This window comes from Pyxicephalus adspersus, chromosome 5 (assembly GCF_032062135.1).
Source record: "Pyxicephalus adspersus chromosome 5, UCB_Pads_2.0, whole genome shotgun sequence".
NCBI lineage: Eukaryota > Metazoa > Chordata > Amphibia > Anura > Pyxicephalidae > Pyxicephalus > Pyxicephalus adspersus.
In genome coordinates, this window is record NC_092862.1 from 42,642,760 (window position 1) to 42,871,961 (window position 229,202).

A 229,202-nucleotide genomic window follows, 5' to 3' on the forward strand; every position below is an offset into this window, starting at 1 on the left:
CCAATATGAATATAGAGCATCTGACTTTTTGGGTAAAAAGTTAAGACATAAAACCTAGACTATGAGGCCATGTGGCAACAGACCAAAAGCCTGAACCTATCAAGTAATTGTTACCAGCATCATTTACACAAGTACTCGACGGAATGTCAATTATGAAATTTCCAGTATGCTGCAAGAGAATTCATAATTCAGCACTCCTTTTATATTTAAATATACTGACCTCAAGTGCAAATGCCTTTAACAAAATAAAACCATGTTTCTTATATATAAATAGCTCACATTGCCACCTCATATGTCCTTTGGTTACATGAAGCTGGAGAAGTTCCTGGTTTTGGATCAGTGATCACAGTAATAACTGTACAAACTCTCTGATATACCAAGCATAGGAAGATAGATCCTTCAAACAGTTTATTTTGTCCTGGTAACTGTTTAATAGAACCAGGATGAAGTAGGATCCAAACAACCACAGGTCAGTGAGCATTCTATTTTGACATGCAAAATTTCAATATGAAAGAATGAACAAATAGATAAATATAGATATAGAAAGCAGTCTGTTAAACCCTTGGAATCTGGTATGTTGACCTCCACTTTTCTAGACACTAAAGTTAAAACAAGCAATAAAACACTTTGTATTGTGTTCTGTTAAATGAGCAGATGAAGTCTTGTGAAGCAGGAAGGAGGTTATACTAAGTTAATAAGTTCCTGAGTGTGAAGTGCATGTGTGTAATTAACAGAAGTGGTGATGCACATCAATAGTCACAACCACAAGAGCACCCTTGGCTGCACTACACTCCTTTCTCCCAAACGAATTGTTTCCTTTTCTTTTTAGTATTCTTGCTACAGTACCACTCCCAAGCAAATAAAACAAATCAATAACTGATCAGAAAAGTCATGCTACAATACTAACAGTAATCAAGCTTTAGTGGAAACTGAGGCTGAGATAAAGTCTATAAAACTGAATGTTCTGTTAGAATTTCCAGCAGCAGAACAACCCACATAGAACATAGAACAACCCACATAGTAAATATATCTGCGTGTGTGTTAATGGCATGCATGTGCGATAAAATTTTGGTAGGAAGGTCCAGGAGCCAGTCACAGACCCTAAAATGCAAGAAGGTCCACATACAATAGACATGCTCAGATCTATGTTTAGTGGAAAAAAACACAAACACACAAATATACTATAGTTGCAAAGCAGGGACCCCAAGCAAACACAGGCAGAACACTGAAAAAATAATAGAATATATATTGGGAACTAAAACTTGAATCACTATCATAAAGCCACAGTGCTAACCACTAGCCCACAATACAAGCTTAAAAATTATGAAACAAGTGGCGTCTTTCAGAGATCAATGTTTGCCCTAGAAAACACCTGCCTAATATTGTGTAGGCCCCCTTTGTGCCACTAAACAGCTCTGGTTGGTTGCGAAATGGGCTCCACAAGATTTTGGAGATGCTACGACCCAGTCATCTAGGTATACAATTTGGCTCTCGTTAAAGTCACTTGTATCCTTATGTTTGCCCATTTTTCTTGCTTCTGAAACATCACTGTCAAAAACTAACTTTTCACTAGCTGTTTAGCATATTTCATCTCTGCTCATAGATAAAAAAAGTTTTTTTCAGAATACCAAAATGGGGCGCATAGGGCCTGTTTATTAGATTAGACATGGATGAACCTAGGTAATCCAGAAATTCTGTACTGGATTTATTAGCTTTTAGTTGGTAAATTTTTTCAATCTTGGACCAGATCCATTCAAGGTTTTCTAAATCACCCAGGTTCTCCCATGATAGTCTCCAGTTATAGAGAGTTTTTGTAAATTAGGGCCATACAGTTCAAAACAGGACTTCAAAGTGGCAAAGAATTGTATGAATGTCAAAGCAGTATCAAAATAATTTATCAAGCAGGTAAAAACAATATACCTGGTTTGCTCTACTTTGGAATTGTTTATTGATCATTTCTGTGGTCAATTACATATATGTATATGAATGATTTTATTCACACATAAATCAACTAATCAATCTAAGGTTGTATGTATATTTTTAGACCTCATACATGCCCCCCCCCCGAAGTAGCATTCAGTAAGGCTTTTCGGAACTGCAAATTGCAATAAAAGTATTTGACAGCATATGTAGGATTAAATGAAATATGTAAAGCTTGAATATCTATAGGACCTTAAATTAAGGGTTGCATTTAGGATGTTGTAATTATAGATTCCCCCTATTCAATAATATTATTAGTATATTAAGCATTTTTGGAACAAAATAAATTCATATTGAATCAAGATAGCCACTCATTTGGAGAAAGTGAAAGGGAATACGCATTGCAAGCTTACTCATTCCCATTAAAAAGAATTATTCTGGGAAAGATAATTCATGGGGTAGGTTTATTCAAAATATTTTTCTCCCAAATACAGATGACCTTTTAATATTAGAAACCAAAAAATCCTGACAGTATTCTCTGAATATGACTGGAAACCCCCAACCTCGGGAAGAGATTTACAGCTAATGACCCACGCTTCTTGGTAAAGAAAGAGGAACAGTTACATATTCCTTGTGATTTGCCTGCAGAAGTGACACTTTAGAAACAGGTCTCACAAACATAATGGAAATAGATCTTTTCTGATTTATTTACTATGTTATTTAGATGTCTTACTAGTTTAAGCATTGAACAAACACTGGAAATCTAATTAGAATGTTAATTAACTGGTATTTTTTTAGTCTAGGCAATTATAATTACAAGTTTACAATAGCAAGGATGAAATGGGTGAAGCATTAGACACTAAATAAAAACATTGAGGCTTGTTAACAATCAACCATTAAAATACTATCTAGCAAATGCTGCATTATTAAACTGACATGGGTGTTTAAGCTTTGTGATCACATCAAAAGCTTTTAAAGTTACTGTTCTGATAACAACATTTACCATTTAAAATAGCTGGATATGTATATCCTTGAAATTAAAGCTATCATTCATTTCAATTAAACACATTCTGCATTAATTTGAAGGTCTTTTTCAAACATATATTCTGACACCCCTTTGACTTTCAGTTATGAACAGAATCCTTGCTTTATTGTTTGTGATTGCTTTGCTTTGTTATTGTTTGTGACATACTCAATGGTCACTTAATCTGTGGATTTTCATTTAGGGTCTATATACACTTTTATGATCCCTTGTGATGTGTTAATGCAGTGCATTACCAGGAGTTAAATTTCACATTAACATGCATTACACTATGGCAGCCCATAAAAAATGCAACGGGTCTAAAATTGCATTCAACTATCTTTCTTTAGCAACAGTGCATACCTCAATAAATGGTATGTGTGTGTTATTGTATGCTGTGATGCGTTGCACACAATCACAATAAATGGCACTCCAATGCACCTCATATTGAGCTGCTTATAAAGTCACTGAATACGAATGCAGCAAGGTGAAGCTGAGTGAAGTCAAAATCCCAGATATATGTTCCAGGTCAATGGCTTAGAAAGGCCATTATTTTTAAAAGGAAAACCCAGCAATGCCAGCCTGTGGATTTATCTCAGTTCATGTTTCCTTTAGGATAGCATTTCCAATGTATATTAGAGGGATTGGGTGCTTCCATATGTAGTAAGGTAAGTAATCTGTCTATATAATGAAACTTATTAAAAGCAAATAAAACATTTATTTTAAGCTACCAATGTGAGTTCTAATTTAAAGGGAGACTATGGTCGTTTAATGATTGGTAGCTACTGTACACATGCAATAGATATTAGGTGAATGTAAACAATACCATCTCTTTGTGTTTATTTGTAACAAAACCTTGTACGCGTATAGTTTGTCATTTATATACTGAGGCTAGATACAAGGGACTATACAGGAGTACTAGAATGACACCACCCGCAGAGCTTTATAAAAAATATTTTGAATTTAAATTATTAAAAATGAACTACTTTGTTATTTACTTCTTAGTATAATACATCAAGAAAAAAAAAATATATTGAGGATGCGTAACATTCTTGTTGGCTAAAACAAAACTGAGGTATCTAGGAAATATTACTGGAAAAAAACAGTAGGAGGTAATTGTAATGTGGTCATTAAATATATCACTAGGCTTTACTTTTCAAGTTAAAGCTTTTAAAAAAAAAACCTTGTGTAGCACTGCTTGCAGCATTCCTGGACAAGTTAGACAGGGCGGTGGGCAGCTGGGTGCAGTGAGGGCAGTGATAGGGGCTCAAATGCTTCCCCTAGTGGCCATGGCACGCTATTTATCTTTTAATGAGACCTTTAATTTGTCAAACAATGTGTCAATCAAAATGTAGAAAATGTATTTTCTACCTGAAATGTGTTTTTGAACTTCATCATTTCTGTAGCATAACCCTTCCCTCCTTACATTTGTAGTCTTCTCCTGTTCTGGAAACACTTTCTGCTGGCCCACCATCTGCATTCCTTAACATTCTATATAATCCTTTATAAAGATGCTGGGGGAAGAGAAAAGATAATGTTATATAGCAGGGCTGTCCAACTGTTGACCCATGGGCAGCATACAGCCATTGGGTCTCCTTTTGTAGGATTACAGTGCCAGTGGGTGCCATGTGCTAAAGCAATATGTGTACTCCAGCACTTGGCACTAAAACGACATTGGCATTGCCTGTCAAGCATAGCGATCTCCTACCTGATAGGAATAGTGTTGTTCCAGAGGAGGGAGAACACAAAGTTCAGTTTAGAGCGATATGTGCCAGATTAAAAGGCTGTGGGAGGAAGATGCTGACACCAATTAAGGCAGAATATTAATGCTAACATTGGCACCAGTGGAATAGTGTTATTATTGCTGACACCTACAACAATAAGGAAGGAGTAGGTATTGTTGACACTGACACCAAAGAAGGGGGGGGGGCTTTTTATTGGAACCCCTGCTCTAAACTGACCCTATCAAAAACTATTGCTTAGTTTTACCTTAATAGACTGTTGTGAGAGTGGGATACACTGGCAGTACACAGGTGAACAAAATGGACCTCCTGATGGAGCTTCCTGGAAGGAATTTATCATTGCTATATGCATTTATTTTCTTGGTATTATTCTGATAATTATGGTCATTGCCTGCTGCTTTTTATTTGAAAATTGTAAAGACAAAATAAAGTTTGATTCAAACATGAAAGCTGGATATATGAAGTGCTGACATAACATATACAATTTAAGCACCCAACAGCAGTCTGAGGGCATTTAGATGTCTACAAAAAGCTAGTCATAAATATGGTATGTTCCCAGTGTGAAGTGAGATGTCAGTCAGAATCTTTTATGCTTTGCCTGAGGGTTTTATAAAACATGACTTTGGGGGAGAGGATTTGGGGTGTAGGATACTCAAATAAACACAAACTAGTTACATGGACAAACGCTCTAATGTCCTAAAATTAAATTGGGAAATCTTCTATCTAAAGAGGCTGCAAGCCAGCATGAGGAAGGCAAGTCTTTAATATTTAAACATCACTTCTTTTCCTTTTTGAAGTAGGGAGTTCTTCTACAATATCTTAGTGTGATGTCTCTAAAATTCAGCAGAAGATCCATCTTTATAAGTACTTCTTATTGCCAGTCATATTCTTGCTTATGTCACACAACTAGGAATCTCTAAAAAGGCAGACTTGACCAGGCTGTAGGTTCACAAGATTTATAGATTGTGTGGCTAGAGCATGTAGTCTAAAAAGTTGTCTGTGTTCCCCAGAGCACCCTGAAGGGTTGATGAGTTTTGCAGCAGACAACTCCCTGTTTATGGTCCTCAGACACACCACAGCAGCAAGCCAAAAGTGAGGTACCCAGATGATAGAAAATCTCAAAGTCGTGCAAAAGCCAAAGGATGGCAAGCACTAAGATGTGGTCAGGAACAAGAATCATGTAAAGACTCAATTACCAGATCACAGGAGGTTCTTGGGGTCACAGGAGACACTCATGGAGGTCACAGGATACACTTAGAGTCATAGGAAACACTTGGGGTAACAGAGGGCACAAGAAACACTCAGGGCATAGCAGATCATTACATCACAGGTGACACAATAGCAGGGAGGCTTGCCACCTTAATGTAGCAATATATTGTATAGACACCAAACACCATGCTGCTGCAGCTTCATCTGTGCAGACCAGTCAGTAAAACCACCATATGATTGGCTGCGGTGGCAGAACTTTGAGCAAAACCAGGAAGCGAGGTTGGTCATGAGTGAAAAGGCCTGGTGCTGAGTGCAAGAGCTCATTTCTTCATGAGAAAATATTGTAGAATATCTGACACAGAGGCCCCGTACCTGAACAGTTCAAGAATAGGACAGGTCACAGGACAGACAGGCAGGCTCTAGGGCCCAAGACACAAGGCTATAGCTAGGCCAGGCCCAACCTAACTGATTTGCTCTTACTTTAGCAAGTATGACCAGACTAGAATCCACTCCACAAGGTCACCCCCAGATATTTATCCCCACTCGTCAGCCCACAACACCCCTAGTGATTGGTGGAGGCAGACAGACATCTCTCATTTAGAATTGGCTCTGTCTCCTCCCGATCTGTTAGGCCTCCCCCCAGCAGAAATTGTTCTCTGAACTAGGGACCTAAAAAACACAAACAATTGCAGTTCTGGCTGGCTAATTACAGCACATTTGTCAGAGAAATACCTATATGCAGATTAGTAACTGCCTGGCAGGGTCCCTACAAAAATTATTTAATGTACATAAAATCTTATGTACATGTGTATTACTGACCCTAGGACTAGTCTCAAGGCCATCCTGAATCTTTCTACCCAGTATGGCTCGGTCTCTGGTCACTCTAGTAAGTTGGATAAATCTAAAGCCCTGTACCTGGCCAATTGTGTTAGACCTGCATGGGTCTCTTTATAACCTGTGGTTTGGCGCAAGGAAAAACTGCATCACCTAGGAGTCCAAATCACTGAAAAGCCGACCAAATTGTACAATGCCAATGTCAAGAAGCTGTGATGTGTTGTTAGGACTACACAAATGGTCTTCATTTACTCTCTCCTATCTGGGCAGAGTGAGCCTGATTAAGATGTTTTTGTTCCCTAAACTTTTGTACACCATTCAGATGCTACCAAAACGGCTTTGCCAACCAGATCTCATAGAATTATATAGATTATTTTGTTCTTTTGTTTGAGGAAGCAAGAGAGCTCAGGTGAGAATGCATATTATGCATCAATCAGTTAAGAATGGAGGCCTGAATTCCCGGATGTAGAATTATATAACTGGGCTGCTCTTACGAGATACCCTAGGGATTGGTTGCATGACACAAGTGACTATGCTGACACGTTCTTGGAGCAGCAAATGTTCCCAAAGTGTTCCCTTAAATACATGTTGCATCTACACAGGGAGCTACTCCCAGCCGAGGTGCTAACAAACCCATCTTTATACTCAAGCTGGAAAGCGTGGCACAAAATAAGGGTTTTTTTTCAATTAAACAGCCACTCTACCCTCTACCTTCCAATAGCGCACAACCCAAATCGGCTATTGGTAATCCAGGGCAGATCAGTTGAGGAGAGACGGGTGATACGACAACTGACGGTTAAATCCTTCACCAACAATCTGACTGACAAGAAACCTATTTCCCATGCAGCTGCAGTGCCTCTTTACCCTTTTTTGGAAAAGGAGGTTTTTGCATATCATCAAATCCACTGCTTTGTGTCCACAATATCACTGAGATTTTCAGATAAAGATTGGACCAATGCCCTGGACTAATTGTTTTTTAGGCCTAATCCAAAAAAGAGAGCTATAACGAAAGTTTATCTGACTTACAAACCAGCACTTAATTATGAGGAGAGGACTACAGGTTTAAGCAGATGGCATGTGTGTCTTCCAGCTAGGTCCCCAACAGAAATTTTGGTTGATTACCATAGAGCTTGGATGGCGATTTTCTCCTTCATATACAGGGAAATGGTGTTCAAATTCTTTCACAATGCATATGTTTCTCCGCACCGTTCCTTCCTTATGGGTTTAAGAGAGACACCCAACTGCCTGAAATGTGGCACAGCCGATGGAGACTCATTTCATATGTTTTGGGGCTGCCCCTTCATAAAAAGATTTTGGAGATTCCTCCCGCTTACTTTTACCTGGACTTTGTTTGGAGTTTTGTCTGAACAGGTCCCGGTAGACAGGGGATGTAGTAGACTTCTCATGATTATTATAATGGTGGCCAAAAAGGCAACCCTACATAAATGGATGTGGAGAACCCCCCTACATTGAATTTATTTTTAGCAAAGCTTAGACACGTTTTCCAAATGGATTGGGTAGAAAGCCACAATCACAAAGATTTAAAGACACAACATTTTTTTGAGCTATGGGAGTCATATATAAATATGCTACCACAGGCAACTAAGCAGTGTATAATATCCATGTTTGAACAGACTTCTTGGTAACCAGGTTATGGGATAATGATCCACCTGTAGTCTTGTAATAAGTCTCACACAAAGCCATGTTAGTTTCCTAATATATCTTTTATTGTAAGATTTTTGTTTATCCAACCATAATTGCACGATAATTGTTAGGTAATGTTGAGTTAATGTTTGTATCTCAATGTAGTATATCTGTTAATTTGTTATATGATGATTCACCTGTGTTAACATTTTCTTCTATGTTGTAATTAACTGTTTATAAATTCCTCTGTTGTTTGTTTGAAAAAAAAATAAAAATCCTATGTAATATTGTGTGAATTATTGTGAAATGATTGCTCTTGTCATTTGAATTAGTCTGAATGTTGAGCAGAAATTTACATGCTAAACTGCCAGAATTCAATTCTTTCTTCTGAAACACAGAAACATCAATACAAAGGATTGTAATGGCAGTAGACTGAAAAGCCTCCATCAGGGTGGAGCTTCATTTCTAGCACTTAATTAAGCAAAAAATAATATATCTCTTTATTGAATTTATATTTTTGCTATGTCATTGAAAGCCCTATAATGCTATAGACTAAAAATATAATTAATATTAAGCTTATCGCATTCACCTATATATTAAACAAAGCCATTTTAATCCCTTTAAAGTCGAATTTAAAGCTGAATGATTGGGACTCAACCTAACAGAAATAATTTACTGCTGGATTCAAGACAAAAGATTGCTGTTTCAGATACCGACAGCATCTCCTTCATCTGCAGGCTTGCTAATTACTTCTCAGTAATGACATACACTGAAAGGGCGTTTCAGATGTCTCTTAATGCTGTTTGCTGCAAATTAACAGGTCCTCAGGATAGAATGGTGCCTCTAAAATGCAGCACTGTCAGTTCAGGCGAACTGTCTTCACAAGGCCATGTGAAAATCAGGACAGGGGCTAAGAGCCACAACCTCTCAATTCGTGCACAGCCGCTGCCAATTTCTCTTCCCCAGCAGGTGGCTGGGTGCAAAATAGCAAATTCAAAAAGTGTTTCTTTATTTCTTTTCAGCTGAATGCTTGGCTCTGGTTAACATTTTACTTCTCATCCTCTGATCCTCGTAGGGAACACATGAGAAAAATAAACTACATAGCAAGTGGCACCCAGAGGTTACTACTGACATACCAATTATATTCTTTACAATCCGAGAAGCTTGCCTATGTCAGTTTGTACATTATTAAGGTTAATTATCTGGGAATATCATTACCTTTATTACTCACGGAAGACAGCTAATGACAAAGGAAATTGTCCGCTGCTTTTTATGTTTCCTTTCTTATGATTTGTGTTAAAGGGTAGTCCATTTATAAATACATATTTCTTTTTTGCTGCCACCGCTGTTTGAATTAGTTATGTTTTTACAAGCGATATTGTTAATAATGAAGAAACTAATAAACTAATTTGTTCCTTACAGCCTACCCTGAACTTGCACAAACGTTTACAAAGGAGGTGAAAGCTGCCTCGTTTTAATGTTCACCAGCAGCAGATCAGTTAGGTCAAACACTGCGTGCCTAAGCCCACAAATAAATGAAAATAACTGTATTAAATTGTAATAACAAAAATAGAAATAAAATTCTGCAATTTGGTTTTTAACATTCCTTAAGTAAAATGGATCTTCTGTTCAAAAGGGACTTGTCATTAGGACAAATAGAAAGGGTACATTTTTAAAATAAATGCAGACAGCAAGATAAACTTGACAGAGGTTCTAATACATTTCTACTCTATCCAAAACTAAAAAAAGAATATATATATATATATATATATATATATATATATATACATAAATATATATTTTTATATATATATATACACATATTATATGTTATTTACTCCCCATAATGATATTACTATACAATCACTGGCATAGGAACAGGGATCCAAGGGATGAAAGTACAATTAGGCCTGCTGGACGTCCTCCTTCCATTGCCTGCCACCGTGCTGGTCTATGACAACACTTGTGTCAGTAGCCATCTCTGGTGCTTGCAGAGAATTTTGTGAGAAGATTTCGATATACCTCCTCTGTGAGGAAGTTAATGCCTCACGTCTAAGTCTCGGAAATGCTGCCACTCAGTAGAGTCAGTATGATTGGGAGTAGTGCTTGGTCATTGTTCTGTGGGTACATGGACTGACCACCATTATATAGAAGGCACAAACACTGACCACCAATGTAAGGCAGCACAGGCTCTGATATTCAATCTAGGAGAGATGCAGACAATGGCCACCATTGTATGGGGCCATTAACATCAACTACCAATATAAGGAGGGCTCAGACACTAACCACCAGTGTAGGGAGGAGTGGGGGGGGGGGGGGCACTAACTACCATTTTAAGGGGCCACAAGCACTGATCACTATTGTAAGGGGGAAACATGCATTAACCATTAATTTAAGCGGGCACAGACACTAACTACCTATATAGGAGGGCACAAACAACCCCCAACCCACACATTGACCACCAATGTATTTAGACTCAGACACTGACTACCAATAGAAGAAGGCACAAACACTGACTAAAAATCTAGGGAGGCACAGATACTGACTACCAATGAAAGCTGGACTAAACAGTGATCATCATTGTAAGAGGGGCATATTATTATTATTATTATTAAACAGGATTTATATAGCGCCAACATATTACGCAGCGCTGTACATTAAATAGGATACACTGGACACCAATCATAGGAGCAAAGACACTGACACAGACCACTAATATAAGGTGTTACAGACACTGACCATTGAGGGGGGGCTGTGGCAGGAGGGTGCCTGTCCTAAATGGGGTTCTTTGTGAAAAATTTGCAATGGGACCCATCGATCTGTCACATAACAACTATCAATGTTAGCTCACAATCTAAAGAAGAAAGAGAGATGCAACAAAAAATACGTTTATTAGTAGCATCACACCTTATTAACCTTATTCTGACAGGTTTGTTGATCTGTTAATTACTAACACTGCTACTGCTTGTAATACTTACAAACAAAAAAAAGTATTTAAATAATATGATTTGTAATATATTTATTACTGTATTCCATTTAGAAAACAAAATTCCAGTGTAGGATGCATACAGAAACTGAAAACACTTCCAGTTTGCTTATAGTTTAAAAAGGTTGGATATGGACAGTAACCAGCACTCAATTCTGGCACAGAGAAAACGTTGAGTTGAGCTGCGGTATCACCATTAGGTTAGGTGGGGTTAACGTATTTAGTGGGGAGTAATGGAGAAGAGAGTTACAGTGGTCCAGTCATGAAGTTAGAAGACACATAAGTACTTTTAAGAAATCATTCATAAGAAAGGTATGGATACAAAATATGTGACCGGGTGCCTATCTCTCTAAAAGTGTGCCAGATAGTAGTAAAAGTAAAATAGTATTCTAATTATTGCCCTATCCAAAAGAACTAACTAAATAAATTGTATGCTCATACCAGCTGAATGTTAATGTTTAATAATAACTGTTATATTTTTAAATTAGGAGGATAATAATCTATGTTCTTACTGCACAGCCTACCCTGGACCATTCCAGTGTTTAAGACATTAAGACATGCAAATGCTCCTGTTTCCTTTTGAAAAGATTAGGGCCCAGCTATTCTAAATGATGACTTCCTTGAGTGCATATTCTCAAAAAGGAATGGAGATATTTTTAAAATGGGACCAACACAAAGCAATTTCACATTGGGATTTCAGGCTGGCATGTACACTGTCCATCTTAGGCTATTTAACTAAAAAATAAAGTATTTGTTTTTATATACATGTTTGATGTCAAAATGCATTTTGAATTATACTGTTAATGTTTTTAGGCTTAAACCCTAATTTAACCCTAGAATAAAAGTATGCCAATAGCTTTTGTGTACATTACAATGGTGTTCAAGCAGGGTTCTACCACTCATCCACCATGCGTCTCAGCAGGAGCTCTATATTGGTATTGACCTACAGTACCCCTGTTTAGTAAAATTCATAGCAAATACAAGCCATGGCCATACAGTGTTGTAGAGTTTAATTGGGTTATAACATTTGGAGTTTAGCCCATACGGAGAAGCGTGGAATTTGATTTTCTTTTTACTTTTTTTGGCAAGTAAGATGTACATCTCAGTTCAAAACAATAACATATTTTATTCATATAAATGTTAATTATAATGGCAAGTTAACCTTAACCATAGTTAATAATAATGCTTACCTCAATAACTGGATGCTTAATCATGCTGATTAGGATACTGGTCAGGGAAGTATGGTTAACCACAGAAATGTTAAATGTTAATATGTGTCCTGAAGCTGTAGGTTAAATAGGGGAACACACAAATTCTTGCGACACAAGTAATTCTGAAACAGAACTCACATGATTTATACATTATATATATATATTTATATCTATATATATATATACATACATATACGTGTATATATATAGTGGTTTCAGAGACCCCATTACTTTTTCAATTTTCTTATGTTGCAGCCTGATGCTACAGTCAATTAAATACTTTTTTATAATTTTAAACGATATATACAATTAGATATTTCACAATTTAGTAGATAAGCTACAAATATCTTCTTGTGTTATACGTTAGTCGTTGGTGTACTATTAAGAGTCCCTTAAGTAACTAAATCTGTTTTCCTTAAAATCTGGAAGCATGACAGACATTCTGGGCCTGATTAATTAAAGCTCTTCATGACTGTAGAAAATAGACTTTCATGGAAGAACCTAGACAAACCTGGAATGGACTTCTTAAAAATCATTTGCTTTTAGTTGGCAAATGCATTCAATACTGGACCAGGTCCATTCCAGGTTCTCCCATGATGGTCTACGCATGGCTCTCAGTCTTGAAGAGCTATATTAAACCAGGCCCCTGTGGCTTTAGGGGTCTTTTTTGGTCCTTTGTATATTTAACATTAAATTGCAAAATTGTGTAAGCATAATTTAATCTAAAACTAGTGCTTGCACTCTAATTGCCGAATAAAGCCTGAAGTGAAAATAAATAAAGAGGATCAAGCATGCAAATTCATAAACATATGATATGACATCATGTGACTTGTGTAATGACTGATCATCTCTTGTCATGGGAAAACCAATGACATGCAAGTAAATAACACTGAATAGGCAAATATTAAAATAAACAAAGTCAACATAAGGCCAGATAAGGCACCATTGTTAATTTCAGCAAAATGATGCTGAAATAAAGATGATGAACTAACATGTGAAACATGAGACAGTATAATTCACTTTGATAAAAGCATATACAAAAAATATGGGGCCATTTACACCCAGGATAAACTCTTTAGCATGGGAAACTATAGGCTTTTGAATCCACCCAATAATGCCTTGTAATTTAAACACATTCATATACCTTACACCAGCCCATACATTTTGTTTTGGAGACCACAACATAAGTTGGTAGAAAAATACAAATGTAGAAGTTTATGATACACCATTATTAGAAAAAATACTACGTGAACTATCAGATCTAGTGACACATCCTAGTTTTATCCATCCCCATATCAAGCAACTTAACACTAATTTAATAAAAATGTGTCAGCATTTGACATTTTTTACAACAATTTACTATATTAAAAATATTCTTAAAAAATGCATTTTTTTCATTTAAACAATTTTATTGTGATGTGCATATATAATTTATATTGATCATGAGTAGTATGAGAGCAGAATGCAAAGACTGGTAAAAGGAGGATGATGAATCATAAAATGCATAATCATGTCATCAATAAAGATCAACATCAAACAATAGATTCAAAAAGAAGCACAAAAGCTTCCAGAGAAACAGAAAACAATGTCTATTTTTATATGATTTGCCCCCTTTTGAAGAAATATGCTAAATTGTACAGAGGATAATTACATATAATAAATAACACACTAACTATTTTGTAAAACCCTATAAAGAATCACCCATAGTAATGATGTTGCATTCTTCCTGCATATATACCCTTTCTGTAGCTCACAGCCAGCAAACTTTATAACATTCTACATTCCACCATGCACATTAGGCATGTTTTTGATAAATCTATGAAAAATGATTCCTACAATGAGCAAAGCCAGGTGAATATGTGTTAATATGCATATCCAAGGTTTAAAAAGCTTTGATCCATTAAAATCAATGAAGCAGGCAGTCTGTATTTAAATCAGTCATAAAATAATGTTTTGAGTTTTTACTGTTAGAAAGTGCACATTTGTATACAATTAAATATATCCAATTATATAAAATATTGGTTTGTAAAATACCATTGCGTGTTGTGTCTCTGGATTGCGGGTTCTGGCATCATGACATCACCCTAGGGGAAAGTTTCTTCCCCTTTGAGTGATACCCGGCTCCCCGCACATGCGTGGTCCGGAGTCTGTGCACTTACTGGTCTGCGATGTGCAAAAGGTTGGGGACCACTGATCTATTGTGTGCTACATTCCAGATATTGTGCAATAATAAAGATTCAAGGTCCGCTCATGTGAGGCCAGTGAGTCATACTCCCAAAGTGGAAGTAAGAGAAGGACAGAACTCCGGACCAATTATATTCAGAGAAGATTTCTATACTCTGTAAATTTCCAAGTGATTTACTTAGATTAGTTTAGATTACTTTAGATTAGAAAGTTTAGTATACCAAAGTATAGCACCTGCTATAAAATACATACTGGATCCTTAAATCTTCTAATTGCAATTGGCAATCTTTACCATTGGGTTCAAAACTCTGAATATGAAAGTTAACACATGTGCTCCATATGGATAACCTGATCTTATTACCCAGATATTGTTACCCAATCAAAACTGAACTTTTATAACAGCATCAAGATAAAAATGCAAAAAAAAATCCAATCTTGTTGCATAAATCCATTTATATGTTCCATGTTAGCATTGCCTATTGTATTAATGTGTGTGCATGTAAACCTTAAAAATTAATAATTGAAAATGAATGCGGCTACTACATCTGAGGACTGGTTATCTACAATATACTGTATTACATTTCTTTTCTTTGGTTTCCATACACTTTAAGCAGGTGAGCCTGTTGATATTAATAACCCACTTTAAAATGGCCCCAAAAATACTATAACACAAAAATCAAGTATTTAAGGTGCAAATGGGCAGGTAAGGGTCATTTTAGAAATATTCAGTGCTCTGCTGTAGGGTAAATTGCAATCCCAGCCTCTCCTATTCAAGTGAATGGGCCTAATTTTGGAAAGCTCTCCGAGGCTGGAGAGGATACACTTTCATCAGTGAACCTGGATGGTCCAACAAACCTGGAATGGATCTGGTCCAGGATTGAACACATTGGCTAACAAATAGCAAATGATTCAAGGTTTGCTGGATCACCCAGGTTCACTGAAGTGAAGTTCCACTAAAACAGACCTCTAAAAGGCTCCATACTCTGCTGAGGTTACAACAATGTCAGTATCATCTGATATTATTATACAATAATCTCAATTTACACAGCCAACACACCAAGTAAAGGATACTTATTTTCACAAAAATATTCTCAGCAAAGTCCAATGAGATTTAAAAATACCGATCACATGACTAAAATAAAGGTTCTCGCCCTAGTTTTTAAGCTTTGTGAAATAAACATATTAAAAAGCAAACTAATAATATATACAGTGCAGCAACTCATAGCCACCAATCTGATTTCAGATTAGGCTAAGTACACATGTGCAAAAATTGGAGTTAGAAAACGAACGACTAACGACGGATCTACAATTATTTCAAATATAATCCACCAATAATATACACACACTAAATACGATCGTTTGAACTGCAGAACCATCCTCAATCAATACACGACAGTACACACAATAGATAGCGAACTATCGTCACCCAAGCGGATCTGCCAGGACGCTTGTTCGTTTCCAGTGACATTTCTTGTTCATCTGCGTCGTTCTGTACTTTTAGTGTTAACGAATATGGAACGATCGGTTGTTAATTGTTTCCAACGACATTTATTGCACGTAGCCTTACTGTGGTCAGATGTTTTAAAAGATGAGCGTGCATTGGCTACAAAGAATTGCTATTGTGTCTTTGGAAGAAGCTTATCATTTTCTAGGTTTTTGTTAGCCTGGGGTGAGCATATGCAGAGTGCAAACCACCTGACTATAATCTGGGCCCATGGGAAAACATATGACCCATTAGAAAAGTTCATACACCTAACAATGCCTGCAGCTCCTTTGCTTTCTTTTTCACTAACATGTGACTGATGCTGCCTGATGCACCTCACAGTGGAGTTTCATGTAAGGGGATTGTGACAGGAGGAGAGAGGAGGAGCCTTCAGGCACCCAGGGTTAGCCAAAAAGAGGCATCCCCGCATCCTGTTAGACATGCACGTCTTTTTTCTCTGTGGGCAAGTGTGGTACAGACTGCTGAGCTTTTCTAATTACCTATCAGTTACATGAAATCAGAAAAGCACCAAATAATGACAATTGTCACAATCACTTCAAAAATTTACAACCACTGCAAATAATTTAGAGCCATTTGCAGAAAAAAGGGTAAATTTTGAGAAGTGGTAAAAAATAGGCACCCAGAAGTGGTAACTGCTTGCCTTTTTCAGGCATTTGCAAACACTTGTGCAGGTGTGTGGCAGGCAAGAGGCTGCAAAACCTAGCAAAGAAGTGTATTTTTTTGTAATTGAAACTGCTTTAAAAAAAAAAAAAAAAACTTAAAGTAGACCTAAATTTAAACACGAGATTAAAGTAAAAAATATTTTGCACCTTTTGCCATGACGATCAAGACAGAATGGGAACGCGAAGCCTCCTGCGATACCTATGTCATGCATCCCAGGAGGCTCTTGGCTGCACAGAAGGAGCCCTTTCTATAATGAAAAATAAAATGCCCATTTTATGCATGTACAGTGAGATCGCCAATCTTTTTTTCCCATCTACGTCACCCGATCTCACGCCTGCGCAGTGCAAGATTGGGTTACGTAGGAAAAAGTACCAGGAAGGGCGCTTCCTCTGAAAACAGAAACCGCGACGACATGGGACCCAAACGAAGAATCCTCAATGGATCGACGGACCTGCAAGATTAAAGGTAAGTGTGTTTTTTTTATTTTTGGTTTAGTTCCGCTTTAAAGCAAAACCAAAAAAACACTCACTTTCCACAGATCCCTCGATCCCTCCGAAGCTTTCCCGGAGCTTATATCCCAGTGCAGAGAAAACGTCGATCATGCTTTCTTCTTCTTTTAGCTCCTGCCTACGTTACCTGATCTCGCACAGTGCAGGTGTGAGATCGGGTGATGCAGCCTGCTGTAAATTGGAAAAAAATAGTGCCAATCTCACTGCGTGTGGCATTTTTTTTCCCCATTGAAGAAAAATCTCTGTGCATGCCTGGTATCGAGCATCCAGAAGCCAACTGGGATGCATGAAGTAAGTGTCCCAAGAGGCTCTGTGCTCCCATTTTGTCCTTGTTGCCTCTGTAATTTTTACCTTACATAATAGGTTATCTACCCTTTTATGTAAAGTAAAAATTTTAGTGATAAGTCTGTTTGCTTGCAAAAGCAGTGACAAGGGATTTCATTTCAAATTTATAGGGGTGCCTGGGTGACAAACTGCCCTCAGATGCTGCATGTGATGATACCGAAAAACAATTGCAGCAAAATTGCTGCAAGCAACTGCTTTAGAAAAATTTAAATGATTAGATCCATTTGTTCCAATCCTAAATTTTTCTTTTAAACCAATACTTTTTGTGTGAACTTACTCTATGACTTTGGCATAACACAAAACATTGCAATAAATAGTGATGGACATTTGTTTACTTTATTTCCTTAGTACTAGAAGTAAGCGCAGGCTGACTTCATTACTTAGACACCGCCATAAAGTGTTATTGATCATACGCGTCAAGTGTTTTTGTATGTTCAGCTTGACAGAAAATATCATTTAAGTTTAAGGTCCAAAGCATTAAAAGAAATCCTGCGTCTGTGAGTGCTGGACACAATGTATGGTAGTCATTGCAATGTATTTCAATTCAATAGCAAACTTTTTTTTTTTTTTTATAAACAGCAATATGTATAACACTTTAGGATTTACAAAGCAATTGGTCTAATTAAATAAAACAAATAAACACAAGTGAACTCATCAAGGAACCCCTAGCAACGTCTGGAGGAACCCAGGTTAGGAAACACTGGCCTAGGGTGTACTAAGGACTGCTCACCCGGGACCATCCTTAGCCACCTGGGAGTCCCAATGGCTACCAGGTTACTGTCTTCATTGATGGCATCAGTGTATACTTCAAGTGAACTTGTTCATACAGTATATGAGGTGGGCATTTAAAATCCGTAACAGTAGTTTGTGACATTCAGACATTCAACCACTGGAGTCTTGACTTATAATATGTACATATATATATATATGTCTTTTTTGTCCCTGTAACAGTGGTATCCTGGCATGGTAAAGACAATCTTTTCAGCAGAACCATTGGTTTCAATAAGTGCATCTAACTTCCACCTGCTCTTTCCAAAATTAAATAAAAAACACCTATTATAGCTAAGCGTCACTTATGTATATACTTATTGTATATAAAAGTAACTGGTAACAGAACAGGCAATATATTTTGTTTATTGTTATGGCACCTCTTAGCCTCTGCAAGAATTGAACTGGAAGGACTTGCTGCCCCCATCATACCCAGTAGTTTCTTCCACTGGCTTATATATAACTACTAGTGTAGCAGCTGACGGAAGGAACCACTGAGGGTAATGGGGGAAAGCAATAAAATGGTGAATATTTGCAGCAAAGAGATAGATGGAGAGACCACCAGAAAATAAATATATTCCCCTGGCTTGTACAGGATTGCGTTCTTATACAAAGTGACCATGTGCTGACAGCATAAACTATAACTCTAAAAGTGCAAGCACTGAACTGCAAAGGTAAATGTTTATTTTTTTGCCAAGAGTGATTTAAACAGAACTTTATATACTTTATTCCTCATTTCACTGGCTTCTTTTCCATTGAAGTGTTTCAGGCTGCGGGTGGCCCCTTCTTACAATGCAGAGCTTCTGGGATTGCAATGTGGGGGACAATATCACTATTGTTTCTTTGGCATATATCCTGAGTACACTCTTTCTTGGAGGTGAGATATGGAATTCCACTTTTCATACAACTGTCCAGAATTATCTACATTGGATCTCCATTCTGAGGTGTTTGAAGTGGATGAAAGGATATCACAGAGAGCCCTTTGTGACCTTCCTATCTCTGAGGGTCAAAACTAAATGCTGATCTGTTGTTCAGAAATTGGCACAGATTGTGTTTTGTTAGCACTTAAGAAGTGAATCCAGATCTTCGGATGAAATTATTTTAGATTTGTTTTAATTCAAGGAATATGGAACTATGAATTTGATACTTTATTTGCTTTTTTTAATTAGTAACTTTTAGTATTAAAACTTCCATTTTTATCTCTGTATATATTACTATTGTATATAAGGTAGCAGAACACAATGTCTGTTTTGTACTTTCAAAGATCTCAGTGAGTATTTGGAATAATTTATATAAACATAAGAGATTTATAAATAGCTAGGGGGTTCCAGTGAGAAATATAAACAAGTGAAGGAATACATGAGAATGGTGACTCACACTGGGGATACATGATAAACAATCATTTTTATAACAGGCTACAGACTTTAAAAACGTGAGACAACATATGTGTCAAAAAGTTTGACATTTTGATTTCATGATATAAATTGGTGTTCCCCTTCAGAAATGACACGGACAGAATCCGCCATCCTTCATGTTCTTGTAATAACCAAGGACAGTGTTTCCCTACCCCCTTCATTCACAGCATTGTGTTTATTCCAACATACCAGATGCATTGTAGCACTCATAGACTGTACACAAGGGGAGGCTGAAACTACACAGCTGGGACTTGTAACAAATGACAGGTACTGCCTGTTAATCAAATTTTCAGATTTTTCCACTAATGAAACTCCATCAAATGTTTCCTTAGTCATCTATTAATTGAAGTCCATAGATCATATGAAAGCGGACTTTTATAAATCTTGATAAATGAATTACTGACATGTTATAATATACAGCAATTATAATTTTTCAAAGAAGCTTGATCATTTATCATTAAAAAGCAGTGCTTGGTCTCTAGTCCTTGGTATCCGGATCACTGAAGTTGCCTAAACTGAGTTGATGTCATCAATCTTCTGTAAGCAGTAGGAACAATTCCTAAAGCTGCGTACACACTTCCAATTTTTATCGTTCAAAATGAACGACGAACGAACGACGAACGAACGACGAACGATCGATTGGGCAAAAATCGTTCGTAAAAAAAGTAACCAACGACGCCGACGAACGAGGAAAGTCGTTGGAAATGAACGACCGGACCGGCGGATCGGATTGGACGACGATCGTTGACCATCGTTCGTGTGTACGATCGTTCATTGATCGTCCATGGTCTGAGCATGCGTGATGAACGAACGTTCCTGTGGTGCACGTAACTTCCTGTATCGTTCAAACGATCGCATCTATTGTGTGTACAATATCTACGAACGATCGTGTCGTTATCTGTATGTACAGGATCGGTGCTATACGATCGTTCGCAGATATCGTGCAGGATCGTTCGTTGTTCGTTTACCAACGATAATAATTGGAAGTGTGTACGTAGCTTTAGTCTCTTGTTTTATGATTAGACTGCAAAAACTGTAACTTTGTAGTAAGTCACCAGGTGAAAGGTTACAGCGGGGAGCTGATCTAGGACTAACACAAGGGATCCCAGCCAAGCTCTGTACACACTCCAGGATTTACATGTCTAGATCATTCCTCAGTAAGCATCCCAATCATGAAAGAAGATGCTGGCCCTGGATGTTGCCTGAACAAAGCATTATCCTACCAAAGAGAATGGGAGATAACAGAATTTCAGTACTACTAACAGCAGCATGTTGCATCAAGGACAAGTCTTAAGCAGATGCAATAAGAAGTGGTAGAGCGCCTCCTTCGAAGGTGTTGACCTTTTAGTTTTGCCATCAACCCAAAGCAAAAGGTTACAATTTAAACTGCATTATTGAACCCACTGTATGTAATTATATGAACTTTTCTCCAGCAAAATAGGGAATTTTATTACATTTTATACTAAGTTGCTATCAAAAGTGGAACACAGGGTTCCATTCCACGTTAAACGTTTAGTTAGTGGCCCTTTCAAAACATTCATCCACAATTTGCCTCATCAATCCAAGTGGGGAGCCTACTATTTATTAAGAGGAGAGGCGTCATAGCAGTACTAGTGTTGGTATAACTTCTTTGGAGTAAATGCCATTGGCTGTCTTGCTTGTTTGGCATGGACAGTGTAGGCAACTCCTCCTGCTCCAACTTGTAACTTACCCTTGGAAGCCAATAAAGTTTGATGAAAAAAATAATGTGACTATAATATGCTGTGATATTGAATCCCCCTCGCAAATGTTCCTGAAGAAGCAGAGGAAGTTTCTGCAAAACGTGATGGGAGGTAACAAAATATACATATAGATCATATGTTCATGGCATGATTATAGTTTTAGGAAATGAAATAAATTTTGGTTTTATTGATATTGAATGATTACAAATGATTGTGCCTGTAAGCCAGGAGATGGGGTGAGTTTTTGTTGCCCTGTGCTCAGAGAAAGTGCGTTGAATGATGTTGGGTGACACTTAATCGCAGAGCCTTAGGATTGTGGGGGAAAAAAGTGGGTATTGTAGAAATAGCTATTTTATTATTAATATTTTAACTTGTGCAAGACAAATTATTGTTGTGTGTTTTTGTTAAATTTGAGTTAAGCTAGAGATAGAAAAATCATTTGGGGCTTATTTCTCCAGGTAATGAGAAATTGTCATCTGCAGTATGTAATAACCCATAGCAACCAATATTTTGTAGTAATAATACTGCAGGGAAATCTTTGGTATGGGTTAATGCATCTTGTACATTATAGCTCTTATCACAGCTCTATTATATTAGACAAATCATGGGGAAAGAAAGGAAAATTATAGAGTATTTTTGGTGAGTACAAATTCTGAAATATTATTCTAAAATGTACCTGAAACTAATATTTGTTATGACTTATCATTTTACATGATTGATGTTCCATATGTTCATAGGGTTTTTATTTAATACAGATTTGTAAATTCTCCATCTCATGGCTGCTACACAATGTATGTCACACACAATCACTGTAGTGCAGCAGTGGATTACACATGGAAGATTATTAGGAGCATTTACTGACGGGTTTAGGGCTTGGAGTGATGGGCAATTGAGACACATCTGATATAATTTCACTGATAGATGCAAACAGCTGACCTCCATCTGACCTGTATTTGACATAGTTACAGCTGCTCTAAATTCCAATTGACTTGTATGTGGCTGGAAGTAGTTCTGATGTATTAGTCTACACAGATCCTTAAAGCCTTGAACCCCAGCACATGGTTTCAGAGCTGTGTGCAGCTTGTTTGCTGTCAGTGTGTGGCCCCTTGTATCTTGGGCTGGATCCACCAGCTGTTGCACAACTGCAACCTGCAGGGTGGGGAAAAGCATTCTGTGCAGCAAAATTTCATTTGCTCTGATCACCAATTGAAGCGGAGGGGGGTTAAAAAACAGTGTTATTGACCACTCGTGGGAGAAAAAGCACTACTGCTGAGCACCAGTCCAGGAGAGGAGGGGTTAAATAGTACTACTACTAAACCATGACTGGTTACTATTGTGGCCCCTGACACTTATTTGTATGGTCACTGACAAATGCTTGGTGTTGTTGAGTTCACTGTGTCCCCCCCCCCCCCCCCCCCCGGGAACTCTCCCTATTTGTCCTGTGGACAACTGCCAAAACGGGTCAGAAAGGGATGGGGAATTTCAAAATTAATCATTTGTCACTGGAAAAAGAAGTGATTCATCTTGTGAATCTTGTGCAATGAACAGACATGTGGCTCAATCAACATGGCTGCATATATGTAAAAAATTTTCAGAACGCATGACACGAGACTGCTAGAGATCACAACTCTTACAGCCGTTTTCTAAATTATTGCTTCCATGTTTCAGCACCACCATCAATATTTTTAAAGATCAGGTTAACAAAGAAAACAAACAAATGAGACAGTCTGCTTAAAAAAATATAAGATATAGCATAACAAATAAAGCAAACATTTACTTAATAGAAGCCAATATACTGAAAATGTTTTTCTTCAATGGAGTAAGCACCAAAACACAGAACAGTGCCTGCAGGGTTGCAGAGGGCTACACAGTGGGCCTGAGACCCCTAGACACTAATGAGCTCTAGAGACCCCATGATCTGCTCAATATGTGTCAAAGGGTCACAAGCAGGGCATCGGGACTCTGGGGACCCTAAGAACTGCACAATATATGCCAAAGGGGCATAGGTTGGGCACCACTGTTTTAGGGAGCTAGAGGACTGCACAGTTAGTGCCAAAGGAGCACATAGCTTTAGACACTGTAAGGGTAGCACAATAACTGCCAAAGGGGCAGAGGTTGGGTACCAACGCTTAAAGGACCCCAAAGGCTGCACAATAAGTGCCAAAGGTAGTCAGGTTGGGCACCAGGGCTATTGGGACCCAAAGGGCTGAATAATAGGTGCGAAAGGTACTCAGGTTAGGCACCAGGGCTATAGGGACCCCAAGGGCTGCACAATAAGTGCCAAGGGTACTCAGGTTGGGCCCCAGGGCTATAGGGACCCCAAGGGCTGCAAAATAAGTGCCAAAGGTACTCAGGTTGGGCCCAGGGCTATAGAGACCCCAAGGGCTGCATATTAAATGCCAAAGGTACTCAGGTTGGGCACCAGGGCTATAGGGACCTGAAGGGCTGTATAATAAGTGCCAAAGGTTCTCAGGTTGGGCACCAGAGCCATAGGGACCCCAAGGACTGTATAATAAATGCCAAAGGTACTCAGGTTGGACACCAGGGCTATAGGGACCCCAAGGGCTGCATATTAAATGTCAAAGGTTCGCGGGTTGGGCACCAGGGCTATAGGGACCCCAAGGGCTGCATAATAAATGCCAATGGTTCTCAGGTTGGGCACCAAGGCTATAGGGACCCCAGGGGCTGCATACTACGTGCCAAGGGTTCTCAGGGCTTTACAGATTACAAGGGCAGCACAATAAGTACCATAGGGGCACAGGTCGGGCACCAGGGCATTGGCTAGTCTGTGTGTTCTGTGAGAATTGTCTCTGGTGATCAGCACCTGGCTGGCATAGAGAGAGCACATCTAGAGGGATGCCAGGGATGTGCTGCTCCCTATCATCACATAGGGATTCATCCAGCCAGCGCCTTGTATTGTTATCAGTGTGTGAGGAGGAGGAGGAGGAGGAGGAGAGGGAAGCGCTCAGTGTGATGTTAGTGGGAGAGCAGTGTGTATAGCACAGAGCAGCCGGGCACACCGGGACCAAGAGCACCACCATCATCACCACTACCACCACCATCATCCTCAGCATCCTCTCCTCCTCTGGATTATCTTCTGCTGGCCACAATACAAGGTGGCAGACAAAGGGGAGAGGAGCCTTGATGTAGAAGGGACTATCGCATCCAGCCCAGGGACTTCTCTTGGAGGGGGGTGGGAGGTAACTGCAGGAGGAATCCCCCCTATGTGCTGTGCACGGCTTGTAGGGATTTGTCTCCTCCGGTCCCCCCTCTCCTCTTATTGCTGCTTCTTTGCTGTGCCGCTGTGACGGAGAAGAAGAGATCTGTGGGACTTATTCGCCATTGTAGCCCCATCATTCGCCTGAGACCACCATGTGCCGGAGAGCTCGCTTCGTGCTGCTTATCCTCTGCATCCAAGCGGCCCTGCTGCTGCACCAGGTATGGGCAGCTCTGTACCACCCTGCTGGATGCCAGCTCTGATCACTAGTTAGGAGTCTGTCTTCAATTCTTTATTGTGTGCTGATCATCATTGTGCAGTCGTTTTATCCTCATCAGGTTATAGTGATCACTAATTGTGGGGGGTTTTGTGATGCAGGATATTCATCTGTACCAGGGGGCATTGTATATGTGCTGCATTGAGCTGCTTGGGTACTTTGGTGTAACCCTTGAGTTGCTGGTGGGTCCTGTAGGCCTCTGGGGGTCAGTAACTTGTAATGAGCACAATGTGCCCCCAAGGTATTGGCTTACACCTCCCACACACCTGCTATGAGCCTTCACTGTCACTGCTTTGGTTATCCTTTTATTTCCGCTAGGGCCAGTATTATATCTTGCAGACATTTGGATAAAACCAGACATTCACTTACTGTTTACATGTCTGGAGTTTGTGCCCCACTTGTGCCCCTGTCTGTGGGGTGGCTGCACCCAGTGGTATATAAATGTGGCACTTCCATAAGTTTGGGTGCATGCACCCCTGATTAGGACAGAACCTAGAGCCAGCCAGGCACAGGTGGAATTAGGTGAATATGATATCTGTATATTGTATATTATTCTGCCATACACATTTTCTTTAATCCACTCAACATTTACATGATTTCCTGCATATCAGTTGTCATGTAAATTGCAGCTTGCCGGCTCATATTTTGCATGCTTGTGGGCCACATAATACTTTTAAGTCTGCGGCTCATTTTGTTGTAGTGCCACCTCATAAACCCGAGGGGTAACCAAACACCAGAAGTGCCTTTGTGTCACCATAGCAATTGAAGGGATTACAACACAATCTGGTTTAGCTTCCCCCAGGGATAGATATGCCTGCAGTGCATTATAAGCATCCTTGATCATCCTCACCTTTGGAGTGATACATTTCAAAATGGAAAAGAAAGGCCAACCTTACTAAAACAACAAAAATATATTATTAACAGTATTTATTTCTCAGATTTTAGGAGACAATGAAAAAAAAAAAATAATAGAGGTTAAATGACGACTGTTGTAAACTGCAGCATAGATGGTAAAGCTCACCATTGCTTAATATTATTTGTAGGGAGTAGGAGATACTCAAACCCTATGTAGCTTTTCACCTTTTTATAGCTTTAGTAAAATTCCAAGTGCCATTCTCACTTTTAATAAAGCTCTGTAGAAATTCTGCATGCATTATTGGTTGAGACCGCGGCCGTTCCCATGATTAGGATGGCCTTTTGCATTTCTATGGGGCGGAGGTCCAAAGGCTAACTGACTACCTCTTTGTGTGTGTGGCAGGCATGTTTAGCAGTGAAGAAATTCTTTGTGTGATTTTACATGGTGACAATAAGGAGGTGGGAGTGGTGTCTTGAGATACTTATCCTTCAGTTGGCATATTATTTATTACCAGTTCTCTTTTTTTTTTGCTTTTCTGCACCCTATTATAATGCATTGTTTTTTCTTTTTTCTACTAATATGTTTTTTTTTAACAGATTAAAACAGATTTTTCTGGTATTTTTCTCCATGCATCTGTCTTCCTTTTTATCTTACCTTCTGTTTCTGTCACTCTTTCCCCAACCTCATTTTCCTTTTCTTTTCAATGCTCATTTCAGTTCAGTTCTTGCATCTCTGCTGAGTACTGTCCATGGTGTTTAAACTGGAGCCAGCCAAGCCGTGGGGATTACTTACAGTCTGCCTCCAGGTTTTACAGTCTGTAAGCCATAATGTGCTGACTGGCTTCCTGCTTTTATGGTCTCTTGCTTTCTCTCTCTCCCTCTGTCTCCACATTGTATTTGTGCAAAATGAGAATGATAGAAAAAGTCACAAAAGTCATCTGTAGTTCTCTAAGGAGAAGCCCATAATTCACCCACTAGCCCTTGCTTCTCATTTGAGGTATACTCTAGCCCCAGACATTCCCTGTATGAGAAGTGATTTAAACAAGCCACTGTAACCACATATTCCTCAACAAGAAGTCACTAAGCTAACCCGCTAACCCCAGCTATTTCCCCAATGAGAAGGAATAAACTTCTTTACTCCTGACTGCAGTTCCCAACATGATAAATGTGTGTAGTGCGGTGTACTGCACAATGTTTTACATGCATTCCCTTTTATTTTTTTCTCTTGCTTGGATAATGTTCCCAACATCACCATTTGAGTTGTCACTGTAACACTATCCTTTTTTAGTTGCTACAAATATAAAAGTTTATCTAAAAAAGTATTACATTTGCCTCCTGGGGAAAGGGGTCGTTTTTTTTTTTTTTTTTAAATTTGAAAGTCAGTGGAGTTATTAGGCCCTATATTTTGGATAGAACTTATTACCTCGTCTACCGTTGGAAAATGTTGATTTCTTGCTTATGCTGCCCTGGTCTATAGATGTAAAGGAATTTAAATGGGAGTTGTTTCTCGTTCCGTCAAATAAGATTCTTTCACTTTCAGACCTATTCAAAAACCAGCTGCGGAATCTGATTGGATGATATAGCACTCCCGTCGCCTACCCTCCTCTTTTATAGAATACCCCTTAATTTCGGCTTGTTTACATGCATGAGACTGGCTCGTTTAATAAGTAATGCTTTCACCCCATGATTTATCCGTAAGATATAGTTTAACTGTTAGCGAGGCGCATAACAAACTAATACATAAGGATACATGAGTTTGAATATGATAAGAAATGCAATCAGTCTGGTTTGAATAAAGAAATACGCTGTTGAGTATGTGACATTTTATTTCTGTGGATTTAATGTGAGAAGGTGACAGCTTGTTGGGAGATTTTCGATAAGCTCTTGTGCAGGGTAAGTTTAACATTTGAATCCAGGGAAACAGGAAATGGGCTTGTGTTTCATCAGTATCGGGGGCATCTGTAGCATTACAGCTGTGGAATTTAATTTCCCCTTTGTGTTTTCCTATTCACATTGGCATGTGTCATTTAACATTTTGTTTTGCATTTCAGGTGTATAATTGATTTATTTGCTGTGGCAGTGATGCTTTTTGTAAATATTATGTGTTCCTGCTGAGAGATGAAACACAAGGCAAAATACAACTGGAATGTAGCTTCCATTATTTATTTTGTAGAAGATACTTTCATGTATACTTGATATCAAGGTTTATTGACAGGAGCGGAGAAAACGCCATTCTTATCAGTCTGATTCTAGTTTTACTTTTCTGGTGTAGGTTGTCACAAGCAATCATCCTGTTTTTTTTATTTTGCCGTATTTATGAAAGCATTGGTGGGAAGAACTGTTTCAGACAATCTGGATTGTAGATGGATTACTGTTTCATTGTGCCATACTGGACGAAGCTGAGTTGGAAGTTATAATAAATTGGACCCCCTTTATTCACATGTACTTGTGTTGCAAGAAAAAAGGATACAAAGGATAAATAAACTTTGAAATATGTTCAAAAACTAAACAAAACAGAAGGCCCATTCTCAGCAGTAAAAGAATGAAAAGTGTTAAGCCCTTTGTGTGTGTGAGTGTGTGTGTGTGTATGTGTGTGTCTGTGCGTGTGTGCGTGTGTCTGTGTGTGTGTGTGTGCGTGCATGTGTGTGTGTGTCTGTGTGTGTGTGTGCGTGCATGTGTGTGTGTGTCTCTGTGTGTGTCTGTGTGTGTGTATGTGTTTCACCAAATACAAGGGAATAATGTTGCAGACTATAGAAGAAAAATATCCCTGATGCATGTGCTGTACAGGTGTCCAATGATGGTGTGTAGTGATCCACCGTGCTGAATAACTAAAAGGTCGACCACTATTGTTCTGCCATTATAGTCCCAACAGCAGCTCCACCCATTTGTCCCTTACCCCCTAAAGAACAGAACAATTGTTTTGAATGACAATTATTAAGCAAGCCCTGATAGCAGCTAGAATGGCCATTATTCTTGTTGGCTAGACCTGATCTCAGCCTAAGACAAGCACTACAGTGTTAAGAAAGCTAGGAGCTCCGGGTTGCGCTGAATGTGGAGCAAAGCCATTTCTTTTTGTTGGAAGTACTTTTCTATATTTGGTATTTTGCTGCAGAGACTAGGAGATTTTTATTTAAAGGTACATTATAGACCAAATCAGACCATTTCATAGATAGGCATTTATGATATTTTGGAAAGGGATTTTAAATCATGCCTGGTATTATTTTTGCTGTATTTCAACAATTACACCACTAGGATTATATAAATATGGTACATGCCTTCTAATTGACTTCCCTAATGACAGTAATTCATCACTATCTGAAGAAAAATCAATGCAGTTTTATTTGCCCAGATTTGAGAAGCATTTGCATCCAACCGTGAAGTTGAGATTTTGGAGGTGATTTACTAAAATAGTAATCTTTACTAGACCAGTAAAATTGTATTCACATCAAATATGAAATCATTTAAATGAGACACTAATATAGATGATTCCCTTGTGTCTGATTGGGTTTTGAATACAGTTTTGTTTATTCAAAGTAAATAAAAAATGATGGTCTATTGATCATATATAAAAGGTGTTATTAAATTACGACAATGTTCCTTGTTTGATTTTTTCCTCCTCTGTATGATGGGCATTGAGCATTTACTTTAGTTATTATACTGAAGGAACAGGAAGTGAGAAGATATTTCCCTTCCATTGGTTTGTTAGATATTCCTTACTCTTATTCTTCAGTGCAGTAACCACTGATATGAATAAAAATCTATTTCATACAGGTATCACTTTTTTTAGAGTGAATGCTGATTTTTTAGTCAGGATTATTGAAAGTAAAACCTGCATGCAAAAATGGAAGTTCCATGCCAATGCCAGCTGATGCCACTGTGCCTCATTGCTACCTCCTGGCATAGCTGGGAACTTCAACATCTGGAGATTACTAACTGCAGACTAACTGCAAAGATAGTGAGCTGGTCAAGTATGTGAATGTACACATTATTGAAACAAACAAACATATATATATCAGTGCTCAACCCAGAAATTTTTTTAAGCCGGGTGGGAAGAAATTGTAGGCGGGTGGCAGCCCCTGTACTGTAACCAAACTCTTTAGTAACCACCCAAAAACAACCGGGTGGGTGCTGAAAAGTGCCGGGTGGTAAGCCCAGCTAAAAGGGCCTGGGGAGAACCCTGTATATATATATATATATATATATATATAAATATTTGGACAAAAAAAAGTCAAAAAACTTGTCTTTGTTTCTAAAACCTTAAGAGAACTGCCCCCTACATACTCTACTAAATTGTGTGGATTTTTGCTGCTTATTTTTTTTTTGGAAGGATCTGCATTAACTTTCTGTGCTGTCTCATACACATCAAATAGGGAGTGGGAGATTTTCCCTCACTTTTTCTTTGTTGTGACATAGCATAGAAAATTTACCAAATGTGGACACAGACAGCATTGATATCCTGGCCGATGGTCTAACTATTTCCAACTTTATCCTAAACAAAAAGTTTCTATTTGAGCTTTAAGTAATTATATATTTGTAGATTTTAGTAATGTTGATTATTTCCTATTGCATTGACAATTGCAATATGGCAGTGGGATGTGGTAAAGTCATGTTTATTGACCAAAATGTTATATCTAAAATGTGCTCCGTTTTCTTGTTTTTGGAAGAATATATCAGTAGATATGTTTAGTTTGAGTGGAAAGTGCCAATTAGTATAGGGTTGGATCGCCATGAGATAAGATCGCAACTGGACAAATTATGACCAGCCCTACAAGAACATACATTTAGAGCAAGGTTCATGTATTAGTATACAATCAAGCCTGCCTGCAAAATCAAGTCTGGACCAAGGAATTTTAGAGCCTACTTCCATTGGTTTTTCATTTAATTTCCAAGAGATTCAGCACACACACTCTACAGGCATTTTTCAGCATGATTTATAATCTTTTTTAAAAGTTCTTTTCAGGGGGGTGTTTCCTTTCTGCATCATTGTGAAATATTTTGTCAGTTTATGCAACAATAAAATGAATTCCTTCAACTACATTCCATATTTCAAAAATTGTAGAAGGAAAGCATTAGCCGATGCTTTTTTTAAGATAGGAAAGAAAAACCAATTAGTGTAAAATGCAAGCTTTCTTTTGTCATACTAAATACTTAGGAGAAAGTATGTTTAAATGTAAGTGAAAGGGCATTGTAAGGTTGCCTGCTTTCTGGATTAAAGTCTTGGTCTGGCGATTTCCATGGTGATGGTAGCAGGGGAGGAGAACTGCAGTTCTTCAGCTTCTGTACTATGGAGAACAATGCATTCCACAAGCTCATCTGTATTAGTTCTTTTGTGCCATTTACCATAATCTTCACCGCTTTGTGTTTGCTTAACAAGAGGTTAGGCCCAGTCTTCCTACACAAAATGGTACAAGGTTTTGTTGTGTAATATGCTCAGGTTTCCTATGTATACTACAATATTCACATTGATGTTCATTTATTGGTTTTCTGTAAATTGTTTTCTTACTAACATTTACATGTATGAATATATTCACTTTGAAATAAGCATGTCAGATGGTATTTGGGGAATTGTTTGCACTGACTACTGCTGTATGTGCCCCATAATCTGCTTAAATAGGTTACTTATTCTATAGTTGTATCATGGGATAAGTGAACATATTTTAACTGTTTAAAGGAAATCAGTATATAAATCAGCTTTTCACATTTTTTTTCAATTGTGGGTGTCAGGGAAGAAAAATGATTGACAGCCAGAAAAATGTCACCCATACATGAGAATGCCACCCTTACAGACAGCTATAAAGTTCCTTGGCTTCATGTAGCTCATGCACCATTTTATGAAAGGTCAATCAGCCAAAGCTTAAGGAACTCCTGGGAACTTCTGGAGGAACTCTAAAGTTCCACAGAACCTTGGTTGGGAATTGCTGATATGAACAGTAGTGCTATCCCCATGTAAGGCACTCTTGCTTTTTTTTCCTACAGGGCACTCGACTCATTTAGCTAAGCAAGGATTTTTGAGATTACAACTCTCATCATTACCCTCTTACTTGATATCACAGGCTAATAGAAATGTGTAAACACCTCCAAAGCTTACCTGAAGCAAGTCTAATGCCAATCAGAGGGAGCTAAACTGCAGGTCAAATGCACCAGTTAATAAATTCTGGATGATCTTAGAAGCATTTCTTGCTAACAGCAAACTGATACATAGACATTGACACAGGCTCCTAATATACTAAGATCATTCATAACAATCTTTTACATTTTACATTAAGAAAATTAGATGGGATGAGATAAATTTCCAAGGTATTTATATGCTATTTTGCTGATGCCAAGCAACTCACCTTTCCTGTTTACTGTCTAACCTGCAATTTATGGAGATTATATTAGTGGGTAGCAAAAACTCTTCAAACGTTTTGTGAAAAAGATTCATTGTTCTTTATTAGCCATTACTAATCAGCAATTTCTCCATGTATATGTAGAACCGTGTTAGATCTCATATTTCCTAATTACACCTATCTGCAAGCTACACTGAAAAAGAGTAATGCTAGCCACATGTGATTATATGAGCTGATGATACTGCTTTGCTGAAAAGTGAGCTCATGGTAATGTTCGTCTTTTGAAATTGAGGTGATGGTATTGTTTTGCTGGAAAGTTAGGAAATCATGTTGTATTGTAGGAAATTGTATGATCATACTGTAGTTCTAGAAAGGAAATCTCCTGCCACTGCTGTTTGTAAAAGGTAAACGTATAGCATTGCTTTGCACCAAGTTTTAGCTGATGCGAATGTTTTGCTAAAGCAGTAAGATGAGAACGGGGCTCAGCTAGAGAATTGAGCTGGTGGTACTGCATTGTCATCAAAGAACTGTGCTGGTAATGGTACTGTATTGGAGAGTTGGACTTATGGTGCTGCTGTTTTAGAAAGGGGAACTGATGATACTACTTTACAGATGGGGAGCAAGTTGAAACTACTATATTAGATTGTGGTTAATGGTAATGCTTCATCTGCAAAGGAGTTTTGTACAGCTTTCCTGCTGGGGAGTACGTTGACGGTATTGCTGTATTGAAGATTTTGGATGTTGCAGGTTCATCAATTATAGGATGCAAAAACACTTAGTTGATTGAGAATTGAGTTGATGTTACTGTTGTGTTGGAGCTGTAGTGGTGAAGTTGTAGGGATCATCCAACTGGTTTACTTGGCTTACTTTCCCATTCTGAGTTCTGAAGTCAAGCCCCATAAAGTTGTTGACAGTTTCAATTCAACTATACCGGAAGCTTAATCCATGAATGCTCACTTTCAAACAGTGGGCAATGCAAGTGATAGGAAAAGTGTTAACCACTTGAATTGTATTGTATTTGGGTGTGGTTGTGTGCATAGGTTAAACCCTGCTTAGCAGAATCAGTTACGTATGTGCTGCTACTGAATGAATGTTTCAGTAGCATGTCACTTGTATTAAAATAATCCTTTAAAGATGGGTAAATCTTCAATAAAATGGTTACATTGTGTGAAAGAGCTGCTTCTAACATTCACAATGTGTGTGCTACAGTTGAGCTATCTGCCTATTTAAAGCTTTGCTGTACAGCCTGTTGCCTTGTTTTAACTGCCGTGTTAAGCAAAAGATGATGCCAGAATGACAGTTGGAAATTTTATATTATGAGAACTCGAGATACAAAGTCCAGCTGTGTCTTGGAAAATATTTCTGTCTACTGTACCAACTGAACTCTATGTACAGTATCTTCTGATAATCTCCTAAAAACTGTTACATATTACTAGATGAATGTTGCTGGAAAATGTTTTTCAGAAAAATAATGAAAACAATCTTTAGAGATCCTTTCATGGGCCTGGACACAGTATTGACTGAAAGCTACCCTGTCGCCATCACAGAATGCCAAAGAAGTGTAAATGCATGCCCACTCCACCAAACATCAACAAAACTTCTAGGAGAATGAACCTACTATGTACCCTATAGAACTTAGTGGTTCCTTTCTTCTACTTGTCACTTCTGTCTTGTAGTAATGTTGAGTTCAGCAGAAGGAATGAAGAAGTGGCCACTACAGAGACCACAGGAAATGAAAATTCAGGTGTGGGTTAGTTTCTCAGTAGGCTTTTACAAGGGGAGACCAGTTAAGGCATTCTAGAGGCACTCTGGTTACAGGGTTACTTTAAAATATTTCAGATTTCAATATACTCAGCTTATTTGTTTAAATAAATTATTCATATTAAAGCATAACATTCTTTAGTGCAGCCTGTTTTTAATTGAGGAAACCCTTGAAATGCCTTTCAGGTCTTAGAGAACCTCTGACAATAATACAATATATAAACAGCTCACAGTACACTACCATGGTGGTCAGTGGGACGAAATGCCTTTTTACATTGCTGGCCAGGGGTAAGAATGTCACCCTTACCGATAGAGATAGATAGATAGATAGATAGATAGATAGATAGATAGATAGATAGATATATCATTGGTGTCATTGGTAACTGACCGGGGGGGGGGCACAAATTGCTATTTGTCAAAGTAACCACTAGCAACCACTAGCAGAAATCCAAAGTCCATGTAGGCAGTCTCCATTGTGGGAATCTCATACGAGGGGGTGCTGAGAAGTTCCTGGCTTTGCTCCCTTCTGGATGAAATAGTAAAATGAGTGTGGGGGCATAGGACAGCCTAAAATCTTAGTATGTAACGGTGCAAATATTAGGTCTTTGCGATTCTTAAAACAGTTTTTTTTTTAGTGAGAAGCTGTGATGGCAGAGGCACAAGCAAGTTTCTTGTCGTTGGAGTTACGGGCCGTCATTAAGTTTTTGTTTCTCCAGGGAAAGTCAGCAATGGACATTCACACTGAGATGTCACAAACACTGGGGGAGATGTGTCCTTCCTTTCCCTGGAGAAACAAAAACTTCATGACGGCCCGTAACTCCAACGACGTGAAACTTGTTTGTGTCTCTGCCATCACAGCTTCTTACTAAAGAAAGCTGTGATGGCAGAGAAAGACATTAGGCTGTCATGTGCCCCCCCAAAAACATTTTTCAATTTCATCTGAAAGCGGGCAAAGCCAGGAACTTCTCAGCACCCCCTCGTAAAAGGCACTTGGACTGCAAAGCTGCTCCCCCCTTATTGCACATATATCATTGTAGTATATGCACATAGTTACACCCAGGTAAGAGAAGAGAAACAGAATCCTAACTGAGACTAGATTGTCTAGTGTATAATTAAAGTAAAAATGTAAAAGATAAAGAGGCATACCAGGTACAAAATAGGCAGTCACAGACCTAATGGATTTTGCAAGTGTTTCTTTTTTCCTTAGAGACCTTTTTTGAGTAATAGACCACAGGGTAGTGATGATAGATATGATGCAGAAAGTGATTTAACTAGTCCTATTTCCTAGGAAACCAATATTATTGCTCTGTAGTATATACTAATGGTGTCCACTGGGTTTGACAACCACATATATTTAGATAATTGCATTAAAAATTGTAGGCTAAAGGTCCAGACATTACAGGGAGTTATTGCCAGACACATATCACAATCGATATTGATCATATTGACCCAGGTTCTGTAAAAAGTTTCCATGAACATTCTGTGAATTATATTGTAGATTTACATTTCTGGAAAAGTATGCTGACAAAACAGTTTATTTTATCAGGGGTTGATGTCTACACCTAGGTCATGTGCACTAAAAAAAATAGCACATGAGGAATTTTTAGTGTTCAAAAATGATCTTCACCCTGTCTCTAAGGAGGGTCAACAGTGGAAATGGCAGAATACTGCTGACCGGAGATTTCTCATTGCACTAGTGTGAACAAAGCTTTACCAAATGATATTACCACCAATAAATATTAAATGCTTTGTCTACCTGGCCCTTGGGATTTATCTACGTTGTTATAAACAGTTTATAAATTCATCACCTGTATAAGTAAAAAGCAATTGTCATTTTTAATGTCCAGCCACAAATTTAATAATGCAACAATACTGTGCACCTACTGTGAAACATAAGATGACACAGTAGGTGCTGTTTATTGCATTTTGGTGGATGAATGTTTTGCGGTAACCTTCCCATATGGATTCATCTTTGTATTGTGTTAACCGTGTCACAGCACTTTAGAAGAAGAGCAGATAGGACTATCGATTTGTGAGATGGTTTTTACAGTGGCCTTCGTAAATCAAAAAAGTGATTCTGACTGTACTGATATTGACAAAACTGGAGCTGGTATCCATTCTTCTATGCAGTGTAATTGCCATGCCTTGTGTAACTGGACTAGAACTAACATGGAGCAACGTTCATATTATCAATCAAACTCTACTGATTACTTGTACATAACATATTCTGCAGTGCCTTATAAAGATGGTTGCACCTGTCATATCACTTTGGTTACATTTGTGTTCTGAAAATAAAAATGATTTGCAAATAAATTGATTCAGGCTAGAATTGACATTTAAAATGTATATACTGTATATATATCATTGCCTATTTCTCTTGCTTTCATCGGTTGTGATAAAAATGATGTGCTGAAAATGTGGGGGCATGCAAGGTTATTTTATTTCCTAATCATGTAAAGTAAGATTTTATAAATATGTACACTAATGGAAAATGGAAATGGAAACTGACTTATAAAGAAAATATTGTTGTGCTGCATTTTTCTGCAATTTTCAGAAAGACTGGATGTGGATTACTTTCAGCCTCTATAGAAAATAGAAGTAATTATGTCTTTATAGCTTTTTATGTAACTCGAGTGGTTTCAACAGACAGATCAGATTAGTGTGGTCAGTCTGTAAAGCCCGATTGTTTATATATATATATATATATATATATATATATATATATATATAGAATCACCATAGCTCTGTGGTAACATATGGAAATAAATATATATATATATATATATATATATATATATATATATATATATGTGGAAATATATAAGACTTACTAACAAATCCTGTTAAATTATATTTAAAAGCATATTCGAATTGCTTGGGATTTTTTTTAACATGTCTGACTGGAGCCAGTTTACCATACTTACCTAATGAATTAGGATACAGGGTTTTCCAATTTTTTTGCATACATTTGACTAAAAATAAATGTTAGATGCATATTTTATTTTGTTATGTCTGGGTTTACTCATTGTGACATTCCACATATTTAAGCCATTACTGTGATTTTTTTAATATATTTTGCATCTAAGGGACCTTGGCTAATATCCGTTATGAAACATTTTTGAAGAAGATGCCTTTTTTTCAAGTGATTTAGCAGTCAGTGGTATAAAGAGGCTGCATTGAAAAGGAACCATTGGAGAGCTCTCTACAGTATATTATAGAAATCCTTTATCTTTTTAAAGTTATACATCAGTTTAGTACAGACCAGATTCAATAGGTTTTTACATCTAATAAAAATGGTATGTGGTTCTGGCAAAGCAGAGCAGGCAAGCAAAAAATTATTGCTGCTTTTTCAAGGTTAGTCAAAAATATATCTTGCAGGCTGAATAATCCCAATAATTGATCCTATGGTTAACAGTTCGTGGGACCTTCGCTGTTCAGTTATTGGAGATGATGCTAAAACCAATCACAGTTTCCAAATATTCCAAGGAGCATGGCCAACATCATTATCGGGATGTGTGTTTTTGAAATGACGATAGGTTGCAGCTAAGGGCCTATATTGGTTATCACCTACGTTCCTGTGTCATTCCAGGCAACAAAGGAAACAAATCACTGAGCTACCAATGCAATTCAGTAACTTCTGGGTGATATCAATGCCCAGTGAATGTAACATCTTTTGGTCCTGGTGATTGGCAACTCAGGTCAGAGCACTTAAAAGAGAAGCCATTTCTTCCCCCATAACAAAAAGTCTGTTTTGTCAGACTTTTCTAGCAGGGGCCTTTGCCTGGCTGCTCAGAAGCCTAAAAATACCAGCTTTGGATTCCACTGTGAACAAGGCCTAAAAGTAGATCCGTCACCAGAAGGCCAACATGTCTCAAGTCAATTTTGGACCCCTGGTGTTTCACTGAAATCCATCAAAACAACCATGGCAGCTGCTTAAATCATTTTGAAATAAAAAGAAGCCGTGCACATGGACAATACACAGAACAATACAAAACCTCCAACATACCCTCCAGATAGTCAGCTTAAAACAACATGTAAAAAATATCTGATAGGAAGGTGATTGCATATTCTGTAGCAACCACTCATAATCTTAGTGTATGTTTAAAATCCGGGTAATGTAAATCACACAGACACATTTCTTTCTCATACATTTATTTGGAAGACTCTGTAAGTTTTGCTGCTGGCACAGTGGAACGGCAAGGCTGTGCAGATATTTTGGTTCTAATGGAATACTCTTTATAAACATATTGAACAACCTTTAAAAGATAAGGCACATTTGCTGCTCTAATTCAAAGCCCTTTTGATATATTTTTAATCTGTTTTCTTTTTACTTACAGAGATAAAGAAAGAACAGCATGATAGATATTCAGCATTTATTGTGTGTAATTTTATTAAATCCTGGTGTGCTTTTAGCTTTTTATGTGAATAGTACTACATATGCATTGAGTCCTTCTATTGCAGTTCAGTGCTTGGAAGTCAATAAGTAAGCCTGAAAAGCATTCACAGAAGAATGACATTAAAAACATCCAGATTGGTCACTCATTCTGTGTCAAAGCTGAAGCTAGGGGCAGATTTCGTCTCATCCTGGTGTGTGGTACCATACTTTAAAATATGGTTGCAGCGGAAACATGTGTACAAGATATAAATGTAGTTGGATCAATGGTTCAATATAAAGTGTCATTTGTTCTTCACTAGTAACACGTCCATGGGCAAAAATATCAGAGTGAACTGTATGTGCTAAGTGTTAGCAAATTTGATATACAGTTATCACAAAAAAATGTGAGGCAATGTTTTATGTTGTAAAATGTAGATTTTCTGCAGGTACAGAAAAATGTCTGTTGATCTTTATAGTAGCTAGTGATATACAATGTACCATGCTAGCCTGACAAAGGATTATACCGCACCTAAAATAGTGTATAGTCTGTATCAAGCCACAACTTGTTTCTTAATTATGAATAAATCAGGGAAGAGTTGATTTCCTCATCGCTTTTGCTTTTGCAAATTTTCTTACACTTCTTGTCTTTCTGACAATATTTTACAAGACAGTAAATCATTTCAGTAATGATAGCCTGGACAGCATTGCAAGCCTGATGGGAAAACTAACTCTTCCCCACTTTATCCACAACTTTCCAACAGAGCACACACAAAATTTAAAAAATGTTTTAATTTTGTGGAGCGGGCAAAGCTACGACTCATATCAGATTTCTATTTCTGTTTATGTCACTGTTGTAGATTTTCTATCATTTTCTGTTTGGTAAAACTATACTGGTCAATAGGACAGGAAATGAGAGTACATATCTTTAATAAATCTCCTAGATAGCACTCAGTTTCTGTAAGGAGTTTTAATTCTTTCCCACTCTATCCAAAACTGATAAAAAGTTTTTGGTTTTATATTTACTTCCTCAGCCTATAAAGATTATTACTTTAATTCCAAACTTCCTGTTGATTCTGATAAATATTTTCTGCCCTTGTAACTTCCTTGGGGTGACATCCTAAATACATTTAGGCTGTTCACCTAATAAGGTAAAAAATATCATCTTGCAAGGGATAATTCACTTAGTGAATGTAGTGATAGCTCGCTTTGCAAAGAATACCCATTTTTATTATCAGTAAACAGTATTTATATAGTGCCAACATATTATTCAGCTCTGTAAAATAAATAGGGGTTGCAAATGAAAGACAGATACATAGCACATGAAGAGGAAAGGACCCTGCCCAAAGCTCACAATTTAATTTACCTGCAAGGTAAGAAGTGGTCTGAAAGTCTAAAATGGCTCTAAAAAGCGTGTCACCCAAGGACATTAAACTTTGTTACTGTAATGATCCCCATGTTAAAATAAAGGGGAAAAGCTTTAAAAAAGTCACACCGATGCAGCCACCACATCTAAGAACTGGTAAGCTGCAATAACAATATCACATTTTTGTTTTGGTTTCAAAAAAACTTAACATTGATTTGGAGGTGCTAGTGTGGAACTTTAAGTGCCTAAAAATACATTTGGGGAAATTGTAGTACATTAAAGTAACAGGTGCATTTTTTGTCTTGTTTGGTTCTACAAAATAAATGGTTCAGTGACAGAAAATTATATGTAAGTTAGTAGAGGTATTGGAAAGTAGAAAATTGGGTAGATCAGGGAGTGTGTAATTACCCAATGTACTATAACAGTTTTACAAGCGTAAAATAAGCTTTCTGTTTTCATTTATCTCCTTTTGTACAGTTGCAGCTGGTCAGTTCCTGAGTAGCCTATTCAGGATATCTTCTATCCAAACCAAATTATTTTCTGTGTTTCAGTTCTTTGTGGAAGCCAGCCAAGCACAGGGTTTTATGACAGTAGAACTTATATCGATACAGCCATTTGTAGCCAGTCAGATCAGCATAAAGTTCCAATCATCAAAGAGTAATTCATGACTTGAGGGAACTTATGACCTTGCAGAAGATGGTTGCTTGCTAGTGATCTTGCAGTTGCTTTTCCACTGTCATTAGTTATAAGAATAGTGCAGGTGAAATGAAATAAAAGACATGTGCTGTTCTTCTCACCTGTTCAGCCAGACCATATGGATTACTTATTTAACAGATGTTTTATTATAATGTTGAGTATTGAGGAAATTAGGATTTCTAGTGTTCCCTCCCAGAAAATGTTCCATCTGGACTGTAGTGGTGTGGGTTGGGTAATGGCAGAATGTGTAGCACAGAAAGGACAGTGAATGCTGTGGTCCAATAAATTTGTCCAACCAGAGTATCAGCAAATAAAAGTAAATATGCAACCTCCGTTTTTCTCAATCATGAATCTCCTCTCAAGCTGACTCCATCCACATTTCTTCCTTTGCACTCCAGTGTTGTTTTTATGCCCTCTAAAAAAATTTTTTTTTGCCTTTACCACTGCACAGGAGCTGAGCAGCTGCATTAAGCTCCTTAACTGAACCAGTTACTACACACTTTACAGGAATAGCCCTTCTAAGATGTCACATTCTGGCACCTGGTGTGCCAGAAAGTGGCATCCTCCAGTGTGCCTACACCTCCCCTATATGCCTTATTCCTATCCCCCACTCCTGTTTTCTATCCTATAGCTGCAAGTTGCTACCTCCCAATTGCCACATGCAAGTGTTCATATTTGAACCTCCTCTACTTTTGCTTGCTTTCCTTCCCCTTGCTATGCCATTGGTGACTTGTATGGCAATGTAGGGTTATCAGGAAAAATCACTAAAGGCAGTGGGGTATAGTGACCTTTTGCCTTGGTTGCAACATGTCCCTTATATACTTCTTTGCTGTGATCACTTGTAATGGCAGTTTGAACTTTCAGCGGCAGTTTGATCAGTCACTTACAAGATGTTAAAAAGGCATTTAGGCTGGTGGTGGTCTCTTGAAGCCAAGTCTTGGAAAACACAGTATCTTGGTCCACTTAAGTCTGCTTTGTCAATAATTTATAGTTGTGTTGTCTGAACACTTGTGGTGTCTCAATTAAAAACACCATTAATACCCATTTTTGATCCCACTTATCCTTGCACATGGTAAGAGTTTATTGTAAGCAGGGTCAGGATGTTGAAATGCATGGAAGTGATGTGTATAAAATATGTCATGTCAAAGAGAAGGTAGGTATGAAGTGTAATAACTGATCATATAGGTGGGAGGGTGCTCAGTTTATTGGAGCAAATGGTGCCATTTGCTGAGCATCCTCCAGTGAATTATGGTATGAGATTAGTTATTTACAATAAATGGTGGTATGTGCTTAGTTTATTGGTATTAATGGTGGTTTTCAAATATATTGTGCATTGTAAAATATATATATATATATATATATATATATATATATATATATATATATATAAACCGTTTAAATAATGTTTCAGTTGTGATCAACGGTCTGATCTTTTTTTAATAGAAATTGTTGTCTTTTTAAATGTTTTAACTTTATGGTAAATGTTTGTGTGTCAGTAATGTTTGGACTGACACATTGAAAATGTAATTGTTATTGCAAATAAAACTAAAGTATCACAGCCAGTACTTTACTTTGTTGTTGTCACTGTATAAAAGGAGGATATTTTAGTCTCCAGTACAGTATGTTGTCTTAGCTACTATGCTGTTTGCATAGTTTACTAAAACGTAAAGGATTTACGAAGGGGGGCTGAAAAGTTCCTGGCATTGCCCAGAAAGAGGAGAGCCAGAGTTATGAAATAACACATTTATTCAACATATTCCCGCCTGAGACTGATGCACTTGGTACAGCGTAGTTGCAACTTTTCTAGACTGTTCAAATAAAAGACCTTTGGTTGGGCCGCAAACCAGCATCTTTGACATCAGAAATGTCCTGAAAACTTTGCCCCTTAGGGTGTTTCTTCAAATTCGGGAACAGATAAGAGCCCGAAGGGGCCAGGTCAGGTGAGTAGGGGGTGGGTGGACCAATTGGAAACCCAGGGTGTTCAATTTGGCAGCCACATTGTTGGACGTGTACGCAGGTGCATTGTCCTGCAAAAAAACGATACCTTTGGTCAACTTTCCACAGTGTTTTGTCTTAATTGCCTCCTTCAGCAGGAGGTTAGCATAGTACTGTCCGGTGATACTAGAGCCTTGAGGTAGGTAGTCCATCAACAGAATACCGTCTTTGTCCCAAAAAACCGATGCCATTCCTTTGACTGTTCCTTGGGCTAAAATGGCTTTGGATGCTTCAACTTGTTCCTTCTTCTGATCACTGTTCAAACATTTCGGCACCGCGTTTGTCTAGGATAGTGGTGATAACAAACCAACACTCTCCTTTGAGATGTCAAGTATCTGGGCTATCTTTTTTGCGGATTGCGCCGGTCCTCAATAATCGGCTCATGGACAGCATTGCAGGTCGCCAGGTCAGTTGAGGTTGGGGGGTGCCCACGGCGGGGCTCATCTTCAACGGTGAAATGCCCAGTCTTGAAATGAGATATCCAGGTTTTGACAGTGCTGTAGGAAGAACACTTCTCCCCCAGTGTTAGTGACATCTCAGTGTGATTGTCCTTTGCTGACTTTCCCCGAGGACAAAAAACTTCATGACATCCCGTAACTCCAACGACATGAAACTTGCTTGTGCCTCTGCCATCACAGCTTCTCACTAAAAGATAAAACAGTTTTAAGAATCGCAAAGACCTGATATTTGCACAGTTACATACTAAGATATTAAGCTGTCATATGCCCCCACACTCATTTTTCTATTTTATCGGTAAGGGGGCAAAGCCAGGAACTTCTCAGCACCCTTCGTATAAAAAATAATATTTTTTGTCTGCTGGGAGGAAGGGAATTGCCTAGTTTCTAGATGTAGTAGGAAAGTAGCAGAAAGACTTAACTTTTTAATCAAATATTCACTTAGGGGGTCTATAAGCAATGACCAGGTGCCTGTCAGAAAGAATTCAGATATGTTTTGCTTTCCATTTGGAATCCATGAACCGACATTGCTTAATGTCCCCGTGGCTTTAATTTTATCCTTAACAGTAAATAAATAGACTAGATTGACTGTTCAAGTACTCATTGAACTCGACTTGACAGGAGACAAAAATAAATATTGAGAAATATTTCAAGGAGTTGTCATCACTTGCTAGCATCTAAATTTTACTTAAATAGTTCTATAATTTCAGTATTTTTTGTGTGTAATCAGTCACTGTAATGACCTTCTACCCCCTCCAGTATTGATCTGGGCTGATATAATAGCGGTATTCGTTTTCTTGTTGCTAGGAGCCATTGGAAGCTGTCATATTCTTACTGGATGTCAGCAGAGTGAATTTAGATTGCAAGTCTTGTCTTTTATGTTACATGCATGACTAGCTAATTGTTTCCGAAATACTGTATCTTCAGTAAAGATGATTAAAACACCAAAAGGCAAACTGAATTTGTGGAAATGAACGAACAGGCCCAGGACCAAAGTGCCAAGATTATAGAGGATTAGTGGATTGGCCCGTATTCATTATTTTAGCTCATTTTTAAAAAGCAGACCTATCCTTAAAATCTAAAGTTTGGCTGTCTAGCAGGAATTCATTAGTACAGTTTATTATGACAGGGCAATCAGTAAAATAAATGTACCCTTGGCATATAATTGCAGATAAGAAGCAGCAGAACAGTTCCATACATGTTACTCCTCTTTAGCCTCACAGGTCCACTTCTTGTTTAGCCCCATCTACCCCTTCCTATAAAAACTGATGACTTGAAGAAAACAAAAAAAAAAACAAAGAAACAAAAAGTAAGAAATGTTACCCCGTCATCTAGTGAGGGTGACATTGCTGGGCCTTTTTAAAGGATGCTTGGAAAGTTGACATACCGTCTTAGTACGGTGCTTAAACGACCTCTTTCAACATTTATGATCCTCAGCTTCCAACAATATTGGGAGTAGGGTCAGTGATGTTATCCTCAGGCACAGGAAGGGTAAAAGCTTTTAATGTTTTATTTTCTTTGTTTAAGCCAGCCATTCCAGCAGATTACCTACTGTAAAGGCCATATCCATTTATAACTGAATTGGTTTACACAGTTGGAATATTAGGCTTGCCCGAGTTTATTCCTACTATAAACTGGCCATGGATATCAATCAGCAATACACCGTTACTTAAACATTTATCAGTAAAAAAAAATGTTTTGATCGAATGACAAATATACATTCACAACATCAGTCCCCTTACCACCTATCCACACTATCATAGGATTATATTAAGGTTAAGAAGTTCCTTTTAACTAAACTAATGGAAGAGAGCTAACTACACATTTTAAATACACAATTAAAGGAACTGAAATCTAATTGATGGGGTGGACAAGGGAAAGAAGAGCTTGGGCAAGAAGGGACAAAATGATGCAAGGGATCGTGATGGGCTCGGTCCCACTTTCTGCACACTTACAATGTGCGCTGAAATGAGAGTGACAGTAGAGTGCAAGATGTACTACAGCTACACATAGTATTTTTTATTACTTATTAGAATAAGTCATGCAGTCCCAAAGTAACTAATATACACTATCTGCTGAAAAAAAAACCAGACTTAATACAATAATCCACAGAATGTATGGAGGCTGTCATTGCAGCCCTTTCCATCTGAAAATGCCAATTGCCTAGTTTCCATGCTGATCCTTTAGTTTTAATACTTTGAGGAAAACATAAACATAAACAAGAACATCTTTCTTTTTTCTGACGTTCCTGATCTGTATTCTGAAGTCATTGACCCCAGAGACAGCCTGACACTGACATTTTCAGATTGAGGTCAATAACGGCAGCCCCTGTGTTTCACTTATGGAAAGATCACTTAAAGATAATGGTAGGATCAATTATTTTTTACTTCCAGAATAAATAGGTACTGCTTGTTTTGTTGATTTGTCTTTAGCAGTCCTGGCTATTGTCAATTTCCTTTTGACTGATGGGGTAAACATCAAATCTATCTTTCCTTTATTTGTGTTTATTAAATTTTCTATGCTGTTTCGAAACCTTCAAATGCAGACTGTTCTATAGCACTTGTTTACCATCATTTCCTTTCAGTTGGTAAAACTCTCAGACAGGAAATGGGAAATTCTTACAGGAATCTTTTCCATCTATTCATTTTTTTTGTCTGTCCACTAAGTCTTTACAAGGGATTGTTTGAGGACAGAGCACTGTCTTTTGTTTTCAGAAACCTTGAAGTAAAGCCAATGAAAAATATGTAGCAAGAGTTTTATTAATAGTCAATGGTTTTGTGGCCATTGTCTGAATTCACAGTGACTGTTTTTGGCTGGTTGCGAATTATTATTGTTAAAGAAGCAAAAAATTGGCTTTACAATAAAAAATGTTTTTCTATACCACTACATGTGGCTTGTGTGGTTATACACTGAAAAACAAAGCCCTCTGTGATAGTTCTTAGGTCAAGAGCTTCTAATGGAAAGAAGCATCACACACAAAAGTAACACCTTCCTTTCTTGTTCTAGTAGGGGATAATTCAACCACATTGCATGATGAGCTTCTAAATAGCCAGAAAATCTCTATGTGTGATAATGAGGCTTTCTGAGGCATGTTATTGGCCCCTGGGGTATCCCCAGATTCTCCTCACCTTAGTGTCCATTTGCCCAATAATTTAAGGAACATTTGAGCTGTTTATGGAATCCTAATTTTTTGTCTTGCTTTTCTTTTGCAACTTTTATTGCCTATTTGGTTTCCTAGTTATACTACTTTTTTACTTTTCCCTGCTTTTCAGAAGCACAATAGATATATTACCAACATTTTTAATACTTGGGTAAATAGCTATTTCTAGTGACCCATATCAAAGACTAAATCTTTGCTTTATGTTTTGTTACTCTCAGAACATCATATAGACAGATGGAAGCTACTCATCTACAGTTACTATCAGGATGCTTTTTGGGGGCCTTCTATTACAAACATACCGTTTGATTCAGTGAACCAACAGCTCACTGTATTGTATATGTTTTGATGGCACTGATAAAAGAACATATAAAAAAGATTTTATGTTAAGGCAGACTAGACCTATTTAGTTATTGGAAAAGATTTGCTTGCAAGCTTGGAATTTGGGTTCTCTGGTCTCCCTTATTATTGTACATGTAAATTCTTTTTAGATTAATCCAATATTATCTCTGCTGAAGTAAGCTTTTTCTTAGATTTAGAAATATTGTCATCTTTTGTCTTATTGTTAGTGTTTGCTTTGTGTAGTGGGGCCTTAAATTCCTCCCAGGTGGAATTTAATCGCCATGATCCCAATCCTTTGATGCGTTCCCAGTAGGGAAGCCAACCACTAGAGCTTCTCAAATCCACTTTGGCAGCGAGGAGGCAAGCCTGCATTAATCTCAGCTTGTTCCCTCTAACTAATTCTTTGGCTTTTTTGAGCTCTAACCTGTTAGATGTAAGCACAGACACAATAGTGGTTTTTGGGCACGTTCAATAAAGAAACTTGTTTTTGTCCTTGTTCTTAAGTCTAGACTGTCAAGTAATGTAACACCAACACATTTTTTTTCTCTTTGAATGGAAGAGAAAGGTTGCAAGAAGATTAATAATATTTCTGTGTTTTTCTCACTGTACATTCGGTGAGATCCACAGCTAATATCCAGACAGCAAGAAAGTGCCTTGAAACCTTATTATAGAACTCTGGACTCAGAACAAAGATGCTAAAGTGATTTGTGTTGTGCTTAAAAAGAATACTATCCTCGAGGCATCTGATAGTGCTGTATTATATTGCACAGTGCAGTGAAACACAATACACACTCTTTTAGAATCTTTCATAGAGAACCGTGCTCTGATAATGGCCTCTAGTGACCTTAAGGCATCATTTTAAAGAATAGGTCTGCTATTTGTTAGAATAGCTGAAAATCTAATGCATACAAGAAAATACTTTATATGGTGTATGGATGTAGTATAATGACAGATGATTACATTATTGTACGTTTACTGGGGACGAACATATTAGGTCATCATTCAAGGACATGCCATTATTGGTCATTTTATAATTTAAAAATGATTGAGCCCAATTACTGTTCTTAGATACAACAGTGAGGGGAAATCTCCACAAAGAGCACACTTAAGCCCTTAAAGATTTTGTACCACTTCCTTTTTGTCCTAAACTGAAATCAAATTTTAGTAGGAGTTGAGCTTTAATGGCTTAATTTACTAATGTTTTTGTTATATCCATTCTTTTTTTTACCGTAATGCTTGTTTTTATTTAGCCATGTGATTGTAATTTTATAACATTTTCACAATGTTTAAGGAACTTAAAAAAAAAAAAAAAAAAAAGTTTTTTTCCTTTACGTGATTGGATGGGTAATGTCAGGAAACTTTAACCTCATTGACTAAGTAAAAATTTCCTTGCAAAATTTAAATTTGGTCTGCTAAGTGAACAGCCTATATTAGTAAATTGACTCCAGTGGCACTTGACTTAGTTAAAGTTGTTATGACCTGTATTGTTTTTTCCCACTTTCACTGAATACTGTGATACTTCCCCTCACCTCTGTAAGCTTTTCGAGGCAGGGTCCGCTCCTCCTTCTGTGTCACTGTCTGAATCTGACTGTCATTTGAAACCCCTATTTAATGTACAGCCCTGCGTAAACTGTTGGCGCTATATAAGTCCTGTTTATTATTTATAATAATAATTTTATTGTTAGTTTACTGTTTACTGTGAGATTAAGTTCTGTTGACTTCGATGATCCAATTACAAGCAGGCAAAAATCCTATTATTTTTTACATTTTCCCGCATGTGGTTGAACAATCATTGTGAAGTGAGTCTTCTCCACATTACTAACCTAAGTGAAATATCTCTTTGCTAAGTGAACAACTTTTATTCTGTTAGTAAATCAACCCCATTGAAACAAACAAAGCTATAGAGGATCTCATAGGAAGTTTTCTTTAGTTTTTTTGTTCCACATCCAAGTCTTTGTTTTAAAAAAGAACTGACAGCTTTGGGTGATTACAGTCCTTGTCAAAACACGGCTGACCGTCTGAGCTTCCTGTCTGGCGCACTGGAAAGTCTCAGCTGCATTACCTGCATTCCTCCCATGACAAAGACCAGGCACGCCATTTGGTTGGGGAAGCAAAATCAATGCTGTCACTTCTGTGCCTCATTTTCCTGACAAATAACACAGAATTCTTTAAATGTTCAACATTTTGCTCTTCAATAAGCAAGGCCATAGTGATTATTTTTTTTTGTACATAAAAATCATATCTACTAAATTGCCAGCTTTTTGTTATATGGGTGTCATATACTGAATTACATTTTTATTGACAATGCCTTTAGCTGTGTTTCTATGGATTTTAAGCTCTTTGCGCGACACACACAGCCCTCTTTGTTCTTTATTGTTTATCCAATGACAAAATAACCATTAAATGCTTTTCCTTTTCTTTGCTGTTTTCACAACCCCTATTCCAAGGCCAATCTTCTTTCATTCGTGTTCTTGTGTATGTGTACTTTAGAAAGGTATGAGTGACAACAGCAGAGATTTGTGATTATTAGCAATACAAAGGCACCTAAATTACAATTTTCCCCATAGTGCCAAAGAACTTGGCAACAGATTCCATGAGATTAGTTAAACGTTTCTTAAGTAAAACATACCTAAACCCAAGTACAAATAATGCAATGTACTGCAGCTTACCGGTCCTTAGATGTGGTGGTTGCATTGGTTATTGGTTATTTTTTCTTCTTATATTTACCGAGTGATTCTGCCACTAACACATTCTAGTCCTGGGATGACAATACTCATCTTTCTCTATCAGGAGAAAACAAGATAGGACTGCACAGTCCTGCTCTTCTCCTTCTCTCTCTGTAACATAAAGAAGTTAGGTTCTGTATGCCCCATAGCTAACTGAAGGCCTTTAAAGATGCTCAATAGATGTCAGAGAATTGTTGCTGGAATCGATCTTTCAAGAATGTTTCCATTGCCAGATAAATGAATGAGTACTTTATATACAGCACTATCCTGTTCTATGAAGAGGGGAGAGAAGAAGACGTGTGAGTGGAACCCTGCTATATTGTCCTCCATAAGAGTGAACACGGTTCTTCCCGATCGGTCCTTCATCAATCCACCATGGGTGGGGGGCTGCTGTACACATGCCAGATTTTCAAACAAGACGAGCATACCTGTTTGTCTCAGTCGACAATTATCTGACAATTATCTGGCTTAACAGAGCTAGCTGTATTATTGAAGACACACACAGAAATCAATCTGTATTTTTTTCAGAACAACAGGTAGTTTTTCAATTCATCAAACTGGTACAGCAAAATAATTTAAGTGATATACTTAACAGAACTAAAGAACCAAATACATAATAATGGTTTGGCTATGCGCTAGTAACAAAGGGGTGATGGTTTTATTTATTTATTTTTGTGGATAACTTGAGATTTATTAAATTATTCCGCTCCAACATACTTGAAAAGAAAGTTTGGACACAAAGAAAAGAAAAATCATCTCAGCAGGGACACAGGAAGCAAAAAAATAGCTATATTTGGCTTCTCCCTATAAATCTAAAACAAAAAGTGCTGCTTAGAAATGATAAAATAACAAAAAATCTTACCCTAGCAGCCCATTTAAAATGACATTCTATATTTGGCTTCTGGAAACATTGCCACTTTGGTTCAGAAGTTTTATTTTATTTTAGATAACGTTCACTGTATGTGTTAAACATATAATATGCCAGAAAATGAATAGCTGCTTATTTACAGTAAGCCTTTATGTAAACGCTAAACCAGAACCAAAATCAAAAACCTAATTTTTATTCTGATCCTAATCCCTAAAATAACCTACACTTTACCCAAAACTACAGATGAAATGTATACTGTAATGATATTATTATAGCAATATATACTATCATGCTACTTCTAGCAATGTATATGTATATAACATTACATTTACATGACCCACTTTTTATGAACGTTTGAATTTGATTTATTTTGTGTTTGTTGCTAAAACCGTTAACTTTAAATGCTTTAGTCTAAGTACACTCATGCAATAATTGTCGTTGGAAATTATCTTTTACGTTCCTTTCCAACCACAAACGACTACACCGTTCTGCTGTATGGGGAGAGAAGGGGGGAGAATGACTGAGCGGCACCCCGCTGTGCTCTCCTCCCTTCAATTGCATTATACTCGTTCGTCGTCCGTGGATCCATTTTCAACAAGCACTGTACACACGCCAAATTCTCGTCCGATATCAGCCCTGAGCAGATTATCAAAAACCATTGCACATGTGTACGTAGCCTTAGATTTATGTATTATTTACTCCCAGAATTTTAACACCGTACCTCTAGGCAGGAAGTTTAAACTTCCATGTTTTTGCATGCTAAAACCTTTACTTAAAGCTTAAACATTTGACTCTTTTGAGAGTGTCAAATGCCTGCGCCCCCTGCTGTCATTGTTTCCGCCAATGGACCCCATCTTTACAACACAACTCTGATGGGAGGAACCACAGTTTGTTGCAGGGGACGCAAGCTTTGGACATTTGGAAATAATAGAAAAAATAAAAGTCCTTTGCCAAGTAAAACCTCCCACGCATGTTATTTTATTGTAAGTTTAGCTATTTGATTTAGTTCTTTTCTAATAATTGTAAGTTGTTTTTTTTTATCTGATTTTTAGTTTGGCCATAGGTCACTATTTTTAGTGATTGTCAAATTTGCTTGTATTCTCCAGTCCATTACCTTTTATGAGAAGGCAGAATGCATGTTCAAAATCTTTGGATGAGACTTGACATTTTAGAAGCCTTGTCTGGAAGTAAGTTAGATATGGTGAAATGGCTTTTGCTAACTATATCTCCTGTGGAAGAATGTTTTTTCTTCTCCCTTATGATTCCACTTAAGGCTCAACGACTGCTAAGTTCAATTGTTAAAAGAAGCGAGATTGTTTAGCGTTTAGATCTTACCAGACAAGTGGGATTTGTTTCTTCCATTCCACTTATCAAAAAGTTTAACCATTTGCCCCCATATTTCTAATTGTAAACCTTTTAGTACCAAAGAACAGAGTTTCTGCAGGGTTGCAGAGATTAAGTGTTCATGATGAGTAAAATGTCTGCTAGAAATGTTGCTTTTTTGTATAACACACATATTCTGTTACATTTCAGGGACCAGCTGAAGCACTGGGGCAATCCAGTTTATGCAAGACAGGATTTTTGGAGGACGTTTATCACGCTAGTGTCCCCAGAAGCGTACGTGAAGGGCAGCCTCTTCTAAATGGTAAGGTTACCAGCATGCACCTATATATTATATTGGTTAATTTTATTGTCTTTGCAAATATATTTGTTGTATATATTTTCCCTTGAATGATTGAACTATTCAACCTTTTGTATCGTACATTTTAGTTTTAATTAGCAACTGTGGATTTATCCTACAGTTTGCTCTGGGCAGTATTTAAACTACCAATGTATATTCTGTACTTTTCTTTTAGGTATGATTGCCCTCCAGGTCCTTAATATTCATTTTTGTTACAGTTTAGACCTGATTAGAGTTTAGTTGTTGTTTGCTAAAATGACCTGAAAGGCACCTGTAGTCAGGTCAACTAAAGTCATAAACCAGTGGTGGGTCAACATAAGGTTTTGATGTAAAGATCATTGGTTTCTCTATTTAATACACTATATTTATATGAAACTAAAAATATGCATACCGGTATGCAAGATCCAATAATTAGACACAGTGATGTTAATAAAATACTAAAATGAATGTCTATAATTGTGCTTTATATATCAATAATGTCAATAATGGAATTACAGCAACTGCAGCCAGTATTTATGTGCGGTATTTGTAGAAGAAACATGACACACGTCCCCAAAGCTGAACTCACTGTGCTACTCTCAGGGCGTATTGGAAGCTGCAGTAAGTCAGATAGAGGTTCTTTTATTCCCATTTCCAAGCTTTATGAATTCTATCCCTTTGCTTACCAGCCTTACTGTCTTTGGCCCAACCCTTTCATTCATTGGGTTTTTATTCTTTCGATCATGTAGGCTCAACATCCCCCATAGTATGTAAATGCAGCACCTCACCTTCTTAACATGGGGGAACCCTTTAAAAAACTTGCAGATCTCAAGGAACCCTTGGAAATATTTATAGTATATCTAGTCCATTGTATATTAGTCTGGTGGTCAATGAGATTCATGCGTCTTATATTGTTAACAAGTGAAAAGATTACCAGCTTTATAGATAGTAGAATAGATCATTGGTGTTAACAATACCTGACCTGAACGGCACAAATTACTCATCGCTCAAGGAACCCCTAGTAACCTTTGGAGAACCCTGAATAAGAAACTTTCTAGACCCACTCCTTTAAATTGACATCCACCCATCAAAGCATTTTGATGCTTGCATACCTCAAGAGCCAACCCACTGCTTTTTGCACAAGACGTGCTCAAAAAGCTATGTACAACACCCTGTTTGTCCCCTCCCACCAGTCATTGAATTGATAAGCACAGAGACCCAGTGATGGCATAAGGTATGTAATGGGAACAGAATGGTTTCACTTAAACATGTTGATGAAAGTAAAACGTAGATGCCCGGGAAGCCAAAACATATTCATTGAACGTAAGCATTAAATTGTCACTTGCAACTGCAACCAGCTTGCATTTCTATAGTAAACATCAACCAAGCAGACTGAAAAAAAGCTTTTCCACAGCATCACCATCTGCGTTTGAGTTACTTTCCTATACTGTGTAGGTAAATGCTAAATTCACAGGATTTGCTGTAGGTCCTTTATAGCTTATTTTTATGGCAGATCTATTTTATTAGTTATAAAACAGACATATGTAAGACAAGGTGGTACAGAAAATGATTTATTTTTCTTTAGAATAGTTCCCCATCTGTGTTCATGTTTTGTGTGATATTTTAGGAACATGTTTGTGTACTATACAGAATAATGTTAATTGTATGCTAAAGTACTGCAATCGGCCATTTCACAAGTTGCACTTTTGACCAACTGCAGCCAATTATCTTCTCCTTTTGAGATTATTAAGTCATGAGTCCAGTATAAATAAATAACAAGTATAGGAATTACTTTGAGTTGATATTAATAACTTAGCATTAAGCTATACATACTTGAAAGTCTTCAGTTGCAACACAATTTTTTCTTCAGCAGTTTTGCTTTTTCATTTCACTCAGGAAAACAATATTTGGTCTGATGTGAAAATATACAGCCTTATTTTCATAATGAGCTTTTTACACACTCTAATGAACAAAGCATGATAAAATAAAATAAGCAAAAAATATGCGAGAAGTGCAGATACAATATTAGGAAAAGTTTAACTGTTTAATAATGTGCTAAGCTATTCAAAGCACAGAACATTCTGATACATATGTTCATAAATTGTGGCTGAAAATACCTGTATGTGATAGTTTCAGTGGCATTACAGGCAGTGCTCTTCTGCCCTATGCACAGAGGAGGGACAAGCAGGAAGCTCCCACTTCATCCTTATCATAGTAAAGAATAGCGGTCATTAGCAGTCTTTTGTTTAGCAATCCAGCATATTACATCACCAAACAGCATCAGGGCACAGCTGTTCTAACGCCAGTTTCTAAAGTTGCATGTGTGTCTCTTCATATGTAAAAGGGCTGTATAACGTGCATTAAAAATTGTCATATGTTAAATATAATCCATCATTTATTTGTGTTCTTATGTCTTAAAGTTTATAGTTTTGTAAAATATAATCTATACATTAAGTGATACTCCTGTGTTTATTATCTCCTGCAACTCTCGCAGCCAACTACAGCAGGTTAGATAAAAATTCCAGGCACAGCTTGCTTGGGTGACTTATTGGTTGCAGAAAAGGGGTTCCTGAGAAAGCTGTGCCATCAGCAGGACAGAAAATCAATCAGGAATAATTTTTCTAATTGACTTTATAAACAGCCAATTAGAGCAGTTCAATTTACCAGGGGCCTTGTGACATAATTGTTGCTAGGAAGATCTTTCTGATCCCAGGAGTTGTTTCCTCCTTTGGGTCTACTTTAGGGTAGATAATAAACATAAAATATTGCAAATGGGACATATGGGTGAGTGCTGAATGCCAAAAAGGAACAAAAAAAATGTAGCTTATATTTGTAACATGATAGCAAGGTACATTGTATTTCCAGTAAAAATTGATTGCTTTAATCTATTTCAGGTGCAGGTACTCTTTAGGATATTGTGCAAAGTTATCCTTTTAACCTTACTTTTCTGTTGCCTGGCACAACAAAGAAAGGACAGGAGCAGCACTCTCATTGGCTGCTGTTTGTTAGGTGCTCTTTCCACCGACTTACATTACTTTGTCTAGTGGACAAGCATAAAACGGGGCAGCGCTTAATTGGCTGGTCAGTGGATTCATGGCGGTTATACCAGCCAATCAATCAATATCAGAAAAGTATAGATTGTTTACCTGGTTGTGCATCCATCTACCAGTCAGTCCATGGTCAGCATTATTCTAGCTTTGACTTGGAGCATAATGCTTTTTAAAGTTTCTTTCTAAGACAGCTGAATCAAACATTGCACTACTTAGAATGTTGATTAATGCCATGTTTGATTAGTTCATTTGTAAACTAACAGAAGTTTTTTTTTTGTGCTGTGAAGGTTTCCTTATGCTTTGTGTTATGCAAACACATCTTACACTTATTTTGTGTGCAAGATTGTTGCTGCTTAGTTAATTTAGATGTAGTCAAGCTGATAAAAAGGTTCAGTTTCCAGTGCTTTGAAGTAGATTATGAGGACCAATCTCTCTTCCTTGTGTTTCCTATCTTGCATATAAATCTCACTAGATGGATTGAGAAGGTGCCAGAGGAATGGATTCTTGAAACAAAAAGCTATAGACTTGATTTACCTTGACTGTGTATAGCTATAGCTCACAGTAATGATATTTTCACATAGCATTTTGCATTTTTCAACTGTAATTGAAAGTTAAATGCAGGAGGAAATGATGAACGGAGATGTTTTTTGAATTAAGGTACTCTGTTCCTCTACTGCTTTAATCGCTTAATGCATAAATTTATAAAAGGTGATGTGTTTAGGAAAAGAACTGAATGCAAAATAAGGCCGGATCTGTCAGGTTTTTAGGGAATTAAAGATAGCTAATTCCAGCCTAATGCAATAGTCTGTCCTAATTTAGATTGCACTTCGTCCACATTAGTAGACAGAGCACATTTCTTTTTTTGTCAATTACCAATTCGTTTTAATTAGTCAACAGTATGCAAGTGCACTTCTTTGTAATAAGGACTGTTAATGGTTTAGCAGGAACTTTGATTTACAATTACATGTTTAGGGTCTGCTTTACTGAAACTATAATTAGTCTTAAAGTAACCCTTTACATGCAATAAATGAAAGTAACTAATAGTAATATCTGTATCAGTAGCTGTGGTGTTATATTAAAATCCTTCAGTGTATTGTTTATGTCCTGCAAAACTCAAGGCCATATAGATAATGGTTTGACCAGACTTTTTGCAAGAAAAATGATATTATTTCTACATAAATGTTACCATTTTTTATTCACCCCATTTATAAATATGATGAACAGCTAAAAAATGCCAATTTTTTAGCTTGATCTTAACTCTTCTGTTATCAGGTTAGAATGCCATAGAGAACAGGTAGGTGGTGTTATTATTCAAACACAACCACTTTGCCACTTGTGCTGCTTAGCATGAGGCTGGTAGGTGACCAAAATGTAAATCTATGGCCACTTATTGCAGTGTCCAAAAGCTGCTGGAAAATGTGCTGATCAGTACTCTGTTAATGTACCACTTTTAGAAGCCTGTTTGTTTTATAATAATGGTGTTATAAAAATAACAAGAAGGTTTCTAAAAAGATAAAACAAACAATGTGGAAGACAAATTCTATTCTCTACGTTTTTAATAATGTGCCCCAAATTCTAGGGTATAGGCAGTAGCAGCCGTGTAGTAATATTAGAACCATATTAGAGCACAGAAACACAAGAAATATTGACTGTTGTGTTAGCCAATTTCTTTATTTTTTAACATTTTATCATAGTACAACTTTGGTTCTACTTCCGATCATATTAAACTTTTTATTTTTATAATCAGATTCTTCTTTTTGCATCCTGCAAAGCCAGCATTTCATTCTAACAGACATTAATCCCTAAGAGAAAATTAGGCATTGTATTTGGGCCTATTCTTTGCTCATAAAAAAATTGTTTGCTAAAGTGCAAAACTTGTGCCAACCCTCCGGAGAACGGCTCTATACCGATCAGTGGTCTTGTAGTGCAAACACCCAGTTAATTTGCAGCAGCTACAAGTCAGTTCTAATTCCAGCTTGCTTCTCTGAATTGTCAGTAATCTTCATTGTTGCTTGGAAGCAGGGCTGAGCAAAAGATAACCAACTAATTAAATCATTTTTAAAATAGAATTGCCACCAGCAACTGAATTTAAATAAAGGAAGAACAGTTCAAGTTTTGTTCAGGCAAAAATTACTTTATACAGGCGTTAAATATCCCTGCAAAGTGTCATTCGTTTAACAAAAAAGTATTTTTGGAAATACAGCAAGGTGCACCTGTAATACTGGTTTAAACCAATAGTCTGTTACCTATAAAAGCGGGTGCCTCATGCAGTTTCAGCTTTCTTCTAGAACACCATGGGATCCCCAAAACACAGGGTGCACTAATATGCTAATGCTAAAAAAAATCTAGGAAGTAGGTAATTGGCTTCACCCCATTATTTTAACCCGCTCTGTTGGTTCGCAAGGCCACCTATCAAGAAGAAGTGTTATCTTCCTAGATAAAATTCCTAAATAAAATATCAGTATTCAAGCCCCCACTTTTTAAGGCTCCCAAGGATGCTCTAGAAGAAAAAAGGGAATTACATTCAATCATTGTAAACTTACTGCTATTGCATGCACTTGGCATATTACTAAGTTCTACATCAGTACAAGTTTGCTTACATTTTTAGAATCTTGATTTCTTTTGAAAAAAATGAATATTGAATTTTATAAATATTCTACTTATATTGGGTAAAATTTGGTTACTTAGGGAACTGTGTTATGACCACCGCCACAGGCTCACTTCTTTTTTAAAGGCAGTGTCGACAAAAGTAACTAACTTTATAAATCATATTTATCATCACCTTTCTTGCTATTACTGTCCTTTCAAGTGTCCATTTTGGCCAGAAGCAAATAATTACATTTTGCTTATCACCCTGGTGGGACTGAAGATGCTTCTTTGGAATCACTGTCAGAGCATAGATGTCGAGTTTCACAAAAAAAGAACATTTTCTACTGATAGTTAAGGATCTTATGAAAACATAAGGGGTCAAGAATGAATAACATGTCTTCAGCGGCAAGACAAAGCTGATAAGGCCCAGCTATACCCTTTATGGTGGGCACTATCTCAAATCCTTGTGTTGTTAAAAAAATGATGACCTCCTGGAGAATCTACACATCAGAAAGTTCCATCGGAGTTGGAGGCCAGTATTAGGTGCCATGAAGCAGCTGGTTGGAGAATCCACAGAGCACAGCGAAGATCAGGCATTTCATACTCCTTGAAGAGTATTGGATGTTGCAGGGTTTTGGACTGCAGAGAACTAACAATCTGAGCCAGCACCTTCCAGAATGGTCTTCTCTTGCAGGTGCCCTTTGAGACTTCCCAGGCAACAATGTCAATTTGAGGATAAATGTACTTTAACTGTAGTAATTCTTTTCTGACGCCTTCTTCCCTTTCATATTAGGATTTACTTACCTACATCACCAGTACTCAGCATGAAGCAGTCTTTGGTGCTCTTATCTTCTAGGTAATCAGAGTGACAAGTAAAATATTTGACTGTTCCCGGAAGGGTGAAGGGGGATAGTAAGAAATCAGTGTGTACTCTGTATATGACAGTCCCTGGGGTGCATAGAGGCACTTTTATGTCTCTGCAAGCACTTTTATGTGCCTTTCAGCTTGTATCTCATATCGTTAATACCTGATTGGCTCTGAGATATTTTACAAGATTTGCAGATCTGAAACTAGGTATGTTAGAGAAGAAGAAGAAGAAAAAAAAATTAGTTATAAAACAAGTGATTAGCTGCTGTACATGCAAATGTACAATCCATCACTGAAGGTTTTTTTCTACATGCAGTACATTTAATTATCCCATCATTATAGAGAACTATCGTTGCCAAAAAATATTTTCTGCTTATTCATCTGAATACAAATGGCACAAGACAGTCGCAGTTTCTTGGCACTTCCTTCACCATCATGAAAAAATGAAGGGCAAAGTATTCCCTTGAACTTCCTGCTGCAAGAGATGTATGGTTTCTGTGTGCGCAGATTCTTGTGAGAGCACGTTCTGTTTCCCACTGCTGCTGGGCTAATTGGTTAGTAGCCTTTCCTTACAGAAAGCTTTATTCAATCATAATTTGCATTTCCTCCACTGTAGGGACCGAACAGTAACAAATTCATTTTTCGTGTGAAGGGTGAATTTCTGTTACTACCAAAATGTGTAAAGAATAAAACTCTATTCAGCAAAGAACAAATCTCTTTTCAAGATGCTACAGTTGCCACGGCCTACCTAAAAAATCCCTTCCATGGTTTCTTTTAGTGTTCCCATGCTAACTATCTTTATATAAAGAAAAAAAGACGCCTAAACTTAAGTTTCTAAGAAGAAGAATTCAAGAAACACCGCTATAGCTGCCCCTAATGCCCAACGCATACGGCTTGATAACCATTTAAAATGTTCACAGTTCAATGTATCTGGCGTAGGTAGGGTTGGAGTCTCCATGCTTAAAAAAGGAGACTTTTAGTATTAGGGATGATAATCATGTACACATTTTTTTTTCCTTCATTCATATATTATGTGCTGTTCTTTGCATTGTTGAAAATAAAACTGGCAAATGTTCTACTTTACTGAAAGGAATGGTAATTAATTGTCCAGGCTGTATTATCTTGTTTTGACTTTCTTCGAATTGCTTTCTTGTGTTATCTCAATGTTAATGTTATGGCACACTTCTGTTGGTAGTTGGAATAAACTATCTGACACAGCCAGCTGTAAATTGCCAGAATGTGTTTTGGTGCATTATATAATTTTTTTTTTAAGGATGTCAATATTACAACAAGGTAATCTACAATTAAAAACATGTCAATGGTTTACAACAATAACTCAGAATGTCCAGAGACTGTAATATTGAAGAGAAGGGAAAAGGGAGTTCAATACAAACACAAAGGATTCAGTTCTGAAGTCCAAGGTCTGTACGTATATAAGAATAGGTTGCAAAGTTTGTTTGTGGGCTCTTGTCATAAAAAGTAGGACAATGTAGATAGAATTCAAAGTGTATTTTGCTGGTTAAGAAAAAAAAACATTAAGGTGGAAGGAAGCTATTTGTACTTGAGTTATGGCTTTAAAAAAGGAAAAGTATTATTAATTTTTATCATACAAAAGAATCTACCATCAGTTGTTTTCAACTCATAAAGGGGTTAATATGACTTCTGAACAGTCAGATTGTCTCATGGGGCACACTTAGTCATTTCCTGTAACTGTGTCCCATGGCTGTAACATTTCATGACTATTAAAACAGATGCAATTTTGCAAAGTGTGTTAAAATTGCAGAATTAGATATTCTAAAATTAGAGGGGTTTTTTTTGCTTGTTGGCTCATTTAGGCGACCAAAGGAAATAATAAATACGTGTGATCCCTGCACTTTTCTAGTACTTCCCTTTGAGTTTCTGTTGTGTAAGCCATCAAGTTTTGTCCATTCACCTATGAATACAATTTAAGAATGTTCTGGTATGTTCTATGATGGTACAGCCTACAAAGTTGTCAGTTTTGGATTTCACTTTAGCAATGTAGGCCTGCGTCAGTGAGAGGTAGTAAATGTGAGGTACATTATCATATTGTAAATTTTTCTATCTGCAAAGGAGAATAAAAATATTGCCAAAAGTGTTCCGAAACAGTCTTTGGCTTATCTGTACTTCCAAATATCAGGTGGGTGTTAAGCTTTTCTCTATAATGCTAGGTCAGATATTTAATGGATTTGTATATTCCTCATCCATTTGAAGTCTTGTCTGGTCTAGGACTAATGTGACAAAGCAGGAACTTAAATGGTGCTCCGTATACAAGCCAGCTATTGTCCAATTAGGTCTAAGGCAACACATTGACTTTGCATACCATAAATTGACAATGTTGTAAATCCTTCATCTTGTTATCACTAAAAAGGAGTTTTTTGTAAAACCTGAAAAGGAATATGAGACAAGTCGCCTGTAAAAAGTTTTAAAGTCATTGCAGACTTGCAGTTGTATGCAGCCACTTTGTTTATATGTGGTTCCGGTAAATCGCAGTGCGGTTCCTGGAAGTGACAAGTTGCCTATGACCACTCACTTCCTTTTCTGCATTTGTGTCAGAAAGAGTAATGCATGCAAAAGCATTACCTGCAGTGTGCTTCACCTGGGCAGCAGTATGCCATGCGTCTGAAAGTGGTTGATTTTCCACCACGAGCGTGAATTGAGTCTTAATATGGCTTTGATTTGTTCTATGGGCAATCTGTCAACTTTTGTGCTTTTTGTTTTTTGGACACTTAAACCTAAACTCTAACACAGTGTTTCTCAATCTTTGTAACATGGAGGAAGCCTTGAAATAACTTTCAGGTTTTGGGGAAGATTGGTGGCCATTGGGAAGAATGCCTTACATTATTGGCTATTGTCACCCTTACAGATAGGCAAAAAGATTATTGGTGTCATTTACATTAACCTGGGAGTCAGCAACCTTTGGAGCAACCCTGGTTGGGAAACACTGCTCCAGACAGATATAAAAGAACACTACTTAAATCAGTCATGCACTGATTTAAAAATAGATCTGTTTTTGCATGTAAAAATAGAATTAGCAGTTTAAACTTTCTTGATATTAGCATCCTGTGATTTGGAAGAAGGGAGCAGCACATCAGATTCAGTCTTGGCTTCAATGCTTTGCAGGCTTCATTGATATACTTCTTTGTTTGCCATTGTTGGGCTGGGGTGGGTCTTGGGCCAGGCTGTTTTGCTTAGCTGCAGTACAGACAGAAGAAAGGCCCCGATCTTGGCTGTCTTATCTGGCAGGATTTTGTGGATAACAAGACTAAACATTTCCTTGCCTGGAAAAACAGTTAACAAGCATATGTTTAAGTTGTATATTTACCTGTTGGCTTAGAGTTCAGCTTTATTTCTTACATGTTTGCATTTTATACAGTGTTCAGAATGAAGCTGACCTTATTTTTTGAAACAGCTTCCACGTTTTTACAAACTGTAATTATAAGGGAACTGTAAAGTTTGTAAAGTTTGTTTTGAATAAACTTCTGAACTTTTGTAAAGTTAGATCTCAGATGCTTATTTTTACCTACAGAAACTGTATATCTGCACAGAGTACTGAAAATTCCTTACCATTGAAATGGTAATTTCAGCCAGGTCTTTCCTGACGCTTAGAGCACTCCTGCTTATTTCTAGTGTTCTCATTTATTCAACAATCTGTCAGTGTGATATTTGCATACAGGCTGTCAGGTGAATTTTGTTTGCATGTATAATCAATAGACGCTAAAAATCTGATGTCAAAAAATGTTATGAAAAAGACACAAACAAAAACTAACTACCAGAGCTAAAAATAGATCTCGTTATAGTGTACAGCTTGTTTGGATTAAGGGGTAGGAGCTACCTGTTCATTGAATGTTACAAGTGCATTCATTAAAACTGAGACACACATTCTGTTTTTTAGACAAATGTATAAGTAAATATACAAACAAAAATATATAATTCTGCATTCCAAACTGATCAGTGGATTGTTTTTAAACATCAGTCCTGCAATCCAACCATTAGATGTGTTTTAGCTGTCAAATTCATCTAAGTGGATGGGACTGTGCTGTGAGTAATATGCATGATGAAAGTTAATTTGTAAATGGAAATTCTCTTGGGTATGTATACAGCAAACTTATAAAGAGACAGTCATATTCTCTGGCGCTGTTGTACTCAGAATAAGTTTGGAACAGCTGGTAAAATAGGTCTTAAGGTGTCCCCATAGTAATCAGCCTATCGATGCACATTGACAGTTTTCATAAAACCTCTAGTGAAACATAGCTCATACTATAATAGCCATGACGTTTTCTAATCATTTCACAGACCTTGGCAATACAAGATGAGCATATGCTAAAGAAATGCATAAATAAAGGTTCCCTTTTGAAAAAAAAAAGTCATAAACATCAACAATTGGAATGTAAATCCAACTAATTTTATCTAGAATATTTGTCTTTTTCTGTAAAACTTAAGTTTGTCCAACCATATTCTGCACCCACAGCATCCCATCGGTCCTTTAATGTATGGAGTGGCTTCACAGACTAAGAAGAAGGCATCTGGTGGGAGTGGTGGGGACAAGTTCAGTTTTTACAGGAAAAGTAAAGATTTGTTATTATCTCATATGTTATAGTTGCTTATTGTTTTTGGTAACCCCTGAAGAAGCCCAGTTGGCGAAACGTGCCAAGACTAAGACCTTTATTTTTTCACCTTTGAGTCACAGCTTATGACAAATACCTCATTTTAGGAAACCTTTGTCTAGTAATCAAGCTGATTCCCAATTACTTGGGGAATCATCTCTGTAACGTGAATTGTATTGGCAACCATCTATCTATTTGGAAAGGTAGCAATTTTGAAGTCTAATGTAGTTTGATGAATATGAAAATTTTTTGCCAAAAACAAAACTCCTCTTTCTCTCACTTTCTTTATTTAAAAATCTCTAACTGGGGTTGGCATAAACCTATACCTCTTAATAGTCATGAACCTACCCCACTCCTATTCCCAGATTTAAAGCTTTACGCCAGTGAGCCTTTTATATTTTTGTACGCTTTTCTTGTACAGCAGGAGTTTAGCAATTTTGAATTTTTAGAGAGATTTGAGTACCTTATTCCTCACTCCTACAAACTTCTTCACAGCCACATTTGAGATGGACGACGGTCAACCAAAGCTGCCTGCCTTGTGCTGCCATGCAGCTGCTCCTTTTCTAATGTCATTATATTGAAAGCAGAACCACTGATGAGAACATTGAGGAGCAACTATAGTAGGGACATTAGATTGTGAGCTCCTTTGAGGGACAGTTAGTGACACGACTATGAACTTTGTACAGCGCTGCGTAATATGATGGCGCTATATAAATACTGTATAATAATAATAATAATAACCCAGCTTCCAAAGCTGGATCATGGCTGTTGGGGAACAAGGAACTAGATAAAGTATTCCATTGCTGTACACCCCTGTAGACTGAACTAGCAGCAGACCCTTAGAAAATGACGTGGGAGTAATTTTTATTTATGAAGTTTAGCTTTGTATCGGTGTTCAGTGCATGTTCACTTTGCAAATTTAATACTAGTAAAAGGATGCCGTGCTCCCTTTCAGTAGATGACCATCATGTTTTAAAATACAAACAAGTTCATGTAAAAACATTACTATCCAGGAAATCAAAGTGCACACCGGTTCAGTTACTAACATAACCACTAACAATCTCTATGTCAAGTGAACATAAGATTTGCAAATAGTACATTCCACTTTGCTAGGTAAACAGACTCTAAATCCTTTAGGAAATGAACACCATTGCATGACCAGAGTGAACTTAACTCTACTAAAGACTGAACCTGGTCAGCATGAACTGTAACATGTATCCAGTGTGAAGATGTTCAGAGTCAAACCAAATCATTGCTAAATAATCTGTTTCTGGGTGAGTGTACACAGCTGGTAATGTCACTTTGTTATTATTCCTTCATACAACTCAGTGTGGATGTGTTACAAACACATGGTGAATGCATCATAAACATACCCCAAATCATCATGGTTGCATATATGCTATATTTATATTTTCTAAAAACTGGACCATTTAGGTCAAAGATGACTCAGGGTACAGAATAATTCCTGCTTAAGTTTGTTTAGTTGATAAAAATGTACTGTTTATTTCAACTAGTTTGGTCAACAACCCTGTACTTGGCATTTTAACTGGAACTGCAGCCAATGCATTTGTTAGTTTTTTCCATGACAAGGCATTAATGAAATCCAAAATGGAGCTTTGTTCTATAGTAATACTTTACTAAAATTGCCCACAGTTTTAATGGTTACCAGATCTCTATAAGTAAGGCTAGAATCCTTCTTTTTTTTATTAATTTTTCACCCTTCTGGGTAATATAGGCTGCTGAGTTTTATAGGGAATCAATGCTGTACTGCTCAGTAGTGTACATCCCAGCACAAGACAAATACAACATTTTGAAATATAGGCAGCTGTTGTATGTCTCTGCGTTTAGAGGTGAGATCCATTTTTATACTCATTTGCCTCTGAAGGCACACTTAGGTATCTGTGTATGTTTAGCAGCTCTATAAGCTTCCATTTAGGTAGTTATTAGGCCCAGAACTGCTGTGTTGTGTGTATGAACAAAGCCCTCTTTGGTTTAAAATCCTGTTGAAGTTTGCATTTTATAGCAGCAGAAAGTGTTATTTCAACGGTTTTATTTTGTTTCTCTGCAGCTGACTCTGCTATAAAAGCCATTTACAAGGTAAACAGGTCAGGAGAGGAACAAGTCTCACATTAGTTCTAATACAAAAAGACAGGCTTCAGATGGATCAAAATATGTTGCTTCTTTTATTGTAAAAGCTATTGTCATGTATATTTATTTGCTCAATTTATATTCTTGACATTTTGCGTTAAACAAATCTATTCTCAGATCTACCATGTACTGCAAAGCTTTTAGCAAACTTTTTATCAGCTTCCACTGTGCAATGGATTGAAGCCTCCTTTCTGATGCACCACTGACATTTTTTAAGAATATGCACCAAAGCTAAAGATTGTGCACCGAGGAGAACGGTGGTGCAAAGTTGATCGGTCAGGGAAGCAAACCCTTCTACTTCCCTACTGATTCATATATCCCGCTCAGGCAGAGGAATTCAGCTGACCTAAATTTCATACAAAACTTCTCTGTTTTTGATAGAGAAGGAAGGGTAACATTTATCTTTTTGTTTCTGCTGGGAAGGGTCTCATCCACCCCCTGTTGTCTCCAGGACAAATAGTGAGTGAAAGTCACGCAAGGCAAAGCAATAGGTTCCCTTTGAAAACTTGTCTCCTTATCTGATTATACCTACATCCTTTCACTCCATCAGTATTTTGTTTAGTTGGGGAGACAAAGTGACCATAAAGCTTTTGGCTATAGGGAAACTCTTCCCCTCTTCCTTTTGTTGGACAGTGTTGTTGCCTGCTGATTGACTGCACCATCATCAAGAGGGGGTCAAGTGAAGGTCTTAGGCTGCGCACACACGTGCAATAATTGTCGTTGGAAGCAAATGATCTGGTCAACGACTGGTCAATGACGCCGACGAACGAGGAATCTCACTGGAAACGAACAACCGTCCCAGGAGATCTTTTTGGACGACGATCGTTTGTAATATATTGTGTGTACGGTCGTTCAGTGATCATGAAATGTTCTGTGATACACTTTCTCCTGTACATGTCACTTCCTGCATCGTTTGAACGATCGTTCAAATGATCGTATCTATTGTGTACATTATTGGTGGATTATATTTGAATGAACATTCAAAATAATCTGGAATAATCGTTGATCGTTCGTTTTCAAACGATAATTATTGCACGTGTGTACCTAGCCTTAGTCTTGTGCAAGCTCCAGGTTGTACCATGTAGATAACACGTGACTTTTTTTCTCCTTCCCTTGGGTAAACATAGTGACAGAAGAGCCATAAACTGTGTGGGTGCAAATGTTAAAGTGCCACTTTTTTTATTGGCCAGCGTTGGCAAAACACGCTGTAAGCCAACATCATTTCCACAACCTGTTGTAACCGGTCACATTTTTTTTAAAGAGAAAAAATGACTGCCTTATTTTACTATTTTAGTCTGTTTAAATCACATGTGTTTGCTACATAGTTTTGTATTGAGATGGTATTTGTTTTGTTTTGAGATGTATGTGTCTTTGTCAGTCGGTCCTTGCAATTTTTTGGTTCATGAATAGATTATTTCTCATTAAATTCCAAAAATAAACCTTCAAAAATCCCTTTATGAATAAGACTACCTTGACTGCATTGCAGAATCATTATGAAGCTCTCACTCTAATAACATAATAAAGGCTACTTGACTGCTATTGAAATAGACACCCGCTGACTAGGAAATGAGTGTCTTCAGCCTTTCAAAACAATAGCATGAAAAGGGGATAGATCAGAAATGGGGAGGAGAGAGGAAGCCATAGGGGGTTCCGTGGTGCTTGTAAAAAGTAATTGTAGTCAGCTAGTTTACATGAAAACCAAGATTACAATGTCACCACCATATACCGTACATCACTGCAGGTTGAGATATTCTCGTTTGCCCCATGCTAGCACACTCCGGATTATTTCTGTTTAAACAAATAGTAATCTGGTTGTTCATCAGGATGTTCACATGCCTAATTCTCTTCCTCCTGCTTTTGTTTAATAAAACATTTTATTTCCAGATAGGTGCTCTGTCACACTTTAATCTTCTTTGACAGTGTAAAGGTTGTCAGTAACATGAAAAATGGAATGAGTTAAACAAAATCTGCTTTGTGCACATGAAGGGGAAGTCTTTGATGTTAAACTTTAATGAGGGATGCAGGTGATGTCTTTGCTGACCTCCTATTGAAAATACAAGTCGCCTGGCTGGAATGCAGAGCTGTTGGCCTAAGGTACTCCGAGTCATCAACCCAGAATAAATATACCGGCCAGAAAAGATGGTCAGATGTTCCTATCTGCATGATTGTGGTAAAGCAGTGATTCAGAATATTATTATAATAATATTATAATATTAGAATCAGATTGATAACTGGACTAGCAAGCAATCAGCACTTGATTGTTTTTGATATATTTATAGTATCTGTGTGTAGCAGTGTATCTGTGCCTGCATTGTCAGCATACAACCAGGCAGTTGTAAGGCTAGGTACACACGTGCAATAATTATCCTTTGATAATGAACGATCAATGATTATTCCCCGATTATTTTGAGCGATCGTTCAAATATAATTCACCAATAATGTACACACTAGATACAATAGTTTGATTGATCGTAGAGGAGAAAGTGTACAGAAGGACCGTACACACAATAGATTACAAATTATCATCGCCCAATCAGATCCGCCAGAGCCGTCGTTCTTTTCCAGCGTGATTCCTCATTCATCAGCGTCCTTGACCAGTCATTTTGCACTTTTTTTGTAAACAATTATCAAATGATCTTTCGTGGATCGTTTGTTTCCAACGACAATTATTGCACTTGTGTACGCAGCCTTGGACACATGCAATAAAACATACCCCTTCCAATCACTGCCACTCACCCATAAATCCTGATTCCATATAACAGACATGTGTACCCCATAATGCCTATGCTCTTGCTTTGAAAACATTTCTCTACAGATTGCCATACATAAAGGAAGTTAGGCTCTTCTGACCTTACCTATTCAATTGTGTAAGCAAAAACCCTTTGGGAACATGATTGGGTAGTTTTTGCATATTGAATTTTCATTGCATTCACTAAACAAAGTAAAATATTCCTCAAAATGGGACAATGCACTTTGCTAAGTGAACAGTTTCTAATCCTTTAGTAACTATTAATTCTACAAGAAAGTAGGAATGGCTGAGAGGACCACTGACTTGATGGCTGACCCTAAGACACTGAAATTGGGGTTGGAGTAAGCTTTTTTTAACCACATTTGCATAGGGAACTAAAGAAGCATAATGAAAATGATAAAAATACATTACCCTAATAGTCTATTTATGCAAGAAACATTGTTTTTTTTATATTTCTATGTGATCAGATATTTAAAGTAAACACAGCCTCAGATTATTCATAAGGTTGGTAAACATTAATTTTGGTAAGTGAACATTCCCTACTCTTTTAATCAAACCCATTTAGATTATTGTTATTGCAGTGTTTCTGACTAGAACATCCATTTTTAAAGCCTAGTAGTACCAAAATCATGGCTGTATTATTTCAAATACAATTCTAGAAATGTTTAAAGTGGGGTTTTTAAGGCTGTGAAGTAATACTTGTGTGTCTAAGCCTTGAGCTGGCAAACATTCCAGCACACCACCTGATTACCAGCTATTTTCACAGCAAGTAAGAAGATGTTATATGTGAAAATACCTTTCGGGCAATGTGTCTTGTGATATGTTCTCACTGCAGCTAAAAAAACCTTCACTTACAATGTGTAGTGTCAAGAATCCCACTTGCGTGTCTTGTTATATTATTCCGGCTACAAATGTGCAACACATGTAAAACTGTTATGTTATAAAGCCTCTGGATCCATTTTATCCCATTTGATGCTGATATCAAAATTATATGTATATAGGATGTATATATATATATATATATATATATATATATATACATATATTTATATTCTACCAGTATTCTACAGCAGTCAGATCTAGCGGGATCATTCTACCTTGTGGTTCTGTTATGGTTGGGACTTGTCAAAGGCAATGGGGTTGTTTTAATGAATGCATTAAAGAAATTCATGAAGTATATGCTGTCTGCTAATCAAAATGAATGTTAACTCTGTAAGAGATAAATCACTACCCTTGGTGGAGGTGAAGCTCTGCTGGCTTCAGCTGTCCAATCATGTTCAAGGAAAAGCCATTTTTTTTATTTCCTTGCATGTGATTGGGTATAACAAGCAGTGAATGTTCATCGCATTTACTAAGCTAAGTAAATTTTCCCTTCCAGAGTGATAATCTACTTTGCTTAGTAAACATTGTGATTCCTTTATGGCTTTCTTCACACCCTAGGTGTAAAACCTAGCAGCTGGCAAACAGTGCTGCACTTGGCAATGACCAAACCAGCAGTCAAAACTGACTTGGTGCTTTTGGGATCTTCACTGTGCATCTGCTGCAGCCACATGACAAAAATCTTCTATTCATTTGAATAGGACAGGTTGGTTTTGTAAGGTGAGATTTCCTCAGATTACCAATAGGCCACATCCCCATTTTTTAAAAACATTAAAGAAAATAGAGTAGGTTTAGGGACTTTTAAGGCCAAATTAGGTACAAATGACATATAGCTTAAAATGCGTTATTTCATTATCAAACATATAACAACCATATTTCAGCTTAAAAGCATATCATAAAAACAATATCTCCTGTGCTAGACACCAAATCAATGGGTTCTAGATTGTCGATGCATTTCGCTGGATAAAAGATCCGCTTCTTCAGGACGTTTTCAGGAGATAAGATTGCCTACATAAGATCCAGCATCTCGTGACCGGTAAATGTTTTACCGTTAAGCAAAGGGAGGCAAAAACCAGCCTCCCTCCCTTTTTACTTGTCTCCAAGTAAAATTCTAATATTCCTCATTAATCCATGCGTACATAAGAGGAGAGCTCCCCAAACCAAAAAATAACAACAGATTTAAAAGAACCTGCTTTGTAAAGACAATTCAGAATCTGAACAGTGTGGTAGAGTCTAGCAGACAGTCCAACATGAGACAAGATAGAGAGGAGACGTCGCAGGTGATGACAAGCCCAGACCACTTGCGAATACTGGTGGGTCAGGTTGGTTTTGTAGTTGAGCTTGCACCAGAAAGCTGTAGCTCACCGCAGGTCCAAAAATGTCCCGTAGTAAATCAACCCTAACATTTGGTTTGATCAGGAGCTGTAATACTGTAAAATTTCACATCATTTGTACTTCACTTTTGATTGAATGTTGCTTCTGAAATTGATAATACAAAAAGAGAGCTTTCCCTGACGTGATATATTTACTTATGAGTGTATGTTTCTTCTCGACAGATGAAGCTGAGCAGAATCCCACATATACATGACTGGTTTCTTTAATGCATATGTTATCAGCACATATGTTTCTTCGCAGGTCATTACCTACATTGCACAATTTAGTATGATAGCAAAACTAATTTTCCAAGCAGTCATCTGAGTCATTGACATAACTTTTCACAAAATTGGAGCTCATTGACCCGGCCTTGGGGAACTTGTACAGATCATTGCTGTGCTTGTACTTGATTTTCCCTCTTTCTGGTTTAAAAACACTGGAGTCTGCTTGCTTTTTTATTTGGAGGGTTAACATGTTCATGTAAATCATGAGAAAAGAAATGTTTTGACCAAATCCCTAGCTAAGTGAAATCTGAAATTACTACATAATTTTACAACCACATATTCTCCCCTGGGAAATGTTTGTCCCTCACTGGAATGTTATTCTTTACTGATATAGACATGTTGTGTTTTTCTGACCTCTGGACTTATTTATGAAAAACTGAAATGTTAATAAAAAGGGCAAACGTGAATCTGTCCTAAGGCATCCAATTATATTACATTTTTAAAGTGGCCCTAAACTGTAAAGGTTGCTATGTTATAGGGAATCTATAAAAGTGTTAATTGTGCATAAGCAGCACCAATAATTGATTTTTCTTTTGTATGGATTTGAAAAATATCATTGCATTGCCACGTGAAGGATTTTTCTTTTAGGCAGTGTAAAGCCCACAGCTGTATATCAGCAGTGAATAAGGCACTTCTACCTCTGACTGCTGGGTTCAGGAGTTTAGAGAAAGACTTGATGATGTCATTACTGTAAGTGGACAATGCCACTAAGTTTACATCAAGATTGTTTTCTATGCAGAAGGCTTTGACTTGAGACGGCACCAGGATTTCCACCTCTACACACGACAGGATGACATTGTACATTATACAGCCTTATATACATTATGTACAGCCTATACAGTGTTCAGTGGCTAAAAGGGGCCGGGAGAACACTGCTTTAGATAACTAGTCCTTTGCCCTTTGTCTTTTTGGACACAGTTTTAAACGTTTACTTTCTCTGCAATTTTATGAGCAGAATCATCTCTTTTGTTGCAGTTTTACATACTTTTATACCTATTATAAATAAAGTACAGGAGTTGTTTTGAAAATATAGCTATATATACCATATCCTTGTACTTGAAGTTTTATTACAGTAAACTTCATGTAATTTTGCCAAACTAGATTGGCGTCTATGATAGTTGCTTTTTCCAGAAAGTTCTTGTAAGAACAGTTTGGCACGTTCTGTACCTGTACATTTTCATACCCACAAGGAAACTCACAGGCTCTTATTAACATCATCTCCCTGTACATCTGCAGAGTTGTAGCACATATCTGTCACGTTCATCACACACATTCCTTTTGTTTCGGTCTGTCTTAGTGAATTGTGAAGCCTGATAGTTCTTGGCTGTGGGTTTCAGTATTTTGGAATTCAATAACTTACTAAGGCTAACGACATGACAAGTATAAAACTGAAATTTAAAGTTATAGCATACAGTCATCTGTAACCATACCAAGATGTATGTATTGGCCGGTAAAATTCTCTCAGCAGATTAAACCATTGTTGGTGAATTATAAAACCTCTGAAGGGTTCCTTACAGAGGAATCATTAAAGTTGTAGTTTCACTTGCCAACAACATTCAAACAAAGGATAACCCATCTGTCTACTTTCTGAAAGAAAAGCTGATAAAGAGATAACAACTTTATCATAGAAAAATAAGTGGTGGTCAAAATGGTACATCTTACAATGAGATAAAAAAGTATTTTGATAACTTGCCTGGAGCACAGATTTAAAGTTAATCCTGTTCTCTCAAAAACCATGTAAGGAATTTAATAAAAACAGGCATCCTCAGGTAAATACAATTCTTGAGTGTCTCTGAACTGATCTGTAAAATGCAGAGTGCACTGATATTCAGATACTGACTTGGAGCACTCGTCAATCATCTGCAACCCTCTACCCATATTACGTACCTGTTGGTTTTTAGATGTGCTACAATGATCAGTGGAGAGTGCCAGCTATTATTTTCCAGATTTTTATTTTTTTAATATTAGATCAGATTTTGGGATCTGCACTGTGCATCTGCTACAGCCACATGCAAAAATATGGTTTCCAACCTCTCCTATTCATTTGAATAGGACCAGTTGGTTTTGTAGTTGAGCCTGCGCCAGAACGCTGTAGCTCACTGCAGGTCCAAAATGTCCTGTAGTAAATCAACCCTTTTCAACATTTGGTTTGTTCAGGAGCTTTAATACTGTTAAAGTAAGTCCTGAGGGTGCTTGCAAAACAAGGACAACAACTTGGATTATTGGGAATGGGTGTTGTTCAGCCTTAAAGCCGTAGGCATTGGGAAAAAAGCTCGGCAAAGTGTAGGCCTATGGGCTGACATAACTGGGAATAATCAGGGTTTAGTAAACGGTTATCAGTCTTTAGGGGGTTTAAGTAATATCAGGCCAGGCCATTCATAGAGATCATTTTTTCTGTGTCTTTAAGTTACCAACATTAAAGACTGTTTTTCCGGCTATGTAGAGTCAAATAGAACATTGATAGGTGAAGAACACAAGTCCAGGGCAGGTTAACTCAGAAAACATTTAAAATCTTCATTGCCTTACAGCTGGAATCATATACTCATATTGGCTGCCATGAGCAATATCTTCATTTTCCTTTCCCAAGTTAATTTATTGGTTTAGTGATAAACAGCCAGCGTCTTCATATTCCTCTAATTTAGGTTACAGTCCATAATTACACTCCAAATGATTGCAGCTTTTGTATTAAATGTTTGTGTGCGGCAATAATGATATTTGTAAATTTTATGTAAATACCTAATTATCTATCTAAAATGGGTATACAAAATATTAGCAACACAGTGTGTTTATACAGCATTAACATACTTTGATTTCCCACTGGCAAACGTTCAGGGGACACAGGCATTACCTAGGAACACAAAGATAATTATTGAAGAGACCGAGAGATGTCCAAGCTAAGTGCTGTAATCTAGGTATTACGATAAGGGTTTAACAGAGTTGTCATGATTACAAGGTCTGTTGCATTAATATTGTGTCACCCTGTGCAGCTTTTATATTATTTGTCATCCTCTATATTCCCACTCCTTCCAAGCAGTATTTCACTCCAGTGGCAGGATGTGGGTATGTGGTTTGGTCACACAGTGTATACACTTCATTTAAACACAGATTATTTTCAGAAAGCCTTCCAAATATATCAGAGCAGCTCTGAAACAACATACCAGCATGTTTCTATTCTAAAGTTATCTTCTGAGTTTGTTTTGGTCACAAGCCCTTTTGTTTTTTTTGTACATTTGTACATCATGTATATAAATAGTTTACAGATTTCTCCTTTGCTATATTTTCCCAAAAACAGATTTCAGAAGTTGTACGTGTATCATTATTCTACAGCCAGATTAATTGCTTAACTGTGCTTTTTCTGCATTACATACTATTTGTGAGAGTTGTCAGCTACAAAATGTTACCTCTTTTTAAAACATAAAATTTATGTCAAAAGCTGTTACACTGAACTGCATGTGACCATTAGGAATAAGGAGTCTGTACAGCATTGTGGCGCCAGCAGAATTGTCAAAAGAGGAGATGATCTGTGCTAGAAAATAATCTGGTTTTATTCTGCAGTATCTGCACTGATTACTGCAATTAAACATGAGACCTTTTATCTATATGACTCAGGAACAATAACAATTGAACATTCCTTACCAGTCCTTGTACAGCACTCGTTCGTGCATCGTGCAGTCTTTTGTCGTTGGAAAGGATTGTGACAGATCCTTTCCAACGACAATAACTGCACATGTGTATGCAGCTTAAGATGCAATGGCTGCTTTAGTTTCTACTTTAGTCTTTTTTCCTTTATGTACAGTAACATCCTTCTTGTCCAGCAATGATCACTTGCTGTATTTTTTCTGTTGGGGAACAATACTGTTACCCGATTAATATTAATATTATTATTATTATTATTTATAATAAACAGGATTTATATAGCGCCAACATATTACGCAGCGCTGTACAATAAATAGGGGTTGCAAATGACAGACAGATACAGACAGTGACCCAGGAGGAGAGAACCCTGCCTCAAAGAGCTTATTATTTCTGCCCCCTAGGGCAAAAATATAGGGCCACAGAGGACTTCCCTTCTCCATACCTTGGTGGAGGTGCCTTATATTTCCAAAAACAGTCTTATTACCAATGCTAATACATAATAGTAAGCACAGGCATTGTGCAGTGCGCAGGGAGTTATCACCTCAAAAGATCTCTGGCACGATCAATAGGTATTTGTTTGCAGTTATTAAACAGTAATAATAATAAAAAAACCTTGCAACTGTATATTTGCCAGACCAAAGGCAGTAAATAGGCAAAGTTCATTGATAAGGAGTGCATTAAACTTCAGCTTCTCTCTTCCACCTGTGTCACTGTCTGTACTGTCATTTTTTGCATCCGCTATTTAACGTACAGCACTGCGTAATATGTTTGTACTATATAAATACAGTTTATTATTAAAAATAATAATAATAGTAACCAACCATATATAGGCACTGGTAGATAACAGAAAAGAAGGTACTGCTGCCATATCAGGACCCAACCTGAGACCAAAGTTTTTTTGCAATTCCTTTTTTCCCCATTTGCCTCCCCACATGCAACTTTGTAATAACAGGTCTCAAATCAGAATACTTTGAGACAACCTAATATGTCATTTGGAGACTGTTTTCTCAGCTAAGTAAATGTTTATTTGGCTTAGTAAACAAGATGAATCTGTGCTCAAGCTCAATCATGTGCTAGCAAAATTAAAAAAAGTAAACATTTTAATAGAGTTTAATTTGCATATCCATTTAAATGGTTTTGTGTTTCTCAGCAGTATATTACAATATACTACTATACTATATTATAATACAATATACTAATATACTTTAATATAATGTAATATACTACTATACTATAATATACTACAATACAATATACTACTATACAATTATATAATGCAGTATACTACTATATACTACTATACTATGAAATATAATATACTATACTACTATACTATAATACAATACAGTGTTCACCAGACTGTTGGTTATCCTAATGATTGTATTTGAGAATGTGAATATCACAAAAACTCGGGGCAAATGTCCTACAGAATAATTTAAATGATCTTCCTTGTTTGATTTACATCCTCCTTTAATATGTTTGCTTTTTAAATTACAGATTTACTTTAATTTTAGATGTCCAGGTTTGCTGTAGCCATGGTTATTGAACTCTATTCTAATGTGCTGGTGATATTGCTGATCACTAATGACATAAATGCCTAGACTACTAAATCTGGGGAGAGAAAAAGCGTTATCACTTGTAACACTTATCAGCATGTCTTAACCTCTAAAGCTAAACCTAAAACTAGATCTGAGGTGTTAATTGGGAGAGTTAGAACACTCTTTATACTGTGATACCAGTGTGGGTTAGAAAGTGGCATGTGTTTTCATTTATAGCAAGTCATTTCTTTAGAAAAACATTTCACTTTCACAGTGCAATATTTCCATAAACACATGTCTATGTACCATGTTACTGTGGGAAAAGTATATATTGTTTATATAACATATTAAAAATATTAACCTCAAATTTAGAGATTCCCCCTACAGTACATTTTTATGCCACTAGATGTCCTCCGTCTGTTAGTGAGCATCATTTAACCCACCTACACTGAGCCCAGGTCATCCTGGACCTGACCTAGCCAAAAAAAAGCGTCAGTTTGTCTCTACTTTTTTTTTCCTATCACCATAATACTTGTCAGTTCGTGAATCTGAACCCAGCTTTCACTTACATTCCAGCCCTGCTGTACATGGACCAAAAAAGGCTGATACCAGGTCCAGTTAAGGAACATATATCGATTACCAAATACATTTGATTTATTAAATCCCACCCTCCTTAGTCCCCTATGCTAATATATGGAATTATACTATACAGGTGCTAAATTACCTCCCTGACAATAGAGATACTCAGGTAATGGTCTTATTCAAGTCTGTTGGGAGTCACTGCGTAGGTGAAGCTACTACCTGCAAAGATTTTATGCTGAAGAAAGTAATTACTTGAGGAAGCCTCCACATTTGGGGACAGGCAGGTAAGTGACCCTGTCTGCTTGAAAAGCTACAAAAGCTATGCGTTTCATCACCAGATTATTTGCTTTATAAAAAGACCCTTTTCAGTTTTATGCAATTTACTAATTGCATTGAGGAGGATTTACTCAACCTGTTACTGTTTCAATAGATTGTATTGGTAGGACTTCATGAATGTAAATGTTGGTACATTTTGTTCATATGACAGATCCAGGATTATTTGGCTTTTGCCAGTTTTAGATTAGCTGTACACTACCCAAACCCTCACAAATGTACTGCTTTTAAGTAAACTAATTGATTACAATTACAGATGAGAAAAAATGAAAAAGAAAATGAAAACTAGGCTGTCACAATGATTGCTTACCTAACATCTCACCTCAAAAGTGAATGTGGCAGCAATTAGCACTCGTCATTCCCTTTAAAGCAGAACTTTAGGCAAATATAAAAGACACTAATGATTACAGCTGTGTATTTGTAGCTACAAAATGAAATGTGTTTTTAGAGGGAAGTGGTGCAAAGACATGAATTTTACCTGCTATTAGCCCCTTGCAGTCAAAAAAGCATGAAAAGCAGAAAGCCAAAGGCTTCCTGACACCAGCAACCATTTTTTGTAGACCATCAGGTATACAACAGTGATAGATGTTTGCTATTACTCTGATCCAATGGGCCTGATTTAATAATGATCTCCAAGAATGGAGAAGATAGAATATTGTAGGACAATCTGGGCGATTCAGCGAACCTGCTACCATGGTTGTCTGTCTTCCCCAGTCTTGTAGAGCTTAAATAAATCAGGCCCAATAGATTCAATACTTTCCAAGGCATTGACTGGGAACATGTATTCGGAGAAAGTCATTACAAAGTCTTTATCTGCGTACTTATTTTAGTTCTGTTGCTTATTGAAGTATTGAAGTATTGAAGCAGAAGGGTCAAAAGGACATTTTCTGTCATTCACTTTGACCTTGGCTTGCCATTCACTCATGAAGTACATAATTGACAGCCATTGTTAGAAAATATACTGTAGACACAATTATGTGAACTTTACACACTTATCCAACATTATGGCTGATGTTAGAGATTCACTTGTTTTCACCCTAACACAATGAACCCGTGCTGCCTTTATTGAACCTGCGCATAGGTTAGGGAAAGGTTTGCATTTTTAATGTTCTCTCAACCTGATCGTTGAAATGAACACCAGTTTAGTAGTCTGGCACAATTGGATGTCCTTTAGTAAATCCTCTCTTTCTAAGGTCACAAATAATACTAAGAGAGCTGGCATTGTTCAGTATTTTAATATAGATCTTTTATTGATTTTAGATCAACATTTGGCTTTTCCGTCCTTCTGCAAATGCTAGCAGTCATACCTGTAATCACATATGGCTCAGAATGTTACCATCTGACATTTATCTGTGGTGCATCAACAGTCATTGAGAATTATGCTTGAGTTGGCAAAAAGGGCGTTTGTGTGAAGCGATCAATAAAATGGGAGCCCTTTGTTTGTGAGATCAATACTGTGTAATGAAGTACGCGTTCTGTTTCTCTAGCACAGTTCTTTGGTAGAGACGGTAGTGTATCCTCTGTTTCTCAGATCATATAACAAATGGACCTTTGCAATATCTCACCTCAATCTTTATTTCATCAAACAGCTGTAAGCTCATAAGGTGAAAGTAACTCCTCCATCACCACAGCATTTGCTGCTTTATACATTTGAAGAATTGAAAGAATTTTAGTTTTTTTAATAGCATTATATTGTTTTTAAAGTGGTAGCAGCTGCAGTTATTGACAATGACTAACTAATGTGACCTGATATCCTTAAACAGCATATGCTGACTGGCAACACCATTCAAATATGAATAAGGTTGATGTACAGATTAGATATCTTCTCTCAATAAAATTTATGCATAAGTGTTTGCCAACCAATAAAAAGCTAAATAGAATAACTCTTTATAACTATCTATAATAATTAGAATAAGTTTTAACTCATGAAAAGGATGGGTACAAATGTTTTTTTTTTTTTGTAAATAAAATTAGTACAGTATATTGCTGGTTATATGAGGAAAAATGGGCCATCTATATTTCAACTGCTACATTCATAGAAATGTCCAATAATAGAATATTTTCCCATAGTCAAGAAGAGAAGGCACTACGCAAAACAGGGAAAAGGATTACTTGTGAAACTGTATTCTAAAACAAGGGCTATGACCTATGCCAGGCCTCACCAAATACCTACACCTGTGTCTCTACCTCCCCTGAAGAAGCAAAATGACGACACATGGAGAGCTAATAGTGATTTCTCAAATGTAATCTATGGATTTACTATTCACATATGAATGGGCAAAATAATATTATGCTACTGCTACATTCCTCGATATGTTATCCAATATAATATTTTTCTCATTATTGGGGAATAGTCAGTCCATAGATTACATTTGAGAAAATAATCTTTGTCCCATGCGTTTCACCATTCGACATCTTCTGAGGAGGTAGAGTCATAGGTAACAATGAACGTGCAGGTATGTGATAATGCCTAATATACGTAGGTCGTAGTCCATGTTTTAGGATACAGTTGCAAAGGTAACGTCCATTCTCCTTTTTGCATAGTGCCTTCTCTTCTCGGATTATGGGAAAAATTTTCAAATATTAACATTTGTAGTCGTTGGACTATGTATAGATAACCTGTTTTTTTTTATCTAACCAGCAATAAATTGTATTGATTTTATTTGCCAAAAAAACCCTCATTTTGTTTATTCTTTATGTGAGTTAATGCTTTCCTTATTCATCAATAGTATTGAGAAAACTTGTATTGCATCATGGGAGCTATTTTAATTCCCTTGTTCAGACCTGTCTTTATTGGGCTCAATGTCAGACAGAAGATGAAATTTAAATATAAGAGCATGCAGATGGCCAAGAAAGGGCAGGAGAGTATTTTTCTATAAAGGGTTATAGTTTGCTTTTTTGATCTGGCATTGCAATGGAGTATAATACTTGGCTATTTTACATTCACACAGTGCTCAGTTGATTTAACTTCTGTAGAAGTGCAGTGAGATGAGAATAATGTAATCACTTGTAAATATGTTACTTTCTGACAGAGTTCTACAGGCGCAGTAGTAGCTGCAGTTATTTTGTGACATACTGTTTTACTTAATCATGCTAATTAGATAAATTCAACAGATTGGCATTAAAGAAAGTGAAAACCTGTAAGTTTATTGTATAAATACAACAGGTGTGTAGCAAATAAATTATTGATGTGGGATTCGATTGTAGATGTATAAGAAAACAGAACAATTTCAGCCATAGGGAGAAAGACCACCACTGGGGCTCATCTTTCCTACATATCTTGTGCAGCAATGAAAAATGTATGACAGCTTAAGTGTCATTGTGTTTTGCAGCAGCTCCCAAAAAAGGCTTCACTGCGTCAATTGTGTTTATTGGTCAGTATTTTAAAGTTCCCACAATACACACAGTGCCATACAATGTTTTATATAGATGCCTACCTCATAACTAAAACAGGGACAAAGGGAAGAAGAGGACCCTGATGAATAAAGTATATGATCTAGAGACAAAAGAGTTTACAAGAGAGACTAATGTACAAAGTTTGTACAACAAACATAGGTTCGAGGTGTCTATAAATAGTAAAGAAATTTGGAATGGATTTAAACATTTTTTTTTGACACACATAAATTAACACATTTTTTTAGAGAATGATTAAGTCTTCCAGTTGGTTAGCTGCAATTTAAAGTTGTGGGATGGGTACACAAATTAAATTGGATTGTAGACCTGTGGAGTGGTTGGGGATCTGGGTTGGGTTCCACTATATAGAGGACACTGAGTAGGTTATGTGCTAATGCATAAGTAAGATATGTAACATGGTACCAATCCCCATTAATGTCCAACTTAATGTGTTTCTATTTCATATTGTTAATAAGAGTGGTAATTTGAAATCCACATTGACCTGGCAGGCCTTATTATCAAAGTTTGCAGAGTATCCATCCACAATAAGTCAGTGTTGAAGCCAGAATTTTTTTTAAGCATTGTGGGTGGGCGGCAGCCCCTGTATCGTGGCCCAACTCTTCAGTAACCACCCAAAAACAGCCGGGTGGTTACTTAAAGTGTTGGGTGGTGCACCTGGCTAAAAGGGGGCTGGGGAAAATACTGGTAAATCATTTGACACAATACAAGACATTTATCATTCAGGAACATGTTCTACCATAAAACCTCATGTGTACAAGCAGTACTGAACATGTAGATAAAGCTATGAATACATTGTTTGAGATGTAACATGTTTAGATAGACATAAATGAAAATTGCTGTTTCTGTAGTGTACACCACCACAACTCAGACCTAAGGGGGTTTAAATGGAAGCAGATTATAAACGCACCACAGGCACAAAAGACATGGCTTGTCCTGTCATCTTCTATCTGACATCCCTGCTCAAAACTGTTGGGGGTTATTGTCTATTGAACTGCTGGCAGTCCAGCTATATAGGCCACACAATGCTCACAATGCTCATTTATGGGTTCTTGATTGCTCCTTTAAGTTAAGTTTTATTTGTAAATTTTGAAAGTCTGAGTATTTTATCCTTATGATTGTTCTCACCACAATATATTATACCATATAGGTATAATTTAGGTATGATGAGTTTTCCAAGACAGGAAGGGCAGACTTAAATCTACTTTTAATACAATACACGTGCTTCTGATTTTACTAGATCATTTTGTATTGAGAATGGTTACAGGCAACCAATTGGTAGGCTGAATTTGTTAGGTGGGCTAAGCAGGATGTTTCTTGGAATAATGTGGAGGTGCTGGGAATGTATGGGTCTCTTGTCTGCTCTCTGTTGTTTCCCACTGTAATTTCAGTGTGAAACAAAATGCGCTAGAGCTTTCCTGGCTTGTCTGCTCCGCTCAGAGATGATCCGTTACGAGTCAGCTATTGTTTCTAAATCTCCTGATGAATGGTCTAGGCCTGCTTTTTAGCATTATGCCTGGAATGCTCTGATTTGCCTCGGCCCTTTGTTAAAACCAGGTCATGTGAAAAATAAAAAGAATGACAAATCTGAGTGAATTCTGCTATGTTGTTTTGGCATTAGTGACGTCATGGAACTTTGTGTTTAACGGGTCTGATGTTTTGCTGAGTGTCCAAAGTATTTGGCTGAATAAAATGTGAATACATAACCCGTTTAAAGAAGGCTTTGTTCTACCTTTGATCCGGTACAGAATTCCAGATATTTTCTTGGAGAAAAATTCCCCCAAGAGCCTGTTCCAACCAGATGCCCTTGAAAACACAGGCATTAACACGTGTTGTACAAAGTTCCGTTGCCATGTGTTTGACATGTTTTGTGTTATTGAAGGGTTCTATTTAATTTATTGTAAGCCAGGGCACCCAAAATGCAGCATACAGGATTTTCTCTAACATATTTAAATATGTCTTGCTGAATACAATGTAAGACACAATGCATGACATCTTATTTGGTTAAACAATGAGCGTTTGAAACCATAGCAAACCATAGTGTTATCCTTTCCTGCGACATTCTAGCCTTTTGCATCTCTAAATTGTATAGAATATACACAAAGAAGCCTTTGCATTATAGTTGAGTTATAAACAAATATGAAGAAGACATCATTTAATTTAGCAAAATATTAAAATTTGTATTGCATATAAATATGTGTTTTTTTTACCTTTTTTCCTCTCTGTGTCACATTCAGAGAGAGGGAGGGCCAGCTTTGTCAATCAGTCAGGCTCATCTGCTTTACTTAGTAGTTTTAGTCTAACACAGGGAACAAGCTTTCAGAAAACAAAAGCCAAGGAATGACCAGCCACCCCAGTTTTCTTCTGTCCCCCTACTGTCTATTCAAAATACTAGAATAGAAAGGTGATGACAATGATGAAAAAAATTCCTGATCTCAGGCTTGCCGCAGAAGGAAGAAGATGGCGACACCTGGTGCTTCCAGGATGGCGTAGTACTGAATCTACTCTTGAGGACAGCTCCGGAGGGATCTGGGCCCTGTGGAAGTAAAGGTGAGTAGTGTTTTTTTATTTTAAGTTTAGTTCCGCCTTAAGTTCAGATGTTTACAGTAGTATGTGGTAATAGACAACATATTGCACTAGTAGTGTCTTATGTGTGTTCTTTGCACACCAAGATTGCTTTTACGAGAAGTTTTCCTTGGAGTCAAATGTATTAAAGGATAAGTGCCATTTTACAAGAAAAGCCCCCACCCCCATACTCATCCTTTGCATCAATAAACATACAACTGTATGCATAAGATATTTTTATTATGTTGTTTTCAAGGAATATCCTGGCTGTGCTCATTGCGGTGTTACTCCCTGTTTGCTGCATTTCTTACATACAACCTGGTGTATAAGGGCAGGGAGTACCAACAGTAAATAATGGTATTTTGATTAGTGAACAAGTGAAGACAAGGATTTTGATAATTTTAAATTTACCTGACCATTTCTATGCTTTAAAACAAGCTTTTTACCCATTCTATATTTTCCTGGCCACAAATTGCCTTCTATCATCCTTGTTAGCAGGAAAACCATCCTCTTGTGTCCATCCTTGACTTTAGGATTAAGCCCTGCTAACCGGCATTCTCCTGTCCAGTGGGAGTGCTTTTATTAGCCACTGACGCAGTCTCAAGGAACAATAACTGGCAGTTGAAAGCAAATTCTTGAAATCCTTTAGTAACACAGTGAAACTAGTTTAGGAGAGCCACATTAAAAAGGTTCCTAAGGAAAGTAATGGCAGCCATCTTGTGGTTACTGCTTTTAAAGAAAACATGGACTGCAGCAGCTGTTTCTTCAAACAAAAAACAAAAAAACTCACCAGTAATACTTGTGGTATCCCTCCTACTGATCATTTGCCCATTATTAACCTACCATACCTTAAACGATTCCACCTTCCTTCTCTGCTATTTTAGAGCTGCATGCATGTCAGAATAGATGGCACCAGCAAAGGTAACAGACAGGAAATTGGGAATGTAGGAGGAACTTTTATATAGAAGATGTATAGCTAGTGGTAAATATAAGAATCCAGTGAATGTGCCTTTTTTAGCCTTTTTCTCTAAACAAAATTATCACCTGTGGGTGGATGTCTAAGTGAAATTGACCGTTCTCTAAATTCTAAAATGCAGTATTTTTCCTGATCTAAAAGTTTTTTCACTTCTATTGCCGTACATCTTTCTTCCAAAACAGGAAAAGAATATTCTTTTTATGCAAGATGTTCTAGAAATAATAGCACCCTTAATTACCTACAAAAATGTAAAATGTAACAAATTACTGATAAAAGCAGCACAAGATTTCCATGCCGACACTACCTTTTTAAACCGCAGCAATAAAATTATATTTATTAACTTTCATGGGAGAACCGAAATGTAACTAATAGCATTTTAAAAGTACTTGTAGCTAAACCCTATCTATGCAATCAATAAAACATTTTAAACAGACCTGAACAGTACAAAAAGCTTAAGAAGAAATGAACAAATTGCTTTCCATCATGTTCAATGATATTGACAGAAAACAAACAATGATCGCTTATGAAGGCGGATAGCATTAGAATATGTGCATTTGAACTTTACTAGACATACCATTCTGTTCCATTGATCATTCCAATCCAATGTGATCTACTGAAGGTCAATGCTAATTGCCTATTGCAATCACTGAAAATGTTAATAGGTTAACTCAATTCTTAATCATAATGGGGGATCCGTTTGTGGTTTTTTGTTGAGGTCTGAAAACTGCATCAAATGTAATCAAATTTATTGTGAATTTAGTAGCTATTAACTTAACTAACACAGTAGCCAGTCAACAACTTCAAGGAACCATGGAACATTCTGTTCAAACTCCAAAACGTTAGTAGCCAGTTTTTAGGGATTATACTGGTTTAAATGGATTGTATCAAACACTTCAATTCATCTGCAGTTTCAGGTTATAGTGACATAAATTAAAGTCTTTACTGCCCACCTGGTCCTACATATAAGACCAGGTGGGCACATAAGGTGATATATCAACCTCTAATACAGCAAAATTAGCTAAAGTAATACAAATAAATAAATACATAAATTATAGTGGTACTGTTAAATAAAGTGGACAAGCTACCTGTGGGGGACTTCTGTTTTGAAAACAGGCATATCTGTGGTGCACAAAGCCACCTCACCTCTAAAATTACATGATGGTGTTTTGGAAACCCTTTTACTTTAGCTCCTATCTGTCATAAACGTTTATGAAACTCTATAGTACATGCCCAGATATTGGTATAAAAAACGGGCTGAAAATATATAAAATGATGGGGGTAGTTTGATACCAAAGCTAAGCTTGGAGCTTCGTGGGGAAATGATGAGCTACTTTGACTCCACAGAGGGTGAGTTTACCCCCCAGCGGGGGCTAAAGGTTAATAAAACTTTGTAAGTTTCCATACCCTTTAAATAGTTACTAATCTTTAAGGCTAGTCTGTTTATCTTCCCCTTCCCATAGCCTGTAATAACATTATTCTTCTCTTGTTGCTGCACTGCCCAATTATTTTTCTTCATCAAAGGAAATAGATAACAGGACAGAACATCATTATTTAGTTATCCTAGGTCATCTACAGTTGGGTGAAACTAGATGATCTGGTGGGCTCATCACTGCACTTCTTTAAAAACCTAAAAAGCCAGAATGTGATTTAACCTGACAGGAGACACTGATAAATGAAATGTCTTCTATAAAATAAAATATTCAATAATTGGCTTTTTTTTACATTTAGACACCCAGTACCTTGATGCTTTGTCTGATCTGTTTACACCATTGTACCATATGGTGGTAATGCCTAAATGATATAAAGATTTCTGCATCCAAAGCTACTTCTTGTTTTTGTGATCAATAACTAATTAGTAAAAAAAATCTCCCTAGAAATTATCACTTTGTTTACAGATGCCTCTTTTTATGCTTCTTTAAATAATTCTAGTTTATTGTTGAACAAACTTTGCAACATCTTGTTTTTATTATAATTGACATGCAAGCTGATTAAAGCGGAAATATATTCAGCTAGGTTGTAGTGATGTGCCAGTTCTGATATCTTCTAGGTTCAGGGCTGCGGTCACCTCAATTGGCTGAGTTTTCACCAATCAGCATGAGTCAGGCCAGTGAGAATCCTTTATTGTATGTATATATTAAAGGTATATGTATTTACACAATAAAGGACAACAGGTGGTGATGTTTTTATTTGTTTGTGGAGGGGCATATATATATATATTCTTTGCAATAAAAAGCCTACCTTTTTGCACACGTTTGGCTGATTTTTATTTTTAACTGCAGCGCTTATAAGACACAACTTTTTAGTACTTCTCTAAGGACATGTTTGGAAAGGAATGATCTAAAGTATATATCAACTACAGCTATCCACAAGAGCATCTTCTAGCTCCAGAATTATATTTTGTTGATTAGGTAAATAATTTCATAGTGCCAGAGGGTATTTCCTGATTCCAAAAGAATACTCTCACTGCTGTGGCCACAGGGGCTGTTGTAAAGCTCACTGTTGCCAATGAATGTAATTACTAAAAACAATAAAACATTAGGTTGTGCGAATAGCCAAGAACAGAGACAAAACCTTTGCTATAATACATTTTTTATACACTAGACAGAAACCAGGTGTTGAAAATAGAAGTAAATCCTTTTATTATGTGCATTTGCCACAAGTGGGCACAGATTATATATATTTTTTTTAGTTCAGCCAAGCTTTAATGGAAAAGATATGTGGGTTGCCATTAAAAATCCTACTTGCCTGGCTATCCTGCTATCAAACATGATTTTGAACATTGGGAAATTAAGCTCACTATTCTAATTAATAACTAACAGTTACTATTTAATAACAATAATTAATTTTCAATTATTACATTTTGTACATTTAACATGAAGTTCCATAATTGTATTTAAGTTTTTTGGTGAAAGAGAATTGTAAAGTATAGGCAGTTTTATGTTATGTAGAACCGTGAAATGTCAAATGAAATCATAACGACAGGTTCACTTGAAATGCAGTACTTAAATGCACAGTTAGAGAACCTTCTGTGCAGGGCCATTAAGTATATTTTTATGCAACTAACTGCTTTTCTGTTAACTCAGCAAGTGTTCAGGAATGTCTCAAAGATATTCCAGACGCTGAATTTTCTTATCAATGCCTTGGCTACTAGAGCTTGAATTAGCAGCTGAAAGCATTCTTCTCGTCTTTCACATGGTAAATGACTCGGTTCAGGCTATGTGAGAGTGACAGTATGAGAGGGTACTTTCATTTGCCATGTTTAATTCAGTTTTCCAAATGTATCTTTGGTCAAACAGCTAACAAATTGTATTTTAAGGCAAATGTTAAAGAGTTTCTGAGCTCTGACCTAAAAGATCGTTGTCGTGGAAACAAAAAGTTCTGGAAACACCATAATAACTGGTTTTCAGGTTATTGTAGCGTATTAAACAACTGTATTAACCATGTGTTAAAAGTAATTATGAGCTGTTAAGTAGACATTTTTGCATTGCTCCTAACCTTTAAAGAATGAACCCATTGCACCCAGTTGTCTTTGAATCAGACAGCAAAAGCCATCCATTTTAAGATTGTTTTTGTGTCACTGCTAGATTTCATTGGTCTACTCGGGTGCGGGTTATAAACCGTATCATTTCCAAGTTGTTGTCTTAGTGAAGAAAAAAAAGGCCTAAAAAATAAAATTGTGCACACTGTTGTTTAGGATGTGAAGTATCACTGTGGCTGATACTTCACAGGACTGGGTTTGTGAGTATCAGCATTTAATAATGCTTTTGTAACCTATTATGGAATCCTAAATTAAATTTGCGACTACACCTACTGTGAGAAGGAATGTTCAGTAGGTGCAAAGTGATAAAGCTGGGTGGGAAGAGGCTGTAGGCGGGTGGTATTGTCACCCAACTTCCTGGTAACCATCGAGAAACAGCCAGGCGATTACTGAAAAGTTCCAGGTATTGCGCCCAACTAAAAGGTGCTGGGTACAACACTGCAGCTGGAATTCAATTGGAATGTGTCCGTCTGTAATAATTTACACCCTTGCCACACTGGGCATCCAGGACCATTACTCTACGAACACCAGCCATTCACTATAGTGCTTTCCAGATTGTTCCCTGCTAACTGAGGTGATCATGCTTGATGAATCTTGCATGATTTATTGTCCATTGAGTAGGTTGCAGCTGGAAAGGTGCCCAATAAAGCTGCATTAAGGAACCAGGTCATAAGGTTATCACTTGCCTAAATGTGCAGTGTGGCATGTGTGTAATTACAAAACTGCCTGAATTACATTTCTTAAATTGTGTACTTAGCTGTTTGCCCACAGGTCTGATTTACATGATACTAACTTAAACATCAAAAATTTGTGAGCTGGTGGGTTGTTTATTGTAGAAGGGACAGGCCATGTCTATTCTACAATAAAAAAAAACATATTCACCTGTTCGCAAATTTTTTTACCCAAACTCACCCCTCCTGACTCTATCACCAATATCTTCAATGGTTTCTCTTCCAGATTCAGTATGCCTGGCCATCTTGATTGTGCCAGGCTGGAATGACGTAATTCCCATGTATGGGATTTCATTTTTTCCAGGCAGCCCGCTATGCCAGCTCCGTGTAACGAACTGTACATTAAAGAAAAGATTGTGATCACGCAGGTAAGTTTGTTTTATTATGGAGGAGATGTTGCCTGTCTCTTCTGCAATAAAGAACCTGCCTGCTCTCTATTTTATTTTAATATTTAAGTTTAGTTCCACTTCAAGCTCATATTTACTGAGACATTGTTTTTATCAATTCAAACATAAAACTATTGCCCTGGGATGCAGTTGCTTGCATCTATTAGATGATACAATCACTTAAACACTTTTACTCATTTGTATTGTATGTAGTTGTTTATGGTTTATTTTCTAGAGCTGTGGGAAGACTGGATTCCCAGATATTTATGAGGGAAGTATATTGCAATATTAAGACTTGTATACACAGGTGTTGGATGAACAGGGTCTATGGGCTCTCAGACAGTCAACCAAATTTAACATTTTGATTACAATGTGCAGGGGAAATCATAATAAAGGTCATTTGAAGATATTCAACTTTGTTTAATGTGGTAATAAAAAAACAAAGCTCATACAAAATTATCCTGCTTTTCAGCATATTAAGGGTAGTGTTGTAGTGTCAATAAACAGCATTTTAGGGAAAAATCCAAGCAATTACTGATTGGAAATCTCCTTGCTTTGTTAACATATTGGCTGCTGATAAAGGAGTTCCTGATAAAGCTGTGACATCAGCAGGGCAGAAAGTCAATCAGAATGAGTTTTTCCCATTGGTTTTCTGAGCAGCCAGTTGGTACCTTACAGTTGACATACAACACATGTTATGATTTACAGCTGGTTGTGGTTCCATTGTTGCTTTGCAGATAAGAGTTGTTTATTCCTCTGGGTTTACATACAGTAAAGCTGCGTACACACCTGCAATTTTTCTCATTGGAAAGGATCTTTCACGATCCTTTCCAACGAGAAAAGATTGCACGATGCATGAACGATGCTGTACATACAGCACCGTTCATGCTCTATGGAGAGGGGAGGGGGAGAGCGACGGAGCGGCACCCTGCTGCCCGACGACCGACTGTACACACGGCAGATTTTCGCCCGATAATTGGCCGATACCGATTATCGGGCGAGAAAAATTTGCCGTGTGTACGCAGCTTTAGTTGGTACACCTAAAATGCCAGCAGAGGAATGTTAGGATATGTGATGGAGTTTAGATTGACAATAGTATTATTAACATGATGGATAAATATTGTTTTGTCAGTTGCAATTTGAATTTTTAATTTAGTACAAATGTGTCATTATCCTTTAGTACAATTCTTTTGGGATTTTGTGAATATAGGACACAGTTTCTACAAAATTCATTGTTTGTCATAAGATAAACAACAAAATAATGCTTACTACCAATATAAATGTGTGATTTTTGTTTAGGAGTAACGGAATATTAATTGGGAAGTAGAAACCCCTAAGAGATCATAGATTTTAAACTAAAAATAGCTAGAGTCACTATAGTCTCTAGAGGTTTTTTTTTAATATTTTCAGGCCCCAAATCCTTGGAAACAAGGCTCCAATAAAATGTAAGCTACATTCTGATACATAATAACACCGTACATCAGCAACCATCAGATTATATGAAACCCAGATTTCATTAGGTGCACTGTTTTGGTTTCCAGCCTTCAAATCGTAGACACAGCAGAAATTGGCAGTAGATCATTATTTTAGCCAACCTGAAGTCAGCACAAAAACATATTATCAAAGTTGAGAATTGCATTCCTACAAAGGGAGGTGCATTGCAGTGGTAAAGCTGAGATGTGGGATACAGACAGTAAGGGAAAAGACTGTATATATATATGCATATACTCTTCTTCCTATCTCTTCTTTTCTTTTCACTAAATCTAGTCATGCGTTGCAAAATCATTTGATGTTAATATTGTTCTGCATGCTTCTAGTATCTGCACACCAGTCTTTTTTTATTCACTTTTGGATGGACAGTTTGTTATACCTAAAGTTAAATAAAACTCTAAATGAAGGATTAAGTTTGCTAAATCACTATAGATTTTTCATTTAATTAATTTTTTCTTCTTCATTCCTATAATATTATTAAAAAAATATTTCTGCATAAAGATCTTCATAGCAGAATCGTTAGGTATTATTTGAATGCAAGCTGCAAATGTAAAAATTTTAAACATGTTTCTGTAAACTTTTAAAGCTAATATGGGATTTAAGTGAGGGAGGTTAAGTACACTTTAGAGAGCACCTGGCATGCTTTAAATAAACAACATTAAAGTGTATCTAAACCCTAGGACAAAAGGTAAAGAATAATTGAACACGTGAGCAAAATGTAATATATTGAAGCTTTCTAGTCCTTAGATGTTAGGGCGGCATTTGTTTTGTTTTTTTGGACTAAGAACTTTTTTGCATATACAAAACATACCTATTGATTTTGCCAGATGTTCGGTATTACTGTAACTTCTAACCCCTTCCAACCCCTAAAATCTCTCTATCCTCTTGTGTATAGTAGATGAAAAAAGGCTGCCATGTTTCAAACCCAGCCTGGGTTGGAACCCTTGTGTTGCATAGATAAAGCGACAAAGTAAGAATAGACGATTTTGGGAAGGAAGTTCTTCACAGGTTCACCAGGTGAAATTAGATGAAAAAATACCTTAAAAAGAAAACCAATGCAAAATTCTCATGTAAGAACTTACAATTGTGTGTATATATATAAAACAACAACAATGGAGATGGTTCACCACTTGACCTTTCCAATGACTCTGTTGTACAAAAGATGGCCTGTTATTGCATTTTTTTTAGATCCTTTTTAGTCGTTGTTAGGATTGCTGTACATTTGCTAAAGTTTAGGGATACGTGCACTTGATAGTACATTGTCTGGCTATCTAGGCCAGAGATAAAGTCCCTTGGTCTTGTTTCTAGTAGTTAGGTAATGCCATCAAACCTAATTTCTTCAATGTCAATAGATACCACTGTCTGACCTAGTTGTATGTCCAGGTTCTATAAACATAACAGCATTATAATTGTTATTCTACCTGAAAAATAATTCTTTCCTGCATATGCCCATCTATTAACATTCCAAAAAAAGTTTCTAAAGGGTAACTCTAAGCAACAAACACAAAGATCAGAGACTCCAGCTCCTCTACAGATATTCCTCAGAACTAGAATGGAACTTAGCAGGTTTAAATACAAGCTGCAAGCTCTTTTCATTTACTGTCAAAGAGAAATGATAGTATTCCCTGTGATACCGCAGGCTGCAAGGCTTCTGCTAGAGAGCCAGAGGCTGCCCCTGGGCCACCATTAAACAGCCGTGGTATAGAAGGTACCATGTTGCTTGCTTAACCATTATACTTTGCTTATCTTTGTTTTTTTTATGTCTTTAAACATATGAATCCTTTTTATTTTGTTGCTTTAAATTACCTAAAAAAAATTACCCAAAGGAATAAAAGGAGTTAGAACTCTGTCACCACTGATGGAAAAGGGTGTTGAAATCACTATTTCTGTTAAAGGAGTCTTCTTTTTGTCATACAGGAAGATAGTTTAAAGGATTATTTTAAAATCACTTGCAGATGAAAACTGCTATAGGAATAAATGTAATTGCTATGGTGAAATAAATAAATATGCAAACAAAACATACACAAATTACAAAAAGTTAAATAAACTCCCAGGGAGCATATTATGGTAAGGGTCTCCGGTCCTTGCAGCTAAATCAACTTCTAAATATCTAAATTATAATATATCTAAATTATGTTTAGGATTCATTAACTTGAACACAGATTCATCCATTATTTACAATTGTAAACTGTCAGCAAGATTTTATATAAGACACCCACAGGAGTGCAAACTTTCATTTACTCTCTATTGCAGTGTTGGCTAGTCAGTGTTATTTATTCCATGGATTTTGTAGGTAGGTGGCAATTTCTGGGGAAGCTGTTTTGAAAAAAAATGAACTTCTTGAGTTCTAGTTTAAAAAGTTTTCTTTAGGTATTGAGCCACTTTTGCTGGCTGGAGATTATGGTGGAATGTTGCGTATTCTGTTGCACAACATACCAAAGGAATGGTGGAGCTCATGAGGAGAGATTAGCTGAACTGAATCTATTCTCCCTTGAGAAGAGACTTTTAGGGGGGATACTATCACCCTGTATATATATGTATATGGTTCATATAGAGAATTCTCTTCCCAATTATTCACTTTGAGATCATTACAAGGAACAAGAGGGCACTCTTTGCGTCTGGAGGAAAAGAAGTTTAAGCTTCGGATAAGGAAGGGATTCTTCACTGTAAGGTGTGTGAAAATGTGGAATCGGCTCCCTCAGGAAGTAGTTTCAGCAATTTCTATAGATTGCTTTAAGAAAAAGCTGAATGCTTTTCTAGAAGCAAAGAATATAACTGGGTATTAAAGATTTAAAGTAAAGATAACAGTCTGGTTTCCAGGGAACATCTGATTGCCTCATGGACTCAGGAAGGAATTGTTTTTCCCCTGCTGAAGGAAAATGTATCTGGGTTTTTTTTTGCCTTCCTCTCTATCAACGATGTCCATAAGGTTTTATATCAGGGATATTTATTTCCCTAAGGGCTGAACTTGATAGATGTATGTCTTTTTTCAACCTGAATTACTATGTAACTATGTAAAATCCATCTACAGACATGAGTTTATTCATATGGATTGCATCATTGTTACACTTTTCTCAAAAACATACAAAACAAATATATCAGCGGGACTTTAAAGGCAGTTCACATACACCACAGATTGCATAAAAGATAGAAGTGTGAATTTGATTGTAACACAGAATATATAAAAAAGAGAATATATCATAATCCAAAATTTAAAATACTCAGTGCATTTATCAACAAACCAGATATCTAGATCACTATAAAAAGTTCTGATCCGACACTTTTCTCAGAAATGATCTGTTTCATCAGGGATTATACATGAATAGAACACCAATAAATTGAACGCACAAAGAATGTCATTATTCGAGTGTGACTGATGCTGACATAAGATGTTGGCACAGGGAGTGGAAGAATCCCTCTCCAGCAGTGAAGGAAAGACACTCAAACCAGTGGAAAAAAAGGGGGTATAATAACCCAATAGGTGCTCCAAGTAGATATAAGGTTTACATACTTTTTTATATCAAGCAAGATCTCACTGAGAAATAATCAGAAGATTAACTTTTAAAAAGGAAGAAAAACCCCCCAAGTGGAAAATGTTGGTAAGTATGTATAATGGAGATCTGGATAAGAGATCTGGATAATTTTGCTGCCTTCAGCAGCAAGATTAGACCTCGGAGAAAGGTCTAGCAGGGACCTATGTAACTATGTAAAATACATCCACAGACAAGAGTTCATTCATATGGATGCCATCATTGTTACGCTTTTCTGAATGTTAACTTTGGTCTGTGGTCTTCTTTAAAAAAAAAATCCACCCCATCGCAACAGAAGAAAATATCAAATATATATACTGTTCCTACATTGACAGGGATGCAAATGGGAACAATAATCATGATTAAAAAAATGATTTACTTTCTTTCCAGTCTTTACAAGGAAGTACTTCAAATTGTAAAACTTGAAGGTCGAGCAGTGCTTTCTTCTAAGAGGTAGTGGGACGAAGTGAGCTTCAGTAAACAATGGCTGTTTCCATAGGAACATGGAATGATAGATTAGCTAGTCCTACATTACAAATTGTCATATTTGCAACACAGGATTCTGGAGCATTTAGTGATTATTTTTTTCTAGGTATCTTCAAGGGTCCTATTATTAGAAAAAAAGGACATACTAAGAGGATGGCCATTAAAAAGTTAGAGCAAAGTATAGGAGGGAGTGGTGATTGCCTAATTTTGACAACCTGCCCATCCAGCTAAAAAAAATTTAGGGAGAACACTGGATATGATTTACAAATTGTTGGAAAACATTTGGATTAGAATCCTGGTGTATAAGTGTGCATTAAGGACAGCAATTGGACAACCTTGTTATAGACTATAGATCAGGGTTTGTCCGTATTCTGCTCTTAACTACAATACATGGAATAATCATAACGCTTATGCCTATATTACTTAGTTTAAATTATATTTTTGTGTAGAGTGTGTTCCTAAGCATTAGCAGTATTAGCAGTTGCCCCCCATTATACTATTCCTCTTCTGTCTTACCATTTCATCAGTAATTTATCACTGCTGTCTATAGCATGAGAAGGCAGAACACAGAGTTGGACTTGGAGGAGCCTTATGTTCTCTATCCCTTTGCAAATGTAGTACCATACTGGCATACTGATAAGAGAGTGGTGTGGAATATGATTTAACAGTATGTAGAGCTGAATCAAGGGGTCATAACAAGTCTATATCAGGCACTATGGCTTCTGGAAAAGACACATAGATGAGTAAGCATTCATAAATGCATTATTTTAAATTGCAATCTAAAGTGTTTGCATTAAAAAAATAAATTAGCTTTGTTTTTAGCAAATTTATCTTAATATGTTTTCTTCTTTACTTTGATTCCCTTAAAAATGTAATTTTGTTGGCTTGCCAATATGTATCCTCTTATTTAATCACTTACTTTCCATTTTCTTGTCCCAGAACATGCTGTTAAATATAATGTACAAAATTAGCGAAGCAGTAGTCCTGGCGCACACTGCAACTTGTTCAGTCGTGATTACAGTTGGCAGCGTGCAAGCTGCAGTAGCCAATCACAAATGATCTTTTACGTTATCTACATCCTTCTTCTTGCTGTAGGTAACTTTGCAGGACAAGATTGCTATTTGCCTTATATTATTAAAAAAAAAGTTTTTGGTGTCGAAGTTGTATTACTTGTTATTACTTGTTTAATTTTCATTCTTGTTTTTTCATGATAATCTCACATCAAAAAGTGACAAATTGAAGTTAAAATAAGTGTTAAAACTATCACGACTTCTAAAACAAATGTTAGAGGTGGTGAAGAGGTTTTTGTATAATGAAGAGCTTTTACTTTGTTTCAGGGTAGCATGTTGTTAAGTAGCACCTTTAATGATAATTGTTTTGTGGGCTGCTAAGTGGCACTTCTGCTGGAAATAAATGCTCTAGTTTGTACTTATGTTAGTGAGCCATGCAGAGGGGAAGGTCACTGAACTATAATCAATTGATCTGGCAAAAAAAGATTTGAGACCCATAATGTGGTTTTATTCTGTTATTTAACAAATCACATTTTAGATTTGTGGCTGAGGGCATGGAGATAAATAGAATGAGATTTGCAGGGCTTTAGTCCTAATGTAATTTTATTACATTACACACGTGTCTAAAATATCCGATGGCAAGAATGAGCAAACTGTAAACCACTAACTACTGCTTTATTATGAAAGTTCTTCCTGGCATATTGAAGAGCTGTCTTTTTTAGAAACGTGCAGGATAGAAGATTGCCAGCATAGCTGAGAATTCTGGTTAGCACTATGCAAATCTGCAGTAAAGACCTAACAGTTTTTCCCTTAAAAACCATAAATATCTTACTTTTATGTGCACCAGACCTGTGCAGACTCCAAGGAAAGTACAGTGCAGCCAAGGAAAATATTCATTGCAAAAGAGCATGGCGTACATTTTCACGTAATCTAGTTTCTTAGCACTATATAATTTAAATACGGTGTACTGCACAAAGTTAAAGATAATTTTTAGATAACCGAAACTTATGCATTTCTGTAAAAATATAGAAATTTGTGGTCATTCGGATAAAAATCCTGGAGTTACTAATAGCAGCCAGCAAGATTTAAAATAATTATTACCACAATGTTTAAAAAATGGATTTCTTTATATAATCATAACAAATAAATACATGATTAGGTATTCAATGTAAGCACATTATTTACAGATAATCATCTTGCTAAATTAACAGCTTTGATACCTTTAGTACATCAACCTGACCATGAATTACCTTTGCATAGACATTATCCAGGATGTCACTATCCATTATAATTACAGGTAACTGTGTTCGTTTTTTTTCTACTGACCCATTTTATCTTTTCAGTAACAAAGGAAAGTGCAGGGAACCTTGTTTAGGAGATGAACATCTAAGTATTGCCTAAGCTTGTGTTTAATACCTAGGTTTGAGTTTTAGGAGTAAAGGCAGGTACAGTAGAATGCAGCCCTCCCCTCTTCACGGTTCCAGCTGAGCTCATTTCCCAGTCTAAACTTCAAACAGGCAGCCATAAAATCTTCAACTTTGTCTTTTGCAGCTAAGTGACATTCCTCTCAGTCCTTTTAAGGCCTTGGTATATACAAATTTAACTGGAAAAGCATTAGTTCAAGAAACCCGAGCAAATGCAAGTTTTATAGAGAAGTTCAATATTTCTGCTGTGAAAAAGCTGTTATTTTTATTTGTCTTCTCTTGTTTCAATATATTTGAATTTTCTTTATGTTGGTTATTTGACACAGAAAGCCAGATAAATAACAGAAATAAAACCTTGGACAATAGTATGTGTGCAGCATGTTTATTGAGTTTATTTGTCTAGAATACTAAATATGGAAAAATAATTTTAAAGCACACCTAAACCCTTTTCTTAAAATAGGTGATCATTCAGGAAACAAATTGTGATTTTTGGAGCTCTTTAGCGTTTCAATGCTGGTCTCTTTTTGTCTGAAATCCATGGACTGAGACCTGTCCCAGTTGTGGGTGCCCATATGCAGAAGAAAGCACTGGTAATATATTAGTAGAACACTTAAAAGCCTTGGGAATCTTTGTATTTATGCAATATAAAAAAGGTGGATGGGTGAGTATATTTGAGACCACTGTTGCAATTCAGTTTTGCTTTCCTATGGCGTCCCTCAAGTTTCAGTAATTTTTAAAAAATGTTTGTTTCCAACTTGTACACAACTACCTATCAAATTGACCAGTGCAGCTAGCATTTTAGTGCAGATAGTACACAATTGTTGAAGCCATGCTTGCAACGACCAGCATCAACCATTAGGTATATCTAGAAGACCTTCACTTTCAACTAAATTGGTCCAGTACAGAGCTCTGACACAACTAAGACAATGTTTGCAGGAGATGTGTATGTAGAAATTGGACAAAAACCTGTTTACATTCGTTTCTTTGGCTGTTTTGGAATGCTTTACACTCACCTACAACTTGATGTATGTGTTCTGCGTATATTATTTTTCATTATTTTTCATGTTGGGCCAGTAATGAGTAAACTGTCAACAAAAATATACCTAATACCTAGAAATAAATACTGCACCTTGATGAAAGCTGAAAAAATGAAATCAAGCTGTATATAAATATGCACATTTATCTATAGGAATGTTAACTGTAATACTGCGGTTGCATGTATTTCCCCCATCTGGCTAATGGTGTCTTTTGCACTTGTGCCACTTTTGTTTAGTGAAATGCAAACTGCATAAGTTTTCCTCCAGGCTTATAAAAAGCCATTGCTAATATTTTACATTTTATACTCTGGATGTATTTTATGAGAACCTACTTTTCCTTTCATAAATATGTATTAGTGAGCATATTTGAATGAAACATGATTTTTTATGAATATACTGGTTGCTGGAGTTGAATTTTTCCTGCTTGCGACTTTAATCTTCTGCAGCAGAAGCTATTGAAATGTCACATGTAGAGTCGTAGATGTACATATTAGGTGGTGTAATGTGTGTTTTGATCCTCTATTTTTTTTAACTCCTGCCATAGTCAGTTTCTGATCTGTATCAGACGTAATAAAAGTTTTATGTTATCTGTATTTGTGATAAGTGATGAGTTTGTCTAAACGGCTTGCATAACACTTTAAAGAAACAAAACAACAGTTATATGTTTATTTATTTGTTATTTGACCTGATACCTCCTACCATTACTATTGAAATGAAATGTTATACCTCCTGGACTATTCTGGGTTTGGGCTTTCAGTAGCCTGAATCTGTAGACATCGTTTAGGAGTTTAGAATTTTGTTAGGAGTTTTTTTTGCTAAATTATTTTGTTTTGGTAATTATACTGTTGTACATCAATAATAAAATGTTTCTAGGATTATTAGTTTGATGATAATTATTTTGTTTTGGTAGTTATACTGTTGTAGATCAATAATAAAATGTTTCTAGGATTATTAGTTTGATGATACTTGTGACTACGGTAGTTATCTTAGGCCTGGTACACATGAGCAGATCTGCTTCCAATTTCGGGTTCCTCTAACCAATGGAATCTATATTATGATTCATTTATCTGAATCAATCAGAATTCTAGTCAAGTGTACTTAATTGTTTAATGTAATACAAACTGCCTATTTTTGATCAATGTTAACCAACATGTTTGATCTATTTGATTGCAAACCAAAATAAAATACTTCCAGATCCGATTGTACATTCAAAATTAAAGGTGAAAAAAATGGCAATGTGTGCTAGCCCTATGTCTTGTCTTTTTGTCTGTATTAGATGAATTTATCCACATTTTACTGGAACCTTTATATTATTCTAAATTTGCCAACTTATCCCTGGTATTACAACTACATATGGATTACACAGTTTCTCTTGATAGTAAAATGTGGGTAAGTCTGAATTTTGTTAACCTGTGAAACTTCAACAGGTCAGTTTAGGGACTAATCTACAAGTATTCAAGAAATATTGTTTATCAAATGATTTAAAAAAGTAATTGGCAGGAATGTGTACTGCAGTAGGTTTATGTGACTTGTTTGTATAATTGGTTGTTTTGATCATTCGGTCTTTGAAGTGTATCAGATATCTTTTAGACAGTGTTTGTACAGTGTGTTAAACTATTGCTTCTACTAATTGTATTTTATAAAAACATGTATACAAGTTTGCAACAAACCAAAGTGTAATTGCGAATATTATTTCCGAAAATGTATTTCCAAAGTTTGGTCTCTCTATGGCCAGCGTAAACTAGTCCTGCACTTTGTTAAAAAATCATTTTGAAATGTGTCGGTTCGTAAGCCCCACTCCATATCTGAACCTATCCATATCAAACCAGCAATTGGAGCAGGCGTTCTGTCATCCTCGGTACTAAATTTAATCCTTAGGATTTTTCAGGCTCTAATGTCCAGAACACTTTACCTTCATTCTTCTTAAGCCCTGGTGAAGGGGGATTTTTTGATCCCATGAAACACATTGGAATTTATGAAATACCAACTCCTAATAAAATCACTTCTGAACGTTATGCTACTAGCTTAGTGAATAAATCTCTACACGCTAAATATTTTTAGACGCCTTTGTGCTTTTCTCGTGACAGGTTTCCTTTACAATGTAACTCACACATTACACGTATTGTAGGCATGAACTTTTTAAAGCTAAACTCCAGGCAGGTATGAAGGCTTTCATGAATGCAATTCTTTACATAATATTATGCCCTTAAATATATTTATTTAAACACAAGCAGTGTATGTTTTTACATTCAATTTGGTGTTTTCCTCTCGCAGTGTGCCATATAGCAGAGCACAAAGGGGTGTAAGAGCAGCACAAGGAGCTAATCAGGCATGCTGCAAGATTATTCTGATGGTTGGATAAAGCAGAATGAAAGAGGAATATGCTCATTAGTGTGCTGCTTCTTCTTTCATTTTCTAGTCACAGTCAATAGTGAGGCGACCTGTTAGCGAAAATGAAAGAGAGTCGCAGTGTTTCAGAACTGGTCCTCTAGACAGGACTGTGCTGTGTGACAAATTTCTATGATTTTCAGCAGGACCTCCATCAGAAATGTATGGGCCCCATGCAAGGTAAACTCCCTGGGCCGCCTTCCCTCATGTTGAAAGCTCCGCTGCATTGCAAAAGTCAAGTAATTTTGATCGAGGCCAGTGGTGGCCCTGACTCTCAGGAGCTAATTGTCTGAAATTGAAATCCTTTGTTAGATAAAGCAGCACCCGTATATATATATATATATATATATATATATATATATATATATATATATATATATATATATATATATATATATATATTATATATATATATATATATATATATATATACATACATATTTTATCTGTGTATTTAGCTATTAGAGATTAGCTATGGATCAATTATATTAGTAGCTTTAAACAAACATTTAATAACAGTACATACCAATGTACTTGAGATTGCTGGTTTGATATCTCCATTCCAATGGTGGGTGGACAGCTGGGACCATTATTTTAACTATTGCTGTTATTATATATTGTTATAGACATGCAGCTCACACGTATTGAAAATGTGACCATTGCAAACATTTCTGCGTTATGTCAAAGTAAAGCTGCAAAAAATGATGTTTATATTCAGAAAGCTAAAGAGAATAAAAAGCGTAAATCCCTTAATATGGCTAGACACTGAGCAGAGTTGGATGAAGATGACGTGTGGTGGGGGGAGTTGTGCAAGTGTAATACCTCAGGCATTCAGTATTGTGGAGAGAGATTTGTCACTGAGGTGTTTCAGATGTTGTAGAATGTTTATGTGCAGCGTCTTACAATGTCCGCTCTGCTTCTGTGCATGGGGTCATGGTCTCCTGGCACTTCCCTGTGCTTTCTGCTATCTCCTTGTGAAATTCCTTGTGTTCATATCTCCAGTCCAGACCCCTAGACAATTCATGCAGACAGTGAGTGGGCACTGTTAATCTGGGCTTTTTGAGATTTACCAGAAATCTCATAGCTGAGGGTTGAAATCATCGACTTCAGTGAAGGTTACCAGGTTGTACAAGTGAAGTGGCTGACAGAATTATCGGTGTGACAGGATTTTTACAAATACTTAAATGTATAGATAATGATTCATACTGATAGCGTTCTATATTTATCCCAGGACACTGATCTCCTTCATAGTACGTGGTCATATCCAGAGGTCAAGGTTGATGCAAATGAATATGTGTTAAATTCTTTTTCCTTTATTTTATGTTTAACATTCTATATTTAACAATTTGTAATGACAGCGAGGATTAAAACACAACCCCAACGTTGACATGAAATAAAAAATTCAGTGGTCCTTCATGTAATAAAGAAAAAAGGATTTAGTTAATGGAAAGCATTGGACATTTTGCATAATGTAACTGCCTGCATTTCTCTCCTAGCAGCTAATTAGAATATTCCATTTCCTATTTCTAGATCAGGTTAGAACGTGAAGAGATTGGAAAGTGTGGATAGGTTTTAACAATTGGAAATCTTTTGATTTTTATCATTGTTTAATCACAAAAAAAATGAAAGGACTTGACACAAAAATCACTTTTGCTCAAGCTAAATGTAGTGTATTTTCATGCAATAAGGTTTAAATACAGATTATATATTGTCAATGAGGTGTAAGGCATCGGACACTTATGGTAAGAACAAAGTGTAAAAGTCGTGTGTAATTCATGGGTTATGGAACATTTTTAAATATTGTGTATCTAAAGCATCACTGGCAAAAGTCATGAAAAATTGGGGCAGCCCTAAAACCATCAGTGAGTTCCAAAGATTTCTGGATGACCTCATTATTCCCAAGGATTTTCAAATTTCCTGAGGTGTGTTAGAATACATTCAAATAAACATGCAAGCCCCAATGACATTTAATTACTGTATAAACCAAGATTTTTTTCTCAGTTTATACTCAGCTCACATGAGTGGATGGAGCTGTGTACTTCTCTAAAGTGTGTAACAAACTCTTGCCCTCACGAACATGATGAGTAGTTGATACACAGTTTGTTACGCACTTTACATGAAGAGACAGAGCCATCTTTTAGTGGCCAACAATGCACAAAATATCATTTAGGAATAAGTGAGGCATTGTAACCAATTCAAAAGTACATAATAATTTTACCTATAAAGAGGGGTAAAAGATATACAGCCTGAGCCCATTCATGTATTTTTCCCCTCTTAAAGAGGAACTTACTTTCAATCCCGCACGGCAGTCCAATCACTCCTGGGGTGTCCGGCATCGTGCCCCATGTTGTCTCTGCATCTGACCCAGAGCAAGTGCTTTGGTTGCAGCCATCTTTGTCTTCACTTCCAGGCTCTTCATCCTACGTCACCCAACCCAAGCGCGAGATCACTGCGCATGTGTGAGATCGGCAAATTTTTCTCTTTCTCGGGCATGAGCAGAAGGAGCGGCCAAGAGCCTCCCATGATGCCTGACGTAGGTATCCCTGGAAGCTTTGTGCTCCCATTCATTCTCTACCGCCTAGGCAGCTAAGAATTAGGCAGCAGTGCTGCACCCTTTTTTTTTTTTTTTTTAAAGGGTGTTGCACCAAAAAAAAAAACTGAATTTTTACCTTACATAAAAGGGTTTTCTACCCTTTTATATAAAGTGAAAATTCTGAGTTTAGGTATGCTTTAAGTAAATGGTTTAAAAATAACAGGACATGGATGTATTTCATCACATTCATTTTATAGTTATTTCTGTTCATTATTGTTTTGTATGTTATCAGTGATGGTCGCATTTGTGCCCTAGTTTTATACAAAGTCAAAACATTTTCCTGTTTGGTTCATATTCACATTGGTATAAATACGAATACATATATAATTGTATATGATAATATATATAATACTTTTACCTATAGAAATAATTTTAAGGCCCCTAATAACATGTTAAAAATGTATTTTACAGACATTGATCAGAAAACACTTTACTGTTTGCAGGTTATCAAAACAGCTCTTCTATCTTAAAGTAGAAAAAAACATGCATTGGATGTTGTAAAGCACTAAACACAACTGAAGAGGATTTAAAAAGTAACAATGTTGTTGCTATATATAGAAGATAATAATAATATTGCATAAAGCTAAAACAAATATTTCCTTTAAATACTTAATCAGTAGGGCAAAAAACACTAATTCAATACAACCAGGCAGAAATGGTCATAATCAGAGTTACTTAGTTAATATGAACACTTTCACAATGTGAATGCCACTGTACTACCTAGCTGAATAAGCCCAATAATGCCCTAAATAAAAACCTTTACAAAATGCACAGCATTTTCACTTATTTTAGCACTGTAGATTTGTAATTAGCCGATAGCATATCCTTATTTGCCCCAAAGTTCTTTACATTTCTGTGCAGCTTTTGCTAAACAAAACCTGGCTGAGAGTTCTCCCGCCCCATAGATTCTTGCTTGTTCAGCAGTAGGGCTTCATGGCAACATGTGACTCACTTAGCTGACTGCCTATTAAACTCATACTGATTGATGTGACATGGCCATCCCTGGGGCTGAAGAGTGCAGCAATGCAGAGACAAAAGGAACAAAATAGTGCCTGTTTTTCTTGTGCTGAATGCCACTGTCGGGCAAATTGAGAAAGACACAGCGGGATGTTAGTTCAGATGAAACGGCTATGATATACGTGTACACATTATGTGGAATTAGGGTGCACTTCTACTTTAAGTTCCAGCAATACCAGGAGGCACAGTCAGCTTTCATTGTTGCAGGAAGGCGGATGACTTAATTCCCTTCCTGTCGAATAAATCCCTCAGATCAAAACGTGCATTGATGACTGCCCCGATAGTATGTCACAATATTAACAAAGTCAAACACTTCCCAGAGAATAGGAGACGGAAAGTTTGACATGCCCATTATACATCATACCGTGTTAGAAGCGTCTTTGTAAATAGCAGTTTGGAATACGGTATTGTCTAGTCAGAAAGGAAACTTCTAGTGCTGTTAGTATATGAAAATATGTGATAATGTGTTTAATGGAGGAAGCATTGCAAATTAAGTGCATGAAAAATACATTTACTGCAATGTTGATGTCTTGTTAGTCTCCTTGGCAACGCATTGCACAAATTTTGTGTTTTCTTAATCCAATGTAAAGGTTATTCTGTCTATGATCTTAATTCTTTTGGTGCAGGATGCTTCACAAGAGGAAATGTTAATGCATGTATTTTATCAACATAGTTAGCACTTTGATAATGTTGAATATGCATGCAGTCTATTTCCTTTCTTACTTTTCTTTGGTATGCCCCTTTCTTGGGTGACATTGAGTCTCACATAAGAGAAGGATTGTATCACAAGAGTGTGCTGATAAGAGTCTGCCATTCTTAAACCAAAAATAAACGTCAGCCCCATTGAACTGACATGAAATGGTATTAGAAGCAATCATTTCTTAAGCTGCATACACACCTGCAATTTTTCTCGTTGGAAAGGATCTTTCACGATCCTTTCCAACGGGAAAAGACTGCACGATGCATGAACGATGCTGTACATACAGCACCGTTCATGCTCTATGGAGAGGGGAGGGGGAGAGCGACGGAGCGGCACCCTGCTGCGCGCTCTCCCCTTCCCTTTCATTAGGATCGGTCGTCGTCCATCGTCCATGGATCCGCCAGGACGGTCGTCGGACGATGGACGACGACCGACTGTACACACGGCAGATTTTCGCCCGATAATTGGCCGATACCGATTATCGGGCGAGAAAAAGTTGCCGTGTGTACGCAGCTTTAGATTCTGTTTATTCACAGTCCCTTTCCCCTCCTAACCCAAATAACCACATTCATTGTAATCATTTATTCAAAGAAGTAAAATACAGAAATAAACATACTCATGTACAAACATTAAGATACTGAATGCAATAGAAAAATACTGCAAGCAATGTACTAAATGTACCGTTTGTCGGTTCTATGTTGTTATTTAGCTTAATCCGAATGATTACATTTGAACAGATATATAGTTGTCATCACTATCAGACCTTTGATTGAAGGTTGAAAAGGAAAAAAAAATGTCCTTAACAAAAAAAAAAAAAGGAAAAGGGTCTTGGTTTAACCAGACGCAGGCAAAAACTGAAACACCTGATCAAATTGCTATACCATGACAAAAATGTATCCTCAAGTTCCTATAAGAGAATTACCAATCTGTTAATCAACATATTAGCAACATTGTTCAGGTTCCCCTCTAAACAGGCAGAGGGTAGAAGAGAGTTCAGGGGCAGAAGAGATGGAGCAAATAACTCCTGCAATGTATTTGGTTTGTGCAAATTTCACTGTGAGCTATTGAGAAACAGGATTTGTGGCATATTACCTAAGTATTAACAAGTCAATATGCCAGTAGCTGACTGAAGTTCTAACTTTTACTGGTATTTTTACAGAAAAAAGAAATATATTTATTCAATAAAATTTTTTTTTAGTCCTGATCATAGCAGAAAATATATACAAAGCCACTTTATATTTCATTTATTTTACTGCTGTAGGTGAGTAGACATATTGCTCAGGTTCTACCCATATAACATGGCCCTAACCACTGTCAAAACAAGTTAGGCAATTCAGTAACATTATAAAATTGTCAAAGGATTTGTCTAAAGTAGTTGTTGTAAAACAGCAAATAGAATGAATGGGAACCTTCACCGAGCTTATCACTTGGCAACATCTGGTGAACAGTGTGTAGGATAATAACAGTGAAGATGGCAGATGATCAGGTTAGGAATTATTAACTCTCTATGAGACAACAATTCTAGATGATAAACTTGAGCATATGATCAAGTTTGTGTTTCGTCTATTGTGATGACTTGTGACATAAAGAAAACACTCCACCACATTAACTTCCATGTTGCACTGCTCTATTGACCTATGCTACCTAGCAAGGTCATCTCTTGAATTATTGAGATATGTGTGTATAGGTTCAGTAGTTAGTTAGAATAAGTCAATGCCTTGTCAATAAGTCGTTAACCATGTATATATTAGCTTTTTTGCAGAGTTACAGTAAACCTAACATTGATACAAAACTGTGTGTGTTTTATACTGAAAGACGCTTACCATTAGAAAATATTAAAAAATATATCTACTACATTAATTGAAGGGCACATTTTAGATTTATGATCTGACCATTTAACTGCCTTTTAAAGGAGCTGGAAATTAAAAAAGAAAGCCTATGGGGTGGCCCTGCTAATGGCTAACCTGACCTATCGATATGCCTAGTTTTTTGAGTAACATCAAAAAATCATGGGCTAGATTCCCTATTTGTTTTTTTGTTTTTTTCATGTGTTTCTACAACATGAGTTTTGTGCTTTTGCATCCCGTTTGGAGTTCTGCATGTTTGACCAAGGTTCCCCGTTTTGCCAACTGCACTAAACAATATTAATAATAGTTCCCATATAACATATATGAAATGATTCAATTGAAGCAACCTCTTTGTTCGTCCTTAAGAGTAAAGTCAGAGGGGAGAGGTAGCTATGAGGCTACAAAACTTTGCCTGTAAGAGTTCTCATGGACTCTAGGGGACAATTGGACTACAATTTGTGTAGAGAGCTGCTATGTTTCCCTAAAACAGCTGAGTTTGCTTGTTTATTTGCATAATATGAAAAAGTGAAAGAGGAGTAGCAAGGAAGATGCCACTGTTGTCACAGCAATTGGAAAATAATTTTTAACTCAATCTTTTACCCTGACAACAGTTAGTTGGCTGTGTGTCCTGTAGTCATAGAATTGAGATCATCTTGTCTATATTTATATAGTATAAATAAAACAAATGCTAAACTATTAATGAATGTGTGCTTTCCTTTGTTATATTTTGTGTGGGTTGTTTAGCAGTAATGTTTTGAACTGTAGGAGACATTTAAGTGAAGTTTGGCTTTACTACAAATATAATGATTTTTTCCTAGAATAAAAATGCAGCTGCAAAACTAACCCAATTACTTTTTAACATTTAAGTGTTTACTATGAATAGATGGTTTACTGTGACTTTACATGGTGGTAACAACCACAGCTTAAACTGTCTTAGAGGTCAAGCTACAAGTTGTAATTTGCTTTGCAGCTGGATCCATAACAATGCACAGGGCAAGTTTAATTTTGATAACCCATGTCTGGCCATACTGCTCCAATTAATGAGCTTTGGGCATGTCCCAAAGCAGCTGTGCTCTCAAATAAATAAATAAACCACCAGTCTATCTAGGATGCGTCAAGGTTGGCAAAGCACCAAGAGTGTGTAATTGCATTTCATCTGTTCCTTACCTCGACAGCTGGACCTGTTAAGTTGGGCACTTGCACAGTTTGTCCTTCAGCAGAGGCAGAAATTTTCCAGTGGCTTATATTGCAATTAGTGGATACAGTTAATGAGGACATATGCTGTGAACAAATAAACATCCAGAAAGGAGTTAATATTTATGGACATGATGAGTCTCTGTTTACTCTGTCTGATTTCATCGGTTGAGAATTAGGGCATGTTCTCTGTTCAGAAGACTTCTTTGCCAAGGAAAGTCACCTAGATGTTAGGCTGCCAGTAAGCTATCCACTTTCAGCTTTTCCCTGAAAATAAAGTTCTCGCTTAAATGGCCTTCCAGGTAGCAAAAATAACTACAATAGTTAGTACATCAAGCCGCGCCACTTCATGCTGTTTTTATACTAATTGTCGATTTCTGGGCAGATGTTCTACTGGGAAAGAAAGTTTCTTTGAAGACAAATTTAATATGGAATACACTGGGAAGTGAATGAAAGGTGCTATTTTTCTTTCCCTGGGGGGAAGAAATCATCTTCTGTTTAACGGAAGAGCCACTCTCTAGTGAAGGTGTTAATTGCCAACCATCTCTTGCTTCCTCCACTGAAAATCTTCAGCTAAAAGAACTATATATTTTTTTTCTACAAAAAACGAAGTAAGATAAAGGCCACAGCTGGTTCCTGAAAAAACGATTTTAAAAAAGTAGCATACTTAGAGAATCGATTAGGGATTCAGATCTTTTTGGAAACTCTGGAATCAATTTAAATACAGAGAACATAAAACCAAATACTGATTGCAGCTACATGACATCGTCATACTGACTGCTCTTTAGGAGCATTTGATCTGCGTGATACTTTTTAAATAGTATTTTATCATACAAAACTCTTGAGCTCCCCAGTCGAATGAGCTTATATGCTATGCCGTTAGAACTTTTTTCAGGGCCAGGATATATTACATTTATATTATATGCTGCTTCTAAAAAGACACAGAAAGTGCAACAAACAAGATTTCAGTTCGTGCTATTTTGTAACTGATTGAAAAATGTAAGCAAATGGGTTTGTTGTTTTTTTTGCTCAACTCTTCCATCTTTTATTTTCTTTATCATCAACATTGAGTTACATAATTTTTTAAATAAATTTTGCTGGGCTGTCAGTTCTTGCTAACATATGGGCAGCACGGTGGCTCAGTGGTTAGCACTCTTGCCTTTGCAGCGCTAGGTCCCAGGTTTGAATCTCGGCCAGGACACTGCATGGGGTTTGCAGGTTCTCCCTGTGTCTGCATGGGTTTCCTCTGGGTACTCTGGTTTCCTCCCACATCCCAAAAACATGCAGTAAGGTTAGTTGGTTTCCCCTCAAAATTGACCTTAGATGACATATGACTATGGTAGGGTCATTAGAATATGCGCTCCTTTGAGGGACAGTTAGTGACATGCCTATCGACTTTGTACACCGCTGCGTAATATGATGGCGCTATATTAGTACTGTATATTAATATTACGTCTGAATCAATGCATTTTGTTGCTGCTTACATTTCAGAAATTTCATTTAAAGTCTTATCTTCCCTTTTAATTCCTATTGTGAGGTCACTGATTTTTTGTTAATGGCAATTGAGAAGAAGACATGCCTTTTAAATTGTAGATTACCAGCAGTAAATGCAGTTAAAAAGCAGAAACCTCTTTACACTAGCAACTAGATCTTATTCATCAAATCATTCCCTTACTCATCAGCAGACACCCTAAGCTATCCATTCATTACAAATAATGACTCATCAGTCAAAAGTTTTTCTGGTTAACAGACAGGATGTAGATCAATCAGTAACCTCAACTACACAGTAGCCGAGAAACTTTAATGTGCTTTTCTCTTAGATGTGGCCTGAAGCGTAACCAAAATTGTATAAATGTACTTTATTCAGTACAATTATCCATTGCCACCCCACCTTAAATTAGCAAATGTGAATAGCACCCTCTATCAGGGAAGTGCCATTTAGCAAAAATATACTTACTATGGCCGTCAGTCCCTTACCCTGATTTTTCTTTTGCCTAAAGTATACATGGAACTGATGCCATTTATGATGCAGCTGTGATGTTCACTGAATTTACCCGAATAGGCTAGAGACACAGGGCCTGATTTATTAAAGCTCACCAAGGCAAACATGAAATGCATTTCTTAAAAGTAATTTGCTATTTGTTAGCAAATGTTTTCAATCCTGGATCATATCCATTTCAGGTTTGCTGGATCACCCAGCCTTGGAGAGCTTTGATAAATCAGGCTCATAATATATAGGATTTAAAATAAAGAGTCCAGTCGGTTTTAGGTTAATACTAGGTGGGTATCAATTATATATTTTGATAAAAGCATAGGCCAGTTAAGATTAGACGTTGGCAGGTAGTCAAGCAAAGTATATTGGGTCCGACGTAATAGAACTCCCTTACAGTAGTCATCTCAGTAAGCAAAGGGCAATGAAAAGGGCAATGTGTTGATATTTGTATACTGTATGTGTGGTCTAAGATAAATGTATTCTGTCTTTGAACCAACCCCCCAAAAGCTGCATACCCTCTACCAAAATCACTTATTTGATGTTCTTGCTACATTTCACTCCTTAACAACTTTTTAACTTTAACATATACAATGTTTTCTCCTTTAGGCTGTGTAAATTCTAAAAGTGGATCTGTGGATACTTTTTGGTTATCTGAATATAGTATATAGTACTATATAGTAGTTTTACATATTTGAGCAATAAATCTAATATACTACACATGAGTAGATTACTATATGCACAGCTATTTATTTACAAACACCCAGCTATGTTAGCATTAACGGGAGACTAACATTAATAGCATTAAAATACCTCTGATACTTTTGGCAAACTACCATACTGAATGTTCGATCAGTTCACAGAATGTCTGTAATTAAATATGCAAGAGACACTTCAATTCTCTTTCACAGGGGAATCTACAGAATAAAACCGCTGAAAGCAGCCTATCCTGGTGGGAAAAAAGTCAGCATCCCTAATGGACACATATTAGAAGCATAATACTCCCACAATGAATACCTCTTATGCATTGAGATTAATCTTTAGATGCTGGTACTGATTGTCTTCTTCTGTATGAAGATTGATAATGGTGCTATAGTTCCTGGAATATTGAACAGATAGTTTTGTGTTTGGAGTTACAAGCATAAAATTAATGGTGTCCAATTATAAACCAAAGGATATAATGCATTCTACAAATAACTTGCTGTCAGAGATCATGGATTTAGTGCATTCGGAACATTTCTGCCTTTGCAGACCTGCAGTAACTGCGATGTTTTAGTACAGTAGTGTCAGTGACCTTACCTAGAAATCTTTCCAGACATTCAAATATTCATTAAAAGGTAATTATACTATCTATTTTAAACTGTTTTAACCAAATGAAATCTCCAGCCATTTTTTTCTTAAATTGAGTTAGACTGTAGGACTTGTTTTATCATAGGGATGCATGTTGTGGGGAAATCTCATTCCCAATAGTTTTCATATGGGCACTATAAGTACTGTAACATTTTCTGGTGATATAACATGATATTTGGAGTTCTGTGTGTTTGACTGTCAGTTGGAATTGCAGTAACCTCACCCCCCGATCTTTAGGGAACCTTTTCATAAAGAGGGGAACAAAATGTTCCCCAAAACGTGTTGCTATGTATACACAAATACCAGCATTTTTCTGCTGAACTGCCTATTGTCCCATTTATTATTTTGGGGATTATCTGAAGAGATCACCATTTTTCAGCAAGATCACTACTTTTAGAAGTTCGCCACTTGGTATCAAAATTATGGATATGGATTTATACCATATTTATGGATAATGCTGTAGGCCACAGTGGAGATCAGTGGTGTTTATTGCAAACTCCTTGATTATCACTTTTGATGTGATCACCACTTTTAAGAAAATGTCAATCCGACCCTTAATGTAGGTCTGCTGATTACCTTTTTGTGGTAATTGTGGCCTGAAAAGTGTCAACTAATTACAGTCACACCAAGTGAATGGAGCTTCTCATCACTAACTTAAATTATATATAGTTCGATGATCGACCACTTATGGCCTGATGATGATTTGAGAAGTATTGGCCTTAAAAGAACAAAATACAAGGAAATATGAATTTGTTGTCTTCATTTATTTATAAATAAGTTTCCTAAATCACACATTATGCTTGTTCACAGTAATACCATTAAAAGATATAACCAGTTTACAGTATTTCTGTTGTTTTATTTTTGGCATTACATTTGTTAATAAGGGAAAGTATTTTTGTGGTCCTCGTGGTCATGTTACACATGTTTTATCTTGTTTTTCAAGTTGTTTCCAAAGAGTTAAACACTTTGCAACATTGCTGACATCATGCATTGCTAAATGTTAACTGCTAACTTACATTTCTCTTTTCCCTGCCACATGGATTTGTTAAACATCCCAAAAGCAGAAGGCAGCGTGAAAGAAAATATTCTATGAGTCACAAAAATAACCTGCAGTGCTCTTAGAATCTCTCAGCATATTATTGTTACATTATTATCAATTCTTAGTGCTGACATGTAACACTATTTTCTTTTTCGGTACAGAAGCACTTCCACTTAAGCACTAACGTATCGGTAAACATTTATGTTTTTTTTTTTTTAAATGTATTCTGTCCAAAAGTTTTATAGGATTAAGATCAATACATATACTGGGAAAATCAGAATTTTTTTGTGGATCATGGGAGCTTGCAGTTTAAAATCTGGGAAATGGGAATGTAAACATTTTTGATGGGAAAGGATGTGGAAAGTGAACGTGTCACAGATTAGCTCTTGCGGTCCTAGCAGGACTCATTCCGTTTCCCATCATCACTCCCATGGAGGTTTCAAGTGGAAATTGACATCGTATTTATGCAGACATAAAAAGTGGCCTCTTTATATCACAGAACAACTGAAGATAGAATGACCTTTAAGGCTTGTAACTGGAGTTACAGCGAATTTGGAGGATGTTATTTTTTCTGCTGGAAATGTTAACAACTGTTATGTTACAAAAGAAGTAGCAATATTTATTATAGTATCCCCAAGCAAAGGTCATGTTATCCATATACGTGTTATAACCATCAAGTTTTACATGTATACATGATTCTAAAATTCTACAAATGCTTTAAAGACGCTGCACTACTTATATAGATGTAGGTCAGAGACCTTCATGTTCTTCATGTTACGAAGCTTGGAAACAAATAAAAAAAGACCTAGCAAGTTAGCATAGCTTAATATTGTCTAGTGACAATATATGCTGCTAAATTGAATTTAAATAGTAAAGAAAATGTGAATGATATTTTATGTTTTATGCATATGGCACAGGAGTCCAGTATTGTATTGGTGGTCCATAGAACATGTGACTTGAAACTGGAAAAACGACATATATATTATAAATTTAGGAAACAGTATCCCAGTTTAGGTTGTGGATTACATTGATATTGTTTTCTTTGAGATATGTGTTTTTCTGAATGATAGGGAAACAGGGACTACTTCCATTTTCATTTTCTCTTTAACATAGCTATGTCATGTGATTGTGCCATGTATCTTATTTCACTCCATCCTGCCTCCTACCTTGTGATAGGGGCTTTATTGGGAAAACACACAAAAAAATATAATAAAAATTGTACTTTTTAGGCTCAGGCTGATAAAACCCAATCTCTGGAATGTTTACCTTTTTCGTGTATTTCTTGATCTTTTCCTGTTGTTTTCAGATAAACCTTTCATCCTCATACCTAAGGGGTGATACATTTTTGAAATTTCTTACTGTTTTTTTATAAACTAGCAACACTATGCGTGTAAATTTTATAAAGCTGTTCAAGACTGGAGAGGATACACTAATCTGGGCGAATCTGCATGATCCAGAAAACCTAAAATTGATTTTTTAAAATCATCCATTATTATTTGGATTTGGATCCATTCAAAGTTTGTTGGATCACCCAGAGTCACCCATGATAGTCTATTCTCTTCCTGGAGAGCTTTGATAAATTAGACCCAATGGATAAAAATTAGTAATCCTCAATGCCAGGTTGTATTCTCTTAAACAATTATACAATATCTTAGGGTCTCACAGTTCATATGCAGGATTACTGTTTAATAAAATTTGGCATTGGGTTTCCAAAATATTGACAAGCTGATTGTAATATAACACACTGTAGGTTCACTGTAGTTGTAGATTTTATGTTCCTATTCATTAGCCTTTCCTTTTGAAATGCAAAATTTATTTTCTGGGTGATGCAGGTACCATAAGCTCTTTATAAATTCTTGACGGTGCCAAAGTATTCTGCCACAAATAGTTAGGACCAGCACAGGTAATGTGAGTTGCTTTTCATGGTTTAATCTAAAAACTCTCTAGAGATGGCTTTGTGAGGCACAAGAATGTTAGACTGATTAGAGTTTGAATGGCTAATTATTGTTGATTTAACCCAGCAGTAATCATTTGACCTTCACAAGTAAATAAAAAAGATAAACACATTAGCAATGTTTATTCTAATGATATCGGCTTAATGTTGAGCCCAATTTTGAAAATTAGAAAATGAAAAGAACTGGCTGGCATGTTATGTTTCAAAAATTGCAAGGTTACAAAAGCACAATTATTTCAGAGCTATTGCTGCAAATAGACCCCTTTTATTTCACGTGCACATTAAAAACAGTGCGGGGTCTTGGGACGTGATCTGGTTAATGTACATAAGTGAGCTAGCCAACTTTGCTATACAATGTCAGCTTGGTAATCTTGTATCCTTTGCACCAAAGGAAATAATTGCTTTCCTTTTTTTGACCGTCCAAATCTGCTCAAACATTGATGCGTGTCAGCAGTATTTGTCTGTATTTTGTAAAGGTTAGAAAAAATATAATTGGTCAGACCAGAAGGAAGCAATAACTGTATTTACCATCTCAGACTAAAATGAAATGTAAAAATATTTAAAATCTTGACAATTCTCCTCCCCTCCGAATTAGGAAGCTTTTCTAATGCCTCAGTGTAGTGAGGTAGTATATTAGTGAATTGGAATATCAGAATTTTCTTAGGATTTATTTTTTCCAGATATGCTTACTTAAGGTGAGTAGGAAACTTATATTTCTATCCTGGCCTGATAACTGTTAACTGTGTTGATCCTCCTCTGGTTAGGAATGGAAAATATTGGGCCATCAGTTGGTAGTATTTATTAATTTCTGTTACAGTATATTCTCTTTGTATTGTGTGTATGTGTATCATCACACAAGAAAGCCTCGGCCCTTCCATTTTGTTGAGATACATGTCTCTTTATGGGCACAAATTTTCACATATAGTACATTTTTTTGAGCTTATATTGCATATTACTGCCCTAAACTCTAAAGTTGGCAGTACAAGTACAAGACACTGTTGATTGGCTAACTTAAGGTATTAAAAATACAAGGTATAAGATGGATTGGATCTCTTCTTCAGATTTGAGCTTGAAATGGGATGTAAGTAATTCCAAAAGATTACATAATACCTTGTTAGCCAATCAAAGGTATCACTGAGACTACAAACTTTTTTCCTTAATCAAAAGCAAACATGGTAAAACCTGATTACTCAATTATTCAGTAGAACAATTATTTTGAACACAATGTAGAAGCTGTATTAAAAAAAAAAGCAATGGCCAAAGGACTACAGCTTCCTCTAAGCTGATATTTGCCCAGTACTGATTTACCATTCCAAGTTTTTGTGTTGAGGCAGCCATCCTTAGTAAAGGAATAAATGTTTGTTATTTATGACAGAGCTCCCTCCTGGATCACTCATAACTGGTAGGAAATATTCAAGAGTCAGAAAAGGTTAGCAATACTAGATCCAAAGATTTCATATTGAAGCAGGGAGATGCATAAGGTGCAGATTACTCTCCAGGAAGTAGCACAATATTGAAATCATGAACTCTAGATAGACTAGATTATAATAAGACTAGCAGTCAGAGGCATGGTGCCTAATATCTTATGCATCAGATAGAAATCTATGAGGCTGCTGGCTTATTTATCAGGGAAAGTTTGAAGTAAAAGGTAGATTTATATTAATCCATTACAATACTGTACATATGCCATTTTTAGATATTCCCTCAAGTATATTGGCTTCAACCTATTTAAATGGTAAAAATGGCCATAGATCACCACATATCTAGTTGCAGAGTATGTTCTCATTTTCATTATCTGTGACAGGACAGTATTAGTGACCAGGACAATTAGTGAGGAAAAATAATAAAATAGAAAGATTAAATAATGTAACAAGAACACAGATGATAATCAAAAAAACTGACAGTGGTTCTAACCCCTCACTACTTTATGCCAATCTACAAAAAATGTTTTTTTTTAGTTATACTTTAAGGTTTTTAATAATCATTTTGCATACTATGTTCAATAATGTTACCACATTATTATACTGATTGATCATGAGTGCAACAATTTTACATTTTACAATTCATACCCCTGATAATCTTTATGGCAAGATGTGCCCTTGGTAATATGCTGTGCTTGAACTGATGAAAAAGAGAGTTAAATGATCCCTCTGATGAATATAGTCTGAAGTCCCAGAGGAAAAGTAATAATTCATGAACCCTTTTGAAATGCCAGCAATGAGTATGTGTATTTTTTTTTTTTTCATCAGTTCAAACTTTGGTCACCATAAGAGAATACTCTGTTTGGAAACACATAACGAGCTTGTATGCCCATCCATTGTATTCACCTATTGCAACAGACATAGTCCATAAAAACTGAGTTAAACATAGCTATGTCCCTAGGCACCCATTCTATTCATCCGTTCAGTATAATACAAGTTAAAGGACTACTGACCTACAAATTGAAATTTGTAAAACTGAACTGTGAAAGGAAAACATGTTGTACCGTATAAGTAACGTGTGACCTGGCTTGTATATAGGAGACAAAGAAAGTCTGAAGCAATATTAGGACTTTATCGTATCAGAATTTCATGCAGCTTTTGCTACTCAAGGTAACAACATTGTGCATTAGGTAGATTTGTCATGTAGTCATTTCTTAAGGTAATGTTACATGAGAGATACTATGGAACTGTATCATTCAGACGCTTGTCATTTTTAACATGGGGGATCCCTTGTATTATCGATTACAATATCCACAGTACATTAGTGTGATAGTCAGTAGAAAGAATTCCTCTTACATTGCTGGCACGAAGATTGCTATCCTTACAGACAGCCAAAAAGATCATTGGTGTGTCTTAACCTGACTTGAGAGGCAAAAAATGCTCATTGCTCAAGGAAGCCCTAACAACCTCTGGAGGAACCTGGTAGAGGAACCTGGTAGAGGAACACTGCTATATCCATCAATTCCAAGAATTAAATAAAAACAAAAAAACTCAATAGATATTACCAACTAATCTAGTTAGGTTTCTAAATCAAAGCTATTATCAGTTTCTGGATCTCAGATCAGAGCTGATTTCCTATAGCACATTGGTATGGGGTCCATTCCAGGACGTTTTATCAGTAGTTAGGGGATGTGAGAACCCAATCTTTTGATACAAGTGAGCTGTTCCTGAACACACACACTGAAGATTTTTTGTTGTACTTCATACAGAAAGTCTCATAAAATATAAGAAAATGTTTCTCCAAGCCAACATTCAGAAAATGTGAATGGGATTAGGGAAACAAGCAGAGACTCTAGGATGCCTAAATTAATGTACGTATGTAAGTGTACACAACTATAATGTGTAATATTGTATTACTTGAGCCGACATAGCCAGAGAAAACAGATTTGGAATATGCAATTGTACCTCAGGAAAAGAAATAAAAATCAACCTGCTATTTCACCATAAATAATATTCAAAGGCAAGCAATTTATAGCATTGCCACACAGCACAGCCTAAATGAATTAGACAGTTGTGTTCAGTCGATTACTCGGCAGGGTAATAGTTGGTTGTTGCAGTAGTCATTTTCATAACTACATTATATATGGCTAATTTGATTTGAGACAAAATGTGAAAGCCGAGTCTAGCTTTTCCCATCAGTGCAGCTACAGCTTGGTTCCTACTTTGAACTTGAACACTGTAAAATGCAACTTTGGTATCATAATGTTCAAGGGCGACTAATCCAAGAAAGTTTAGAAATCAAGACAAGGGCACAGGAATAAGAAGGACGCATATTTCTCTAATCAGACATACAAACAAAGGCTTGGAATTAATTTCACCACATGAATGGAATAAGAAACTACCATATACGGCCAAATAATCTCCCCTTATTTTGGAATTCAGCCGCTGCCTCCTACCCTGTAATCTCAAATGCAAGAATAATAATGAACTTGTCAGCGGCGGCAGTCATGTTGACCAGTGTGTCGTGTTTATTAGGTCCGGGTTGCAGATTTGTACTGGCAATGGTTCAAAATAGCCACTAAGCAATGAGAGGGCTTTTTTTTAGGCATTTTCTTGCAATAATTTATTGTTTTATTTTTCCAGCGAGACACAGAAAGTGATTCATAGGACAATGCATCTGTTTCGTTGGCTCTGGAAATAATGTAAATGAAAATAAAACACAGTTATCTCTCCTTAGAAGGATAAAAAGGGCAGTTTACATTTTGATGTGTTCGGGAGATAGAACACATTCAATTAGTGCAGGGCTCAGAAATGTGAAAGACTGCTCTGTATGTTTTACAGGAAGTCATTTCTATGTTTTCTTCCTCTGGGACAAACGTAATATCACATTCTATAACCTGAGTGATACAGATCTAACAGTGTATCATTGTGTAATAAATATTATTTCAAAGCATAATAGATTTATATAGGAATTGGAATCAACCCTGGAATAATGACTCTGGAATGATATTCTTACTATATCTGATTGTTGTGTTCGACATTTACACTTTTAATGGTCTTTTTGTTTAAATATCAGGAGCTTGGGGATGTAGGGCAAGCTGGGAAGTGTCCAGAATTCACAAATATAGTTACTGAACATAGCGGTAAATGGCAGAAAGTCTATCAGTTGCTATCATACATATAAAATAAAATCTAAAATTGTGTTGTAAATAAATGTGTAAAGCAAACAGTATGGCATCAGGCAGCTTACAAGGCATAGTTCCCAGTCTTTAGGTGACCTGTCTACCAAAAGGTGCGAAAAATAAGGGAACTGTATATACATTTTCATAGGTGTGTCTTCAAATTTAATTCAAATTCAAAGTCAGTTTACTTAAACACTCTCTTTAGCAAATATTAACATCTTTGTGGTGCTGATCTTCTGCAGCCCACCAGTACATTTTGTCTATGGGCACTCCAGCAACCGTGTTTGCAGGCGACACCAAACTATGTAATGGAATTAAGTCCATACAAGATGCCTATATTCTACAAGCAGACCTGGATGTACTGTTTGATTGGGCAGCCAAGTGGCAAATGACATTTAGTATAGATAAATGTAAAATTATGCACTTGGGAGCTAACAACATGCATGCTTCATACTTTCTAGGTGGAATACATTTGGGGGAGTCAGAATGGAAAAGGATCTGGGGGTTCTGGTGGATTATAGACTTATTATTAGCATGCAATGCCAAGCTGCAATTATCTAAAGCTAGCAAAGTACTTTCTTGTATTAAAAGAGGAATAGACTGCAGAGAAGGAGACATAATCCCACCCCTGTACAAAGCATTGGTCAGACCACATCTGGAATATGCAGTCCAGTTTTGGGCACCAGTTCACAAAAAGGACATTGTGGAATTGGAGAGAGTGCACAGAAGGGCAACTAAACTAATAAAAAGAATGGAGGAGCTCAGCTATGAGGAGAGATTAGCTGTATTGAATCTATTCTCCTTTGAGAAGAGACGTTTAAGGGGGGATATGATCACCCTGTCTAAATTTATAAATGGTCCATATAGAGAACTCTCTTCCCAAATATTCACTGTAAGATCATTACAAAGAACAAGAGGGCACTCTTTATGTCTGGATAAAAGGAAGTTTAAGTTTCAGATAAGGAGGGGATTCTTCACTGTAAAGCTGTGTACACACTTCCAATTTTTATCGTTCAAAATGAACGACGAACGATCGATTGGGCAAAAATCGTTCGTAAAAAAGTAACCAACGACGCCAACGAACGAGGAAAGTCGTTGGAAATGAACGACCGGACCGGCGGATCGGATTGGACGACGATCGTTGACCATCGTTCGTGTGTACGATCGTTCATTGATCGTCCATGGTCTGAGCATGCGTGATGAACGAACGTTCCTGTGGTGCACGTAACTTCCTGTATCGTTCAAACGATCGCATCTATTGTGTGCACAATATCTACGAACGATCGTGTCGTTATCTGTATGTACAGGATCGGTGCTATACGATCGTTCGCAGATATCGTGCAGGATCGTTCGTCGTTCGTTTACCAACGATAATAATTGGAAGTGTGTACGTAGCTTTAGGTCTGTGAAAATGTGGAATCGGCTCCCTCAGGAAGTAGTTTCAGCAGGTTCTATAAATTGTTTTAAGAAAAAGCTGGATGCTTTCTAGACCCACAGAATATAACTGGGTATTAAGGCTTTAACGTAAAAATAACAGTGACTGTTGATCCAGGGAACATCCGATTGCCTCATGGAATCAGGAAGGATTTTTTTCCCCCTGTTGATGCAAATTGTACCAGGGTTTTTTTTTGCCTTCCTCTAGACCAACTATGTCTTATAGGGTCTCATATCTGGGATATGTTTTTTTCCTAGTGGTTGAACAACCTAACCTACTATGTAACTATGTAACAGTTGCACAAACTTTTTCATGGGACTTGATGGTGATAACAGTGGACCATGCCTATGAATGTATGTTGAAATAACCCACGTGTCGATTCCATCTAATGGTTGGGCGAGGTGTGAAAACTCAGGAGCCTAAATGGGAGACAGGACAGAGCATTGTCATTCTACAACAGTAAATGCCTGAACAAGGGCTTTCATGAAAGGAATATTAAGTACTATTTAAATGAAAACTGAAGATTTAAAAAGATTGAAAATGGCTTTAGAAACTACATTAACGAGATCTTGTTGCCAGATCATTTATTTTAACAACAATCTTTCTATAAGGTAACGGGGCACATTTATAAAGGGCAAATTGTTGGACTGCCAAAAAAGTGCTGTCATTTTTACCTAAATAATGCTAATAACTATTGTGATCAACCCATGTATAAAAGTGGCAACTAGCTGGCAATACTATCACCTTTCTAAATGATTGCCAGTTTATTCATAAACTATTTACTGACACTTTTTTGGACCTGATTGCCACTAGTGGTGATTTCTAAAGGAAATAGTGGAGACCAGTTGTGTTCTTCCTAAAAACAGCTGCCTACACCGTCACAATCTAAATGATTTGTGTGGGTCCACTGAAAACATTTTCAAGTAAGCATTTTTTATACTTAATTCTCCAGTGCTGTAGGTTGGTGACAAGTATTTTTAACATGTTCAAGATATTTTTATATTCTAACATAAGCGTGATTGTGGCTAGTTCACTTAAAAAATTTAAAATATATTGGATCGTTTGGTAGACATTTTTATAAACGGTAGGTTTGTACTAGGAGTTGTTATGTTAGTGCTTCTCTTATGAATTTTGAAGACTAATTTCTCTATAATGTCTGTAGATTTCGAGGTAAATGTGGCCTTGTTTTAGGTTTTAAGATTTTTTCTACTTATTTAGAAAATATAAATACTTTATTGTGCATAATCTGGGCACAGACAGGGTCATTTAGAGCCAGTGTCTGTATATAATAGAGTACTTTGTTTAGCAGAAAAGGCCAGTTTAGTAGTAAATGGCCTGTAAAGTACTACTGCCATTGTTTAAATCATCCATTAGGTCCCTGATGCCATCCCTAGTTTGGACCTGGCATATGCAGAGGCGGAGACACTGCAAGCCAACTGAGCACACAAATCTTTGCCCAACTGCAGTAAAGGGGAAAATGCCAAGGATAAGATAAAGAACTGGTAAATGTAAGCAGGGATAATGCAAAAATATGCCAATTTATTTACCCATTGGCTTTAAATAACTCAACAATTTCATCCTCACAAAGTTGTCTGAAACCACTTTTATTATTTTACAGAAAATTGCAAGCTACAATTAAATATAGCATACTTAACAACTTATTATTGTTTTTCTTCATTATACCTATTTTTAAGTGAATTATTATAAAAGATATGCTTTGTTTCCCAAGTTTTGCATTTCAAGGTAAGGAGGCTGTCAGCCCTATCATGGATAGCAGCACATAACATGGCAGTGGAATATTAAATAAATGCTTTATGATTAAACAGAATACTTTTTTTCAAAGGTTGTAATTTAGTTTTGCCGTACCTCTTATAAAAAAAAATCTTCTTTGATATAAAGAAATTGTACCCTGCCGAATGTGAAAGTCTGCCCACTTCCAAGGTCTCTTGCACAAAGCAGTGTGAGGCAGTCTCTAGTACAATGAGAGGCACATTGCAAGCAACCTGCTAATTTGTGTAATATGTAGTTTCACCTTTCTGACTACTGACTTGTAAGTGCCATGTTCTGGAATGGTAAAAAAAAACCTCCTCATCAACGCCTAGTCCAATGTGATTAACTTAACAAAATGTTTTTATCAGCACATTGCAAGTCTTGTGCTTTTGTCCTTTGCTGATTTCAATTTTTTTTCTAAGGGATTCAGGAGACGCTTGAAATTTGGATGTGCTTTTTATCCTTTTTTTTTCCTGAGAAAGGTTCCTTTCTGCCCGCTGGTGCAACTAAGCTCAAATTATGCAAGCTGGCTAGCGCTGATCGATTTGACACAGTTTAAGGGCTTGATGATTAAAGTACGGGGGATGGGCCCAGCTTTGTTAAAACTCCTGGGACGTCATGCTGCTGTATCTTACTTTAAGTGTACTTTATTGGACAAGATTGTCTTACAGCATTTTTTTCCTGCTGAATGTAAAAAGAAAGCTTGTCCTGTAACAAGATCTTATTTTGGTGTTGGAGTTTTTGCAACGTGGAGGCGAATATTGTTGTTTATTTAGCCACTATAAGGATTGTTATATTTTTATGCCAGTAATAACCCAATGACAATATGCTTTTACTGTGTGCTATTAATGATTTGTAAATGAATGCCTTTGTTTATGTGGGAATTTTATTACACATTCATTTCATTTGTAGAATGGAGACCTGTCTTGGCAGTCTTCGCGACGCATAAATGCAAAATGCCAACAAGTCTTGTAGGAGTTTATTTTCCTGTTAGCACATATTATCATACTGATGAGTTATGAATATGAAGTAAAGAAACAGATCACTCTAGAATTTAAAAAAAGTCATTGTTGAATTATGAGGTCATGAGAGAGGTGATAAAAGAGAGCGCGACAGAAATTGCTTCCCAGGCAACACTTAAATATACAAATGAGGACATTTAGGGCAGGACACTCTGTAATTGTATATTTAGTGCTTTATTAAAAAAAAAAATACATATTGAATAAGACAAAGAACAATGTGCACTATAGAGAGACACCAGTCCTGTGTACAGCTGTTTGGTTTTTTGAGATTTTCTTCAACTTCCTGTTTTGTCTTGGGAACAAGGAGTGAAGGGAAATTTTCCAATGATACACAGCCAAAAAAAAAGTTAACATGGTGGGGTTGTTACTCCTACTCCTATCAAAAACCACAAAAAATAGAAATATTAGCTGAAGAATGGTTCTAAAGTACAGAATATGTGTTTTTAATAAAACCTTTAAGGTCAACCTCAAAAATATGTTCGTAGTATGTCACTCCTGGTGTACCCAACAAATAAACAATGTCTTAAAATAAAATGAAATGATAGTTTGCCTTCTCAACACATGCCTTCCTGGGCTCACAAATTCTTTATTGTTCTGGTATACACAACAGGAGACACTGTTAGCCCATCACACAAGCTGCATTGTTGGAGAAGGGATCCCCTCATTTGGTAAGATCAGAAGTATTAAAATGCATCCATTGAAGGCACTGGGACGAAATTGCCCTTTCCCCTGACCTAAGCAAGACTGTGTCTTTATACGTCACACAAGGAGTAGGATTTGGGGAGATTTGCCTCAGGCAGGGAAATCTGTGTGGAAGAGACATGAAGCCAAGCTAATAAACTAATTTACTTACAATAGATGTAATCAGTGAAAACACTTGTTACCCAATTCACCAATACTAGTCTTTGTTACACTGTCTGTAGGCCTGGGGCAACAGAATGAACAGGTCACTTGCTAAATTTAGCACTAGCTCTGACCCCTTTTTTCAAACTTCTAATTTTATGTAACATACTTGTAGCCTAATTCAAATGTTTAGAATTTCTTTTGGTGCCAGTGTATACCATAAAATTGTGGTTCAAAGATAAACAAGATTATCGAAAAACACAAAAAATACTTTATGCAGTTAGGAGAGCTTTTTTTTTTTCAATTTATCTAACAGTTTGCTACTACAATTACTCTAAGAACATTGCTTGTTGACTACTGTTCCTCAAATAAAAAAAGAAATTCTGTTTTATACAGGATTTATCTATCAGTAACCAGTTTCTCTAAAATGTTTCTACTTCAATTAAATTGGGAAAGCATTATTTTAAATGTGTTCCTCAATAGCCACAGTGAATAGAAGTCTACATTGTGTTTTACTTAGTTTAAACCCTAAAATTACCATATAAAAGCAACAGTGGCATCATCACTGTACAAAACATGCAGCAGTGAGCAGCCCCCTTATTGTAGGCTGCATGCAATAAACCACAGGGAAGGGCATATACAAAACCAATCTCCTGAAGAAAAAGAGAGAGAACAACACCCACTGGTTTATATTACAAGATAGCCTCCACAGAGGCAAACTTTCATGTTGGATTACTGCATGTTTAAAAAAAGCACACGACGCACATGAAAAATGAATACATTTGGGTCTTGTGTGTGGACAACATTTGCTTATCCTGGGGATCAGTTTTAAGGACTTAAAAGCCGCATACACACTTGCAATTATCTTTCACAATCTTTTCCAACGAATTAGCACTCCACATACAGCACTGTTCTGCTCTATGGAGAGCGGAGGGGGAGAACGACGGAGTGGCACCCCGCTGCGCGCTCTCCCCTGTCACTTGCATTATGTTCGTTCATCGTCTGTGGATCCGACAGGATGGTCGTTCAAACGAAAAATGACGGGCGCTGTACAGACTTCAGATTCTTGTCGGATATCGGCCCTGAGCCAATTATCGGGCGAGAACCATTGGAAGTGTGTATGTAGCTTAACTCCAAAAGAAAATAACACAAAATACCTTTTTGTTGGGTATAACCCCCAAAAGATTAAATACTTGTTTAGATATAGGGGTAGCATACTAAAGCAATTATATTTTCCTCTTGTGTGACCAGACCCCAAAGTCTTTGTAAGCTGCTTTGCCAGTACACATACAGAGATTTTAATTACTCTCTACTCTACCCAAAACAAATTCAATTCCATTAAAAAATTCAAAAATCTTTGGGTATATTTCAATGATTATTGACTTTATGATAAATCTCTTTAATGAAGCTTGAATTGCAGAAAAAAATGTCCACAACGTCCAGAAATATGATTTACAAACAGATAGACATAGTAGTTTCAAACACTGAAAAAAAAAAAGATTTTATACTCTTGTATTAACAGAAGCTCATATGAGATTATTATTCATAAATGGTGTATTGTAAACCAAAGTGATCTAGCAGTATTAGAGAATGTGTTGGCAGATTACAAAGAAGGTTATCAGTTCAATGAAAAATAAATATGTTTGCCTAGTGTTTGTTCATGATTTCATATCACTTAAAACCAGTGATGTTTATACTGTAAATCCCTGGCAGATTTTAAAGTAATGATATCTGACTTGTTACCGTCATCCTTCATGTTTTTGCACTAGTAACCAATTTTCTTAATTATATGTCAGGTTTTCTTTGCGTTTTGACAGATCCCAAGCATCTTTCCTCTTAGTTTCTATTGTGTGCAATCTAGCCAGTCAAGTCTTCTCCAAGTGGCATGCAAATGCTTCTAGCTCTATGTGTTCCTTTGTCTCGCACCTTCAGAGCTGTCACTCTGTCCTCTGACGACTTTACACAGACAGCTATGTAAGCTTTTTCTTCAAGTGGTTTAGCTTAACAACTCAATGTGCCAGTGAATGTTTTCTGCGAAGGGACCTAGTTTTAACATTGAAATATTTATAAATGGAAAAAATGTGCTGAAAACCCTGCTATGAAAATTGACTGTCAGACAAATTTTAATAAAAGCTTCACAAGTCAACTGTCCAGTCCCATGACACCTATTTACACCTAACTGAAAAACAAGTTCAGTGGCAGCGTTCGGCAGAGTTGTTTTTCTTTTGATCATACTTATGTCCTGTTTGGATCATTATTTGGGAAACGGCCTCCATACTTCATAATAATTCCAGCACTTATTAGCAGATTATTGTTTAAAGGATAAACCTAAAGTGCTTACAGCATTGAAACACCTGCTACATATCAGTGGTTCAGTGGTTAGCATGCTGGCCTTTGCAGTGCTACATCCTAGGTTCGAATCTTGCCCAGGACACTATCTGCATGGGGTTTGCAGGTTCTCCTCGCGTTTCTGTGGGTTTTCTCCCATATTCCAAAAACATTCAGTTAGGTTAATTGGCTGTCCCTGAAAGTTAACCTTAGACTGTATTAAAGACATATGAATATGGTAGGGATAATATACTGGGAGCCCCTTTGAGGAACAGCTACTAAAATGCCATTGGGTTTGAATAGTGCTGCGTAATATGTTGGTGCTATATAAATACTGGATATTATTAGTAATAATAAATATTTATAAAGCTTAGTTTTTACAAAGTCATATCACCTCATCAGTAGGATCATCGCATCCAAAATCACTCATGTATTATGAGTAGTAATAAGTTGCAATTCTGCAAACATCATGCCATGTTCACATTTTTGAGAAGGCATATGTATTTGTTAAAGAACCTATTTTTGTTCCTTAGTAAAATATAAATAATCCATACCAAATTTCAAAAACATTTGCAGATTTATAGCCCAGAGCCATGAAGATGTGCAAATTGCCTACCCATAGGTTGCCAGCTTTAGCAACACACAAAAACAGAAATAAATACAAATATGTAGGCTTTTGCCAATTTACAGGATAAGATATAAGATCTGTCTTATATTACATTAAATTCATCTTCCCTGATTATGTACCGAACATGCACCGTTCTTTAATATCTTCATGTTGCTTCAGGCTAGATTCTATTTCTTGACTTTTATTAAGTATGTAAATTACATGCTCGAGGCTCCACATCCATAACTAAGGTAACTGGATATACAGCATGTAAACTGTATTAATGTTAGAAATGAAGCTGTGGTGTCCCAGTCATGGTAACCATTTGGTGAGCTGTTTTAGGGGCAAGTAGCAACTGACCTGGCTGATTTTTTTGGCTAATGACATCTCCCAAGATATTTTCAGTGGTGTCTTCTCCTCCTTCATGCCCACATGGTAACCCAAAGGTACATGTTATCGGGATGATCATTTGTACAGATAGTCCCTCAGCTGTTGAAATCTCCAATTGCCTTCTAATGTTTGCGGCTAGCTTTAGCAAATTTCATTTGCGTGTTGCAAACCTTTCAGATACGGGAATGATTTAGTGAGGGATAAAATCAGTAGGCAGCCACTGCTGCACACATGCAATCATTTAGTTTGACAATTCCCTGTAATACTGAAATTAACTGATATCCATCATGAAATGACTTGTTTGCTAGATATTAAAGATAAAGCAAAGCTTGATATATTGTTTGTTTGACCACATCTGAGCTCTGCTCTGCTTATTAAAAACTGTTTGATCTTACAGCTTTGCAGCAAGAGCCTTTTCAAAAAAACCTTCAGTAAAACTGAAATATAAATGCTGTACTTGACTGTGGTGCACAGTGTGAACCTGCATGTATTGGCTTTACATCGAGTCTTTAGTTTTAGGACAAATGCGTGTGGCACAGTCACTTGAAATTTTCTGTCTCTGCCTTCTTTTATGAAAATCTCCTACTGACATTTTTTTCTGAGGGTACAACACATCTAAATCTGTTGTAACTATGTAGAATATCATTTGTAATTCTACAACTTTAAGCTGTTTGTATGTAAAGGTGCGTACACACTTCCAATTTTTATCGTTCAAAATGAACGAGGAACGAACAACGAACGATCGATTGGGCAAAAATCGTTCGTAAAAAAAGTAACCAACGACGCCGACGAACGAGGAAAGTCGTTGGAAACGAACGACCGGACCGGCGGATCGGATTGGACGACGATCGTTGACCATCGTTCGTGTGTACGATCGTTCGTTGATCGTCCATGGTCTGAGCATGCGTAATGAACGAACGTTCGTTCACTTTCCTGTCGTGCACATAGTTCCTCTATCGCTCAAACGATCGTATCTATTGTGTGTACAATATCTACGAACGATCGTGTCGTTATCTGTATGTGCAGGATCGGTGCTATACGATCGTTCGTAGATATCGTGCAGGATCGTTCGTCGTTCGTTTAACAACGATAATAATTGGAAGTGTGTACGTAGCTTTAGAGTGTTGCGTCATTGGGTCTTATTTTATTAAGCTCTCCAAGTCTGGAGAAGATAAACTGATAGCAAATTACTTTAACCACCCAAGCGGTAATCCCGAGTGTGACTCGGGGTGGATTTTAGTTGCAAAAATCTGTATTCCCGAGTCTTACTTGGGGTTACTTTAACCTAAAAAAACCCCACTTACCTTGCTCCGTTGCTGTCCCCCAGGGTCCTGCTGAACCCTGCAGGTCCTGGGGACACATCTGCCTCCTCTGATCTCCAGCCACTAACTGCAGAGCCGAAATCAACGGAGTTTCCCGTGACGTCGGTGCAGACGGGAGTTAGTGGCGGGAAATTCAAAATCATAAATAGGATTCAATACAAATAGCTGTATTGAGTCCATTACAAAGAAATATACTTTAGACCGCTAGGGGGGTTAAGAAATGCATTCCAGGTTTGCTGAATGGGCCAGGTTCACTGATGGAAGTGAACCTTCTCCAGTCCTGGAGAACTTTAATAAACCCGGTCCATTGTCTTTATGTTAAAAGATTACATTAAAGTTAACCTTTGCTTGAAGTGCATGCCCAGCCAAGAGTTTCATTCAGTAGTTTTGGGTATGGGTGAGGAAGGGATAGAAGCTCATTAAGACGGTTGTTGCAATATTGATTCATCGGACATTAATAAGGATAAGGATAACCTGGTATACGGCACTACACTCGTACACACAGTACACTCATCTACTAATCACCTGCAATTTATTACTGAAGATCAGCAATCACTGTCAGGTTCAATAAATGGCCTCTAATGGTGTAAGCTACACAACAGCATGTAGTGTCAATTAATTGTTGTTAATTGTGGTGAACTTATCAATACAACATGCTACGGTTTTACGTACACTGCAGTTGAAATGAAATTTCTCATGCTTAGAATAGCTAACTGAACACAAAAAAACAAATTCAAATAAAAGCAGGTTGTATTATAGTAGCACATAAATTATAAAGCTTTAATTCGTTTAACTGAAAGTTTGTCAAGAAATCAAAATTCTCCTAAGTTGCAGTATGCAACAAAAATTAATGTGTTCTGTTTCACAAGCAATATACAGCCTTGGTTCTCCCAGTATATGTGTAAATTAGATCAGATTAAAGTGTTTTATTGCTGTGTGTTTTTGGTTTTGAATCTTTTATACTAATTTATTTATTCTAGCTTTGTGGTGCCACACATTGGGTTATCGGAGCTCTCCAAGACCGGGGAAGGTAGACTGTTACGGGTGAACACGGGTGAATGGAATGGACCTGGCCCAGACATTTGCCTAAAGAAATCCATTCTAGGTTTGCATGATCACCCATATTCACACATTATAGTTTATCTTTTCCAGGCCTGGAGAGCTTTATTAAAAGTTTTGCAGCCTTATTAATATAGTAATGAAGGTGTACAATACCCCCCCCCCCAGTCATAAATGAATTAAAGTATGACTCTATTCCTTTCGATAAATTGGGCCAACAAAATTTAACTTTAAACACAAAACACATACCTACCCCCCTATGCAGTTTATGGATGTCCTAAACCCTTTTTGCCATTCTGAGTATTGGCACCTTTTCCTCCTAGAATGTTCCACCATTCATCCTGGAATGTTCCCACCCCTGGGCACCACGTCAGCCAGTGAAAAAAAGCTCCAGCTGTGTTCATTATCAACCATTGACCCCTGTTGTTAATGAACACAATAGGGAGCATTTCTGTTGGCTGATGGTTGTAAGGGACAGGAAACGTCCTTGGTGTATATCCCTGAAACACTAAAATAAATGGTGACAAGTGAGCTGCTCATACACAAAAGCTATGCCACCACTCCAGGTCCTTCCTCTTATGTGGCACAGAGGGAGCCAAGTCATATTTTTAAAGGAAATTTTTTTTTTCTTAAATAATATTGGTTATCTAAGAAGTTAATTGAATATAGATCCCCTTTTAAAGTACATTCTACACTAGTACCTATGATAATCCCAGATATGCTTTTCTTCCTTTTATCCCAGCCAGAATATTTTATAAAAAAGTGCTTGGTTTAAAATTTCTCTACAGACTTGTGCAGACATCAGATCACAGACAATCATTTTGATTTTAGCATATGTATTTAGGCCTTTTTCCATCTATTAGATACTGCATGTTTCATCATTACATGCTTGTTCTCCACATCACATCAGCAGCAGAAATGCTTTATCATGCTTTCTCTTCCATGGTTTCAGAGCCCCTTTGTGCTCATTGCCTTCCACTCTGCTTTCATCCTGGTCTTTGTCTCTGCTGCATGGAAATTGATCCATCATAAAGCATGATATCAAATTCAGCAACTGGCAAAAGGATAACATTTCAAAGGTACGGTGTGGACTGGAGAGAAGACTCTGAAGGATGAGAAAGTTGTCTCGCTGACTCAAACATGGATGCTTAGCTAAAATATGAAAGCTGACGACATGCTGTTAAATCCTATTGTTCACCCCATCTGAAGAATTTCACATTGTGGATAACCTCGAGACCTCTGACTGTATGCAAAGCAGGAGGCCTCAGTAACAGCATTGTGCTGCCAAAGTCTGCCTTGAACAAGAGCAAAAGCCCAATCTCACTGGTTGTTTTATACATTTAAATGGAGTCTGGGAGAGAAAAGCTCTTTGTGAGTCAGTTCCGTTAATTAGACCTAAATTACCATCCTTAGTGGATAAACACAAAAGATAGTAACTGGACCTCTGCAAGGCCACTGAAATTAAGAATTCTGATGTGATGAGAACATGCGCTAAGGAACTGAAACTAAATACTGCTAGAACTGCCAAATGCCAGCCCTGGCACTTTTTTTTGATACGTAGTATACTATTTCTTTTTGTCCTTAAAAAGAAAAAAAACTGTGCTTTTTTTAGATCAACGCTGTACAGCAAAACTGTTTGTTCATTTTTCATTTAGTGTTATACTTTTTTTTAAAGTTTAATTGCAATCACAAGGGTATTAGCTGTCTCCAAGTGTGTGACAAATGTGCAACTGGGCTTTTTTAGAAGAACAAGTGTGTTTGTCAGTTGCCTGCACTGAGGCAGTCGGCGCTTTATTCTCTAAACTAAAAGATATCAAACTTACTTCCCTTGTTTTACAATAATCCTTGGGAATTATCAGGCTTTTTAATCAGTTCTTTCTTTGCAGATAGAAAGGCCATTTTTGTGGTAAAGCAGCGTGGGTTGGGGCATAGGGATTTCATGGGGTGTACAATGCCCCTTAATTCATTGCCTTGAATAAAGACATAATGAAAAATAATAGAAAACTAACCTATCATTGTACAATTTCAAATTATATGTGATTACAAAAGAGTGTAACATAAAAAGGCTAAGAGACACAATAAAGTGCTGCATAAATAAAATGTCATATGTGTCAATGCGCAAAGGTTTGAGCAGTAATTTGTAGCAACCTGTTGGTTTGAATATATTAATAATTTGATTGCTATGCAAGGACCGTTACACCAATTCTGTATTATTTGCCATATCATAAATAGCTGCCTGTAATCTTAAACCTGACCGAGGGGGATTGCCAAATATTGCAGACAATGTAGTTTGAAGTGTGCAACACCACATATCACCAAAATACCCAGTTTCGGTTTACACCTACTGATTGGCTATTAGTCCCTAACATTTCATATTAGGAGTAGGGTACATGTTTCCCCATACCCAGATGCACCATAGATTTTTCAAAGAACGAAAAAAGAGTGTTGGTGGCAGTCTGGCCTATATTGGCAAAGTAACAAAGTTCTCTCTGACGATAGTTCTATTTTCATTATTGCAGCTGAATCCAGCTCACCAGTATGTGTACAGTCTTCCAAACATGTTGCCCTTACCATCAGCACCCAGCAGTATACAAGCATTTGTCCCAGCAGTCCTTAGCACCAAAAAGCCTCCTTCTTTGTCATCACCCTCCCATAATGTTTTATCTGCCTCACTTCACCTTCTCCTAGTAATCCATATGACACCAAATATACCAGCTGTACCCACTGCAATCCAGAGCTCGCACTGCACACTAGCATGATAGAGCAAGGCATGAGAATCACTATAGAAAGACTGGGTATTGGCATGTCACCAGCATCCAATTCTCATACCCGCAAAAGTGTTTTTACTGCAGTGATGAGAAAGGAATCTGCTTAACGCATCGAAAAAGTTGCATCATTATTGAGAAAACAGGGTTAGCCTGTGCTGTACAGTTTAATGCCATGGTCTGTGTTGTAAAAAAAAGGAAAGCACCATCCTAATGGTAATATTAGCATTAAAAGCAGATCTGCCAAAGATTTTTTTCCAAGACCTTTTAAACTGCTTATAAAGGTAAAAAATGATATACATGTTATAGCATAGAAAAAACTGTTAGCTAAATGGTAAACAAAACAGGTTGATTGGGTCAATATCTAAATAACCATGGAGACTGGAACATGTCTAGCCCTAGGTTACTGACCGCAATTCACTGCTCTTTATTCAATGTTATAAAATAATGATCTTAGGTCTTTATTAAATATGGCAAAGAACAATGTGCAAGGTGAATTTACCTGCTATAAGAATCTCATTAGTAAGCTTTCTTCAAGCTGAAGGATATGCAATCCACAGCACAATGTAACTTCTTTGTATTAAGCTGTCTTATGCTATTACCAGAAAACCAGATCATACTGTATATGTTTTACATGAGATGAGATGCAGTGTATTTGTTTTATTTATTGCATATAATGTAATTATGTATTAAGTAGGATACTGCTTGGTGTAATCATATAATTTGGTGGTAGGTTTATCTATGCATGTTCAAAGCAATGAGAATTCCATTGAAAATTCCAAATCAATTAATTTTTTTGGCAAAGCATTTGTTATCTTTCCTGGTATGATCATTGGTTGACTGTTGTACTGGAATATCAAAACATATCATGCACAAATTGATCTCATGAAATAGTTTTCATTATCTAAATCAGGCCAGTAAGTTACCCTCCTCCCCTCTGCATGTTTCTTGAATACAGCTATAGGAATTAAAATGTTTCAGTTGCTCAGCATAGCGAGTAGAACCTCAGCTCTTGCAGGGAATCTCTTTGGAGCTTGGCTGTCACTTACCACTTGGCTTCCAGCTGACAATCCAAATTATGGGGTGTGAGTTAATGAGGTAGAACAGCGATTTGTAGCTTTGCTTCCCAAGAGGCTCTGCTGGAGAAACATTCCTTTTACTGCAGTACCTCCCATGGTGGTCCAGCTTATTACAGTCTCTCCAGGTCATTCTGCTATGGCTTTTAGAATGCTGCGAATAGACAAAGAGAGGTAAACTGTTGTCTGTCAAACAGAAAAATATTCTCTGTGGCTATTAAGCTGTAAGGTTTAGGCTTGGGGTCCACAGAGAAAAATATTTCCTGCAACCAATAAGCTGGAAGTTTTATGCATGGGGTCCAGTCTAAGGTTTATACCTTGGGTGAAATAAATGGGAATACATAGAGTAAGGCTTTTTTTTTTATTGTATTGGATTTTTTTTAAAAAAATACAGGTAATCAAACACAAAACTCTGCAGATTCTTGCTTTTATTTTTGATTCCACTGGCTGCATTTTGCACCTTAACATTTCTCTTTGTATAGATTTTTTTTTCCAAGCCTTCTAGAGTCTGGCCTCAAAAGCACCTACATAACATAGCTAGGAAGAACAAATGGCAGGTTACAGTCACATAGCTGGGGGATGCGGGAACTTTTTTGTACTGACAAAACTAACAGGTAGCAAACATTGATGAACCAGACACTATATTCAGCTGTAAGATGTGATGTCAAACAGCTTTGAACAGAAGTTAGTACAGATGTTCAGCACCTAGGGCAAAGCTTGGAATCTTGAATGGGATAAAGGACAGTCAAAGCTGGTTCCATACTGGCTTTTTGATCAGTTAATGATTAGTCTTGGGATATATATATATAATATGCAAGAGCAACATTTAACATAGAACGCAATGAACCTTTTATGCAGTCTTGGATAGAATGGATAAGGATTAGAACTGTTTTATTTGCTATATGTGTCCCTGATTTCCAATGGTAACAGGGAAAGAAGTAAGTGCCTTCACATTTTTATGTTTTAGGATTTTGGAAGTGTTTTATATACAGCTTTCATTGCTATCTATGTTTTAACTGGGGGGATCACCCCTCATTGCCTGAGTGACCACCAACAGGAGCACAACAAGAAAGATCCAGCCAAGGTTCTAACACATTTCGACTGTTGACTTTCTTTTTAAAAATCATGTTAAATGTTAAAAACACATGGTTGAATGTAAATGATCTGTCCATTGTATCTGGAAATAAGCAACTTTACGGGTGAAAGGTTTAATTTGTGTAAACTTTTAGTATAATTACTATATTTATTTTGTGTAAAACTCTTCTTGCTGTGCAGTGGGCTTGCTTTGTATTTTTGTTTACCTCTCTTGCTGGTTAGTCACACCTTAATCACGGGGTAGCGGCCGGCTTGTGTTTTACCTTTGTTTTTTTCTCAGTCCCTCTCGTCCTTAGCAGTCAAGTATTTATGCTGATAATCTTGTATGTGGTACTTTGTGCAGGCACACAACATCATTCTTTTCTAATGAATAATTAAATTTCCATATGGCAAGTCCAGCATTGCAGCAGATGCAGCAGTTGCTGAGTGCATCGTTCATTAGACTGTAACGTCTTTTTTTCCCTTAGACCTAACCATTAAAGGAAATCTAACACCACGGAGTTGTAACGAGGGATGAGCGATTATCCTTTCAAAACCTTCTGCTAACATGTTCTTGTCTGGTAATATCAGCCATCAGCCCACCAGCGCCCCAATCTTTTTATGGCATTCATCAAGGAGAGCGAGCATTACAAACAAATACATGTAATGAGGCTATTGTCACAAATCTTTTCTAACATCTTTCTTTTGCTACATATATGATTGAGGAACAATTGTGTATTAATTGGGGCTGATTAAAGGGGGTTGTTTACTACAGCTTGAAAATAAGGTGAAGCTGTGACTCTCACACGTCATTCAGTATAGAGTGAATGTAGAAAATTTTGTTATTTGTTATTTTATATACTAGCTACTAGTTATGGGTGCAGGTTGGCAATGCGGATATAGCTTAGAAAACGGTCTAAATTACAAAACACTAACACATTAAAGAAATAATTACCCTAGGTTCATCTTCTAACACAAATGATCGCTGTGCCACCTTGCTACCTCCCCGAAAAACAGGTCTCTCACAAATCCCCAATTCACATTGGCTCATTGCAGGAATACGTTCTCCATTGTAAATAAAATAGTACATGACAGGTATATTTGAAAAAATGAGATACAGTCCACCCATGGAACTCCATCTGCCTTCGATGCTAGTTGCCTTTGGGGTATACTAAAGAATGAATGTGGAAAATTACTTTAATTTCCTTGAGAAAACTGCTCATTTATCATAATTTCAACTGCTAATGTATTAGCTTATGAAGTTCAAAACATTTTGTCTGGAAGAAACACAGAGTACAGTGCTTTTTCTGGCAGGTAAAGGAAAGGGTTAGCTCATTTTGCTGGAATGTCAGGTGGATATCTGTATTATTTTTACTTGCACCGTAAATTATTAAGTGTGGTTTACAGGCTTTAGGCAGCCCCTGGGTGTCCTAACATAAACATGAGTTTTCTTTATGTGAGCTTAGTGGAGAGAAGTGAAAATGGGTCTTGAACTTTGAAAGTTTATGTTGTGTTTGTTTTATAATGAAGTCAATAGTTGTTTTTCACATTCTTGCTGTATATATTAGATTCTATATGTAAAAGTCTTATGCCTTGCCCTTTTTGGCTCTGAACAAAATTCTTCTTCTTCTAAACTTATTTGCTGGTACTGATGAGTAATGTTCATAACACAGAACGTTTTACTGTCTCTAAAACAAGAGCTGATGGTAAATGATCCAATGGGGACACCTGTCACAAAGACAACTAAAAAGGAAATTACCCTCATTTTGGAGAAATGTCCTGTTGTGTTTCTAGGACACATTATATATGTAAGGGATATGCATGAATTAGGGATATGCGAAAGCTCTGCTTTGCGGAGGGGTAGCGAGGATGCACAAGTAAAGTAAATTGAAATCTAAATATTCTACAGAAAATTGAAAAACAAACAAACATACAGGGACTTTCTAGTGTTTCTTTTTAAATGGAATAAATTCATTGTTTGAGTAATTTTTAGGCTGCCAACCAAGCAAAATTTGGTTTGACATTAATATTTTGAATACAAGTTTTTGTCTTTAGTAAGATACTTTAAATCACACTTCAGCAACATTGCTCTTACCCACTCTATCCATAGCTAAGAATTGGAAAAAAAATGTATAAAGTAGCACACATGCATCAAGTGATGACGGTTGAAAGTGGAATTAGATTTGTATTACACGATGGTGATTGGTTTCACTAGCTGGCGCTGCAGGAGAAACCTGAAATTGTGATATACGCAAAATGTGGTAGTTATTAATGTAGATTAACACACTGAACACTGTAAAATATTATTAATCAAGGGAAATCTCCCTACTTTCTCTCTAACTGTCCCTCAAGGGGGTTCACAATCTATTGTGCCCTACCATAGTCATATGTCATTAACGTCAATGTTTTCCCCAGCCCCTTTTAGCTGGGCGCACCACCCAGCACTTTTCAGTAATTGTCTGGTTGTTTTTGGGTGGCTACTGATACGTTGGGTCAAGTTGGATTGCTTCCACCTGCCTACAATTTCTTCCCACCAAGCTTAAACAAATTTCTGGATTCAGCGTAGTAAGGACAATTTCTGAGGAAAAGATGCATGTTTTTTGGGATGTTGGAGAAAAACAGAGTACCCTGAGGAAACCCAGACATAGAGCGAACATACAAAGTCCTTCACGATAGCATCCTGGCCTGGTTATATATATATATCTGCATGTAAAAATGTGTACGGTTATGCTTCCAGGGGCATGCTTGTCTAATGCACTAAATCCATCAGGACAAAGCAAACATGACAAAGTGTATACATATACAACAAAATAAATGAATAGATGGATAATATTTGTGTAGTCTTCCACTAACATAATTTAGTCAACGTATGTTTCTCGAGAGACTTAATGCTGCAAACAACATGCCATTCCTTGATTGCCTGGTGATCACACATTTTAAAATATAGCACAAAAATATTGGCACTTGATCAGGAAATGAATATTTATTAATACAAACATACAGTTATGTGTCATTTATGGTTTAATCTAACACTTTCTTAGGCCTAGTAGTGATTTATTATAATGAATATCTCGGATCATAAAGCCTTTAATCCTGGTGGATTTGAGCAGATATAGTAAATGTTGCCCTCAGTCAAATGGTCAGGTTCTGTGACATTGATTTTGTTAATGAATATTGCAGCAGTGCTAGAATATTGATGATGAAAAACCCTGGAATGATTTGTGGACAATAGTATGTAGTTGATATTGCTGTGGAATTGGTTGACTAAAGAATTTTTCTACGCTTGTAGTAAAAAATAAATATGACACATGTGGAACAGACCTACACAGTTAGGCCTAAAATCAGTTTGTTTGTTCAAGGTGAAAATAACACCAGATTTTTAAAAAATTAAAGGCCTCATCCGGTGCCTTTATGTGTTGTATGTTTGCACCAACATTTCCAATATTGAATTAAATTTCTGGAGATTTGTGGCATTATAGTTCCTCATGTTTGTTATTTCCTGATAATGTTTATAGCAGATAATTTATAACTGAAATATGAAATGAAATTTCTGGAAATAAAGCTACCATGGCCAACAAACTGCTAAATTTAAGCAGGTTGACACTAACCTACAGGGTAAATGGCATCTGGTAGAGTTTTTTGACTTTTATTAGTTTTCACTGTCCAGACTTGTTTCACCCAGGGTTAAACTTTTAAAAGCAAGCATATCAAAAGTACAATACAGACCTATTTTTTTTTTACATAAATATAAAATGTTTTTGTACATTCTAGTTATTACTTCTTATTATTATCTTAAAGTGCATTAATTTGGGGAGCTATTTAGGTTCTTTTACAAGAGTTTGGGAAATCAGGACAGCTGTGTAATTTTTTGAGAAAAGCATGTTTTCATTATTATAGTTCTGATATATAAAATATCTAGGTGTTTGTAGTAGTCACGTATACAAGTCTTCAAATATTGTGAGAACTTTTCATTGAAAATACCTGCTGTTTTTTTGGCTCTTCACAGAGATTACTAGTTTACGTTAATCCAAAAGGGAATTTACATTTTTGCCTTCATTTTACATTTTTTTTTACCTTCATAGTTTTTATAGGCGAGAAATCGACAATAGGTTTCTAAAGCTGCGTACACACCTGCAATTTTTCTCGTTGGAAAGGATCTTTCACGATCCTTTCCAACGAGAAAAGACTGCAAGATGCATGAACGATGCTGTACATACAGCACCGTTCATGCTCTATGGAGAGGGGAGGGGGAGAGCGACGGAGCGGCACCCTGCTGCGCGCTCTCCCCTTCCCTTTCATTAGGATCGGTCGTCGTCCATCGTCCATGGATCCACCAGGACGGTCGTCGGACGATGGACGACGACCGACTGTACACACGGCAGATTTTCGCCCGATAATTGGCCGATACCGATTATCGGGCGAGAAAAATTTGCCGTGTGTACGCAGCTTAAGACAGCCGCTGTTTTTTCTATCTGTTCATGTGTGGAAAGCAAGTATTGCTTTGTGGTTGATTAGCTGGATTCCATTCCAACAAAGTGAGGGAACCCTTGATTTAAAGGATGTATACTCTGTAGCTTGAGAAGCTGTTCATTTATTCACTGAATTTAATACATTAAATATAACACTTCCTAATGAAACCAGAAATTTTGGAAGCATATCCCAGTTCTGGTTTCTAAATGAGTGAGTTGTGTGATGACTTTTCTCACACTAACATTTAGACCAGTTCATATATTTGGTTCAGGTTATGGTAAGGTCTAGAGCAGTCTTTCTTGACCTTTTTAACTTTGAAATAGTTTTCAGGTCTTCCAGAAATCCCTGGTATAATTTCTATTTACACAACTCACAGTATATTAGCATTATTGGCATTATAAAGAATGCCTCCTACATTGCTGGGCCATTGGGAAGTATGTCACCCTTACGAATGTTACAGTTAGCTAAAATGATCATTATCTTAGAGACACTGTTGGTCATTATTTAACAAACCGCTAACAATCTCTGGAGCAACCCTAGGGTACCACTAAACCAAGGTTGAGAAACATTGATCTAGAGTATAGAATATGATTGTGTATAGTAGAGTTCGTTATACCTAAGAGGCCAGTAAAGAAGAAAATATCTGTGGTCAGCTTTTTGGAAGAATTAGTGTAGTCAAGGTCAGTTGTGTGGAATGACCACCGTTTACATATAGACATGAAAAATGATACATTATTAATCAATTTGAGCATTTTAAAATGTTGGTTCCATTTTCAGCAGAACAAAAATCTGACAACCTTTGTTGTGCTATGATTAACCATACCTTTTGGCTAGAGATATACATGATACAAAGCCATCTTACTTTAATTACACACTATTGACATCAGTCAAGTGCTTTGTGTTTCTGACAGCATTTTAATTGTGCTAGCATTTAGGTGGCCTCATCTGGTTTTAAAAGGTAGCAGTACACAAAGATAAAAAGGTGGTGTGTATGTCAGTGTTGGTTCTATTGTTTTGGATCTGTCATGTTGCAGACTCAGCATGACAGTGGTACATTGATTTTACAGCTTGACAGATTCCTCCAAAGCTGTGCTGGAAAGGACAGCAAGTTTTCATTATTACAAAAGCAAAAACCATTCAACATATAACAAGTGTCAATATAATGAGATACTGTTAGGCAGTGTAAATTGTCTGCTCCCACAGTGTGTAACAAGATACAGTCTTATATTAATACATAATCTCTTGAAAAAAAAACCCCAAAAAGACGCATAGCTTTTTTTTTTTTCAAAAATGACATATAAATAAACAATCTGAACAGTATGCTCGATCAGTTCTGCCGTACACTGCACCATTCTACATTGCACATTCTACAGCTAAGAATATGAAATAAGCCGGGAAGGAAAGTAGAAATAGAGGTATATTGTTACTAAAATGGGAGGCAGATAGACATTATAGATATATGACAACATATCAGAGAGCAGCTGAGGATTTTTAGTGTCAGTAAGTCAGTCCCAGATTGGAATGTTAGAAGAGTAGTTTGATTTAGCAATTTGTATGCCATCCTTCCATCTAATTATTATTCATTTTTATGTTTAATGAAAGCAAAGATGACTGTAAAACCTCTGTAAGGGTTTCTAGGTATGAAGATCATCTAGGCACACAAAACCAACAAAATTTTAAAGTTTTTAGCAATATTAGATCTAGAAAAAACCCTGGGTTGGGAGACCTTTTACATTTTTCTGGGGCACATCTTCATCTTATGATACACCACAGTTTCTGCAAAGTGTCCAACCCAATCTCACTCTAAAGCCCTAATATTTACACTCTTCAGATGATTGTCACCTGAATGAAATAGTCTTGCTTGTCTCAGGTAAAAGTGTAACGCATGTGCAGCCACCCCTGACTTTGTTAATCAATTTACCCTGGCGGATGATCAATAGGGAATGACAGCTGCGCTTTTCTATGGAGATGAGCACAGATAAGTCTTCTCCCTTCTCTTTCCATAGAAGAAAATGGTGCTGTGTGTACAGCGCTCATTCATCTATCACTAAAAATGATCACAAAAGATTGTTTACAGCGACAGTAATATGACATCTCTATGGGACTTAAAATCCACTGTGGGGCACATGTATATTAGGCTAGAGTGAATGATATTATAAACCTATTCAGACTTTGATTGCTACTGGAGTTCCCTTTATGAAAGTCCTTATATGCTCCTAGAGCACAGAGCATGACAGCCTTCTGCTTTTGGGTACCTTAGCTGTGACAGATAACAGCCATCTTGACAGTTAATAGCCATACATAAATCACAATAGCTTCTTTTTTTAGGAAAAGGAGAGGGGTTGTGGTTACAGAATTGATTTTCCATCTTGATTGTTGAAATTCTAATCCGTTATTGGTCATGCATAAGTTGTTTCTGACCTGCGAAGCAATTACTGGCAGATTATAGTCTGTGATATTTGGACTGTATGTGTGCGCTTCAAAAGGAAATCTGTCATGATCACCATTTCTTCCTGCTGTGGTCATATGATTAGTGCCAGGGTTGTAGTAAGGAAAGAACTATTGGAAATGACGGGGATCCAATTACATCAGCAGAAAAAATTATATAATTGGAGAAGTTCTATATAGATTGGGACCTGCAATGAACTAGCTGGCAATGGACTGAACTGAAAGGTCATTTTTACACACGTATACAAAAATCCTGGCATTTCTGGAGCTACCTTTTAATCTTTTTCTGACCCTTAAACCCCCTTTTTTCATAACACCAGATCAAATGAGTTTGAGTAAAGCACTTTGAAATGTTTCCGTAGCAACAATTTAGATCTGCTAATCCTCCTTAAAATATTTTATGTGAATATGAGATTTATGGAGAGATATAACGCACAAGGCTGTATTGCTGCTGTCATTTAAAATACTACGTCATCACATTTATCTTAAACTTAATTTGAAAACTCTGATAAAGTGAGTTTTTACTTTTCACAGAGTTATGTTGTGTCTAAGTGCAAATGTTTAATGTTCTTTTTAGTTCTCCCAAATTCTGGGTAAGTATGATTAGACTGACTATATCCATAGCAACAAGGTGCAGTAGGCATCCGCTTGCTGCTACACCAGCCTTTAATGTTTTTTTGGCTTGCACGTTCAGTAGAGATCTGGTGCGTCAAATATATTTTTGATGCATGATTGATGACTTCATGTAGTCAATTTCAAGCTCTGCTAAATGAACAGATGTACCAAACATAAAAAATGGACTTTCATTTGAAACCTTCCACCAGCATGTTTATGTATACTTTCTGATAAATTATATCTCCACCTTAACAAGAGGCTAGTTTTTCTGTATGGAAAAAATGTATTAGGAATTAGATTTGATGGTAAAATATAGCAAACAAATGTTATTAATGTATAAACTATACATTTTACAAATATATATATAAAAGTATTGGACTATTCAAAACTGTTTTTTAGACATTAAAATACTCTCATAGACTAGATGGCACAGATTTCTTTTTCTTAAGTATTCTACTGGCAAACAGTCCCGGGGTCCCCAGACAGCCCCCTCATGTCATCTTTCTTCCTTTGCTGCACCGCTGCTATTAATATATATGAGAAATCCAATATGTAGACTCTTTTTAAAGGCAGATATGGACCTGGGATTTCTGTTGCAAAGGTTTTGCCCCAGAAGATATAAAATGCTTCTGGTTGATTTAACACAGCTTTCTTAAATGTGATGGTCAGACCATTAAAAAAAAAGTTAGTTTACCAAAAGCTGATTAAAAGACCATCATGATTGTAAGAATTAGTTGCGTTGCTCATATAACCACTCACTTAAGTGATCACTAAAGTCAACATAGAGGATTAGTCTTTCGGGTATATTTAATATTTGCTAATGATGTTACAAATATGTGGACTTGGTTGTCAGATGTATCAGTTTATTTATTAATGCATTTATGTAGCACTGATATCTTCTATATCACTTTACAGGGTTTATGGTTATGCCACTAATTGTTTCTGAGAAAATAGGAATATACAAATATAGAGAATGCATGATAGTGTTTGGGCTAAGATTTGAACCTGGCACTCCAGTGCTTCAAGGAGTAAGTGCTAGCCACTATCAATAATTTGTATTTTTGGTTTGCAGGAGTCATATGCTGTCATGTATTCTCATCAATTCCTATTATTTCATGATAATTTTGGTGTTATTAAATATGCTTGCATTTTGGCGACATGCTGTGCAAATATTTCCAGTACAATCACAGCTTTCATTAGTTAGGTATTTTTTACTCTGAGATGTTTATCAGTTTACAAACATTAATTAGGCTTGTGTTGGTAAATGTGTATTCATGATTAATTTATGCGTAGTACCTCAATGATTAGAGGCAATCTGTTATTTTTAATGACAATAATTTATAGAACATTAGTTAATAACCAGGGTGGGTTAACAAGAATTAAGCAGTTGCTGTGCTTTCTGACTCTTAGAAAATGTTACTGCTAAACAGTGCAATAGAACCCATGCAATAATTTTTCTCATTTCCTTATCCGTATCCCTGTCCTTTTCTCCTCCCCCAGCCCCATTCTCTCTCCCCAATTTCCCTCCCTTCTCTTCTCCTACCCTTCTTTTATTCTTCTCATTTTCTGTGATTAGGTATTCTTTGCAAAATTAATTTGTGCCACATAAACTTGGCATATTATCTCTTTCAAGATGATAATTTACTTTCCTAGGTGAGCCACCTGAATTCATTTAGTAAACCATCCCTGCAGAGGTGGCATTTTGGTGCTAAATAAAATGGAACTAAACCTGAGCCACCTATCCCCCCATTCTATCACAGGCCATCTTCATCTTCCTTCTTCTTTTTCTTCCTCCTTACCATTTTGGGCCATTTTGCTTGGCCATCCCTGGATGACATAACTCCTACGCAGGCGTTCATTCTTTCCCAAGACACAAATGTGAAGCCGGGAAGCTGTGTTTTTGCCTGGCAACCAATAACTGAGTTGTTGCATGTGCAGCTCTGCAAATTTTGATTCTAGCCAGCAATCAGGCCCAGTTACCTGCTGACCAAATACCAAAAAAAACACTTTTGGTAAACGAACGAACTAACTGCCAGTAAATACCTAGTCATAAGACCATTGTACTTACAGCAGCATTATCAGAAAGAAGGAGGGTGATGGGAAGGGGGATTAAATAGGTGTCAGAGGTCTGAGCTAGTTGTGGGACTAGAACAGTCTAAGCTTAATGATAAGTATAGACGGTTAGCCACAACAGAATTCTCAACAGCTTCCCAAATGTCATTGTTACAAATAAAAACTTTGCCCTTATGTTGATTTGTTACAGCCTGCTAATTTTACGTCTCTAATGCTGTCTATGTTCTTGAAAGCTTCTGATGGCCATTTAGAAATATAAACCCTGCTTTGTATGAATATGCATAATTTAACATTAATAATGTGCATGCCACACATTACCAGCTCAAATTCACAATAAATCATTTGTTCAGTGTGCATGTACTGCTTCGTTTAATCAGCCTATGTTTTGAGCATACCATCCTTTAATTATCAGGACCTTGAGACAGTAATTACTTCTTTAATGCCATGCACAATCACAGAACAACAGTCACAGAACAGAGTGCCGGTGCATTTGTTAAAAGTTTTTCTGGGTGGAAAGATGATTGCAATGTTACTTATTATCTACTGGTCTTCAATATGATTTTCATATGAATAGATATATTTGTAGAAATCAGATAAGTGGATTGTTCTGATCACTCTACATTTAGTTGCTCCAAAAATAACTGATACAAATAATTGGATGTTAGATAAGTGTAAACATATTGCAGCCCATGCTGGTGACAACTGTTCTCTACATTTGTTGTGTTGGAGTTTTCCCAAAGGATCCACCAACAAAAAAAAGGAAGTTTATCTTCCATGGATTATAAACACTAACAAATAAAGAAATAGAAAGACAATTTTGCCTGTAATCAGGCTTTAAGGTAACTTACTAACGCATATAGGATGCTAGTCCTTCAACTCCAGTAACCTGGATTGTTTGGAAGGTTCAATCAGATCAAAAGAAAATTAGATTCAACAAAACTTTAATTTATCTCTTTGGGACTTTCAAGTGAAAGGGCTTATGTACATCTTTCCCAGACATTTCCACAAGTTTATGCTCTTATATAGCTAGCATATATGATCCTTTAAGGCAGTGTTTCTCAAACAGGAGTCTGTGAAACCAAAAGGTTCCTCCAGAGGTTGCTAGAGATTCCCTGAGCCATAGGCAATTTGTGCCTCTCAGTTTAAGTGACACCAATGATCTTTTTGGCTATCTGTAAGGGTGACATTCTTCCCCTAGTCAGCAATGTATGAGGCATTCTTCCCAGTGACCATCACTTTGCAGTGGATATAATAATTATTGTCGGAGGTTGCTTAATGATCTGGATGTTATTTCACAGGGATTCCCCCATGTTAAAATGTTTGAGAAACACTGCTCTAAGGGTATTTTTTAACTATCATGCCTTAACCTAGGGCTTTTTGTTAAGTAGATAAATAGACGCTGAAGCTCCTATTGGAGGTCCTTTGCTTGCTATGGCAGTTTGACCTTTAGTTGAAAGTAACAAGTGAAAATAATTAGTGATCCACTAACACAACAGCAAACATTTCCATTGTGCAAAAACCATAAAGTCCATTTCGGTTGTCAAATTCTGAGTATTGTGTGATTCAAAGCATCCAGAATCAAGAGAGGATCCCAAGGGTTCATTGGGAATGCAGTTACGTCAAACTGTGCTGTTCGGGTTCCTCTTGCTTTGCGTATCCCTATTCACATTGAAATGTCCAGGATAGCTTTAAATCTGAGTTGTAGCCATAATAAACCCCTTGCTTATGACATTTTATCAATCAGGCTTTGTCAATAGGGTAGTACAACAAGAAGCATGTAGGGTGCATGTTTGTGAAAAGCTCTCCTACATCATGAGGTCCACTGACGTCATCTACAAATATATCTATATAGATAGGTAGGAACACCCATTTGGCTTGGACATTGCTCTGCATTTATCTGTCTATTTTTCTATATAAATGTCCCGCAGTTTTCTCTAGCTGGAAACATTGCTTTGTTTTACAGAATATTGTTGCATGTGTATCTCATTTATTCCTTATCACAATATTGTGCTAAAATTCGAGATTCTGTTTATCTTATTGCTAGTAGAAACTGTGCACGCTTATAAAAATAATACATTTCATACTGATCGCACACATATCTGCCTTCTTGAAAGCAGTTTGTTATAGCTGTTGAAAAAACATTAATATTTATATATGAAAGGAAAGGTTCCAAAGAAACCTACATGATAGATGATAGCGGAGGAGTTTGTTTTTAGAAGTTAACATTACAAGATTATGTTTAATGTTTGTGGCATTTCCTGAAGTGATAGTGTGAAAATGTCTGTAATTGTTCCGTTGAATGTCCTGAATTATAAAAAGCTTATTAAGACTTAGTTACCGAGGTTGTGTCACTTTGTTCCAACACTTCTAATTTATAAAGTGTTTGCTACGAATATGTTATTTGAATTTAGAGCATTCATTTTCAAACAGATTTATTAGCTGAGGTTGTGGAAATAGTAAAGGCTGTCAACATAGATTTTGTTTCTGTGCCGTTAGTTACTGTTGAGTGTTAAAGGCTTTTTTTTTTTAAAACATGCTTACAAACTAATACAACCATGGATTACAATGTCATTATAGTGCTCATGTGCCCATACAAAAGAGATGTAAATCAATATTCATATTCATTTATTCAATAATTCAATAAAACATGCAAAGCTCAATATAATGTTTTTCCCATCAGTTCGGTTTAACGAATTTGTGGGGGCTAACATAAATATTTCTTGAATGTTTATACCTGGAAAGTTACACACATTCACTATTTCTTCCAAAATCAGTAGGGAATTAATTGTTGAAACGTAGTTAAAAATAACACAATTTTAAAACTTGTTAAAACTTTCCAAACCTCATTCAGATTTCAGGTTTGTATAGGACTGAATAATGACTATGCAAGTCATGCCTAGATCTCAGAAAAAAACAAGTGATTATGCAGCATATGATCAAGCATATTCTCTATGTGCTTGATCAGTTGTTATCTCTGGTGTTAGGAAAAGTAGGGCTTGCTATTGAATATTAAAACTTGCCAACAGCAAGAGGTAAAAAGAAGCTGTGTAAAGCTGCCCTGTTCACAATGTCCATATCTGCAGTAGAGATTTTGTAAAACTAAATTTCAGGTAGACAGCTGGATCCAAGGTTGAAGTACATATATGGGAAGTATTTTACTTGCCAAAAGTTTTGTATTTTGCACTATTCAGTTATGTGATAACACAGCCAGGGGTCAGTTCCAACCTGTAATTGGTGAGCAGAGGAGCAGCAGGAGATTGAATTGTTCTCTCCTCCTGTCATTTCCTCCTACTATATTTAGTCCTCATGATTAGTGCTGCCCTTCCCAAAGATCCATTGAACAGAGGATTACCAAAGGTTAGTATCATGTTAATATTCACCCACCACTACTATGAAGACAGCTTCATTTTGCAAAGTGAAGATTCTCTTTAGTAGTAAAGCCACATAGTATCTGAGCTACTTGAAGTTACATATAGAAAGGTTATTGTACAAAGTGAACTAGAAGTCACAAGCCAAATGAGCAAGTTATTCCCTTATTAAACTACCTCTTAAATATCCCCATGCCTGTATACCAAATCAGACATTTTGTATAGAGACATTATCCTCAAGCATTGTTTTTAATACAAATGAAAAAAGAAAATGTCATTTTGAATTATTGGTTAACCAGCAAATGTTCTGTTTTTGTTTTGTTTAGATAATAAGGTTTTATAACTGCATTCATCTAGCACAGCTTTTATTTGATTCTTAGCTATAATATCCTGACATACTTTTGGTTTGCAATAACCAATTAACATACTGTGCCTTTCCAGTTTTTTCTTTTAAATTATTAGTTTAAATGCAGAAAGTAAAGCCGTTTCACATTGCAGTGGCATACAGCACGTCCAATTAGCGTCTAACATTATTTGCCTGCTGCAGAAAGAACTGCATGTGAGAAGAGGTCAGCATTTTAGAAAGCTCCCAGGCTTGCCTGATCAAGTCTGGGCTCTTTCCACTTTTCTTCTCAGCACTTTCATGTTCTAATTGTCTGTTTACGCTATATGGGCCTATTATTTATAGAGATCATCAAAATAATTGTTTTGTTCCACCTCATTTCTCTCAGTTTCAACATTAATAAAAGGGAAGTTGCAATGTCAAAATTAAATGTTAAAAATTACTGAAAAGCGGGCAGCAAAAATAACAAAATTAGAAATAAAAGTATTTATACCACCTTAAGAACCTTGCGTTTTTAGCCTCCATTTTCAACATATCATCAGTAAGTAACTATTAACTATTGACTATTAGGAAGTACTAACAACTTGTTTTAAATGTGCAGGTTTCTTAACTTAATCCTTGCTTTTTACATTGTCAGTCATTGAAGAAATATGCAGGGTAATGGTTTTTAAACACGATTAGCTGCTGACTTCCTCAAGCTTTGTGTCCAGGAATGAGATTGGAGCTTTTATGATGTAGTAGAACTTTTCTTTACATGTACCCTATCATGAATGTACCAGCAGCTTATAGATGGTGATGAAAGTATGATGTAAAGAGTTACCTGAAAGTATGCTGTGACAAAAAAATGTTACATATTTTATGAACAAACCTCTCTGAACCCTGGAGCTGCATGCATTGTGGCATAGTTCATCCTAAAACGTCAGAAACATCAGTTTTTTGGATACAAGTCAGCTAAGCTGCTGTCGAGTCTTCTCTTAATTAAACATAGAATACGCACACAGAAAGAGATGTAAATTTTGGAGTTCAGTGATTTTGCTGAGAAATTTGAAGATGAGTTTCTACATAGGGCCTGCATCTATTGAAGCAGATGCCTGCAAAGGCTTGATAGAAACCTGTACTAAGAATGTGTAAAATATTCAACGTGTACGACCTGACCACAAGTTCTCTTTAAACTGATGCAAATCCTACTACTTCTTAGAATGGAATTGTCCCATTAACACAGTGCAATGCTATTCTATAATCTATAGAAACCAATCATATAAAATACTTAGAGCAATACATCTGTGTCAAGCAAGCTGAAATTAACCTATGAATGGATTCCTTGGGTACTAAGATATCACTACTCTCTGTACACTGCTATAAAATGCAGACCTTATCTCTTTGAGAATGTCATTCCCATCACTTGGAGTGTATTAAGTTTCTGAGCCCAGCATTTTAATAGCTCTATTTTTTTGTAATAGATATTATTAGAGCTATTTTTGGACATGGTCTACTCATAAGCAAGGTAGGATTTGAAAATAATTTTAGCTAAGAGCCTTTACTTTGCGTGACAGCCACACTTTGTATATGTGTGAATGTGTGACACTTAACAGTTCTGGCATTGTGTTAGACTCAAGACATCCAATCCGGCATAGACAGCTGGCAGTCAGCCATTCATAAAGGGCTTAAACTATGTTTTACACTGGCCTTCCATTGTACAGCTATTGTAGCTCAACAGGAGGTAACTTTAAGGTCGTAGTATGCAAGGAAAAACATTTTCTTCTTAACTGCTTATAAAAAGAACATAAAATAGCCCAAGATATAATTTTCAGCTAAACTATAGAGACTTTTTATTTTTATGCGCTCCTATTGTTCGAAAATTCATTTTCTTAATTTATGTGTTTTGTTTCCTTTGCTTAAACTGAGTCAATTGCCTTCTTATTGAGAGAAATTATTTCAGTGAATGGAGGACTGTGATTTTCTTTCTTCATTTAGATGTTAAATTGGATGTCAGCTTCCAGTAGTTATGTAGCCCTGATGCAGCTAAATGTAGATTTCCTGAGCTGACAGCAAGAATCCTGTGTTAGCAGCATCTTATTGCTGTTAAAAAAAAAGTGTCCTAGATTTAGCGATCACATCCCAGCAGAGTAACTTATCCTGTGATACCCGCAATATACTTTTCCCCATTATGTCCTATAATCTTTGTCATTTCCCTGCCCTGAGTCCGAGTCCCAAAGTGTCGAAAAAATACATTTTTGTTGGTATTTTGCTAACAGAAAGTTATTAATGAAGACTTGTTCATTCTTTGGTTGAAGAATTATGTGCTGCCCCTTGGCGATCTTGTTTATTGTTCTTCATATATAAATTTCTTTAAAAGAAAAATAATTTGTTGCTCTTTACACAGGACCTTCCTTTCAGGCAGTTATTTTGCTGTGGCATGCAAAGCTTGTTTTCTGACATGCTTTTGGATGAGCAGGTGAAGACTCTAAATTATATCTATTTCTGTGCCATTAAATAAAAACAAATCTGCTCATTGGATGCACCAAGGACTGCTTTATTGGTTTAGCTCGTTGACTATGCTGTCTGAAAGCAATTTCTTTATAAAGAATTGTGCAAGTATGTGTAATTTTTTTTTTCTAAAAGTGCATTGCAAGCCTTTTTGGAACTAAATTGGCTGTAAGTGCTGAATCAATATTATTAGCAGGTAATTTGGGCAAAAAGGGAAAAAGAACTGTTCTTGGATAAAATAGAAGCGATCAGTATAAACTTGATTATTTGATCCTTCCCATCCCATAAATAATAAAATGAATGGGAAGTGATATCTATCCAAGTTGGAAAAACATCTTATTAAAGATGTTAGCAGTTCTGGAAGCTTGAACTTCTAAGGAGTTATGGAATATTTTAAACTGCTGAGAACCAAAAAAGTTTTACACAAGTTTTTAAGGTAATTATATAAAACTAATGGAGAAATGGCTGTCCTCTGTAATATTTCTAAACATGATTCTGGAACAAGTACAATATAAGGAAAACAATGTTATAAGGGATTTATGTTCACTTTGAATGAGCTATTATGTGCAAGGGAAAATAAAAAGGCAGGATCCTTCTTGAACATAATATTATGTAAGCAAAGACATCTGAAAAATATTTTGTATTTGTTAAGCAAATCAACAACAATGACCAAAGGAGCACATCTTAACTTTTATTTATCAGGCAATATAAACATTCACAATGCGATATAATATATTGGTAAAAATCTATATATATATATATATATATATATATATATATATATATATATATATATATATATAGTCATTAGTAAATCAACCCAAAAGCATGTAGCAGTGCAACATTATAACCTATTCTAGGTATTACTTTGGACATGTTTAGCACAGCTTGTTCATAGCAATGAAGATTTTTAGTTTTGATGGTTCGGTTAATGAATTATTTTTAACTAAAAGAACATAGTTTTAATAAACAATCAGTTGAACTTCAATCATAAAATTATGTACAAATTTGGACCAATTTGGGATAATGGCCAAATCGGTGGGTAACCTGGGGACACTTGCACAGTCAATAAAATGTAGTTGATTTGTATATTGTGTAGTGCCTTTCTGCATACTGTGGTAATTTTACGGTAGGAACAATGACACAAAACATAATGACAGACGACATACTAAAAAAGAGGAAATAATAAAGGGCATAGAAAGTAAAGGTCAAATAAATACATTTCTAAATCCTTATTGGCATAGCTAACTATTATTTGTTAATTCCTGTGGTCTGGCTAGGAAATACTATTTTAATCTAGTTTTAGTGAGCACTCACATCTTTGTCAAGTCTGGCCATTAAAATGTGACCTTCATCCTTTGCACTGTATTGGACTGTGAGTTTCCCTATTCTTTACCACTTCCTTCAATTCCCTGTACTATGCTTTCCCTATTCCACTCATGTCATGCTTCTGGTTGTGTGTTCTTTTTTCTTCACCAACTCTTTCTTCATTCTGCGCAGTGCATGCCCTAATGCACACCAACCAACTCAGAGTTTGCCCAGTAATCCTATTTAGGTGCCCATAAGTTCTTCATTGTTTTTCACAAACCTTTTGGATCAACATTCAGAAATCTTTTCTGTTTTGAATTATAATTATTTAATCACCCAATTGATTAGAGTTTGCTTTATAAATGAGATGTATTTGCTTACTGTTTGTATGTGTGTGTTTTGTTGTCACTTGTCTTTGTGTGGCCTACATCTATTTAAAATATGCATTGATATATTGTAATAGGGATGTTCTTTGGCACCGTAGACTAAAATACAAAAGAATCTATCTGTTTGGTCTGATCTTGTCAGAGTATATTAAACATTCTTTGGATTTGCAGAAAAATGAATGGGAAAAAGTATATGAGTGATTATATATAAAGAAAGATTGATATTAGAACATTTGCATTGTTAGTGTTAAAAGTCCAGTGCTGGAGAAGTGAAATGTTCAATTGATTCTGGCACATTGCCTAGTGGCTAAAAAATGAACAACCACACTTTCACATCCAATTTTAGTCCTTGAAACTATAAGAATGACTGCGGAGGGAACCTGAGCTATGTTGTCTGATCAGTTGAGTAGCTGATACTCCAGAATTATTAAGTTTAATGCCTGGAGGGAATTGTAAGTTAACATGTTAGTCCACATATTTTAATATTTATATATACCACTACATTTAATTTAGCTTTTTATATATGATAGGAAAACTTGGCAGTAATTAAAAAAAAGAATACATTTACAGTCAGTGCATTTCATTCTTAAAATAATCTTTTCTCACTCATAATATATTTGGAAAGCTTGGCTCCACGTAATAACGAGCAGAAGCTGATGGGCAAGAACAGGAGAATTGCATGCTCCTATGGCTGACAAAGAAACTGACTACAGAAGCGTAGTGGATGATTGATAGAAATGTGGGGCTGCCATACTAAAAATGCTACTTGTCTGGCCAGAATTGGTTTTAATACATTCAGAGTTGCTGATCCAGAACAAGTATGCAGCAAGTAGTCAGAGTTACTGATTGGCATGTTTGTTCCAGGTCAACGTGTTATAGATTAGATTTTAATCACCTCTGTCTCCAGCAGTTTGCAGAAGGCAGATTTTTGAATAAGTGTTCTTTTTCCTGGCTTGTATTTGTTGAAATGTTGCTCTGTAGAGTATTTCCAGAAAGTCATCATAATTAGTATGTGTATAGCCAATCAGTTTTTGATACAGGCTCAAGTAGAGGAAGATTTCTTTACTTCCTGTATGGTAATTAATTATCAATAGGACAGGAACTAAGGAAAAATCACTCCAACAGCGAAGTGCTATTTTAAGTTTAGTAGAATTGTATAACCTTTTTGTCTTTTCCCCATTGTAGATTTTCCTGCCCAGATAAATTTTGATTGCCCAGTAGATTAGATAGATTTTCTGCCGAGTAAATTTTCCTTTCCCCACTTCCTGCCTTTACCTCAACAAAATACGATGGGGGTACTATCCTTTCCCCATTCAATCCAAAACATAAAACATTATGGTGGAATTACACTTTAAGCAACAGCTACAAGTCCCTGAATAAAAGTGCCAAATCAAAGCATGAAGCTGTGACTTGGGAAAACTTTTTTTTCTTTGGCTTGTGATTGCCTTATGTACTAATTATATCAGAAAAATTAAACCTAATTAAGTTAAATTTGACAAGACTATATTTTATGGTTAGATACAAATCCACTCATAAAATTCTATAAAATTATACTTTGGTCAAAAAAAAAAAAACATTATTTCTGTGGGAACGTGGCCTACCTGTATAGAAGGTCCAATTTTTTTCCTAACATTCAATTTATGTAGCATTAATTTTTACTAATCTGTTTAAATAAGTAGAGTTCCTGGTAGTATTTTTTTTTTTTATATAAACAAAGCCATCTTCTATTTGTAGTTGTTAATGATGCACATTTTTCAGCAGTATGTATACTCCTATAGGAGACCCCTTTCTCTCAACCAAGGGGAATTGTGAAAAGTCCACCTAAATAAGTTGCAATGTTTCCAACAAAGCATTTACAGTTTCTTGATCTTTTGTATAGGGTTTTATTTATAAAACATTCCTTCAAACATTCTCTAGTGGGAATTAATTCATGCCATTGAAGCACATGGACCTGGAAGATCCTCCCCCTGAGGGATCTCCTGTTTTACGAATAGAGCTCATAGAGTGGCTCCTATAGATATGTACACATGGATGTGTAAAGCTGTACATAGAGGAGCACATGAATAAATAAAATTCTTGGTGTTGGATGTCCAAATTGTATTGCATAAAAGGTTAATAAAATTCCATCTTGCTGTGTGTATTAGGGAATTAAATTAAAAAAAAATTGAACCCCTGTTCTGTAAAAGCTGCTGCATCTTTAAGCTGTGTTGTCTCTTTTATATAACCCACAGGGACGCTATAAAAAGTTGTCTTTAAATAGAGACTGCAGTAACTAGATTAAACTCCTAAATGAATGTTTGCTGAGTAGCAAGAAAATAAAAATAAAGAAAGTACAACAGTTGCATTGCCAAGAACCTGTCGAATCTCGTTTTGCCAGCCGACAAATTTTATAATGTCAAAAACAGAGTACGGTACAGAGGACAGACTAGATGACTAACACACTGACTGAGGCAAGGAAAACAATGAGGAAGCTGTAATGACAGGCTAATGTGTTCAGTAAATGCGCTGTGTGCATGCATATGACGTCCCGCCTGCTGGGTTATCTACCACTCTTTTAATGTTTCCATCAGTCATTTAATAATTACTCCTACATAAGACTTGGCAAATTGAATTGTGACTGAATTCTATCCTGTATATGGTAGGTTTACCATTTACTAATATGATCTTCAGTCGTAACACCAGAAAGGAGGACTCTGGAGAATTGTTTTCTGTTGATGGATTAAAAAGGAACTTTGCTAAAAGCACTATTAACTAAACTGAACATGTACCCTTGTTCAATGCAATTTTCAAAAAATAAGACATAGCTCTGTAATCGTTCTGGGTCAGATGATTCTATTAAGGGTTTGGAATCATCATGACAGCTAGACAACAAATGTTTTGGGAGGAAACCCTTCATATTTCTATAAAAACCAATGTAAATTTCCCCAAAAAATGATATGCAATCTATAAATAAACTATAACTTTTAAAAAAAGTGCACTTATAGTTTTTTGCCGAAATAAACTACCTCCATCCCCCAAATCTAAGTCAAATTTATGGTTGTAGCTTTTAACAGTATTGTAGGACATCAGTAGATGGTGCTGTGTCCTCATGTAAAGTGTGTAACAAACTCAGCAAATGCTAATATTGTCTTAGAGGGCAAAAGTTTGGTATATACTTTATATGATGACATAATGCCATCTACTGGTTTGACCTGAGTAGATTGGTTTACTAATAGCATTATCAGGTTTAAAAAAAAAACTTGATTTATACTGGAGTACATACAGTACATACAATTGTGTGATTTTCTAGGCATCTTTGTCTACAATGTTGTCTAATTTCAATTGTGTGATTTTTTTTGGCTTTCACCCTGATATTATTAGGTAATAAAGCATAACATAATTTGCACACATTGTTACATTGTTGTGCCTTAACTAGATTCAAATACAATTTTCTGGAATGTTAGAGGATTGCAAAGTAAATACACAAAATGAGGATGATTAATGTAAAGTGGATGTACAAAAACTGAGAATCTTTTTTCTAAAGATGTTCTAAAAATGTTGGTATATATATATATATATATATATATATATATATATATATATATATATATATATATTGTTTGCACCGATGCTTATTCTTTTAATAGTAAAGGTCAGTCACGACCCTAGGAACATTACTGAGGTACAAAGTTCTATGTACTATTCTGTCTTGATTGATGATATGAGAATATGTATATTTCCTAGTCTAAATATCAGTTCTGGACACATAAGGGCTAAAGCTCAAATTTGCTTGGGTGACAAGTTCACCTAAATACTATTGATTACATTCTTTCTGCTAACATCTGTAGTTGTCAGTCCTAATTTGCTTGTAAACGGCAATATAACTGTCCTATAACCAAGTCCCATAAAGTCAATTTAGTTATTGTAAAGTGTGCTCACACGCTGATTCTACTATGCCTCCTGCTTTGGAGAAGGTTGAACAGGGTTGCTGACTGTCAGGGACAGATGCCACGTAATGCACTCCATGCACCCATGTAATAATGATCATATGGAGCACACACCATTAATTGCCCGGGATGTTTTTCTGCTGCAGGTAGACATGAAGCACAGACAGCTGTCTGCCTTGAGCCTTACACTGCTTTGTTATCTCTGATTTAATATGCTAGTTAGAACCATATAATGAGCTTGTTATGAGTACAGGAATCTTGATACAATAGTAATTTGGTCCTGACCTATTTTATCAAAGCATTGTGTACATTAACCCTTGGGTTTAGGAATCCAGATCTATTTACTCTGTCAATACTAGATTATTAATTTCTTTTTTTTTTTCTACCCTGCCATCCTTTAAGAATATGAGATTGTTTTATACACATAAAGATGGTATGTGAGTATTCAAGAAGATTGTATGCTGCTATTGAGTGGCAGGACAGGATTTGAAAAGGATCAGTGAATCAAATGTAATGTACGCTTTGTTTGAGTCACCAAATCTATGTTTTGCTGACGGGCAGTATTTCGATATAAAAAGCTGCATAGGCACTTCCATTAAACAGGAGCAACAAAAACAGCATCTCCATTTTCATCCTGCCTTGCCTTTGTGACTTTGCTCAAAAAGCAAGGGGTTATTGTAGGAATAGTACAGCAAAATGACAGCTTCTTTTCAAAACAATGCTGTTTCCAACCTAATAAATTATTTTAAATGTGCCAGCCTCTATTCCCAAGGGCACATCTGCCTGCATGCTTCTCCAAATTTTTCATTTTAAGGCTTTTAATGATGCATGGTAGCATGAATTTAGGTCTGTAAGTTAAAAATACAGTAAGGTTAAATGATAATAGATTTAGGTTTAGGAAGGCCTAAAAGGCATTATGTAACAGCAATGAAAATGCTACTATCTCAATTTTTAGCTGCGACTAGCTTAGTCCATACAAACTCATTTTCACTTCTTATCCAAAAAAATATTTGGACCTGAAGTACAAGAGACAGGTTGTGCTTGACGTGAGGGTCCTGAAATGGGCAGGGGCAGATCATACGTGTTTGCAAACATTAATTTCAAGTGCACAAGTCAAGTCACTTGTACAGGGGATATCTAGCGAATCCAATCAGGAGATCTGGATCAAGATCTGTCCTGTAGTTTACTCATTCCCACACCAATTGTGGATGGTCAGAATATAAAAACACATGTGCTGTGCTATAAAACTTCAAATCAAACCACTTCCTACAATAGAATCAATTGGACCAGTAGATCTAACACAAAATTGGCAATGGTTCTGCTCATGTGTAATAAGCCGAATCCTTTTACAAGATATACATAGAATTGTATTTTTCATGCCCCTCTGCCTAGTTGACATAAATGTGAGCATGTGAGAATTTATGCATTTCTCTATTGACTTTCATATTTTTGACAAGATTTAAACTGTAAAGTAGAACAGTTAGAGCTAAACTCCAGACAAACAGCCTAATAATCCACATATCAACATATACCTGCCAAAGAATTTGTATTTCTGCCTGTCCAATTCTGAATTTTACAGGAAATCTGTTTTCCTTTGCAGTAGTTTAGAAAAACTTCCATTAGCCTTAGACTGGGCAGTGAATATAGGAGCAGCATACTGAGCAGACCATAGTCTCTCTGCACTTTCTTTCTCTAAGGGAGTTCCTTTCACATGGCCACAATTATTTGACTCGTTGTGCTTCTTTTCCTCAAGTAGGTGGCTTTTTTGGCTGATACCAGTTCAAATTTAGGTACAAAAAGGACAAGGGTACTATGTACCTTGTAGTGTTGTTAAAATGTCACTATATATTGAGTGCTTTACCTGTGTGTAATTTTTCCCCGAAGCTATGACAGCCAAACATAGCAAAGTTTTCTCTTCCTCGGGGTCCCTAAATGCCAATGTCATGCCAAGGAACATGGAGATATGTTGGGGAGTGCAGAAAGGCACTAACAAAGCCTTAAAAAAAGGAATGGAAATGTTCAAATTGCAATTTGCGTGCTTCAATGTGCTACAAAGGTGTACTAATCCTCTGCTAGCATTTAAAATAATACATATAGGAATGTGTTTATAAATACACAGCTGCATTATTTTGTGTCTTTTATACCTGTCTGAAGTTCAGCCTTAAATAATCAATGCCATAAGTTGCCGTTGATTTGCATAAGAAATAAAGACTATTCACTTAGGAAAGTGAATGCTCACTTAGTATTGTTAATATGCTGATGCTTCACTTTAAATAACCAGTTATGTGCAAGGAAAAATAAAAACAGACTTTTTAACTTTGTGCCTAATTAAACGATTCAAGTGTACTTCTTAACCTTATTCAATAAGCTAAGTGCATATTCATTCATTTTGAAAGCAAACCTACATTTACCAAAAGAAATATTCATTTTGCTAGGTGCACCTGAGTGGGTAAAGTTGTCTACAGTTGGAAATATTTAGCTTATGTAGACAAACTACACTGTACTGGGCCATCTTCACAAACTGAAGTGATCAAAACATTGTCTAGCTGAAAACCTTTATGAATGTTTGAAACAAATAATTGCTAGGGACCAGTTCATTTTATTACAGACGCCAAGGTTGTCCAAAAGCATTTGATGGCCACCTTACCAACTTTTCAAACTCTATGATGATATCAGTGGATAACAGCTTAGATTGCTTGGGGTGGGGGAGTAATTCAAAAAAGTGGAAAACATTGTCTAAAGTTGTTGCCTTTTTGATAAGCCAGTGATGGAATTGTCACTATGCTCCTCTTTTACTATACGATACCAAACTGTCATGTCACAAACTCCAAAGGTAGTCTTGCTGGCTTTCTCCATAGACAATCATATGCATGTTTATTTACGAAGTTATATGAGTCATTTAAGTCATATCAGTTTAAAAGACGATCTATCTGACTCCAATGGTATTCTGATGTGAAAGAAGATGTTTTGGAGGAAGATTGGGACTTTTAGGTTTTCAACCAATTGTTAGCATACCTTCCAAAAAGTGTTTTTTTTCTAGAGGACCAACAATATCCAGAAGACATAGGACCCAGGTGCAAAACTTTGGAAACGGTCAATTGGTTATTTTCCTGAAAATCACATAAAACACCAAATTTTCTTTAGGGCACAGAAATTAGGCAACATGTCATCATGGCTTCATGGTCTAGAAGTAAATCGGCATATTAGGTAAAAATGGCATTTCAGGTAAAATTTTCCATTAGCCTAACTATTGAATTTCTCATAAAATTGACGTTCCTTTGCCTTAGCAGGAATAGAAACAAAACAAATAAAAAGTTACCAAATTAACGTTATTTCCTTTTTATTATTCCTGAGAGTTGCTGCATGACTAAGTAAAATGGTTTAATTAAACACTGCACCATGACATCACATTCTGTGCAGGTTTTTGGGATCATAGATTTTAGTGTGGCATCCCGTATATGATATGCACGCTGTTCTATCTCTAACAACATGCTCATTTTAAGTTATGTTACCATTATAGGTTGTTTTGGCCTCAGCTAATTATAGTTTCCAGCAACATTTTAATGACCTTCATTTCGATACAGAACATTGTGCTTAACATCTCTTGTTTTTTTACCCACAGGCAAAGTATTATATATTTTTTTTTTTAACTTGAGCAGTCAGTGGTTTCTAAATGAAATTGAACAAAATAATGATAATATTTTTATTTGTTAGGCAGCAGAGCTGGTTTTTAATGCTTTGCAGTGACATGTGACTATACCAGCTGTTGTATTTAAAGGGAACCCATTGTAGAAGACATTCCATTCCCTCCTGAAAATATGAGTTACCTTTTAAAGTGATCAATGAGCTTCAGTGGCTGGTTTATCAAAAGAATAGAAAATGTTGAAGAGTCGATGTTCATTGCTTAGTGGATCTACATTCACTAATCATCATATGTATAAAAAATGTGCCTGATCCTGCAAAGGACATGCAATCCTGATTACTCTTTGATCAATATATCAATCAACCATCAATCAAGATTGTTTTTTTTTTAGATTTTTTTTTTTTTAGTCATCTATATAACTCGTTTTATATAGTTATTATGTATAGTTTTATATAGTCATATAATGGCATATCCAATAAATATATTGCAAGGTCTATGACAGCCATGGATAAGTAGAAGTAGATAGAAGGTAGCGCATGCATATTTTCCTATAAAGTGTTCTTTTAAATGATGTATAAAATATTGCGTCATTGTTAACCTTAGTATCTGAATAATTGTAATTTTGTTGCAAGTCTTATGAATGTATATATTTATTATTTAAAATGCCTGACATTTTGTGTTTTCCTGTACACATCGTGTTATAATCATAACTGTAGCTAAAGCTGATGTCCAAGAAATTTCTTTTGTTGTTGGAAAGGACAAATCAATTGCAATGTAAAAAAAAGCTGTTTTACCTGCTGGTTTGCTTCAGTTAAGAAAATCCCTGCTTGTACTAATATAACAGCTGGCAAGCTATATGCCTGTAAACTTAATGACCTCTCTATAGCACAGTATTGTATGTACAGTAATGCTGGTCATCAAACCCTATGACTGCGATTTCTATATGCGCACACCCCCTAACAGCAGGAAATACATAATCAAATGGCTGCATTACATCATGGGAAGCTTAATTTAAAGAGTACGAACAGTACTTTCAGTAACTCTGGTCACATTTTTATTTGCACATACATATGTGCGCGTTTAGTGCAGAATATATGCTGTGGGCAAATGTTCACAAACCTTTATATGATGTCTGTTTCCTGTTTTCTCATATTTAAATGTGGTGTAAAAATTTAACAAATCTTGCATTTATCTATTGAATGGTGGTAATATTATAAACCCTTTTTTCCCGGCTTTCCAGGCTGCATACATAGGTAAAGGTCTGGTCACAATTTAAGGGGAGTTTCACCTCTTAAAATAACACAACATACATCTTTAAGCATCCCTCAAAACATGTTATTTAAAAAATATAAAATATTTTTATTGTTGCACAAAAAATATGCTAAATGGTGTTCCCCATGTCACTTTTCAGCACTCATTTCTTTTTGACAGTATTTTGCCATAGGTCCCTAAAATCACCCATTGACTAATGGGGTTGGCGCTAAAGTCAGATTTTGGCAAAGATGTTTTGACAAACCTGACCAGTTTCCATTAGCTATATCCTCCATAACTAATAAAATATATTTGGCTGAATTTTGTGTGTGTGTATATATATATATATATATATATATTATTTTTTTACAGTTGGTATAATTAAATATCATTTAAAAAGGACTGTTTATGCAAATATTTACCATAAGTAGGCATATCTTACCTTATACCAAGATTATCCATTTGCTGAGTTCATACACATGCTTAGGAATGCACAAGAATGTGATCATTATTTTACCAGAAAGGCACCCTTACTGACAACATAGGCTTGGTTTTAGTAAACCAGATATCACATTACATGTATATAATATATGCTACAGATTGAAGTATATAAGGCTATCAATTTCCAAGTAGCACAGGTTATCATCTGAAATAATATGCATTATGTCTGTGTATATAACACTAAGGAAAGTACAGGAATTATGGCTTAAACATAGTAATTGCCAGTTCTATGGCTTTTACATGTTTTACCAAATAACACTTTAGAGAAACTATCACCATTTCTTGCCCTTTCTGGTTTCTGCCATTCCAGCCCATTGTTCAGACAAACAACCTGGAATTGACTTTCCTGATGCTTTAAAAAATAATCAAAATTGATATAAAATATATGAAAACATTTTATAAAATTCCTTGCTATGAGTGGGTGATTACAGCTACACATCATTCTAGAAATGTTGCTTTTAGTTATTTGACTTATAAACTGGTTTTCTAAATTGCCAAGGTCAGTTACATGATTCTACCCAATAAACTATAGAAAAAGTCATTGTAAAAAATATGAAGCCATTTATCAAAATTCAACAACTGCTGCACACTGCCTCGCTAGTTCACAAATAGGCACATTTATTATACAGTTTAGCAAATGACAGTTTTTTTTACTGTTTCTTGTAAAAATTTTTACTTTTTCACAGACAGACCCTCAGATACATAGAAAGATTTTATTAGATATACCTTAATATTCAGTTTCATAATAGAAATAAAAAATATATATATTCTTGCCCTTTGTTTTTTGCCCCCTTGCAGTTCTATAAATAGGGAAGTTTAGTAGGTTAGCAAAGTCCTAATAACAAAATTATGAAAGGCTCTGTCCATTCATTTCATTAAATAATTTCCAAAATATTATATGTGTATTTAAAATATTGTGTGCATGTTGTTTGCCTGTAAAAGCCTCCTTTGTGTAGACAGATTTGCATGAAATGGTTTTTCTAGCAGACTCAATGGCTGCCTTTTTCAGCCTTATTTACTGCAGAGGAAACAATAGTGGAGTCTCAGGGAACCATGTCTTTGTTATAGAGATGGTCAGAGTGCCACCCTTACAACCTGTTATACCACGGCCATGGTTCTGCCAAGTTGTGTTGGACCCGAACTATCCAAGCACCATCAAATGGGCAGTCAGTCAGGCCCACGCTCTAGGCTTATCAGGTAAAAAATTCAGAGAATGGTTCTCAGAACAATACATGAGCGATGTTCCCTAGACCATATACGACTGGAGGAAAAGGATCCGTGATTTCACATGACCTGGGGAGAAGGCCTCGGGAGAAACGGCATTTGTACAGATTTTAGAAAAAAACACAGGAAGTATGTGCATGAGTGTTTTATTGAAGGGGGTAAGAAATGGTGGGATTGCCAGGGGGAAAACCAGGGGGCAAAAAAAATGAGCATTTTAGGTATCTGACTATCCTCCTCAGTATGGCCATGTTCCATAAACAAACATGATTGGAAGCACAGAGGATGAGCAAGTGCTGTTTATTCTCTATAAGTTATACTTGGCAAATTGTTTATAAAATCAGTAATTTCCAATAACTGCAAAAAGAGTAACAGGCATGGAGTCTAATATTTGCAATAATATAATTATAGCATTGGGTTTGCCACTGAAAAACAGGAAGTCCAGCTGTGCTGCCAAAAAGGACTCAGGTGCAATGCACAATCTAGAGATGATTGTGCCTTTTTTATATAGCACAAAACAACAACCACAAATCATAGATGACATTTAGCAATGGGCTAAAAGTATGTAAATATGCAGGAAATAACTAGAAAAAACAATCATTTGCTGTGGTATGAATATGACCTTTAGTTTGTGTTTTTTTTTTGTAAATACCCACCTTTTTGTTGAGATTTCTTCAACACATCACTTCACACAAACTTTATTGTATTATAGTATTGTGAAAAGTGGCATCAGGCAGTGTGAACAGAAGATTGCCACATTATCTACCTAAGACTGTAATCCAATTACCTTTTGTAATATCTAATTAATAAACACCTTGTTATGTCTGCACAGAAGATCATAAGCTATTGAGTTCTTTCTTGGTTTTGGGCTGTAGTTTATGAGCACTAAAAATATCTATGCAGGGATGGCCAATATTTTTTCTTGGCTTCCAGTGGGTTGTTTTTTTTACATATTTCATATCCATTTATTCATTATGGTATCCCAGAACCAATCTAAGTACATACTTTGAACAGGAATTAGAGGTGCAACTAACAGATTAGGAAAAGTTCATCCGGTGCTTACAGTCTATATATTTTTGTCCTTATATTTTATTTTCTCCTACTTGTTTGCTGTGTTATTTTAGGAATCAGTTGATCTATAGGCTTTGTTACTTGTTTAACCTCAGTCTATAAAATTGGGGGGACTTTGGAGGCAGGGTCTCATCTTTCCCTCCTGTTCATCACACAGGCTACATGCAAAGGTTTTCAGCATATGCTGCGTGATTTTAAGGTTTATTTACCAAAGAAAGCAATCATAACACCCTAAAGGTCCCTACAAAAATAGGTAAATAATCTATGAGACCTGAGCTGTTTGGGGAAATGGTGGCACTGACTAGCCAATGGTGGCTTTTGAGGCACAGTGATAACGACATTATAAGCACTTGTTCTTTCCTGTCTGAACAGTATCCAACTGAGTAACTACTGAGCTGGAAAGTTGAGGATTCATACCCACTCAATATATCAGCAAAGATTGTTCAAAACAACTAAAAATTAACATACATGACAAAGTTTAATTAGTAAAACTTGTTGTCACAAAGGCCAACAAACATGAAAGTATGTACTGAGTTGTAAAGCTCATTCCTCTCTTTCTGATATGGCCAATATAGGGGTGCTTGAAATGTATTCCAAATGCATTCCATGGTCACCTTCAAATCCTAAATTAACCTAACCTCAGTTTTTTTTCTTCTGTGCATAAAAGCAGCCACACTATTCTACAAAGCCCCATTGATGATTCCCGTATGTCTACCAACATAATTCACTATTCAAAATACCAGCAATCTATCAGTCATTTTTATTGTACAATTATATTTAAGTATTTATATACTTATATTATAGAGTTTGTTATACATCTAGTTCTTTTTTTTCTGGGAAAAAATATAGATTTTGAACTTGCTTTCATTTCTTGGCTATGTGCATTTGTCATTCCAAAATAAATGAAATCATAAACACAAACCAATGCACATGCCAGAATTCTTTATGACTTCGCTGTGTATATTTCCTCGGTTTTATATTTGCACAGAAATATTATACTGTAATGCTTGCTGTTTCTTTTCTGATTAGTACTATAAGCTGAATATCTGCAGTCATACAGTAACATATTATTTCCTTATCTATAATGCATAAGCCATTTCCTAACAAAGTTATATTATACATTTTATTACTTGAATAGTGAGCCTTTTATGTTTCTGTTGTAATAGTTAGGGTTAAGTGTTTCAACAATTAGAATTTCAATACATAGTTTAAAACCTCAGTCAAAGCTCTGTGTGCTCAGTGTTTTAAATGGAAAACATCAGTTATATATTTTTTTTTAATAAAATGTGCATGCTCCATTATTGTCATCCTTATCCTTATTTCACTACTTAATTAGTCACAGACCTGGAACATGCATGTATATGTCAGCTGTCTTTTATTCAAAAATGTTAAAGACTTGTCAGTTCATCATCTTAGGATCATATATATATCAGACCCATAATTTATATTTCCGGTTTATTAATTGTTTATTTAAAAAAAACTAAACTTGTGAACAGGTAGGTTCATTATTTCAGATTCGACAGATGATGTTCCCATTAAATAATCTTACCTTCCTGGTCTCAATTTTTTAAATATACTCAACTTTCCTTGCTCTGTCATGGGCCAGCCATTCTCACATGGTTCTCTTTCGGTTTCTGGATCTTTGGCAATCTTGGTTCATCTTGGATCATTCTTTCCCGGCAATCAGCGGAATGCCCCCTGCATATAATGCATATTAACAGCTATGTGTACACTAAAGAAAAAATTGTGAACAAGCAATAATTCTGCAATTAAGAACCTGCCTGTTCACAATTTTTGCTTTATGAAGTTTAATTCTGCTTTAGGCTCACCCTTGTTTTCACTCCAGTTAGACCTAATAAGTGTGGTTTACTATGCTTCAGTGTCCAAATGTGTTTTGGCTGACCCATGGCATGCCTAAAATAATGGAAATTTCTCTAATGCTGAGGGGTCTATCTGACAACTCTCAGGGATTTACATATGCATCTCACGTAGGAACAAAGCTACACAGAACATTTATTGATGTTAGGCAACTGTAAAACACCAGCAAAAAGCCATAGTGATTCTGGGAGGATAACAGTGCACAAGAGGTGGAATGTCTGCTGTGGCTACGGTCAACATGTATACATGGCTTCAAAGGCGGTTTATTTTCATAAATGCTTATAAATATGTTTTGTTATTTTAGGTTATTTTATTTATTTATTTTTTTAAAGGTTTTTATAGTTTATTTTTTTTTTATTTTTTTTTTATAGGAATGCTACTTTGCATGAAATATTTTATTTGAATGTTCAGCAAGCTGGTCACAATTTCCCTCTTTTTTATTTCTACTGTCAAGCAAAATGTTGACACATGGGTTCCATTGTACACCTTATAACAACAGAAAGCACAAAAGCAGCATTATTTGGATGTTCAACGTGCATCACAACCTTGACCAACCCTGTATCATTTTCTAGATACGTTAGATAATGAATTCTCCATGTGTGTGTACATCAATGCAATCTCTTCCTAAATGGACCCAGTGGGTTAGAGAACAGGTCTAAATTGGAAACTCTATAATTTAAATGCAAACAGTTTTGCTATATAAGGTAAACAAGAAAAACAGATTCTGTATTATTATTAGGTAATGCCATCTCAACAAAAAATTGTTGAGCCCAGTTTAATAAATCATTTAATGCTTTACATTGCATTATTATTATTATTATAAGTAGTAGTATCCTACAGACTAAACTGTGCCATAATGAAAAACTTTGAATTGAATGTGTTTCTTCAAAAGGAGCAAAATGTGTCATTTGCTGGCACACAAGGGGTTAAAACATCAATCTCCAGCATGCTTTGGGAGAATGGGCAAGCTGTGGTTGCTGCACAACCTGTACTCTGTCAGAGTAATTTAATTATGGGTAGTTAGACTTCTGTGTAATTTGTTAATGGCCATTCCCTGCACAAAGAGCATAATTTTGCCAGGGCACCGGCAATTTGATGCATTTTTCGCAGGGTGCTGTCAAATGAAAGAGAGTTTTCATTGAATTTCATATTGTGCTTTAGCCTAGAGGGAGAATATCAATGAAGCAGTGAGCAGCCCTCGTTTTTTGGACTTATTAGAATGCATGCAAGGGCGAATGGCAATAATCCTTCTGTTTTTTAACAAAAGTCTGCTATGAAACTGGACATCTGAATTTGCTACATGCAGATTTTTTTGGATCGCTGATAAAAATGTTTTGACACTTTATTACTTTGTTTTACCAGGTTGACTTTTTTTTTAAATAGATTTTGTGTATGTTCTTCACATCTTTGCTTTAAAGCTGAACAGTTTCATTGTCGCATTTCTCCACTTCATTAGCTGCTGGCATTTCTGGTCTAAGCTGCTTCTTTAGTTCTACATTATGCCTAACGGGCTTTATGTATTCCAAGCTTAATGAACTGTTGTCTAAGGATTCTGAAGGGAAACATTCCAGGAAGCAAATAAAAAAAAAGCAAACTCTTTGTAAAAAATTGTAGCTTCTTGTATTTTTGCTAATAGTTTCCACTTTGCATTTTATCTTTATTTTTCAGCTTTTGTAATTATTCTGTCCTATTTTATGTTTTTTTGTTATTGTTTGTTAGAGAGTGCTATTTTTATACACATAGAGCAGTTACATGACTTGAGCTAAATGTAACTCTGGAAAGATGTGAGTAATCAGGGTACTATAATAGCTTAAGTGTACTTTCTAGCTCTGATAAAAGATCTCCGTAGAACATGGCACTGCTTTTGTACATCAAAACAAAACGCAAAAAGTTAAAATTGGTTTATTATATACCGGTAGTGTGGTCCTATTTATGACATAGAGTTTACATGAGTCTTTCCTAAAGTATGAGTTGTTATCAGAATGCTATTTCAGATATAGACAAAACACATCAAGTTTGATCATTGGGTACTTACAAACAAAAATAATGCATCATAAAAGAATATGAGTAGCCTTGGGTTTAAAAATGTTTTATGAAATTGTAAAATATTACCCATAGACATCAGTGGAGTATTCTCCAAAGAAGAGCTAAAGCTACTATATCAATTATATTTCTTCTTGTTATTGGTAACCTACATAACATATGTAGTCTATACACACTTATATTTACATAAAGTGTGACATCCAACTATTTCCTAGTAGCATATTTGTCAGAATATTACTTGTCTGTTTCCCCTAGGCAAGGATATTTCTGCTCAAGCTGTTGGAGATAAAATCTTATATGAAGGGTAAATATAACTGTGAAAACATCTGTTGTGTAAGTCCAGTTGGTGCTGAAATTTGATGAAACCCATGTGGGTTGTTTATAAGAAACTGTAAGAAGAAAATAAACCATTAGTCTGTAATATATATATATATATATATATATATATATATGCAGAAGATGCTAAGAAAGACTTTTCATAATAATGAGACATGTTCTTCGGTCCCGCGTATAAAAAGTAAACAAATAATGCAAAATTAAAGGGCATATTTATACACATAGAAAATTTGGGAGGAAAAACAAAACTTAAAAAAGAAGTTCCAAATTACATATCAACACAGCTACGTTCATAATTTCAAACTTATGCTGGAAATTTGATTGAGCATTATTGTCCATTGGTAGGATTTTGAGGGTTTGATTCACCGCAGGCCACCTAAAGCATTGTATTGGTGAAAGAGGTTGCAGTGGTGTATATGACAGTGGAGTATGTGTCAATGAAAGAGGTCACGTGATCTCTTCAGAGAGAACAGAGGTCTCCTTTATACTCCCATAGGGCCGGGTTTCACTTTTTAGGAATCTCTATCAGACAGCAGTGAATTTAGTAAGGCATAGTTTACACACTAAAATGACCCTGGTCTGTATGTATAAAATCTTGGCCTAAATGTGGCCATTGAATTTAAAAAAAGGAACGTCAAGCCAGTGTGGGTTTTATTTTATTTTTTTAATTACCATTTATTGAATGTCTTAAATTTGAAAAAAAAAAAGTTATAGGTGCAGAAAACCTGACATACTCTCAAGTTCATTTATTGATTCACATTAATTGGAGTATTTTTTCTTTAAATTATACAAAAAAATGTTTAATAGAATTTTGCGTCAGAGTTCTATTGTAAAATTTTTTCAAAATCATATGATTTTTTTTAGTTGAACACAATGGTTAAGATTAACATAAAGCAGATACAAACTCAGCAATAGAATATGGTTAGCATAGAATCCGACTGGTCAGTTCACATACTGAAACTACATATGCAGCTGGGGATAATAATTAGATTAAAATAAATTGTTGCCTTTGTATGTCCTTTGGTACATATTCTAAATTCTTTTCTGATTTCCTATTACTGTGACTTAAGGCTAATTTGTAACATAGTTGTGAATTAGATCTATTTCAAGGCAGTAACAAAACCTCACACATAGTACTTTGCCACCTGCCTTCAACTTTGGACAATGCGCTCTCTTGTTAGCCATTTCTTCGCATTCAGCATTCTGCCATAAATCTTTACACTATATTTCCTTTGTTCCGACAGCAATCTGCAGATAAATGTATCCCGAACTGAGTGAGCTGTTTTTCATTATTAGTTTCTATTATTTTAATTTATAATGTAGAACTTTTTCTCTAGTTGGCAAGATGACACATAGCACATTTAATAATGTTAGACAATGCAGGCGGCAATTTAGCTACTATGGATGAAAAATATGCAAGGCCATCAAACTTCTTCATATGAGTGTTGTTGGATAACGAAAAATAAAACATTAGTAGAAAAAGTGGCACTCTGTCATAATAGTCATTATTGTAAAGAATAATGCTGCTCTCAATGTTGTTAGTTCATATTTTTATTGGTATTTTTGCAGGAATATGCAAAGAACATGTATGCTTCAAACATAGAGTTGTTAAGTGGGAAATATGCTTTTCAGTGGCGTTTATACAGATTTTTATATTCAAAGTTGCTCCACTGGCTGTCTAATTCTTTAACACTTCTTTACTAAAAGTCACTTTTCCAAACTCTTCTTTTTCCTCATTGTGTTAATAAGTGCTCGCTTAATATATTTTAGATAATGTGCCTGATTTATCAAAGCTCTCCTAGACCAGAGAAGATAGACTATCATGGGTGATTTTGCAAACCTGATGGATCTAATCCAGGATTGAAAACATTTGCTAAATAACAAAAAAATATTTTTAGAAATCAGTTCCAGATTTGTTGGATCACCCAGGTCCACCCATGACAGTTTATCTAGTTTTGGAGAGCTTTAATAATTTAGGCCCAGTGTACAACAGTGTTCCTGTAGTGTGGAGCTTTGTCAATTAGTGGTCTCTTAAATCACACCAATGATATGCCTTTCTAGGGCAAATAAGTGCCATTTAATGCCTTTCCTCCCATAGCACATAGCTACCTTTCCTTTGCATTCTTGCCATTCTGCTCAGCCACAGGCAACAAGGAAATGAAACACTTTGTTAGCTCAAAGTCCCCAGTCCAATATTGCATTGTGCTACGATATTCCTTTCCCACAACCAGGTTACAGTGCTAGGGAGTGAGCCCTATGCTTCTCCAATTTGAAGAAACAACAGTTTTTTTTATTTTGATGAGAGCAAGCAAAGCGAATGGGAGGATCAAAGATAAAAAAAAGAAATGTAGTACCGGTATATGCTTATGTAGCACCAGGAATTAAAGCACAATTTTGTTCTGCCCTGAATGGGCAAAGTATAGGTTTGCTTTTTCAATTAAGTTGTGATCCATCACCCACCTCCCAGGACTTCCCTATTATAGCTAGCAATAAAAATGATTATGTAATGCAGTTACACTGCCCAGGGCAGGGAAGTGACTCTTGTATAACAAATGTACAGTTTAGAAGCTTTAGGTACTCAAATATATAAAAAAAATGCCAGGCCATCTTATCGCTATGTATATGGTGAGTATTAGAAGAACATTCAGTATGCTCAGCTGCAGCCTTTGGAAAGGTTCCATTTATGAATTTGACTTTCCCATTTTTCAATTGTAAAATAATATATTACATTAAATATCCACTGTAGAAATAATCTTCTGTATTAGGCATTGTATTTCCTTGTGCCCCAAGCTGTTCTTTTCTAGCCTGAAGCTCTGCTTCCCTGGCAACCAATAGACAAAGATGATTGTTTCAGTAATGCTTGAATATATAAACTAGTAGGTTTCTACTAATAAGGGCACATATTCATAACTCATAAAAGTCAGCAAACACTTAAAGAATATTTTGAAACATTTCCCTTGCAGCCAGGGATTTCAGGATCTGTTTTTAATGACTATGGGCCAGTAAGTTTATCTGTTTCAGTATTTCATCTTGTGTAGCATGTAACATTTGTAACAGACTTGCATATCCCTTCTGGCTTTAGGCATTAAAGGTTAATTCGTGGTATTCCATATGTTTCCTTACCCAGCTGCTGAATTTCAAAACATGCCCTTAAAAAATGGGGTCATCGTGTAAGGTCACATTGGTAATGGAATGGAAGTCACTAACTGCAGTGTGACACTTTAAACTGTCTACTCTATTTTAATGTTTCCTTATGAGGATGGATCGTACATTGAGTACTGGATACAGATTTTTTTTCCCTCAGCCGGATAAAATAAAGACAGTCACTGAGGCTCCTGGTATGAGTAGAACTCTTGTTTCTCTGTAAAATGGTTCTTTTCTCAATTATTCTATGTAAGGGCTTGCTTGAAATACACAATAGCTTGCTCTTTATTTTCTAAATGATAAGTAGTGGTAATATTTCGAAGGAGGCCATTCGGGTAAGTGTCCCTTTGCTCATAAACAAGCCAGAGCTGTTTATATTGAAGTCATTTTGAGTGTTGATAATACTTTTGCTCTCTCCACAACTGTTCCTAATTCCATTAAAATGTCTATTTCCTATGAGAGATCAGCTGAAATTTTTTAATACTGCAGACTTCAGCATTTCTAAAGGACACATTTATATATTAAAGTTTTAGAATCTCTTAAATGCTCATCAGAGTGTATTTTACCTTCTAGGGAATGATATATTTGAGATAACAATTGGAAAACATTTTAAATATTTTATAGAGAACAGTTTAAGTTAAATAGATTTTTGTATGAACATAACCGACTAATAACATTGTGCATTGCTATGTTTTGCAATTGCTTCATTTTTTTTGCACATATACCAATCTCTGTGTGATTGGTATTTCATTAAAACAAACATAAAACAAGAACTAGGTGGGAGAAATGATCAAGCTTACAAAGTTCATTGTAGGATAGATATTTGGGTGACTGTCCATGGCATATCAGAATCCAACACATATCAGAATGCAATAGAGACACTTGATTTCCTTTAATAATGTCCTCTGGACATAATATTACCAAGAGAAATACATCAGGTAGTCTACCACCATAGGTCACAACCAGAGGCATAGTTTTAGATCATGGAGCCCCAGTGCAACATTTTTGTGAAACCCTCATATGGCCTCTTTCTTCATCCTCAGCAATCTTAATATCCAAAAAAATGTAATTCTGGATCTATGTTATCTTCACATGTACATAAACCCTATCGCAGCTGCTTGGACTGATACTGCTTGTCATTTTAATATTTATATGAGCATTGATGCTTGTGATTTTATTTCAGTACAGTATGGTACTTTTGGAATCTCAGAAAAGCTTTTGATAATGGATAGCTAGAAATACCTCCATAAACAGTGATCTCAAAGTGATACTTATATGTTATACATTTCTTTGAGAAATTCTTTAAAAATAGGTTTTGATTAGGGACTGAGGATGGGTTCTTATGCAAAATTGCATGGAAAATAAAATACTCAATAAATTCTATATCTTTTTTGAACAATAGTCAGATTTTGCACACTTCCACGGAATACGATGGCAATATTTAAAGTTCTAATTTAAAAAATATCTAAATGCATTGTGACAAGTTAAGGTAAATTTTACACATTGTTACATCTGCCAGTTTAATGACTATTCATTTTAATTACCAATTACAGAATATATGTTTATCTCTAACTGCTTGTGCTATGCATTTAAACACAATTGACAGTATGATGATTATTTATCAGTGGCAGGCTGGTTAGATACAGTGAAGACCAAACCTGCAAAACCTTTAACACTGCAGTGTGTATGTGGCCAAGAATTCTCAATGTGCAGTCTTTTAGACTTGCACATTAGATGATAAATACATTCTCTCCAAAGCAATTATTCCTTTGACAAATCCCTAAACCATTATTATCCTTTCTGTTTGGTTTTCTGTGAACAAAGTGTGTCTTCTATATTCCAGAAGAACATTTTCCCTTTGCTCCATTGATTAGGTGATTGTTTTTCAAGTTTCTGTAAGTGCATCAGTGCTGACCCTTTTCTATTTCTCTGTTTCTCCAGTGAGGTTTGCAGACTGCGGTGAACAAAGACGGATACATTATGAGACCAGTAACCCAACAGATTTTCGGATCGATAACGACGGGGTGATATTTGCCGCAAGAACTTTTGACATTTCACCGGATCAGAGAGAGTTCATGGTGTATGGCCATGATGAGGAAACCAGACAGTTTTGGCACGCTACTGTGAATATCACCCTAAGATCTCAACATGCACAAGACTCCCAACTGGTAAGGAACAATATAACATCTACCTTCTACACAGTCAGTCAGAACAATTGGAGTAATTATTAGAGACAAAACAATTTTGGTTGATTTAGTAGTGTTTAAAAGCTTAGTCAATAAAGTTTAGATATTTAATCATATGAGGTGTCCTTTATTACTTGAACAAGTATCTCCAGGGACAGCGACTGCAGTATTTACCTTACATGGGTCTCTATTCCCATCTCTCTATAGAAAACAAAATAGTTTGCGTGGAGAAACATTTTAAGGCTATGTTCAGACTGGTGGTGAGGTTACAGTGTGTTTACTGCTTCCTCATGTCCCTGAACCGCTTAGTTGGACAAGACGCTATATGTAGCATCCCACTGCAGCAGCCCATAGAGGCCGAATGGGGTCACCAGTTGCTGCCACTGACTGTAGGATGTAAAAATGCTGCTGATGTACAAGTGGCGCAATATTCCGGCTGTCAAAAGCCGCATGGAAACAGCTGCTTGTCCGCAAGTGTGTACATTTCCAATTCTGGATATTTTATACAATGTTTTTTTTTTTTTTTTGCTATATTTAAGAACTGCTCAGAAGTACTGCAGGTTTCATAGTCATCAGCATCGTGGATGTGTCTACGTCTTCCTCTTCTCCTTGTCATTCATAAAACAAGGTCCGTGGCCGAGTGTTTTGTGAGTGGCCAGAAGAAGAGGGAGACAGAGGCAGGACTGTGTTGTATTGGCATGTAAAATATTGGCATGTAAAATATTAGATTTGATGGAAGCAGATCAAAGGCTGCGTGAGGAGAGGTTGTGTTTCAGAAAAAGATTGTAAAATGCTTTAAAAAGGTGGGGTTACAGTGCCAATGGTTGGGCTTTTAATTAGCAGAATGTTAGGGCATTCTTTTTAATAACACATATTTATCTCATGAATGCGGACCTTTTTTATGATTTTAAATACAGTACAAGCCTCCATTTACAAATCTATTTGACTTGTTTTTTCTCTTAAAAATAAATTATTAATGTAGTTCTGTAGAATGTGGTAAATGCAAAATTTAATTGTAAACTGCATTTGTCTGTTAATCAATACCAAAGCTGTTTATTGATTTTATTTTACGTAGGCTCACAATTTATGTTATGTGAATAAGAGATGTGAAAAATGAATTGACTTTTGTTTAATTAGATGTAAACCATTACTACTGTTATTTAGTTTAAAGTAAGCATAATGTTAGTCACAACTTCTTAGGCTGGGTTCACACATTTTTTTTTTTCATCAATAATGTATTTCACGCATTGTCTTTGTATATAGGTCCCATAACACACTTTCATGCTTTAAAATGGACAAAGCATTGCATAAATGTAAAACGCTGGCTGACGTCTATATGCATTTACACATAGGTGATAACATAGGTGATTAAACGCATTTCTACTGGTGTTCTGTAAACTGCACAGCGATCCCTATGCAAGAAAGCTAGGTTTATATTTTACCAAAATAATCTAAAGAATATAAAGTAAAAATGTATTTATTCTTTTAAAAATTTTGAGTTTAAATTAGAGCAGTTAATTGGATCAAGAATAACTTTATGCAGCCAAAACCTTTTTTCTTGCTTATGAATAGAGAAGTGGAAGATTGAAACCCCTGTCATGTTAGATTGTTATAAATAAAACCCCTTTTATTTAATGATGCCTTAAATGTCCTATTTTCCTACATACATACATACTTAGCATTCTCCAAACATGGATCCATCTTCAAAATTGGTAAAATCTTTTTTTGGAAAGTAGATATTGAAAATCCAACTTCATATACTGAAATAAAACATACAAGGCTTTCTCTTCATTTCACATTCCATCCTCCAAATGGATTTTTTAGTAGGAGACACATGTCTGAAAAAAAAAAAGCAGTGTGTGACGCAAAACTAGTGAGTAGAACTAGAAAGGAGTTTCAACACCTACAAAAGATTAATGGCCTGTGTGCAAAGTGGGTCATCCAGAGCATCCATCTTGCCTGACAAAGGTTTAAAATAATTACAGAATTAATACTGTGGGATTTAATAGGGTCATAAATATTGAGACATTCTTTACCAGTACATATTAAATGCGTCTTTGGAACTTGCATGACATTTCAGCATGCCCAAGTCTGTCTAAAAACTATCTGCCTGGATAGTGGCAGATATGATAATAAGAGATAATATAAATCCTAAAGAAGTGTTCATTTATTCAACATTCAGACAGATGAGACTTATGCAAAGAGTCAGTAGTGTTCTATGAAAATGCTGGTCCTACAAAGTGTGATTCTATGAAAAAGAAGTGTTCTATGAAAATGCTGGTCCTACAAAGTGTGATCTTGCAAAACATTTGATTTCTGGGACATTAGTCCCAACATTCTTTATAAAAAATAGATCCCTGCAGTGGATATTGGTTGTTGGAAAATCATTCTCTGATATCAACAAAAAAAAGCATTTTAGGTATTGAACAATGATTGTAAGTTCTTTTGGCAGAGTTCTCTCCTGCTCCTGCTGTGTCTCTGTCAGTTATTTGCAACCCCTAGTTAATGTACAGCGCTGCGTAATATGTTGGCGCTTTATAAATACTGTTCAAAAAAAATATTACACGTTAGAGACTGCTCAAATGGCAGTATCCAATTACTCAAAAATCACAAAATATATTATAATTTAAATAAAATAAAAATGTAATTGTATTTTGTAAATTCAAATATATGGAGGCCTCTGAGCTTTTTAATAAATACCAGTTTTATGGCACCCATGTTGATCCACTACCTTTTGGATCCCTGACCCAAAACTAGAATAAAAGATTTGTTGTACCATTCATCCGCCTTTCCTCCCTGAATTCTTGTTCTGGGTCTGTAGCTCAGAAAGTAATTTTAAGTAAAGTAAGACATTCCCATAAGGATGTAAACAATAACCGCTCCTGTACTTCTCTCATTACAGGTTTTCTTTTAGGATCTATGTGAGCATATAGAAAGTACATTGATGGTGCCACCCATAGAACCAGGCAGTATTTACTAGCTGTGGGTCAGTCAGTGCCAAGTACAGTAGGATTAGGTTCAACTGTGCTCAGATTATGAACAATAAACTATTTATTTATTCTGACCAAGCAATAAAGAGTTGAGAAACAAGTCATTCTTGACCTCTCAGTCTACTTTATTACAAAGTAATTAATTCTCAAAAATCACAATAAACTTCGATTCTCACAGCCTAAAGGATGAACTTTACATGATAATCTCATTTTAACTGTCAATTTTAATTTAAATCCGCAGTATTGTGTCATTTTATTTATTTTCATGTTTAAAAATTGCTTATTGTGAGTTTACATTGCTGCTAAGATACTTAGTTTGTGTGGGTATGCAAATGTTGTCTATTATAATATATTTGTCTTATTTTGGATTGGATTAGCCAATTCTTAGCTGCTTAAATGTTTTAAGTTATTTTTCCTTTATATATAATTGTTTTCCTAATTTAATTTTAACCAATTTAGGTGAATCTATGAATATTGTCTGCTTTTGTATACTGTGCATAATTTTTCTATCACATTATTCTGTATTTTAGTCTGTGCTCCCAGCCTTCCCCATCCACCCCCATCTTCCCTGGTCATTCACTATATTGATTCTTGTTTTGTCCTTTCCACTTCAGTCTCACTCCCCTGCCTAACCCCCACCTCTAACCCTGACACATTTATCAAAAACCTTTTTTCCACTTCTAAATGCTTCCCCCAGGAGTTTTTAAAAAAGATGCTCAGACATTTCTGCCTATAAATTGGGCCTAAAAGGAATATTGGTTCCTTGATATTAAGGGTGGCATGTGATAAATTTAACATAAACTACAATGTACAATGTACTGCATCACAGTGCTTTGTAATGTGTATATTGTCCTGAAAAAAAATACAATGTATAAGTAGCACAAAAAAATCTGCTTATATTTGAGTCATTCTAATTTCATTAATAACTAAAACCTTACCATTTTAATTACATATCCGTCTAGAGGAGTGGGTGGGTATAAGCAAACTGCATTTGCATTCTGAGTACCTGGGTAATGGCCATTTAGATGTTGAGCCTCCATGGCTGAAACAGCCTCAAACAAAAATAGAGTGGGCCAGGGATAGTCAGGTTGGAGAAGAGATGGCTAAATGATATTTAATGTATTCCAGTTAGGGTAAAAGATGGGCTCTGTTTGACTCCCTGAGGCTTCTATGCATATTGAGTCTGATTTATTAAAGCTGGAGAAGATAAACTATCATGGGAGTGAGTACTTTTGTGATCCAGTAAACCTGGGATGGATTGAAAACATTTGCCAACTAATAACTAACAAATTTTCAGAAATCAGTTCCAGGTTTGTTGGATCACCCTGGTTCTCCCATTACAGTCTGTTTTCTACAGTCTTAAATAGTTTTATTAAATGGGGCCCATTGTGAGAAGTTCAGAGTGTGCAGAGAAACCAATATTAGTACAGGAGAGGAGCCTTTCCAACTAAGCAGGTTTGAAAATAAGCATGAGGATCAGCCTTAAACAGAACTGGAGACCAGCAGACAGATCGAAAATGCACGTTTATTTTTCTTAGAAAAAACAGCTTCTGTATTATGTGCTTTCCTTGAAACAGTTTGAACTGCAAGCTGTTGTGCTGGCCTATATTTTTAGAACACAAAACCTCTATTATTATGAGATTGTATTATCGTCATATTCTAATTTATTTGTTCCAGCTTTTTTTTGGGGGGGAGGTGCTTTTCCAATTGGTAACTACTGTGGTTCCATAGTCATGTATCACAAATACAGTACAGTTTTTGTAAAATAGTTACATTCATTGCTTTCTTCGCAGTCATTTTTTTATCAGATAACAATTGAGCAATTAATAAATTCATAAATGTTGTGCAGCACAGTGTGTATCCTTGTTGAACCATGGTAATTATTTAGCGTTGTTTTGTTTTAAAAATAATTCAGTGATGCAGATATGTAAAGTATCTGAAAAATGAGCCTGTTTTCATTATACTTTTTGTGTTTTGAAGGGTTTATACAACGTCACAGAAATTCGATTTCCTCCACAACGTAAGCACAATGGCTTTTTACAGAGACAGAAGAGGGACTGGGTCATCCCACCAATTAATGTGCCGGAGAATGCAAGGGGAACCTTTCCCCAGGAACTAGTAAGAGTAAGTAATATATAATTGATATTTTTAGGAATATCCACAGCACTCAAACCTCACAGTACGTTAGTATTATTACTGCTTCAGTGGCAAGCACTGTTTATGTAGTGCTCATGGCTTAGATATTGTTCTTACTGGGCTATGGAATTTGTTTTTAATAAATGCATTTTTGTTGTATGCATGTGTTATGGCAAATGAATGGACTGCCCAATGCCCCACAGCACACAGAAAACAGTACATGCTGCACTTTGAAAAACACATACTTACTTTCCTGCTAACTAGCAGGAAAGTAATTCCATATTCAGCGTTTCAATGTTTACATAAAATATACCAAACAGTAAAAACAGAGTGTATACCTATACTATATACATGCTATCATTCTTTGTTTTCTTTATTTTAGGCTTTAACATTGCTACTTTGTCATTCAGTATAGAATGGATAATATTCTGTCACCAGCTATAGACACTGCATCACACTGCCATAAGCACCACTTGTAGATTGTTCCTTTTTATTTAGGCTGGTTCTTGATAGCTAATTACCCAATGGAAAACTTTAAAATGGTGCTGTTCAGGTGACAGGCCAGGGGCCACACATAGCCCCTGAGTGCTACACTGGTTGCTTTTGCGACCATTGTTAAAAAATAAAACCAAAATATTTTTGAATTCTTACTTATTGATTTGTGTGAGGATGTATATAGGAAATAAATTAGAACCTGTGCAGTACTGCATTTTCAGAATTGTACTTGTATTTTGTTTACAAGCCTCTTATCATAGAGAAGATCCTCAAAGATGTCCCAAATGAATGTCAGTTAATCGATAATACCAATAGTACAATCAAGAGTCAACTGCAGGTAAATCATTGATGACAGCACCAGTCCCTTTTCCTGCATGGATTAGCAAAAATAGAAATAGTATATTGTGAGTCATGAGTTAGCTTTGAGGCCATCTAAATCTAACTACTTGCCATAAGGCAAACATCCTGGATAGCTTTTTTTATAGGCAATCCATCTGAGACCCATCTCTGATATGTGAAATTGATTCAGTTTTTTACTGGGCTGTTAGCATGCTTTGCCTTTGAGGTATTTTTTCCTGCTTTATTTTTTACTGATTATAAATCTTTTCTCTTTTAACATACAGATCAGATCTGATCGTGATAAGAGCCTTTCTTTACGATACAGTGTGACTGGTCCAGGAGCTGATCAACCTCCCATTGGCGTGTATATCATCAGTCCTATAACTGGTCAGCTGTCTGTAACAAAGCCTTTGGATCGGGAACAGATTGCTGTTTTTCATGTAAGGAAACTGAGTATCTGTTGTGATTTAACTTTATGACCTTGGATAAAAATAATTATTACAGAAGAATAGATTTAGAATTTGCTTTCAACTTACACAGCCGGGTACTTGCTCTTGGTAATCTTCTCGGTTGCTTGGTGGCTTGTAAATGCATGGGTATGTATGCAAAAGAGAATATTTCTCGGGAGGCATCCCCTTGGGGCCACACTTAACAGGTTTCTCACCATGCCTTATGGCTTATTCCTTTTTGCTGTTGTCAACACCACTGGCATGTTGCATTTGCATCTCTTGCTTTTTTTTAATGCTCTGACTGGCATAAATTTTCCAAGAATTGATCAAAGTTTAGTGCTAGGTATGGGATTAAGAGGGAGTGAAGCGGGATGTAGACCTTTATGTATTGCTCACCCAGACAGCAGAGTCAAAATTATTTCAATATATTTACTATGTAATAATTGCTAGTACAGGAAATAAACAATGCTCGTCATAAACTAGAAGAAAAAAACATACTGAGCAAACTATCTGATACAAATTAAGTAAAAAGTATTTAACAAGAAAAAACTGCAAATAAAAAAAGGAAAATTGTGCAATTTAAGGAGGTTCAACATGATAACACATGTTAATTTGTTTTTCTAAGAAAACCATACTACATTTTCAAGAAGCCACCAACAGTAGCAAGCAGACATTATGTGGCTATCACTTTGCCTTGTTTATTGAATAGGTTGTTGTGAGTCAACCGAGGAATTATGGTTTGTTGATTTTGTGCTAGTACATCTTAAGCTGGGTAAACACGTGCAATAATTGTTGTTAGAAAGGATCTTTCACGATCCTTTCCAACCACTGCAAGGACTGCACGATGCATGAACGATGCATCTCCTGCTATATATCAACATTTACTACTTCATCCATTCCAGGTGATTATCAACAGTGCAGACATCTATTCTGCTGATGTTAATAGCGTAATCTGCTAAACTATATGCCACAGCCCTGGTTAAACTACACTTGTCAGTTCACTTTAGCTACATGAATAAAGTGTAGGCTCTTAAAGGTGTTCCTGTGGCTTCAGAAGTTTATACAAGTGCCTTGGGATGACCCCTAAAAGTTGGGTATTCTAATATGCCTTTTAAGACTTGATGGAAGGGCCACGGGATTTAAACCACATGTAGATGAATGAAGATATGTGCCCACAACTCTGTGGCTAATTCATATACATAGTTTAGCAAATTTTCAGGCACTGGCTGGTATACTACTTAAGCAACCTAACTAGGGTTTAGACCAGTGTTTTTCATCCAGGGTTCCTCCAGAAGTTGGTAGGGACTCCTTGAGCCATGAGCAATTGTTACCTCTCAGGCCAACATAACTGACACCAGTACTCTTTTTGGCTGGTCTAAATTTAAAAGGCAGCCTTTCTCTGTATAGAGCACCAGGCACATAATTTGGCTTATGGACCACTTTTCCTTCTACTTCATATCTGAGAGCATAGCCTTCATTGGTGCTATGATCCTCCTGTACCTGCATAGTGAATGCAACTTGTTTTAATGTTTTTCGTCATGGGGATTGTGATGAAGAATTTTCCAGAGTGTATGTGTAATGAATGTATTGCTCTATAATTCTTAACATTTTTCACCAGTAAAGAATAGCTACAGATTGTTGTAATTTTCAAGTGCAGTAATATGACTCTTCATTGCTTAGTACATACATCTCTAGAACTGATTTATTATTTCCAAAAATGTTTTCTTTTCTTTATTTTAAAAATAACTATAGCCATACAGACATCACAGGAAGACAATAAAACCAAATCTCTGCATAAAGTGTAGATTTGCTCAGAGCATCTATTATCCAGTTCTGTAGTTACTCTGCTTGAATTGACAGCAGATTCACTGATATTTCCAAATAAGTCATCTGGGACAAGCTATACAGTGTATCACAGGGACTGAGCTATGCGCGAAACCTAATCTTCTCTCTCATACTTCTACTGAGAACTACCATATAAAATTATTTTTGCAGCTGAGGGCACACGCAGTGGATGTAAATGGAAACCAGGTGGAAAATCCTATAGACATTGTCATCAATGTAATAGATATGAATGACAACCGACCAGAATTTCTGCACCAGATCTGGAATGGGAGCATTTCTGAAGGATCAAAACCAGGTAAAGCTTTTATATCTGTTTGCTCCGTTGTGCAAGCCATTTAAAATATTTGGTTATATGTAGTGTTACGTTTAAACTTATAGTTTTTGATTCTAATGAGTTCACAAAAAAATGTTTCTACCAATGAAAAAATATTGCACTGCACCTAAAGGGTCAGTCTTCTCAGATCCTATCATTCAGGACCCTTATGTTACAGGACCCTATATCTTACAGTTGTGCAGGTGAAATAACATAGTGCTTTGATATTCAGCAGCTTCCCTAAGGCATAAAAACAGACATGGCCCTTTTTGCAGGCATTTGTGCTGTGGTGCAATAAAGCTCAGGTACTTTCCCCACTACTGTAGATGTACATATACCCCAATGCACATGACCTAATGGGTTCAAATCTTTGAAATATATTAGTTAAAGCCCCTTAGGATTTCCTTCATAAAACAAAGAACCTGCTTTATATATACACCCGAGCCAGCTTTTGAAACCCATACAAGGAAGTCTCCATGTCCCTGTTCAAAAAATCTCAAAGCAGGTAGGAACTCCCAAAACTTTAAGGTGATAAGAAATAAGACCAAACACCATGGCAGGAAAATCTACCACCACTAGTTCCTAAATTGTGATCAGTTATGGGGCCAGCCAAAATAAAAAGGAAATAGGTATGAACATTTTGTCCAATTTGAACCATACAGTTATTTAATTATTATTTTTTATGATTCTATAATTGCATTGCACAGGGCATCTATTATCTATATTAATTTTCGATAATGGCATGGTAGTAGACTTTCTAATATGAAAACCTAGAATGTGGACTTTTGTTACAGGTTAAACGATCCAAATGTCCATCCTTTCTGCTAGGACACATAACATAGTAAATAAAAAGATGTGCTAAAATACTATGCATTCTATTTAAATCTGGAGCAACTTACAGTAAATATGTTACACTCCAAATTCATTTTGTGTTTCAGTTATGGTCTTTGGTGCCATTCAATTCTTTCTTTGCATAACACTACAGATAACATTTTGTGATAGGAGGGCATGAACTTTCCAAGTCAGGTGACAGGTTTCCACCTTCCCCCACCACATTTTTTTCCTTTTATTTAAAATAAATAGTACTTTGTACCCAAACCAATTGATATTTAAAGCATATTTGATAAGCCCATAGTGTTTTATGAATGTGCTGGAGAATTGAGTTTAATTATACAAGGGGTATGGCCATGGTTAGTCTATAAAGTTGATTTATAAATAGGATCAAACTGTTAATGTTGTGTTACGTGACCAGTGATTATTTATAAGTGCTGGTCACTGCTCACAAAGCATGTTTTCCTGGCTTTTGCGGTTAAAGAAATAAGCTAAAGAAGTGACGTTTCTTAAATTTTATTTCTAAATGGTATATATGTGTCTGCAACTTCAATTTAACATATCTGCTGTAAATATTTCTGTTTTTGTTGTTATTCTCTGGTATATTTTGTTTTTGTAATTTAACATTCTGTAAATAATGAATATAAAAAAAGGAAATATGATCTTCTATTGATTTGGTAAGATAATATTTGAAATAGATATTATTCCACAAAATGTAAACCTATTTTAAGGCCTCCTTAATATTAACAGCATCATGAAACCAAGTGTGCAGATTTATTATACCATATATGTATATAGATATTTCTGTGCAGATACTTAGAACAACAAGGGTTGTGCTGTATTTCAGCAGCCGTTGGGAACATAGATAAATATACTCATGCTCACTCTATAGTGAGCCTTCATGCTTGTAGTTGACACATAGGCATCTGGCACAGATCAACCAGTGAAACTAGTTGAAAGGAATGAATGAAATGACATGTCTCTGCTGTCCTGGAGCCAGGAGTCCCTAGGTCTACTGGTGGATATAGTACAGAAATATGGAAAAAGATAAAACTGCCTTGTTTAAGCCCTGCCGATACTTGCATAACTTTTCATGTCAAGGACAGTGATTTAAATTTGCCAGGACAGTACCCAGCAATATCATCCAACAACTGTCAGTGAAATCTCATTTTAAGCTTAGGACAACCTAGATACTTTGCCTATTTCCAGATTCTGTTATAATTTGTTTTTGATAGGCATCTACACCAATACTGTTGGTCCAAATTCATCGCAATTGGCAGGGCATCGTGGTATACTTTGTGTTAAAGACAATGCCAATGAGCATGATAACTTTCACATACAGTTTTGAAACTTAGTTTATTCTCCATTGCTGAATGGTACTGGGGAACTGAACTTAGAGCTGGCAATCTACATGTTTAAGAAAAGGTCTCATCTGATCATTCTTTCACAAAAAAAATCTAACTGCATAGCTTCTTAATGTAATACAAATCATAAAACATGCTGATAAAAATTATTTTACCTGGCCACAGAGTGTTTAGTATGGCCACTTTTAACCTTGGGATCCTTTTTCATATCTCTTTGTTTCGAAATAATGCAGGGAAAAGCCAACTGCGGACACTGGTAAAAGATTTTCATCTAGTTACCAATATGCTTAAAGTTTCTTTTAAATTTTGTCTTTAAATGTGCATATTGCTATAGGATTTGCTTACATTACCAAGAGAATACAAGTCAAGCCTGATGTCTAATGTAAATATTAACAGCCAATCCTGCAACTGAAATTAAATTTCCATGATTACTGGCAAATTCAATTACATGCTGTTTTCTTCTATCTTTTGGGAACTTCAGCAATGAGATGCACTATTAGAATCTCCAGTTTTCCCATCTGCCATGTCCAATAAAAAAGTCAAATGATCGTACCACTCTTCCCCAATTAATTCTTTAAAACATAGAAATGACAGATCAACAACTGCAACAAAAGTATGTTGCTGGAGCGAATGAGAAAAATAAATGGCCAAGCAGTATTTCATCCAAACCGTTTGTACGTGTAACTAAAATGCCAGTTACAATAACTGAACATATGCACATATCCTTATAATTATCTTTAGGATCTTATAGCATAACCCTTGTAGTCAGTGGTGGTGATGTTGGAAGTATATAATAAATTAAAATGGTTCTCTTGTTTTCCAGAGCACAAGGTTGATTTCAGTAGTTTGATTGTAGTTAAATCAATCACTGTCATTTATTGTAATGGTGAAAGATTGTCTATTTATGGTAACTCAATCATGTTACAAGAATTGCTAGTGAGTCCTTGTAAGAGCAATCATTTGCTACATAGATAGAACAAATGGCTCCCAATTGGATTAGCTAAATGTAGAACATAGTAGTGATTAATAACAAAGTGTAGCTTACATCATATGCAACCATTTGTACCATCTGTATAGCAAATGATTGCTACTCTTATTTGTGACTGTTTAGTATCATGATTGATCTACAAAAAAATGCATTTTTTAATAAGGCCATGCATTTGCCCTTATTACTTAGCAAAAGGTAACAATTGTAACACGTGTAGAACAAGGTCAGAGGGGTTGTGATGATCTGCAATACTCTGGAAATGGACAAGGGACTCCTAGTTTTCCCCATTCAAGAAATGTCACTCACAAAAGTAAGCACAATTGCTAAAAGGCCCTGCATTTACCTTAATCTTTTATCAGTGATTTTCTAACAGATTGGAAAATGCTTATCAAAGAAAGTAAATGTTCTGAAAAATTGCCAAACAATTAAAAGTTTGCTTTTAAACTTAACTAATTTGATTACACCGATTGCTTTGTACTTCAAATTATTTGTGTTTTCTTTCTGTTCTAGGTTCCTATGTAATGACCCTTACAGCCATTGATGGTGATGATGAAAAGCAACCTAATGGTATGCTGAGATATAAAATCCTATCTCAGACTCCAGACACTCCTTCTTCTAATATGTTTACAATCAACAATGAGACTGGAGATATTATCACACTGGCAGCAGGACTTGATCGAGAGGTAAGTCATAATTTATGTATTGTAGAAATGCAACAGGTGTACTAATATTTGTGTTCATTGTTCTTCAGTGTTCATTGCCTTCATCCTGAAGCAGTGGAACAGGGATGAGAACAGTTGACATGCTAAAAACTGCTTGTTCCCCTTTTGCAGGCATGGAGGAGCATATGGCTTACTAACCTTTCTCCCGTGTAACAGAATTGGTACTTGATGAATGACCTAGCTCTGTCCCATGGGGGCGGGGGCGGAGAACCCAATTTAGGCTCTGACTTGGCACTTACCAAAGGCTCCCCTTTTTTTTCTCCGTGGCTAAACAAAGTGGTCGGAAAGCAAAGGAACAGTAACAACAGTATGTGACACTAAATGGGTGGAGAAGCCTACATTTCAGGATAGGATTAGACTCTAGCCATAAAATTAGGGCATCCCATAAAATTCATGATCTGAAACAGTTAATGAGGGCGATCCCTAAACACTGATGTGCTTTGTAAAGTTCTGCAGAATGTATAGGTGTTATACAAAAATTAAGGGACTGAACAAGTAATAACCTGGCATTATACACTTTTCTGGTGGTTTTTATCATCTAAAATATTTCAACTTTGCAGCAATATAGAAAAAAGCTCAATTAGAACAGTTGAAAGGTATCAAACTGGTTGTGTTGTGTTGTTGCAGTAACCAATGACCTTCCCCCTATGGTTTAGTGCAGGCTTAAAGAAAAGACTTACACATGACTGCATGCTGAGGGATATAGCTTACCTTTCTTTTTGTTTATATACATTTACTTCAATTTTATTTTTCAAATAAATTGCATGTTTCACATTACCAAATGATTTGGAAGAATAAAAATGTAATTAATGCACAATATAATCTCAAAAAGTTAAAACAACCTTGTAGACCAACAACATCCTTGTAGCTTGTCTGTTGGAAAACAATGATATACTGTAGATGAACTTAAACGCTATAGAATACAGCTCGAGGCATTTAATCATACTGATAACCTTTAAAAAAGAATATAGAAGGGAAATGCAAATGCAGGGTAATCTGCTAAACTGGAATGGAATATCTACATTACAATTCTACATGACAGAGAATCAATATATTTTACAAAATGTAAAAGGTATTTGAAAGGAACAGTATGATAAAATAATAGTTTAAATCTGCTTTAGTTTCCCTTTTTGAAGTTAGTCCTTGAATGAAATCAGAAACATATTTCATTTATCAAATGAGATTTTACCATGACCCCCTGCTGGTGAAACCTGGTACATCACTTCCTCCAGGCAGTTATTTGCTTTGCAGCTTCTAATACTAAAATCAATAATGGTAGCTTTTCAAAGGGATATGAAAAACAGCAGGCTGATGCTGTTGCTCTCAGGAATTAGTCACACTTTAGCATGGCCTAATATAGTCAAAAGTGCACATATGCCTTAATTGGTCTCCTGTTTTTGCAATTATTCAGTATTTGTTTGGCAAGTTTCTGGTATATTTTTCAGAAAACCAAGCATTATCTATGAAAAAGAAAAGCCCAAGGGAGAGCTCTTGTTGCTTACAGAGTTCCTTCCCAGTTTACCTTATAAGACAAACAAGGGTTGACACTCATCTGTGGGTAGCAGTGTTCTCATTATGTTTCCCATTATGACTTGTTGCTGTAGGCTTTGTCTCTCGTTTTGCTCTGAATTTTTATTGCAATGATCTGCTTCTAAGAATAATACATTAGTATAGGGTGCAATTTCATGGTGCATAATCAACTTACACATTATCGTTGTCATTTATTAAAACAGATGATGTAACTGCCCATAGATATTAGTGTTTGGACTTGCTGTAAATCAGTACCTGAAAATCTTTCTCTTTTATAGTCTGTGACCTAAGAATGGTCTAGATTTTTTTTTCATCCAATCACTAGTTTGGCTAAATTGAGTGCCTGGTGCAGCTCACCTTTATCTCTTACATTTGAGGATCTCTGTCCAGTGCTACTAAAACAGCCTGAATCTGGGAAAATCAATTATTGTCCATGCATAATATAGCTTGATAGTTTATGTGTAAAGCAAATTAAGGAATATCATGAAAATGGCACGAAACTGGGTAATTAGAATAGTAAAGTGATTTTTAGGTTAAATGTTGACATTTGAGAAGTGTGTGTTGTTCTAATAAACGAATATTTAAATTTTAAACTTTTAATTTAGATATATTTCCTATATATTGCTTGAACCATTAAGAATGATTAATTCAAAAAGTGTTAACATGCTGAAGGTATATATGTATTATTGTATATTATAAAGCAATCTACCTATATTGCATACAATATCCAAGGTATCCAGTCCAAACTTTTAGTGAACTAGCAGAAAACTGACCGGCTGCTGGTTCATTTTCAACTGATAAACTGGTTTATTTGCATATTATCTGCATGGACAGGCTTAATCCTAAGGTTTAAGTAAGGTCATCTTCAGTTTGATTCCCTAAAAGGTTATGTTTATAGTGGTGTTCATATAACTTTAACATTAATTATTTCATTAAAGAGTGGGTCCATCAAACTTCTAACATGTCCTGGATACTCTAGCACTATGATCTCTCTGATATAACTTTTGTCTGCATAGGGAGTTTTACACCCAACATTGTGTCTTCCAACAGCTCCAATTGGCTTCCAATAATGCAAAATAAATTAAACATTCACAAGGAAGTTTGAGAACCTGTTATAATGACTGCAGGAGCAATGAAATTTCACCTATAGATCACCAAAAATATATCAGGTTGTTTAATATTTTTTCATATATCAAAAACTAATTTTAGGTGTGTTGACCCTTTAAAAAACGGATTTAATGGTGCTATATTAGCAGTGTTCTTGTTTGAAAGCCTTTGCAGTTAGTGCTATATAGCTCAGCATGTAAATTATATACAATTCAATTGATATTGTTCTGCTCTTTTGTAATGTCGTCAAGGTCTTTAAACAAATACTGATTCGGTTTTATGTCTTCTAGAAAGTGCAGCGATATACATTAATAATTCAAGCCACAGACATGGAAGGAAATCCAACATATGGTCTCTCAAACACAGCAACTGCTGTCATTACCGTGACAGATGTCAATGACAACCCTCCCGAGTTCACGTCAATGACTGTAAGTATGGATTATAAGTATCCGAGAAATACAGATATGAGTCCAATACGGCAACAGCATGCTTGCTTGGCTTTAAAGTTTAGATGAAGATTGTTCTGTCAGCTGGTTTAGTTCATATACAGTACTTCTAAGGAGTCCCAAAAAAAATAAGCCACATGGCAGGGGAGGATCAGGCTCAAATTAAACAAAACAATCATTTTGTTACAAATCCATTCTAAGTGCATCTTCCTTCATGTTTCTTACTCTATCAGCCTTTAGTTACTTACTTTGAATTATAGATGAGAAGGCTGCCACCCGGTTTCAAAAACGTAACTACTACAGCCTGTACATGGCAGTTTTTAAAAGATATTTTCCATCTATGCTAGTTGCAATCTTATCTTGTTAAATGATTAATCCAATATGCCTGGTGCTATGCCTTAAGCCTGCTGTCCTTCTTGATTCTTGTCTTAGCTCTGTTAGGGAAATGAGAGGCAGAAGAAGAAGAGACGTGTTAGATTTGTGTCAGTGCGTTCAGCTACTCTCGAGCTGTACTTAGAAGGCTCATGTGATGCACTGCAGAGTTGATCTTCGCCATAACATAGTCAGCACATCTTTGCTGCCTTAATGTATATCCAGCAGACATGCTGAACTACTCTATTAATTTGACAAACACAAGGAGAATGAAATCACTGTCCTAAACGATATAGAGAGAGAATTACGAAGAGACTATAAGATGAAGTGTAAGTGTTTTGTGTTACCTGGCCAAGACCTATAATGCACTGATCTTAGCAGCAGAGATATGATGTGGTACAATTGAAGTCCTATGCTAGAGAGAAGCATTACTTAATGCATGTTTCCTGTTTATGAGGAGACACATTTGGAGATGCGTTTTCTGTTACCTTTAAATTGGCTTTCAGTTTAAGACTTTATTTGTTTTTTGGATTATTATCATAAATATAAGTCAACTTTAAATTTATGCCTGGGGGTGATCACAGTATTAAAAGTTTGGAATAATTACTATTAATATTTTTATACAGTATTTATAAAGTGCCAACATATCACACAGCGCTGTACGTTAAGAAGAGGTAGCAAATGACACATGCAAACAATGATACAGGAGCAGGAGTGGACCCTGCCCATAAGAGCTTACAATCCTGTATATCAGTGGTCGCCAACCTTTTTAGTCCTGCGGACCAATAAAATTGGTGGCTTCTCCCTCTTTGATTGACACCAGGCTCCCCACACATGCGTGGCCAGGAGCCAGGTGTCAATCAAAGGGGGAGAAGCCACCCCCGTAGTGATGTCATCCTGACATAACCCCACCCATGGGGGAGTGGGCAGGTTGTATCCAGGGACACAGCCCACCCACTTCCCTGAGCCTGGGATTTGTACAGGGGAAAAGGTCTGCGGCTCTGGCCAGTGTGCCCCGCCAGCGGGATGCTTCTCCTGACCCCACTCAGGGGGGCACCGGCCAGAGCCGGGGACCACTAAAATTTTCTCGTGGACCACCAGTTGGCGACTGCTGCTATACATGACCCTGGGGGGTCTATTAATGTTTCACGCAAGATGTACTCAATTTCACCCAAAATACATACATTTTTCAAGTGAATCCAATTAAGGGACACAATTTTAGGTAATATGAATTTTGAGTGATACATAACTGCATTTTTAAGTAAAACATAAAGGCTAATTAACTCCTGGAGGAATACCAGGTAATTATAACAGCCCCCGTCTCCTTCAGGGTGGGCATGAAAGTTCTAACCACAATGTGCACTTTCCTTAGGACTCAGCAGTACCCCCCCCCCCCCCACCTCCGCCCACAGTCCTTAGAGTTTTAAAAGTAAAAAATAAAAACTAAGTTTAAAAATAGAAGATAGAAGTCATGAGACTATTTGAAATATGTTTTTTTCAGCATTTATTAATATTTAGGAGCTTTAGGAAAAGTATAGGGGTGACACCCTAAGATGTTACATATACTGTAAGTGATTTCAGCTACATTTTTTTAATGATCATAGAAGAATAAGAATTCAGTTCAATGAATGACCTTGAATTAACCTATTTATTTACTGGATAACTGTTTTCCAAGTGCTACTCATGATTTACAATATTGGAAAAAGTGGAACTGTGGCAGTTGCTTGTGTGTTACAAAAAGGCCTCCTACATCCCCCTGTAAACAGCTACTATATGCAAATTGCATAATAAACTGGAACCTAACCAGGCAGGTGTACTGTTTCTCTTGTGGAGCCTTTCCAATTGTTAGTACTAGATGCAGTACTAAAATTCACCAGAAGATGGCACATCAGATGGAAACTGCACTGACTATCCCTGCTCCAGTACAATCATAGGGAGACAGAAGGATTTTTGCAAAGTAATTTTTCAAGAAAAAGATTCAATGGACCTTGTGGGTATTTTTTTTTTCTTTTTAGCATGTCTAAAACAGAATATTTCTTCAATAAGGTCACAAAAGTGAATAAAAATGTTAGTAATTAATGAAACAACTGAACAATATTAGATGAGGCTGTTAATTTGCAACATCTCATAAAGGAAGACTGAAATGATGTGTTAGGTATAAAACCTAATAAATGTTAATGGGCAGGATTACAGGTACAAAATTGTATGATAAAATAACAATCCAGACTCGTCCATGAATGGGCTGATTTTGAGTCTTGCTGTCTTTTTAAAGCCTACAAAGATTTATGGTTGTAATACCTAACTGGCTTCAAGAAATTATTAATCTCTTGCGTATGATCAATGTGATACTGTCACTGGACTTTTTGAACCATAAAACATTTCAGGGTCAGCTTGTTTACACCTGTAAGTAAAAAAAGGACCTGACTCTCATAATGGTGTCAATGTTATCTGAAGATTTGTGCAGAAAGAAATCCTGAAGAGACACCAAAAAAAAAAATCAAGGATGGCTAAGACGTATTTCCAAAACTTTGAGAGCTGTGGGCATCATAAGTAACAGATGAGTTATTGCCTCCTATACTTTGCCCATTATCAGCGGCCATTAGGAAGTCAAGGCATGCTGTGTTTCCCAGCAACTGTGCCACTAATAGTTCTCCTTAAAGACGGCACCATGGGGCTTTATTCAGCTTTAGTACAGTTTGTCACAAGCATTGTGGACTCTGAATGATCTTTAATATTGTCTTTGATGTCCCCTGCATCTGACCTTTGCCTTGTTTCCCAAGGTACAAAAAAGTGAAAAAATAACTTATAGGAAGTAAATGCACAAATAACCTATTTTATGCCTAATAGGCATATCTGGGAACTCTCCAAGCAGCCTCCAAAGAGTGCTTACACCAACAGTTTTCTTATGTCACATCAGTCTTAGGAAAAGAAAATTACATATGCATTAGAAAACCTGACAGGGATATCCAAAACTGAGATAAAAACAGAATTAAAATAAATAAAATGAAAATACAACATAATAAAATTATAAACTGTTTAAAGAGTCTCATGTTTCTTTCAGATTCCATTATTTGATTTAGCAGGTCACATGGGTCATCATAAAATATGGCTATTTTTTTGTATATCTTTTTTGTATATAGTTGGTATTTGTTTAGGTTTGATCCCATGATGTGGTCTATGCCCACTGCAGCTGGTCCCTTAACCTGACATTATCAGGCTTCTGCATTTTTCTGGAGTGGAGGACCCCACTGCTGCACATCCAATAAGTAGATATAAAGTGTATGCAGCAACATGTGCACCTCTCTTATAGAGCCTGATTTACTAAGACTGGAGAGGATACGCTTTCATCAGTGAAGCTGGGTGATCCAGCAAACCGTGAACTGATTTCTTCAAAGTCCTTTGCTATTTGCTAGCAAATTTTTGAATCCTGGACCAGATCTATTCCAGGTTTGCTCGATCCCCCAGCTTCACTGAAAAAAAGTGTGTCCTCTCTAGCTCTGGAGAGCTTTAATAAATCAGGCATAAAGTAAGAAAAAGAGACGCTTCTAACACATATCATGACCTGAAATGTATTTTTTGTCTTGTAGATTAGGTTTGGGGCTTCCTTGGAGATATGGGTACAGATTGTGTGTGGAATCCCCGGGGAAAGCAGATCTTAAATGTTTCTTCACTATTTTACTTTGCTTCTTTAAAATGCTATGTTTATACGAGGTGATGCTTATCTGATTTTGCACTTTGGGATAATTCACCTTAAGAAGTTAGTTGCAGGGTATTGATTACCAGATAGAATATACTTTTGAAGACACAGACCCCTATACCTGTCAAACTCATTTACAATAAAAATCTATTGAAACCTTTTTAGAGGGTGTCTCCTCGAGCTGATTGAATTGAATCAGGAGATAGTGTCTGAATGTCTCCCCATTTGTTAGCACTCTCCTATTTTGACTATAATAAGTGCAGCCATAACTAATGTTGTACAGACACTGAGGACCCGTGTGAGGCTTGCTTTTCGTCTTTAATAAAATAAGAAGCCCTCAATCAATAAACCACATCTAATCTGTCTGATCTCCAAGACAGCTAAACAGAAGGAGATGGACTTGATTCTGCCTCCTCTATCTGACATTATATTTTTTTACTCTTGCTTTACTCTCTCAAGTCAAATCCATCTACAGCTGGTCTTTTTAAGGGTCACCCTGTTTAAACCTCTAAGATGCTGATTTCAGGGTTTGCTGCAAAATCTGCTTTTAAGTTTCAACCCATTGAGTGCCAGGAGGATTATTATTATCCTTGTAAAGCTGTCATATCTTAGACACAGACTTGTGACATTGCATTAACTTTACCAGATGCAGGGATATTTCAATGGCCTGGCTACAGAATGCAGATAGGGCTCAAAATTAACTTCCTGTGTTTTTTTCCCTCCTTATATGCTTTGAATTTGCAAATGACCACTAGCTATTCTTTCCATATATAATGTTGCATTGCAATCCAATCTGCCCTCTTCCTCTTTTTATATATTTTATTATGAAATTAGTATATATATATATATATCTGTAATATTCATTACCGGTATATATATGAAATTTATAAGTTCATAACTGACTGTATTTGGGAGTTATACTCAGGGTGCTGCTTAGGAGCCATGCACATTACTTCCTGAGCACTTCCAACCATCTGAAAAGCTCATTGTTACCAAGGACACGTTCCAATTATTGGAACTAAAGTGCAAATGGGCCTTTTATATGAACAACCGTACACACATATACAGTACATAAAAATGCAGAAAAGCATGAGTGGTAACGCTAAGCGTCCTCCCACACTTAAGCTACGTACAGACGCTAGATTTTTGGCACCCAAGACGAACATTCTTGATCGTCTCAAGTAAAAGTAATTTGTCTGTAGAGCTGTTCTCTTAAATCACTGATAAATCTATCCATTTTCCCAGCTAGAGTTTCCTGCTGTTTACAATGGGGAGGACGCAGCAGGACTCCTTCAGCTCATCCCCCCCCCCCCCCCCTCGAGCAGCAATGTCAATATAGCGTTCATTTGTTCCTGCTGTCCCTGGAAATTACCACTAATGATGGTTTCAAGCAACAATGATCTAATGTGTATAATCATCTGATGGTCTTTAATCTGTCCTGCAATGTAGGAATCTACAAGAAGCTAGAATCTAGAATCTACAAGAAGAAAAATTCAGATACTTCACTTTAAATTCCCATTATTATGGAAAACCCAAACTCAATAAACTTAGCTGTTTAAGGTTTTCCTGGGTTTGGCTTAAAAAATAGGTCCAATTTTAGTTTTCAGAAGTTGAGAGTTTGCATTTGGTTAGTAACAGTAAAGAATAGGTGATTTTAATATGTACCCTGCTTCTGTTTTTGGCAGTTTAAAGCAGTAAAGCTCCTTAATGACCTACTACTCCCTTTTCTACTAGTTCACCAGTGTCTGCATTTACACCATCTGGTCTGCTTTTTACTTCCATCTTCAAGTCAGTTGGTGTGAACTAATCCTCACATGGCTGTTTTTTAGAATTATACAAATCAGTTTGGAATTAGCATTATTCTTGTTTTAAGTATTAATGGTAAAACAGAGACTATTAAGAGATTGCATTATTGCTTGTTCCCTGTTTATACATTGTAGTATTCACTGTTGTTTGAATGATTATCCAGCATACAATGATTGGAACGTGTGTACGTTGTTTGAGAAATATATATATGTGTGTGTGTGTGTTCACATATATGTATCTATATATATTCATTAAATAACCTTAGGCAGTTCAGCGTGCACTTATTCTCATTCAAGCCTTATAATGCCTTTGTTTCAGATTTGAACATTTGTAATGATTTATTCATTACATGACAAACGTATTTCTTCTTTCCCCTTGGAAGCTCTTTCTTGCACTGCACCACTGCTATACACAATCATCAGCCTCTTCTCTATTTACCTCACTTGCATGTGTTTAGAATTTTAAACTTGTAGATCTGTCTAGTTTTTGACATATACCAGCTTCTTTCCTTTCAGCCTGAAAGTTTCATCCCTTTTCTTTTTTTTTCTTTTTTTTTAAAGCTATACTTTTAGAGTAAACAGAATATTTTCTTAGTGACATAGTACAGCGATATTAAAGGAAATAGCTCATTCTCAAGACTTGTGATTTGTATTATAACCAGCAAATTTTTTTTAGCTGAATGGCAGAAATGAAAAAATAGGGATGCATTCTTTTGTCTTGTATTTCATTAAATTATATATTGATTAATGAAAGCTTTGTGAAGAAATAGTTTCAGGGTGGTAAGAGGTATACAGATGGTCATGAGTTAGGTGGGAGAATTATTTTTGGGACTTGATTACCGTAAACCTGTTTCTATTATTTACAGTTTATAAGTATATTCAGCTTTGCATAACGTATATATGATACATGAGACTGACTGAAACAAACACAATAATCACATGAAGAAAAACCCTGTGGTCACTAAAGGCAAAAAATCAAACTTTAATGAATCAGCCCCACATGCCATAGTAAACTAAGGATATCATCTAAAGGAGGCTATTGTGAATTAGGATAGATTCAAAAGTACAAATTAGTCATATATATAAGAGAAAGCATTACAACTGGATGGACTAATGATTCTGCCTCTAACCTTAACAAAGAATTAATACTTGTGTGTCCTGCCTCCCATAATGACGATCCAAAGTGTCTTCACAGTTTATGTTGGTTGCCCTCCATAAACTGCGGTTCCATCCTATGGCCTATATGTCTGTCTGTAAGACAGTAGTGACTTAATATATAAGGAACCACAGAGTGCCACCGGAAACCCAACATCCCACACAACTGAAAGTGTTTTCTAAAGCGTGAAGATCTTCCATAAGGAAATGAAGAGAGATGTGTCCCCAATGGACATAAAGATTTATTAAATCACACTCATGGATCCAAAAACTTTATTTTGATTTATTTGACACTGATTTTATTTCACACTGATCTTTAACTACTTTATGTTTAATACAATTTAAGCACAATGGTTAAATGTGATGCCCAGCCTTACCTTCATACCTGCATAGTTGTACATGATCCTCTTCTACCCTGATTATCACTGCTCCCCATGTTCTTTTCAAAGTGTACTATAGAAAATGCAGCAAGTGGGATAGAGTTCATCTCATTTTCTGGCTGGTGGGCATCCTTAATCATCTAGCCATTTTCTCCCCAGTGTTATTATCTTTGACCCACTATTTAGGTAATTATTTTAATTATGAAGGCTCAGCAGTACATTTAGGCATTACTAACAGTGATCTGCATGCAAATGTAGACTGCTTAGGAACATCCATTGCTGCAGACACCCACCCACCAAGGCATTTCATTCTCCTCCCAAAATGTACTCATCAGTTTAATCAGGGCTGAGGGTTCTTAGGAAGAATAATGAGGCAAGGTGCTGTGATGTTTTCGGAAACAAATATAAAGCACCTTACTGCCCCTGCTATCAGCCATGATCTGTCTACATAGCATAAAAATATTCAGAGATCTTATGATTACATAGGTGGGCAGGAAAATGGGAGGGTTAGATTTTAAAACATTTCACACTGATAGGGAAAGGGGAACCAGAAAAGGCAAAAAATAAGCAGAATGAACATAAAAATAAAGAAGGAGCCATACTTAATCTGTTAATTCAGTCACAAACTCACATCTCTGTTTATGGATAAAGATAACAATTTGAATGCATATGTTAAATCTTACATAAAATCAATTATTTATATTGGCAGACTGAGCCAGTCAAATGTATTAAAATATATTTCCTGAATGTTGCTACACTTGGCAAATCGCTCAATTTTTTAGCACACACACCATTATGTCTTTGCTTTTAAAGCAAATCCAGCATCACATAAAGTTTTTAGATTAGGTTGATCTATACTTCAAATTAAAGCTGGTTTACTAAAGGTTTTGATAATGTTCACATATTTTACTCACAGGAAATTATATACACAAATTTTCCTTTCACACGATTGGAAAATGTAATGTAATTTTCACATATTGGGGTTGACATACTAAAGGCAGTGTTCTCCGTAGAAATTATTTTTAGCCGGGTGGGAAAAATCTGTAAATGGGTAGTCAAAAATTGGCAGGCAACACATGACAAATTTAGTTTTCTCATTTGTTTTTGCAATCCAGTAGCCCCTATGATTCTGTCAGCTCTCTACCGTCCCCTATACTTTGCTCCAACTTTCTAATGCCCACCCCTTAGTATGTCCCATTTTTCTATCATCTTTGCATTATTTCCTAAATTGTCCAATGTCACAGTTTACAAAAACAGTTGAGTGGTTACTAAGAAGTGTCCGGTGGTGCACCTGGCTAAAAGGGGCTGGAAGAAAACACTGTAAAGATATATTGGCTGTTCAGCTAGTAAGGGGAATTATCTATCAGTACCTACAGTGCTGTTGTGTTTATTGGAGAGGCTAGGGGGTTGGTACCCTCCTTTGCTTTCCTAGATAGAAAAGTGCAGTGGTCATTCCTGCTTGGACGTTCATCAATCCACCACAGAAAATTAACAATTGACATCCGGAGACCACTGTACACATGCTAGGTTTTCACCTAAGATAAGCGTAACTGTTTGTTTTGGGCGACAATCATCCAGCATATGTACATAACTTTAGTAAATGAGATGACGCTGTGCTGACCTCAACCATCCAGTCACATCCCAGGAAAAATCCTGTTTTTTTACATTTCCTTTCATGTGTTTGGGTATGCTTTTATACGTGAATTGTCACCACATTCACAAAACACAATAAACACGGTGATCACTAGAGGAGAGAAGATTGAGGAAATGCTTTTTTCTGCATGTAGCAGACTGATGGCACTTTTCTCTTATCTAGGCCTAGGCACAGTCACTTGACTTGAGTTACAGTATATGACTGCTCTTTGATTATAAACGGTACAGTTTTTTTTTTCATTATACTTTTGCTATAAGTGATATCTTTGTGCTTATTGATGTTAAGTGCATTTTAAATTCTGTGAGATATTGTAGGCAAAGTATTGGGGGTGGACTGCAGTATTTCAACCGCTGCCTCTAGCAGCCTCATCAATAATTGTCCAACAATAGTGTCTGAGTGTCTGCATATAAGTCTCCCATCAGACGTGGCCTTTTGTGTCCTTTTAGCAATAAGTCAGCTGTATCAAACTAATTCTTGTCAACATTTGTTTAAAAAATGTTGCCATGTTAGCTACATAACACTTAAGAATGCTATTTTGTTGAAAGGGCCATTTTAGTTTATTAATTTGTTAAACACAAAGCAAGCCAGTAATTTATTAAAAATAAAGTGCTGTCCATAGTTCTCCTTTGTGTTCTTTCACTGTTTCTACAAAATGTGCCAGTTGTTAGACATGGTTGTGAATTGTATGACTTGCTGTACATGATGGCTAGCACTCTTGTTTTCCAGTGCAGGTGATTGGGTTTCTCTGCCCGCTACACAAATTGGGGTTGATTTTCTAAAGGAGTAGAGGCTTTAGGGCTGATTTACTAAAGGATTTGAAAATGACAATTCTTTTATGCAAACTGCTAACTTTCTAAGCCACCACATCACAGTTCATTCTTGGTTTCTATCCTATTCTGTGCCCTGTGCTTTATGTTCCCTATCCTAATATATTCTTATTCTATGCTGTGCCGTATGTGCCCTATTCATTGCTGCAGTATTTTCTTTATTGCACTGTTATGGGCATTCAGTATTCTGCATTGTTTATTCTGTGCACTGTGCTGTATGAACCATTTTCTACACTGTTCCATAATCTATTCTGTGCTGTAAATTTGCACCACTTTCATGCACTGTATTGTACATATGACACTGTCTCCTTGTGTACATGGTTCCCTATTTCAATCCACTTCATCCTATTTTCTGAAATTTGCATTACTTATTCCACACAGGTAATGCTTGCCTTATAAAAAGTAACATGCACAACAACTACTAGAATAGTGGCATGTTGTAAAACAAAAAAGTAGGCAAAATGTAATGATACTAATTAAGTATAAGACTATTTACAAACAAGACATTTTTGTATCTTTTGCAATGATGATGATTACTTACTATATTACTGATATTACTATAATGATATGAGTACAAATACATGACTTGTACATATATATAGGTTGTATATATAAGTTGATGCAAGAGTCTAACAAAGTGTGAGGTAGGTGTCCCTATAAGTACTACATACTGGGCAGAAATACTAGTTAGGCAGAGGTAAGTGGGGCCGTACAAATTGCTCTTTACCTAGAACGTATGACACAACCTATGTAGTAGATTAATATTCTTATTATTAGTATTATTATTAACCTCCTGGGCAGGACACCGGTGGGACCAGGTAAGTCTTTATTCTTTTTGGTTTGGGGTTATCGCTATCAGCTGTTGTCTTTTACCTCGAGCCACAATCGGGGTTACCGCTCAGGAGGTTAATAAACTGGTTTTATATAGTGGCAACATATTACCCAGTGGTGTGCATTAAATAGGAATGTCACAAATGTGTGTTTTTTTAACAAACTCCAGTGAGATGGAAATTTATAGCACAGTTATACATGTTCCTAATTGAAAACTGAAGTGTGCATAAACATTGGATGACCATCATCTGAATTTAGAAGCTTCCACCCTGTTTATGTGACTTGAGTATGCAGGCAAATTCAAATTCAAAAACAGTTTAAAACATCTTAGAAATATTTTGGAAGCTTTGACAAGCCTGCCAAGCATTTCAAATGTAAGCCAATACACTCAAAACATGCTTCATTCAGACAATGTAAAAGTGTTTAGAAAAGTGTTTAGAATAAATCTCCTCCTATCTCTTTTCAAGACAGACTACATACCTGAATGGCTGAACAGTCATGTGATCTCTTATAAATTATTTGAACTTTGTTAACATTTAAAGGATACCTCTGAATGAGCTATGGTTTGGGTTGTCTGTGCTAACCTGAAAATGTTGGCTCCTAATGACTGACATGGAACCAGCAAATAACCATATTAGGTTTTTACGACAGAAACAGCCAACATTTGTAGGAGGTGAGGTCAACAGTAGTAGCTCCCATATTTCATTCAGGGCAGGTTTCCTTTCCTAAGTCCATTTTTACTTAACCAACAATTGATCCATGTATGTTATGCAAAATGCAAGCTACATCTGAGCTTGATTATTATTGACTACTTACATGTGGTTACTATACTCAAAGCCAAATCCATGTTTTGGCCACACATGTCTTGACAGGTGCCCCGCCTGTTGTCTTGTGTAAGCTTTAAAAATAATTTCCCCCAGTAAGTTGAATCTGGGATTGTAAGAATGGTTGTTAGTGAGCTTTCTGTCTCTGCCTGTCATTGCTAAACAGCACACAAACGATATGCTTCCCATGTCATTTGCCATTTCTGTATTATTGAATAAAGCAGGTATGGGCAGCCTTCCATGTTGTTCTGCCAGCTGATATGTCAGTGCTGAACAGAACAGCTGAATTCTAAGCCAGCGCAAACAGGAATGGTGAAGGTTGGCTTTTCAGCTCTATGCAATGTCAAAAGAACATCATCCTTTATTGTTCTAAACTTTTAACTTTATGGTAAAAACCTGTGATTTGTCTACTTCTTGTCTTTTCTTTCATACATCTGGTATGAATGTAAATAATGTTAGAACTCAATTCTTTGAAGATCTGAACTGCATAGGATGACAAGATAATGTTTCCTTGCATGTAATTACATTAGTTTATAAAGGAATGAGCTGTAATGGCCTTCATTTTGTTTTCAATGCATTGCAATGCACTGCTGTCCCTTTCATCTCCTGCTGCCTTAGATATTTGTGTTCTGTGAAAAGCATTAAATGCTTTGGAATGGTGGCTCATTTCATGACTTATTTAAACATTTGTGATGCTAAGTCTGTCTGTTCACTTCGTATTATTACACATAATAATCTTCTCACAACCAAGCGTTACCTGCAAGTCAAAGCCCTGCTGAATGAGATAAGTAAGGCATTAGTTCTGAGACAATGCACTGTTCCAAGAAGATAAGAGTCCATGACAATGCCATGCAATGACAGTCAATTAATACTTCTTCCAGTGATAATCACCAGCCATTTTATTAGTTTATTTTCTGATTACATGAATATGTAAATATTGTAGAAGCTGTTCACAATTTTCTGTGTTCTTTATCAGTTCTTTTCTTGCTTTAACAGTTTTATGGAGAAGTGCCTGAAAACCGAATTGATGTTGTAGTAGCAAATCTAACTGTGACGGACAAGGACCAGCCACATACCAATGCTTGGAACACAGTGTACAGAATTGTCAGTGGGGACGCAACAGGGCGTTTTACCATCAAGACAGATCCAAACAGTAATGATGGCTTGGTGACTGTTGTCAAAGTAAGTTGGAATATTTAAAAACCACCATGTCCTAAATGTACCTAATGTAATTGCAAATACTTACCTGTCAGTAAAACAGACACAGTTGAAATTTTTTATAGACCATCTGTTGTTCAAATCTTAGTTCATAAACTTAGATAAATGTCTGGATGTGGTTTCAAAGTATTGTTCAAAGTATTTTTGTAGCAAAACCTATAAAAGTCCATTGGGGTAATCCTATTATTTAATTCTTCCATTTTTAGGACTGATAGTATGCCTAAAATTAAATAAAAGAAAACAGATTTATTACCTATGAAGAATTATCACCTCGAGCACACTGAGAATATGGCCCTCCCATTAATAGTAGATTTAATTTATTGTTACGCCAAAGAAAATGCTATTCACTGCATTGTTCCATATTTTGGCCGGACATTAGTTAGTAGTAAAAATTAAATTAAATTCCATCCCTATATATAAAGCGGTCATTTTTTATATTCTAACTCTTCTGTTGTGTAAAAGTTTTACCTTTTTTTTCTATATTTACTGCAAACCCAGCGCTTTATAGTATGCTATGAGACCTATTTTCCAAAGCAAGAGGTGCAGTAAAATGCATGACAAATAATCTGTAATCACTTCAATGATCCAGTCATTTGCAAGGGAAGCTGTCTTTTTTATATTTACCTAAACATTAACTGAATGTTAGATAATTAGTTATTTTCATCTATTTTGCACTTTATCTCTACCCACAGCCTGGGCCCGGGCCTTGAGATACAAAAGCTCTCCATAAAATAAAAAAGTTCTTTCTTCATAATAAATCATTTATATATGTATATGTATGTATTAGATATATAAAAATGTACAAATGTAGGGTTTACATCTACTTTAAGATTAAAAAATGTACTGATAGCTTAATATTGTTCCTTTTAGGTCAGTTAAGCTTTATAACCTGCATTTTTCGTTTTTTCTTTTTTTTTAGCCAATTGACTTTGAGACCAACAGGATGTTTGTTTTGACGGTAGCTGCAGAAAACCAAGTGCCTTTAATTAAGGGCATCCATCATCCTCCTCAGTCAACAGCCACTGTCTCCATTACTATCATCGATGTCAATGAGAGTCCCTACTTTACCGCAAACCCTAAGCTTGTCCGTCAGGAGGAGGGTCTTCTTCCAGGAAATGTTCTTGTAACTTTTAATGCTCAAGATCCAGATCGCTACTTGCAGCAGACAATTAGGTAAACTCTGAGTATATTTCTCTTTCAAACTTCCGTTATTAGATCATTTGGATTCCACCTCGGAAGGTCACTGTTGGCTCCACACATTTTCTCAAGCCAATATACATTGACTTGATATTGATATTTTTGTCATTTTGTTTTGGACTGTTTGTTTTGTCTTTTTACTCAAATTAAAGTCATTGATGAAGAATGATTTGCACACATCAATGCACAGATAATTATATTGTCCTGACTAATTGCACTTGGCTTTGTTTTTCTTTAGTATTTCTGGATGGTAAGATCGTAAATGAACCTGCACTGCATTTTAACTTTAAGAAGTAAACATTCTACTTAGGAACAAACAACACACAATGCTTCATGGTCCTTTTGTTAGTCAGAAAAGCATATTCTGTTCCACTCATTTCATTTATTTTTGGTGCTGGACCCTTATTTGGTATCATGAATAAACTTCATCAGCCTCAGTCCCCACTGGCTAGTAAGTGTGTCTTTTCTGGCCATTGAATCAGTCAAGGAAAGAGTGGCTATAGAAAAGAAAAACAGTATATTACAGTGAGAATAAATCAGATTGGAAGTTAGCAGTAGATCCATGTTTTATAGAGCACAACTATTTTTATTTTACTTATTCCTAAAATGTAAGACCTCATTTCTCCTTTCTATAAGTACCTAAATCAACTGTCTTGCTGGGAGGGCATTCCAGTTAAGGTATCTTCTATCTGGATTCCTGCTTTTTCATTATGTCACATATTATGATTCTTTTAAGCTGTAATGACTCTTTAGGTAGAGAAGAACTGTAGATTTACTTGACCTTGAAGTCATCCCAAAGGGGCCAAGAAGAACTTGACACAATATGCAAGCATACATAGACTACTTTTACAATAAATGTAAATTCACATCCTTGCTATATTGCAACCGCTAGCACCACCATCAGGCGCCTTGATCCTTAAGGATTGCAATACAAACATCTACTTGCTACCAGACTCCATTGTACTGTCCAAGTACTGTAATTGATGTGCCCTATCAATCACCTGTGATTCTGACTCCTCTGAATACTTCCTAATATACTTCTAACGTCATTGTTGGATGTCCCAAAGTCCTCTGAGGAAGCCTCTATGCGAAACGCATCAGGACACGACATCTATCTTTTCTCCAACTCCTATACGCTTAATTCTGCGTCCAAACATTGGAGTCAATGTCTAGCCTTTTGCACCCTCCTATGGCAGTTAGCCTAGGGATTTAATGATAGTCTGTATTTATACACATGCTGTGTGATTCAACATTGTATAACCTTGTCTAAATTTATGTTGTTTAATACACTGCTGCATCACAAATACTCTTTCTCAGTCTTTTCATTTGAAATTCACATCCTAGTTTAGCTTCCTCCAGCTATGACATGTGAACCCTTGCTATGTCACATTGTCACTATCCGCAATTTATAATGTACATTTCATGCATGCATGTTCAGATTTACCTTGTATTTATCTGTAAAAATAATTCTGATTTTTAATATCCAGTTATGCCCTTTTCAGATCCACATATAGACTTTCGATCCCTGTTGTTTAATATTTGGGATTTCAGTAGGACGTCACAAAAATAGGTTGCAAACGATAGCCAATTATTTTTTTTAGTATACTTTATAGCAGAATGCTTTTGGTCATAGTGTCTTTAACACAGGTGCACGCTTGTGATCATCAAATAACAAAACTCTCGCCATGTTCTTTATATACAGTATGACAGTGACCATGATAAAACACTACTATTGTGACATTTTGTGATCATTTGTTTAATTTTGTATTATTTTTTGCAATCCCACATTTCTTTGTAAAACTATTCAAAACAATTACCTACTGTGATATTTTAGGATAGCATGGGGAATTTTTATTTCGCTGCCAGATCTGGCTCTTTGTATATTGCATCAAATAATGCCACAGGTTTACATTAACTACAACTCTTGTGCCAGATACAGTTTGCTTCTTTGTGTTATGCCTTCTGATATATTAATCTATCACCTTAATTATAATTATTATAATTTCTTCTAACTACAACCAATATTTTTATTCTTTAGATATGCAAAGCTTTCAGACCCTGGGAATTGGCTTAAAATTGACCCCACAAATGGACAGATAACAACAATAGCTGTTTTGGACAGGGAATCCATGTATGTAAAAAACAACATGTACAATGCAACGTTTCTTGCAACCGATAGCGGTAAGTGTTTACAGAAATTCATAATTATTTAGCTTTTGAGTATGTCTTATTAGAATGTAATTAGGTCAGTTATGTTCACAGCCGAGAATGTGGCCTACATCTCATATTTTTGGAACACAGTAAATCTGATTTTTTTTTTTTTTTGTGCACAATACATACTAATTATTTACATATTGACTTTTGTAAACGGTCTGCTGCTTTTTTAGAAAACAAAATTGACAGGTAAACATTTAATATTTTGTAATCACTTTCTATGTTTTTCTTATTTTATTGCCTATAATTCTTAATTTATGCTACAGAAAGCACCGCAGAATTCATGTAAATGAATAAAATATATAAATATATATATTTATATTGATATTTTTATTACATAATTAAGCACTACTATGGCACCTTTATTTGAATAGATGTCAATTGCATACAAGATGTAGCTTTTTACCGACCAATTAGGTTCATTTTGCTGTTTTCATATACTAGGGTAATTTAGTCTGATTAGTTACTGTAGACAGCATGTTCATTTTGTAATAGGTTTTTTCTGTTGTATTCCATATATTTCCCATAAGTATAAAATGTAATTCCTTTACTTTTTTCACTACCATAAGTTCATTAGCTATCAGGATCATGGAAAAAAATGTATTTTCTCTAAATATTGCATTTAGGCCTATACATAATTTAGTCACTAATTACGGACTGGAGCTCTCTGCAGATATGAAACTCTTCCGTTAGTGTCAGTATCAGAAGACACATCCTGCTCAACATAATAAACACAAGGACCCAAGAGCACAGATTTGTGATGCTTATTAAGTCAACCTAACTGTGCATAATGCAATTGGAACACTGAACAACTTTTTTTTCCATTTTGGGGGGGGGGGGGTTTGGTGCTAGCCTAATATTGGCTTAGTTGTATACTTTTGACTGCCTTGTTGAGTAAGGATAGAAAATACTGAAACCAGTTTTAATCCTTTACCTATATATTAAGTTAAATGACTGCTACAATTTTTATCTGATCCAGAGGTTTCAGATGTAATTTAGATACTTGAGCAGTCAGGCTGCTGGAGATTAAGGACTAAAGAATAATATATACCCATTTTTTGTTAAATTCAGCTACATAAAATATAATAGTATGTGTTCATATTTTTAATTGTGTTCATTATATTTTAAATAGGCGTTCCCCCAATGAGCGGTACAGGCACTCTACAAATCTATTTGCTGGACATAAATGATAATGCCCCTCGTGTGTTTCCAAACGAAGTGGAAATTTGTGAACGACCAGATCCCAATGCAATCAATATTACAGCAGTAGATGCTGATATCAACCCCAATGCAGGACCTTTTATCTTTGAGCTGCCATATAGCCCAATGGATATTAAGAAAAACTGGACAATAACTCGACTTAATGGTAAGTTCAACATTAATATTTCATTTTCTGATCTGCTATCTACTGTTTTTCACATTGTGTTCAAAAAAGTAAATCTCTTTCCCACCCCCCTTCAATTCATTTACTTAAGGTCATTGAGTTTATGATAAGCTAGCACATGCATTAGTGAATGCAATTAGCCACCGTTTTATGGAAGGTTGCTTTTATTTAACATTTGGTGTTTTCAGTGTGAAAAATGACAAATCTGTTATGTTCCCTATTTGGCTTTTATAATTGCTTTAAATATTGAGGAACTGTCTCAAACACCAGAAAAATCTGTCCCAAAAACATTCTGTTCTAACATTGGACAGGTTAGCACAGATTATAATTACAATTTGCTATCAATGCTGTCATTATTAACTACAATATTTCTGCCCAATGATTCTACAGAATGAAACCAAAGCTGCAGGAAAACATAGACAAGCATGGAATAATACAGTTATGTTTTTTTCCTTTTTGTAATCCTTAATTTGTCTTTGTATCAACCTATCAAAATTCTCTGTAAAGCAGAGGCAAAATGCAAGCTCTGTGACCTAGTCTGGTTCTACTGCAGTGCACAGGTTTTATCCAAAACCAGAACAAGGAGAAGGAGCAGAGAAATGACTTGATGATGTTTTACTGCTTCTTTGCTCTCCAGAGAGAAGGTTGTTGTTTGCCAAGCTGTGCCATTGCTGCTATACTGTAGGGTGGGGAATTGATTGTGCTGTCTAGGTCACAAAACTTGATAAATAGAATTACGAGGTACAACAACTTCTGCAAAAATTTTAACTTTGTACTTAGTTTGTTTCCCGGAGGCTGGTTTTATTGCATTGCGATGTTGACTTTTTTGTCGTCATCAGGTGTCTTCTCTTCTTTTTCATCCCAATCAGAATCCTAAAACTAAGAAAATGAAAATATTTAAAGTATATCCTACCATTTTAATTATTTTCTGGTTTTGGATACAGCGGGGAATATCTGAAACACATTTTAGGCAGTAAGAGAAATATCCCTTTGGGCAGTTTGGAAATCCCCTCTCAGAGACAGTTGCCCAGATGGAAGGTTTTTCCTCATCTTCTGTTCTGGTTGCAACTGCAAAATGTATGGAAATATAGGGCCTTGGGATATAGGGATTATAGGGATTTGCTATTAGTTGGCAAATATTTTTAATCCTGGCTAGATCAATTCCATATTTGCTGTATCACTCATGATCTCCCTTGATAGTCTATCTTCTCGAGTTCTGGAGAGTTTTATTAAATCAGACCCATAGAATGGACAATACCTCACATGTGACGCATGTGTGTGGTGCATTACAAAATAGGAAAGTTTTGTCCTCCATTGCCATTAGTTTTGTTAAGGCCTCGACAAGCATGGACACCGTCCTTACTTGCCTAGTGAAATGTATTTTCTCTGTGTATCAATTAATTTAAAAAGTCAAATTTTATAAATTATATATATACAAATTTATACCAAATAATGTAAGTACAATACAGTTTCTAAAATTACTTGGAGATAAAAAAAAGGTATTAAAGTAATTTAAACAAATCACTCAAGGTGGTAATCACCTGCAGTTGTAGAAAAAAAAAACTTTTGTATGAATAATCTTGCATCCAACAGTAGTTAAATGCAACTAATCAGGAAAGTGTTTTGTTCTCAGGCTTTGTCTATTAGACCGGTTTTATTAATTTGGACAAAAGAAGCCTGCTGCTACAACTGCACTTCTTCCCGCAGTTGTTTAATGCTACAAAATAAAATATTGTTGATTGTTTTGTTACGTATTATTATTGTTTTTTATGTAAAAACTGCAAGCAAAGTTGTGAAAAATAACCTGCTATTATTTAGCATTGTGCCACGGGATATTATGTGCATTCTTTTTTTAGTTGGTTTTGTTATCTACAAAATATTTTGCAGAGGTTTATATAGAAATGTACTCTTTTGTGCTTTTTTACAGGGGAATATTATAGCTTGTATAAAAGTTGTTTTGTTACAAAAGAACTGGGTAACACTTACAAAATATCTTTTATGTGCTATAGTTTCCTAATATAAGAGTTTTGCTGCATGCAGTAGTAGAGGGAGTATGCCTTTTGTTTTCTGAATGTAATAAAAAGAGAAAGCTGTATAAAGAGAGTAACGCGTTGCTTTTTAAAGTGAACCTGTGCTTTGTCTGGGCAAGGCAGTCTGTTTGGAAGAATGGAATGTCTAAACATTTACACTGTAATCCAGACTGCTTTTTTTGTTGCTAATCCACTTTTGTTGAGGAAAAAACAATACCATTTGGGCGATATATGCTCTTTTCAAAGATTTTAAGAAACGTTGTTATTCCATACCTTTCACTGACCAGAAGGAAAAGCTGTTTGTTTGCTTTATCAGTTGGCCTACTCTAATGAAAACAGTTACCGCATCTGAAACCCCATTTGACTCGTGTAGCAACTGTATGTGTGTGTGTGTGTGTGTGTATATATATATATATATATATATATATATATATATATATATATTATTTATTGTTTTTAAAAGTTTAGTTAACCTGAAAAAAATGAAAAAATTGGAACTGTTTCTGTGAAATTAGGCAGCTTTAACTTAGTAATTTGAGCCAATTAACAGCACTCTCCCCAGTAGCACATACATTTCCTCTGCATCCCCCCATCCTTTTCCACACCAAGGAGTTGAGGCAGATGTCTGTATGGACAAGCCAGAGAACAACAATGTGAAATTCTACTTAGCAAGTGTTGCAAATACTATACTGGAAAAAATAGCATATATTTTTTTTTCTTAAATGTACATTTACCAATTTTTATTGATTTTCAGTTTAGTTGGTATAGCAGCTTTCTGACTAGGTGATAGTACCCTTCGCGAATACTAATAAATAAGTCTTCTTTTCATAGTATGAGGTTAGATTGGCTATAAACAGTTTGATGAAAGCTATTGATGCTCCATCTTTCAAGCATTTCTGATGTTCTAGAGGTCAATAAGAAGGAATAATTTCCCCTGAGGAAATGATCAAAGTAGAATGCATATACCATTAATGAGAATTCAGATGCTTATAAAAACCATTTGAGGATGGGCAGATAGTTCCACACCTGAGATTCATGGGAACATATCTGCTGGCCCATGGCAAAACCTTATTAATGTTAAGATTTGTTAACTGAATACTGGTCTTACAGTCATGGCAAGAAAGTGCCAGGTGCAAAAATGCACTATGGCCATATTCGTCTTCTTGGTCTTTTTTTTTTTTTTATTATTTTTTTTTTTTTACAGCAGACATAGAACATTGCCTCAGGTTAAGCTTTAGGTGAACTGATAGTCACATCTCAGTAGACAAAAATAGATAATCAACTCACCTACATGCTCTTACATGTAAGAGAAAGTTCGCCCTTGTATGCAATCAAATGTGATAGCAATTGACATCAATAATGTTATATTCTTTTTTTGGTTTTGTGTAGGTGATCATGCCCAGCTCAGCCTGAAAATTGGATCTCTTGATGATGGAATCTATACCATCCCAATACAAATAACAGATTCAGGAAACCCTTCAATGTCAAACACATCTTACTTACGTGTAAAAGTCTGCTCTTGTGACATGAATGGATACTGTAGCGGAGTCGCTCCTATTATTGGAACTGGCCTTGGAACAGGAGCCATCATTGCAATTCTTCTGTGTATCATCATTCTACTCAGTAAGTGAACTTCCTGTAGCAGCAAAATATATAATGTTTGGTATTCATAGGAAATTTGCTATCATGTAACAAGATGTAAACCCACAAAAATAAGCAAACTGGTTACTAAATGAAGTACAGAAGACAGGCTTTGTGAAAGCTTAGTGCAGTGTGTGAGTACGGTATGCACCAAATGCATTTGGAATTTTCGCTCTATATAATATACACCTTATTTTGTTGAGACAGACAAGGTTGAAAGCTTTTACTTTACAAGTTTTAATTGGAAAGAAAAAGTGAGAATTAGATAAAATGCAGTTTAGTGATTTTCCCATCATTATGTAAATAGCACATCCCCAGACATTAGCCCAAAAAGTGTTATTTTCACATAACATAGAAGAGCGATAAGTCCAAAGTCAAACTTCAGTTAGGAAAAGCTTACTTTATGACACAAAGGTAAAAATAAGCTGAAAAGTTTGTTAGTGTAGCACTAAGATAAGAATAAGAAGAGTCAGAGTAAGTAGAATGGAATAGTTGTAAAGGTTTAGTTTGTGTAGATTTGCAATCACAAAGAGCAGTTAATGCCAGTGTCCCTCAGGGCAACCAGTCTGTTTTTTAGAACTTTGGAGTTTATAAGGAGGCTTCTTTTTATTTCATTTATTGATTTTGCTTTGGGATAGAAAACTGAAATTTTAGCACTTTTTAAAGCATTCTTTTAGTGGTAGTTAACAAATTATACACTATAATTATACCTACCTAAAATTTAGTGATTACCAAACACTGTAAAGTCCAAGGGGGTAACATAATATAAACATATATTTACAGAAATATACGTTACAAACTGAATGTTTAGACATTTTTTACTAAAATGGAATGTATTACGTAGTATGTCTGGAAGGTAAAAGAAACACTAAAAGAAAATCACTAAAAGAAATCACTAAAAGAAAAGCAGTATCAGGCTACCATGGAAACAATAAATAATTAATTTCTAACCCCAGCAAATCTCTAGTTGCATTGCAAGTCCTGAGCAGTGATCTTGTAATCTAGCACCACTAATCCTTTAATGAATGCAGGGCATGATCTGCAGAAAGGAGTGCAGGTTCTTTTAAGGTTGGCTCCCAGAGAACGATGGCTAGCCTAAAAACAGACCCCATCTTTAGCTCAAAAGACCCCATATGGCATAGAATCAGCGGCACTGAAGGCTGTAAACACCTCGCACGTGTATCGCCTTACAAGTGGGGAATTGCTGGGGTCATAAGACTCATATTGATTGTTTACAATACAGCCGGCTGCTACCGTAGTCATTTTTACATGAAGTTTTCCTCTTACAAATTATGTAGTAGAAACATAAATATTCAGTTAGTGTCATGTGGGTTGAGGCCAGATCCAACCTTTTTCTTTTTTTTTTATACTTATTTCAAGATTTGTTAGCACATTTTAAAAGAGATGGTGTATTTACTTCATTTAAACAAGCTGGTAACCTAATTTATGTTATATCTTTTTTTCCTGCTGTCTAATGATAAAATTTTAATATTTGAAGGAAAGAGCATTTTGAACACAGTTGAAGTGTTTACAAGTGCTAAATGACATCTGAACCTTTAATACTCAATTTTTCCCCTGGTTGAAAATGAACTCAGGTCACATATAAAAGTCACAAATGAATGCAGCCAATGCATTCCTTTATACATCATTAAATGTATTTATTTTTAAATATTTTTATTGGCAAAGTAAAAAAAATACAGTAAACCTTAGAACAATATCAATAAAGTGCACACAGTTACAATAATATAGTATAATAGTATACATTTCAAAGAATATCAAAAGATATCAAAATACAGAAGCAAAGAACCATGTAATCAGTGCACTGTGGTGAACAACATTTCACTCTGCGTTTCTTTCATTTTTCCGTTTTCTTTATGAGTACAGGTACATTTTTTGCATAACAACAAATTGAGGGAATGGTAAAAGACCCAATAAATGTATTTTTAAAATGCAACTGTATTGTGACTTGGAATAAGCCTCCTGTATTCCCCTGTACAGTAGCATTTAAACTGATAGGAACAAGGTGCAGAGGGCTGACTTTATCAAACTGCTTCTGCTCTTTTACTGCCCAGTTAGCAGGCCTGGGATGGGGGGAGAAATCTACAGTTCTATCTTGTATGTTGTGTTATCAACCTGGCTGTATAAATTTTATAGCAGAATGGACAAAAAAATCCTTTGGCAGTTAAAATAGCCACTTACACTTTTTTTCTTCATTATCTTTATTAAATTGTTAGCCAGGAGTTACGCTTTAATTTGGTAATGATTCCATGTTTACCATATAGAGGCACATAAAATTATAACCTCCCCCAATCATTGAATGGACGTGTTCATCATCTTGATATGAGCTTTCCTAAAAATCTAGCTCTGGTACAGCCATTTTCCCACCATGTCAGATCACTGAACAATCACCCTTTTCTTTACCCTCTACTTAGAGCAGAACCGCTCTGCCTGTGCTTGTTCGTTTTATTGGAAAGTATTGCATCCATCTCCAGAGACTGGAATTGCGTGCGTACAAAGCTTTAGACTTGACAGTGTCAAAATACACTTTCTAAACACTTTCTAAACCTTCCTAATCCAAGTACACATCTACCTATCCGAACCTTTTGCTCATAGCATTTGTATCACAACAATAAAAGCCTGTTTTCAAGTTTACTAGGAGTGTTCATTTCATGCCTAAATGCATTGCATTAGCTAGGTACTCAAGAAATTGTTTAGGAAACTAATAGCTACCTAATAAGAGACTCTACTACTTATTACCTCCTGTATGATCATCAGTAAGATGCTAGACTCACTTTCAGATTAAACGCAAGTAAATGTAACTTAGCTTCTGACTTGTGAAATAGATTTTCCTTTCTTTTATGTGGAAATCTACTACTGGTAGTGCTCAGCTTGATAATTTATTGTTTGGAAGATTGGTAAAGCTGGTTCCATTATTCTTCCTACATAAGGTTTCTCAGACACATAATAGAAAGGATAACTTATAAAAAAAAGCATATTGGTCTTGCTCTCAGGCTTTTGATAAAGGCCCAGAGATTAAGTCATAAACATTGATTAAAAAATAATGTTATTTTGAAAATGATTCAGGTATTCTACCTGCTTCCTTAGAAAAGAGGTGGGTTGTGTGCACTTTTGGTCATAAATTGCCCGAGTAATGAGTGATGAGCATTTGCATGTTTTTAGAATTATAATAAAGTTTACTTTATATATAAAAATAAAAATGGAACAATGTATCTGCTACAACTTCCAATCACAAACATAGCAATGCTCAATTCTAAGCAGCGATCCGCAAGCCACATAAACAATTCTACAATGCTACATTTTACCTTAGTACCGCTTAGCTTACTGTGATGGATTGCAGTATCTTCTCAATTCATGTCATGTGTTATGGGAAAAGCATTGTTCTAAGTTTGTGACTTACCAGACCAAGTGTGCTTTATTTCATATTTTGTTCTGATATAAAATGGTATGGTAAATCTTCTTTTGCCTGCTATTTGAACACAGGGCTATGATAGATAGAGACTTCAAAAAAGTAGAAAATCTACACAGAAAGTAGTGTTATGGTCATAATACTTGATAGTATTTAGAACACCAACGCTGCAATTCATAATTAATTGAAGTAAATTTTGTAATTTTTAAAACATACAAATTTTTGCAACTCGTGTCAAGTCAAACACAATAGTGTTATTTTATATAACACTATATAACCCGAAAATAATTGAGAGTGGAGAATATACAAGGAGCTGGTGGATTTGATTCACAATTCAGCACATTGATTTGTTTTTACAAATTTTAAAATTTGAATTGTGACAATGACTTTGACTTAATAAGTCATGAAAGTCATGACAGCATTTCTTGGTGTGTGGTTTATAATGAAAAGAAAATAAAATAAACCTTGGCACACAGAAAGAGTGATAAACGATGCAAGGAACATTTGATTCCCCAGGATCTACTGTCATTCCCTCTTATCCAGACATGATTTATTGTGTCTAACAAAATACTGAAAAATGCAAATCTCAGTGATACAGAGAGACAACAGATCCACCTTTGTTGTTAAAACCTATATATATATATATATATATATATATATATATATATATATTTACATACATATAACATTATAACATACAGACAACACTAAACATAAAGTATAGTGTTATTTTTTATATGTTTCCTTCAAAAGCATACAGTCCTAAATAGCTATTTAAATATATATTTATAGTATTGCCTGTGAGTAATCTACTAGATATTCTAAAGGCCTTTTATAGAATGCGTGACATATGTTCAGAAAACAGTATCAAACTATCCTCATCAAACAATTGTGACAGTACTTGTGCCGCTTCATTGCTAAGGGTAACTTCTTTTCTAACTTATGCAATGTTTAGCTCTATTTCTGCAGTGGGAAGAAAATGACAAAAATTAGTTATACTCTGAAATGACTTTACAAAACTGTGTATCATATACATCTGTCCAGAGATAGGTGTGCTGACATGTCTAAACATACATTGGTGGCAGTTTCTTGCCACTGGCACATGTCAACGGATAAGATTTATTCCAATGGGATTACTAAAAAGTAGAGACACAATTGTGTTTATTTGTATTGCATATGCAAAATACCGCAGTTGTACTTTTAGTTTGATACCAAAGAATGTGCCAACATTAGGAATATAAATAGATAAGACAAGAAAACTGCAATTTAATAAAATACCCTTTCATTGTCAGGGTACATGTTGGATAAAACATCTGCAGTACAAATGATATACAGTATCTTCACTTGTTTTTGTGTTCCAAAGATGTGTTTAACAGTCGGTACAACCGATGTAAGCAAATTGATTTACTTGTTCAAGTTGTTAAAGTGTATTAATATTTAAAGGCCTTAGTTAAACTAATTGCCTTACTTAATTTGTCTGCAAGAGAAATCAGATATGTTTAGCGCAAGATTTGGAAACAATTGGGTGAAATTTCCATTATGGGTGCAAGCCAAATATCACATTACTATTAGTCTTCCTCCCTATCTAATGAATCTGCTGGTGCCTTAGTCACACACTGCAATCAGCAAATGTGTTATTTAATTTACAAGCAGTTTTATATTTCAGACATTTAAAATTTCTTTTGTCATTTTGCAGCATTGGTGTTAATGTTTGTGGTGTGGATGAAACGCCGGGACAAGGAGAGGCAAGTCAAACAGCTCCTTATTGACCCAGAGGATGATGTCAGAGATAACATATTGAAGTATGATGAAGAAGGAGGAGGAGAGGAAGATCAGGTAAAGATAATGCCATTTGACTTTTTCAACACTTATATTAATACTATTTTCTCTAGGGTAGAATCTTTCATTTTATATAAAGTATGAATTGGTGATTTGATATTTGCTTCCACATTCTGTTCTGTAGAAACAATAGAAGAGGGAGAATATCTCTGTAAAGTAAAAGAAATGTTTTCCTAACAGTCTACTGAAAGTTGACCATTGTTACCAATTTTTTTAAGTACCGCTCACTGCAGCCCCACATTCATTCCCTATGGGCCTGCAGCAGGAAGACATGTTCTATCTCCCTAAGCAGCAGCAGGTCCTGGCAGTAAACACACTACAACCTTCCGCCAACCGCCAGTGTGAATTGGCCCTCTTCATTGTCTTGCTGTTGAAAGCAACAGCTACACAACTAAACAATTTTACATTGCTATCTCTACAGGTATACTCTTTTTAAAATGCATCTTGCCATTTTGAATACAAATAAGATTACATAACTGTCCAATTTAAACCACATTTAATTACATTTCAGATGGATTTAAAAAAAAGATGATGAAAGCTTAAGCATTCCCTAGTTCAATGTAGATGCCTACTTTCAAATGTAAAAGTAAATGTTATAGCTTCTACAAAACCTATGAACACAGCTTCTTATTTCACACATACTTAATTAGTTAACTTTCTTTCTTTTGAGGTGTTGATTGCATCAGAAACTTCCTAGGTGTTTTATCGCCTAAAATGACACCTTTCATGAACACTGCATTTCAATATTTCCAATATTCCAAAATTTGTGATTTGTTCATAACAAAATCGCAGAACACCAGCTGAAAGCCTGCATCTTGTATGATGTAAAATTTCCATAAAAGCCCATTGTTTTCGTATATAATTTTTACCTTTGAAAAGTATTCATTCTTTATTTTCTGTAATTCAATCAGAACATGCATATTGGTATTTGTCAAGTTATTGCTCACTTGTCAATACAATTTTTTTTTATTTTAAAGGATTACGATTTAAGCCAGCTGCAGCAGCCTGACACATTAGAACCGGATGCAATAAAACCTGTGGGAATAAGGCGGATGGATGAAAGACCCATCCATGCGGAGCCTCAATACCCAGTTCGCTCTGCTGCTCCACATCCTGGTGATATTGGAGATTTCATTAATGAGGTGAGATTAGGTTTGGTTTTTTTTTACTACAATTTTCAATACCTCATGGTAGCATCTGGAAAGGTGAATTACAAACAAATACCTGGTTCATAACAAGCTTTCCTAAGCTGAAAAGGGGATCTTCATCTTTACATTCCAATGCTAAATGCATACAAAAATAAATACATCACATTACATAAAAACCCCATCCATCAGAACCTTACTGCCTATGTAGGATATGTGAATCTACGATATATAAGCAAATACTAATATTTGTTGGAATAAATGTCATAAATTGTTGACCTAGACAGTATATGATTACCTTTGGGAGCAAGTTAAATGCTTTGCCTTCTTTTGGATCAACTGGGAATGTAGGATTTGTTTTCTTAAAATGACGAACATGCATTTATTTTCTTTCGTTCATGACCATTTAAGGTTTTGTAGAGTCGAATGACAAGACTCCCATTTAAAGGATTTTTCCCTTGAATGGTCCCTTAGTATTACAAAGATAAAGATCTTATATTGTCCCATTTAGCTTAACAATATTACAAACCAGGCCTTGTAATGTCCCTGTGAGCTCCTAAAAGTCCTAATATTTTAATATTATTTTATGCAGCTTTCATGTTTTTTGTTTTTTTCTATTAGTAGATTAATTCAAGATTTTACACTTAACCTGGAGTTTCACTCCTTTTGTCGCTCTGTCTTTGCTTATATTTCAGCTTCCTTGGGTTTAGCACCTGACTTTCATCTATCTCTTGACTAATAATCTGCTTGAACTCACTGACCTAGGCTTGTCTGACTTCCCTTTCTAGCTTATCCTTTAGATTCTTTGTTGTTTGTTAACCTCTCACTTCTGATGTTTTTGTGACCTTTTATTCCTGAATATTGCTGCAACACCTACCTGACCTCCCTTTACCATCCAGTTCAACCTCAACTAATATACTGTCAGGCAATTTCAAATCACATCTGTCACAGTTCACAAGCTTGGCAAGTTTTTAAAGCATAGTTGAAGATAGTTCAAGACCTAATCAGAATCCCTATTCAGAGAAGACTGCAGTAAAATCAGTTTACCGGCTTTGTTGCTGGTCTGTTGGAATATAGGACTGTCCTGTTTTAGTTGTTTTATTATATATATATTTCTTTTTTTAATGTGTTTAGCAAACCTCATAGTATTCAAGCAATCTGGTTTTTGTTAACCTAGGACTGTCTTGTTTTAAGCACTTGCAGTTTTTATATTACATATTTTTTTGCATGCGTTCACCGAACCTCATAGTATTAATGCACACTTACGTGTGTAGCTCGTAGGCTACTACCATGTGTCTTTATGAGGAAAGGGGAAAATTTTCTAGTCCAACATATATGGAGTATATTGGTCTAAAATAAACCTTCTAATTATCTATTTCTGATTACAGCACCCAGTGACAAAGGAGAATAAAGCACAGTATAGGTAGTCCCCAGGTTACATACGAGATAGGGACTGTAGGTTTGTTCTTAAGTTGAATTTCGATGTAAGTCAGAACAGGCACTTTATTTTAATAAATGCAATTAGGACAGATGTTTGTCTCAACATATTATTAGGCAGCATGGTGTCAGATACTGTGTAAAATCCTCACTGTGAGTTATTATAAAACAAATAAAACAAAGCCTAGACATTCATTAACTTCTAGAGCAAGCTGTGCTATGATATGCAAAAAGAAACAACTGCAGAATTTGTCTTGGTCATTAAAGAGTTACAACCAAAAGACTTATCAAGCCCCCCAACAAGCTCCTGTCCGGCACAGGAACTAGCAGGAACTAGCTCAGTTCGTATCTAGGAGTCATCCGTATGTCAGATGTCCTTAACTCGGGGACTACCTGTAAATAAGGCGTAAAGCTTGTATTTGCATATAAGGCCAGTCAGTGAAGGGATTTAAATAGATACATATGTATAAGTAGTGTGCAGGGTACAAATGGTTCATTATTTTTTTTTTTTACTTTAATAAAACGATTAAGCAAAAATGTGAAGCTCATAGGATGTAATCCAACCTTGTGAACCTCTTAAGCATTTCAGATCTTTTGGCAAAAAGCTTCCAGGTAGACAGCTTCTTGGCTGCCAGTCTGAGTATATGACTTTTTTTTATTAATGAAGCTTTCTTGCTTGTGTATATAGGCATTTTTTCTGTATTGGAAAAGCATGTCAAGTGCTGGTCAGCAGATTCCTACTCACTCCAGTAAAGTAGTGTGGATGACATTTCTTTATGGTGATGCATCAGTCCTGTTGCGATATGTTTGCTTTGCAGACAGAGCAAGTCAATTGCATTTCAGCAGCACTGCATCCTAATAAAAAAGTAGCATTTGACAACAGGCCTTGAAAATCAAATTGTTCATTTTATTTTTAGGTAAAATATGAATAAGTTTGATTTAACTTTACATTGCTGTCTTTGAGCCCACCAGGGGGATCATTTATTCTATCCTTTTGACCCCACAACCAGAAATATGGAAAATGGGTGTCACAGAACTGAAAAGGCACAGAGTGTGAAAATGCCATAACAGTGACACAGGAAGTATTGAAAAATAAATACAACTGATAGATTGTTTTCTAACCCTTCCCCAATCTATAAAAAACAAAATTTTATACAGACTGGAGAACTACTACTGGGCACCAGGGGGTGGCAAACCACACCACAAATAACATATTTGCATGGTGCGGTATTTCCAAAAGCCATCTTGCATATGCTTTACGAAAAATGGTTCCCAACTATACCTGTTCATTTGAATTGGTGGAATGGTTGGGGCCATGGTTGAGCCTGCAGCAGAATTTAAGTTCACCACAGGTCTGAAATGGCCCTAAGGCTTTAAGCTTCTTGTTGCATTATGTATATGTATGAAACCGCCAGTAGACTTGAAATGAGAAACAGATCTTTTTATATTGAAACCAACATAAACCTTTTAACTATGAAAGTGCCTGAGAATGTTGGGTTTAAAAGCACCTCTGATCTAGCCATAGCAATCCATACTGCTTTCTCTTTTAAAATTATAGCACCACTGTAATGAGGTTCACATTTCCAACCATCCAAAGAATTTTACAAAGTATAGCATAGATTTTATAAGAGCATTAAATCTATAATTATTGTAAATGTACTATACATTTGTGCCTCTCAGACAAACTGGCTACACTATCCACTTGAGGAATTCATTTTGGCTTGCAAATAATAGTCTACCAGCACTGCATTGTCTGTTAAATTCATTTATAAACCAAATTTAATAATAGTTAATTTTTATTTCCCTCACGTATCCCCCTTTCAGTTAGTGAGAATGGTTGAAATTCAATACCTTCATAATTACCAAGAGTTGTTTCAAATAGGATTAGTGTATAGAGCAGCCAAATTAAATCAATTATGTAAGTGCTTTATACACTTGTCTTGTGAAGCATTTTAACAGTGTGTGAGTTGGCTTTCAACTTATTCCAAATAGCACATGATTAAAAAAAGAAGGTCTTTGCTTTTTTTTTTTTTTTAAGTTTTAATTATTGCATTGAATGTATATTTAGATGCTAAAAGATGATCAAACCCTTACAATCTCAAAATAGTGCAATAATGGTTTTGAAAATTGTCAGTCATATGCAACAGGATGAGGCTGCTCCAAATGTTTACTCTCTGACATCACTTTGGGCTTGTGTTGATGGAAAGGAGTGCAGTTTGCTTAGATTTCATTGACAGGTGCATTGATTTGCAGTTGACCTCAATCTAACCTGTATTTAAAGCTTAATTCAGGTAAAAACATACTTTTATTCTTGCAGCGGGTCCCCCTACTTTATACAAGAGATACATTCTAATTTTGTGTAGGGATGATGAACAAAGAGATAAACCTACCTCTATTCTCCACTCTCACAAGCTTATTCATAAGACTATCATTTCATAGAATCTTGGAAGCTTCATTGCCCAGCAAAAACTGTTTGGCTGAACCTCTAATTTGGACCTTTTTATGGCTTATATGGATATGGCTTATATAATCTTGCAAATCACTACTTCCCTCTCTACAGCCTGTCTAGTTAAGGCCATGTTTTTCTCATTATAAAGAGTTTTAGTAATATTTTTAAAGTTTTTTTTAGTAATATTTTACAGTTATTGCTATTGGTAATCAAATTTAAATTAAGTGATAAAATAGTGGATGTCCTCCATATGCATTACATATTATAACGTCAGGTAATTTGTAAATGCCTAATTAGTACACGTCATTCAATCTTTATGCTGTCCATGTGCATTCATTCTTATGTCAACCCATCATCCTCCAGGAAAAAAAATGTTGTATTCTCCTTTTCTTTAAGTCATTAGATCAGTGGCTTACAAAGTTCACAATTGTTTCACTGTAAAATATCTCTAAAATGCATCTCATTCTCACTTAGTTCTACCAACATTGTAATCCACTTATAAATTATATCTTGGTTGACAGCTGTGCTATTCCGGTGCATGCAAAACTCTTTATTTAAAGATTAATCCATCTAAAAATGTTCCTCTTCACCGTCTCTAATCTTAACATTGGCCTGCAATTTTCCTGAAATTAAACATTATATTCTTTCATTGTGAATACTGTGATCATTATGTCATATGTTCTCAGCTTAAATATTTATGTAATAAATATTTTATATTTTATCTCTCCTTTGGAATCCTCTGATGGGTACTATTCTTCACTTTGAAGAACCATTGATGTAAAGGAATGTACAACATATAGTAAATGCAGAAAGAATAGGTTATTTTATATCAGCTTGAGGCTTTCTTTTGCCATATGTACAAATTGTCTCATATTTTATAAAGCTGAATTCGACGCAAACATCTAAATGCAGAGATTACAGAGATTGCAGAAATTACATGTATGGGAGCTGCTTTACCTGTCAAAAGGTTTGTACCTCTGTCCATTTAATACTGATATTTACCAATGAATGGAGAAGCACCAGACTGATGAGCTTATCTCTTGGTCTTGTTCTCCTTGTTGGCACATATGCACTGCCATACAACTGATGTGTGCTACTTTTTCTACCTCAGATGATTGAAAAAGGCTAAATCACATCAATTTCAGGTACTTTGTATTTGTAAAATACATATATTTATGTATTAATGAATACAGATCTGCATTTAATTGTTCCCTTTTATTATCCGCCTAGAATCAGCTTTAATACCCATATTTTGAACATTTCTTCATGTCCGTAACTTGCTACTTTGTGCTTTCCATTTAATTTTATTACAGATTGTTTTGCCAATTTAAAAGATACCCATTTGAAGCATCTTGTCAAAAGAATTGAAAGAAATAGAAATGTTAAATTTTAACTTTTACCTGGACGCACAGTATTTCCACTTTACCATGAATTTTCATTACACATGTACAATTAATTTTAACTTTTACCTGGACGCACAGTATTTCCACTTTACCATGAATTTTCATTACACATGTACAATTATTTTTGAATACCTGCCTATATAGATTTTGTGAATAAATGTGTATGATGATGTTTAAAAATCAAATAAAAAATCACTTTTCTTAAGTAGTTCTTTTTGTATTTTTACAGGGCCTGAAAGCGGCAGACAATGATCCCACTGCTCCACCTTACGACTCCCTCTTAGTTTTTGATTATGAAGGTAGCGGCTCTACTGCTGGATCTCTAAGCTCCCTGAACTCATCAAGTAGTGGCGGTGAGCAAGATTATGATTACCTAAACGACTGGGGCCCTCGCTTCAAGAAACTAGCCGATATGTATGGCGGCGGAGATGACTGAACTTTGGATTGAACTTTCGTTTTTGTGGACAAGAACAAACATTTGAACTGATATTCCCAAAAAGTGTAAAGAAGCTTGGCTTTAACTTTGTAGTCTACTAGCACAAGTGCTTGTTTGAAGGCTTTGGCATAGGCTGCAAACCAATTTGGGCTCAGTGGGAATATCAGTCATCCAATACCGTTTGGAAAAAAAAAAATGATTGAGCTCAGTTACACTTGAATTTTACAGTACAGAAGCACTGGGATTTTATGTGCCTTTTTGTACCTTTTTCAGATCGGATTTAGTTTTATGTTCAACGCTTTAATGGTACTGATTTCTGAAAGGGTGAAAAGACAAGGTATGTTGTGGGTGGGCTGGCGTAAGTAAACAAGGATTTCCTTCATCACGCCTTTTTTTTCTCCTTTTTTTATACATTGCATTGCTTAAATAAAAATCTGAAATAGAGAACAAATTTCATTAGGATAATTCTATTAGCTGAAGAGAAAATCACGTGATTGACCTGTACAGTGCATTATTTTAGCTCTTAGGCTTCTTTTCCCATTAAGATTTTTTTGCAGTTGGTTTCAGGAAAAGGGAGTTGTCATATCACCAGTTTCTAGCATAAGTGAGTTTTCATTTTTCTTTTGTAGCAGAATTGATTTTTATTCTTTTCACAAGATAGGCACATTTTGGTCTTAATCAATGTACACCTTTTTCTTTTGGGTATTTTTTCACTTCACTGTAAAAATGATATGTGTACATAATGTTTTTTCAACATAGTCTATAAAGAAGTTTTCAAGCTTCGGAACATGTGTATGTATTATTTGGACTATGGATTCAGGTTTTTGCATGTTTATATCTTTTTTTTTTCCTTATGGATAAAGTATTTACAACAAACAGGTGACAAACACAATTACATTAAAGTAAACTGTAGATTCAGTACACCAGTTTTTTTTTCCAGTTACTTATTGGTTTGAGCGGGAGAAAACAAGTTCTTAGCACAAATGTTTTACATAATTTGTACCAAAAACAAAACCGATAGGGGCAAACTGGCATTGGTGGCACTACTAATACATGTTTGAGGGGACAGGCAGCTTTTAAACTGGAAGGACTTTGACAACGACTTTGCCTGTGTATTGTGTACCAGAATATAAATGATGCACCTCTGACCCCCACGTTCTGAATAAAATGCTAATTTTGGATCTGGTGACTGGTTTGAATTTTTTTTTCTTTTCCACTCGAACAATTTTGAATGCTTTGAAAAATCCCAAGATGGCTTGAGCTCAGTGAGAAAAATGGAAAAGTATAACACACCAGCTTTTAGTAGCTGTAACTTACTCCTGCTTTGTGCTAAAAAGAAATTTGATTTCCCTTTTGAATATTGTAGCGCAATAAATGGATGGTAAATTTGAGTGGCTGAGGTGTTGCTTGGGGATCCAGAGCTGTGGAGCAATTGAAGGATACAGTGCTCAGTCATTCATGTCCTGGAAAGAAGGAATGTTTAATAAAACCAGGGGAGCGCAGCTTGTGTTTTACACAAAGTAACATATGACTGTATAGTTTGTAACTGGTAACAAACGAACAAACCCAACACAGTAATTTATAGTAATTAAAACCTGCCTTTTCACTGAGGTGTGTGAAGGAAAACAATATACATGGGAGTGTTGGGACTTGCATTTCCCTTTAGATCTCAAGGACATTACTAGTCTCTTCCTTTGCTAATAATTGTTTTTCTAGTTGTTAAGTTGCTCTGTGTATCCCAGAGACTTCAGTAATGGTGCTTTATATTGCCCTTTGATGTTAAAAAACAAACAGAATATAGTATTTTTTTTTAGCTTAATTGCAAAAATAAATTACTACTTACTGTAGGCTTTTACTTCAAAACGTCCTTAATATAAGTTTAGCTCACTTTTTCATGCATTCAAAAGATTCAAAAGATTTCATGGATTCAAAAGAAGATCATGATCATGGTGATGGTGATGATCACTATGCAGTAATAGAGTGAAGGACGCAGTTTTTTGACGATCTACCTGGGCCTGCCTTTAGTTTTTAAAAAGCTTTTATTCAAAGTGTGAATAAAGTTAAAAAAATCCTTGTTTAGGTTTGGATTTGGATAGAGAGGATGAATGGTTGGAGAGAGGCAAGCTTTTATTGCTGAGTTCCAGTTGGGAAGATTCTTCTTTACTGTTTGTCACAAGGTTAGCATTAAGGGGACAAAACTGTTATAAGGTGATACCGATACTGCACTCATCACCACCACAATGAGAGAGATTTCCTCTCACTGTTTTGCCTATGGAATAGCAGGTTAAGGACATTTTTCCCAATGGAACACTTTTTACAAAAAAAGAGAAAAAAAATACACCAACATTAAACTTGGATATCAATTTTTCAACAAGGTGGACAGCCTGTGTGAAATATTCAGCACCTCTGACTTTAGTTTATTAGGCTGTTAATGTCCAATACATCCAACGCATGTGGGATTTACAGGTTACACACTGCATTTTAAATGACTATTAGAAAAATGACCACACATTCAAAATATCGTTGCTTTTTTCTTTAATTTTCTGCTGAATGGGAACCCTGTGTGAGACAAATTCACTGTGTACCTGGCGTCAGCTGTGCCAAATTTTCTAGAATATACAGTAATAACCTTGCAGCAGACTCTGACTTAATTTCCCCTTTTGAAAGAAACAAGTCACCTGGGCTTCTCTGCTCTGTATGGAAACTAGTCTGCCATCATTTTAATAGTGGCTGAAAGTTCGGCAAGACATTATATAGCATCTCTTGCTAAATATTTAGCATAGGTAGTAAAGTTATGCAGAGATATAAACATGTCCTGGTGGCTTTTGACTTCCTTTGCTATGGAGGCCCCATGAGATCCTATTTTGTTTCAACATATTTACTGTTACTGAAATAAACAGTCCTACTTTAAACTGTTTAAGTAGAATCTGCAGAGCATTTGCAGAAATTACTTTGAGTTTTGAGACTTACTTGCTCAGTTTCTCTCAGTATCCATTATTAGTAATAACAATTAGAGGTATAATCTTTCAATGGGACATATTTTAAAAGCAGATTTACCCATCACTTTGATGAAATGTACACTATTTTTTGTTGCTTCATCGGGACAGGAAATATAAGATTATCTTGCTAACAGGACAGGGGCAAAAATCATATTTTAACATTCTTTCTAATAAAGTTGACCTACTGTACATATATGAATATGAACTGATGCAAATATAAACCAAGGTACTTACTTTAACCTGAAAAAACAGAGAAACTACATTGATTCAAGTATAAACCCAGGCCACAAATTGCAACTGTCACTGCTGACATTTTAAACAGTAATGAACAAAAAGGCCAATATAATTCATGAGAATAAATACATCCAATGTGTTATTTTTTATACAATTATTTTAAAGGAGAAAATATTTAAATCATATGGACTCTGTGTATCTTTTTTTAACTCTTTTTACAGGTTAAAGCATTCTGTACTTTCGAGTTAATTATGATGGGTCACTTGCTCTAAATTTATTTTATGTTAATTATCATTGGCCGCCACTAGATTGCACTAGCACTTGTGTTCTTATTTAAACTGTGTAAGAAACTCTAAAATTGTCCCAGATGGCAAAAGTTGTTATACACCTTTCATGAGGTCACAGTGCTATTAAGTGGTGTGACCCTAGTATAAAGAAAGTATTTTCCAATAGTTTTTTCAAATAAAAAAAATCTTGTTTTTTACTACAGTATAGAAAGATTTCTAGCTGTCATTGTTGAATTCACATCTAAAGAATGTAATTTCATGGATGTAAAGCTGATCATTTGGCTTCAGTGGTTTTATTTTACACACCTGAAACAAGATTGCAGATAACTCTATTAAAGTCCCCTTTAATGCAGAGCAATAAAATATTCTGCTGCTTATTACCAAGAATTAATATTCCTTATTATCAGTGTTCAGTTGAGTTTCTTTTTACAGATTGCTCCGCCACATTACCCTCTGTGTGAATTAATCATTAATAGATAGCCAAACTTAGATTTTGGGCATATGTTCAACATGTGTTATGGTATTAAAGAACTCTAGGCTAACATGCATTCTTGAATCATGATGGTCTTGCAGATAAGAGTCCTGGCCGGGATTCAAAATGTGTCCAAGTGCTGCAAAGGTTCATTAGGCACAGAGTGCTAACTTTTTCCTTTGTTTGTGATTAACTTACAGTGAGGATTTTATACTGTAACTGACACCACGCTGCCTAATAATATGTTGAAACAAACATCTGTCCTAACTGCATTTATTAAAAAAGTGTACCTGTTCCAACTTACATACAAATTCAACTTAAGAACAAACCTAGAGTCCCTATCCCATATGTAACCCGAGGAATACCTGAAATGGTAAAAGTCACCTCACTGGGGTACTTATACTAATCTTATTTCTGCTCCCCCGTTTCTAATGGGGCTAATTACATGAAATCTACACCAGATGTTGGCAACAACCCAATTACTACACATTTACAAAGAAATCAAAACAGATACGCCTATAAATTAAGTTATGTGTAATAAAGTGGAATGGCACAGGGAATAAGTATTAGACACATGAAAAACTGAAGATGCAAAAAGGCATGGAAAGCCAAGAAACCTGCTGAAATCTGCCAGTATTTAGAAAGCAATCCTGCCCCCTAACAGTGCAAAATAATATCAGCTGATTTGGTCCCAAATGATGGCCTTTAAAAAGGTTTCTCATCAAACAAGATGCATCTCATGTTGGGTAAAAGCAAAGACCTTTCTTAAGGCCTTTGCAACCTTATTGTTGTAAAGCATGCTGGAATTGGTTACATACATATTTCTAAACTTTTGCATGTTTCAGTTAGCACTGTTGGGGCCAAACCTTGGAAGTGGAAAGAGCATCATTTCACCCAAAACCAGCCATTATCAGATGCTCCACGCAAGATTTCTGACAGAGCAGTTCAAAGAATCAGACCTGAAATTAGCAGGTACAGTTGCTTTAAAGAAAACAATAAGCAATGCACTCAAATGACAGGTGGCACTGCTGAAGAAAAACAATGTTGAAGCTCATTTAACGTTTAGACAAGCCAGTGAAATACTACGAGAATATGGTCTGGTCAGATGAGACCAAACTTGAACTCTTTGGATGTCATTGCGCTATATTTGGAGGAGAACTGGCACTACACATCACCCAACAACCACCATACCGACAGTGAACATTGGAGGTGAGAACAACATAGAGTGGGGATGTTTTTCAGCATATGGTACTGGCAGACTTCATATAATTGAAGAAAGGATGAATAGAGAAATGTACCGGAACATTCTTGATAGGAATCTGCTGCCATTTACTAAGGTGGACATTTCAGCAAGACAATGATCCCAAACACCAAACAGCCAAGGAAATTCTCAATTTGTTTCACAGAATAAAAAAATAAAGCTGCTAGAATGGCCCAGTCAATCACGCGACTTGAATCCAATTGAAAATCTATGCTTTCTAAGAACTGAAGGGCAGCGTTTTTTAGAAGAGTTTGTGTGGAAGATTGGGCCCAAATCACACCTGAGCAATGCATGCAACTAGTTTTTCTCTTATGCATTAAAAAAAATTATTAAGAGTGTTCAATAATTATTCTCTGTGCCATTCCACTTTATTACATGTAACTTTTAACATAAATTTATACACGTATTTGTGTTTACTGAGAAAAATGTTGACCTTTTCAATACTTATTTCCCTCACTGTATAGCATTTCCGGTATTCCACATGTGCTCATTAGGCAGACATTGTACTAGGTATTATAAGTCTTGTATAAAATTGTCAAAAATATGTCTTTACAGAGTTATCCTTTTCATCTTGGCACTGTACTTTATTTAAGTTTGCATGCCTGATTTAAAACAAAGAAAAGATTATTTAAAGTTAAGAATCTCTATTTATGGGACTCTCAGTCTTTTACTATAAGCACAGAGTCATGGTGTACCAGCAGATCATATTTGGTTGTGTAATTATTTTATTAAATATCCTAGAGTTCTAAAATGTAAAATAATGACAAATAAGTAAAGAGTTTTGTTTGCAAAGTATTCAGTAGTGCTATGCTTCTTTACCAGCCTCATTGGTCCCTCTGTGGTGTGAAATAAGATCCCACCGACACTACTAGCAAACTGTTGCTGTACATATGACACATCAAGTAAAAACAGCAGTATCCGGTAAATGCAATCAGAAAGTGTATTCATTCACTGCATGAACATCAAAAAAAAAATTTCTAGTCAAGTGAGAATGTTACTGAAGCTCTACTGGAGCTCGCTACCTGCACTATTAAAGAAATTGGCCCTATCAGGTCAGCAAATAAGGTTTTAGGCTTTCCTACTGCCATGTCGCAGCTTATTTGGAATAAATGTACTTTGATTAATTGTGTAGCTTCATATTGTTGCAAGTAATGCGATCTTCAAAATTTAGCACATGTCATTACTTTTTTAATTTTCTATGGAAGCATCTTTGTTAATAAAAATTGGAAGCATTCCCTATGTACAAATCATTAACAGACTTCTTATAGCTTTTATAAAATAAAGGTTTTGAGCCACTGGGCTTTGTCAAGCTAACACAAATCCACAAGAATTTTCAATTTGTTATGTGTTTATTGACTATAAACTGGAATGGCAATCTCTAAAGGCCTGTGTTGATGGCCTTTGTTTACTCTAGAATGGCTTCTCTACCCATAAAAGTTAATTGGAATGCAAAACCAGGCTGATACAGCTTAGAAGATGTTAAATGCAGGTCACAAGGCCATCTGCAGGTAAAATACATCTATCACATTGATCTCAACTGCAAGCAGAATGCACATGGAAGAAGGCTGAGCATTGGTTGTGTAAAGGTTTATCACAATTTTAATGCAAAGCTTTTTCTTTGTGTTTGAGAAGTGTTATGAACTACACACAAAGGTCCCTGGGTCCTTCTCAGTGGCACAGTGAATACAGTTGCATCCTTTTGGTTGAGTTACAAGCCACATACCTATGGTGGAACCTGAGATTTAGATTTTCTTTCAATTTACTATTATGTATTTAAATACATTTTTTTATTAAAGTGGTTGTTTTAATGATACAACATAGTTTAGGATCTCCATATGTTTAAATGAATTCTTGATTGGCTTTTACATCATGAATTATGTAATGATACTTAACTGGTTGTCAGCGAAATGAACAATTAATCGCCCACAGCTATTAGATGAATATATCCCAACTGGGAAAGTTTACTTATGAAAAGGTAAGGATTACAAAGGATTACAGAGTCTACGAGTGACCTTACACTGATAACCCCTAGTAAACTGTTCTACTTGGAGCTGATTTTAGCAGATGTTAATTCTTCCTGTTATTCTTTTCTGGCTCCAGAGTTTTTGATGTGTATCCAGGAATGTTTTCATATCTGTGGTGTGATTGGATGGTGTGATTGTGTGATTTAAAGCTAAATTTCTGGCAATGTAAGAAAACACTATTTATATATATATATATATATACTGAATTTGAACTGTTAACCTACTAACAGAATTGTAATTCTGTTTATCCAGTCCTTGTGATCTACACATTCCTGCCAGACAGCACAGTCCGTTGGACAAAAGCACACTAGTGAGGAGGTATTTTGATGTTCAGTTTTAGGTTACCCAGCATTGTACTAAACAAAAGATAAAACTTTGGGAGTACAAGAAAAGTAACCATCCTGCTTTCTGCAAGCTTGCCTAGAGCAGGAAGACATCATTTGACACTCCAACAGACAGAATTCTTAAAATAATTAGGATCTGCAGCTTTGCCAGGATCATGTGTGCACACCAAATGACATCACCCTCAACGTAAGAGAACCAGAAGTCAGGATAAGGTTAAGTTTCATTTTTTCTCAAAATAATTTATTTTGGGTGTATGTAAGGCTAGAAATCACATGGACCATATTCAAGCCTGCTTCAATATGTGGGGCATATAAAAGAAAACACCATCAATTAGCAAAGAGAATTTTACTCTTTTCAAAAATGACCCCTTTAGCTTCAAGCTAATCCTTTTTTCATTGTAAACGACAGGTTGAATTGTAAAATGATAAGCAACACTGCCTTCACCCCAGCATCAAAGGATGATGTGGAAGCTGCAGTAAAATGGCACCGGCTTTCTTGTTTAAAGGTTTTATTAAGGTGCGTACACACTTCCAATTTTTATCGTTCCAATCGAACGACGAACGATCGATTGGGCAAAAAATCGTTCGTAAAAAAGTAACCAACGA

At 36.1% G+C, this 229,202-nt stretch overlaps 1 protein-coding gene across 1 annotated transcript; it reads left to right on the forward strand.

Moving 5' to 3' along the window:
• The first annotated feature begins 24,636 nt into the window (after positions 1-24,636).
• Positions 24,637-222,156, forward strand: CDH2 (cadherin 2). The gene is made up of 16 exons (XM_072411285.1): positions 24,637-25,114; positions 51,626-51,737; positions 171,811-172,037; positions 177,026-177,169; positions 178,300-178,455; positions 180,460-180,604; positions 184,316-184,488; positions 187,455-187,592; positions 200,152-200,337; positions 201,293-201,546; positions 203,609-203,751; positions 204,917-205,150; positions 208,588-208,821; positions 213,963-214,102; positions 215,083-215,247; positions 220,769-222,156. Exons 1-16 carry the CDS (start codon positions 25,049-25,051, stop codon positions 220,973-220,975), a joined length of 2,724 nt encoding a protein of 907 aa, XP_072267386.1. The 5' UTR covers positions 24,637-25,048; the 3' UTR covers positions 220,976-222,156.
• Positions 222,157-229,202: the final 7,046 nt, after the last annotated feature.

Excerpts from the sequence above, each read along its gene's own strand:
- CDH2 (XM_072411285.1), top strand. The coding sequence starts at position 25,049 with ATGTGCCGGAGAGCTCGCTTCGTGCTGCTTATCCTCTGCATCCAAGCG. Across the intron at positions 201,547-203,608 it reads TACTTGCAGCAGACAATTAG|ATATGCAAAGCTTTCAGACC; the intron begins GTAAACTCTGAG and ends TTTATTCTTTAG. Across the intron at positions 208,822-213,962 it reads GTGTATCATCATTCTACTCA|CATTGGTGTTAATGTTTGTG; the intron begins GTAAGTGAACTT and ends GTCATTTTGCAG.